The 243,793-nt window shown below is 43.0% G+C and overlaps 2 protein-coding genes across 8 annotated transcripts; both read right to left on the reverse strand.

Moving 5' to 3' along the window:
• Positions 1–12,185: 12,185 nt before the first annotated feature.
• On the reverse strand, positions 12,186–195,067 carry TCF20 (transcription factor 20). Of its 6 annotated transcripts, XM_048500899.1 has the most exons (8): positions 194,847–195,067; positions 156,853–156,920; positions 109,290–109,359; positions 41,773–47,421; positions 31,577–31,670; positions 24,246–24,295; positions 18,621–18,748; positions 12,186–13,435 (listed from the first exon to the last, which is right to left on the reverse strand). In XM_048500899.1, the coding sequence occupies exons 4-7, from the start codon at positions 47,383–47,385 to the stop codon at positions 18,665–18,667; spliced, it is 5,841 nt and encodes a 1,946-aa protein (XP_048356856.1). In that variant the 5' UTR covers positions 47,386–47,421; positions 109,290–109,359; positions 156,853–156,920; positions 194,847–195,067; the 3' UTR covers positions 12,186–13,435; positions 18,621–18,664. The 6 variants fall into 6 exon arrangements, with proteins under 6 accessions (XP_048356856.1, XP_048356858.1, XP_048356859.1 ...); XM_048500901.1 differs by lacking the exons at positions 109,290–109,359; positions 156,853–156,920; positions 194,847–195,067 and adding an exon at positions 77,557–77,710; XM_048500902.1 differs by lacking the exons at positions 109,290–109,359; positions 156,853–156,920; positions 194,847–195,067 and adding an exon at positions 57,234–57,402 and having other exon boundaries at positions 18,621–18,715.
• A 12,961-nt stretch (positions 195,068–208,028) lies between these two features.
• Positions 208,029–242,280, reverse strand: NFAM1 (NFAT activating protein with ITAM motif 1). 2 transcript variants are annotated; one of them, XM_048500923.1, is made up of 6 exons: positions 242,115–242,280; positions 221,427–221,762; positions 219,443–219,555; positions 217,408–217,500; positions 214,035–214,112; positions 208,029–208,717 (listed from the first exon to the last, which is right to left on the reverse strand). In XM_048500923.1, the coding sequence occupies exons 1-6, from the start codon at positions 242,149–242,151 to the stop codon at positions 208,661–208,663; spliced, it is 714 nt and encodes a 237-aa protein (XP_048356880.1). In that variant the 5' UTR covers positions 242,152–242,280; the 3' UTR covers positions 208,029–208,660. The 2 variants fall into 2 exon arrangements, with proteins under 2 accessions (XP_048356880.1, XP_048356879.1); XM_048500922.1 differs by lacking the exon at positions 242,115–242,280 and adding an exon at positions 226,621–226,938.
• Between the last annotated feature and the right edge of the window lie 1,513 nt (positions 242,281–243,793).

The raw sequence follows: 243,793 nt of genomic DNA on the forward strand, positions 1-243,793 counted from the left end.
GCCCTACCTGGTGGAACAGGTTTCCAGGTGAGATCAGGGTCCTGCGGGACCTACAAAATTTCCGCAGGGCCTGTAAAACGGACCTGTTCCGCCAGGCGTTTGGCCAGCCGGGATAATATCAACCGCGATAAAAAGCAAACATCTGGCCTCCCGTGGGTTCATAAAAGGGGGAATAGAATAGCTGAAGCCATCTCTAGTTTAATATTTTATGTATTTTATGTATTTTAATTAACTTATATGTATGATGTTTTAAATTTTTATTTTGTTGGAAACCGCCCTGAGCCTTCGGGGAGGGCGGTATACAAATACAATAAATAAATAAATAAATAAATATTTCCACATCCTGGTCATTTAGGCTATGTCTGCAACTCTGAATTGAATAAGAAACTAGAAGCAATTTCCAGCCTTATTGTTTCCCAGCAAAACTAACTCATTTCATGGGAGCATTATGGGATTGTTCTCCACAGAACATTTCTGAGAGCTTGTCAGTCTCCAAGACTGCTGGCTCCCTGTAATTATACATACAGTTCCTTAAAGCTCTAATTAGTGTGCATTTCTACTCTGACAACAGAAAAAACATTATGGATTAGAGTTAAGAGCTTACAAATGCATTTATTATGATAGCTAAACTTTTCAGGATAAGAGTTTAGTTTGGTTGCTTTAGATACATACTGAAATGAAATAATGAGAAATAGGTTGCTAAATATATTAAGTAAACAAATACAATTGAAACATGTAAATATTCCATGGATAAAGTGGCAGTTGGATTTTGACAGTTGAAGAGGGCATCAGGGGAAAGAGCTGAGGAGAATTAGAGGGTTGCACCTGATCAGACATTTCAGATACCTCCGAAAAATGTTTGGTAACTGGTTAAAGCTGCGACGTGACCTCACTGATATTTACAGCAGGTTAGCAGTACCTTTAGATTTTATTTCTGTCTGTATTCTTTGTATGCAAATGTTAACAATATTATAATTTGCTTTTTAATAACTGGATCACCTATTTTGAGGGGAGAGCTATCACAATCAAAAAAATGCATGTAAGACTTTTTATAGTTCCTCAGCTACAACTACCAGAGTTAAGACCTGGTCTATACATGCAGCAGAATGAGATGGCAGTGTGTTGAGATAGGGGGATGGACTGTGAGTGAGGGAATGTATTTTTCAGCATTTTGGTCCCTTCTGCATGGTCCAAAAAATATGGTTGTAGGCCACTATTTAAACCAGGGGGGGGGGGGGCTTCGCACAGTTCCTGCCCCCACAATGAGCCAGGGCCACATTAAAGCAGCCAAGTTGGGTTTTTTGAAAGTCACTGAAAAAGCGACTCAGAAAAAACCCAGCCATGAGCTACTGCTGAGCGAACAGCCAGGTAGGAGACAGGTTTGTTATTCCCGCCTCCTGCAATGGTGCTTCCGCGGCTGGCAGCTCACAGCCGGCTTGCCAATCCTACATGGTTGCCAGCTGCCTGGCTCTGTGGGCGTACCCTGAGGCTTGGCAGCAGGGTCCCCACTGGCTGGCGACAGCCAGATGGGCCCATGTGTTTTTTGTTTGTTTTCCATGCGTTGTCCCTGCGTAGCTATGTAGGCACAACTGGGGGGCGGGGCGGCAGGGGAATGTCCACGAAGTGCCTTCTTGTGAAGGCACACGGACCAGCTGAATCACTTGCTGACCACAGAACAGCCACCCATGTGAACAGCCCATGGGAGAGGCAGCTTCATTTATGACAGGTTATACTGTGGCTGTGCAGAAGGGGCCTTCCATATTTAAAAAATTCCACATATGTAGATGTTACCAAATTGCTGCTCTGCATAAGTGCAAAACTCACCAACTTGATGCACACTGACTACTACAACATAATTAGTCCAGGTGACCTACTTCTGTTCTGTAGTCCAAGATGATGCAGAGGAAAAACTTTAGTGAGGTGAAGAGAAGTAATTGGTTTCTGTTATCCCCATCCCAAGGTTCTGGGACCCAGCAAGAAGTTTAGGGGTGTTTTAGTATCCATGTGTGGACAACAGAGACAATTGGCTGCTGATCACTAGAAGCTTATGGAGCCAACCTTATGGGCTGTGGAGAGATCAACTTTTGTTCTCCCACTACTAAGCTTCTTTCTGGGTATCAATCTGGAGTTTTGTTGGAGATAAGACAAACAGAAAAATTCATGAGTTGAAGGCAATATGTATGTATGTTCCAAGTCATTTACATTTTCACAAAAATATGTTGCTTTCATGGTAAAATATGAAGTATGCTTGGAGTATGCTTGGAAAGATAGTCTGACAAATGATTAAATGCATGTGTCGAATAGTGTTTGAACTATCTATATGGATTTCTCTGAAATTCTGCCAATTGGTCCTTAAGAAAACCAGTTGATGCCTACAGTCATTCAGAAGGAACCAATGCATCCCAACAGTCATTCATTCTTAATTTTAGCATCATCCCATTAAGACACTCTATGTGTGGGAGACATCAGTTCACTTATATCTATATATATAAAAATGGAACCATGCGTTTGTTGCTTCGAGAATAATCCCGCACCAGCTGGCCCAAATGCTCTGAAAATTTCACAGACACTCATTCCCCCGACTGTGTTCTTACATACCTCCCGCTGTCAGACAACACACCTGAGCCAGGTAAAACATCTTTTTCCTGGTGCACCAGGCCATGAAGCTGCCTGTATGTAACTGTCACCCTTAGAATGTTCGCTCAGATGGCCAGATATGAGCACTGAAAACAGTACATAGTCATAGGTAATAACTCGAGTGGAAGTGAAACACATACACACATTGCCGTGTGAGATGTCAGGTGGGGTTCCCCCCCACACGCAAGTACCTTTCACTCTCTGTGCCTCACCCACTGCTACCACACAACACACCTACTCTCATAAACATTCAGCGGAAAGAGAGGGAAGGGACAGAGGGGGAGGCATGCAAGGGAAGAGAAGTGAGGGAGGGGACAGAGAGTGAGGGGTGGCATGCAAGGGAGGGGAGGGAGCTGGCCCAGCATCTGGATATGACCCACCCACCCTAGCAGAGGGAGACGGGAGGGAGGGGGAGGGTAGCATGCAAGGGAAGAGAGGGTGGGAGAGGGAAGGGACAGAGGGGGAGGTATGCAAGGGAACAGAAGTTAGGGAGGGGAGAGAGTGAGGGGTGGCATGCAAGGGAGGGGAGGGAGGAGGCCCAGCATATGGATATGACCCACCCACTCTAGCAAAGGGAAAGGGGAGGGAGGTAGGGGGAGGGGTGCCATGCAAGGGAAGAGAAGTGAGGGAGGATGTGGTCATACACATCAATGACATTGCACATTTCCTTGAGCACATACTGCTGGCCTCTGCAATTGATTTGCTGCTACTGTTTCTTTCCCATTTCACCACAATAAACCACAGCAACGCGTGGCCGGGCCCCGCTAGTACACTATAAAAGTCTTCTATGAATTAGCTTGATTGTTCAAGCTTAACAAGGAAAGGGGAGACATTTCAAATGTGCACCATCAGCCCCTCAGGAGAAGTTTCTTTTCTGTATGTTTCTAGTTTGTCTCTTCTGAGTTCCTGAGAACTATACCAAATAAACCATTTTTATTGTTTCAAGGTCTGCAGGGGTCAGTGCTCACAATATTACATGTAGTACCTATTTAAAGGAATCTTTCCAACTAGAATTTACTTGAGAGAGAAAAGGTGGAGTTTGTTAAAATTAATATGTAGCATAGTTTCAGCAAAAGGCAGGGAGCCAGGCACTGGAGGATAATGGTTTCAATGCCTCCTGTGTTTCATGAAATAAAGGACAAAGTGAGAAAAAAAGTAATAGACAGCAATATATAAAAATGGAAATAAGTTGTTTATAGCTGTGATGGTCCAAAAGTAAAATAAAAAAAACACGATCCACATAACACATTTTATTAGGACCAATCAAATGATACAACAATGTGTGAGCTTTTGAGATCTCAAGATTTATTCAGATACGATGTTACCAATTTTTTTCTGAAAATGTATAATGCGGGGGAGGGAAACCCTAGCCAGCACTAGCCCCCAGAAGCATGACCAGTGCAACCACAACACATGTGTATATATTTGGTACGATAATTGTTAGTTCCTACCAGACAATGCTGGTAATTCAGACTTAGACTCTAGGCAATACATTTAATACATGAAATGGTGGGCATATATCCATATTTGAACTCAAGCAAACACTTAAAACATACATTTTCCATTAGGAATGAAACTGATTAGAAACCGCATGTGATGTGGTCTAAACCTTTCTGCATCTCCTTTGAATATACACCAATGGAGAAAGACCAGTGCAGTGTAGTACCTAAAATGCTGGACTAAGATCTGGGAGATGCAGGTTTCAATCCTCAGTCTGCCATGGAGGTTCATTGGATAGCCTTGGGTCAGACAGACACACAATCAGCCCAACCCACCTCACAGGGTTGTGTGAGGATAAAATGTAGGAAAGGAGAATGAAAGGGACCCAGTTGGGAAGTAGCAGGGATATAATGAAGTAAATAAACTACTCCCATGGTTTGAAACAAATGGTTGCAATTATGGACTATATGAGATGGCCCATCAAATCCTTACTGAAAATAGCATAATATCATGGATGGAAGACAATCTCCTTAGTTTCCACTCAGACATAGAAAGTGGAAAAAATGATCCAAGGTTGCCTAATAATAATAATAAATATATATTTAAAAACAATTCCCATGATTTGCATTTAATACAAGCAAAATCCAGGAACCATCCAGTTCTGTTGGACATCAAGAACAATAGGGGTGTAACGAGTAAACTCTGTTGTAAACTCATTCCTGAGGTATAACAATCTTAATCCTTAATGAATTGTGTTAATCCTTAATGAAATGTAGGCTCTCTTACTATTGCTCAGAGAAACAATCCTGATGACATGCAAAAATCCAGTTGAATCAGTGAAAAAAATACTGATCAGAACAAATTATGTTCTGAACCTGAACTGAGACCCAGTTTAAACAAGTCCACAGTTAACAGAATTGAACGATTACATTGAACAAATAAAACACGCCTCTAGTGTCATATATTAATTTAACATGCTTATTTAGTGGCTTGGGCAGAAATTTATCTTTTATTATTTTGAGAAATCAAAACAATATAATTGTTTAGGTTTTTTTTTTAAAGGGAATCATGATTAGATTTTCTGGCTCTTCTCCCTTTCTCTGTCATGTCCCTGGAATGTTCAATAACGAGACTCTATATTTAGAAGATTTCTTTATTATGAAACAGCATCAGAGAAAAGCATTTAGACTTCCATATACAGAACTAAAGGTTAAGCACCAAACACCTTCCATTGCACCCCGCCATGCACCTCCACATCACTTAAACCACCTCCTTAACACCAGTTCCCAAGGGGGCTTGGCACCACTCCAGTTCATGGTCCAGAGACAGAATGGCCTTCACTTAGATGAAAACAATCCACACTCCCAGTGCTGTGAAGAGCAACAACTAGTAGGTGTCTAATGAGCAGATGAGGCTTTGCCTGGAAAATGAAACTAAAGCAATACTCAAACAGGAGGGAGGGGGAAAGGAGAGAGGAATCCCCATCCTACCTGAAAGACTCTCCTAAATTTACAGTAGATTTTTAAAAATATGGAGCAACAAAAGCAAACTTAAAAGGAAAAAAATAGGTAGCAGTAAGTAAATTGTAAAGATGTGAAACAAAACTCAAACAGCAAACTCAACAGAGGAACAAAAAATGATATATTATCATAACAGTTCATAATAATTCAATCCTCTGCGGTTTGGGAAATATCTTAATGGTAGATAGCGACCCTAGATGGTGTTCCCACCCAGGGAATGTGGTCCAGAGCAGAGTCCCATCTCCACATCAACGTCCTACAACTAAGGGCCATCCGCCTAGCCCAGGGGTAGGGAACCTGCGGCTCTCCAGATGTTCAGGAACTACAATTCCCATCAGCCCCTTTCAGCATGGCCAATTGGCCATGCTGAAAGGGGCTGATGGGAATTGTAGTTCCTGAACATCTGGAGAGCCGCAGGTTCCCTACCCCTGGCCTAGCCCTTCTAAAGTTTCAATACCTGGTTCAGGAAAGTCATGTGTTAGTACAGACAGACAATGTTGCTGTTAAGCCCTACCTGAATAGACAGTGGGATCCAGATCCCCAACCCTACAGAGGGAAGCGGTTCAAATGGGCAGAAGTATATGTGTTATCCATCAGGGCAGAAACCAAAATGTTCAGTAGACTGGCTGAGCAGACAGGCTATACATCCGGTGGAGTGGTCTCTGAAAATAGGTCTTCCTGATGATTTCCCAGTCCTTGGGAACTCCAGCAATGAACCTCTTCACATCCAGTCACAACAAACAGGTTCCCAGATTTATATTGCACTTCCATCATCCATTGGCAGAGGCTACGGATGCCTTGTCTTCCAGATGGCCTCCAGGGCTTCTATATGCTTTTCCTCCATTCCTGCTACTACCCAGATTTTTACGCAAAATCAGGGAAGAAAGGGCAGAGGTCATATTAGTGGTTCCATGGTGGCCATGTCGACCATGGTTCACATATATTTCACAGATGGCAGTATACAGACCAATCCGATTGCTGCTTCTCTGGGACTTACTCCAGCAGGGCACGATCCTACATCTAGGCCCAGGATGGCTGACCTTGACCGTCTGGAAATTGAAAAGCGACATCTAGAGTCCAGGGGATACAGCATGGTGGTGCTGAAGACCATCTTAGCATCCAGGAAACTCTCCACCAAGAGAATAAACACCATGTGGAAGGCGTTTGTCAGGCAGTGCTGGAGAAAGCATGTTTCACCCACTAGCCCAGGTACCAAAAACATCCTAGGCTTCCTGAAGGATGGGTTCGATTCAGTGACATAGGTATAGATTTTTTATGGGGGAGGGGTTCGGGGGCAAGGCCATGCCCCCACCTGCCTCTGGAGGCGTGGCCACGCCTCCCAAGCCCCACCCCCAGCCTAAGTGCTTATAAAAGCAGCTCTCCAAGGCAAGGGATGGCAGACTCTTGTGACCCGCCCGACCCACCTCCCCACCGGCTGGGCTCCCAGTTGGCAGCCGACAGTCCCTTCTCTCTCCCCTCCAGGCAGAGGAGTAGCTAGGGGAAATGGAGCAAAATGTGAGGTTTGCGCACCCCTTCCCCCCCATGGGCGACTGCTGTGATGCTGGAATCTACCCCCAAACAGCATCACTTTCAATGGTGTTTAAATTAGGGAGCACAGATTCTCCTTTTAAATCCACTTTAAATGGAGAATCTGAGGTCCCCAGATAAAACAATATTGAAAGTGATGCTGTTTTGGGGTGGATTATCCCCCACCCTGAAACAACATCACTTTCAATGTTTAAACTGGGGACCTCAAATTGTCCCTTTAAATCCACGCTGAAGGGGGTGGATTTAAAAAGAGAATCTGGGAAAATTTGGGGGTGCCTGCCGTCAGGGGTACAATTGTTAAGCTGGCAGCACCAAACTTCTAGGGTATCTTTGGGATACTACACAGGTTTGGTGAAGTTTGGTTCAGGGGGTCCAAAATTATGGACTCTCAAAGGTGTAGCCCCATCTCATTAGCCGCTTCCATTGACTAATGGGGATGTTCCCGCTTTAAGGAGTCTGGCTATACCCTGGACCAACCTTCCTCAAACGAGAATTAATATCAGCAGCTTGAACTATCCTGATGATAACACCTAGGTTTAGTGAAGTTTGTTCAGGGGGGGGGTCCAAAGTACTGGACTCAAATGCGTCTGCCATCTCCCCATTAGCTTCCATTGGAAACAATGGGGATGGAGGCACCAGCTTTGAGGAGTCCATAGCCTATGTACCTCTGGACCAACCTTTCACTAAACGAGGTGTATCAGCAACGAACTATCTGGGATGATAACACCTAGGTTTAGTGAAGTTTGATTCAGGGGGTCCAAAGATATGGACCCTCAAATGGGTACACCCATCTACTACTAGCTTCCATTGGAAACAATGGGGGATGGAGGCACCCGCTTTGGGAGTCCATAACTTTGTACCCCCTGGACCAACCTTCATCAAACCGGGGTGGTATCAGCAGCAGACTATCCTGATGATGACACCTAGGTTTAGTGAAGTTTGATTCAGGGGGTCCAAAGATATGGACCCTCAAATGGGTACACCCATCTACTATTAGCTCCCATTGGAAACAATGGAGGATGGGACACCCCAAAGTTATGGACCCTCTGAACCAAACTTCATCAAACATGGCTGGTATCATTAGGAGTGTCACCTGACGATAGCCTGAAATGTCGGTGCCGCTAGCCTAAAAATTGCGCCCCCTGCAGGCCAAAAACCGAAAAAACCACTTTAAAAATACAAAAACCCACAAACAGGGCGGCAGAGCTTTGGACATGCAATGGGGGGGGGTCTGAACCCGAGGAACCCCCCCCCCCTTACCTACGTTTTGGTTAGATTCAGGACTTAGAGCCAACACGCTTCACAGATAACTGGCAGAAATCGCTTCTGTGATTTTTAGGGTGGAAGGACACCCTCCCTCAGCTGATCCACACATTACGAAATTTCTGCGGGGCACTAGACTCTTGGATCGACCAGTTCATCACCATTTTCCCACTTGGAGACTTCATACAGTCCTATATACTCTTACCTCTGACCCCTTCGAACTCATTATGGACATTTCCTTAAAACATCTCAGAATGAAAATAATTTTTCTGGTAGCCATCACCTCCACTATGCGTATCTGAGAGTTATTAGTGTTCTCAGCCAAACCATCGCTATGTGTATTCCATAAGGACAAGGTGGTACTTCGACCCAACCCCACCTTTATCGCGAAGGTCAATTCTAGGTTTCACAGAAGTCAAGAGATCTACCTTCCCACCTTCTGTCCTGAACTGTGATATCCACGGGAGGTATACTGGCATAAGCTAGATATCAGGAGGGCTCTTAAAGCCTTCCTCAGAATTTCAGAAGGTCGGAAGCCTTATTTGTGTCTATCTCCAATCACAATAAAGGAAAAAAGCTATCCACACAAACCATCAATAAATGCCTGAGAGAATGTATCGAGGTAGCCTACAAGATCCAGAAGCTACCTGTGCCCAGAGGGGTCACGGCGCACTCAGTTTATAATGCCTCCCCTAATGCTGCATTCAACGTATCTATTGAAGAAATCTGCAGAGCAGCTACATGGTCTTCCATCTCCAACCTTAGTTAGGCATTACAGACTTAATGCAGTCTATGGCTGCAGAGTATTACAACACATATTTTTTCGATTTTGATCCCACCCTGTAACTGGATTGTGACACTGCTAGGGGAAGTCACCCAGATGTCCTCTCGCTCAATGGAGAAATAACATTGGTCTTACCCGTGAAGGGGTTTTCTATTGAGTGACTGAGGATATCCCCCCCCCCCCCCCCCCCCCCCCGTATACTGTATTAGAACCTTCAACCTCTCCTGAAAAAGGTACTGCAAAGTGTAGTCACAATCTGAGATCTAGTTTTCCCTCTATATTGGGACCGGTTTGTCCCCTAATTCTCTTGTAAGCCTGTTCTTACTTGGTTGGAATATGCTCCCAGTTATGTATAATGTGAAGTGGAGCGGTGTTTTTGTATTTCAAGAGTTTTTATCCAGGCTGAAGCCAACGTGCACTGCTGATGGGAGTAACCAGAACTGGCAAGCAGAGGGCGGGTCCACGGCAGAGGAGAAACTCCAAAAAAAAAACCTTCAGAACGTCCTGCCTCCTGATTGGTGGACCAGCAAAACCCAGATGTCCTCAGTCGCTCAATGGAGAAGACCCCTTCACAGATAAGACCAATGTTATTTTTCCTCATACTCTTATCACCCACATGATACCACTGGGTGAGATCACTCAGAGATTTGGCTAATTATACTCAGCTCACACTTCCAGTTGAACCCATGGAGGTTGTAGAAACCCTGAACCAGTGCCTGCAGGCTGTTTTGGGATGAATGAGAGCTGAAGCTTAATGCTGACATGTGCTACTGGTATTTGGGACTGACCTGAAAACTGCAGTATCTCCTGTTCTGAATGCGGTTTCAATCCTCCTGAAGCAGACCACTATCTTGGAGGTGGTGCGGGACCCAGCAGGTGGTAGCTGTGACCAGGTGTGCCTTTTAACAGCCTTGTAAAGCTGGTTATACAACTGCAGCCTTTCCTCAGCAGAAAAGAGCTGTCCATTATGATTATTGTCTCAGTAATATTTAATTACTGCAATGTGACTTGCCAGGTGCTGCCCCTGAAAATTGTTCTGAAACCCGTTGCTGCAGAATGCTGCAGTCATGATGCTAACTGGAGTGGACCATAGGGACCATATCATTCCAAGATTTGTCCATCTTCACTGGTTTCTAATTTTTTTCTAGGTCCAATTCAAATCAGGGGCCAGCATACTTTATGGACTGTCTACTCCCAAACTTACCTGATCACTACAGTCATCTTCTGAGGCCCTGTTTCAGGTTTCTGCCCTCTGAGATTGTAGAATTCCTTCCCTATGGATATTCACCTCTCCTCTTCTATTGATATCTTCCACCAGCAGGTGAAGATCTTTTCCTTTTGTCTGTGTTCCTTCAATAATTCCTGTTGTTTTAATGGATGTTTCTGTTTTTTAGTTATTAGCTGCCCAGGCTGTCCTGATTAGGCTGAAAAGCAGGATACAAAATACATTAAAATCATCCTTTTCTGTTACCTACAAGCAGCCTGCAACAGAATGATCCCATTTGGCCTGGTAATCTCTCAAAGAATGGCCTCAAGAATGGTCAAGGGAATAATGCCAGTGGTATAAGACATAGGAAGATGAGTTGTTCATTGAGTTGTCTCAGTGAACTCCTTGGGAACTCAGAAATATGCAGTCTGGCAGAACCAAGGAGAGCCCACTTACACATTTGAATGAATTCCTGTGACTACATTTGGTTCTCTTCAATTTTGTTTTTCTGGATTAAAAAAAAACAGTAACAATCTGTACATTCACATAATTGCTTCTGCCTTGAGATTAGGTCCATGTACAGATGAAACCAAGCAATACCTTTTGAAATTAGTAAAGGCTAAACATTTGGGTGTAACCCGTTGTGGAGAAACCTGTTGTCCAGCCACAGCCACGTTTTCATTCCTTCCACTTTGTTTTCTGTTGTCCTGTTCCAGAAAGTACAATTAATTTTGCTTGCTTGTTTTCAGTGACTTCACTGTACCAAAATCTACCAACTACACAATGTGTTTTAACACTGCTGGTTGCTGTTGTCTTTTCATTCATGTCTTTATTCCTGTTCTTAGATGAGCTTTATCTAGTTGCAGGGTTTTTTAAATCTAGTTGGACCAGGTCACAAACCTGGCTTGGAGGAGATAACAGAGGTTAATAAAATTATGCTATGAAAATAAATTGAAAGTTTTTAAATTTTCTTTGTCCTGTTACACCAAAACTCATGGCCTTCTTCTGAAATTAATTGATTGGCAGTGGCCTCAAGAAAGAAGAAAATAATTCTTCATAATTTGCTTATGGAATCTGCTCCCACAAGATATAGTGAAGCCCATTGGCTTACATGGCTTTAAAAGGAGTTTACATAAACTGATGGGTAATATATCCTATAATAGCTATTAGCTATGATAGCCAAGTGAAAACTCCAAATTCACAGCAGTACATGACTGAATGCCAGTTACATGCAGACAATCATGCTTCTATGCCTAGATTAGGTGCTCCTTGGAAATACAGGGTAACTCCTATTGCAAAAGGGATGCTGGAAATTCTACCTTACCAGAGCCTCCTATTATATACTTAAGTTAAAATATTTACTACACACCACTTCAAACAGGAAAAGCATTTTAAAAACATTTGAATTTGTTTTATATCTACAATGAAAACGGGGTCCCTAGCTCTATATCTCTTGGGAACATGTGAATGTATTGCTCTCTACTAATGCACAGTAAGTCTAGTCAGCTGAATGAGATGCTAGGGGTGGGGAAACAGAGAGAGCCTAGAATTCGTCTAGTAAACCACTGAGGCTACTCTAGATTTCCACAACACTGGGTAACAGTTCTGACAGCAGTACTCTCCAGGTGAAGATACTCAGAGGACCTATCGGATATTGGTGTAAACAGTCTTCTCCATTGTACAGATTATGGAGCAACCCATCTGAAAATAAGATGGTTAATAAGAGAACCACAAAAAATGACTTCTTTCCAGGAAAAAGGAAATATATTACATTCCACAGAAGAAACAAGGTTAAAATGAAGTTTATTAGGTTTTTTTGTGATTTTTTTCTTTTAGCTTTTTATATAAAACTGTTTGTGAAACAGCTATTTTATTCCCATGGCAGAGTGACCCCTGAAAGATGCACTAACCCCTTCTTAAGGCCTTAACAAGAGAAACATTTTTTAAAACTCAAATGTTTAAAAATTACACAATGTACAAACAAAGAAACAAAAATTAACCATGTGGTGTATGCTGCTAAATTGACATTCTCCCTCCCTTTCTTTGGGAAACAAAAGACAAAGAAAAGAAGGGTTAATTAGATTTTTCCTGGTCAGCTTAACACACACTGATTATGTCGACATTCAGATTTCCTAGTGAACGCCCCTTTCTGGTAGGCAAGCCAACATCCTCCTCTCAGTTACTCTGGGAAAAGGCAGCAGCTCCTTGGAATGATTTGGGAGTATTTGTCAATGCCAAGAATGGCTCAAATCCCCCACCTTTTGGTACAGACAGAATCATGTCTATAAGGTCAAAGTATCTATATGAAGCTAGTAGAAGTCACATGACATCAAAGTCTTCTTAGGCTCCTAGGCTTCCTTTCTTAATAAAAATAAATAGTGTTTTTTAAAAGAAAAAAATAAATCCCCTCTTCATACATACACAAATACAAACATCCCATCCCCTGCAACCATTCACTCCCACCTCCCACCCCTGCAGACAATTTGCCCTCCCCCAAAAATATTTTTTTTAAAACCTGGCTTTTCCATTGCTGAAGTTGGAGTGAAGAGTCAAATTTGATTAAGCAAGCTCATAACTCCATACCTCCTCTCGAAGCAAGATGAGACCCATTTCCAAAGACTTTGAATTGTATTTGTTGTGAGTAACTTGGAAGTATATGGGTCTTAAATTTTTAATTAAATGCATAAAAAGGGATAGCGCACCTTTCATTTAAAACAAGTCTATCAAGACTAAAAATAGATCTTTATATATATATATATAATCTATATATATATTTTATCCCACCCTCTGTAATTCCCCACTCTTTTCTTCTTTTCCCTCCCCTTCCCATAGTCACTATGGAGATTGTATCCATGAAAACAGCTGGTTCAGACTCCTTGATCATATTCAGTGGTGTTGTCAGTCAAGTGTGATGAAAAAGTTGATGAAGGAAGTGCTGGCATTGGCAGGCATGTCAAGAGGGGGGCATGACTGCACAGTGGGAAATAATCCATTCAGTCTTGAATGTCTGCCGCTTTCTTATCTCAACAGCCTAACCTGTAGGGGGGGAAAAGCAATGCTATAAGAGAAAATACTGTTGAAGATTTTCATTGTCAGAATCAACTGGCTGTTGTAGGTTTCCTAGGATGTGTGACCATGATCTGGTGGTTTTAGTTCCTAACAGTTCGCCCACATCTGCCATTGTATCAACATCAAGGCCCAAGGGATATTTGACCAAGAGAACTGAAATCTGGTGCAACAGTTTATGGAAAATTTACTAGTACTGCTTTAAAAAAAATATTTATAAGAGTCAAGAAAACAATGGTATGGTTCTGTGGTATGTACACAATATGAAAAACCACAGTCCATTCCCATGCATCTAAAGGTCCATGTCAGAATCCACAACGCTTGCTGCTAGCGTGTAGAGCTGTGGCAGGAGTCAATGTGGGACTATTTAAGCAGCTCCTGTTAAGATGGGGTGGTTGATTCTCACATGGTGACTTGGTCAGCAGGGCATCTCCCTACAATTAATATCTTCTTGGGAAATAATCTTGACATTAATAATTCAAACACAACTCATATTGACTTTATACTCCAACTTTTATGATACTCTTAACTATACACACGATTCTATAAACTCATAAACCCCCCCCACAAGAATACTGTACCAGTTGTCAGCCTATATAAACCCATACTTTTTTGTCTGAAATTGTCAGGTGCAAACAACAACCATAAGTATGAAGGAAGAAAGACTGAAGTTGGATGCCTAAAATTTTGTCTGCGGTAAAGCAGAAAATAATACTTCTCAACTTCACCAGATTTTTAGAACAGTGACAGGAATCCAGTGTAGCACAGAGGCTTCTATAATGCCTTCCAACCTCCAACATCGTACTCCTATATGTATTCACTGATAAGTCAGTGAATACAGCCTTCCTTCTAGTGGAGCTTGGAGCACAAATCACAACAAACAGCATTATTTTATTGAGAAAAAAACATTGCTATTAGCCACAGAGAAAAGGAGCTCTCTTAATATACATCTCCTGTTCGTTGTCATAGATGATAGAACTTCCAAAGGGAGATGATCCCCATGCTTATTCCCCAAACAGGCACCTTTCTCTGACATCAAAAGATTCACAGAAGCAAACAGGGAAGCGGAAAGCTTGACCTTATCTAGAAACAATCCAGCACTAGCTCAGTCAAGAAACAGACACACAACACTCTCACATACTCTCGCTTTCAAGTTCTAATAGACAATCAGACAATCAGACTGCTAAGCTCAATCATTCCATCTTCATGCTTAAAAATGAACCAGCTCATAAATAAAAGAATCCACTAAGGGTCTGCACCATTTTTCCCAGTAGCTTTCCGATTTGGATTTAATACACCCAATTTTTTTTGGAAAATATGAAAAAGTCAAATTCCCATACCGATATGGTTGTTTTCTGACTTTTTTCAAATATCCAATTTTTGGAGGGTCAGTTAAACCCTTTGGGAATTTTTTGTGGGATTTGGGGCAGGGGGAAAGGTTGAGGTAGAGCCAGCAAATCTGCAGCATAGCTGAAGGTGACTCTCCTTATAAGAACCCCAAGGTTTGGTAACAATGGTGTCAGAAGAGGCACCTGTAGCTAACCTGAAAATTTGATTCCTCTACCTCAAAAAAAGCTCCTCCTCAGCTTTCGAAAGATTTGCCTTAGGGTAAGATGGAGCCATTTCCTTTAAATGCTGAAAGGAACAACTCCTACGTTCGTTAATTGGAAAACTTTATGGGGCTCGGGTGCTTTTTTTTAAAGGTAGAGATGCCAAATTTGCAGTACAGCTTGCTGGTGCCTCTCCTTACAAGAACCCCTGAGTTTGGTGAAGATTGGGTCAGGGGATCCAATTTTATGGGTTCCTAAATATTCCTCCATTGTTTCCAATGAGGATGGATGGGGGCACCTTCTATGGGGCCCATAAAATTGGACTCCCTGACCCAATTTTCACCAAACTTGGTGGTTCTTGTAAGGAGAGCTATGCTGCAAATTTGATGGCTCTACCTCAACCCCCTCCCCCAAAGTCTCACACGTATAACAGACTTGAAACAGCAAAATAAGACAATCAGGATACTTTAATATCCAGTGCATACTGTTAGAGGACAAGATGGAAGATGCATGCATGAATGCCACAAATCCTGCCAAACCAGGCTGACAATATATATGAAGAATAGAAAGTACAGTTATTATGTTTATCTGCCACTACTGCACTGCGTTTTACATCAATCTGTGTATCTCTTTTCCCACATATGCAGAAAAGGAAGCTTGTTAATTCTTGGTTTCAGTAAAATTTTTCTTTTCTGCATATGCTACAACAAAGCTTAAAGCAAAAATTAACTTGAACACAGGAGCTGAAATTTGAGTTGAACTGTAAGAATTAATTGTACTACACATTTTTCAAACTGTGTTTCAGAACTCTGAAAAATTTGAATCTTTGTTAGTAAATATAACAGGTTAGGAAACAACTGTATGCATTTCAACTGCAAGCTAATCTACAATCATCAGACTGAACACACCAAGTATATTCTGCATTTTTAGGCAAATCAAGGCACATCTTAACCATCTATTGAGAATTGAGAATAAAACTGCAAAGATTGTCATGCCCTTATATAAAGCAGTGGTGCGACCGCACTTGGAGTACTGTGTTCAGTTCTGGCTGCCACATCTCAAAAAGGATATTGAAGAGATAGAAAAAGTGCAGAGAAGGATGATTGAGGGACTGGAGCACCTTCCTTATGAGGAGAGGCTGCAGAGTTTGGGACTCTTTAGTTTGGAGAGGAGACGTCTGAGGGGGGATATGATTGAAGTCTATAAAATTATGCATGGGGTAGAAAATGTTGACAGAGAGAAATTTTTCTCTCTTTCTCACAATACTAGAACCAGGGGGCATACATTGAAAATGCTGGGGGGAAGAATTAGGACTAATAAAAGGAAACACTTCTTCACGCAACGTATGATTGGTGTTTGGAATATGCTGCCACAGGAGGTGGTGATGGCCACTAACCTGGATAGCTAAAAGGGGCTTGGACAGATTTATGGAGGAGAAGTCAATTTATGGCTACCAATCTTGATCCTCTTTGATCTGAGATTGCAAATGCCTTAACAGACCACGTGATCGGGAGCAACAGCCGCAGAAGGCCATTGCTTTCACATCCTGCAGGTGAGCTCCCAAAGGCACCTGGTGGGCCACTGCGAGTAGCAGAGAGCTGGACTAGATGGACTCTGGTCTGATCCAGCTGGCTTGTTCTTATGTTCTTATCTATGAAATTAATCATGTGAAAATCATGAGACTCAAGAATAATGATCAGTCAAGGGAGATTTCTGCCCCATAAATCTAAATCTGGAAACACGTGAACCTGCCTTACACCATCTTGCGTATGTAAAGTGCTGTCAAGCTGCATCCAACTTATGGCAACCCAGTAGAGTTTTCAAAGTAAGAGACAAACCAAGGTGGTTAAGCCACTGGTTTATCAAGGTCAACACTATCTACTCTGATTGGTAGAAGCTCTCTATGGTTTCAGATAAAGGACTTTCATGTTACATACTACCCAACACTTTTAACTGGTGATGCTGGGGACCAAACATGGGATCTTCTCAATGAAGGCCCATTCTCTGGTCTAGTCCTGAAGGTATGCCAAATACATACACTAAATAACTTTTTGCCCCACTTCATACATGAGATGATGCCAATTTTTTCTACCCAGAAATGATTTCTTTGGAGACAATATGAAAAGCAAACTAACGTGGCTCACAGAGAATCGATGTTTAGTGTAGGCAGTCAGATAAACCCACTGTGGTATAAACTACTCGAAATAACAGTGTTAGTAGAGATGAGTGCTGCAAAGAAACTGGATAGCTCTGTTATATTTTCAGATCTTTTTATGTCTTCAACACTCAGCAATGTAATTGCATCGTCTGCAAATGGGGACAGTAACACTAACTCAGTTTCCTTCTCCACTGACACCTCCCCAAACACCAAAATATAAAGAACCATTAAAGAGTATACCTTAATGGTATAAAATTGACAGGGATAGCCCTTCAACCATTTAATATTGGAATAAACATACAACACTTCAGCCAAATGTCAAATGGCTTCAGTTACCAGCATCCCTAAACAACAACCAATAAAAGGCAGTGATTTCTGTCCCAATGGATGACAGATGAAAATACTTGCCGGAAGTGTCTTTTGATTACAAACTCACTGAATGTCAACCAGTCTTGCAAACTCAGAAGTAAACCTTGTTGCCAGTGGCAAGGCAAGAAAACATTTTCTTCAGGCAACTGGATACATCTTTGCTGTCCAGTGTCAGAGCTATGCAAGAAGTCAACCCTACAACAGGTTATGACTAGTATATACGTGTTTGCAGACTCATACCTTCCTATCATCATTCTACCCAAAGACCCACTGCCAAATACAGTAGTAATATGGAAAGTGAATATGTGGTTGTATCCCACAGTCTACCCTGGGTTTCAACAGGCACTTGGAACAACCTCAGCACATCAAGAAAGGAAGAACAGAAAAGAGAATATTATGGGTAAAAGAAGCAGGAGCAAACATCAAACACTCATTCATATGCAGAGTCATCCACAGGGTTGATTGACGCTCGTCTCTAAAAGCATGGAAGAAGCTACTCTGAAATATGTGAACTGCCCCTTCAATTTTCCTGCCAATGTATGCCAAGAAAGGACAAAGCAAGTATGGACAAACCCACCAACAGGCAAAGTAGGCTGCCTCTTGTGATGTGTTTGGATTGTCTTGCTCACAACAAAGACAACTCTATTACATACATGGATCCCTTTCTTGGGAACTGACAGCACATCAGCACCTTGTGAACTTCTGATCTTTGACTTTTATTTTATTCCACCTGCACCAGGAAATGAACAAGAGTGACCTGACCACTTCCTGAACAACTACTGACGTCGGCTAACTAAAGCTCAAAATGATGAAAAAATCTAGAAATCCATCTTGACCAAACCCTTTTTTATCTGTGTAAACATAAAACAGAGGAAACATGTCAAATGTGCTCAGACAGAAAATTTAGCTCAATGCTTGTAAACAAACCAGATCTGTATAGCAACACCAGGATAAAACCACCAACCTGAAGCGAATAGGAGTCCACATTAAAATCCCTGAATCGTAATATCATCATTCACTTCTCCCTCTAATTGGGAAAAGGAGGGAGGGCAAATTAGAAATTGCTCCCTCAACTCACCTGTGCTTGTTTTTATTTTCATTCCCACGAATACATTTCCCCCCTCACCCCCGCTCCGACTGCTCTGTGCTGAGGCTGCCTTTCACCATCTTGTTCTGCAAGGAGGGAAGAGAGCAAGGAAGGAGGGGCTGATGATGCAATATGCCAAGTAGGAGATGAAGGGGAAAGAGGGAAATAAAAGGGGGAGACAGAAATAAAGGGGAATATATGGAGATGGAAAAAGAGAAAGCAGTATTAGTACTAGAACACGCAAAGGATTTTGCAGGCAAGACTTTCCTAGGACAGCAATTAGGATTTTTGTTAAGCAAGAGGACTGTTAAGTAGTTTACAGTTTGGTCAGAGAGTGGAGCAACACAAAACTTGCAAGGTGAGCACTGCAGCTACTGACATAATTGGTTTGTGCTTCTTAACATTTTTCTCTTGAGTTTTCTGCAATGACATTTTACTGTCCTCTGAAGTTAGCTGTTTCCATCATATATATCAGAAATGGTTTGAAAATAATGGATTCCATTTTGGTAAACATTCTACAGATTTAGATTGAAGGCATCAGCATGTGACAAAGTATCCCCCCAAATACTTTAAAATAACTGGTCTTGAAGGGACCTTCTGAACTTTTAAAACTATCTCAATTATGAAAAAAAATTAAACTATCCTACATCTCTTTCAGACCGAGACAAGTACTTTTGGTTTCCTTTGGAAGAAAAGCTGGCATATAATCAGGACAATACGTGATAATTTGCAAATGCAGAAAAAAAGAGGGAAAATGTTAGCAGGTGCAAAAAAAAAATCCCGACATTCTTCGTAAAGGTCAACTTAAACCTCTGTACCAGGGAATGGTCCTTAAAGATCACAAAGGCTAAGCAGAAACAGGGTAACTTATATAAAACAAGAAAATATATGTACATTTCCCAAGCATGCATAATTAGTATATAAGGTGCAGAAATCAAATTTCACGGCACATATTTTCTTTTGAACAGCCCACACAAACTGTTCTCAATACAAAGTACACAAGGTAAATATGAATTCATAGGAAATTCCTCATAATTACATGGAAAGCAGTACATTTCTCCCTATAAGAACATTTGGATTAAATCAGAGGTAAGTGATGCATTCATTCATTGGGGGAAAGTCTTGCGCAGAAAAGGAAACCTCTGCATTTCCTCCTTGACAAAGCAAAGTTTTGCATCATAAAAATGATCAAACAGGTACGAAGAATAAGAGCTGGTGAAACTGCTTGACCACTTCTCACATAAAAACAGCAAAAAACACCCCTGCCCCTTAACTTCCTTTAATGTATCTCTGGTTTTTATGGCACACATTTCCAGGTACAGCCTGAAGTGAAATGCATTAGCTTCTAACCATTGACTGCAGTTTCCCTGTCACCACTTGGACATTATCAGACCAAATACTGATTGACCGCTTCTCACATAAAAACAGCAAAAAACACCCCTGCCCCTTAACTTCCTTTAGCGTATCTCTGGTTTTATAGCAACACATTTTTAGGTACAGCCTGAAGTGAAATGGATTACCTTCTAACCATCAACTGCAGTTTCCCTGTCACCACTTGGTCATTATCAAACCAAATACTGACATATTCAATAAATCCCACTGAGCTACAGAGTGCAAGGGAGGGGCGGCATGCAAGGGAAGGGAGGGGGCTGGCATCTGGCCCTGGCCCACCCACCCTAGTGGAGGGAAGGGAGGGGTAGCATGAAAGGGAGGGGAGGAAAGGGGAGGGGCCACAAGACCCAAATTCAGCAGCCATATGACTAGGGCCCACCCCCTCTAGTGGAGGAAGGGGGAGGGGAGGGGGCATGCAAGGGAGGGGAGGGAGGGAGGGGTGGCATGCAAGGGAGGGGGAGGGAGCCCAGCATCTGGACATGACCCACCCACTCTAGCAGAAGGAGGGAGAGGGTGGCATGAAAGGAAAGGGGAGAGAGAGAGTAAGGGGTGGCATGCAAGGGAGGGAGAGTGGGCCCAGCATCTGGACTTGCCAACCCTCCATCACTCCCTTCCCCTTGCATGCCACCCCTCCCCCCCTCCCTCCATTAGGGTGGGTGGGCCATGTCCAGATGCTCATTGACGCCCTCGACGTCTGGCCACAATGGCAGAGGGGCAGAGGAGTCCCTCTACACCCACTGCTGCCGTTTGGGGCTCTGCCTGCATTGTAAAGGTGAGGGGCATATGGCTGCAGTGTGCCCCAGTAAGAAAAGCAACCCTCCTGGGGGCCCCTCTAGCAAAGTGGAAAAAATAGGGGTGGCCAAGGGTGCCAGGAAGAAGCCCTGCTTCCAGAAAGGTGGGGGGCTGAAGTTGGAACCATGTGAAGCAAGTTCCGTATCCAAGGAAGTGACTCAGAGTCCAGCGAGGAGTCAGCAGGAAACGACAGTGACTTGGCCTGAAACACGCCTACGGCCAGTTACCATCCAACAGCCCAGACCTATGGGTGAATGGCACCAACAAGCCTTTCCTCATCCCTTTAGTGGTTCCAAACCAAGCTTGTGGGACTAAATTGCTGTCACAAGCATTGGTGATTCGGGGTGCACCTGATGATTAATGCAGCCTTCTTTAGTGGCTCAACTGGGGCTGAAACAGATCCCTTTGCACCGCCCCATCCAATTTGAACAAATGGGTGGTAGAGTGTTGGGGGGTGCCCCCGCCATGCATAAGACTGAACCTGTTCTGATCCAGTGCGGGGGCCATTGGGAGGAGCGATGCTTCATCATGGTGGCAGTGGCCAAATATTCCATAGTGCTGGGGGTGCCCTGGCTACATGACCAGGACCCCATTACCTGGTTCACCAACACAATACAGTTTACAGACACCCCCCCCTTTTGCGGAGACGAATTTGAATTGAATTGACAGCATGTTTTTCTCAGACCACTAGAGGATCCTGGAGGCCTCTCTGTGTAGGCGGGAGGACTTAGACCTACCCTAATTGTTCAAATACATCTTGACAGCCACGTTGTACATGCAAATCAACACGTGTCTGTTGTGAATGCTTTGCTGGAATTTCAACAGGGCAAGGAGAATGGTCCTTGTCTCCAAGACATTGATGAGAAGTTTGAACTCTTCCTCCAACCAGTGGCCTTGAATCGGTTGGCCATGTAGAACAGCTCCCCAGCCCTTTAAGCTTGCATCTGTGAAGATCTGTACCGGATTGTCTTTGATGTAGGTTTTCTCTTGAATGTAGGGTGGCTGACATCTCCTGGGACAGTCACCAACTAACCCTTTCTGTGCATGACATTCATCTGATATGTTCTCAGGAATCCCTGGAGGTGCCTGACATGGAAGTGTGCCCATTGGATAGCGTCTGTGGTGGAAATAAGGAGACCCATGAGCCTGGACAGGAGGAGAACAACTGATGATCTGCCCTTTATGATTTCTGCTGCCAGGAGTTGAATCTTGTGGATTTTGAAGTCTGACAGAAATAAGGAGTTGAGAGAAGAGTCTATCAAAAACCCTAAGTGTTCCAGCCTACATTGGCTGAATATGGCTCTTCTGGAGGTTGATTACAAAGCCATGTTCTTGAAGAGGCTAAATGGTCAGCGAGGTGTCCAACATGGACTTCCTCACAGAGGAAGAACATGCAAGTCAACCAGGTAAGGGTGTACATAAAGGCCCTTTTCTCTCAATCTCGTTATTGGGGTGAGTAGAACCTTGGAGAAAACCCAAGGAGTGGTGGACAGCCCAAAGGGCAGGGCTCTGAAATGGAAATGCCAGTTGGCCACTGTGAAGCAAAGAAATTTCATGTGACCCTGGAAAATTGGGAGCATGCAGGTAAGCTTTGGTGAGGTCCAGAGTAGTCAAGAAGTCTCCAGGTCTCATTGCCTCCAAAATGGAGCGCAAGGTTTCCATCCTGAATCTGTGAAATTTGATGAACATAATTCAGATATTTCAGGTCCAGGATGGCCCTACAGTCCCCATTTCTTTTGGGAACCATTTCTTTTGGGAACCCTTGCAGCCTCCCCGGAAATGGAACTTTCTTGATCGCTCCAATGGATAACAGATGTTCTTATGTTGAATTGCAGAGGCTGTGTGTTGAGCCTTTTCTGTACACTTGCTCAGTGGGAAGATGAAAACTCTGGGTGGAGGAAACCTGGCAAATTCAAGAGAATAGCCCTGAGAGACAATAGACCTGAGAGCCCTGAGGGTCCATGCATCTGTCTGGTTCTGATATGTTCCCCTGAACCTCAGAAGTCTCCCCCCACCCCACATTGGGATGCTCAGATAGTCAAGCTTTTGACTGCTTGCTGTTTTGGTCTGGCTCTTCATTTCTGGTGTGGAAGAGCTTGAAGGAAGATTGCTCGATTGGGACCAGTTGGACCTTCTACCACTGCTGGAAGCTCTGGGAAGAAATCCATGAGTTCAAAAAGTAGACAAACTGGACTCCCTTCTCTTGGATTTAATTAATTTGGACATTGCCTTCTTTTTGTCCTCAGTGTTTATCTGGTATAATTGTTCCCCAAAGTGTCTTTCCCCTTCAAAGGTGAAGCCTGCCACAATAGACTTAGAATGTAAATCTGCTTGCCAAGCCCTTAGCCAAAGAACAGGCCATAGATCTGAAAGAAAATATCAATGAGCCTAGGATAAAGTCTGCTACAAAGGAGGATGCCTTAACTATCTGCCCTGCAGTGCATTCCCAGCTTCAGGGTTGCCCAGAAAACTGGGTCCCAGGCAAGCATGGACATTGCTACTGCTGGTTTTCTGCCTGGGGGGTGAAGGCAGCTTGGAGCTCTTGTTCAGATAGAAGCCATCCTCCTTTGATCTGCACGCCATCTTGCCAACATAGCTTTTGGTGCCAAAACGAAAGGCATGTTTGCTGCCTTCCTGATTCTAAAGGCTAAAGTACAGAAGGGGAAGAAAGGAAAATAGTATAAAGTAACAGGGTAAGAGGCAAGGAGAATTAAGATGAAAAGAATTCAGAAAAAATCAGAAGCAACAGGAGTCTATGGCTACCGTGCTTTCCCTGCCTGAAGCAGGAACAAAACCGGAAGCTAGGAGATCCCCACAGCAAAAGACAGAAAGTGAAGAAACTTGATCCTGCCACCCTGAGAAAAGGGGTAAGCATCACCCAATCAAGATGTCCTCCTACCCCATCAGGGAATCAATGTTCTTCCTACTTGATATTGTCTGGCCATATAATAAGATTGTTTTTCTGGTGGGTATTATAGCTATTGTAATACTTCTGCATTCACAGATCAAGACTTGAACCTTGTATCCAGAACACAAGTAGATGCTAATATCAACAGTATTCAGAACTACAACTATGAACCTTCTACTACTAGACACTCTAATTTCCTACAGAGCCATTGGTGCTAGGAATTTTCCCATCTGTTTCCTCATTTATTCTTGTTTCTTCAAATACTTTCCCCATTTCACAGAAGAATACAACTCAAGAAAAAAGCTCAGAAAAAAGCACTAACAGAAATTCTGAAACAGAAATAATTTTGTACAAAAAAGACAAAATGCAGACTCTCGCACTGATTTACTGTTCCAAAGTCTTACATAACACAACATGGCAGCATTTCTTTTTAGAAAATTACCCAAAATTACAAATATAGCTATAAAATGAACTTTTTTGAGTCTAGCAAAAGGTAATGCCATATTGATGTTACTATTTATTACCTTGTGCTTGGGGCACCTCACTGAGAAATTCTCTTCATTTAGTAAACAATCTAGAGGAGGAAAAGAAAACAGAATGAAAAATTGTTGGCAAAATAAAATGAAATTCCATATTAGCCATGCTAATTTGACGCTCAGGTCCACATGTAGCATATAAATAACAGAAGTTCTAAAAGTTCAAGCATGATTGTGCTATTCTGAGTGGTAAACATGCTGAACAACATCATCTAAATGGTTGCAAAACTAACCCCCTAGAAAAAACAAAGTACATATAATTCTTTAGCACCAGACAAGCCTTATTTTAACATCAGGAATTCCACACAGAGAAAATGAACCTTAAATAGACTACACTTATGACAGTATTCCTACTTTGTGTACACCTCATCACATCTTCAAGATGCCTGTTCACAGCACAGAAAAATACATCAGTTCCAAATCCAGTAATCACTTATTTTAAGTCGCATGCTTGGCAATTGTGTTGTTCCTGCTTTGCTAGCTATATGATACACATAGTTCCACATAATAGAATAAGCATAAGAGACACAACCTGAAAAGGGACCAAGGTTTGCAGAAAAATGAGAAATCTTGTGTATCACACACACACAGAGTAGTTAAAAAAACCCAAATGGATATAAAGAACACTGTAGCTTTAACCAACAGATTCAAAACTTCTATCAGCAAATGGCAGGGGGAAGAAGAAGGAAGAGGAAGAGAGGTTGTTCCAGCTTCCTGCTTTCCTTGTTACACACACAGACCACACACTAGACAAAGTATATCTTGCAGGGAAACATGTCAATCATGTTTTCTCATTAGTACCATCTTAGTCCCAAGTTTCTAGAGGTCTACAACTAAGAACATCCAATGAATGGTTTCTACGATTGACCATCTTAACTAGCAACTATTAACATTTCTGCCCCCATTACTTTCCCGTCTCTTGTGAAAGAGGCTGTACATAGTAAACAAACTAACATGACATCTGTACTACCAATCCTAAAGGTGCTGGGGGACACGACAAATGTGAAAGGTTGCCTGAATACAACCCAGCATCTTCAGGAAGCAGAAATGGCATAGTGGTTAAGGGCAGGTATACTCTAATCTGGAGGAACCAGGTTTGATTCCCTGCTCTGCTGCTTGAGAATTCAGATTAGCCTGTACACTCAAACACACGCCAGCTGGGTGATCTTGGGCTAGTCATGGTTCTTCTGAGCTCTCTCAGCCCCACCTACCTCACAGGGTGAGTCTCCTTACAGGAGAGAAAGGGGGGATATAAATCCAACTCTTCTTCTTCCTTGGGATGTCATTCCATCTAGCCATGTTTTTTAGAAAAAGAACCAACACTAATACTTTGGAAATACCATACAGGGAAAGAGCTCTTGATTTCATAAGCTTTTTTACACAATGGGACCAAATCGCACAACAAAGTAAATGTGTATCCAAAAGTACATTTGGTTTCACAGTTGAATTGTGCCAGTCTTTTTACAAGCATACTTTAGAACAGAACAGTCTGAAATCAGGATTTTTATAATCCAATCAAATAATTCAGCAGATAGGAGACACAAAGCACATAGTTACTCATACCCTTAAGAAAAAAGCTTCCAGCTAACTACAATGGTTGTTTTCACTAGCTCTAATCCCATTCACCAGTTGGCACTGTTAAACTCTTGCCAATCTCAAGATGCAAGCTAACTTCTGCACCCAAGAGTCTTATGAGCACATTTAGTAACACAGAAAGCAGTCACCAAACTTGATCAACTCTTTCCAGGGAGTAAAATCAGAGACCACACAAATCAACAGTGTTAATTCTGCATTTAGTGGAACGGACCATTGGTACTCACCCTGAAGGGGCCTTCTCTTGTAGGCAGGAGACCTTCTCGGTGGGTGATTTCCACCCCCTCTCAGGGAGGCAGGGATAAAAAATGTCACTTCCTGTTCAGGCTAAGACTCCTTATTTCCCCAGTAACTCCTGACTGAGCAGTGAAACATGAATATATACGTATCCATAAGAAAGAACAGGAAGGAAAAACATGAGAATAAGCAACAGTGCAACAGGAGAACAGAGTTCCTCCGCAGGGCGGAGGGGAAAACCTAACAGTATTAAACTAGGTAAAAACACTGGAGATCATTCTGAACGCTAGCGGCGCCATGGGAGGGACGAGAAGGTCTCCTGCCTACAAGAGAAGGCCCCTTCAGGGTGAGAACCAATGGTCCGTTCTCTTGGAGGCGGAGACCTTCTTGGTGGGACCTCCCCAAGCAGTGTCCCCTAAACAAGGGTGGGCTGCCGCTAAGCGTCTAGTATGTTCTCGAGCACTCTGCGGCCGAAGACGGTCTCGGCCGCGCCCCAGGCTTGGAGTTTGTAGTGTCTGACGAAGGAGGACGAGCTGGCCCAGATGGCTGCTTTGCAGATTTGTTCGACAGATGCTTTGTTGCGGAATGCTGCGTTGGTGGCCGCGCTTCTGGTAGAGTGGGTGGTGATTCCTCCAGGGACTGGTACCTGGAGGGCCTTGTGTGCTTCCACAATGCAAGATCTGATAGCTGAGCTAATGGCAGCCGTGGACATCTGATGCCCTAGGTTGGGAGAAGACACGTTGATAAAGAGAGATTGTGTCTGTCTGATGTCAGCCGTTCGTAGAATAAAGGCCTTAAGAGATCTCCGGACGTCTAAGGTATGCCAGGTGCGTTCTCGGGGATGGATTGGCTTGGGGCAGAAATTAGGGAGAATGACGTCCTGTTGAAGATGGAATGCAGACGCCGCTTTAGGTTTGAACGTGGGGTCTGGTGAGAGGACTACTCTGTCCTGATGGAAGACACAGAGATTGGGGTTCACCGAGAGGGCCCTCAACTCCGAGACTCTGCGGGCAGAAGTGATGGCCACAAGAAAAATGGTCTTCATGCGAAGCCATCGTAGGTGAATGTCTTGCACCGGTTCGAAGGGAGAGGCAGTTAAGGCCGTCAAGACGGTGTGGAGTCTCCAGGATGGGAACCTGTGGTTGACAGGAGGCTGTTGTTGTTGAACGCCCTTGAGGAATCTGAGAACGTCTGGGTGTTGAGATAGACTCTTCCCTCGAAAGGAAGGGCACACCGTAGATAGTGCTGCGGCTTGACGTCTAAGAGTATTGCCTCTCAGCCCTTTGGCAAAGCCCTCCTGCAGGAATTCCAGTATGTTGGGTACGGAAGGCCTCGATGGGTCTCGTTGTTGAACCCTGGACCAAAGAGCGAAGCACTGGTAGATGGAATGGAGGGGATGCTGCCATCTCCATTATCGCGGAGAACCAGGGTCTCCTCGGCCAGAATGGGGCAACCAGGATGACTTGCGCCTTTTCGGCCCTGATTCGTCTTAGGAGCTTTGGAATCACTGCGGTAGGGGGGAACGCGTAGAGGAGCCCCTGTGGCCATGGAGCAATCAGTGCGTCCACCTCCTGGGCGAGGTGGTGGGCAAACCTGGAGAAGAATTTCGGTAGTTGGGTGTTCTCCGCCGTGGCAAACAGATCCACGGTCGGGAGTCCTAGTCGGGCTGTGATCTGTTGGAATGTCTTTCCGTTGAGAGACCACTTGGCCGGAGAGACCGTTTGTCGGCTCAGCCAATCCGCGCTCACATTGAGTTTCCCTTTGATGTGTTCCGCTTGAAGACTCCTGACATTCCTCTCTGCCCATTCGAGGATTTTGCTGGCTTCCTTGTGGAGGCGAGACGAGCGTGATCCTCCCTGATGGTTCAGGTAGGTCTTGGCTGCCACGTTGTCGGTTCTGATCAACACGTGGTGTCCGGTCAGCTTGGGGCTGAAGTGGTGTAGGGCCAGAAGGATGGCCCGTAACTCGAGTAGATTGATGGGGAGAGGTGACGATGTCTTTGGACATAGACCTTGTACGAACTCCTCGTCCAGGGTGGCACCCCAGCCCTGGAGGCTGGCATCTGTGAAGATCTGGATGACCGGCTTGTCTGCATAGATTTTGCCCTGAGAGAGGTGGGTTCTGGAGGTCCACCATCGCAGGTCGGTCTTGAGAGACTGAGGGATGCTGAGTGTTCTGTCTCTCTTCTGGATAATGTCCCATTGGAAGGGGCGTAGGAAGAACTGCAGAGTCCTGGAGTGGAACCTGCCCCATTGAACCATATCGAAGGTGGCTGTCATAACACCTAGAAGTTTGGAGAGGAACAGGAGGGAAAGTTTCTTGGACCTGATGGTGGTGCCTACCATGCAGATGATCTTCTGAATTTTGTCCTCCGGGACAAAGAGAGAGTTTTGTACTGTGTCGATTCGGGCTCCGAGGTGGATCAGCTGTTGCATGGGACATAGGTGACTCTTTTCCCTGTTGATCAGGAACCCGTGGGTTTGCAACACCTGCATGGTGATGTCCAGGTCTTGTAGGGCTGTCGACTCGGACTTGGATCTTATCAATAAGTCGTCTAGATATGGGTGGATATGCACCCCTCGACGGCGAAGAAGAGTTATGGGCCCTAGGAGGAGCTTCGAGAAGACTCTCGGGGCGGTGGCTAGCCTGAAAGGCAAGGCCCTGAATTGGAAGTGCTGGTGCCCTAGATTGAACCGGAGGAAGATGCGATGAGCGGGTCGGATTGGTACGTGTAGGTAGGCTTCCGTGAGGTCCAGGGAGGTGAGGAAGTCCCCTGGACGAAGGGCCTCCGTGATGGACCTCAGGGATTCCATCTTGAACTTCCTTAGTACGATGTACTTGTTTACTGTGCGGAGGTTGAGGATGGCTCTCCAGTCCCCTTCTTCTTGGGGACTGTAAAGAAGTGAGAGTAATGTCCAGAGCCTCTCTGAGGGGCTGGTACCGGCTCTATGGCTCTTATGGTGAGGAGGTGCTTGACCGCCGCATGAGTCCTGTTCGCCTTCTCTGGTCTGGAGCTGATGGGAGATGGAAGAAAGCAAGGTGGAGGAAGGCATCGGAATTCTATGGTGTAGCCTAGGGACACCACCTCCTGTGACCAGGCGTCGATGTGGTCCCCTCTCCACTGAGCCCTGAAGCTGAGAAGGCGAGCCCCCACCGGAAGATCGAGGGAGTCAGGATCTGGGAGTGGGGTCTGGTCGGGGAGTTTTGTCGAACTTGTTCTGTGTTCTGAAACCTTTCCTCCGACGAAAGGAGCCCCTATTCTGCCAGGAGGAATTGCGGTTATCCCTAGGAGGGCGCTGAAAATTTTTTTGTGGCCGGTAGTTACTTCTGGGCCATGAGGGGTTCCCTCCTGGGCGAACTGACTTGGGCATGGTCTTCTTGTGGTCCTTGGATTCGACCAAGATATCATCGAGCTCCTTGCCGAAGAGCCTACCCCCTTCGAAGGAGTAGGCGGCCACAATTGACTTGGACTGGTTGTCGGCCTGCCAAGCTCTGAGCCATGCGTTACGTCTGGCCACCACGTTAGCCGCCATGGAGCGGGACGAGAGTATCAGGGCATCCAGGGTGGCGTCTGCAATGAAGGAAGCAGCAATCCTTACTCTCTCAAGTCCGTCTCTGACTCCCCGGGCTTCTGGGGGGAGGAGTTCCATGATGCGGCCGAGCCATACTAGGATGGCTCTGGAGACTGTGGATGCCGGGGCAATGGCTTTCATGGACAGTGCTAAGGATTCATGGGAGCGTCTGAGAGCCGCCTCTGACCTCTTATCCAGAGGGGTCTTTGAGGTTGCCCTCCCCCTCCTTGGAAACTAGCCCTGAAGACTGGATGGCTGTAATGGGGGCATCCACCAGGGGGACCTTGAGGAGGTCCTTGACAAACTCCGGCACTGCATAAAGCTTGCGTGCGTTGGAGAGGAGGTGCTTGTTGGAAGCTGGAGCCTCCCATTCCTTCTTAATTCTTTTAATGAAGTATTCTGGGAGGGGGAGGATGGGCTTGGATGGCTCATCCTGGGGGAGGAATTTTTTGCTCCCTTTGGGGCAACCCTTAAAGACGGGGGCGTCAGAGGTGGAAGGTTGGTTGGAATCCTTCTCATGGAGTTCCAGGGCAGCCACTGTTTTGGCAATTAGGAATTCTAAATCCTCAGAATTAAAGCATTTGAAGGACTGATCTGAGGGAGCCTCAATGGCTTCCTCATTGTCCGAAAAGCGCTCCATGGACCCTGGGTCGAGCGCTTCAGCGGGGGGGGTCCGCCCTTCCAGCTGAGGAGGATGGGAGCACACGCACTGGGAACCTAGGATAGCCCCTAGTATGCCCGTGCCCTGAATCAAGAGGCGCTGGTGCGTTAGAGGGAGGTGGAGTGCCAGTAGCCCTGGATCCCCTACCCTGCAGATATAGCTCAATATGGTCCTCTAGAGCCCTTTGTAGGGCTGAGGGAAGCTCCTTGGGAGGCCAGGTCTGTCCATCTCTGATGGAGGAAGTGCGAGCTATCTGCCTTTCACTGTTGGGGGAAGCCCCCCCCCCCCCCCGCCAAAGGAACGCTCTTGTCTTTCAGAAGGAGTAGTTGCAGAGTGAGCGCTTGCGCTGGCGCTATGGAGAGAGCCCGTTGTTTGCGGTCTGTTGGAGCCGCGGGAAGAGACGTGGGAGGGCGCGCCGTCCGTCTGCGGCTTGTCTCTGTTGCCGCGGAACTGCTTGCCGCCTGTAGGTGGTGTCGCCTTCCCCTTCTTGGCCGACGGCCCACTGGGAGCGTTGCTGTGCGCGCGTTTCCCGCCAGAAGAGGGCCGCCTCGGCCTCAGCCTCGGAGAGGGTAGGCCCTGCTGCGAGGGAGGCGGCGACAGAGGGGGCATAGCTGTCGTCGGCGACAGGGATGGCCCTTTTAGAAGCTCTGGTAGCTTCTGCCGCTCCTCCATGGAAGGTCTCCTTGGGAGGAGAGAATTCTCGATCCGCCATTTGGGCGGGAAGAGGTGAGGTAAAAGAGCGGGAAGAGTGGAGGAACAGGGGAATCAGAAGAGATCCCCAAGCCTCCTTCAAGAAAGAGTATAGAATAGAATAGAGTAGAAAGGAAAGGCAACAGGATGTTGAAAGAGGTCACGGAAAGTAGAAAATTAAGTTTAAGCTGAGGAGCCTACAGATCCGCTGCACTCCCTGTTCAGGCAGGAAATAGAACTGGGGAAATAAGGAGTCTTAGCCTGAACAGGAAGTGACGTTTTTTATCCCTGCCTCCCTGAGGGGGGGTGGAAATCACCCACCGAGAAGGTCTCCGCCTCCAAGAGAATGTGATGGTAGTTAAAAGTCTGGCGTATATTTCACAGGAAAACAAACTTTAACCTCTGTAGCTTGGGTAAATATCAGTTTTGTGGATATCGCACGCAAATATAAACTCTGGTGTTTGAACCAGATTGGTGTTGCACCTTTGAATTATGCCATGTTCTGTTCTACAGATTATTGTTCTACTTTTGCAGCAAGCACTTTTCAGAGCATTTCTTATTCTTACCTGCATCAATGGCACACGGATAATGGTATCGGAAGGAGCAACCTTTGTTGTAGCAGCCTAAAGTGGCTCCTGCCTCCTGGCAATGAGAACATTTCTGTAACAAATAGAAAAATATCACATTAGTATATTTCCAAAGCTTAGATAGTTCCTCTATTTCTCTCAAACAAGGAACATTTCTGTCAATGGAACGGGACTTCCTAATTTCCCTCTCCCTCAGTGGCATGAAATGTGACTCATGGAGAACAGGGGGTCCTCAGGAATAAATATAAAGGGTAAATGAGAATCTGAAATGGGAGAGAAGAAACTGAAAAAATCATACACTAGCATATATTTGCCCTGTGATCCAGATCATTAGAAATTCTGTGTTATGAAGAAAAACTTCCAGATATCATATCCAAAAACTTGTATTTTCCTTCTTCAAACACAACCTCAGTTGCTTGGAATTCCAGTCATTGCATGTAGAAAATGGTTTCACAGTGTCAGCAACTAAATTTCAAAATGCACTGCTTGTGACCCTAGATTACTAAGACTACCAGGGTCATTCTGATGACTAGATTTCTCAGCCCCTGAAAATGTTAAAGATATGCAGAACGAGCATCTAAAACTGACATTTGGAATCTATCCATTGTTAACATTTTACCAACCATATAGATGTCTGGGACAAGAACAACAGATACAAAAATATTTATATGTCCCAATTTTGGGGGGCACCAGCCCTGCAACAACTGAAAGAGCATTTTAGAGAACTGGCAACTTTCATCAAGTTTTTGGGTTGGGTTTCACAGTGGATTTCCACAAGCAGAAGAGATTTCCATCAGCAGAGCAAAACATTTTCCCCTTCCATTTGCTGATGCATCGTGTGTACCCCAACATGCTCTCTTGAGATACAGGTGGACTCCAGGGCCAGAATCAGGAGGAAGATCCAAGTCTGCAGGGAGGGGGAATTAACACAAGATTTCCACCTGTGGAAATCCCTTGTGGGACCCAAGCTACTTAATGTTCTGGAAAGGGGGCATCTGCTGTTGTGGGTTTTTTCGGGGGGGGGGGGTCCACCCAGCTCTGACCACCCCAGAATCCTCAACACATTTCCAAATTCCCAGTTCCCTTCTAGACACAAGACAAGTTGCCCAGACTCCTAGTTTACTTTGTTGGGAATTCTGCTTCGCTTTTATTTAACCCTACTGATATATGAAGTCATTATCTAGAAACAATAGAGCAGGGTGTCCAACTCTGGCACCCCAGATGTTCATGGACTACGATTTCCATCAGCCCCTGCCAGCATAGCCAATTGGTCATGATGGCAGGGGTTGATGGGAACTGTAGTCCATAAACATCTGGGGTGCCAGAGTTGGACACCCCTGCAATAGAGTAATCCATGAAATAGACAATATTCTAACATGCTGCTTCCCCACACGGATCCCCAAGGAGCAGTAAACCATCACTGGATGCAACACTCTAAGCCTAAAAGGTTGAAAGGATAATGTTATACAAAAGGAAGGGAGTGGCATATGAATGGCTTCTTTTTTACTTTAAATGTTCAAAATAACCCCATTGTTGGGACAGAAGACCTATTTTGCCTGCTCTTTTGGAACTACTACAAATTCAGCAATGACCATCCATTCTGAACTACAAACTTCATATTATGTATGCTGCCTTAGCTCATGTAGTTCTTCATCTGCCTCATCCATTGCTCAAATTACCAAGAGAAATACAGCATTCCTACTTTTATTAAATGCTCACTGGCAGGAAGGGATTTTAAAAAATCATTAATAACAGATTAGACTACGGGGGGCTGTTTTTTACTTGCATAGCCTGTCCAATATGCAATATAACTAGGGTTACCTTCAACCACCCACACAGACATGATTTCCTACTGAACAGCAGTTCCACTAACTGTGCCAGGCAGAGCTCATCTGCTCCTGTTATCAGATCCCCTGCTGTTGAACAAGTCCCCAGTCTACAAGATACTGCTGTTTCTCATAGTCTACTAGCTGCATAATAGTTCCCGCTTCTTCATCTCCTGGGACTCAAAGCCATCTGCTTCTTTCAAGAGTGAACAGGGCATGGAGATACTTACAAAGTGTTCCACAATCCTGGCAGCAAGAAACAAACATTTGCAGAAATAAAGGGATCTCTCCCACTGCATCCCAGAGAATGTCACTTAATTCTCAGAATATTTTGATGAGCAGATAAGCAGTAAACTATGTTTGACTCTGCTTCCCCACCAGTAGTATGCCCCCCCACCATACTATACCAGCTGCACTTCTACAGAAAATCACAGCAGCACTAACAGGGTATGACTGCTCTTTTGATTTTATGGTTGTGGGAAAAGGGCAATTGGAACCCTGTAAGGCCCCATGCAGGATGTGAAAGCAATGGTCTGTTGCTGCTGCTGCTGCTCCTGAGCACCTGGGCTGCTAAGGCATTTGCAATCTCAGAAAAAAGGGGGATAAGATTGGTAGCCACAGATCGACTTCTCCTCCATAAATCTGGCCAAGCCCCATTTACTTACTTTTACTTACACTTACTTTTACTCACTCACTCATTGGTTTTGTATACCGCCCTACCCCTGGAGGGCTCTGGGTGGTGCACAGCATAATTTCCTCATACAACATATACAAACAAAACCCCATTAAAATTAGATTTTAATTAAAATTTTAAAGCTATATTCCTTCATGTCAGCCAGGCACGTGGCCAAATTAGAGACTCTCTCCATCAGAAGGGAGTTGTGCAACACCCAGAAATATTGAGAATGGATCAGTCCTTCATTCACTCCTCCTGTTCCATCTATAACAGATGATAGCACTATATATATATATATACACACACACACACACACACACACACACACACACACACACACACACACAACGTATATACGAGTGTGTATGTATATATATACACACACACTCGCATATAAGTAGAATTTTTCAGCACATTTTTTGTGCTTAAAAAGCCCCCCTCGACTTATACACGAGTGAGGTGTATTTAAAAATATATTTTGGGGTTTTTACTTTGTCGGCCGCTAGGGGGCGCATTTTTTTAGGCTAGCAGCACCAAAATTTCAGGGCTTTTTAAAAAGACTCTCCTGATGATACCACCCAAGATTGGTAATATTTGGTACAGGGGGTCCAAAGTTATGGACCCCCAAAGGGGGTGCCCCCATCCCCCATTGTTTCCAATGGAAGCTAATAGTAGATGGGGCTACATTTTGAGAGTCCATAACTTTGGACCCCTTGAACCAAACTTCACCAGACCTGGGTGGTATCATCATGATAATCTCTTGCTGATACCAGCCAGGTTTGGTGATGTTTGCTTCAGGGGGTCCAAGGTTATGGATCCCCAAAGTGGGTGCTCCCATCCCCCATTGTTTCCAATGGAAGCTAATAGCAGATGGGGCTACCCTTTTGAGGGTCCATAACTTTGGACCCCCTCAATTAATGTAATTTTACTGGTATCTATTTTTATTTTTGAAATTTACCAGTAGCTGCTGCATTTCCCACCCTCGACTTATACGCGAGTCAATAAGTTTTCCCAGTTTTTTGTGGTAAAATTAGGTGCCCTGACTTACGTGCAGGTCGACTTACACACGAGTATATACGATATATACAAAATATACGATATATACATATCGTCTGTCTGTCTGTCTGTTTAATTTAATATACCGCCCCATCCCCATTATCCAGGTATGACCATATATTTTCCTGATGGACTGTCTGTGAGATCTGGATGGCACTAAACCTTGAAGTAATAAATACTGTCATAGTGGTAGATGCTGAGGAGCAGCTTGTGGTACACTTACAAGGTCTGAGAACCAGGTCCTTCTGGGCCAAAGAGATCAGTCACAATGACCGGAGCCAGTCTTCTCTGATCTTACTCACTGATCTTCCTCAGAAGCCCTCAAATCAGGGAAGTGGTAGTGAAGAGAGGCCTTTTGGCCACAGTTGGTGGGAAGAAGTGTCTCATAGTTCTATTATCCATACTGTTCAATATTTATATGAAGCTGCTGTATGAGATAATCAAGAACACTGGGGTAGGATATGATATTATAAGAGAACTGATGTAATGGAGGAAAGTCTAAATCAAAAGAAAAACCTGTTACAGGAAGTTCAAGATTTTAGTCCTGCCTCCTTGATGAAAGGGGTGGAAATCACCCATACATGATGTCCTCCTGCCTCAGATGGAGAATTACATTTCAGACAGGAAAGCTGAGAGACAGCGATAGCCTTCAGCTATCTTGCTAGCTAAGCAGATAGAAAGAAGAGAACTTCCAAGAAGGAAGAAATTAGACCTGAAAATATCAGTCTAATGACAAACAAAAGATGATACAAAAGGATGAAAGGGTCTCTAACCTTATGGCCCTGTCTAGCTGACCAGTTCTCAGTTCCTTTGTATGCTAGACATTGTTACTTCCCACAATAATTTATGGTGACCTCAGAGGGTTTTTAAGGCAAGAGACAGTTCGAAGGTCATTTGCCACTGCCGGCCTCTATGTCACAAAATACACACACTTAAAATGCAGAAAACCTATCGCTGCTAAAGTCCCACAGTCATAAATCATGTGATCATAAAGCAACAGAACGCTAAGTTTGGACTTGTGAGTCAACATGCTAAACTGGCTGGAAACCACTTGCACACTTTATAAAGAGCCACTGATAGATTTAACAGTATCAATTGGGATGACTCTCCTATCTATCTTTAAACAAAGACCCACACACTAGTGGTTCTAAAGCCATCACAGTGCCAACTCCAAGCATGAAGCCAGAATGGAAGGGATCACGGGGAGATGTGTCAATCAAGATTCCATGGAGCTACAAGTCATTAATGTGTATATGCAAAGCAGCTCCCAAAATTACTAAAGATTTTGACTTCTCTGAGTTTTCAGTTATATAGGCTAGACCATTCACCCTAGGCTTCTGCTACAAAAAACTGTAAAAACTCTGCAAAGCTGATGATACAGCACACAGAATTTTGCAGAATAATCTTTTTTGAGTGACAATGAATTATCTATTACCACAAATTTCAAATGAAATCAAGTGATGCAGAGAGAATGAAATAACCAATGTTTTCCTTTTTGTTGCATGTGGTTAGCTAACTTCATTTCTTTTGCATGATACTGTAAATTAATGCTTCAGATGCTTCATATAAAAAAGATAAACGATACCTCTTAAAAAGAGGTCGTGAAAAGGGAAAATGATAAAACAAAAAATAGTGAAGTAGAGCTGGAATAGCACACGGAACATGTTCTTGAGCCCTTTTTAATGCTGACAGGAAAGACTTAATTACCAACATTAAACATGTTAATATAATACATATTTACTATGCTATCAATCTCGCAATATTCTATTCTGCAAATTATCCCATACTGATTAACCAGCAGATGGCAGCAACCTCCATGGAATGCAAAATATTGCACTAAGGCCACGGACTTCCATTCTAGAGCTTGGGAAGCTCCTTTATGACACTAAAGCCACGGACTTTTGAAGAAAAAGGATTTTCACACTGTGATCAGCCTCAGCATTTTCTGTTCCAAAAATCCAGAAACTGCTTAGGTACATCCCAATCAAAAAGAGCAGAGTAAAGGAATATTCTGTTAACACAGTACTTTCAAACAACCCATCCTAATAAAATATGCCAGCTATTCATGGTGCTCTAAATGCAACACAGAACATGGTATGCAACTTCATTTATGAAATGCACTTATACATTTTATTTTACCACATGCTTACAACTGGTCTGAGCACAGGCAATTTTCCCATAAAATAAACACTATCAAGAAAATACTCTGGGCAACTGAACAATTATATGTGCAGTAATTGCGCTGCTATGTATCCTGAAGTCTGCCATGAAGACCAAAAAGAAAGGCAGACCAAAACAAAGTATAAAAATAAATTACACCAAAGCATCATCTGTAAAGAATCTTTGGCCGTTTCCGCACGGGCAATGAATGGCGACCTGGAGATGGTAAAAACGCCGTCTCCAGGCCGCCATTTGCACGGGAGGCGCAGCTGCAAAGCAGCCGCGCCGCCCTCCCGGCCTGAAGCCGGCGTTTCCCCAGAGCGCTTCCCAGCGCTCTTTTTGGGGAAACGCCGCAGTGAAGCCGCTGCCGAGCGAACGGCAGCGGCTTCACGCCGCCTCCACCACCCGGCACTCACCTTGTCCCCGGGCCTCCGGCGCATCGCCGAGGCCTGGGGACACGCTCCCCTGCCCTGCGCAGGACCCCAGGTCTGACAAGTTGATTTTGGCAATTCCTTCATGACTTCTATTAACAGAGAACAGTTTCAGAATCCACAAGTGTTTCAACATGACTAATTACGTCCACAATTAGTATAATGTGTTGTTTAATATATAATTTAAAAGGTCAATATTATAAAGTTTAACTTAATATCCAAAATATGCTGGTTATCCTACCATCATTGTATATTTCCACCCACCTAACACACACACTTTTGTTTGCTACAATTGTTTTCTATTTTCAATTTTTTTCTCACTACACCACGGATAGAAACAACTAAAGCACATATGCTAAGGCAGTATAGAGTGGAGAAATACACAGCACTCTCAAGTACTCATCACAACTTGGCTTGCTGAAAACAAGGCATTTATACATTTAAATGCCATAACAAGGCCAAATACTAAGAAAGCAATAGTAAACCACTACTGATCAACCCCTACTTCAAAAACCATATGAGGAGATTATCTGAAATGAAAAAGTGCTGGAAGACAGAACACCAATGTTGGACAGCACTCAACCAAGTACTGGGGAAGAGCTGAGGACAAACTCTGAATGGCGCTATTCTTAATGATACAACTTAACTAAAGCTGAAAGGGAGACTGCAACCAAGAATCAGGAACAGACTGAGGCTGGGAAGGGCAGCCATTAAGGAGCTAGGAAAGATTCTGACATGTTAAGGAGATGTTGCAGCCAACCAAAATCAAGGTAGTTCAAAACATAGAAATCCTACTACTATGCAAGGGTTGTGGAACTAGGACACCTAGAAGAAAGCTGACATGAAGAAACTTAAATTCCTCTGAAATGTGGTGTTGGATGAGAGTTTCATAGATACTGTGGACTGCAAAAGAGACAAATTCGTGGGTTCTAGATCAAATCAAGCCTAAACTTTCCATAGAAGTTAAAATGACTAAACTGAGGTTATCATAGTTTGGTCACATTATGAAAAGATAAGAGTCACTGAAAAACATAGTAATGCTAGGATAAGTTGAAGGCAGCAGGAAAAGAGGAAGACCTAATGTGAAATGGATTGACTCAATCAAGAAAGCTATGACCCTCATTTTTTAAGATCTGAGCAAGGTTGTTAACAATAAGTCCTCAGCTGAAATCAACCTGATGGCATTCCTACAAATAGTGTGCAAAACAAGCAAAACTTGCTATAGTGAGTAGCCAGCACAGGAATGGGAAGACTGGAATTGGAACATTGCTGATAAATGTATTGTTGAAGGTTTTCACAGCTGGATTCAACTGGTTGTGGTGGGTTTTCCGGGCTGTGTGGCCGTGGTCTGGTGGATCTTGTTCCTAACGTTTCGCCTGCATCTGTGGCTGGCATCTTCAGAGGTGTATCACAGAGGAAAGTCTGTTATACACTGTGTTTCCTTTTCACTGGACACAGTGTGTAACAGACTTTCCTCTGTGATACACCTCTGAAGATGCCAGCCACAGATGGAGGCGAAATGTTAGGAACAAGATCCACCAGACCATGGCCACACAGCCCGGAAAACCCACCAAAGCCAATTGCTGATAAAGTTATTCCACACTAAATTTCTTAAACCCAAACTTCTCAATGAGTTCTATATTCCAGAGTTTGGAAACTCTTTCAAATAATTTCCCATTCACTTGCTGCACTTTTTTATCCCCACACAGAGGAACTAGAATAGCATATGTAATTGAACTATTTGAACTATTTATGAAAATTAAAAGCGTATCTTTGAAAATGCATCTGTTATGTTTACAACAGACACAGGAATAAATTGTATCTAATACTGTAGAGTGTCTTGCACAAAAATCTCATACTACACTTTTTGAATAAAACCTTGTCTTTAGCACTTGATGCCAAATTTATACTTTTTCAGGCGCTAGATAGAGATGCTTTTATACTCTCAAGCCTTTTGGACACCCAAAGCTAGTGATGGGAGTTGTGAATGGGCAAGAGTACCTGAAAAGGCCCTCAGGTTTGAAGAAAAATGTTACATTTTGTTAAAAAATACACAGAGGTTTTAAAAAACAAAAATGATAACAGCAGTGTCTGTAGCTTTACAGCAGCTGATTTCCTCAGTGACTGTTGCTGGGCAACCACAGTATTACACGTTTCAGTTTCTGTGAGTAAAAGGCAGAGGGAGGGGGTGGCCCTTTCCAGGCCTATTTTGGCCTTTGAATGAGGAGTCATTAGGGCTGGAGCTGGCTAAGGTTGCCAGATCCAGGTTGGGAAATTCAAAGAAGAGAAGAAAAAGGAGTTGGTCTGTACAGATTTTTGTGATGGAGTTTGAGGGTAGAGGGATTCGATTTGGGGCGGGATAGGGCCTCCGCCAAATATCACGCCACAGAGTACACCTTCCAAAGCCGTCATTTTCTCTCAGGCAACAGATCTGTGTCATCTGGAGTTCAGACATAATTCCATGGGATCTCCAAATTCCATTGGAAGTTAGGAACCCGAAGCCTGGCAGCTATTACTGGATGACACAACACTACCTGACTAGAATGACTCAAGCAGGCCTGGCTGCTTCCTCCTGTTCAACGGCAGCAACTTCATAAAAGCCAGTGTGGTACTGCACTTAGAGTAGGGTCCAGAAGACCCAGGTTCAAACCCCATCTTTCAGTGGATGTTCACTGGGTGATTTTGGACGAAACATACTTTCAGCTTAACCTATCTAACAGGGTTGTTGTGTGGATAAAAAGGAGGAGAGGATAATATTTTAGCGGTTTTGGTCCCCACAGTGGGAATGTAGGTTTCCAAGGTGGAGGCTACAGGGGGAGAGGAAATGGAAAATTTAAGACAGAGGGGCAGATAAAAGTAAGTTGGCTGTTGGGTGAGAAGGAGACAGAATTGTCAAGTCCCGGTCGGGAAATTCTTGGAGTGGAGCCTGGGAAGGGTGAGGTGGAGCAAGTGTATCACTCTCATTCTGCAGTTACTCAACTAGTTGCTTATCAGTGTGTGTGTGCACGTGCGCACACGCACATGCATGTGCACCATCTAGTCACAACTGATTAATGACCCATCAGTTACCAGACTCAATTTAAGGTAATGGCAATCACATACAAAGCCTTCCATGACATTGGTCCCTTGTACCTTCTCCCTCCATCCTCTGCTGCACTACCTTCACTCATCAATGCACAGTCATCTGTGGGTGCCACGCTGCAAATGGGCATAATCAACTACTGCCCAAACATATGTGTCTTCTGCTGTTGTCCCCCCTCCCCATGTTAATGAATGGTTCACTAGTTGAAATCAAGAAGGTTCCTACTCTCTTGGCTTTCTGCGGGCTATGCAAAACTGTTATTTAAGAGGTTTTTAGCACAGGAAATAAGGCTGCACTGAAACAAAACAGTTCAAAAAGAAGCTTGGAGTAAAGGGACTGTAGACTATACCACTGTGTATACTCTATTTGTTGCTTTAAACAGATATGCAACTTCTGCTTTTGTTTAATGTGCCATATTCATATTTCTACTAATCCAGCCTAGTATAGTGGTAAAGAGAGGTATATTTTTATCTAGCGAATAACCGCTTTCTTGCAAAATACAACTTTTTGGTTTCACTGTGATAGGTAGAAGATAAAGTTTCAGAAACCAAAAAGTAGTGCAGACAGTAAAAGGCAGAAAGGGGAATGAATAGCTTTGCAGTGCTGCAAATTTGTCTTATTGGCCAGTGACCCATCCCTTATTTTTAATGGCAACACATCATTTAAAATCACTGGAAGTGCCTAGTTTTTCAGAAGTTGCCAGTATGCTTAATACAACCCACCAGACAGATTGCATACACAAAGCAAATTTGGGCATCTGAATTCAAAGCAATTCCACAGGCAACATAAACTGACAATTTGTTCTCACTATCTGCAGGGGAGACAATTACAACAGTACTCGCATACTGACAACATGGCAAAGAGGCAACAGGAAAACACCACATGGGAAACATCACAACACTGGTTGTATTTAAAAAGTTACAACTTCAATTTATAGTACTCACCATCTCTTTAGCTATTTCCACAGCTTCCTGCAGTCCATAGAGTCTGCCACAGACCAGGTAAATCCCATTGGCCCAGAGAATACAGCCCTCATGGACCCAAAATTCATTGCTGTCAAGAGGTAGTTCAGGAATTTGTAACTCCAATTCAGGGCCACCTTCAGAAATGGATATGGGGGGTTTGGAGTCTGAAGGGATTTTTTCCCCGACGCTGCCACCTTCTGTGGTTGCTTTTTTACAAGCAGCACCTCTCGAAAGCGATCGAGAGGCCCCGGCACAGTCCTCAGAGCGATGCCGTCTCTTAAAGCGAGGGTGGGCGGGCAGGCTTCTCTGCTCCTTCTGTTGTTGCTGCTGTTCTTCCTCCTCTTCCTCTGTATCTGTCTTGGAACCATTAGAAGCACTTTTATGCCGTACCTTGACCTTATTCTGCATTTCTGTGGCCCTCCTGGGAGGGGGATTTTTGGGCAGTGTGGCTACATAATCCTGGGGATAGAAAGGTCCAAAGAGATCACCCATGTTGCGGTAACTGGCCCACTTGCCACACAGGCAGCAGACCAGGTGGCCCATGACAGAAGATTCTGTGACAACAGGACCCTGTAGCATGAAAGAGGATGTGGGCAACACTTTGCTCTCAACATTGCTGGGAGGAGGTGTTGAAGACCTCTGTCCTTTTCGACCCCTCACCAATTTATTCTGCTCCTCTTCCTCTGCATTAATTATTGTACACACAGCACCTATTTCACATTTGTTTACAACATGAATATAGGGGAAAAAAGACTTGTTCTTGGTATCAGTTTTATCAAGAGACTGGGTGGCGTATTTGAGTTTGATTTCTGGTTCCTGAGGTTCCACAATTGGAGCAGATCGCCTAGGTTTCCGTTTCCGTGGCTGTGCTGCAGTTTTTCTCCTCTCCCTTCGCTGTCTCTTAGGCTTCGGTTCTTCATCTTCTGCTGCCTCCAATGGCTGTGGTGGTGGTGCCGCTGGTATGGGTGGAAGTGGCTGTTGCTGCTGTTTTTTCTGCTTATTCACGCTACCAATAGGCCTCCCCTTCTTCTTACCAGAAGGAAAATACCCTTTTGGAGGGAAGGGTTCTGGTTTGGGCGTCATGATCACTGCAGCTCCATCTTTCTCTTCAATCTTTGGATTTGGTTCAGGAGTCAAGACACTGGACGGGGATACTGACTTAGATTCAGAAAAGCTCAAAGGTCCTGCTCCAGTTAGGGATCCGTCTGTTCTTCCTTGACAAATAGATTTTTGTGATGATGATGGGACCACAGTAGACATACAGCCCTCTTTGCCAACACTAGCAAGTTCCAACGACTCTTTTTTTACTAGCTCGTCTCCATCCCCATGCCATTCTTCGGAAGACACTGTCACTTCACTGGTCAGTTCTTGGTTCTCTTGATCCAACACAATTTCTTCTTTAATGTTTTCTGCCTCCAGTCTGTGACTCACAACATTCCCACCTTCAGGAGGACCACTTTTCAGGGACAGGATGTCATCAAGAGTGACTGCATCTGCACCAGTTTCAGCACAGTTTGAAGAAGCACTTCGCCGAACATTGGGAGATGTGATTTTTTGAACAATAGCTTCCAATTTTAATCCACGTCCTTTTCGTGGAGGCAGAATCTTTGTTTTTGCTGGGCTTGTGAGGGAAACAGCAGAGCAATTTCTATTATCAGGCCCTGAAAGGTTCCTAGAAGATTCTCCTTTGGGAAGTGACTTGCCAACATCTTGGTTCTGGGATGAATGGGCATAGGAGTTGAACGCTCTGTCCGCTCCATCTTTTGATGATGAGAGTAGGCGCCCTTTGTCTTCAGTGGCACTATTCTTCATGTCCTGTAGCTGCCTCTTGCTTGGAATAGGTGAAATGAAAGAGCGGACTCTCCTTCGCATTATTAAAGGATTTTGAGGAGACTGATCTTCTTGTCCAGGGATTCTTACCATGGCATTACCAGATTTAAGTACATCGCCAGCATCATCACGTCTGTGAGCATCACCATCTTGAGGGCCAAATCTCTTCTGACTGGCAACCCCTAAAGATCCACTGTTTTTGCCCGGAGCCATCTGCCGAGAAAGATCCCAACCAGATTCATGTTGCTGAATCTTCTGGTTCATATGTTTGATTTCAGCACATTTATTCTGAAGAGTGCCATCACTTCCCAACAAACAACGGCCAGCTTCTTGACCACTTGCATCATGGTAAGAACTGGAATGGAGATACATCATTCCATCTTTGTCATTTTTCAGAGGATTCCTTACTTTTTCCAAGAACTGCTGCTGTCTTGGGCTCTTTCTTGCTGACTCCTGTCTATGCTGAGCTGCAGCAATGACGCCTTGGGAAGAGCTACTACTCCAGTCTTTGTATTCTTCTTGCTGTTGTTGATATAGCTGCCTTTTGTAGTGGTACTGGGAATTCAGCACCTGGTTAGGATCTCCAAAAGCATGTGGGCGAGCATTAGTGTGATATGCTGAAGCCAAAGAAGAGCTTTCAGAATTGGGGGGGAAAGGAGAGTGCAAGGAACTCCGATTGACCCTGTCAGAAAGTACCATGTGAGGATTCAGATGGTGAAGATCTGTCCCTGGACCTCTGCTTCTACCTGGTGACATCTTCAGTTTGTCTGCCAGATCATGAAACTGAGAGGGTGATTTACCCCGCATTCCCTCCCGGCTGCTTCCCATTCTGCCAGGTCCTCGCCTCAGTTGTGCCGATCGGGTATCCTGTTGCAACATGTAGTCTGATGCAGAATCTAGAGCTGCAGCTCCAGGGCTAGCATTCCCTCGATAAGACTCATGCTTAAAACTAGCAAGATGACAGTGGTCTCCTGATTTTTTGTTGTTCATGCTGGCAGAGGTCTTAGACTGTTCAAACTCCTCTTCTTTGATCCCACTGTGAGATTTCAGCTTAGTTTCCATGGAGACTAGGCCACCAGGCAGTATAACTGACTGACCTAAACCAGGCGTTAAACGGTCACTCCTTCCACTTCTGCCATCAGCACTCATATGCCCAACAGAGTGAGGTCCTGGATCTCTAGCAATTTGCCTCAGAGGAGAGATATCACAAATAACTGACCTTCTCTCAGACAGACCTCCTTCATGGGTTGAAGACTGGGATTCCATCTCGAACTTTCTAGGCACAGGATAATCAGCCAGATTTATCTGTTTCATCTCAGAAGCTGTGCCACTTGATTTTCTATCCCAGGGCCCCCAGTGTGGATTTTCCAAGAGAGATCCAATGCTTTTGTTTAAAAGACTCCTATTGCTTAGTTCGCTGGCTTGACTAATCAAGACATTGGGTCGCATAGTACCTTCAAGACTGCCAGTTATTCCATGATGATCCTGGGCATTTCTAGAATATCTTCTGTCAGGGTGATGGTGATAACCCTGCAAGACTTCCTGCAACAGACTGGGAAATTTGTCACTCCGTCCTTTTCGTTCACTGTGCCCTGGAAAATCCCCTTTATCCTGACTTGAAGGATACTGAGGGAAGTTGCCAGTATTTCTCTGAATACTAACTCCAATGCTGTCTTTGTAACTATATCTTAAACTACCAGGGGATTTAGAAGGCTCTGCTCTGCTTGAAAAACTGGAGCCAATGGCAACATGGCCAAGTTGGCTGTTCCCATCTCCATTGTGATTCGTGCTGCTGTCCCCACCCTTGCTTCCTTTACTACCTCCTTGTGGCTCTTGCTGGGGCCCCATCTGACCTGGCTCTTTTACCCCACTGGCAGAAGAAAGTGCTTGAGAACCTGTAGGAGCATCATCTTGCTGAGATTTATCCTTACCGCCTGACTTTTCTACTCTTCCTGTCATAGCCTCTCGAGAAACTATCACACCAACTGCCTTTTCATTGACCTTTGGGGTAGTCTCCACAGCTACCAAAGTCTCTTTCTCCTCAAGGGGAGAGGCCTCTTCTTCTTCATCTACAGGAATGGTGCTAACCTTCGCAGGCTCATTTTGAGACGCTTGTGCTGGTGAGGACTGTGATCTCTCCAAGTTACCCCCTTTGTAAGTAGTATCGGAACTGGTGCTCTGACCACTCAACTGCCTCACCCTCTCAGCATGATCCTCTGAACTACTGGAGCACCCTCCATCAATAGATTCTGCTAGAGGAGATTTGAGCTGTTCTTCTGCCTGGGAGGAGCCTTCTGAGTTTGTGCAGCTATCAGCTTTTTTAGATGATGAAGATCTTTTGGAACTTTTCTTCTGAGGTGCCAAAGCATCAGACAGTAACATGTGCTGAACTGTATTGGGAAGATTAGCCACTTGACTACTTAGGGCACTTAGGCTACTTAGTCCTGGATCTGTGAGCCTCTTTTCCTGTAACCCTTCAAGACCAAATCCCTTGAATCCTCCACCCTGAGCATTGGGGCTTGGCATCATAGATGGTGTTGGACTCAGCTGAGGAATCATCTGTAAAATGCGGTTTCTAGAGGTCACAGGCATGTTACTTTGTCCACACTGAAGATTCTCTCCACCTTGCATAAGAGGAGATGGTGTGGAGCTGCAGCTTGGAGACTGAACCACAGAGGCAGCTGGCGAAGGGTTAGATATAGGACTGAAATTTTGATGGAACTGCATGGGTGATCTCACCGGAACGTCAGTTTGGCTGTACTGCCCCACTTGACTCTGAAGAGACATCTTGGTAGCAGTATTTGAGTACTGCATTACATGCTGTGAAGGAGGCTGCTGCTGTGCCTGTCCCTGGGCCTGCTGACCTCCTTGGGGCAACTTTGACTGCTCAAAGTTCTTCATTGGCTGGGTTTGAAAGTTGTAATTTGACTGAGTCCCATAAGGTTGTGTGCTTGAACCCACAGGATGTCCTTCGTACTGTGAGCCAGCATTCACACTGTAACTACCATCATAGTTCTGCCCAGATTGGGCAAAACGCTGAGGAGAAGAAAATGAAGAAGAGGAAGAAGCAGGAGGCTGATAGTGTTGGCTATATTGACCCACTCGTAACTGATAACCAGAAGCAGATGAAGGCAGAGCTGAAGGGCGCTGCATTGACTGCAAATGAGATGCACTAGATGCAGACTGGTTGGATGCTTGAGATAAAGGCTGATGAGATTGGTAGAGCTGCTGTCTCATCTGCTGCACCTGTTGCTGCTGCTGGCTGGAAGTCTGTTGTTGGTACTGAGTACTTCCAGGGGAGAAAGGACCAGTATAATCCTGCTGATAGTGAGTCACTCCACTAAGGGAGGAGTGTTGCGATTGGAACTGGCTCACATGACCCTCACTTCCGTACTGACTCCCGAAGTTGCTACCTTGGGGTGGTCCGTAACTCTGCACTGGCCCAGAAGGCCTCCGCTGTGGAAGCTGCTGCCCTCCACTTGATACAGGATCCTTATTGGAGGCCATATAGTAGAATTCACCTGCTTCTTTTCTGAAACCTTGATAATTCTGATGTCCAGAGCTCTCACCAGCCATTGATGCAGAGCTGACTGCTGCCCCACGGCGCCCACTGCTGCTACTGCTGCCACCCCCTCCAAAGTTCTGGAACATCTGAGCCTGCTGACGGGTGCTAAATTCCTCTAGCCGGGATGCACCATGCGCTTCTTGTGGGTAGCTCTGCTGATTTCCGTGGTAACTGCTCTGCTCCCGAAAGGACTGCATGCTGTTCAGCTGCAGACCGACAGCTCAACAGCCCACCTGAAAAAAATAAAAACCAAATCAGTAATTCACTTCATATTTTCCAATCGCATAACCAGTTTAAAAATTATTTCCAAACCAGCCTTCAGAATTCTAGCTCCACTTTCACATCAAGCTGATATATTGATCAAGGTCACTGCTGTCTACTCTGACTAGCAACAACAATTCAGAGCCTAGTAGAGAGGTCTTCCACCATCTACAACACGGCCCTTTAAACTAAAGATTCCAGTTATTGCGAAGGACGTCCTGCATGCCTTACCACTAATCCATAGCCCCGCCACAAAACTAAAGAACATCCATCCATTTCATAGTCTCTTTTCTTTACAGGTTCCTTTAACTACCCCCTTGGAAAAAATGTTTTTATTGTATCAAATTATCAACTCATGTACAAAAGAAGAGCAAGAGTTTCTGCTTACATATAAACAAACTTCCAACTGTACAGTATGGCATCTTACAAGAGTTCTTCAAAAGATTTCTATATTTTCTATAGAGATGTGCAGGGAGATTCCAAGACTGATGTTGGAACTCTCCTCCACAGAGAATCATGGCTACATAGCTCACAACAGCATACCACAAGTTAAGGGGCTTCTAGCCCTCATCTTGGACTAGTCTGATCTCGTCAGATCTCAGAAATTAAGCAGAGTCAGTCCTGGTTAGTATTTGGGTGGGCAACCTCCAAGGAACATCAGAGCCATGAGGCACAGGCAGGCCATGGCAAACCACCTCTGAACATCTCTTGCTTTGAAAACTCTATGAGGTTGTTGTAAGTCAAGTGAAACTTAATGACACAAAAAATCTGTGCAACTGCAAAAAATATTTATGACATAATGGGAAGCTTTTTTCCTATCAGTTTTGCATAGATGACCAAAAACATTTAAAGCAGAGTGAGAAAGAGAGAGAAATGACATTGAAAAGTCGATCAAGACACAAAAACCCAATCGCATAAGGATGACTTAACTAAAAGCCAACTTGGGGCAAGGAAAAGCAGCTCAAGTATATGCATCATTGTTCATACACCCACCTCAGTTCCTGTTCACGAAAGAGGCAAAAAACCCAGAAACCTCCTGTTCCATATTCTCCAATTTGGAACCACCAAATGAAGTACATGCAAGACAGACCAACCTAGGAAAACTGCATACAACATAACTGAAGAAGTTTCCTTAGGACTTTGTGGGGTGAGTATTCAGATAAAGTCTGTATTCAAAAGTTATAGATGCAGCTTGGATTGCCAAATTGTTCCACAGAAGGTGAATATTTGTTGCAAGTTGCCAAAAAAATAAGGGAAGTACTAACAATTAAAATAGCTAGGCTTTATAAATAGGAAAATGCCAGATTTTATCTTCAATCTTCAGTGTTGCTCAATGCTTTGAAATGACAGAGCAATAGCATAAAGATGTGAAAAGATACCCACAGTCTAGGAATGGTGAAGCAGACACACATGAAAAGGCAAGCACCTGTTACGAAGCTATCCAATAAACTAGACAAACTATTCTGAACATTGTCACCTCAACATGCCACTGAAATAAAGTCAATGATTGCCAATGTAGATCCATACAAATATGAAAATATATTTAAATGCAACTTCAAAAGCTAAATGTCCTTTAACTTTAGCTCCGCAGTGGGAGTTGCTGGGTTCAACCTTAATAATTTAAGTGTACCATTCATGCAAAGCCCCTAGAATCAGCACCCTAACGTGGGAGGGTATCAATGAGAGAGGAAAATCCATGCATTATTAGGCATTACCATGGCTTCCAATCTGCTCCCAAGCCCAGTTCAAGGTGTGGTTTTGACCGTTATAGCCCTACATGGCTTAAGACTAGTCACTAGTGCATTGGAAGGACCATCCTCTTCCATATATTTTTGTCCTGGGAACTAATATCACAAGGAGAGGCCCGCATGACTGACCCATCAACCCAAAAAGCTCGTCTGGTAGGTACATGACAGGGAGGACCTTTTCAGTGACAGCCTCATGGTTATGCACCACCCCAAGGAAGTGCACTTGGCCCTCACATTCTCAAATATTTAGAAGGCAGCTGAAGAGAGTTTTATTCATGTTAGCATCTGATTACATTAAGTTCTTCTGCCTATCTGCACATTTAATATATTCATTTTTAACTAGTGGTTTCTATGTGTGGTTTCCATTGTGCGTTCTTATTGTTAACACTGAATGCTGCCTTGAGTTCCTGTCAGGTAGGAAGGTGATTAATAAAGGTTTTAAATAAATAACCCAGTGGCACTGTGTGGCTCAAAAAGGCATGTGGTTTGTTTGTTTGTCTGTTTTTTTAAACCAAACATTTATTTTCATCCCTGGCAGAAGGCTTGCACCTCAGGGAGGCACCCAGCTCACCCATTTTTCCAGTGAAGGTTGTTTCATGGTGGGAACCATCTGCCAACCATAAGCTCAACTAGGCAAAGGGTTTGTCCACTTTCCTGAAACATGAGGCAGGAGCCACATTAAAGAACAGTGCTCAGAAGAGCCACAGGCAGCTCACAAGCCACTGAGTGAGCATCCTTCAGATAACCTCATCTGTTCCATATATATGGATATATCTTATTTGGAAAACATACACAAATGGAGACCTCAACCATACCTCACTGAGCACCTCAAGGATTCACCCATTTAGACAGAGGCTTGCCACTCTATAGGAAAGTCTTTCCATCTACTCACAACAGCCATGGGTCCCGTGTGAGATGCAGATAGTGTTAATTTTGTGCAATCAGCTACATACAGCTGCCTTTGGTGGTCACAGTGGTGCTCCACAGTGAACAAGTTTCCCAACCCAACCCTTGATGCAGTAGTTAAAGTTCACTGATAATGATATCTATCCCTGCCATTTATTTCTTATAATCAGTTTTTAAAAAAACTTGATTACCACATAGTACACTTCCTTGATATGAAAGTACACCTTAGAAAGTAACATTTACAATTTATCATGAGGAAGATCTTTTGTATATTAAAAATATTTGAAGTCATTCCAAAGAACCAGGAATGATGTCAATTTTTGGTTATGAATCTGGCATATACAAACATAACTTAGGCATTTTTGAGGATTTATGGGGGGAAGTGGGATTTAAATGTTTTGAATAAATTTAAGAAGAGTGTGCTATCGGTATTAACAAGACACTTAATTAGCACTAACAATGTATTAGGAGCTATTCGAGAACAAAGACAAGATTGCTTTATTCTCTCCTGTCAGTTTAAGCAATCTTGTCTTTCAAAAGTAATTTTATTTGATGACCTCAGTTTCATTTTCTGTTACATTCCTTAACTATCTTTAATTACAGTTCATATCTATAATCATGTTGATAATTTACTTTCACATATCACTGTGCAGAACATTCCATACCAATAGATTGCATAGACCTATCACTCCTCATATGGAAAAAATGGTTTGCTTAGAACTCTTAATATTTATTTTGAACACATTTTTATAAGCCACAGATTCCTATAACTCACATACTGATTAGTGCAAGGCACTTTTTGCTGGGCTGTCCCTAAGCAGTGCAACACTCTATGACCAGCCCACCTTCTAGCAAGTGAGCTACAGATAACACAATACAAACACCTCTTACCACCTGCATTATCAGCTAGCTTTCACGCACAGTTGAGTACTTATTATTATCTCTCAAGTCCAGGCCTCATGCAACTGAAAAAGCATCTCCAACATAACACAGTTTTCTGAGGTTGACTGAGACAGATCTGTGTTCCTTCCATTCTGAAGACAAGAAAAAAAGGGGGATATACCAAGTTTGGTACCAATCCTTTGGAATTTGCTGTCTGTGAAAGCCCACCTACTCACATTATTTTAATCTTCACTGCATTTAATTAAACAGCAGCCATTTGGGAGCGAGTTTCTTGCTAGCTGGTTTTGCTTTCTTATTGTGCTGAGCTAAAAGTTTTTGCATATTTTACTGATTTGTGAACCAAGGGTGGGCAGATAAAACCTAATCACTATTTAAATTTAAAAAATCAAGTTGTGAATTCACCCATCAAGCTATACAGATAAAATCAAATTTAAAATCCTTAATTCGTCTCCTTTCAAGTGGTTGAAGGGACCAATCTAATGTGAAACCTACAAGTAACACAAGTGATGAGGTGCCCAAGGGAATTCTGTGAATGACAGTTAAATTTTGTTGACAAAGTTGAGTGGAGAATTATATCCATGATATTTCATGTCCAGTCAACAGTTTTTAGTGTTCTTTCCGTTTAAATTTAAACAATGTAAGAGAAGCACATATACACCATCTACAATCTTTTACAGGTTCAGAGCTCCTTAATAGAAATAGTTCCCATGTAAAGCTTTGAATTTAACATAACTTTTAAACCAGGCTTAATTGATTTTCCCCAATCAAATGTTTTATATGAAGTATTCATTGCTATGGGGACATAATATCAAGATGGGACACTTTAAATTTGTATACTGAATACGAGGCAAATATACTGATACCCATTTAGAGCTGCCAGCCACCTGTTCCATAGAACTTCCCCACAGCACAGGAAGTCCAAACAGTTTTTAAAAAAACTCACCTCACACACACACACAGCCCATAGGCAGAATAGACATCAGCCAGCAGCTCCGCTGGGATCTGCAGGCCAACTATGGTCAGCCCTGCCCCCTCAAAAGACCCGGTCAGGCTGGCACAGCACTTTGCCCCGGCGGACCTGGGCGACAGATGCTGATTCTGGGTCAAGAAGAGTCGTGTAGCACCTGACCACCTGACTGAGTGCCCCCTCTACCAGCAGAATGGGCTTCCCCCCCCCACATAGGGGTGCACCAGTTCCAGAGGATGACACCCCCCTCCCCGGATGGGGCTGCCCATCAAATCACACTCTACTTAAGGCATCAGATAATCTCCCAGAAAATATTCCAGCTCTAATTTTCTCTGTAACCCCACATTACGCAGCACTAATTTTGAACATTTCACATTTAAATTTTAAATGATTTGTGTTCAACACAACTTTTGATGCTCACTAATCCAATTTTGAAAGTTAGCTACTGCTGAATTCTTTACTGGGGATCAGTGCTGATTATCAAGTTTACCTTTGTGATGTTTACAATGCAGTGTCTAAGTCTGACAAACACAGAAGTACTCTCCTTTAGGCTGGCTGTTCCAAGAAAAAATGTAAAGGAAATACAAAAACCAACTATTTGAGCGAAGAGATAATGTACACTGGCACTACTTCACCCATAAAACCAACTATCTGAGTGAAGAGATAATGTACACTGGTGCTACTTCACCCATAAGATAACAGAAGGTCTTACATTCTGCAATTTATGCAACATGCCTAAAAGTCAGCCCCATTGTTAGAAATGGGAAATACCTTACTTAGCATATAAAACGGCAACATCTGACACATTTTATCTACCGTAATTTAAAACTTAGAAATGCCTTCGTTTCCTGTAAAAAAAATTGTAAATATAGTCAAAACTTGATCGACAACTGCAAGTTGATAGATCCTATGCCATTTTAGCGCATGTAACTTAATTTTTTGCTGCCTGGTTAGAGATGCTACTGTTCTTTTTCTGTTTTCCTCACGGGAACTGAACTTATTTTCTTCAAAAGCCACTTGAGTTAAGTCTGTCATGGGGAGCGTTGGAGTAGATACCATACTTTCACATCATGCTATCTCTGTCTAAGACCTTGACCATCATACCTGCCTTCTCTTTAAAAGCAGTTTACTCAGTCTAAAAGAGAAAATATTCCGTAGAATTTTTTTGCAGTACTACCTCAATTTTCAATTTTTTCCATTAGAACACTGTGGAGGAAGCCTCAGGAAAAGAGTGGGGAATTTTTAATATATCTGGTTTTTTCCCCCAGGCCTACATATCTCTAACCACGGTTAAAGTTTCATTTTTTTGCATGGAGTAAGCATGTAAGTTCAGAGCTCCTTCAGGTTGCACCAAAAATGAACACTGGTTACTCAGCACAAAGATACCATCTACCTGGAACTATATGTTCTGGACGAAAACATGGCTTTATAATGCATAGTACTGTTCTTAGACTTACAGTGCAACCAAATGAATGTCTGAACAGTTTGGCTGGAATTACACTGAAATAAGCAAACTACAGCTTGCAATATTCACTCACCTTCCCCCAAATCAAGTCTGAAAACAAAAAAGCAGACTTCCCCTTGTTATAGGGAAAAAACACGCTTCCCACCTTGATACAACCTCAAACTACAACTTTGTGCAAACAGAGAATAAATGAATCCAAATGCCAAGCGCAGGAAGCGCAAATGAGCATAAGGGTCATTCAAATGCTACCAAAGCATGGTTTAGTGGTGCATCTGAACCATAAAACAGAGCTCCTTTTCATAGAACCAGCTCTTCATGACTGTAAATGTTAACAGCACACCTTGCAAACTATTTATAAAAGAAAACATACATGCTATTTTGCCTTTTTGGAACAAGACCATTTAAAGAGAACAAGTGTGGATAATAGATTGAAAGCACCTTCCTCCCGTCAAAATTCTCTCTTCATGTCATGTATTAGCACCTCAGAAAAACAACTGCAAGTTAGGGTTTGTTTGTTTTTTGCTTAAGCAGAGGAGTGACCATTTAAATGCACAACTCCAACATACTCACTGTCTTGAATTTACACACTCTAGGAAGGATTGTACAGCATTACAGCTGTCCCAGAATCCTGTAGAGCTGCTTAGTGGTTTGAACACAGTTCTCTTATATCCTAAGAGAACTGTGTTCAAACCACTAAGCAGCTCTACAGGATTCTGGGACAGCCACACTTTCTCAGTATGACCTTACAGGGGAAAAATTAGAGGGTGGGAGAAGAACGATATAAAATGCCCTGAGCTACTTGGAAGAAGCAGGAAAAAAACGGATCAACTGGTTACTGATATGGGAGCCTTAAGTGGCCCAATGATAGCACTCCTATCCACTTCCGAATAAACAGATTCAAAACTGCATTCACTGTTGTCACCATCAGGAACCAGTGCAGTTGTCCTATTTTTTTTCAGGTTTTTTGCTACCCAGTAACTTCCAAGAAAACACAAAAAGTGTACTTTGTAGATATTTTAGTGTTACTCTCTAACCTGACCTCGGCCCAAAAGCAAGCAAGCAATTTGCCTTACTTATGAGGAGTCTAGAACAGTGGTTCTCAACCTGAGGGTCGGGACTCCTTTGGGGGTCAAACAACCCTTTCACAGGGGTCACCTAAGACTCTCTGCATCAGTGTTCTCCATCTGTAAAATGGATAAATGTTGGGGTTGGGGTCACCACAACATGAAGAACTGTATTAAAGGGTCGCGGCATTAGGAAGGTTGAGAACCACTGGTCTAGAAGAACATGAAGACAATGTACGTTATGGCTGTTAACAGTTTAATCATGACTATGTAGCAAAAAAGGGGGGAGAACATTTTTAGGGTGCCAAATCCACACTACCTCAAATCCAGGGGTTATACATAAAAGCTCCCCATAGTCCACAATGAAAGAAAAAATCAAAGAAATAGCTACTTATAAATACAATATAGATTTCTGCTCAAAACTATTATAACACTGTAGTTATAAGTCTGTCCTGAATGGCCAAGGCTAGCCTGATTTTGCCAGAAGCTAAGAAGGGTCAGCCCTGGTTAATATTTGGATGGGAGATCATAAAAGATTATCAGGGTCATTATGAAGAAACAGGGAAAGGCAAACCACTTCTGAACATATCTTGCCTTGAAAACTGTACTGGATTGTCCAAAGTCAGCTGCAACTTGACAGCACTTTACACTTACTCATAAGTTTAAGCAGGACATGAGAGGGTGACTGTCTAGAAATCATCATGTTCATTAAAGCAGCATGTTTTAATACAAGATAAAAATGCAAATAAGTTTTAAACTAAGCAAAGTACAAGTTTAAATAAATGCAAACAGAAAAAGCTACCAGAAGGAAGCTGCATAAAGTTTAAAATTATGAAACAGAACAAAACATATACAAAATATATACACAGCATTAAATATATTCAGCAAGTTATACAGAAGCAACTGATCATTTTTAATAAACACTTTCCCCATGTTTTCCTCAGTTCTACTATTCTACTGCTTTTCTTCTTTGACGAAAGCAGTTTGGTAAATCCCCTAAAACTGAAAGTTTAAGAAAAAGAAAAAAGTTGAGTTTTCCTGATGGAAAAGGAAAAAGGGAACAATTTCAACCATGCCTAGTGCAGCCCACTCAACTGACACAGTTATCACCACAGGGTCACAAGACCCCAGGAATTAAACTTCCCAGGACTGGAAATAGCTGCTTGGGAGATGGGAAAACAGAACCACCACGACCCACTGAATTCAACCCTATGGTATGTATCCCAAACATCCTCCGCCATGTAGCTCTTTTCATTGGAGGAAGGATTCTAATCACCAGTTGCTGTGTAAGATCTTCTGGTGTCAATGCTTGGCATACATATAGTAAACTAGATAGAAGAACTGGTGTTTTTCTGAATTCTTTCTTGCTCTTTGACAAAAAACTCAGGGTTGGATATATGGAAGTCATCCCATTTTGCCCTGTAATATATATCAGGCTAAAAGTCTGTGACCACAGGCCACTCACTAAGCTCAACAGGCTTTCCATCCAGATGTCATAAGTTAATTCATATATTCTCACTGCTATCCAAAAACTATCTTGTGCCTCTGAATCAATACAATAATTACTGGTTACAATGCAGATCCTGGAAAATATTAGGAGTTACTTGCAGTTTACTTTGAACACCCCATTAAACTTACTGAAAAGTAACAAAGATTATTTCAACTGCAATTCTGTACACTGTAAATGATATTACTACTTTTTCTAGGTCTTCAAGACAATAGTTTCTAAAATGTGACTGCAGCACTAACCTGTAGTTCTTATAACAAGCTGAAAAAAGCAAGGATACCTTGAAATGATCTTTCAACTTCTGTCAAGAAAAAAAAATGATAATGCACTCCTTAGTTAAACATTCCATGAAGTTTTTATATAAATATTTGAAGGTATTTTCTTTTGATCAAGTGAATAGAAGTGATGGAGAAATTACACTGTTCTCAGTTTGAGGCCCTTCTCCCTCCATTCCACGGAACACTTATTTACAGACAAAAATAATCTCATATGTTTTTACCACAGTTTTTTTTAGCAAATTGAGATTAATTTTCATCCTAATATCATGGAAGAAAAAAAGGAACAATCAATATCTCCACAACACATGGACATAAATGAATAACCTATCTACAACATATATATTTTTAAAGAAAATTAACAGGATGATGAGAAATCTGCCTATCCATTTTATCACCAGGCCTAACACAGTGTTCCTTGCTCTATTCCATAACCACCTACTCCCAAAGAACATGCAAGATATGAAAAAATCAGGTGATTTCAAGGAATGTACTCAAGCGTGAATTCCAGGCAATGCAAAATGAGAAGGGATGCTTTTCCCTCCTCAAATCTTATTTCAGCAAGCATAATCCCACCAAAGATAGAACGACTGTCACATTCTCCAGGTGTTCAACAAGCCATTTCACTAACCCCCTGGTAAAACGGATACAAAGATAAAAATATGATAGAGAGGGTTCTAAAACACGCGACTTGGAATTGGCAAAAAATAGAATTATCTGAGGTCCAGAACTGATCCAACTCCAATCCGATCTTGGCACTTCCTCTCTGCCCGCCCAAACCAGAAGAGTGCATTTATATTTACTATTATATGAGTATCACATGCAGCCAGGCTAGGGGAACGGATGCCGCGGCCCTAGCACCCCATCTCCTTCCCCCCCACCCCGGTATTCGCGCCCCGCCCCTTCCATCGGGGCCCGCGATGGGGCTCAAGCCTAACAGCAATCATACCCAAATCTCGTTCTTCTTCTCCCCGCCCCCCAAAGGGGAGCGCGGAGCAAGTGGGATCTCTCAGCGGCGCAGGAGATCGCGGGGATCCGCTCCGGGACGGGGGCGGCTCTGCAGCGGTGGCTCGGAGGTTTCTCTCTCCATTCTCCCCTCACACACAGGAAATAACATAGGGTCACCTGACACAGCCCAGCCAATAGGGCGGCGGCGAGCAGCGCGCGCAAAAGGGAGGAGCGTGGGGAAGCAGCGGCGGCGGATTCTGGCGGTGTAGGGTGGGAAAAAGGCGCGTGCGCACAGTGGATGTGTGCGCGCGCTCTCCCCCACCTCCCCTTCCCAGTTACACCGAGATCCGCAACAGGCCGCTCCTTCTTGCACGCGTTCCGTTAAAGAGACGGCGAGAAAGCAGGATCTGCCCAAAACCACGCCCGTGAAAGCGGACCGTAGAAACCAATAACCGGTGTTAACGGAATCTAGCAGCCGGAAAGAAAACACTGAGACAGAGTGTAAACTGCAGGAGAGCAATCAAACCTTGTACCTCTCTGCATCAACGTAAAAAGTGCAATCACCATGCACAATTACCAGGAAATAAATCCAGATGAACTAAGTGGGATTTACTTCCGAATAAACATGAACAGGATTGGCTTAGATAGCATATTTGTAACCAGAAGGTGTTAATTTCTACTCAGAGCGTCGCAGCCCTCAGCGGACTCACTTCAAGGCCAACGACAACTCAAAGACTACATGCGAGCTCCAGATTGATATTTGTTCCATTAGACGGACAGAAACACACCCAGAGGCAGACGCATAAAGCATACAATTAGAGCAAGCGAGAAGATCGGTTAGGAGAACTTTCCATTAGTTCCCCCACAGACTTGCAGTAAAGAGGGCTAAAAATCTTGTTCAGTCTTTCCATTCCCTATTAAATACCTACCCTGCTCTGCTAGAATGTAAACAAAAAAAGGGGGGGGGCTGTTGATCTTTCCCCGTTATAAAGTCACCAAGTGATTCACCAAGTGATTCAAATGATTCAACTTTTCATCCTCCTTGTTATGCAAACAAGGAACTCAATTGCCAGTCATTTATTTTTTTTTTACTGCTCACACCTCTCTCTCCCACCTCCCACCCCGTGAAAGTCCCTCCTATTATGGATTTACAAGAAGCAAATTTTTTTTGGGACAGTATTAGGTGAAGAAGGCCTAGTTGAAGTCCAGTATCAAATTTTCCTTTCAGTGCAACTCTTGGAGTAATGTAGCAAATAATGGAAAACCAACATGGTTTCTGCAAAGATAAGTCCTGCCTCATAACTTTGTAGAGTTCTTTATAAGTGCCAATAAACATGTGGACAGGATTGAGATGGTTAGTGTTGTTTATTTGGATTTCCAAAAAGGCTTTTGATAATGTCCCTCACCCAAGACTCCACATGTGAAAAAAGATATTGCAGAGCTTGAAAAGGTGCACAAAAGACCAATCATCAGGGAACGAGAGCTGCTGCCTAATTAGGATCAGTTGAAATCATAGAAAAAGAACAAATAAGGAGAGATATCATAGAAACTTATGAAATTTTGCCTGGAAGAACCTTTTCTATAATACCATAATACTATACCCTGGAGACATTAATTGAAGCTGAAGGGCTTCAAGTCAGAACAAAGGGCATACTTCTTCACACAGCACATAGGTAAACTGCGGAACTCACTGCCATAGGTTATGGGGATGGCCACTAACTTGGAAAGCTTTAAAGAGGAATGGACAAATTTATGGAGGCTATCAGCGGCCTCAAGTCATGATGGATAGCTGTTCCCTCCAGTACCAGAGCAGTATGAGCCTCTTTATATTAATTGCTGGGGAGGATGGGTGGGAAGATGTTGTTACAGTTATCTAATTGTGGGCTTCCTAGAGGCAGCTGATTGGCCGCTGTGAGAACAGAATATTGGACTTGATGGGCTTTTGGTCGGATGCATCATGGTTCTTCTTACATTCTTATGCTCTTAGTTTTTTTCTGAGACAAATACCTCTGTTAGCATTTTCCAAAAGTAGTTGACCAAACTCAACCTTCAATTCATTCCCCAGGACAAATTCCAACACAGATTTCCAGTTCACAATTCAGAGGTTCACTGGGAACAGAAGATGGATATCTACAGGTTCTCTTCAGTTGGAATATGTTTTATCTTCATTAATGTACTGACAGATTGATCCACATGAAGCTTGATTATGATACTACATACATTCCCAAGTAATTTGTCCAGTCTTCCCCTGAATCTTCAGTACTGGCAACAGAAATTCTGAATTACACTTAGGGTTACTAATTCCTGCTTGGGAAATATCTGGATATTTGGGGGCAGAGCCTAGGGAAGGTGGGGTTCAGGAAGGGGATAGAATGCCATACAGTCCCTCCAAAGCAGTCATTCTCTCCAGGGGAACTGATATTGGTCTGGAGATCAACTGTAACAGTAGATCGCCATGTGCCATCTGGAGGTTGGTAACACTAGCCTCTGTGTAAAGGAAAAGATAAGACACCATCATCTCACCAAGATATCAGTAGAACCTGCTGGATCAGAATACTGGCCCATCTAGTCAGCATACTGTTTCATCCAGCAGCCAACCAGTTGCCCTAGAGGGCCAAGCAGGCCAAGGCCCTTCCCTGAGTCTGCCTCCCAGCACTGCTGTTCAGAAGTTTGCTGTCTTCGAACATGGAGGTTCCCTTCCGTCAATATTCAATACATTGATTGTATTACAGTATTCATCTTTCCAAACATTGATTGCAAGGAAGAAGACTGGTGGGGGAAAGCTTTTTAAAAAATCTTTGATCCACTTGTCTATTGCCCCCTTTTCCTCATTTGCAGCCCAATCTAATTTCAGTAAGGCTGGTGCCCAAGCATGTATAGCAAGGAACGGTCTTGTCTTTTGTACAGTTGTCTTGGTTATGTTACAGAATGCTGGCTTCAACAAAAGGCAAAGAGAGAAGAAGTTGAACTGGGGAGCTCTCTTTGATTCTGACAGATTGTCAGAACAGTGCAGATTTTTTCACCCAAATTTATAGCTTGCTGGCAAGGACTGTCCCCAGCATAGCAGAAGAGGCCAGCAAGTCAATAAATCTCCATTACGTGAATCATTAAAAGCATCCCTGGGTGGTAAAATACAAAACTGCAATTATTGCAAATATCCCATTTTTTCAAATCACCTTTTTGAAAACTTGGACCATATTTAAAAAAAATATTTCTATACACAGATTATTTTGAAGGTTTTTAAAAGCTTTTTTCACAGAGTAAACAATAATCGCGATTATTCTAAATCACAGATTAATTTTAGAATGATCCTATATGTGAAGAAGCAGGGAGGGAAACAAATAATATTCTTCCATTATCACTGAAAAGTAAAAATAGGATATGAATATTTCATAATTTCTGCAGTCAAAAAACAACATTAAAACTTTGAATGACTAGATTGGAACATTTATATACCAGCATCCCTAACCTTATTTATTCTAGATGAACAACTGCAAACTCAAGAAAGCTCTTTTGCATTCCCAACTGAATATTTCTCTGTGCCAGATTACAACAACGTGCAGCAACTTTTCAAATTCCTGAATATCACCAGTATTTGAAACCAAAAAGTCTTAACTCCTTAATCAACAATTTCCCTTATCTTTAATTTACTGTACTATCAAAAGTTTCACCCTAGTTTTAGAACATGCTACATCAGGAACGCCTTTTCTTCAATTCAATTCAATTCATTTTTATAAAACTGTTAATACCCTATTTTAAGAACAATTATAATTCTTGACAGACTCCTAGAAGCAGGAATAATCAGCATTCTCCTGAAACCATGGCAGTGTCCAAAAGAATGCCATAATATCAAAATTAATTAGTGGGCTAGTCTCATTTCTCCAAGATGGAGGACAGAAGGTAGCACTAGGGGAGAGGATGTCATTATAACATTCTTTAGTGGGAGGGGTCCCTCAAGGGGCAATCCTCTTCCCAGTGTTATTCGACATCTACATGTGTCTCATTGCCCAGCTAGTTCAGAGTTTTGAGCTGGGCTGGATCAACATGGTGACACCCAACTGTACCTGTTGATGGGCAGCCAGCCAGATACCGCTGCAGTTATTTTAACCAGTTATCTGGAGGCCATGGTGAAGTAGTTGAGAAAGAGCCGACTGAAATTGAATCCATTGAAGACAGTGGTCCTGTAGCTGGGCTGGGGAGACTCTGGTTCAGGTGCCAGCTTCCCACTTGATGGGGAACAGCTGACATCAGGTTCATCCCTTGAGTCTGGGGATGACTCCGGATACCTCCTTTCTGATGCAGGCACAGGTCACCAACATAGCCAGAGTGGAATTTTTCCATCTTCACTAGATCTGGAAATTGGCTTCTTGCCCATCTTGGCCTGACCTAGCCACCATGATCCATGCAATGGTCACCTCCAGGTTAGATTACTTATGCAGTGCTACCCTGGAGGCTGATCCAGAAATTCCATCAGGTGCAGAATGCAAACATGCAGGTCCTTATAGGGACTCCATGGCAGGCACACATGCAACCAGTGCTCCAACAATGGAACTGGCTCTAGGTAGACTACTGAATTTGGTTCAAGCTTTTGGTGTTGACCTTTAAAGCCCTTTAGTGGTCTGGAACCATCATAATTGCATGATATATAATCTCAATATAGCCCTCTCCTCTCAATATTCCCCCACAAAAGAGAATGTCACCCATCGGGTGACTATTTACTGATGGTCCTTGGCCCAAAAAGCATTTTGTTATCCTCAGCCAGAGCCTTCTTGGCTCTGGCCCCAGCCTTGTAGAACTCTCTCTCAAGTGACTTGCCCTGCAAGACTTGGTGCAGTTCCATACAGACTGAGATGTTCTGCCAGGTCTATGGTTGACAACAGTGACAGTTTCCATCTTTCCCCTCTTTCCTCTTTCCCTTCTCTCCCCCTTCCTTTCCTTCCTTCTCCTGTCCCTTTTCCTCTTTCAAATTATCCACTAGTATAAATTGTTCTTTTTTTCAATTAGAATTTAATTTGACCTGCCCTTCCTTTGATTGTTTTAACGCCATTCAAATTTTATTAATTAAGCTTTTAATGTTATTTATATAATTTTCCTGTCAAATCTGTTGGAAGTCACCCAGGGCTCAGTGTGTTGGGGAGGGGAAGGGCAGAAAATGTATACATTAAAAAAATAAACTTAGGCAGAGCAGCTGCATTTCAGTCTTCGTGTGTTACTTCTAAGAATAACAGTTTTAAAACAAAAATATATGTTAAAACTTCTGGAACAATTAGCTTCACTAAAATATAGAACAATAAAAACAGATAACATCTCTCTGTGTTAAGTACCAGCAAGTCACAGCTGACTTATAGCAGCCCGTTGGGGTCTTCAAGACAAGATACATTCAGAGGCAGTTTGCCATTGCTTGCCTCTGTGTGGGCTGAGTGTGCTGCAGACAGGCAGAAGCTAGCGTGTGGCTGGACAAGCCAGAGTCAAGGCAGGCAGCACCTTAGGCATAGTCAACTAGCCTAGAGTCAGGGCAGGCAGCAAGGAAAGGCGTAGTCACAACCAGTCCAGAGTCAGGACAGGAAGCAAGCAGAGGTGTAGTCTAGGCAGTTGAGGGTCTAGGAAGTCTGAAGTCAAGGCACAGGCAGGAGATCAGGCAGGCAGGCTGAGAGCCAGAGGTCAGAGGGAGACCAGGCATGTGGAGGTTATCAGGAAGTATATTCACTGCACCAAGGCAGAGCCAAGCGCAAGGCGGGGTTTATATGTCCTGGCTAATTAGGCTGGGATCCTGCAAGAGCTCAATCGTCCTCAGATGCAGATGCCTCCATCTGGCAGAACTTTCTGCCATGCCTTGCAGCAATGCAAGCACCTCTCCTTTGACTCTGCAGCTATAGCCTCTTATTTTACATCCTTTGAGCAGCTGGCTTGTTACTTGGTTCTTCTGAGATTCCTGAAAGTTGTTACAGTTGCACAGCATCAGGCTCTGCCTGAGCTTACAAGGAATGGCTTGGAATTCCCTGTGCTGCCTGCATTTCCTTGTGAGGAGCCAGTTCTGAATGCACAGTGTCTTCAGGCTCTACATCAGGGTCCTCAGTGCCCAGGTCAGTGGCTGGCTCATGATTCTGAGAACTGTGACTGACCCAATGTCATTCACTAAGCTTCATGTGGAGAACTGGGGAATCGAACTTGGTTCTCCAGATTAGAGTTTGCTGCTCTAAACCACTGCACCAGACTGGCTCTCTGAGATCACATCTACTGTTTAAAAATCAACAGATACTTCCCATTCAGCTTTCACATTTACTCAAACAAAACTCATATATTTCCTGTTCTCATTTAAATAACAAAAAAAAACCTAGAAAAAGGTGTGGTTCTCCAGCTCAAAGGCTTTTGCTTTCTTGGTGAAGCATCACTCAGCTGGAGCTTACCTCCTTCCTTCATTACAATCTCAGTGCATGAATGAAAACTTCTGGAGATCGGAACTTCAGAAAGACAGGACATCTTGTTTGGTCTGGGCTTTACTAGCTCCCAGCTGCACTTACTGAAAGGGGCAAATTGACAGTTAAAGAGTAGAATAGGTCTAACTCTTGCCTCCTCAATGTTTTGAGGACCTTTAATTCGACAGGTTGGTTTGGGTTTATTTTGACCCACTGGTTCTGGTGATATTCAGGATTAGTGAGTGCAAGTGTGCCATTTCAGCAGAAGAAGCAGTCTTCTTCACCCCCTTTTTTTCTTTTCAGTTTCTTACTTTCGTTTTCTCTGCTTTCTTTTTTAAGTTTCCCTGGACCTGCTACACAATTTTTAGAGTACTGAAGAAATGTAAAAAAAAACAATTTTTATCAACTAAATAAACCTTGTTTTTCTTTTTCACACGAGTCTGATGTTTAAACAACACCAAATAGATTTCAAGATTCACAGACTTTAAAGCATCTAAGATGGATGGGTGACAATAAACAGGTTAATTGGTTAATTTATTGATTTATTGACTATTTTGAATGTGGAATTCTCAGCTATGGATGCAGTGATCTGTAAGCTCTTGGGAGTGATTTAGAAGTATGCGAGAGACTTCGTTTAAGATCTATCTTGTCTCTTGAATCGGAGTTACTTTCATTTTGCATGGCTTGAACTTGCACAGTTGTGAGGCTTGGCATTAATGAGCAGAGGGCTTGAAAAGCTGGACCTAAAATATTTTTGACTGACTCTTTATTTAGGATTGGTTTTGCGTTTTTCTGGACCCGAGTTGTTATTCTCTTGCCTTGAACTGGACTTGTATAGTTATAAACTGTTCAGCATATTGAGTGAATTACAAACTTTTTGATTCGAAAATATAAGATATTGGACATACATGTATTCAAGATTGACAAAAAACTGGAGAGCTTGTAATAAGTAAGCTTATTTGCTTCCTCAGTTAAGGTACATTAAATTTTGACTGCATATGGTAGAGACAAGGGATTTTTTAAAAAAAGATTTACAAGTACTCAAGAGTCCTTTTTGTAAAGGTGAATGGTTGTGGGAGGTGTAGGGTTAAGCTATGCTGAAATTTATAATTATTCAGCTAAAGACAGCATCACACCTATTATAACGGGACTGCTTCTTGCTGACTGTGGGAACAGAAGCAGCTATTATCTTTGTTCCATTCTTTAAAAGTCTTGCTGATAACTTTTTTTTGTTTTGGTACATTATAGTTACTTCTATATTTTTAATACTTTTTGTGTATAAATGGAAAACCCCATTTATTTTGATTGCTGCTGCCACCTACTGGAATTGAGATAAACAGCTTCAGTCAATCTCCCTGCAAATTAGCTAGTCAAAACTTAATATGCAGAAAGATTTTAAGAGTTTAAAACAAAAAATTCAACTATCAAAATCCAATATCAAAGATCATTTAAAGAATGATCTGCAGAGTATAAAACAGAAATTTGTCTAAAATCTGCTTATCTTCAATGAAAACGTTCAGAAGAATGTCCAAGGCAAAGGGACAACCATTCAGACCCAACTGGATTTCTTTTGCCAAGCAAACAACCAGTAAAAAAAGAATACTGAGTGCAGCGGAAACAAGAGAAATAGATCTTTAAAAAGTAGTGTTGAAATCCATGAAAATATATTCCAGTTGGTGAAGATATTCTTGATATTGAACAGACCTACAGAGAACTGTGTTAGTAGAAAAGAAGATTGATATACTAATCTTTCAATACCCACTGAACATACTCATGAAGAAAAGTGAGCCTTACTTTCTAAGACAAATTCCCCTGAAAGAAGCAGCAGAATATAATTGGAAAATTTTACTTGCTTTAGAAATGCTGCTATCTGCAGGGAAAATGATTATAAAAATTGCAAATCAGGCAAAACATTTGGCGACGTATCTTGAAGATGAAGATTTCTTCAAAGACTCCAGGACTGACTTTAGAGAAAAGCCACCAGTAAATATAAAAGGTCACCAACCCAGGAAATTGCAAGAACATGGATAGACTCTTTGGAAATTTCAAGAACAATCTCCTGAGAAAAAGCCTTCTGGATATTTTAAAGAGCATTTACCTAGAGGATTGAAAGAAAAAGGATTAAAAACATTGGCGTTTATGCTGGAAATGCAGTGAGAAATCTTTTTCTTTTGTCTTATGTTAGAAGATATTTTAAAATGCAGATATTAATTTACACTGAAACATGAAAAAATACCTTTTAGATAACTCTATATAATCTCAATACCTGTATTAACTAATTATATGAGTATAATAGCCTGAAGAAATTGCAAAACTTAGGTACTAAGCCTTTTTCTTTTTCCTTCTTTCCTTTTCCCTACACTATTTAGAATGGTACTTGGTACTCTTTAAGTACAAATTTATATCTTACGAATATGATTTTGATATACAAGACGAGCATAAATTAATGTTTATCTCTCATATATAATTTTAATATGATTTTATTTACATGGAAATTTGAAAGTTCCTGCTTAAGAGAACTGGAAAGTTAAAATGAGAGAATATTTTTGTATGACAAAGTTAACTGAATAGAAGTCCAAAATATGAAACTAATGGAGAATCTTATCCTAAATATTACAACATATAGTGTCAAGTTTATTTTAGTTAAATGATTTTAATGCACAAGAGCACAAATCAATATATATATTTTCAACAAGTATAAAGGAACTGAAAAAATTATATATATCAAGCTTGTTTTCTTCCTTCCTTTTTGTCATATTTTGAATTGTAGTTGGTACTTTTTTAGTTTAATTGGTTAATAATGTAAATCCTTTTAGTATTGTTTTTTCTTTTCCTTTTTTCTGTATTAAGTTTTAGTTCTGTGGAAAAATATTTTTTAAAAAATATCTGGGGACCTTATTATGCTTAATAGAAACAATTAACCTTTCTATAACGCAGTTTGTTTATCATATAAGGTCATAATACTAGGAAACCAATCTCATATCGAGCTACTTACATGGAAACTCAACAAGAGTTGAAGATAGCTATTTAAAAAAAAATTACGGCAAATAAATACAGAATCATAACTAGATGTAAATATAGTTGCCAACTGACACATACACCCCAAAAACCCCCACTGATTTTCTATTGTTCTTTTTAAAAAAGGGATTCTTGCAGCAGCTTAAACACAAACAGATGTTTTATGATATACACTTTCATAAACAAAAAAACAATTCATCAGATGTTTCAAGTATTCTCTCAGCTGACCGTCAATAAAATGCAAAATGTATCATTTGTGATATTTTTATGAAAATAGTTGGACCCCTCCTCCCATTAAGGGTAACAAGGTGGTATGGGGGCCAAAGTCTGGCATAAAAGCAAAAAATCCCTCCCAACAAAATGGATGCCCCTTAAAGAAATCTGCGATCCATCTTGCATGTCAAACTTGGGCAGGAAGGAAGTTGACAGCACAACTTTCCCCCTGGCCCTAAGGTGTGCTGGAACCTAAGAAAAGTAATCAATTCTTCATCTGGCTTTCTGCCACTTTGCCTCATGCTGTCTCAGGACTCATTTGGGGACATAAATATTGGTATTTTGGCCATTCATAGTGTGTGTGTTCTGGTTCCATGTGTGCTCCTCCACTTGCGTGGGGGCTCTTTCCTTTGCTCCTGAAAACACTGGTCATTTTCCTCTTCACTGCTGCTTTCCCTTTCACGACTGGTAACTATCACCCATCCCTGGAACCCTATCCAACTTCATCCGTTTTCTTAGTCAGTTCTTGCATGCTTTGCTTAAATATATATTTAATATATATTAATCATTGCTTAAACATATTTCTTCTTTTACTATTTGTATTCTTTAATAAACCCAAGTTTAAAAATACAACTACCTCTTCATTTGATAGTTTTCATCCAGGACTATCCTGGTATACATAGGTTATAGATCCCAGTTACCTTCTCTTGCTCTCTATCTCCAGCTAGTTCCTCCCAACCAATGTGGAGGCTGGCTACTTATGGTAACAAAAGGGTCTCCCATATACAAAATAAGTACACTGATCATCATCACCACTAGATAATAACAGTTTTCATAGACATGCAGCTAATTTAATACCCACAGTGTGACTGGAATCCATTGTGCCCTAATAATGTATATCTTGTAGTCTCAATTTGAAATGCTGTTGAAGAATGGTGACTTTTGGATCTTCAGCAAAATTGCCACGTAGAATGAAAGGTCCACCAACTGGTTTCTAAACATTGAGCTGATTTATACCTCTCATTTCTTATTCATCTTTTTTTCACTGAGCCTGTCCTATATGGACAGAATAAGGGCATTGTTGACATATTTCATATATCATGTTAGAAGATGATGAAGTGTCTGATGTTATTAGGTCCTGTCTTAGCGTTGCCAGAGTGTATAGGGAGACAGAGTAGGCACCTGGGTTTGTGACAGGGTTTCAGCTGTGAGTTAGCTTCTCTGTTAGGTGGGCCATTGCAGCTGTTTTAGATTAGAAGGCTGACTGAAAGTGAGGAAATGCCTACAAAGCGCTGTGAGAGAGAAGCATCATTGTTCAGAAATCAGCAGGTGAATCTTTTCATGGCATGATGGGCATCATCACCTGCCAATGTCTGCAGAATAAGTGCTGTAAAAGGAATGCAAGCCAGAGCCAGGTATTTCTTTCCATTGTTTAAAATCGACATACCCTTCATTTGATGTGAAAGCTTTCTTTATTCCTCTTGATTCACAGTTTTGTCACCCAGTATTGGCAGTTTCTAATCCACAGCTTGCTATATGGAAAACTGAACCATTACAATCAAAGGGTAACAATGGCTCAATCAAATTCAGATCAGAAATACATATTGTGGGGCTTCTGTAGGATGTAGTGTTGCTCAACTGTAATTTTGCTGGACATACTTACAAAATTTAAGGAGAATACACTGAAGAAAACTGGAAATAATTTGTAAGGTTTTGATTTTTTTTTCAAAAAAACTCTTGTCAGTTGGAATAATAAATATAAAATTAACTCCAAAAGGACAAAAGAAGGGAGATAATTAACTAGTTTAATCTTGCGAATACCATTTGTATGAGGTAACAATTTATGGATATCAGCATTCAGATTGGATCTGGGGAATCCCCTAGAACTACAGCTCATCTCCAGACTTCAGGGATCAGTTCCCTCAGAGAAAATGGATGCTTTCGAAGGTTGCCCTCTATGGTATTGTACCCCACTGAAGTATCTGTTCCCCCGCCAGGCTGTACCCCAAATCTCCAGAAATTTCCCAACCTGGAGCTGGCAACCCTACCCCCCACCCACAGTCCCAGCCAATGGCCAGGAGGGACTTGGAAACCTTATAACAATTTCATCTATATACATTACCTGCCAGATTCACCAGTCAAGCTGCCCTGTTGAAACACATAAAGGCAGGTAGCAGGAGGTTTCGGTTCATTGTTTGTCTGCAGGTAGTAATAGGCTGGAACTGTATAACTGGAACCTTAATCCAGACAAAGTAGAGTTGCTTATGGTGGGCAGGCCTACTACCAGTCAAGCAGTGGAAATGCACATTTGGAATGAAGAAACATTGTCCCCAAAATAGATTCAGAGTCTTGGATACAGGCCTCCTCTTGGATGGCAGTGGCCAAAGCCAGGATATATTTGAAGTTGATTTGCTAATTATTACACACTGTGGATTAGTGGGATTTGGCCACTATTGTGCATACCTTCCAAGTTAATTACAAGTACAATGGAGTCTATCAGGGGAAGCTGCAACTGGCAGTTGACAGACAAGTTTCAAGCATTAGTTGCAAGGCCCCATTTGTTGCCAATATGGTTTTGGGTTAAAGTCAAATGATCTTTGTGTCTGGCCCAGGATATGTCAAAAAGCACCTTCTTGATGAACCCACCATCCATTAGGTCAGGGGTCTGCAACCTGTGGCTCTCCAATTGGCCATGCTGGCAGGGGCTGATGGGAATTGTAGTCCATGAACATCTGGAGAGCCACAAGTTGCAAACTCCTGCATTAGGTCAATGATTACTGCAGAAAGACAGTTTTTCTGTAGCAGTTCCCAAGTTGTGGGATCAGCTACCCTGAATTTTTCTAGACTTGGGCCCCTGTACCTATTACACAGGCCTTAACGATCTATTTATTTACATAGGTTTTCAGTACATAATGTGCTATTAATTGATTTAATTGGCAGCAGAATAAGTTTGCACTTTTTAAAATAGAATTGTTTTAATGACATTATATAGTGGTGTAAATGTTGTTCCTTACCTTCAGAATCTGTATTGAAAGGTGCACCATACATAAATAACTAGCATGATCCTGTGATATATATTAAAAAGTGCCATGTGAATATTAATAAGGTTAAAATCACCATTCATTCTCTAATGCTACTGATATGCATTTGTGGATGTTGTTAAAGAAGCAGATTAGAAACAAGAGATCTATTTTAAATCAAATATATTCCAGCCAATGTAGTAATGACATTCATATAAAGGATGTGTGAAATTATCCAAAGACCTGGGAAATGATAATAGTGCCCTATATTCTGCACTGGTGAGGTCTCACTTGGAAGACTGTATTCACATTTGGGTATCACAAGAAAGACGTTTGCAAGATGGTAAGTATCCTGAGGGGAACTGTATCATACGGCTGAAAGGGTGTCTGAAGGAGTCCTAAAAATATAAAAGTCAAGCATGATTTGCATAAAAAAGCAGACAGGTATTTTGAATATCAGGGCGGGGGAGGTGGGACAATTGTTTACTGTATTCACTAAAGATGAAGAAGCTGGTTTTATAGAAAAGTGGATTTTAAGTGAAACTTCAGTAGTAAATCCTAATTAAAACTATAATAGTTCATCTATAGAATACACTTTATAGAGAGAATGTAGAATATCCTTCTATGGATTTCTCACAGGTACACTAGAGAGTATCAACCAGAAGGGGTCCAGCTATCAAACATCCCACCTTAAGACAGAAACTTAACTTAATGGTCTGTGGGATTTCCTCCTGATTGCAGAAATAAGCAACTACATAGACTTGAGCCCAGCCAAGAGCAGAAGACAAAGCTTCTACAGGGACTTGCTGCTTTGTATACCAATTCTACCCTCCAGTTCCGGCTGCAGGATTGCTACTAAATCCCCTTGTGACAACACAACACTATGCTAGTGGGAAAGAATTATTGGTGGAACCCTTCTGCCAGCAAAAAACACCACAAAAATCAGTAACATAAATGAGGGAAAGTAGCTGGAAATAAGAACCAATAGAACACTGTAGTATTTAAAGAATAACCGAGTGGGGAAGCACTACTCCCCCTGAATAGGCATGTATGTTTGCGCTCCTTCCCTTTAAATTAGCAAGCCAAGCTTTCAAAATTCTTTTAGGTTAGCTCTAGGATAAGTTTTATACAGGCACAGAGACCCAATATCATGCCTGCAACAGAAGCCAGAAAGAACAATGCACCTACAAAAGAGATATCTTAAAACTTTCCCAATGAAGTCAATCAATTCACACTACTGACCAAACATTTTCACACACACAGCCCCACAACCAAGACACAACTACAACTACACCCAATCACTGCATGCCATCTAGGAGTATATCATACCTAACCAAATTCTAAACTCATAGACATTATCATGTTCTGTAGGAGACCAGGTCACCTGTACTAAAATTCACAGTACTAAAATGCACCAAAGGTTGGTAATGGGTAAACTTATGAAAGGATACTTTGAAAACCAAGGTACAATCTGAGGCTCTTTTTTAAAAAAAAAGGATATAGTGCTAATAGAACCTTTCTGCAGATACTCCACAACAAGTCTCCAAAAATCCAACTCCACTATTGCTTCTAAGGCTGCAATAATATGGCAAGGAATAAAGCAGCCCATGGCTGAAAGTGGGACCTACTAAACATGCTCCATCATCTATTCAGACCACCTTAAGGTCCATGGAGAATTCAAATTCCCATATCCAGAGCATTTCTCTCCTTTTCTTTGCAATATGGGAAAACTTGCACACTGAAGGAACCATCCTATACTCTTCAGGAAGTAACAGTATCTCTCACACAGGAGATATGAGGAAAGCATGTATGCTGCACATAAGGGGAACCTTGTTGAACATAATTGCCTATGGTTTTAATAAACAACCATCACATGCCTATAAAGGAAATGGGGAGCCCAATCACAGTTATGGGTAAGTATTAAGCATTGCATTTCACATATAATTGCTGAAGAGTCATGATACATTCTTCTTTGCAAGATATAAGCACATGACAACAGAGCAAGTCTGACAGAGTCCAATGCAACTCTTTACATAGGGTTGGTGAGTATTTTCCAGCTGCCTACATAACCTTCTACTAAAAGTGATCAGCCAGATGTAGACTCTACACTCAGGGACAATCATGAAGGATTACGAGACCTGGGTGGGCCATGCAGCAACCTTGTGGCAGTACTTTTACATTTGGTTACCATACATCAGTCACAGGTACTGCCTGATCTACCCTTTAACCTTTTTTATCACAATTCTCACATCTGTCTTGTACAAGCAGCTAGCTCTCCAGCATTCAAAGGCAATGATGTTTCCTGTGCTGTGCAGACCACAACTGAGACCAATGACAGCCCCAGCAGTGATAAATGAGAAGCAATTTCTTCCCCTGTGGACTCCCAGGATTCCTCTCCCTTTCCAACATGCCTGACAGACAACAATTGAATAGCTACAGCAGTGGATAGACTGGGGATGAAATAAAGCAAAGCTGTATCTGTTACACAGTAGGCTGTCATAGGCTCCTGCAAGAATAGGACTATGGCCAACAATACTTCTGTGGATTGCTAGCAGAATTCATTAAACCACTGATCTTGTTCAGTAAACAATACCTATTTGACTATACATTTTTATCCCACGTGTTTCCCAAGATGTTCACAAGTGAACTTCATGGCTGAATGAATTTTTGAACCTGGGTCCTAGTCAAATACTTTAACCAGTACACCATATTGGCTCTTGATTAGCCAGCTAAGCTGTAAATCTCTTCTTGAGGTGGTCAGCAGATGAGGAATTCTGCCTTGTTACTCATCTGAACTGACTTCCTGATAATATATGAATGAGGGAGGGAGGAGTAAATTCACTGCCACAATATCCATCAGAACTGCCGCTGTTTGAAACCAAAAAAGACCTGTGGTGTTTTATTACATAAATATTTTGTGTGTTTTAATGTGAGATTTAATCCATAGGTTATTGTGATTTTAAAAAGGCAGGCCTCTACAGTAAGGAAGAGAGAGCTGGATGAGTGATAGAAGTGTATTATGACTGGATGGTAGTTCTACCCTAGGGGACAGTACTGATGGGTTTGTAAAGAGAAGGATTTTCTTTAGAGTGTGTGGGAAGGAAGAGAGTTGAGGTGCTGAGAGAGAAATCTTTGTGGAAGTTATGAGCCCAAGTAGCAAGTGATAAAATATGCCTTTTTGGCTAGGTCTATTTAAGGAACTTTAAAGAATGGAGGAAAACTGTACTTATCTGAAACCATTACACTGTTAAAAATAAATAGGGTTTATTTAAAAGTGTAAGAGAAAACAACTATTTTGTTGTCCCCTTTTACTGCAGTGCCACCCTAAGGTATTGGTCCTTCTGTCATTTTAGCAAATATAACTAAGCCTTCTGATTCTTTGGATCCAACTAAGAATTATAAAGTAAAAATCTGTAATGGCAGCAAAAGTAAGTAGGAAACAATAAGGAAGGCAAGGAAGCAACATAATACACATCGCCTCAGAACACTACAGAGAGGTGCCTGCCTTTGCTGGTGCTACACATAAGGGGTCTCAGAAAAGAGCAAACAAGAGCAAAAAAAAGCAAGGGCCTTTTAGGGTCACAATTTCTTAATGTTTTTCAGCTCCTCATTAGTGTTGGTTAGTGAATGAAAAAGCTTGAGGCAGTGCCATGACTCAGTGGTAGAGCAGAAGGTCCCAAGTTCAGTGCCCAGTACTACAGCTCAACAGATCAGATAGATGGTAAGGTGAAAACTTTCCACATCAGACACTGGACAGCCACTACCAGTCAGAGTAGACAATACTGATCTTACTAGATAAATGGCCCAACAGTACAATGAAGCTCCATATTTTCATCTGCACACAGAAGAGCAAGGAGATTCATAATGATCCAGTATAAGAAAAAGCCTCAAATACTGACAGTTCACACAGGGAACAAGGAGCAGGTGTGGGTGGATGGGATAAAGAATTATAAATCAGACTACACGTCCTTGTACCACTTCTGATTGGCTTTTACGCTGAACTGTTTCCAGTATATGTCTCTATCTGTCTGTCTTCCAAACTGCGCCATTGTTATGTACCAAGCCTGTGTTGTTCCACTGTGTGATAGCCCCTGGTGCGCCCCTTCAGTTCCGAGCTATATGGCTGTTCTCTCTGACTGCCATGCATATGGCAGGGGGGCAAAGGAAGGGGATGTGTAATAAGGCTGTGTCTTGGGAAAACTACCACAGTCCTCTAATGAGTCTGTTAGCTCCCGAAAATGCATGGTTAGGATACTGTTCTACTAAGTGGGAGGTCTGGAGGTTCTATTTAGAGTATATCCTACATTCTTAGACCACAAAGCGTTCCCAGGATGGCTCTCAACATACTCATAAAACAATCTACTCCTGCTGCTCCTTGCTTTTTTGAATTGAAAATTACTGCAGCTTGCAGAATACCCAAAATGCATTGTTTCCTACCTGATTTTCATGTAGTGATCAATATAGTCTTGTGGTTCTCAGCTTTAAGCAGCATCTTCTGTTTTCCCCTTGCAGAGCTCTTTTCCACTAAGCTGGCAGATACTAGTCTCTAAAAATATTATTTTTGTAGTGTGGGTTTCTACATCGAATAATTATTGTTCTCACACAAACAACATCACCATAACTGTGTTATATGGAATATACTAAAAATGTCTGTGTCAAAGCATTATTCCTACAACAGGACTTGAACCTTCCTCCTAGGAGCTGCATGGGGGTTGCTTGTGTTTGTTTCCTATCCATTGGGTTTATTTATTTTATTTATTTATTATTTCGATTTTTATACCGCCCTATCCCCGAGGGATGGCTAGGCATTGAAACTGGAATAGCATTTTTAAGTTCCTCATCTGCCACTTGCTATTTGTCTGTCAAAAGACCAGTAGTTTGCACACAGTCTATGTTTACACCCTTGTCTGCAGAGTACCCCCTCGGGTCAGAGATTGCCCTCCTCCTGTTGTGCTATGGTAGTCTGCAGTACGGAAGGTGGTAGATTTTTTTTATGGCTGCCTGCTTCTGTTCCGTGTAGGCAGGAGTGTACTGAGCTGGTTGACATCATGGGCTTGTTCAGCTGTCAGCTGATTGGTCTCCTTCCTCTATAGCCAATGTGGCAGCACCACTGGTGAGCAACATTGTGATTGGTGGGTGGCGGCAGTTGAGTTACCAGGGATGCTGCAGGAGTGTCTGTCAGTTTGCATTTATTTCTGCAGCTATTGTTGCATTTGTGGCTTTGCTGCTGGACATGCATTGGACTACAATTTCACCATAGGGGTATTAGCCCTTGCATAGGGGGCACTGGTATACAGGGATGATAGCATTTCCCAGTAAGTCAGAAAATATATAGACTACGAATGTTTAAGAGCAGCAAAAACTGAGCAATCCTTCTTACAAGGCAGATTTTAAAAATTGAAATTGAAATATGAAGATTGCACAAAGAAAAAAACCAAGGTCATAATTACGGACAATATCCAATTATCCAATATCCAAGCTTAATTATTGCACAGCATACACTCTTACAGTTAATGGACTGGAGAACTTGAGCCCTCTCCTGCTCAGTTTAACAACCAATCTCTAAAAAGGCTGATCAAAGGGCACTAGGGCAAGTCAGAAAAACTATTCTGTGTAGGACAATTCAGCCTTGGAATATGCAATTCAAAAAATAAAGTGCCTCTAAGCAAGAGGAGCTTCCGTTTTTATCTCATCCTTCCTCAAAACAACTAAAAGAAATGTCTGGCTCACAGCAACTGTATATATAGGTTGGCCTTAAAGGAAATTACGTGCTGGAGGCTACCTAAAGAATATTGCCCTTCAGCAAATGTTTCAACCTGAATACCTAAACCCCAAGCCCCAATGCTCTACATATTACATTGAAATTGAATAGACATGACCAAGTGGACACTGCCTCTGCCAAAATTTCTGTCCCATGCATCTCCTAATCTCTAATGTGTCACAGGGCTGTCTGCTGCCTTCATGACACCATAGTGATTGTTCCCCTCCCCAAGGAGGAATCATCACAACCACACACACCTGGAACTGCAGAAGTTAGGCTGTCTTCCAGGCGGGTTGGAGACACAGCCTTTCAGGGTTTATTCAGAATCAGCCACTGGGAATACTTCTCCGCAGGCAAAAGGATTATGCAATTAACGACATACATCTGCCCTCACAAATCAAGCCAATAATGGCAGAAATGGGTTTCTAGGTCAGGCTGTATGCAGGTATTCTGGCAAGGGTGAGCCAGGCAGCCAAAGAAAAAGAGCTGGTGGCAGAGAGGACCTCTGGGCTGAGAGCTGGGCGACCTGGAGGTTCTGCCGTTTGCCAGGTTCAGATTAAGGTGGTTTATCCACCCCCACCCCCACCCCCACCCCCACCCCCACCCCCCCCGCCTGAGAGCCAAAGGGCAGAGTGCCCTCTGGTCCTGGGCACGGTTAGGCGCGCTGGCGGATCTGCGCCAGAATAAGCGCTGCGCCGCCTGTCTCCGCCCTTCATTTGAAAGACAGCACGAGCCCCCATCTTTGTCAGGCAGCCTCTCGACGGCTGTGATTGAGCGCGCAGGGTCGCTTCCAGAAGACTCCTTTTTCTCTGCAGAGCGCCTTTGAAATCCACCCTGTCCCCGCCCCCGCCCCCGGGCTGCCCCTGGAGTGTGCATTTAACAGCCACAGAGAGACAACGCCGTGTCAGGCATCCTTCCAGTGTCGCGCCCCCGCGCCCCATCTTTCCGCTCTCCGACACCCGCGCTAACACAAAATGACGGCTCCCTCGGCAGCCTGAAAGAGCAAAGCGCTTCGCCTGGCGCCCGCGTTTAATTAATTGCCCGCGTCCCGGTCTCTCAGCCGAGGCCGACTCCCGCTGCCGCCCCTCCTTTGGCGGGTGGGGGTGCCCCCCAAAAGCAATCCCTTCAAGACAAATGGCACGGTAAAGGCAGCTAAAGAGATAACAAGGAAGGAGCGGCTGCTTGGCTTCAGCGACGGCAGCCCCCCACCCCCCCCTGCCCCGGATTTTGGGGGAGACAGCGCGGCACTGCCTGCCTGGTTGCTGCATCCGCATTGCTATTGTGATGTCGTCAGTTCAAAAGATGGAGAGATTTTTCTCCCCAAGGAAATCATCGGCCCCACACCCGCGAGCCTCTGGGAATGTGACCCTGAGGCCCTACCTTTCTCCCTCCCCCAGTGCCTGCGCCGCATTTAAATGCCAGGAGGCTTCAACCCCCGCCCCCGCTAACCTGCAAAGGGGGTGGGGGGGGGGGGAGGTGGTGGAGAGAGATACGACCACAACAATCCCAGCGACGCAGAAACCCAATAACCCATTTGTGTCATCTATGCAAAACTGCAAGACGGACTGCAGCCAGCAGCCAGCAGCTGGGGCCTTTGGAAATGGACAAGAAAGAGGCTCGCCGCGGCCAGCCCAATAGGACTCCAGCTGCGTGCTACTGAGAAATGGTCTGAAGCTGCTCGCCTGCCCCTCGCCTGCCATCGCTCACTGCCTCCCTCCCCGCATGCACACACACACACTACTGCCGAATGCACCGTACAGCCAGAGCGTCACTGGGTGGCAACACACACACATACACACCACCACACACAAGTGTGTGTGGTCTGCAAGATCTGGCCTCTCCAGGGCACTAGGAACTTTCAAGAAGAACACAGACATAAAGCCAATTCTACTATACCTGCTTTCAGGCATCATTCTCAGCTTTTTTTTCCTGCTGCTTCTCCCCACCCCCTTCCGATTTATCTCAGCTACTGGTTTTATAACGAAGAGGGTGGGGGGATGGGATGAGGTGGGGGCTTTAATTTTTTTTCCTTCCCCTCTTCTCCCAGCCCCGGCTGCACCTTCTGTTTGAGCCTGCGAGTGAAGTCACAAGGCTGACTCTGTGACATCACATCGAGTCTACAAACACTGGATTGTGACTTCACTGCAGGATGGAGCAGGGAGGATGAAAAAGGAGAGGGGAGGGGGGGGAAGGCTCTTATTCAAACACATATCTGCCAGAGTAACAAAGGGATCACAGGGAGAAAGGCTACATACGACACGGGATACCTTTTCATCTCTTTTCAAGACTACAATTAAGTCTGCTCCTAATAAAATTATGTCTCAAGGGGGGGGGGGGAGGGGGAGATATGGAAAGAAGCGTACGAACACAGACTAGCTGAAATATTCCCTTTCTGTAATGCCCCTGCCACTTCCCATTCAAGGGTACTGACACAACTGTCCCCAAATCAGGTTGATGCCTGAAATCCATACAGGATTGGTGCAGGAATAGAACAGAAACAGTAAAATGTACTAGATATCTAGGCTACAGGGGGCTTGTGGGAGGGTCAGAGATGCAAAACACTCCATTGGCTCATTTCATTGACTGCTGATCCTGCTGTCACTGGGGTCCCATATTGCAAGGCTGAGTTCCAGCCCACAGGTGGCCCTAGGACTAGAAAGGCCACCAGGAGCATCTGTTCCCCCACCCTTTCCCCTGCTGAAGTGGCGCTGCAGAAGAGTTCCAGCTAAGGATGGGAAAGAGCAAGCAGCTTCGGCACACTGGCATTCTTCTGCTGGTCAACAACCAGGTGGCACTGATGCAAGCAGGAAAAAAAAAGCAGGAGCGTTTTCAAGGAATGTTCACTGACTCTGTACAGCAAACGGTCATCCCAATTTCTCTGATCACCCCTCATAATTTTTTTAATCCTCCAAACACATTTTAAATTCGGGCCAAACAACAAAAGCATTTATTCCAGCCTTGCCATTCAAGACAAGAGACAGCCTACAAGCATAGGCACCAGGGCCACATCAACTGGACACTAAGCTGGGCCACTCTGCTCTCATTTTGCAGTCATTTTTCAAGGGACCCAATGGGATGAACGACACTTCACCATTCCTTTAATTTTACCTCAGAGTTATCTGTGTATTTTTAGTTAAAAAGTAATCACATAATGCACTTCAGTTATCTTTAGTGCTGTTCAATGAACTGATGCAATTTGATTAAAGTGATTATCAGTGACGTTGGAAAAGGTGTAAATGACTGCTAAATCTGTCTTTACTGTTACACAGGCATTATAAAGACAACGCAAAAGCAGCCATAGCAAAGTGCGGTGCTAGGATTTTAAGGACCCCAACCACTTCTGATATGTACTTGATATGTTATATGGCTCCTGGGAGTAGGATTTGACTTCCTACCTATATTTAAAAGAGCCCACGGCCTTCCTGCCTCAATCTCATACCAATGCCTCTCCATGATTATGTGCTAGCTGAGAAGGGAAGCCCAGTTTTCAGTTTTGCATTGTTTTCTTTATTCTATCCAGATCCACTCATGTCAAGACCTCTTTCATCAGGTGGCTGGCTGCCTGCCTGTCCCCCATACACTGAGTTGGGTCAGATACCCTCCCCTGTCCAGCAGAGTCTCTTGCAACTCCCCAGGACCACTCACCACCTCAGAGTCTGTGCTGGCTGAAGGAGTTTTTTAGATCAAGTGGCAAGTGCCTCACTCATTTCTTCAAAACTTCCCTTCTGTCTGGAGCAATGTCAGAATCCAAAAGAACTCTGGCTGATATCAAGGGGGAAGCAATGGACTTCTTGCACTCCAGCAGAGGAGGGAGCAAGAGGGGGTTGGAAGAGAGTTTGACTCAAATGACCATCAGGTACCAAGCAGAGGAGGACTGAATGCTGTCTGGTTCGGGCTACAGGCACCAGAAGAAATGCTTAGGCCTAGCTGGTCTATTTCCCTTGTGAACATCCAGAGATGGAAGGAAAGCAATAAACAAATTCCTAAACATTCCCTTCTGGAATTAACAGGGTGCAAAAAAGAATAGGGTTCCAACCTAAAATGAGATCAGCTCACAGTGAATGCTACTTTGCCCCAGTGTGGAGGAGACAGACTGCTGCAAAGATTTCTCTGGCCCTGATAAGTGGCTGGAATAATTCACTGATTCACTGACATCCTACACCATCTACCATTCCTCTCAGTTGATACTACTTCCCTGGGGAAGTCACTGAGTCCAGCATGGCAGAGGAATATTATCCTTTCTGGATCTCAGAAATGTGAACCAAAATAGAATGTTCATGATGAGAATATAGCTCTCTTTTTCAGGGCAGTTCAACGGGAGTTGGAAGATGGTGGCCGTGTCTGTAATCTAAAATGGACAGCATAGCCCATGGCTTATTGTTGTGCATAAGTCTTTATAAACTGGAACTAGAATGAATAATTTGTACAATACCATGTAGGAAAAGGGAGGGGAATCTTACAATGACTAGTCAGAGGGGCTAAGGCAGGGGTCTGCAACCTGCGGCTCTCCAGATGTTCATGGACTACAATTCCCATCAGCTCCTGCCAGCATGGCCAATTGGCTATGGTGGCAGGGGCTGATGGGAATCGTAGTCCATGAACATCTGGAGAGCCGCAGGTTGCAGACCCCTGGGCTAAGGGAAGCCAGGCATAGCGCTCCTCTAATCTCCCACCCCCATAATTCAAGCACTGGAAGAGTTTCAAAAACTGTTCTGTATCTCTGATTCTGATAAGGAGCAAACTAGTTGTCATAGGTCAGCCTGCTGACACCTCCTCCTTGTCTGAGAGGGTGTCAGCTGGCTGATCTGTGACACCAGCATGCACGTTTAGTGACCTAAAAATCGTACCTGTGTAAGGTCAGTCTGTAAAAGACATCCCAAATTCATTTTGTAGCTCAAACTCAATCCTATTTATGCTTGCGCAGAAGTAAATCTATTTATTTCAACAGGATTGATTTCAAAATATTTTTAGAATTTCACACAATTGTTAAAGCTAAGATTTTCTCATTAGGTTCATCTGTTCATTAAAACATTTAAAGTCTTAATTCATGACTCACAGGGCAGCTAACAGAATTCTTAAAATTACAGGACAAAATAAAACCCATCAACAAAGACATCAAAGCCCAGCAGATCCAATAAAACCAACAGCAAATAACAAGAAATGACACAAGCCAACAAAACTGGGAGAAGAAAACAGCAGCAGCAAAACCCTACAAAAAGTAGATTCAAAACACTATCAATAAACACCATAATCTCTCTGAAGCAGTAGTCTTTTCTTTAGTGCCAAAATACCAGCAAAAATGGAGTGACTTGTAAGTCTTAAAGAAGTTCCATAATTAGACAGATAGTATAAAAATGTTCTAAATAAATATTAATACTGGTACCACTCACAAGAAGACACTTGTCAGTATCACTATCCAACATACCATAGTCTAATCTTGATGTCATGAATTGTTGTGGCATTCTTCTCCAGGAAAGGATGTAGATGGTGAACCACTCAAAGCTGATAAAATACACTCTTAGCTACTGCCATCATTTAAGCACCTAATCCAAGAGCCTGCCCAAGCAGCAATTTTGAGTCACAAGGGAGAGTCAGATTAGTCATATTCCAAACCAATAATACTTCAGACTTGCCTTAATTATAATTCAGGTCATTCTCCCTCATCTAGTCAATTACAGATCTCAGTCACTGGTTCAGAATTTCCACTGTCTCCCTAGGATTTGAATGAAAGTAGAGTAGGGTCTCATCAGCATATCAGTGGTACAATATCCCAAATTTCCAGGTAAATTCCCCAAACAGCTTCCTGCATATCAAAACAAGATAATACCTTATGGGTCAGATGACATAGGTGGAGTAGCAGTCTCCCAGCACCAGTTTCTGAAATCTGCCCTCTGGAAAGGACCAGAACCACTGAAAACAAAGCAACATCCCAAGGAGCATCCCAGAACATGAACACATGAAGTTCACTTTCAGTGACTTTCAGGCACTAGCCCAGGGGTAGGGAACCTGCGGCTCTCCAGATGTTCAGGAACTACAATTCCCATCAGCCCCTACCAGCATGGCCAATTGGACATGCTGACAGAGGCTGATGGGAATTGTAGTTCCTGAACATCTGGAGAGCTGCAGGTTCCCTACCCCTGCACTAGCCTATCAAAATCAGGATAGCTATTCTGACTTGCAGTGGCTCTCCAAGATCTCAGGAAGAGGTCTTTCACAACATCTACCACCTGATCCTTTTAAATTGAACCTGAGACTTTCTACATACAAAGTGGGTGATTTGCTGATGAACTTTAGCACCCCCTGAACAAGACATTCCAGAAGAATCCCATAATTAATGGTACAGGAAGCCAGTGAGAGATCAAGAGAACAGACAGGAATACATTCCTACAGTCCATTCCCCAAAGCACAAAGTGTGCCACTACAGTTCCAAGATCAGATTAGAAACTACATTTTAAAAGATCCATAGCAGGGGTAGGCAACCCCTGACAGCAGGTGCCAAACAGCAACAAGTCTGACTATTTGGCTTGATGCCAGTTCTCTGCCCAAGAAACCAAGGAGACACTAAGGCAGCATTAGAGCTGCTGGGGCTAACAGCATGGGAGGTGGATTTTATTATCATTATCTCCTAGATCAGGGATGTCAAACATGTGGCCCAGGAGCTGGACCAGGCCCCTTGAGGGGGCTTATAAGGCCTGCGAGCCAGCTGGGGCAACCCCCGTCCCCCCACTCCCAATCTGGCCAGCTAAACTGGGAGCAAGTGGGAGGGATTGCCTCAGGTGGCCCATAAACCTGATAAGACCTCTCAAGGCAGGTCCATATCTCTGTGACAGATTTAATCAGTAGGATGGGCAAAGATCAGGAGTACCATTGCGGATAATTTAATGCATGCGTCAACAAAAAACTCTGACCTGTGCAACTGGGTCTTCAAGGGTGATACCTTAATTGATAAAAATATAATTACACAATCCAAATTCTCTCCCAGATATAGAGCAATTAGAAAAGATCATCTCACAGCATCATATCTGGTGGAAATCTCATAATATAACATCAGAAAGTGACTAGCATCATTATGTTTCCAAATAATGCTAACAGAGTACTCAGCCAGTTCCTACTCTCAAAAACCACTGGAACAGCGTCTCTGTATCTGTGAAAGAGCAATGGAAAATCTATCACACCATGGCTCATTCCGCACATGCAGAATAATGCACTTTCAAACTGCTTTCAGTGCTCTTTGAAGCTGTGCGGAATAGCAAAATCCACTTGCAAACAATTGTGAAAGTGGCTTGAAAACGCATTATTTTGCATGTGCAGAAGGGGCCTATGTCTTAGATAGTCCTCTATATGTAAACCAAGGTTTAACTTTCCAGGATTTTAAATGGGATACAGTTTTATTCTGACTTTGATAAACTAAACTTTTTGCTTTCAGACAGTGACTCCTTTGTATCCTATAGGATGGACCCGTTTGCATTGGCAGCCATCAAGATCAGAGCCAAGGAAGGCTCATTCCGCACACGCAGAATAATGCACTTTCAAGCTGCTTTCAGTGCTCTCTGAAGCTGTGCGGAATGGCAAAATCCACTTGCAAACAGTTGTGAAAGTGGTTTGAAAACGCATTATTTTGCGTGTGCGGAAGGGGCCGAAGTATCAAAGAAAGCAGTCTACTCAGAATAACTCTCCTACTGCCTTGATCTTGCACCACTAAAAGGGCTTTAACACTGTTTATTCAACTATTGGGAAGAATGTTAAAGTGGGACCCTTGTGATTATTGATTTTATACTTCCCTGTAACTTATATTGTTTTTTAATCTATTTTTAAAAAATATATATTATACTCTATATTGTAAAGGCTTAAGGCTATAAAATAAAATCTCTGGATATGAGTACTAGAAGTAGGTCTCACCTCTCCAAAGATCCTGTCTGTATCTTTAAGTTAAACCTGCTGAAAAGTATCCATCAAGACTGGCCAAACACACACATACAGATTCTATCTTTAATTCATTTGATATCCATGTCAGAATGGCTACAAGTGTTTTTGTCTACAAGTGCTTAGCAAATTGATTGGAGGGGGACATTCTGATTTCTCTAATTCCCATTGCAAGGGAAAATATAAGTTACTGGACATTTGAAACAGCTCCTCTGGATGGCACTGTAAAGAAGCAATGGTGGCAGTGAAATGTGTTTCCTTTTCAATGCCATTCTGCTATGCAACAGTTTCCATAGTAAGGTTGGGCAAGCATTTTGGCTCAAGGGCTGAAAACATCACATTATCTTGCTTGTAAAGATGATAGGGTGCCAGCAAACAGACAGGTGAGTGGCAAGAGCTGAGGGTTGTATTTGACCAGACACGCTGGCAGAAAGCCAAGTCCCAACAGAGTTGCCAATACCTGAGGGGCTCACCTTGGACACAACTGTTGGTTGCCTAGTGTCAAGTAGTGGCAATAGGCAAAAACCGTGCCTGCTACTGCCTTCCTAACCACCATTCCCAGATGAATTGCCAGAGCTTGAGGGGATTGCCTCTGTCACTGGCTCAGAGAATCCGATTTGCATGTGAAACTCAACTGTCTACTCATGCTGGTGGTTGCCTACTACTGCTTTCAAATAAGCTGTAGTTTATGTTTGGTCAGCTACTAATGCTTGAGCAACCACTGCTGCAGAGTAAAATAGATTATCTATTTAACAGCCATTGCTAAAAATCTTGAAGAACAAAATGGAGGAATCCCCTAACAATCAACACAATGTACAGCTTTTTAAAGTGCTTCTAGAAGCAAGGAATAATTGATACAGCAGTTATATTCCTTTATTGCCACCCCAAAACATGACATCAATTTCTCACTTTTTATAAGGCCCTGAGAAGTGCTTTGTTATACAAAACAAAATCCTCCTAAGTATTATAGGTCTGGCAGCCCTTTTTCATTCCTATCTCTATACTAAGATTCTTTGGACCACAGAGCTTGCTGAGCCCTCAGGTTTCCAGATGTTGCACATGTTAAAAGCTTGCTCCTTGTTCTAGAAGGATCTGGCTACATAAACAGAAATCACACCTCATATTAGAAGTTTTGATCTGGCAATAATGATTGCACACCAGCAAAATGGAAAGAAATATAAGTTGCAAAAGTGCTATTTATTTTGAATGGCAGAGTCAAAGAAGGCTTAATGTATGGCATCATCTAAATTAATCAGCATTTTACACATTTCCTCTCAGACTGAACAACTTTCAGTGCAAGCCAGAAGGAGGCCGAAAGCACAGTGACATGACCCTGGCACCAGGGCAAATGCCACTTGCACCAGCACAAGTGGCACAAACACTAGCACAGGTGGCATGAACACCAGCAGAGTCAAATACGCTAGGGCCGTGGTGGCGAACCTTTGGCACTCCAGATGTTATGGACTACAATTCCCATCAGCCCCAATTGGCCATGCTGGCAGGGGGCTGATGGGAATTGTAGTCCATAACAACTGGAGTGCCAAAGGTTCGCCACCACTGCGCTAGGGAGTAGAGCAGTGATGGAGGGTGTTGGTACAGCCAAAGCAGGGACACACCCTAGATGCAGGGCTTTGTGCCAGTGCCAGCGGGGGAATGGCCAGGCGCAGTCCTGGTGTTAGTCGGCTCCCTAAGCCCTTTTGGCCCAGGAATGCCCACTTTTGCCAGTGCAAAGATACACCAGCCAAAGCCATGGCAGAGCCCACAGGGCCCCATCATCATAATTTCTAAGCCATCATACCCCCATCAGTGGAGCCCCCACCCCCAAGGATTAAGGTTTAGAAGACTGATGTTTTCATCTTTTCTTTGATTACTTGGCCAGCCTGATCCTTGAACAAACCTTGTATATTCTTATTTTGTTTCCTTAAAGTCTGGTCTATGTGATCACATCATGCCCATTCAGTCTTGCTATCATAGGGGTCTGCAGCCTGCGGCTCTCCAGATGTTCATGGACTACAAATCCCATCAGCCCCTGCCAGCAAGGTCAATTGGCCATGCTGGCAGGGGCTGATGGGAATTGTAGTCCATAAACATCTGGAGAGCCGCAGGTTGCAGACCCATGTGCTATTCAAAGCACAATAATGGGAAGGGACAGGAGGAAAGCTCTCCATCCCTTGAGCACAATAGCTTGAAATTGCAAATGGTAATGCAGATTAAGAGTGCTAGATGTACAAATTCATCTAGTAGTAGGGGATACTTGTTCAGATTTTGTGGAAGTGTTCACTACCTCCCAAATAAGAGTAAGTGAAAGTGTTGGTGTCACCTAGCAGGTAGTTACGATGGCCATGGGAGTTTTCCAAGTGTCTAAGAACCAAAGGCAACATAAGGCAACATAAGAAACAGTGATAGAATTCCAGGCTCCGATTGCTGTGTGTCACAGTTCATTCTTCAACCTCAGACTAAGGGGCAGGGATTGAGCACCACATTAGTCCATCTCCTTTCTCCTAGGCTTGACTTCTTTCTGTGCAGGGAGCCATCCTGGGTCACTCCCAGTAGCCTCACCACAGGGGTGTGGCCATACCTGTAAGGGATCAATAGCGGCCTCTGAGTAATCCCTGCCCTCTGCAGGGCCGTCAGATAGCCAGGGATGCTTTGAGACACCTTAAAGGTAGAGAATAACGGGTATAAAAACCAACTCTTCTTCCTGGGGGAATCCCCACGGTAAAAAAAAATCACGTGATACGGTAAAAGTCCCGGTTTGGGCAAGAAGTCCCCACGGCTCCATCCCAGCCCTGGTGCAAGCTCTCCCCTTCATCCCTCATTTTTCAAAAACTGCCAAGAAGGTACACCTTTTTGAAAAACGTAGGCCGAGGCCGCATGGGTGGGGAGGCAGCAAAAAAAAAACGGTTTATTTTTCCTGCCCTAGGAGGCATGCACCAATCAGAGAACAGTGGTCTGGGCACAGAGCACGTGAAGGGGGGGAGGTTGTTTTATTTATTTATTTATTATTTATTATTGCATTTATAAACCGCCCCATCCCCTAAGGGCTCTGGGCGGTGAACAACAAATATTACAAAACAATATAACAATAACAATAAAATTAAAATATCAACATCATTAAAATATATAAAATTACAGCGTTCTATGTGTCATTTGGCATCCAATGTTAAAACTATCAGTAAAAAACCCTCCCAGAGAGGGGGACGGTATAGATGTCACAAACTCCCAAGATGTTAAAGGGAGGGACAGGAGGGGCGCACACCATCAGCAGCTGGCCTCCCCAAAGGCCCGGTGAAACAACTCGGTCTTACAGGCCCTGTGGAACTCTCCAAGGTCCCGCAGGGCCTGGACAGTTGGCGGAACAGTGTTTCACCAGACCAGGGCCAGGGCTGTAAAGGCTGTGTAGGGACATATGGGGTAAGGCAGTCCTGAACGTACGAGGGCCCCAGGCCGCGCAAAGCCTTGAAGGTTAATACTCATACCTTGTGGATGATCCGGAACTCCATTGGGAGCCAGTGCAGCTGGCGCAGTACAGGCTGAATGTGATCACGATAGGCACCTCCTGTAAGTAAGTGCGCTGCTGCATGCTGGACCAGCTTCAACTTCCGGATCAGGCGCAAGGGTAGGCCGGCGTAGAGCGAATTACGATAGTCTAACCTGGAGGTGACCGTTGCATAGATCACGGTGGCCAGGTCAGCTTGGGAGAGGAAGGGGGCCAGCCGTCGGGCCTGATGGAGATGGAAAAACGCAACCCGGGTTATATGGGCCACCTGGGTCTCCATTGAAAGAGACGAATCCAGGTGGACCCCCAGGCTGCGAACGGAGGGGGCCGGTACCAATAAGGCCCCCTCCCACACTGGCGGCTGAAAGTCCCCAACCTCCCCTTCGCGTCCTAGCCAGAGGATCTCCGTCTTCGATGGGTTTAGTTTCAACCTGCTCTGTTGCAACCAACCAGCAACCGCCTCCAAACAATGCTGTAGAGCTGCAGGGGCGATGACCGCTCCCCCCTCCATCAACAGAATGAGCTAAGTGTCATCAGTGTACTGGTGACAGATCAGCGCAAAGCTCCGTACCAACTGAGCAAGGGGTCGCATATAGATATTAAATAATAGCGTAGATAAGAGCGCACCCTGGGGCACACCGCAATGAAGTGGGCACCGTCGGGAGGCTTGATCTCTGCATCACACTTGCTGACTCCAGTCCCGGAGAAACAAGACAATCCATTGAAGGACAGTTCCCCGCACCCCGGAAAAAGGCCAGGGAGTGGGTCAGAAGATCGTGGTTGACCACATCAAATGCTGCGGTAAGATCCCATAATACCAGCAGCGCCGATCCGCCTCAGTCAAGCTGCATACGGAGCGTATCTGTGACGGCGACGGGAACGGTCTCCGTCCCATGCCCAGCACAGAAGCCGGACTGGAAGGGGTCAAAAGCCAATGTGTCCTCCAGGAAACCCTGAAGCTGCTCCAGCACCACTCTCTCAATTACCTTCCCCAGAAACGAAAGATTCGAGACAGGGCAGTAATTGGCCAGATCTCCAGGATCTAACGATGGTCTTTTTAAGAGTGGGCGGACCACTGCCTCCTTCAACCCACCCAGAAAGACTCCTTGCTCAAGGGAGCCATTGATGATATTCAACAGGTGGGGTCGTAGCTCCTCCCGGCAAACTTTAACAAGCCAAGAGGGGCACGGATCCAGAGGACAGGTAGTAGGTCTAACAGCAGCCAGGGCCCTGTCAACAGCAGCTTCAGAGAGCAGGGCAAACCAGGCCAAACAAGGGCCTGAAGACGGCAAGGGAGCCTCCAGTTCACTAATTGTAGTCAAGGCAGCGGGGAGGTCCTGGCGGAGCGACGATCTGCAAAAAAGCTCATAAATGCCTCACAGCCAATAGCCAATTGATCATTTGTAGGCCCCTGAGGTAATGAGGTTAAAGACCGAATCACGCGAAACAGTTGTGCCGGGCGACAGCTAGCAGACGCGAGAGAGGAGGAAAAGAAAACTCTCTTCGCCTCCTTCTTCGCCAGCTCATAGGCTTTCATAAACATCCTATAAGCTGATCGCATCACTCCGTCACGTTTGAGTTCCCGTTTCATCAGGCGTAGCTCCTCGGTATACCAGGGACAGGAGTGCTGGTCATGGCTCTTTAGGCATGAACCTGCAAAGTGGAGAGCTAGCGCAGAGTGTAAGTACCAATGAAGCTGCACAGCCAAAAAGTTAAAAAATAGAACTTATGTTTCTACGAAGCTGTGCAGCCAGAAATTTTTTAAAAAGCCAACTTCCTCAAGCAGAGGGGAGCGGCTGCGGGGTCGCGTTCCCAGCTAATCAGAAAGAGCCGCAGAGCAGATCGCGTGCTTATGGAAATAATTACAGGTTTTGATCCTGGTATTAACTTTGACTCCCTCAACAGACACACACTGTGGTGGGAGGCAAAGACCGGGATGAAAAGGTGCTGTATCTTATGGAACCGGGGGGAACTAGGTTTATTTTCCCAGTGGGGATTCGCCCCCTGTTCACATGTACGTATTCATAAGCAAAGCGCTATCTCAGATCTCACATAGATTATACATGTCTCATATCTCCTTAGTAGTTTTCTATGGAAACAATTCATACATTCAGCTACATGATCAAATACTGAGAAATCAAGGGATGAGAGACCAAGAGATGTATCTGCATAGGTGAATGAACCCAGAAAGAATTTCTCAGGATCAATGTATTTTGATGGTAGTGTGGTACAGTAATTTAAGACAATTGTATCATGCCCTTTTAAAATACAAGTCTGATTTTTTGCATGGTATTTGTTAGACAGAAGCAACTCCTAACAGTAAACTGAGATGACACAGCCTCCTTGTGACAGCTATACTATGTCAAAAATGAATCTAGGAATCAGTGCTAAACCTGATTCAGAAAATAGCCATGTTGATCTGCAGTAGAACTAGATTTAAGGCCAGTAGCTCTTTAGACAACAAGAGAAACAACATTTTTGATTTGACGCATTTTTTCAAGAGTCAAAACATATCTGACAAAGGGAGCTTTGATTCTTGAAGTCCCAAAAGTGCTATCGGACTCAAGACTAGAAGTCCTAAGTCACTTATCTGCCTCCCATTTTCAGGTATAATAATATTGACTGGTTTCCTTTATATTTCACCTTTCTCCACAGTGGGGACCAAAGCAGCTGACATTATTCTTATCACCTCCTTTTTATCTTCACAACAACCCCGTGAGATAACTTAAACTGAAAGTAAGTGACTGGCCCAAAAATCACCCAGTGAGCTTCCTCAGTAAGACGGGGATTCAAATTTGGGTTTCCCAGGCCTACTCTGAAGCTCTAATTGCTATACCACACTGGCACTCAAAAGGTGGCTGCTGTTGAACTAGTTCAGTCATGCCAATCTGTACGTTGGACCTGGAGAGTTCCCAGAATTATGACTGAATTCCGGACAACAGAGATCTCTTCCCCTGGAGAAAATGGCTACTGTGGATGGTAGACTCTGTAGCATTATATTCACCTGAGGCCTTTCTCCTTTCCAAACTGGCCATTCCTCAGATTCCACCACAAAAATCTCCAAGAATTTCCAGCCAGGAGCAAGCAACCCTACAGGCCTGGCCCCAGTGAGTCCTCCCTCAAAGGCCAAAATAGGCCTGGAAAGGGCTTTGTTCCCTCCCCCTTGCTTTTACTGAGTGAATTAAACTTTGGAATGCTGTGGTTACTTAGCAGCTGCCACTGAGGGAATCTTTTGTTTAAAGCTAATTTTCAAGGTGTTTTTTTTAACTCCTCAGTGTTTTGTCTTAAGATTTCACATTTTTCTGCAAACCAAGGACCCTTTTAATGGCTCCAATCACCAGATTTAAGTATCCAAAGATTTGACTGACTTTGCTATTAGAATATAAGATTTTGTTAACAAGTATTATTCTGGTATTCTTTCTTTCTTATTTCTTTCTTTAGCCTTTATTTGGCATAAAATTATTCTGGTATTATTCAGTCTTATTTCATGAACTCAAGCTGCAGACACTAGAGGTTAAAAAACCCCAAGAAATAATGAAAATTAATAAGAATTTTTCCAATTAGCAGACTAAAACAGATTTTGCAGTAAAAGAGATTTTTCCTTAGGGGTCTTTCTTTCTACCGTGTTTCTACCAGTTATCAGTAGCTTGAAAGGGCTTTATGGATTCTGTATAAGCAGCAGCCCCACTGTTGATCCTAAACTAGTATGTTTTTACTAGTTCTGCTCTTCTAAAGACTGAACATTTTCTAATTCTTTTTGATGTTCTGCAAATTGCACAGCTACTGCATAATGTATCTATATGAGAAAGGTGATTTATTTGCTGTTTTTCATAGTGCACTAGACAGCTGCTATATCTAACTAGTCTCTGAGGTTTTCCCCTATTTCCAGCCCCTTCAATGTTCATGCTCATGTATTTGTTCTATATTTTGTCTTTGTCCACTGTCATTGTCTTGTGCATTAATATGACTTTAGCGCATACAAATACTGAAAATACTATATTCTTGTGTGTTCATGAGTATACACACATTAACTGTAAAGGTATATCTCTGTATGTCACACATCAAGTGATCCTTATAACTTTTTTTTCCCATCCCACACTCTCGGTCTGAACCATAAATCCTCAAAGTACTATATAACATACTGGTGTATTTCCTGGCACCTAGTGGCTTCTCAAGTCTTGGCAATAAAATCCAAAGAGATTTGACTGGAACATTATTTTAAAGGGACCTTCAAGTGACTTCTACCAAGTTGATTAATTTACAAAGTGCTGAGCTTGTCCGGGACAGGAATAAGACAGCCATTCAACCTCAGCTTCTTCTTATCCCTTGGCTTGTAAACGTCCCAAAACCTCTCCATGTGACCACTCAGGAAGAAAATCAGGGTCTCTTCTTCAACAAACAATTCCATACTTCCTCTGTCACTCCAGCGCAACAGATGCTTCAAAAGAGGTCAGGAAAAGTCCTCTTTGCCTCTGGAGGGAAGCTGTCTCAGCTGTAGCAGGATATTTGTTTCGGAATTCCCAACGTGTTGTGATTGGCTGAACACTCACAACAGTGATTTGTCAAGTATTTTATGGTGGCACCTACCCTTTTTCAAAATTCCAAAGGTGTCTGCAGGTTCAATCATGTTGGGGACCCTCAGCAGGCCTCTGTGCCTGTTCTACCATGCTACCTACTCTTCTAGGGGGTGTCAAATGTAAGCTTGTCCTCTTTGACATGCAAGTCATGTCAACTTTGCAACTCTACCTGGCTCCCTGAGTTCAAAAATGCAATACTGTAATCTGCAAATGCTGTGCAGGTCTGATTCTCTTTTCTTGAATGCCAAGCACTGCTCTGAGCCTGCTTTGTCTTCTGGGGTTGCCAAATGTCTGCTTCTCCCCACAATAGAAATATTAATTGCCAAAAAAAATGGAGATGTTTTTTGTATATTCCTAAAAAATTGGCAAGTGAGATTCCTTTATTAAGAGATACAGTCTTGGAACATTTCATCCAAATTGGACTGAAAATAATATTACAAGCAGAAATGTAGTTTCCATTGAAACCACAGTAAAACAAAAATGAATAACAAATGAACACAGTAAAACAAAAAGGTACATATTCTTAGAGTGTACACCAATCTCCAGTTTTATTCAGAACATTCCTCTGAGTTTCTTTAAAGAAAGTGTCTCTTGACACTGCCTGGTTTCTTTTTTCCCTAAAACATTAGCTGTCCTTTCCTGATGGCAGCTAGATGCGTTGTCCTCTACCACTGTCCCATACCAGGACATTGGTGTGTTTCACTAAATGTCCGATCACACCATGAAAATGGACCTTATCTTTCACATCTGAAATCCAAATAAACCCTTCAGGAATTTGCAAAAACACATCTTCTAAACAAATGTCTAGGTCTTATAGCTGTAGCAATAAGCTTTAAAAAGTTGAAAGTATAATTCAAAGACTGGGTATTTAGAGAGGTTTCCAAACAGCTGCCTAGAGCTGACTTTTTCCAGTTCATAACACCCCTTGACTCCCCAAGGGTTCCACTCCCAGCTTTCTTCCTCTCAGACTACCAGATGAACTCCATCACAGCTTCCCTTTTACTGTCACACTAAGCATACTTTTGCAATTAGTGTAGTGTCTGCCATATCATGAGTGCTATCTATGATAGAGTGCAACAACTTCTGCTGAATATAATTTATGGCTAATCAAACTTGATTGATGTACTAATCAAAATCTGCATGATTTGCATAAATTGTATAGTGTATTGTGCTTGCATCAAAACTGGGTTCCTGGACTGCTCATGTCTAAAAAGCAGAATTAGTTAAGCTCCTATCCATTTTATAGTGGCTCAAAAGGCAGGTGTCAGAAGATCTCTCGTGACTTCTGCCCAAAGCTCCTTCTATTTCTCCCACTGGCTCCTTTACACGTGCCACTTTGGTAAGTGCTTCCAGCAAACAGGAAGGGCCTGAAGGGAAAATTATTTGCATTACAAAGGGTAAGGGATAAAGTTTTTTAAAAACTGGAAAAAAAGGAATCCCACATCCAGAAAGAGAATACTCATGCTGGCTCCTTCCTGACACAAATCTGCACACTTTCCAGGGACATTCGAGTGACAGCCGTGGCTTAGAAGACTCTGTGCCAGAAGAACTACAGACAGTAATGGGCACTTAGCCATTGTGTCCTTTCACTCCTCCACTTCTCAGGACTATCTGTGTATTTTCAACACAGTAGTCTCTAGTGAACACAGGTGAATTCACATTTTCCTCCAAGGTATCCTCCAGCCCACTGACTTGCCAGCTTTAGGGAGACACCTGGCTCTCCACTGGAGTGGGGTTCAGACACCCAGCCATTCTTGAATGTGAAATCAGGGAAACTGATTTCCCTTGCACACTGCCACTTCTTGTCCATTCTCCTGGATGAGAGATGTGCTACCCACCTTGCCCACACCCAGATATTTCAGGACACTTCACAGAAACTATTCTATGATTTTGAAATACATTAGAAGCTGACACACAGAGACACTCACAAACACATAAAAACTGTGTGCAGACTGGCAACAATAACACCGTACATATTATTTCTATTAATTGTACAGTGTAAAAATATGTAGGTGAAGTGTAATAAACAACTTTAAATGATGAATATTTGTGTGTATCAATAACAAATCTCTATTGTTTGAATGAAATTAGAAGTAGGTACACCAACCTTAACAAAAGTCACAGGTTATTGTATAATTTGCACGAAGGTATATTGTGTCATATGTAGGGTATATTGTGTAATATGCAAGAAGCTGTATCAGTGCATCTGTAAATATTAACATTTCTGGCTTTTGTTAAGGTCGGTGTCCCTATTTATAATTTCATTTAAACAACTAAGATTTGTTATTAATAAATACAAACAAGTGTATACAATTTTAAATTGTTTATTATACCATCACAGAACTGTATATTTACATGTACATATTTTATACACTGTAGAATTGATTAGCAGAAATAATATGTACATTGTTATTGTTGCCAATATACACACAATTTTTGTGTTTGTGATTTTTTTCTACCCATAGTAGCCTTTTGTTGTTATTAGACACACAGAGACAGCTCTGCTGTTGTTATCCTTGCTGTCCTTATAACCCAACACATGTTATTACTCAGCTAAGATCAGATACTTTTCCATGTCCCTGCTGAAGCCACAGCTATTTATTTTGCCAGAAATGCACTGAAAGTAGCATTCATACAAGTATTCAGTCTATTTCAGCAACCATCACAAATTTGTCTTAGACCAAACACTGGTCTTCTAGTGGGAGAATTCAGAAAGCAAGCATGGTGTAGTGGTTAGGAGCAATGCAATCTAATCAGGAGAACCAGGTTTGATTCCCTATTCCTCCACACAAACAGCAGACTCTTATCTGGTGAACCAAGTTTGTTTCCCCACTCCTACACATGAAGCCTGCAGAGGCGTAGCTGGGCCAAACTGCGCCCAGGGCGGATTCTATGTTTTCTGTCCCATAGGCCATTCCCCTTGCGGAAAATTGCCCCTCCCCCTCCCCCCTTCGCCCCCCTGTGTGCTCCCCGCCACTTTAGTTCAGGCTGAAAAAAGTGTTGGTGGGATCTACACTACCCAGGAGACCTTGGGGCTCGCAAGGTCTCCTGGGTAGTGTAGTTCCCACCAGGGCCCTTTTCAGGCCGTTTTTCAGCCTGAACTTTTTCACCCTGAACTAAGGTAAGTGGGGAGAGTGCAAAGGGGTGGGGGGGCACTGGGGGGCACAGTGGGAGGTGGGGGCAATTTTCTGCCCCCCAGGCACGCGCCTGGTGCAACGCATGCACCCCTCCTCCTTGTAGTTCCGCTTCTGGAAGCCTGCTGGGGGAACTCTCTCAGCCCCACTTACCTCACAAGGTATCTGCCAGGAGAGGAAGGGAAGGAATTTGTAAGCTGCTTTGAGATTCCTTATAGGACAGAAATGCAGGGTATAAATCCAAACTCTTCTTCTTCTTCAGAGTATTATTACCTTCACTTCCTGGTTCAGCACTTGCTTCCATCACTCTCTTCCCCAGATGTTAGAACACAGGCAAGACTAGTGATGGGCTTAGAGAAAAGGGGAACAGGAAGGAGTAAAATTTCACAGAACCACGATATGAGACCATGCACTGATAGGCAATAGTCACACAAAACAACCTTTTTGCAAACCCCCTTTCTGATATGCTGGTAGACTGAAGGTATCACATCATCAGTTTACTATTGTCATCCTTGGGGAAAACATTTTATGCCCAAAAAATATGTGGCTATCACCTGTGAGTTGTTTAAGGTCGACAAGGAAATTTTTCAATTTCCCTTCACTTACAGAAAGTTCTCAAAGGCTGCCTCCTGTATGATCAACTGCTGTGTACATGTCCTTTAAAGTATTTGCCATGGTTATCTACAGCTCAGCACAAGCAGAAATCTGAGCTGTATATAGTATCTGCCATACCAAAGGTATGGAACAGTCTTTTAAAATGTTGAGCCCAGGGGTATCTCTGTATAAACCTCTGGGAGTACAGCCAAATCTAAAGCAGATTGTGGATCAAAGCTGGAGCCCAGGATCAACAGATAGTGTGTTCTTGTTTGAGGGCAGATGTTATCTTTCAAGCAGGTTGTTAATCAAAGCAAGGATCACTGCACATATATTTCTTCCAGCTTCTTCAGATTGTATTTTGAAATGGGTCAGTCAGGTCAATCCAATGGCCTCTAACTTGAGAAGTTCAACTTTGGCTTTATCATACCCCAAGCCTCTCATCCTTGATGGGTAAAGTCTGCAACACAATCAATTACCATTTAATTGCCATTTAATTAAATAAATAAATACTAATGTACCATGAAACAGCCAAACCAAACACATGTTTTAAAAATAGAAGGTTCCATTTCAAAAAAATCAAAGCTTTGAAAAAAAAGTGTTTTAAAACTTTTAAGCTACCAAGAGAGAAGATTTGTTGCCACACAATGTTGGCAGAATGAATTACCTAGACTGAAAACTAAAAGAAAAGTCAGTCATATAGTTCTAAATCAGGGATGATGTTGTGCATGAGCATTCTTGTACTGCCTCAGAAGTTGTAGCTCTTTTGGGGGAAATTACTTTGTTAGCCTCTTGTATCATGATGAAGAATTGTTCTGATTGGCTGCCTTCATGCACTATTTTCACCTTAAAAACAGAGTGGCTTATTTTACCAAGGTACAATCACACAGTGACCCTGGAGCACAAATAGATATTTTGTGGGTACAAAGCTTTTTAACCACTAGGGCTGATTCCGCATGGGTCAAAAACAGTGGTGTGAAAATGGTATAAAATGGTTTAAAACGGTGTAAAAGGGTTTACATCATTTTCACACTGTTGTTTTTGGCCCATGCAGAATCTGCCTAGGCTATGCTAGCTCACATGCAGCAAGCCACAGTGTTGCCCCTTGGCTTTCAAAGGGGAGGGAGCACTCTGGTGCTGGAGGAATGCCAGAAGAAAAGTTGCTGTTCTTTTCCATGGTAGGTCTGCATATACGTAGTCCTATGTGGGACTGCACATAAGACCACAAAGATGCACTGGCAGCCACCTACCTTCTTTCATCTCTCTCTCTCTCCAAGGGGTCTAGCAGGCCAGCTTGCATGAACTTGGGTGACAGCATTGGGGTCTGGGACACCACCCAGGTTTGCCACTTGCTACTTCCAGTAACCCCCTGCACCTTTGGAATCCTAGATAATTGCTTACATAATTGGTGAACGAGGCCCGCCTTGTCTAGATTACCATAGTCTCTCAGCCGGATCAGAACATGATAGTCCTGCCTCATCAGAATTTAGTGACCTGGAATTAGTAACTCTTTCTTCTGGATGCTATACATCTCTCTCTCTCTCTCTCTCTCTCTCTCTCTCTCTCTCTCTCTTCATCCCTTTGGTGAATGCCTGACCACAGACAGCTTTTCCTGTGATAACAGTTTACCAAAGCAACAATGCAACATTCCATGTGGGGCCTAAGATCTGCCATTTATCCCTGAGTTTCCTATATGACAGTGGCTTTACTTTCCAGAGATCAGAAGCTGCAATTCATTTCTCTTTTGCAGCTTCCATTCACTGCAGCAGAATCTGCACAAGAGAAATGCCAAGTGGATTTTCTTTTGTCCACATCTCTGTAGTGCCATACACAGATTCCAGTTCTGCACTGGGAATCAGCAGCTCTACTTCACATATTCTTTGTCCCTTCCCTTTGGAGGGAAAGTGAGTTCCTCCACTGCAATTCAGCATGTGAACTATATCTGACCATACCACTTATTAAGCCCCCTTAGTCCTGGTCTATGTGAATGGATTCACATGAAGTTGGGAGGGATTAATCCAGAGGTGAGCTTGGAAGTCATCGAATCATAGAGCTGGAAGGGGCTGTTGCACTCAACCCCCTGCCCAACGCAGAATCAGCCTGGAGAATCCCTGACGAGTGTTTGTCTAATAATTGCTTGAAGACTGTCAGTGAGAAGGAGCTCACCATCTGCCCAGGCAGCCAATTCCATTGCTAAACCACTATTTTTAATATCCACCCAATACCTTTCCATCCATAATTCAAACCTATGATTGCAAGTACTGTCCTCTGCTGCCAACAGGAACAGCTCCCTGCCCTGCAATTGACAGCCCTTCAAATACTTAAAGAGAACAATCACGTCCCCCATCAAACTCTTCTTCAGCAGACTGAACATTCCCAAGTCCCTGAGTTTTTCTTCACAAGGCTTGGTTTCTAGACCCCTAGTCATCCACACTGCTCTCCTCTGCACCTGCTCCATTTGTCAACATCTTTTTTGAACTGAGGCCTCCAAAACAGCACACAGCACTCCAAGTGTGGACTGATCAATGCATTGTACATAACTATCATATGTTCCTAAATCAGTGGTTCTCAACCTTCCTAATGCCGCAACCCTTTAATACAGTTCCTCATGTGGTGACCCCAACCATAAAATTGGTATATATAAAATATAAAAAGACCATTTGCCGATGGTCTTAGGCGATCCCTGTGAAAGGGTCGTTCAACTCCCAAAGGGGTCGCGACCCACAGGTTGAGAACTGCTGTTCTAAATATTTTAACTTTTACCTTTCGAGATATATATATATTTTCCCTCAAGCATCACTGTTTTTTTCTTTTTCTTCCTGTAATTTCTTGGGTCATCCCTCCCCTCTTTTTTGAAAACTGGAATATAATTTGCCCTCCTCCAGTCTTGTGACACATCTCCCTTCCTCCAAGAGATCTGGAAGATGATGGACAACTGTTCTGCAAGCTCTCTAGAAAGTTCTTTGAGCACTTGCAGGTTCACAACATCTGGCCTGAGAGATTGCTTAGGAAAATCACTTTATCTCCCAGAGCAAGCTTCAAACCCCTCTCCTGCTTTCCATAGCACCACTACTTCCCACCAGGCAAATCACAGCTTGCTATTTTAACTTCTAGTCTTTCTTGTGCATCTGGTCCTCTTCCTAGCAAAAATGCTAATTTATTTCACATGGACCTTAATGTATATGTGCTGTGGAGGAATGTTCTGACAACTTTCTATGTAAAATCACTGTCATGGTAGGTGGTGAGTGTATGGTGGCAGCGTTGCCATGGATGCTATTGGAATGTTGCTTTATTAGCTCATTTCTGCTGCAGATCTTGTATCCTTGCATTGCTGTTGGGAGTACTTAGGATAGTGGCAACAACAGTACACTAACATAAAGCCAACCCAGTGGCAGTAAACATACCAGGAACACAGGAGTGGGCTATCAAAAAAATGAATGCATCAGGCAGAGGAAAACCCAGTGATGGAATAAGTTGCACACAACAGTACCTAACATATGTTATTGTTATAGGAAGATGCAAAATACCACAGAAGAATTATACTTTATATTTATGTGGTGCTTGAGATAGCCAACGTGATGCAGTGGTTAAGGTGTCAGACTAGGACCTGAGAACACTAGGCTTAAATCCCAACTCATGCTATATAAGCTTGCTGGGTGACCTTCGACGAATCCCACACACTCTAAGCCTTGACCGTAGCAAGTATTTGGATGGAAGACCTCCAAAGAATACCATGGTTGGGAGGTGGAGGGAGGCAATGGCAAACCACCTCCAAAGGTCTCTTATCCTGAAAACCCTACAGACCCCCACAAGTCAGCTGGGACTTGACAGTAAAAAGAATGTTATTCCTGAACATTGTATATTCTTCAGATGTAGGAATATCATTCTTCAGCTGTAGGAATACTATGTATAAACACACACATATGTACATACACCTGCACACACACTTATACATACCCATAGCTGTCTCTCCCGCAAGCCCTCCTGGCAAAACAGAAATAATTTAACAGGGCGCATATAGGCAGCTATTGTGAATGAGGCAGTACGCAAAGATTCTCTCTTCCCCATGGAGGGAGAGGAAAAATTGATTCAAGGGAAACTAGAGCAAGGATGCTTTAGAAATTGATCTGAAACACAATCACTCAATTCGGAACTTGGCCAGGATAACTGGGCAACCCTTGTTATTCTTAACCAAAATATTACAGGAATTTGAGACCTATAGTATAGGTCTTATACAACTAAAACATGGCTGCACAAAGACAAATGAATATGTTTCTATTTATACATAGTGGCTGTTTTGCTTGGTGTCAAAAGGTAATTTAAAAAAAAATGATTCTGGATGTGCTGCAGCATTCCCACAGCCCCGAGGCTGCTGCTTAGAAGCAGATTAATCACACTAAATTCTCAGCCTAGATATTGCATAGAAGCTCATTGCTAATAGCTCTAATATTCTACTCAGTGTGTGCCTGCTGCTGATGTTACATTCTAGGAATATTAATTACACTCCCTGGCTTCTCTTCTTTATACATGTATTTTCCAAAGGTTTGCTTCTGGGCATTGGGAGATTATTAACAGGAAGAGAAGAAAGGAGCGGGGAGGAAGGCAGTCCTTGAGGAAGACTTGAAAACAGTAAAACTAAAAGTCATAGTGGCTAACCACTGTTCTTCCCACTTAGACCACCAAATCAAATAAATAAGTCCCCAAAATACTGAAATAAACATATTCATCTGTACAGAGAAACAAGGTTTCATTTAAAATCTGATCAGTTTTGCACCTGACCAACATTACCAAAGCAGTCTTGCCAAAGATTTAACCATTTATTGAAGGCGCAACTAAAAAATCTTTCCAAGCTCCAGTGACAAATCATCAAACAATTCAGGGGAACAAAAGTTTCCCTTCATAAAGACTGCAAAATGGGAGCAGAAAATGAGAGGGGGAAGCTGGAATTATGATTATCGCAACAGGTAAAGACCAAATTTGCCAATGTCTACAATTAAAATGTCCTTCAATGTTTGATTCTGAGACTGACATATGTGAAAGCTTCATCTAAAATTACATCTGCCCAGCATTATTGCTCATATAGCATAAAAACTAAATATAGTTCTCATATACTTAAAGGGTTGGGCTTTATGCAGAAGGTACCTTCAACTTATCATGTATTAAAGGATTAGGCAAAAAAAAGTGATACTAAATCCAAAGATGATGTGCAGAAGCTTTTCTGTTTCCCCTTCATTCATGGTCTTTGAATCCACCCTGTGTACAGCATGAGTTAAAAGCATGAATTAACTGGGAAGAAAGGATAAAAATGGACGATCTATTTTCAGAATTGTGTGTTGAACAACCACATCTTCATTCGACATCTACTACAAAGGCTTACATAGGTTTTACAATGAATCAAAACTAAATCTTCCCTTTTCCTACCATGTTTGCTAGAAGGGAAGGGTGGCCTTTCCCAATAGGCCTTCTTCCTCGACCTGGGGACAAGCTGTCTTTCCCCCACATCTCTGCAGACACTGATGCTGCAAGGAAGGAAAGGCAACCTTTGCTTCTTTGGCCAATAAGTAAGTAAAGCCTTTATTGGCATATTCAAGATAACACAATAATAATTATAAAATACACAATGAGCTAAATCACATTACTTCAGCTTGGAAAGCTCAATTGGCAAACATAAAATACCAATGACAATTGGATAAATCGTTAGCAATATTAATATAATATTGCTAACCATTTAAAAGTTAGCATCCATCTAGGCTTATATCTATAACTTTTAACAGAAATTTCGCCACATTCTCGCAAACCATGGGTTCAAGAGGTTGTCCAAGATTAGAGGAATCTTAAGAGCATCAGTTAATTGATTATATAGGAGTGAAGTGAGGGAGGACTGGTTCATTCCATCATTAGCAAACCTTGCGCAATGAAAGAGAGTGTGATCGAGTGTCTCAATTTGGCCTGAATTACAGGACATAGTCTCCTTTGTTTGTCTATTTGTTGGTATCTACCACAGAGAAGCATAGAGGACATTATGTTAAATTGGGCAAGCGTCATAGCTCTTCTTTGTTTTGGGCTTACAAGTCAGAAGAGATACTTAGCTATGTGCCCTTGTTCGAGAGGAGTGAGTAGGGTTAAGGGAGAACACGTTTTCCCTGCAGCAACTACATGGATGTAGGTAAGGGCGGGTTTTCAGGTTTGAAACCCCCCATTCATGTCCGAAGCTCCGCCCCTCCGTTTGTAGGTTTTTAAAACATTTTAGTGCTTTTTCGGTTTTTGATCTGCAGGGGGCGCATTGTTTGGGCTAGCAGCACCAAACTTTCAGGGATTGTTTGGGGGACTCTCCTGATGATACTACCCAGGTTTGGTGAGGTTTGGTTCAGGGGGTCCAAAGTTATGGTCTCCCAAAGGGGGTGCCCCCATCCTCCATTGTTTCCAATGGGATCTAATAGAAGATGGGGGCTACACTTTTGAGGGTCCATAACTTTGGACCTCCTGAACCAAACGTCACCAAACCTGGGATGTATTATCAGGAGAGTCTCTTATTGATACCACCCAGGTTTTGTGAAGTTTGGTCCAGGGGGTCCAAAGCAATGGACTCCCAAAGGGAGTGCCCCATCCTCCATTGTTTTCAATGGGAGCTAATAGAAGATGAAGGCTACATCTTTGAGGGTCCATCACTTTGGACATCCTGAACCAAACTTCACCAAACCTGGCATGTACTATCAGGAGAGTCTCTTATTGATACCACCCAGGTTTTGTGAAGTTTGGTCCAGGGAGTCCAAAGCTATGGACTCCCAAAGGGGGTGCCCCCATCCCCCATTGTTTCCAGTGGGAGCTAATAGGAGATGGGGCTATACCTTTGAGGGCCCATAACTTTGGACCCCCTGAACCAATCTTCACCAAACCTGAGTGGTATCATTAGGAGAGACTCCTAAAGATACCCTGAAAGTTTGGTGCTTCTAGCTTAACCATTGTACCCCTGACAGCAGGCACCCCCCCCCAAATTTCCCCAGATTCTCCTTTTAAATCCACCCCCTTCGCCATGGATTTAAAGGGAGAATCTGAGGTCCTCAGTTTAGAAGAAGAAGAAGAAGAGTTTGGATTTATATCCCCCTTTCTCTCCTGTAGGAGACTCAAAGGGGCTTACAATCTCCTTGCCCTTGCTCCCTCACAACAAACACCCTGTGAGGTGGGTGGGGCTGCGAGAGCTCTGAAAAGCTGTGACTAGCTCAAGGCCACCCAGCTGGCCTGTGTGGGAGTGCACAGGCTAATTTGAATTCCCCAGATAAGCCTCCACAGCTCAAGTGGCAGAGCAGGGAATCAAACCCGGTTCCTCCAGATTAGAATGCACCTGCTCTTAACCACTACGCCACATTGAAAGTGATGCTGTTTCAGGGTGGGGGATAATCCACCCCAAAACAGCATCACTTTCAATGTTGTTTAACTAGGGACCCCAGATTCTCCCTTTAAGTTGGATTTAAAAGGAGAATTTGGGCTCTCTAGTTTAAACACCATTGAAAGTGATTCTGTTTGGGGGTGGATTGCAGCACCACAGCGGCTGCCGGGGGGGGGAAGGGGGGGCAAAACTCATATTTTGCACCAGGCTCCATTTTCCCTCTATGCCTTTGCCCAGAGGGGAGGAGCAAGGGAGGGCAGGGCAGGGGAGTCTGCCATCCCTGACCTCGGAGAGCTGCTTTTATAAGTGCTAGGCCAGGGCTTGGGCTTGGGGAGGCGTGGCCATGCCCTAGGGGCGGATGGGGGTGTGGCCCCATAAAAAATTTATACCTACGTCCCTGAGCAACTATCATGTCTCGATGCTCATGTTCTAAAAGCTTAGTTCTCAAACAGCCATATGCCTCTGATAGGCCAAATTCCCACTGAAAATTTAATCTAGATACAACCAAGTTTCAAAAGAATTGGCACCTTTTCATTCAGGTTCCAACATCCTCACTGCAGCATATTTCTAGTGAAGACATCTAGGCCTGCCCCTTTGGGGGGGGGGGGGTGCCTGCTGTCAGGGGTGCAATTGTTAAGCTAGAAGCACCAAACTTTCAGGGTATCTTTACCCTGATGATACCACCCAGGTTTGGTGATGTTTGGTTCATGGGGGCCAAAGTTATGGACCCTCAAAGGTGTAGCCCCATCTCCTATTAGCTCCCATTGGAAACAATGGGGGCTGGGGGCACACCTTTGGCCATAGCTTTGGACCCCCTTGGACCAAACTTCACCAAACCTGGGTGGTATCACTAGGGGACTCTCCTGATGATACCACCCAGGTTTGGTGAAGTGTGGTTAATGGGGGTCAAAGTTATGGATCCTCAAATGTGCAGCTTCCATCTCCTATTAGCTCCCTTTGGAGTATTTTTTCAAAAAGGTGCATATACAAGCAGGTCCAGGAAAATCCCATGATAAGGGGGTGGGGGAGCGCCAGAAATGGAACTGATCTGTGTTCTGTAGTTCGGCAGTGGGGAGATCACGAGGAAACCTGGGTATTTTGGGTGACTGCCCCAGGATTAATCTCCAGTGGGAAATCGCCCATAGAGTAAGAGAATATAATGACTCTAGTGAGAAGGTGATGGTACCAATTTTTTCTTCAACTAGCTTCATCCATCTGGATACCACAGAATCGGAGAGCATCAGATAGAGTAAACTGGAATGATCCTGTGAATAATGAATACCCAATCAATATTTAACAGTTCTCATTCTTTGGCCAATAGCTAGGGAGAAAGGTTGATCTTCTCCTTGCTATACCCTGTTTAGGATAAAGATGACAGGACATTTGTTCATTCATCCGCTGACGCACAATTCCGGCAGGCTGGAACCAGAGCCAAGAAAACCCTGGTTCTGGTCAAGGCCAACCTAAGGTCATTGGGGCCAGGGACCACCAGTAGATTACTGTCAGAGGACTGAAGTGTCCTTCTGGGACAATATGGGAAAATGTGGTTTCAAAGATATGACAGAGGTTGTAGAGGCTGTGGGGGCGTGACTGAAGGCAGAATGGCAGATAAAGGCAGGATGGCTGTTGGGTAGGAAAGAGATAGACTTGCAACCCTAAGGTGAACTCATTGCTGTAATTTAAAGATCTGCTGTTGATTCTAGGAGATCTCACTATGTTGATTTGGAGGTTGGCAACCCTGGAAACAGATAAGGGAAGGAGGAGTGGCCATGGGGTCTTCCAGGAAAGGTAAAGCGGAAATAGTGGAAGCCGGGGGGGGGGGGGATGAGATGCCTCCTGCACATCCTTGAAGATACATTGTAATAGTGAAGTTGGACAAATTTGAGGACCCTTTTAGGAATAGAAGGCAATCATTTCAATTTCCTCATCGTCTACCCTAAAGCAGAGTAATTCTCCAGTAGTCATTACTTTTGTCTTCATGATGTTTCACTGTATTAAGAACATAAGAACAAGCCAGCTGGATCAGACCAAAGTCCATCTAGTCCAGCTCTCTGCTACTCGCAGTGGCCCACCAGGTGCCTTTGGGAGCTCACATGTAGGATGTGAACACAATGGCCTTCTGCGGTATTCTACTTTCGCATGTCTGCTTACAAACTTACTAGAGTTCTTTGAGGGTGTAAACAGGCATGTGGATAAGGGGGAACCAGTGGACATTGTCTACTTGGGATTTCCAAAGCAGTTGCTGAGGACAAAGTTCCTCCACCAGGAGACTCATTGGGAGGAAAACTCAGCAAATCAAGGAATAAGAGGGGAAGTCCCTCCTATGGATTAAAAACTGGTTGAGAAACAGGAAGCAAAGAGTGGGTGTAAATGGAAGTCTCTCAATGGAGAGATGTAGGGAGTGATGTCCCCAAGGATCCGTATTGGATAGACCAAAGTGCTCTTTAACCTTCCTATTGGCATTAATGACCTGAAGAAGTAGGGGTGGGTAGTGTGAGAATTTGCTGGATTTTGCAGATGATACTCAAATTATGTAGAATTGCAGGTGAGAACCACAAAGGATTGTGAAAGAGCTCAAAGCGGACCTTGATAAATTAGGTGAGTGGGCTCAGGGAATGGCAAATGCAGTTCAATGTGTAGCAAAATGCAAAGTGATGCACATAGGGGCAAAAAATCCCAAACTTCACATACAAGCTACAAGGGTCAGTGCTATCAGTCACAAGGTCAGGGAAAGTAGGATTTAGGCATCTTAGTTGAAATGGTTCCATGGGAATGTCAACTCAATGCATGGCAGCACAATGAAAAAGAGCAAACTCTATGCTGGGGATCATTAGGAAAGAGAATTGATAATAAAACTGCAAAGATTGTCATGCCCTTATATAAAGCAGTGAAGATGCTGACGCTAAGCTTGGAGTACTAATGTCCAGCAGTTCTGGTCACGCATCTCAAAAGGATATTGAGGAGATAGAAAAGTGCAGAGAAAGACAGCAAGGATGAGTTGAGGGACTGGAGCACCTTCCTTATGAGAGAGAAGGCTGCAAAGCGCTTTAGGACTCTTTTAGTTTGGAGAGGAGGCGGCTGAGGGGGATATGATTGAAGTCTGCAAAATTATGCATGGGTGAAAATGTTGACAGAGAGAAATTTTTCTCTCTTTCTCCCACAATACTAGGAACCAGGAGGGCATTCGTGAAAATGCTGGGAAAGAATTAGGACTAATTAAGAGGAAACACTTCTTCACGCATAGCAGTGTAGTTAGTGTTTGGAATATGCTACTTACAGGGAGGGTGGTGATGGCCACTAACCTGGATAGCTTTAAAGAAGGGGCTTTGGACAAGATTTATGGAGGAGAAGTCGGTTACGATGATAACAATCTTGATCCTCTTTGATCTGAGATTGCAAAATGCCTTTACAGACCGAAAGGTGATCACGGGCAACCTTGGCGCGGTGAAATGCTTTCACATCCTGCATGTGAGCTCCGAAAGGCACCTGGTGGGCCACTGCGAGTAGCAGAGAGCTGAACTAGATGGACTCTGGTCTGATCCAGCTGGCTTGTTCTTATGTTCTTAACTTCTGGACCCTTCGGGGGTTGGGCGGTATATGAAATATAATAGTAAATAATAATACAATAATAACTTTCAGCAGCAGTCATTTCAAGTTTTCGCTATTTTCTACCAGTAATGTAGCATCACTGGGCACTTCTCAAATTGCTAATGTTCCTCCTGCCAATGTTCACTCCACCTTCATCTAAATCTAATCCAGATTTCCTTCTATGTTCTACATACAGATTGAAGAGACAGGGAGATAAAATATATTCTTGTCTAACACCTTTGCCAGTGGGAAACCATTATTTTTCTCCATATTCTATCCTAACAGTAGCCTCTTGCCCAGAGTACAGGTTGCACATCAAAGCAATCAGATGCTGAGGTACACCCATTTCCTTTAAAACCTGTCACAGCTTTTCATGATCCTCATAATCAAAACCTTTGCTGTAATCTATGAAACACAAGATGATTTTCTTCTGAAATTCTCACATGCTCCAGTAACCAACATAAATTTGCAAAATGATCTAAAGTGCCTCTTCCTTTTCTGAATCCAGTTTGAATACCAGGCATTTCTCATTCCAAATATAATACTTCAGAGGGTCCAAAAATCCAAAATGATAAAAGGAATGTCTGTAGTTTAAAAAAATAAAATAAAAAATAGAACCCCTCAATGGCAGTTGCTAGGCAACTATGGCATTCTGGTCTGGAGTTTTGTCTCTCAAAGGCAGGGGGAGGAGGCAGGGCCCTTTCCAGGACTGTTTTAGTCTTTAAGAGAGGCTTCATTTGGGCCAGGCCTAGGTCTGGTAGCAACTAATGAATGGCTTGATACTATCCAACCGTATGACTCACCTAGGCCTGGCAGCTTGCTACTGTTCAGCAACTGACACCCTCTTAAAGCCAGTATAGTGTAATGGTTAGTGCTTCAGAGTAGGGTCTGGGAGACCTGGGTTTAAATCACCAGTCTGCTCACTAGATGATGTTCTGCCTGTCACATGCCTTCCGCCTTAGCTAATTCACAGAGCTGTTGAAGGATAAAAAGGAGAACAGAATGATGTAAACTGTTTTGGTCTCCACTGTGGAGAAAGGTGAGGTATTCATGAAATAAATAATTATTATTCATAAAGGTGGGAGGTAGATAAAAGTCAGGTTGGTGAATGGCTAGGAAGGAGAGAATGAGATAGTGAAAGGGGAAATGGTGTGGAGAGGAGAGGAGGGATACAAAAGAAAGTGAGTTGTCTCCCACAAATCCTTGAGGGTTCTCAACCATGCAAGTGGGCCTGGCCCAGTAGCTGGCATAATAGAACTGTGCTACAGTTTTCCTATGCAGAAGTTTGGGGGGGGGGGGGGAAGGAAAGTTTAAGACAAAGGGACAGCTAAAGACAGATTTGTTGTTCGGTAGGAAGGAGAGAAGGAACAAGGAAAAGAGAAGAGGCTATAGGAGCTTTCAGGGAAAAGAAAGAGGAAATGGTGAGGAATGGATAAATGAGATGCCCCTGCAAATCCTTGTGGTTTTCAACTTGTATATTTGAATAGATATGTCAGCTAAATCTGAGGACACTTAAATCACATGACTTGAGCTGGGAAAGGGCAAGACAGGTTATTCTACAAATCTGAAAAATGCCCCAGTTTGCAGAAAAAAATCTGATATCTAAAAAATACATTTGGGGATTTAAAAAAAGAATCAAAATGATAGAAGGAGTGTTCGTAGCTTTAAGAAACAGAAGCCTTAAGTAGTCGTTGCTAGGCAACCCCAGCATTTTCAACTTTTGGGCATTAAAAGATGCTGAGCAGATTGCTTTCCAGGGCAATTTTGCCCTTTGAGGGAGGACTCATTTGGTCAAGCCTAGCAGCAATCACCATGCTACCTATTACTACCTGATTTGCATGACTCACCGATGCCAGGCTGCTTGTATTGTCCAGCAGCACCCACCCAATGAAAGGCAGTTAGAGCAGGAGTGTCCAACCTTTTTGAGCCCATGGGTACATTCAGAATTCTGACATAGCATACTGAACACAACAGTAAAATTGCTACCATAAAATAGCTGTGACAGGTGGTGGTGACAGCCTTCAGTCAGCAGTATTCACTTGACTATGTCTCTTCACCAACTTTTATACCCTTTTCCATGTCCTAATGCTTAGCTTAATACCTGCAGTGGAGTATACAGTAGAAACTGTTGTCGTTATCATTTCTTTGAAGCTGGCAATTACGTGTCACTCTCTCTATTCCCACTTCCCCCTCCCACTATTTCTACCCCTCTCCGCCATTAAGTATACCTCTCCTGAGCCAGATCACTCTTCCTCCTCCCTGGCCTAACAAAACAACAAAAGCAAACTCAATTCCTATCCTATACACTTTCAAAGGAGTGCAATTACAAGGCAGTGATAAAATACACATGGGGAAGACAAAAATTGAGAGAGGCTATCTGGCAGTGAAATGAGTTTAGAATAATATAGATTTCCCTCTGAGAGAGGCTTTTACAACTGTATTCACAGTAAGTCTGCTACAGCCCCTTTGCTGACTCTTCACATCACTCTGAATGGGTGTGATGCTATTGCAAGCTAAGGTTTCTGCACTCCCTCCATATGGCAGTGAAGAAATCCAACATTCTGACTTACAATTCTCATTCAAGAAATGAGGAAATTCTCATTCAGGAAATGCCAAATATATAAAAATTATTGGGAAGGAGAGGGGGAGTCTTCTTGTTAGTTTTAATCTGCTAAGGCTTTTTAAAAAATTGTATTTTTTAAAATATATGACTGTCCACTTAATAAATGATTTGGACAAAACAAATGAAAGTCAGATTTAACTGGATTCAGTCATCCGTCAGAATGTGCCTCTCCTTGTAGCTGGAAGGGTCCACCAGAGGCTGAGTACAGAGCCTGCATGGCTTGACCAGGGTCCAATTCTGCAGTCCATCAATGAGGCAGTGGTGGGAATAAGGGGTGAGGAGAAACACCTGAAAAGTGATTTACCTTGCTATCATGGAGTTCTTCTTGGTAAGGCATAAAGAAAAGAAATCCTGGAGTTTGTGACAGGAACTACCTAAGGATATAAAGGAAATCTGTTAATGTATGGCAGCAGTTCTCTAAAGATGTGAAGATGCCTCCAGGGCCTGAGGGGGAAACTCCTAAAGAGCAAAGAATAAAGGGTCTGCCCAAGGAGCATCCCTTGATCTTGCTTGTATAAAAGTACAACTGCAGACCAACAACAAAATATTGCATATTGTGGCTATGAAGGCCGGGGGGGGGGGGACCACTATTCTCACCCCTGTCTCCCTAGCCATCAGCTCAGCTGCCCTCTTTAAAATTCCCTGTCAGCTTCTAATCAGCTAGACTGCTGAAAAGAGCAGTGAGTGAGAGGAAGCAAAGAATCCTCCTTGTCTCCCCACCTCACCTCCAGCACTGATCCCCTCAAATTCATATAGCAAACCAATGTCAGAGAGATTAATATTTACTCATTCATTTCTGGGAGGCAAAGCCTCATCTTTCAACGGAGAAGCTTAGTAAGAAACTGAAGGCAGCTAAACAAGCAACTGAGGAGGTGTGCAGGCGAGCAAGGAGACTCCTTCTCTTTGCCTCCATAGCCACCAGTTCATCTGCCCTGTTTAGGTTTTCCTGCTGGCTTCTAACTAAAGACACTGTGGAGAAAAGCAGTGCTGCAGCTGTGGGCGGGGGTGGGGGGATGGGGAATGATTCCTCTTACTTATCCACACATCTCCAGCACAGGTATTCCCTTCCCTCTTCCCCTCCTCTCCCCCACTGCACAGTTTACCACCCATACCTTTTATTATCGATTTTGGACTTTTGTGCAAATTTGCCTTCCCCCCAAGTTTGGAGAAAAATATCTCTTCTCTCCATGTGGGTCCAATCTGAGGATATAAGTATCTGCACATGAATCTACATGTGACCATTAGAATATAGAATGTTTAAAAATCAATAGAAAAGTGAGGACCCCACAAAGGGACCAGAAAGTAACATGACTTGAGCAAATTCATATAGCAAACCAATGTCAGAGAGATTAATATTTACTCATTCATTTCTGGGAGGCAAAGCCTCATCTTTCAACGGAGAAGCTTAGCTGGATGGAAAATATATAAAACTCACACAAACATGAGAATTTTCTGTACAAGTAATAATGCCTTCAGATTTCAGAGTTTATATTTAGAAAATGTAGAAATATTCCTACACAAGTAAGCTATGACAAAGTAAATAGGGACCATTCATAGATCTACAAATTATTAACTGCAATATTTGCATCCTGACCTTCTTCCAAGAACCTTGAAATGATATACATGTTAACATCTTATTTTATCTTCCCATTAAATCTCTCAGGTGTTAAGATGATGCTATCTTGCCCAGTGAATTGGCCTTGACCTGGATGGCCCAAATTAACCTGATCTCAGAAGCTAAGAGGGATCAACTCTAGGGAGTACTTGATGGGAGACCACATAGCAAGTTCAGGGATGCGTTGGAGAGGCAGGCAATGGCAAACCATCTCTATTCATGTCTTGCCTTGAAAACCCTACAGTTATCTGTGACTGGACGCCACTTTCCACCTCCACCCAGTGAGTTTCATGACTGAACAGGGAATGCAGACATCTACCGCCATAGCCATCGAGCACACTTATTCTGTCTTTTCTTCCAGCTCTGCCAAGAGACAGGCTCAAAAGCATTTATTACAGGCAAATTTGCAGGCACATACCAAATGTTCTCTGTGCATCTGTTAAAAGGTGTAGTTTGTTCATACAGCAAACATGTTGCTGTCAGTGGCCAATTCTACATGGAGATTTGTCTCCAACTTGACTTCCAAACAAGAATGCTTTCTTCTTTTTTTCCAGCTTCCCCACATCATGCCATATTTGTGTCTAGATTTTAGGTTTTTCCTATCCTCAATACACTCTTTATAAAACCTGCTTTACTCAGATTTTTTGGTAATAATGCAGACCAAGCATATTAACATACTGTCTGGAAGGAATGGTGCACATTTTCCTGGCCAGCAAATGATTCATCCACATCAGTACCATTTTCCCACCATCTGCCTTTTACAGACATCATTTTTCTGCTTTGTTTTCCTGTCACATCAGTGGAGGTTTTTTAAAGATTGGTAACTGCTATATTGCTGTAATGATCTATAGTCACTTCCATATTTCAGTTGTTAACAGAACCACTGTAGCACAACAGCATGTGTATGCAAACCAGCGCGGGGGGGAGGGGAGTGGGTAGTTAGAGCAGCTATCACAGCCACACCCCCAAGAGCCAATACAGAGTTGCCACACAGCAAAGTTGAGGAAAGATGGAGACTACTGTGCAGAAAATTCCCATGTGTAGAAATTCTATCACCATACGCATATCACTCTACCCAACCCAAAAAATTCTCATAATATCATCATGTCATAGCAATATATCTGTGTTACATATACCTATTATTGTTATTTATTTACATCATTAGTACTCTATCTTTCTCCCCAGTGAGGCTCCAAAGCAGTTTTCATCACTCTCGTCTCCATTTTATCCTCACAACACCCTTGTGGGGTAGGTTAGGCTGAGTATGTGTGACTGGCCCAAGGTCACACAATCAGTTTCCATGGCAGAGTGGTAATCTAAACCTGGATCTCCTAGACCCTAGTCTGAAACCCTAATCCAGGGGTGGCCAACCTATGGTGCTCCAGATGTTCATGACTACAATTGGCCATGCTGGCAGGGGCTGATGGGAATTGTAGTCATGAACATCTGGAGCACCATAGGTTGGCCACCTCTACCCTAATCACTGCATCTCACCACACTGCTAAGATTAGATATGTGTTCATGACACATGTACTATTAGCAGCAAATGCACCCTTGCCATAAATAGTGTTACATGGAAAGCAGTGCTGAGGCAGACAATATTGGGATAAATTGTCATGGTACACATCATCTCAATACTACCCTGCCTTTGTTAATCATCTTTTGTTAATCGTTTTTCATTTGCCCAGTTTTACTGACTTTAGAATTCACCAAATGTCTATAATAAACCAAAACAAAGCTATAATTTCTGTCATGTTACGTAAATCATACCATGAAATAAGCATCTTCAAAATTCAAATATTAAAAATACCCATTAGTTTTCTTCCATTTTTAAAAACTTTAATAGAGTATACGTAATGTACAATTAAATCAACTGACTAGAATTTTAAGAAGAGGCATTAAATTAGTGATTTGAATGCCAAGAAAATATAGTTAGCTAACTTTTATGAAAAATTATATATCGGTACCCAAGTAAGGCAACTGGTGCTGTTTTGAAGAAAGTTTTTATTATTATTATTATTATTATTTTATTAGATTTTTAGACCGCCCCATCCCCGGAGGGGATGACACAATAAGGGATAAAGGTTGTAGTTTATTGCATTGTTCATTATATGCATTTCGTGTTTTTATTGTTTTCTAATTTCTGTAATCCAGTTTCTGCCTTTCTTACACCTTGTACTGTTTCTTCTACACTATCTTCTAAATTTATAATCCAGTCTTATTACAATGGTTATTATAGGCTGCAAAGTGTTCCTACAGCATTGCTGAATTTCGTAACCTGCTTTGAGCATCAATGAGTAAGGTGGACAATAAATAAAGAAATGTAAATAAGTAAGAATAAATAATTATAGGGCCAAATCGTAGAACTTCTTCTCCATTTGTCTGCATGGAGTCAACCTCTGGTGAACGGAAATATCTGTGTGCACACGCATAAACACCACAAATTAATCAGAGAAAACAATTTTTCTTGGACAAAAAGGAGACTGATGGAAACAAAAATATCTTCTAAAAGAAATAGAGGGTATCATCTACAGTGCAATTCTAAACAAAGTTACACACTTCTAAGTCCATTGAAGTGAATGAGCTTAGAAGGGTGAATCTCTACTTAGAATTACACTGTAAAAGTAGTTACTACCATGTCAAACATATTTGCAATAGGATAGTATTAGCAATAAAAAAATTAGGCACAAAAGAACTTGGCAGAGTTCACTGGTGACTGTTAACACACATACTCCAGGACATTAACAGCGGCTTTCCCTAGCCTTGATTAAAGTAATACAGCTGCTTCCCATCACGTCAGCAATCAAGACAGGTCTCTTGCTTGTGAGCTCAAGAGGTTAGAATGTAACTGGTAGCTATACATACCAGACTCTTATTGCCAGACGTCAGAAGCATACATTATACTGTTCGGAAAAATCCCCAGCAAAGTAAAAAATTCTCAGAAAGACAGCACATCTTGAACTGTGTTGCTATCTGTCCAGTGTTTGGTAGGCTGCCATCCCAAGAAGTGTTAAACAGCTAACAGTTTTCTATTGCTCTGAAACCTAAAAACCAAGTGACAAGTAGCTTATGCCACTATTTGGTCAAACGTTTCTCCTCACATGACAAACAGCAAGTAACAGCAGAGAAACCAGAGATAGCAAATAAACCACCGCTATACATTCTGGCTGAGCAATCATGTAATGACACCCTGCTGGATCAGATAAGTGGTCCATATAGACCAACAGCCTGTTTTGCATGAATTACCCTGGAAAGAATTACCCTGGAAAGATTACCCTGGAAAGAATTACCCTGGAAAGAGTCCAAGGTCCTCTCCTGATGTAGGCTCTGAGCAATAGTACTCAGAGGTGTGCTGCCTCCGAATGTGGAGGTTCCCTTTAGTCACCAAGGCAAGTAGCCAGTGACAGACATAACCAACATAAACCTGCTTAACCACTTTAAAACTATCCATGCTCATGTCCATCACTACATCCTCAGGCAGTGAATTTCACAATTTAATTACTCATTCAGCAAAGCTATATTTCCTTTTTCTATCATTGAATGTATTGCCCAATTTAGTTCTCCTAAGAACTGGTATTTTGAGTCAGGAAAAAAGTTATCTCCTTGTACCTTCTCCTTAGGTTATCTCCTTAGCATAATATAAGCCACTATCTTACTCCCCCATAGTCAACTTTTTTCTAAACTGCAAATACCCAGATTCCCTCAAACACCTACTGCCCTCTCCTGTACTTTTGCCAGCTCTACAATATCTGTTCTGAGATACGGTGACAAGAACTGCATACAGTCAGAGGCGTATGGGGAAGAAGTGGAGCCCAGGGACAAAACGTTATAGGTGGGGAAAAGAAGGAGAGGGAAAGGGGAAAAATCCTGAAGTGGGCATTGCACATACATTTACTTGCCTTCCCTGCAAAGTGAAAAAAAGGTTGGATTTTCCCCACACCTGGAAAACGTGGGGCTTCCTCTTAAAAAGCGTGGTCATCTCAGAGCAGTTGTGTAAGGGCAAATCTAATCTGAATCTTATACTGAAGCTGTTGTGTAATTAAAAATCTGGTTCAAAGCAAAAGGCTGCTTGAAGCAGAAAACATATCAGTGCTTAACGGGCCTGAGACACTATTTTCATTGAAGTATCCACTTACAACCACAAGGTCTCTTTCTCTCATATTAACTGTATTTGACCAGGGCCACCTATATCATGAGGTAGCATGAAGGCTGTTATCCAAGGTGGAGAGACAGTCTCTCAATGATGTGAGGGATATTAGCTTAGAGCAGACTGCTTAATAATGTTGCAAGAGGCTGGGTAAGAAATCTTTAGTACCAGTGTATACGAAGCTCAGGTCTTGGAATAAAATCCACAGAGAAGGATATAATGCAAATTTGGCAATCTTTATTGTAGGGATAAGGGATTTACAATGATTTGGTTCAATGCAGCAAACATACACACACAGAGTTCTTAAGATATAGATAGGCTGGAAAATAGATTTGGAATAGAAAGGGGTATGGGGTATTTGGGTAATTCGATCCGATCACGATGTAAGGAAGATCCAGGGTTCAGAACCAAACGACGAGCCTTTGGTTCCAGGGGGCGATGCGTTGGACACAGCAACAGAGACGGAAAGATGTCAAAGGCACTGGGCAAATGGCCCTGGGTGGGGGGGGGGTAGGATATTTATAGGGTGAAGAACCACCTCTGGGGGAGTCAGGACAACCTTTGGGGGATGTTGGGACAACCTCTGGAAGGTGTCCGGATGGATTGTTTGAGAAACAATAGAGTGCACTATAAGAAGACGTTAGCTACAGAAGGGGGTATCTAGGTTAAGATAATCAGAGGAGGCAATGACATCTGGAGTCTTCTTGTGACTGAAAAAGAGAATTCATTCGGCAGGGCAACTGTATCATGTTGAGAACAAATTCTTCCTTGGCAGTGGAGCTGAAAACATGCTGATATAGCAAACAAGCTGAGAGGATGAGAACAGAAAAATAATTCCTGGAAGCTTCTTGTAGGTAGACTTGGTTATTGCCAGAGAATGGGCTCCCAATCTCTGCAACACCAGCATCAACCTTCAGGCTGGTGTGTGGGCAGGGATACCTGTGAATAAGCACCCCCCCCCCCCCCCCATGCCAGGGTGATATGGTAACAAAGGCAGTTGCTTTAGGCAGCAAATTCCGTGGCAAGAGGGGATTTTTCTGTGGCTCCAACCTCAATATATTTGTATTGCGCTCTAGTCTACCAGAAATATTGTGATTATCACCTTTTGTTTCCCATAACTTGGGGGCAGCAACGTGTATACCTTGTGTGGGGTTCTCAATATCGTGAAATACAGCTGAAAATGCTGTCAGGTCCATCCCTTCAAAAGAAAATGCTCAAGAAGTAAGTCGAGAAACTTGAGAGAAAAAATACAAATAGGCACAACAACAACAACAATGAAAGAAATGTAATTGCTTTTCTATCTCAAATGTTTTCATCTTATTTCATCCAATTTTCATCTTATTCCTTTTTCCCCTAACATGTACTAACTCCACTGCCATAATGAACTGAGCCGCTCTCAGCACTGAAAAAGAAATTTAACTGCATTTTTATGTTTATTTTCTGTGAAGAGGATAGACAGAAATGCCCCCTGGCTGCCTGGTAGGCCTGGAGCGCAGAGGGTTTCTTTACTTGTGCTGTCCTGCTCATCTCCACCCGCTCTAAACAGACACAGGGCCCCTTCAGGCAATGCAGAAGAGTCCCACTGTACCACAGAGATGCAGCGCATCCAACTGTAACTGCACCAAAAACAAAAAGGTCAGCAGTTTTGAGAAAAGAAGAATCAAAATCTTATGACTCACTGAAGAATATGTTCTTCACTAAATACTCCCATAAATCAAGGGATAATGTCATGAGATACACAACTTGCTAGGCACCGATGGATACCTTGAAAACACTGTCAAAAGCCACATATAATTTGCATATTTTAAGTATACATGATTAATATAAATCATTGCATATCAGAATGTGCTCTTTGTGGGCACATTATATTTTGCTAATTCCATTGTGAGCCAAACTCGAAGTCTTATGTTGAAATTCATATTTGGAAAACAGTTTCTAACATGTTGATCAATGTGAACTATCAGATATTCTTGCCAAGTGTTCTAGACATGTGGGGGTGACCCAGGGTGCTTCCGCACTTACTGTGTTGTACCGGTTTCTACTCAGGTTCAACTCAGTGTATCCGCACTACAACCGAGCTCAACGTTGTCTTGTCTCTGTTCCCCCCTCCGAACTTACGCTGACATCCCTGTCGCAAGTTATGAATCATGCTGACTCGCTGGTGGAACAAGGATTCGATATAAACGCTTCGAAGCTTCGGTAAATCAGCGGGACGCATCGAAAGCGATTAACCGCATCCATTCAACCAATCAGGAGCCTACTTCGTTCGCATGCGCAGAATGGGAGAGTCGTGGACGTGGGCAGAGAGCGTGGCTTTTTTTTTATACGGGTTCGCTCGCGTTTCGAAGCTACGGTATCGAGGTCGTTTCAAAGGGACGAGGAGAAATCACTGCCTGGAAAAATTTGGGCGCCAAAGCTTAGTGAGCTCCGACTGCGCTACAGAAGTAGTTCAGCGTCAATGCCACGTGAAGGCGTAATGCACAGAAACCTGTAAAAAAAAAACAAAAAGAAACGTTCCCGTTTCACCGCCGTAACACAAAGCGCCAATCACTTCCATTCGAGGAATGAGAAACAGGTACCCGCCCACTTTAGCTCGGTTCTAGAAGGCGCTAAAGGCGATTGTTATCGCGGACAGCCAGGAATCGCCCCCCATGAAGGGAACCGAGTCGACCTTCACTCCCTTTTGTAGTGCGGAAACACCCCCAGTGTGTTGACAATCAGAATTCTGAAGTTCCAAAATGAAAACTGCTCCGACGGCCAAGTAAAGGGACCATTTTGGGGTAAGCAGTTTTACAATTAAGAGTTCTTAGTGAAACGCATTTCCTTATAAGTTATCACATCCTGACATATGCTGATTTTCAAATGTATTTCAGGATGTGGTAGCATAGTATCACCACATAGGTGCACTTTCACAAGAGTATTTCACCACATAAAAGCTGATGGAAAGTGCTGCTTCCCAATTGCTTTTCCATCTAAAAATGGTGATAAGAATTGGCCCAGAATTAGGTGTTAGTGTGTCATGCGGAAAGCAGAAGCAGATCCCTGATCTATCAAAATCAGTACCGTCTACTCAGTCTGGCCAGTGGCTCTCTGTCATGGACCAGCCAGGTCCAGGAGTTACTGAAGACTCTTCTGATGAAGAGTCAGTAGGCAGACCTGGATCCTGTCCACAGAAATAGCAGAACCCTAACCCTGCTCACCGCCCTCATCACCAAAGTCTCAGGAACAGCATAGGATGAGAACACAGAGGGCCCTACAGGACAGAAGATGAAGTGAGCACGTGGCAGCACGGCACAGCCTCAACATGGACAGTGAGGAGTATGTGCAGGAGCATGTCTGAGGCAGCCAGCAGGTGCACAGACCCTCTGAGCGGCATTGTGCTTACAAGCCTCTAGAAAGGGCATAGCTGTGTGGAAGCAATGCATCACATTGCTCCTGATCATGTAGCTCCTGCTCTGAATTGTCTACTCTATCTGGACCTTGGTCTGAATTTCTGGATGTGTGCTTTTAAATTATCCTGAGACTGATCACTGTGAATTTAGAAATGTTTGATGCTTAACTTTTGGAACTGAACTTTGGCAACGGAAGCTGGACTCTGTGTGTGTGTGAGTACTGAGGAATCTTGACACTCTCTAGGGCTCAAGCAGAGATCTTGTACATTCTGGTTGCAATGGCACAGGCAGTACCCACCAGCTGGCTTTTTGCTTGCATCCAGCGTGGCAGTGTTTCATGGGTTCTCTAGTATGCATGCATGCTTTAAACTTTTAATATAATCCTTAATTTTTATCTTTAATCTTATCAATATATCAATAGATCGATGTATCGACATAAAAAAGGCAAACTGTTAAAGAAAAGAATACAGCATCTGTACACTTTGCCAGAACACTAATTGTCTTTTATGGTGGAAAGTGATGGGGGAGTAATGGTGGCATGCAAAATGCAAAACCACAAAAGGGCAACATGAACTGCCATTTGCTTAACTCCCCAGGTTCAGGATCATCTGTCTCCCAATGTGCTGTAAACCCAAGCATTAAGACCGATGGGCTTTTCCTGGTGTGGTCTGGAATCACTGATTGCTTGTGTACAAAACTACAAGGCTAGAGATGTCCCAGCTTGTTGATCAAATGCAGGGGCAAAACAGGGGGTTGGACTGATCGACTAGTCTTACTATTTTTATTTGTTTATTTATTCACATTTTTATCCTGCTCTATCCCAAAGGCCCCGGGCAGGTTACAAAAATTAAAACACAATAAAACATTTTACATTTTTAGTGTGTCAATTTATTGATCTATTGATATGGTTATTTTTTTAAAGATCTAAAGATAAAGATATGCAGGAGCTGGGAGTCCATGGACAATAGAAAAGATACAGACAAGAAGCAGGAAGTAGTCAGCAACTGGGAGGAGGGTGACGAGGAAGTGTGTAAAGAAGCGCAAGGGAGTGGAGGGGGCTGGCTACAGGCAGAGGGAAGAGGTCCAGGGCAAAGCTGTGCCCACTGGCAAATCTGTCCTGCTCTGGCAGCAAAGCAAAATTAAAATTGTGCTATAAGTGGAATTGATTGCAGTGGAGAGGGTGGAAAGTAAAAGCTGGGCTAAAAATGTCTGTACAAAATCTTGCCACAGTGGACATTCTCGTTCTCCATGCAGCAGATACCTTGTGCGTAATCAGCCATAGAGAGCTTTTTTTCCTGAACACTCACAGCACACTACAAACATTAGATCAGGATGCCATACAACAACCCTACAACAGAAGTAGTAATTATCCCCATCTTGCAGACAGGCTGGCCAAATGAATATATAAAGAACTGCCTTATATCAACTCTGTTCTGACAGGTCTTTCCTCACCAAAGGAGAATTCTCCTTTGCACTTTACTCCTGAACAGTTCTGCACATTCTTTCTGAGTGCTGCCAGGACATCTTCCCTTCTAGTATATATCAAAAGCAGCCTTGATCCAGAATATCTTGTGCCCACAAAAGCTGCATACTCCTCACAGTGCTGCATCCTAGGTATAGGACACACACGTTAAGAGACTATAGCTTTTCTGCAACAGAGTTCATAACTAAAGTGAGATGGGAATCTGGGACTCACAAATGCTCCTAATCTCTGTGCTACAGTCAGCTCTACACCCATCCTACCTGCTTTCTTCTTCAGGCTATTTTTCTTACACTTGTTCAACCAGAGATACTAAATATCCTGCTTACATCATGTTGAGTAAGAGAAAAATGGATTACTTACTATGCCTAAGTTCCCCTTCCTTCCAGTTAAAAAAAGGGAGGATGGGTTTGGCCAGTCTGTCAAAAAGGGGCATAAGGGCAAGGTAAAGGAAAACTGTGATAGGGCAAAAGGCAGCCATGGTTGTAGATTCTTCTGTCTGAAGAAGCTGTTCTCTGTCATACATGATTAATCACTTCTGAGACTTGCCTGCTGTTTCTCCTCTGGCTTTAAAAACAACGACAACAGCAGCAGTTGAGAGCAGAGAAACCTCCTAAGGTTCTTCACAGGTGCTACTGAGTATTTCCCAGCGCAAGCATCTGATCCTAGAATACATCTTTTTCACACACAGAGAGATAGAGCCAGCCTATTTTACAGATTGTCAGCTAATTCATCCTCTCCCCACTCCCCCCCCACACCTTTTTCAGACTCTTGTCTATGCTCAACCTACACCTTATCTATTTGTTTCTAACTGCTTTTCTGCCATTTTCTGGAAAAATTCCTGGAAATGTGTTCAGAGGACTGCAACAATTCAAACATGTACCTGGCACAAGAATAGAAAGAAAATGTCTCTGGCTGATCTGATTTGAAGTCCAGATTGATCCTTTAATGTTATATTTTAATTCTTGCTTCCCTCTCATTTTTCTAGGTGCCCAACAGCAAAACTTTTGCCAGGTATGAGGTGGCTGACAATGATAATGAACGCTGGAAGTGCATTAGCACTCCAAGGAATAGTCTGTGATAGGTGTGAGGCTTGAAAGGTGGCAATAAAACAGGACTAGTCCACTGATCACAAATATGAGCCAACAAACATAAACATAGTTTGTGCAACCACATTTCACAGAGCAGAAACTCTTGATTGCGATGACCAAGCTAGTGGGGGTAGAGAATCACATTTTTTCCTGTGAAAAATAACACTTTGAATGCCAGGAAAATAAAACAAGAGATTAGCCAGTTCAAGAATCCTCTCCAATGTTACTTCTTCATTTATTGCATGAAAAAATGCTAATCTGAAAGAATAAATGGAGCCACTTGTTTATGCTGCTTTGATCTCAGCTGTACAGGGTTGAATAAAATTCCAAAAAGATATGTAGCCATTTTCTGCAGGGGAACAAATCTCTGTAGCCTGGAGATCAGCTGTAATTCCAGGAGACCTCCAGTACCCACCTGGAAGCTGACAACCCTATAACCCACTCAACGTTTGGAGTATTCTTATTCATTTCCTTACATTAGTTTATTTAAATTGCATTTTATAAGATGTTCTGAGTATTTACTGGGAAGAAAAGTAGCGTAAAGGGTCTTAAATAAGTATGCTTCCATGAGTTAGAGCCCATTTCATCATATGTATGACATGAAAGGCAATTTTATCCACACATTCACTCGTGCCTCTCCAAAATGGAAATGAACATACTTCTTTCTTCCTGCACAGTTGTGCCCATTTCTATAAGATCTCTAAATGATACAGAACCTTTTAAAAGGCGATTCAGGACATGATGCAAGGAATACCTTCATAATACCCAATACTTTTATTTATTATACTTCAGTGAGACCTATTTAAACAGATCTGCTTGTTTCTGTAAAACTACTCAAAAGTCAATGACTAATTAACATTTTGATTAGAAGACACCTCTGTTAAAAATTCAATGTGTAAAATGCTTCCATTAGTACATTTCTTGCTTGCATTAGTAAATTTCTTTTATACCTCCCACTGATCCTTTAGCAATCAACTCAATCCTTCAAGCTTTGTACTGGCACTGACTCTACAGAACAATGGGGTTTACTGTTAAAATGGTCCACTCTTGGAGGAGGATGGAATCCTAAGGATTCCTGAGAGCTCTGGGGGATTTTCCGGGCGACGTGGTCAGCGCTCCTGTTGAAGCCTTGGTCTCACTTTGAAACGGTGAGTTCAATATGGCCATTGACACAATCACTTCTGAGTGCCCTTGCCTAGCTGGCAGTGCTCCATGGTACACTGGGAAGCTGAGGTCAATGAAGCAGAAGGGGTGACGGCTTGAGCACAAGTGACAGAAATCATATTGCAGATCTGACCAGACACTGGTAAGAGCCTACTATCAGGCTTACTAAGTGGCAGCGGTGAAAAAGGTATATTCCTCCGCCCACATTGCGCCTACAAGTAGCTGTCCAACAGAGTTATTTAGAGTGGTGAATGGCTTACTGCCCTCTAGTCAGAGGACAGTAGTCTGAATGCCCCTAATATCTACTGTGATGGTTTTATTGTGCACTTTAAGGATAAAGTCACCTAGATCCATATAGGATTGGATTCCATTGTTGACGTGTCTAGAGTATCATCTGGTCCTGTTTTGTTGGATCAATTTCAGTTTTTGAGATCCAAAGATATGGGCAAGTTGCTTGCAGGGATGCAGCCTACCATTAGTCTTCTAGACCCTTGTCCATCTTGGCTAATAAAAGCTAGCCAGGAAGGGGGGGTTGACGCAGTGGGTTCAAGAGATACTGAATGCCTCTTTGAAGGATGGGGTGTGAAGCTGTGCTTCTTAAAGAGGTGGTGGTCCACCCCCTTTTGAAGAGGCCCTCCTTGGCCCCTACAATTGTCACCCGGTGGCCAACAACCCATTTTTGGGCAAGGTCTTGGAGACTCAACTACAGATGTGAATGGAGGAAAATCAGTCAGCTCAACTACAGATGTACATGGAGGAAACTGATTTTTTGGACCCATGTCAATCTGAATTCAGGTTTGATCACAGAAATGGTCTTGGTAGCCCTGACATACAGGGGGAGCCACTCTGTTGATTCTCCTGGATCTCTCAGCAGCTTTCGATACAGCAGACCATGGCATCTTGCTGGACAGATTCTGGGGAATGGGGTTGGATGGTACTGTACTACAGTGGTTCTCCTTCTATTTCGAGGGTCAGTTCCAGAAGATAACTTTGGGACGCAGGTGCTCACAGTTCCCTTGTGGGATTCCCCAGGGCTTGTTCCCGTCCCCTATGCTGTTCTTATGAAGCCACTGGGTGAAATCATCAGGCGATTTGGAGTTGGGTGTCACCAATATGTGGATGACACTTAGCGCTATGTCTCCATTTCATCAGAATAAAAAGAGGCCCTCCATGAGCTGGACTATTGTCTGGAAGCAGTTATGGGTAGGATGAAGACTAATAAACTAAAACTGAATCCAGATAAGACAGAGGTTCTTTGTGTTCTAGGTTCCCAAGCCCATGAGATCCAGGGGCACCTGGTTTTGGATGGGGTTGTATTGTCCCAGAAGGACTGGATGTGAGACCTGTGATGCTCCTTGATTCATCATTTTCCCTTGAATCTCAGGTGGCAGAAGTGGCCAGGAGGGGCTTCCAGCTCTGCCCATTTTTGGACAAAGAGGACCTGGACACAGTGTCAAATGTTCTGGTAACCTCCGGACTGGATTACTGTAATGTGCTCTATATGGGGCTATCCTTGAAGATGAGTCAGAGGAAGAAGCCGGTACAACATGCTGCAGCAAGGCTTTTTGATGTATTCTGGCCGAATGCACATTACACCAGGTCTAAAGGAAATCCACTGGGTCTCAATTCCAGGCCCAATTCAAGGTATTGAGGTTAACATACAAAGCCCTAAATGGCGTGGGCCCAGCCTAGCTAAAGGAACACCTGCACCTGTATGCACCTGCTTGGGGACTGGGGTCCTTGTGGTATTCCCCCTGCCAAGATACAAAGGGCAGGGGTCTGTGGAAGGGTTTTCTTTGTTATTGTCCCCAGACTTTGGAATAACCTCCGCTCAGAGGTTCACTGGGCACCTACCTTTTATGGGTTTAGGTGCCTGGCAAAAACTTCCCTATTCACTGAGGCATTTGTTTAGTCTCTCTAGTTGCCCCCTCGATGATACTGCTGACTGGGGGGTTGAGGTGAAGGTTAGGATTTTAGCTTTTTATGTTGTAATTTTTAAAGAGATGAATTTAAGTATGGTAATATTTTAATGTTGTAGTCATGTAGAAATCTTGCAGATAGGTGGGTTATAATTTTTTAAAATAATTAATTACTTGTCAGAAAACAAGTCTGAAATACCACAACAGAGAGATCAAACTTTATATTTTTTCATACGTGCAGCTAAAACTTTGCATGACAATGATCTTCATTTACAAAGTAAAGGGGAAGGTTATTACAACCACACTTAAAAACAAACACTGGTTTGCCTATTTCTTTAAATGCTGTACCACAGCCACTGGACGAAATTAAAGTATACAATACCATCCATGCAGTTTTTAATCCAGCTCTTAATTTTCTCTTTCTCCACGCAGTTTGAAATCATAGAAAGACACATGATATGAAGATACTTATAAGGAATCAGCTCGTTACTTTTCTTACTGGCAAGAGACTCCATACATTTATCAGGCATATTAATCTTTTTTATTTACCTATTTTTAAAAATTAAAATAGACACTTGTGTTGTCTGAATACTTACATACATTAATTGCAAAGTTAATGTATTAGTTGCTTGCAAGATATATGTACCTAATGTGCTCACTTGTTTGGGTAGGGCGGAATGCTGGATCTTAATATACCTTTACCGTTCTGATGTCACATGGAGCTATTTCCAGCCCAGTTACCATGGAAACAACAAGGCCTTCGCACCAGTTAGCAGTTCAATATATAATTTACTCAATTTTTTCCACCCAAGTGATTGGGGCTCATATACCACAACTGCATACACACAAACAAGATCCCTATAAATTTTATTTCAAAAAATCATACAGTTGTATGACAACAGAAACAGTTTCATAACCAACCTAGTTCTTTAGAGATATTTTAGAAGGGAAGAAGGGTGCATATCACTGCTATCAGTCACCATTTTTAAGGAAACTGATAAACAGTGACTAAAGAGAAAACCAGTATGGAACAGAATATCGGAACCAACTTATTGAGTGATGTTTTTGGACCATGTAGTTCAGAATCCCATCTCCCACCAGAGGCGCCTAGAAGAAGCCAAGTTGTTGCAGTTCTGCAAATGGCCTTAGAGATTTTCACATCTGAAACAAGAAGTCCAAATAACACACTCCCCCCTCCCCCCCCCACACACCCCCAACTATGGGAAGTAGCTTTAAAAGGTTACAGAAGTCGAGACAAGAAGCAGAAAAATGGTGCTCCTCTGTAATCCGCTGCTCAAAGCAAATGTTTCACATTGCTGACAGTATGGCCTGGCAGGAACTATGAAGCACAGTTTACAAGGCCAACTGGCCAAGAGGGGTTCATGCGTGTGCAGAAAGTTATTTTTCAACTGGAACTTGGTTGGGGCTCCCATAATCTTCATAACAGCTGAAAAGACAGACAATGCTGACAAACAGCTTTTTCCGCTGCTACATTCTCAAGCTGGGAAAACCTGCACTGGTGGTTGAATACAGTGTTCTTCAGTTTTCTGCAGATTTCTCTGAGGAGATGAGAAAGTCAAATCTGGAGAGAGTCCCCTTATACAAAGGGAGGAATTTAACAGGATGTGGCGTTGCACTGTTAAATTAAGCATCTTTAATGCAACCAGTAGAGAGTACAGCAGTCTCTCTAAGTCTTGACTTGATCATTGAAATTGTAAGGCACCTTACTATTAGACAATATACTTATAAATGTCAGGAAATGGACCAAAACTTTAAAAAGGCAACTATTAGGTCTTCCTATAAGATCTTTTGTCATAGTGGTTCAAAGAAAATGTCTATGTGCTATTTAAAGAATGCATGTACCAATTCTATACTTATTATAGCTTGTTGCTAACACTTCCATTTTTCAAAGAACCACAGTACTGCTATGTTTTCTTCAATCTTATCTCCAGAAGGCACGTTATAACATATGAAAATCTCACAGGTATCTCATACAACCTTTATAAATACAAAGAGAAAGGTACAGTGTGAATATATGCACTGCATTACTACACATAATGCATAAAGATTAATTCGAATTTATTCATATGAGTGCAAGACATATTTGAAGTGCAGGACTGCTGTTTTAGATATTGAAAAAGCAGCAAAACATGAAAATATCCCAAACTAATTTTCAAGCACAGAAAGGTTGCAAATTACAATTAACTGTAGCTGAAATCACCTTTCCAAATTTCAGTTTCTTTAGTCCTTTCTTAGGTTGAAGAACAAACTCAACCCCATGCCTATTATTGTTTAGCTGGAAGCCTGCACAAAAACCAAAGTGGAGTGTGGCAAGTATCTGCATAATATATAGAAATAGTGGTGACAGGCATTTTAATTAACATTTTTTTCAGATGTCTTATCTGTGTTCAGATAACAGTAGCCTGAGCTTACTGTTAAAATTCAAGTATTGCTTTAGGCTTTAACCAAACATGCACATATATATCACAGTTGAAAAAGGAACGATCGTAACCCCATAAGAGAAGATTCAGCTATGTGCCTAAGCTATGTGCCCTATGAGGAGAGACTTAGGGGCCTTGGTATGTTTAATTTAGTGAAGAGAAGGTTAAGAGGTGACATGATAGCCATGTTTGGATATTTGAAGGGATGTCATGTTGGTGAGGGAGCAAGCTTGTTTTCTGATGCCCCAGAGACTAGGACCAGGAGTAATGGGTTCAAGGTGAAGGAAAAGAGATGCCACCTAAACATCAGGAAAAACTTCCTGACAATAAGGGATGTTCGACAGTGGAATGCACTACCTCGGAGTGTGGTGGAATCTCCTTCTTTGGAGGGTTTTAAATATAGGCCATCTGTCAGGAGTGCTTTGATTATGTGTTCCTGCATTGCAGGGGTTGGACTTGATGTCCCTTGGGGTCTCTTCCAACTTTATGATTCTATGAATTTTTACCAAATAATTTCAAAGAGACACAAAAGAAACATTCGAGGGGCAATAAGAAGTTTGTCTTGTTTTACTCTTTAATGATATTTTAACACCTTCTGGTGTTATCTCAAAGTTTGTTGCTAAAAAGGGGGGTTCAGTATAGGAGTTGGCAAAGGCTGGAGGAAAGAGGGTTGTATCGCCTGATGAACCCTAGAGATGACACGTCCATGCTTCCCAGCCCGTGAAAATTCAGTAGTGGCAGATAAAAATTGCTGCCAAGAAATCCCCAACTCCAGCCTTGGCATAAAAGCCCTTACTCGATGTCAATGGCCTGTGCTACAAACAAAGCAGCCTGATTCCATGCATATAGACTCCCAAATTTAATTAAACCTACCTCCAGGTCTTTATGCACAAGACTGTACCCTAAGACCAAAGTCCTCTGCACAATGCTTGGAAGGAAGCCCCACTAAATTCACTGGGGATAGATACACTGGGTATTTTCTCCATGGCCTTGTGGAAATAGTTGAACAATGAGTGTGTGAACCATCTGAAGATCCATAACACAAAATTGAAAGTCATAATAAGGAAAATAAAATGAATGTATTTATTGGAAGACATGTCCCTCAATTTTCTCCCCTTCTGAAATCACTTTTGTACTTCCAATATAAATGCATTTCATAAACTGAGGCTTTGGGGCAACATGGGGGGGGGGGGCTGCTTACGTTGGACTGAAAAGAAAAAAATTCTTGGGAGAACAGTTAATAGCAAATTAATTATATTTTAAAAAACTTGTTGCATAACCTACTAGATTGTGAAGCTTCCAGAGGTGGGTCAGACAAGTATAAAGAATGAACACCTCCCCCAACATATCCATAAATTTCCTAGATTTGTCCCCTACTTTGCACTAGTTTCCTCAAGCTTAAATATTACTCTTCAAAACATTTGCTTAGCTTTATGAGAACCGGAATTATTAGCAATGACCAGGACCAAAATATAAAACAACTATCAATACATTTTGCATATATGCAAAATTAATTTTATTTGGCATTGTGAGCCAAACTAGATTTTTCCCCAGGTATGGTGCCTATAAGTGGCAACTTCAATACTAATTGGAGGGGAGGGTTCACCTTTTATTAATTCTGAATATTAGGGGGATAATCTTTGGGACATGTAGGAAAGGAAACAGTACTTTGGGGGCATCCATCAGTGCCCCCATCACCATTATATAACCACACCCATTTACCAATTATCTTGGACTGGGATCAGGAATTGCAAGTCAGAAGTCTTGAGCCTCCAAGAAAATTCCAAGGATATTTAAGCCTCCAAATTGCAATCGCTTTTTCCTAAAACCAATTATTGGAAGCTACACCCCAGGCAAGGGAATTGATGGGAAGGGTGTTGAAGGCAATCCAGGAACAATTTCCATCCTCTTTAGATTATTTTACATTAACTGGATCGCATTTTGGCACAAAATTCTATTTTCTTCCTTTCCTCCTGCATCTAGTCTACCATACCGCCCCCATCCCATCTTCCTATCTGAGTCATGAAATTGGAATTATATACAAAATATAACACCCTCCAAATTACAATAATAAAGTACCTGTTAGATGTTACACATATGGAGAATGCTAATTTACCGTGTCTAATTTACATATTCATAAGCTGTATAACTATTAAGCCCAAACCATCTTAATTGGTGTTGTCTACTATTTGCTCTATCGTGCAACATTCAATCTTAACATAACAAACAGAGAAAATGACCATATTACCAAACCACTAAAGTTATAGGCCGCTTTCAGACATCACAATACACCACAAGTATGGCTAGCCTACCAGACAGTCACAACAAACCAATACTTGTGCAAAGTACATTACCTGAACTAAGTTTTTATCCTGAGGTGAAATAAAATAAAAACTGTTGATGAAGCATATATTCCTCACCAAATCACTCACTTGTAGCATATTTAAGAGACAAAGAAGTTCCCATTATGTTACCTACGAGAGGCAGAGAGAATATGAGGTACAGTGGGGATCCCATTTAAGCCTAACTTGTCTTTTGAAAAGCCTTACTTACATCCATTTTTCTTCTTATAATAACCAGCCCACCACTCACTTGATCCCAATGGTTTGCTCAAACGTCTCATATCTAATTTCCGTTATTGTCTTCTACTGTGAGGCTGGGCTCCAGATAGGGTTGCCAAGCACCAGTTGGTACCTGGAGATCTCATATGATTACAACTGATCACCAGGTAACATACATCAGTGCACCTAAATAAAATGGATACACTGGAATTAAACCTTATTGAGGTCTCTCCCCTCCAAAACCTTGCCCTCCACAAGCTCCGTCTCCAAAATCTCCAACACAAGCTCCAGATTACAGCAACAGGCAATTTTATGTTTTCTTGCCAATCAACTGCAGTTCCCCACCATGTGCTACCCCACCCATTATTCCTTACTACACAATATGTGAGTCTCAAATTGATACTTTTCAGCCCCAACCCTAGACATGTGAATCAAGAGTAAACATGTACTGCTCCTGGTCATGTTGCCTTAAGGCCCTTTAAAAAGTTTTGAATAAGCCATTACCAAGTGTACACATTCAGAATTTGGCCAATTATACATCTCAGAGCATAAAAAATTTCCAGCCCACTTTTACTGCCCAACCCACCCTTTCCTTTACTCTCCTTGATGAGAATTTCATCAGTTATCAAAAATAATATTCTGTACCTTTAAAACTCAAATACTGTGAAACACAGTTCCCTTAAATAATACTTAATAAACACAAAGGTGTTCCTACCTTCACAATTATATTTTTACTACAACTATAATTTGTATTCCCTTACAATGATGTGTCTCAAACACAGAAATTCCTTTCATGAATATAAGATTAGTATATAGTAAACAAGGGGCTTTCAGGTGTACCTACCTTTTTTTCCTTAAGGAGCAATTCATCAGTGGCATACAGGAACACCCCTTCGGCAGTGCGTTAAAAACAGTAAGTACAGTTCATCCTTTATCTGAAATATTTCACACTGCTTTTCTGGGTACATTCAAAAGTCATTTCAAACATCAAACTAAAAATCCAATCAATATAAATTAATAAAATTAAAATCAACATCATTCAATCCAATAAAAGGCAAAACCAACTCAACCAAGTCCTTCCAAACCAAACAAGAAGCAGCCACCCTCCCATCATTTGGCAGCCCATTCCACAAGCCCATTCCTCATCTCTCTGACATGCACACACTCAGAATCCAGTCCACACAAAGGCAAGTACAAAAGTCAGTACATATAGCCCTTACTCATGAGCAACAGATCCAAAGGGGGTAACACAACCAACATGAATTCATGAGTCCAGACCAAGGTCAGAACAAAGAATACATCACGCGTGCACACATCACAAAGACAGCAGCAACAAACAGACTGGTTGCTTCTGCGCAGCCTCCTGTTTCCCACCCTCTTTTAACAGGATGCTGCCAAGCAGCTGGAGATGACCTGCACCTGGCTGTTGTGTCAGCCCTGCTCAGTGACGTGGTATAGATTTTTCATGGGGGGGCTTGGAGGGTGTGGCCCTGCCCCCACCCATCCCTAGGGGCAGGGCCACGCCTCCCCAAGCCCCGCCCCCGAGGCCAGGCAGGCGTAGCTGGGGAAAATGGAGCCCGGTTCAAAATCTGAGTTTTGTGCTGCCGCCCCCCATGACAGTATCAACCCCCCAATCAGCAGTACCATAGAGGGGGCAACCAGAGAGATGCTGGAATCCACCCCAAAACAGCATCACTTTCAATGGTGTTTAGACTAGGGAGCCCAGATTCTCCTTTTAAATCCACCTTAAAGGAAGAATCTAGGGTTCCCAGTTAAAACAACATTGAAAGTGATGCTGTTTTGGGGTGGATTATCCCCCATCCTGAAACAGTATCACTTTCAATGTTTACACTGGGGACCTCAGATTCTTCCTTTAAATCCATGCAGAAAGGGGTGGATTTAAAAAGAGAATCTGGGGAAATTTGGGGGGTGCCTGCTGTCAGGGGTGCAATTGTTAAGCTAGCAGCACCAAAATTTCAGGGTATCTTTAGGAGACTCTCCTGATGATACCACCCAGGTTTGGTGAAGTTTCATTCAGGGCGACCAAAGTTATGGACCCTCAAAGGTGTAGCCCCCATCTTTTAGCTCCCATTGGAAACATAACTTTGGACCCCCTGAACCAAACCTCACCAAACCTGGGTGGTATCATCAGGAGAATCTCCCAAAAAAATCCCTGAAATTTTGGTACTGCTAACCTAAAAACCACGCCCCCTGCAGGCCAAAAACCGAAAGAACACTAAAAAATTACCAAAAAACCCGCAAACGGGGGACAGAGCTTCAGACATGTAATGGGGGGGGTTGAACCCGAGAACCCCCCCTTACCTACGTCCTTGGTCCTGCTTGTGCAAACGCCTTCTCTTTGCTATTGTGGTAAGTGGTGTAGGGCTTCCAAGTGTGTGATACTCCTCCTGTCCTGCAGGCTGCTACACAGCCTTCTCCTGTGCCACTCAAGGGGCTCGGGGGATGCAGAGAGAGCAAGCCATCCCTGTGGCTGGGCTTGCACCAGGAGGCTGATGAACTTCTGAGCTGGTCTTTGGCTGTGGCTCAGGGTCTGTCCCACAGTCGGTGTGTTGGTTTTCAGGTGTGGCCCTGGGTCTGACCTCATAGGCAGCCATCTCCTTCTGCAGCTCCACTATTGTTGGCTGCAAGTGGAGCACCATGCTACCATCCGGCACTGCCACCTTCAACTGGACCTAGAAGCAAACTGGTAACCCATGCAATTGATTGAATATTGTATTAACATCAGTAGTCTAATTCTCTTCAGCAGACAAGCTGCTTAGTTGTGGACCAACATCAATTTTTGAGTCATGTTCAGGGGCAGCCCAACATACAGCACACTGCAGTAATCTAGGTTCAAGGTAACATGAATCAGTGTGGCAAAATCAACTATGTCCAGAGAAGGAGACCTTCCACCAGGTTTATAGTTGAAGACAGCAATAGTTCTGTTAACTAACCACCTTTTCCTTCTTCCCCTTCCCTTCCTTCTTTCTCCTTTTCCCAGCCAGTAACATTGTATGGATCCCTACACTGGGTACAAATCAGAAATTATACCTTCATCATAACATCATCTAGAACCTATTATCATGGCACTATTATTGTTTATTAGTCATTTAATGTTTTAATTATGTATGTGTGCTATTTGTGATTTTATTTGCAATAATTTTATACTGTTAGCTGTATAATTTAAGTTGGGAACTTTAGTTGGGAAAGGTCAGATAAAAACATAGTACATACACACATATATAAAAATAACCTAGCTTTTTCTAACTGTGCTATGTTAACAAAGTGCTTATACTTTATATGTGACTCGCCGAGAGACAGCAACACTGGAAAACTAATTGTGTTCAGTAAGTAATATGCGTAAAGTATGGTCATACTAGAAGTAATTAAAGGTTTAGAATTATAAGAAAGGAGTCAGGTAATGTTCAGCCTTGCTTTGTCTCCATCCCTGACCCACTTTTTACAGGCTGATTTTGTGATGCACTGCAGATTGAAGGTGGGACAGGGGAATCAATACCTAGCAGTAGTGATGGAGATGGAACTCTCACATTGCTAAGCCTGACAGGTGATGCTAGCAAGAGGAGATGTACTAGGGAACCACAGAAGACCAGAGGCTGACCATGTGGTTGCAGTGCAAGATGTGATTGGCACAGATGTCCTTGCACTGGCAACAAATGTTTGTTGGGCTGTGCTATTCTGCTTCCCATAGTGTGCCCTGAGGCTTCAGTCCTCTGCTCAAGATAAACCATGGCCAGCTTCTCATAGAAGTACATAGGTTTTCTTTTCACTCCACCATACATTGTACAACATGCGGCGGCCAGGCTCCTTACTGGAGCATCTAGTCGGGACCGGATCACACCGGTCCTGTACCATCTACACTGGCTGCCGATCAAGTACCGGATCACGTTCAACGTATTGAACATCTTACCTTTAAGGTCATTAGCGGCCTCAGACGTGCATATTTGAAGGACTGTATTTCCCCATACTGCCCTACCAGGTCCCTCCACTCCTTGGAAAAGAACCTGTTAAGGGCCCCCAGCCCCAAAGAGATCTGGCTGGACTCTACAAGGGACAGGGCTTTTACAGCCCTGGCCCCTACCTGGTGGAACAGGCTCCCGGAAGATCAGGGCCCTGCAGGACTTGCAGAGTTTCCGCAGGGCCTGCAAGACGAACCTGTTCCTCTAGGCAGTTGGCCAGCCAGGCTAAGGATAACACCCAATACCATCTGGGCCTCCTGTGGGCGCAAAGGAGGAGTGGGAGGTGGAAGCATATATCACCATCTGCTTTTATGAAATGGTTCTGATTTTTATTAATTTTATTGTTGTTAGTTTTAAATTGCTTAACTTATTATACACGATTTTAGCTTATCAGATTGCATATTTTATCTGTTGTACACCGCCCTGAGCCCTTTGGGGGAGGGCGGTTTAAAAATGCAATAAATGAATGAATGAATGAATGAATGAATGAATGAATGAATGAATGAATGAATGAATGAATGAATGATAAATGGTGACTAAATTGAGTTTATTTTTTCAGTGACCTACTCTCTTGCAGCATTGAACTGATGTCCAGTGATGATGTCCTCTTTCCCATCAGTTTAGAAGACCAGGTTCCATAGCCTCATGCCAAGGCAGGTGTTACAGCCCTTCCTTCATGAAGTTACTCAGCATAGATCAATGAATACCCCCCAAGGTACTGGGAACATTCCTCTACTCTTTTGGCCCTGGATTCCGGCCTCAGATGTTTTGCAGTAACTAGGACAGGGTCTGTGAACAATGAACTGTCGCTCTGTTGTACAAAAAAATTACCATGGAATGTTCTAACCAGAGCTGTCATGTACTACTTGCACAAATTCACACCTACAACAGCTAGAATGGAGCAAGTACAGGGAGCTGCACATAGAATGCTGGGTTGGCTACACACAATGGCCCTCTGGACCCAGGTGTTTTAAGAAAGTGCAAAAGACAGAGGAGAAGAGAACAGAGCTTAACTCAAGGGCCAGGTTTGAAGCTGAGGCTATAAAAAAGGAGGAAAGGTAAATGTCAGGAGGCTGACAGGAGAAGAAGGCTGCAGAAGTAAGAGTCAGGTTGCAGTATTGTGGCTTTTCCCTGATTCAATGCAATGTAACCTTGGGTGGGTGAAGTGAAGTCTGGATTGACATATAAAGCAACTTGCATAAGGGAACAGTGACTCGACTCATGATCTCAAGACCCTATAGACTCCAGGTATACAGTGTTCCCCTGCCCCAAAAGGGTATTACACATGCATAAGGTAAATGTATGATGATTTGTTGCTGCATACTTTGCAACCAATATGGAAAGGGTGATAGCAGGTCACCAGGGAAATTTTGAGAAATCTATTTCTCTTCTCATGACCCTCCATCTTCTGCCCTTGATCATGTTTCCTGGCATTGAAAGGAATACTACCTGTGACTTATGGGGACAAAAAAGAGTGGGGCTTCCAAGATGTTCATAAGAAAAGTAAAGAGGCTGGAGTACTTTTCAGCAAACAAAATACAGACTATTAACTAAGCACTATCCTCCCTATCCACCTCTCCCCCCACCCCCAAAGTAATGTTTTACTTGTTTCACTGTGGCTGAGAAATGAACTTACACAGAAGGGTAGAAGGTGAACAGAAGGAGGAAATATGGAGCAATTTGAGAAAGTGTCAGTAATGGCCAGCCATTAAGAGAGGTGTGACATAGGAAACAATATTTTGGTTAGTCACATTGGAATAAATCACAGTTCGTTCAAACTGTGTTAACAAAACCACTACAAACCCTAGTTTGCCAACCTGTAAACCATGGCTTGTTAGACTTTAGTGGTTTGGATGTCATGACAAATTTAGTTTATCATGACATCAGAATGCAGGTATCATCACCTTTTAAAATATGAAGATTTAATTGTTTTACTTTGTGACTAATTCAGAAAGAATTAGAGGTATGTTAACTAAATTATCAAAAAATTTCAATAGTCCTTACTCTCGAAATAAAAATTGTAGCAATAACTCCTTTAAGAAGCATGGCTGTATCAATTCCCCTTCGCTCTTCGTTCTAAACAAGATGTAATACTTTTGTAAATGCATTAGTACTAATGTGTACAGGCGGTGACATTAGCATCCCACCACAATTTTTGCAAATTCATTTTCTGCAACAGAAAGAATTTCAGTGAAAAAATACTTTTAAAATTAATGCTACATCACATTTTCAAAAGATAACACTGAGGCTACCTTACCACCAGAATACTTGCTCTGTAAAATTAGATTAAATAATTTATTAAAAGAAAATAAACAGAAAGAGATTCCATCCAAATGGAAAAATATTATTCTAGTCTCTAAGAGGCGTGATTCAAGGACTTTTTGGACAATAGTGGCTCTCTGTGCTGCTATCTCTTGCTGCAAGGACATTAAGCAGCAAGAGATAGCAGCACGGAAAGTAATGCAGTCCAAACTGAATTTCAAGAACATCTAGCTTTGGACAAATTTTGTGTACATTGAGGTCAAGGCACTTCAGCCAAATTAGGCTCTGGTACATGATGACTGAGGCCAGGATTCCTACAACAACAGTGGCAAGTCCTAGTCCATATGCTTCCCAGTTTGTTTGTGGGCCTAAACATGGCATGGAAACTGCAAAGTTCATGTTCCTTCTTAATGGCTGAAAATCATTCCATTATAGGTGCTTTGGGTAACAATGGATAGAGTAGTGAGCCTTCCTTCCCTGTTCTGGTCTGTTGTCTCCACTCCGTTGGGAGAGGACAGGTGCTGTGGTCTGGCACAGCATGAGCCAACCCTTGCCCACCCCTGTGTCTGCTAATGATGCCCCATGGCTCTCACCCTGTGGTTGGTTTGTTCCCCTATCAGTCTTGGCTATTTCACTGTGCCCTTGTGGTATCTTCTGGGAGCAACAGCGCAGTTGCTAAGGATGCTGTCACTTTCTTGGCCCATGCAGTCCTGCTGCAGGGGCTTTTGCCTGGTCCTTGGCTTGTGCAGCATTCCTAAAGGAGTAATCCAGCATCACCAGTGTTGCACTGATGGATGGCCACCTTTTTCCAACAGCGCTCAACTAGCCTGTGAGATGGTTTTCATTTTCCATACTGAGATGGAAGATTTTTAAGAAGTGTCTTTCTCAAGGCTACCCAGCGAGTTCCTGGAAGTATCATATTGGTTGGCTACAACCAAGATGTCTGCATAAGAAGTCTGGAGGACAGAAGGCTAAGTTTAAACGTAAGTATTTCTAGCAGCCTGCAGAGCTTGCCAAAAAAAAAAGATTTGAATTTTTAAAAATTAAATTGGAGGGATCAAAAACACAATGGAAGCCTTCAGAGAAAGACTCTCTGGGGAAACACAGTAAATCCTCACAAAATTTGTTTCCATTTTTTCTGAAAATGCTAACTATCCAAGTTCATAATCTGTTTGTTCATGCATTGTATTTATGTGTCCAATCCATTAGAGAACTATGCTCAAACAAGAGAAATACTGCACAATGATTACAGGATGGTTATTAATTTTTAAAATGTGTTTCACAGTTTGAGAGAATGTGCAGTAAGATAGCATTTACACAGTAGCACTTCCTTTCAGAAAGTAAATTGCCAAAGCCTGTTCTACCACAGGCATAGATCACCCAAACATCATTGCTCCCAGATGGCTGGAATGCATCCTTTCCCCCAGGGCATGATTGGATGCTATGGCCTCCAGAGGATGTCCTTTTATGGCACAGTAATGACTTTCACTACCGTTATCAAGCAGTAATTTTTTTATTGGCATAAATGCTTCCTGCTGCTATTGAGCAACAGAATTAGTGATAGCTTTGATATACAGGCATCTCTTAGCCAGTGTCAGAATCAGCAAAGGCATCTTACACAAGATAAATCCTCACCCTTCACAGAGAATTAAGGAGTTGCCATGATTACTCCCAACTTCTGAATAGGAAAATAAAGCTTCAAAACAAGAACATGAGCGGAGTGTAACCATTTGAATTTACCAATAGTGGAAAGGGCAAGCTTGCATAGCTATTTGAATCATTGTTTTGATTTTCCAAGACACCTTGCTTGATTTTTGTCTAAATGTACATAGTATTAGAACAGAGTTCTCATGCTGAGAGGTCACTGTTGATACAGGACATGCAGAAGGAAGGACAGGGAAAGCAAAGAGACAGACTGGATGTATCAGTGCTTATATTTTCCAGTTACTTGCCAACTGCTGCAGGGTATCCGGAAGTTTTTTCTCTTGGAAATTCTTCAGTTGCAAGAATGATACATTTATTAAAGTATTTGTAACCCTAGCTTTCCTATCATCAAGCAATGGAATTTCATTTTTCCCAGCACCCTACAGCGGAGGTCTTTTGCTGCTGAGAAAATGTATCATCACCTCTCTTATACAAATGCCTCTTGTTTTCTTGCAGTTGTTACTTTCACTGGTCATGGGCTCACTTTTCTCCGACCACTACTCCACCCAACCCATAATTATGTCATTTCCAAATGTGTCTCGAAAACCCGATGGCATTGCCATAAGTCAGCTGTGACTTGATTGGAAAAAAAAACAACCCCAACAGTACAGAAATATGGGGGAAAGGGTATTTTAAGGCTCCAAGGACTTTTTTCTTTAACTTTACTAAGTGTCTATGCCAGTCTCTTCTTGCAGAGGGTTGGAATTGACTTGCCAGGTTTGCCTTGAAATTGATTCTTAGCATTGCAACACTGTGTTCTTTAAGAACATAAGAACAAGCCAGTTGGATCAGACCAGAGTCCATCTAGTCCAGCTCTCTGCTACTAGCAGTGGCCCACCAGGTGCCTTTGGGAGCTCACATGCAGGATGTGAGAGCAATGGCCTTTGACCAAGATCATTTGTATAGAATTCTCTGGTTCAGTATTGGCTTGGGTTCTCTCATTTGGCGCTGTTGTTATAGGATTCTGTTGGGATTCCCTGGTTCTGCAATGATTCTGTTGGTCTTGGTGGTTCTGCTTGCACTGGCCAGCCATTGCTTTGATTGACTAACTGTTTTTTGCTGCTCTTTGCCCTGGAGAGAGCATGGAATCCACCCCCACCCCCCAAAGGAAGCAATGGCGGGTGATGGAGACAGATTGTTCAGGGGCTCACAGGATTGGCCCAATTAACATGAAATTTAAGGATAAATTACTGGACAAGCACTAGCAGCTCCACTGAGATTTGGGGACTATTTGCTTTTTTAAAAATAGCCTCTCCAGCTCGCCAAAAAAGGATCTGAATATCAGACCAGTATTTGGGAACTAAATAACCAGGAATAACAATATTTTTGGATCATTGATATCTGTATCAAAAAAACACCATTTTTTCATGCTGCCCATCCCTGATTGAACCACCAAGGAAGACAGTGCAAAGGAAGGCAATGGCAAACCACCTCTGCTTCTCAATTGCCTTGAAAACCCCTTGCAGGGACCACCATAAGTCAGCAGCAACTTGACACCAAGTACATACATACATATTTTGGCCTAACTCTCACCCCATTTATGCTTCTCTCCTCTGCAGGCTAATCCTTGCTTCCAGTGTCTTGCCAGCACAGGAAGTAGGCCAAGGGTAAGCAACTTTTCTTGCCCAAATGCTGAAGAAAAATACAGCATTTACTACAAGGATACTGCTCTTATGGCAAAGAAGGTGAAAATAAGGGCAGTGATTGGTCAGACTCATTGCATTTGCGGGGTGTAGAACCACTTCAGGGACATTTTAATAAAGGACAAAAATGTTTACAGATGCACACACCTGGATGAGTGTGATTCAAATGGATGAGAGTTATACCTTCCCAATGCCTGGTCCTAAAGATCATTTCTGGAAAAGGTCCCAGCAGCACACAAAGGCAACACGAAGTTTACACTCAGAACTACCCCAGTACAAATTATAATTTAAATAACTGCTGTTCTACAGAGGGGACCCCTTTTCAGGATACTACTGACTCCCACCTGGCCCTTCTGCTTCCCATCTGGAATCTGAGCTCATCTCTATTGCCTACCCACCCCACCCCCCGCACGCTTTTGGAATGGAGAAAAGGAACCACTGTGCCAAGCAAAACAGTCTGGCAAGCTGCCTTTTGGAATGCACACTGGAAGTTGCCTAGCCCACAGTGGGTGTTTGGTGCCTGTTCCCCAGGGCCAGGATCAACATCCTCAGTCTTGTACTAACGATTACTTGATCCCAGAAAATTTATTGTCTCACTTCTTCTATGGGCAGTTCTAGAAAAATGTTTTTGAAAGCCATTGCAATAGTTAAGAAAATTATGTAGCAATTCAAATCTCAGCCATAAACTCCTCTACTTCTTAACCTCAGCCCTCTAGGGATAATATCAGCCCAGCTTTATGGGGTTGTTGTAAGATTAATGGCACACACAAAACATTTTGATCATCTAGGATATATTTAAAATATGAACAATAAGCACCATTATTATTCCAATACTGCACAAAACATATATGCTCCAGTAACTCACAGAAATAAACTAATCAAAGGCAATGGCAATTACAAGCATAAAACATGAAGAATCATCAATATGTTGGCAATATTCAAGTACGATTACTGAAAATTATTATTCAAGCTGCATTTGTTTATCCTTCTGAAGCAAAATTGCTGAAGTCGAAGCAATTTCTTTATCAATATACATTACAAGAAAGACTTGGGCGTCAAGATGCTTTAGAAATATAAGATTCTTATTATTGGGAGGAACTAATTGAAATGAAAGCTCCTATGAAATGAACGAACTGCCCCACCGCTCACTGCACCACACAGGACTCACACACAATTACACACCACATGTGTACATATACATGTCTGATACCTTTTCAAGAGAGGGAATATATCTGCTATTCTTAAGCATAAACCTCTGACCCAGGATCCGAAAAGAGCAAAAGACAAATACTGAGTCTTGTTTAACCACTCCATGCTCATTTGACTCCAATTATCCACAGAGACACAGGAATGAAAAAGAACAGGAACAGGAGGACTGTCAGATCAGCTGTCTTGAAGGGAATTTGCTCAGGCCTCATTCCACAGGGAAAAAGCAGGCATTCAAAGCTAGAACTACAATTTCCCTGGCTGGCTGGATGCTCATTTGAGCCAAGGAAGCAACAGCACCTGTTCTGAGTGCCTGGTTTCAGATAGCACTAGGCAACTGTGAAATAGGAAATACGCTGGATTCTGCCCAAATTCCTGCTTTGTATTATTTCTAGCTTTTACCTAATTTATTTCTAGCTTTTACCTATCTAGCTTTTACCTATCAGGCAAAAACAAGGTTCCCGTGTATTAAGCCTTTGTTTACATCTTAAACAGTTCTGTGTCCCATGGCCAGAAAACCAGCATCACATTTAACACAGTCACCAATCCCCTTGACTGCAAGCTTGTAAGGGCCAAGAGGGAGGGGGGGCGGGAGAGCAGAGGACAACAAGCTTCCCTCTCTGTGATCCCCTGAGAGCAGAGTTCAGACAGGCAGTGAGTGTCATACCTGTATTTATGAATAAAGAATTCCAAGATCCAGAGCTGTCATATCTGCATCCTTCCACTGCATGCAGAAACAGGGGAGGAGGAAAAGGGAGGGGAGGAGCAACTAGCTTTAACTGGATTTTACCGGTAGCAGCTCCATCACAATTCAATCTGTCAAGGACTGTACCAAGAAATATGTTTCTTCAAGATTTAGACAAAAGGGGAAGGGGGGGGGGGGAGAGAAAGAAAGAAAAATCTACCCACCCTGAAATGTAATCTCTTCCATACTGAACATCTTAGGCTGAAACATAAACTTGTGTGCTTGTGAAAACAGGCCTTGGCATGCACAAAAACATGGGCCTGAAGGAGAAGGGGGGGTGTAGTGTAAACGGGGGTTAAGTATGCAAAAAGCATGGGAGGACTGGAGACAAATCACCTGGACTAAAACACCCAGGGAAAAAAAGAAAAGAAAAAGGTCTGAGGAGAATTACTCCTTTATGGTTCCCTTGAAAACCGATATAACGAGGGCGCTGCGTGTGTAATTACTCTCGCTTGTTTGGCATGGCAGGGCATCATGCTGCCACGGGGCCAATTTCCTCTCTTCTCCTCCCAATTAGCATGCCAAGTAGTCCAAACAGCTCACTGGGTACTGATTGGAGCAGAGGACGAGCAGCCAAATACCACTTCACCCAATCAGAAGGCAGCAAGTGTTCTGCTACAAGGCTCCAGCTTCCTTCATTTTATGTCCTTCCATCGCTATCATTATTCTCTCCTCTCCTCAGGAGACTCTAAAGGGAGTGATAAAAACCGCAAGCCCTCCCCTGCTTGGTCTCATTCACAGCTCATAGCAGCCCTGGCTTCCTCTGGGGACCCACTAATGAAGACGGCCAACGTTAATCTCTCTCCCCCCTCCCCCGCCCTGATGGGTCGATTTATACTTCCAGAGAGAGCCCTGGCTTCCAGCCACAAGCTCAACACATTCTTCTTATTCTGAAGTAAAAACACGCTCGCTCACTCTCTTTCTCAGTTACACACACACACACACACACACACACACACACACACACACACACACAAATATACACTAAGGCAGCAGATTTAGGAAAACACCAGCTGAAAGGAACATTAGAAAGTCAGCAAGGTGCTGAATAACACATTTTGCATTTCAATAGCACTTCCTTTATACCAGAGAGCTTTGCAGTCAGAAAACAGAGTATTCAGGGGTCTCTGGATTTCAGCCCTCATGACAGATGCGGGGAGGGGGTTGGGAATCTGAGATTGAGAATGTTGGGGATCTGAGATAAACATCAAGGAGAATTTTAGACAAGAACTATCAATTTCCTATCAACAACAATTTTACGGAAAGTGACAAAAAAAATCTTCTGCCACCCTGATTTTATATTCAAAAGGATGGTTAAGGTGTATCAAAAGATAGCCAGTCAGAATTAACAGGGATCTGGGTAAACATCTGGATTAAGACATGTCATCATAGTCTTCTGTCTTAGGTAAGCTCTCTGTTGGGATCACCACTTTATTATCATAGTACTGTGAATCTTTTCAAGTACTCAAGAAGAGGCAGATAACCTCAGGAGTCATTAGAATGACCTCCTTGTCAAACATGGAATCATTTCCACTTCTTTGCAAGTATTCCAAAGCATAACAGACACAGACCATTTCTCTACAAATGCATTCATTTGATTACCAAATATATTCTTAAATCCTGCATAGTAAGTTATCTTTATTAAAATAATGTTCCAACCTTACTGATATCAAGCCATAATTGAAGGCAAGTTTGCCATTTTTCAGGGAGCCATAATTTATGATTACACAGCATGTTTACTCTATAGAAAAGTTTAACACTGAAGTCCTAAAATGTAACTCATACATGCCACTTAAAAATTTTCAGTCTCACTTCAGCTGTTAGTATGCATGTGTAAAAAAAACAGTTTGAAATGCATTTGTATCAAGTTTCATGAAAGGTTGATTTAAGGTCACAATCCAATTATCCTTATAATGCATCTGTAAGTTTTGGGGAACTGGAATTAAGGCACTGAGACTTAAGAGTCGTTCATGCATTACATTTTTAGGAATACATGAGATTTTTAAGCACATGCTTAAAAGGTTACATGTAAACGAGACAATCATATTTGGAAATATCTGCATCACAAAGGTGCATAAGGTGCAGCCATGCTTGGCTGTAGTTGCCTCTCAAGTCTAAATTTGGTGGAAAACCCAGATTTGCTAATAAGGAATATGTGGAATGTTCTTATTTTCAAGAAAATATTATCAGGACTGGAGTGTAACTAAGGTTATGTTAATAGTTGGCAATCGTGTGGAAAAGGGGAACAACTATTAATGTCCATCTATTTAAGCAAAGGCAAAAAGCAACATGTTTGTGACACTGTTTGAATTATACACAGCCTCAAGTAGGGAGATTAAGAAGCAGAATAGAAATATCCTAAATAAATCTATGTTTAAATTGTAGCAAGAAGTTTAGATCTTTGATAGAAAAAGCACTAACTCCCAGCAACTTCACCACAGGCCTGGAGGATAAAATGGAGCAGGGGAGAATGATATAAGCCACTTCGGGTCCCTGTTGGGGATAAAGGTCAGGTATGAATGAAGTAAATAAATAAGAATGAGGGTTCCTCCATTAAAAAAAATCACTCATGTACTGAATAGGAAAAAAAATTCATGAAAACTGCAAGTACTTTAATGACCACCTGAAAACAGAAGACTGTAATTACAGGATCTGAAAATCATCGAACTATATAATTTATGGCAATACATTTCAAATTAGTACCACTAGTTATTGATTAAAGCTACATATGATCAAGCGAGCACTCTGAAAATGTGAAGAAATCACAGCATATCACAAAGACCCCCATATTCAATACATATGACTGGGGAAGAAGACTCAGAAATTTTTACAAATGACCAACAAAACAAGCAATAGAAAACCTACCATGGGGTAAGGTGGTTCCATTTATTCACTGTTTAATATTTTGTTCTGTAATATCATAAACATGTGGCCCTCAGGCAGTACGTCATAACCTAGGCCAAGTACCACCATCCACAACCTGTTTCCAGAAGTCTGCTTGAACTTCAGTTCATTTCCAACCCACACTGCTTTATTGTCAGCTTCAAAGAGGGAAAAGGTATGTTCATAGGGAAGCTATCAAGAAACCATTATCACAGAAACAGAACACCAAAGAAAACACACTGCTTCTTCCATTGCAGATGCCTACTGGACAGCATCTCTTGGCCCCAACCCACCTCTCCTTGCACCACCACAGATGCCACCTTCCTCTCCAATGTCCACCATGCAGCACCCCCAGCCCTGTTTTCTCCCATCCTCATGTCATTGCCACTATCCAGCACTGTAAGGCGAACTGCCGGGGGGGCGGGGGGGCGGGGGGGGAGAGAAAATACACTAGTGATATTGTGTACAGTTCTGGGCACCGCAATTCAAGAAGGATATTGACAAGCTGGAACAGGTCCAGAGGAGGGCAATCAAAATGTTAAAAGGTCTGGAATCCATGCCCTACGAGGAGAGACTTAGGGAGCTAGGTATGTTAGTTTAGTGAAGAGAAGGTGGATGACATGATAGCCATTTGAAGGGATGCCATGTTGGTGAGGGAGCAAGCTAGTTTTCTGCTGCTCCAGAGACTAGGACCAGGAGTAATGGGTTCAAGGTGAAGGAAAAGAAATGCCACCTAAACATCAGGAAAAAACTTCCTGACAGTAAGGGCTGTTCGACAGTGGAATGCACTGCCTCGGAGTGTGGTGGAGTCACCTTCTTTGGAGGTTTTTTAAGTGAGGCTCGATGGCCATCTGTCAGGAGTGCTTTGATTTGTGTTCCTGCACTGCAGGAGGTTGGACATGATGGGGTCTCTTCCGACTCTATGATTCTATGACAGAACTAGCAAAAATGCAAAGTTAAAATTAATCTGGGATATTTTGGTTTCATACTGTATGAGAAATCCTTTTTGACCCAGATAATACGCTGGTCTTTTACTGCATGGCAACCACGGTTTCCCATTGCTTTGTGTGTTTCTCCATATACCAGAATAGCCAGTGATTACAAAATGATTCTGGTAGCAGGGTCAGTAATAAACTGTTAAAGTAGAGTCACAGGGAGCACAAAATACAGTTTTTATTCCTGCCAGACTTCTACAATGCCTTGTTGTATCCCTTCAGAAAACAAAATAAGTTACAGGGTTCTATGTGGAAAAAACGTGCTTACCTTACTCTATCATATTTAGCATTTCTCTTTAAGTACAGCCATTTTTTTTGTCTGGCTTGTAAGGGCCAAACCGTTAAGCTTTCAGACAGAGACAATTGCTGTTCCTAAATGTGTATGGCAAGCCATTCATAACTAACCCTTTGATCATTATTCTATTTAGTTTGCCATTTCCTGACACACATCCCACTATTAGAATTTTATGGATTTCACTTGTCCTCTATTCCAATTTTCATCAGGAATCTAAATGTTAAACTGTTTGTTTTCACCTGACAAGGTCCCAAAGGCTGCGTACACAAAACATTAGAACAATTAAAACATTAAAATTATAAAATAATTCAATAAAAAATTAATAAATACAACACGATGCTCCAGTTGTTTTTTCCTACAATGCAAAATACCTTCTTCAACTCTAGTTTGGATTCCAATGTGATTCATATATTGTGATATAGGAAGATATTTGTTCTGCATTCTTCGTAAGAGGAACAAAGTGTTATAACCTCCTGGCCTTCCTGCCAATCCCACTTCTCCTCAATACTAAGACAAGTAAGCTCCTACTTACATTCTCCTTGGTATCAGTGACCTGACCACAGCTGTGGTAAGCTGCAAACACTTTTTACCTCTAGTTTCTGAAAACCCACACAGCAGTGCTTCCCCTGATCCTACAGCCCCTTGTGGTGCACAATTTTAAACAAGGATTGCTTCCAAAGAAATAGAATCCACAAAATTGGCCAGTTCAGGTCAAAGGCTTGTAAGAGAAGACTTCAAAAAAAGAAAAAGAGAGAGAGAGAGAGAGAGAGAGAGAGAGAGAGAGAGAGAGAGAGAGAGAGAGAGATTAGAATTCAGGTTTCCTTTCTTTACTATAAATTAAATAATTTTCTCTCTCCCCCCTCACCCCCCATGTTTGTCACCTTCCTTCATCCCACTCACCATCAAGCACCAATCATATTATCCACAGGTGATTTCTGCAAACGCACACATACCTAACTCAATTGATGTTTGCAAACTGAGGTACTGATACAAAGGTGGTGTTAGAAGGAAAAGAACAGGATATGTCTCATCCCTTTCTAGAATCATGCACTAGGAAACATTCAGTAAAACAGCACCTTTTCTTCCAGAATCAGACTGGATCAGAATGAGAAGGCAGTAATTGCCAGTTGTCATCCCCAGCCTCCCACCCCATCCCAATTCCACCTACACCAATTATAATCCTTGATGAGTTCTAGGTCCCGGCTACTGAATGGAGAAAGACTACAGCCATTTATGCACTTATAGTCTCCTTCACATGGAATGTTCATTTCCTTCCAATTGGATTCTTGGATACACACATGTTTTCCCCTGTCCCAAACTCAGATCAAAGAATCTTCAGTTTCGGAAACCTCTGAAAGTGCAACTTTTCCTGTCCCTTAACAGAGAGAGCAAAGGGAATCAACATGTGTTTTGCTTTCTTCAGGATTTTTTGTTCCTTCCAGCTTTCCTTGGCCATGCAGCAGCAGTTCCTCCAACTTTTCCAGGCACTCTTCAGAAGGATCAAAAGGACTGTGTTTTGTTCCTGTTGAGAGTCTTTAGCTTCAGCAATAGACCCTTGAAACTGTCTTAAAACTTAAATAGTCTAGCAAATTAACGCTAGACCAACGACGGCAACCCCCCCCCCCAAACATTCCTATCTCCCTTCTCAAGAGGAGTAGCAGCAGTGGGAAGAAGACTTGGCCAGGAAGAGCAGAGTGACCTGCTGGTGTTCATTTTGGAGGGCTTTTTTCAAAGCCACAGCTTTTAAAACAGTGTATTTTAACAGGGGTTATCTCTTTTTCTCCTTGTAAGGCTCCTGTGAGCTAAGGCTGCTGAATCTGGAAGGTGGGGCTTAACAGGGGTTAACAGAGTTCATCTCTTGTTCCTCTTTGTCCTGGGCTCCTGAGAGGTGGGGCTTTAGTTCAGTCTCTGGAACCAGAGAGGTGGGGCTTAAGTTCAGTCTCTGGAACCAGCAGAGAGGAATTGCAGCAGTGGAGGAGAAGACTTGGCCAGGAAGAGCAGAAGAGCGCGCGCAATTTTAATTTAATTTTTTTGTTTTTTAAATTAATAAGGACATATTTGACAGATAGTACATGCAGATAGCTCCAGGGGGGCACTGACTAAAAGCTTAATATTTAAATATCTAAACAAATCAGATATGAAGGCAGAAAGCCAGCAGGGGGATGGGGGCTTTCCAGTGTTTTGCACTGAGTGTCACATGTATGACTATCTGCCACTAGGACAGAAGTCGTGGGTGTGCCCTCGCTGCAATGAGCTCCTGGCACTCAAGGAACGTGTCCGTTCTCTTGAAGCCAAGGTGGCAGACCTGGAGAAGCTGAAAGAGGCAGAGAGGGTGACAGACGAGGCTTTCGGGGACTTAACAGCCGGGTCCCACTCCCAAGGTGACATCTCTTCAGATGTCATGGAGAATGAAGGTCTTGGGGACGGAGGGTGCCAGTCTGAGGTGGGGGAAGATGCTCCCTTAGATGGGATCCCTTCCTTAACTGGTGATCAGCTATCCTCTCGCACTGAGGATACCCCTCAGGGAGGTGGGGGGGCTCCTTGTAGTGGGTGATTCGATCATTAGAAATGTAGAGAGTTGGGTTTGTGAGAGGCGTGATGACCGCATGGTGACTTGCCTGCCTGGTGCAAAGGTTGCGGATGTCACGCTTCGTCTAGATAGGCTTTTAGACAGTGCTGGGGTGGAGTCAGCAGTTGTGGTCCATATTGGCACCAACGACATTGGGAAATGTAGCCAGGAGGTTCTGGAAGCTAAATTTAGGCTGCTAGGAAACAGGTTGAAGTCCAGGACCTCCAAGGTGGCATTCTCAGAAATGCTACCCGTTCCACGCAGCGCAGGGCGAAGCTAGGCAGAAAAGCAGAGATACAGGGTCTCAATGCGTGGATGAGAAGGTGGTGTGTAAGGCAGAGGGTTTCAGATTTGTCAGGAACTGGGGAACCTTTTGGGAAAAGGCAGGCCTGTACAAGCGGGACCGGGCTTCATCTTAACCAAAGAGGAACCAGGCTGCTGGCGCTCAACATTAAAAAGGTGGCAGAACAGCTTTTAAACTGATCACTGGGGGAAAGCCGACAGGAGCTGAGGTGACTTCAATTCGGAATACAGTATCTATGGGGATGCAGACAGAGAGGGAGGTTTTTCTAAATCAACCACATACAAGCGAGGAACATAGCAATGTGCATGTGACAAGGGATAGTGTCTGCAAAAGACTTGAGGGTAAAGCACATAAATCCCAGGTTAAGGACAGAGACAGAGTATACAGGTGTCTCTATGCTAATAGTAGAAGCATTCGACCTAAAATGGGGGAGCTAGAGTACAGAGTTTTGAAGGAGGACTTTGATATAGTGGGCATTACAGAGACATGGTGGAATGAGGAGAACCAGTGGGATGCTGTTATACCAGGCTACAGGCTCTATAGGAAGGATAGGACAGGGCGCATTGGGGGTGGAGTTGCCCTTTACATCAAAGAGAGCATAGTATCACATAAAATAGACAATGCAAGGGGAGCTGGTTCCCCTACAGAATCACTGTGGATATCAATACCAGGTGTGAAGGACAGTTTAATATTAGGAATATATTATCGTCCCCCTGACCAAAGTGCACAAGAGGATTCTGAGATGGAAAAAGAAATTAGAGAGGCCAACAAAAACAAAATGTAGTGGTAATGGGTGATTTTAACTATCCCCATATAAACTGGAAAAATGCATGTTCAGGTCATAGTAAGGAGAGAGCATTCCTGGATATGCTAAATGACTGTGGCTTAGAGCAGATGGTTGTGGAACCAACCAGGGGAGAGGTGATCCTAGATCTAATTCTATGTGGGACCCAGGACCTGGTGCAGGAAGTTAGTGTTGTTGAGCCGATAGGGAACAGTGACCACAATGCTGTCAGATTCAGTATCTCAGCATGCGAACAAGTGGCAACTACTAATGTAGTTGCATTCAGCATCAGAAAGGGGAAATTTCTCCAAAGATGAGGGGATAGTGCAGGAAGCTGAAAGGGAAAATCAAGAGAGTCAAAACTGTCCAGGATGCTTGGAGGTTATTTAAAAACACAGTAATAAAAGCTCAGCTGGAATGTGTTCCACAGGTTAGAAAAGGCAGCACCCAGTCCAAAAGAAAGCCACCATGGTTAACAAGAGAGGTTGAGGAAATTATCAGAAAAAAGAAAATGTCTTTTAGAAAATGGAAGTCCAGTTTGACTGATGAAGAATATGAGAGGGAACACAAATGGTGGCAAAAGAGAAGCAAGTTAGCTGTAAGGGAGGCAAAAAAGGATTATGAGGAACGCATGGCTGCGAACATCAAGACCAGCAACAAACAGTTCTTCAAGTACATCAAAAGCAGGAAGCCAGCAAGGGAAGCGGTAGGCCCGTTAGATGACAAAGGAACAAAGGGTGTGCTAAAAGATGGCGGGAGATTGCAGAGAAGCTGAATGAATTCTTTGCATCTGTCTTCACCCAAGAGGAGGTGAGGAACATTCCTGCACCTGAACCAAGCTTCTTAGGAGGCGAATCCGAGGAACTAGCGAAGATAGTGGTAGACAAGGAAGAAGTTCTGGCAGCCATTGATAAACTAAATGCTACCAAATCCCCTGGCCCAGATTGCATTCACCCAAGAGTTCTTGAAGAGCTCAAGCATGAAATTGCTGATCTTCTCACTTTAATATGCAACTTATCCCTGAAATCAGGCTCCATCCCTGAAGACTGGAAGATGGCCAATGTCACACCAATCTTTAAGAAAGGATCTAGGGGGGACCCGGTAAATTACAGGCCAGTCAGTTTGACATCTGTTCCTGGTAAATTAGTAGAATCTATCATTAAAGATAAAATTATTAAACATGTAGAAAAGCAAGACCTGCTGAGAAAGAGTCAGCATGGCTTTTGCAGAGGCAAATCCTGTCTTACAAACTTACTAGAGTTCTTTCAGGGTGTAAACAGGCATGTGGACAGGGGTGAACCGGTGGACATTGTCTACTTGGATTTCCAAAAGGCTTTTGACAAAGTTCCTCACCAGAGACTGTTGAGAAAACTCAGCAATCAAGGAATAAGAGGGGAAGTCCTCCTATGGATTAAAACTGGTTGAGAAACAGGATACTAAGAGTGAAAATAAATGGGAGGTTCTAACAAAGGAGAGATGTCAGGAGGGGAGTCCCCAAAGGATCTGATTTGAGACCAGTGCTCTTTAACATAATCATAAATGACCTGGAAGTAGGGGTGGGTAGCGTGGTGGCCAAGTTTGCAGATGATACCAAATTATGTAGGGTGGTGAGAACCACAAAGGATTGCGAAGAGCTCCAAGCGGACCTTGATAAATTAGGTGAGTGGGCTCAGAAATGGCAAATGCAGTTCAATGTAGCAAAATGTAAAGTGATGCACATAGGGGCAAAAAATCCAAACTTCACATACACGCTACAGGTGTCAGTGCTATCAGTCACAGACCAGGAAAGGGATTTAGGCGTCTTAGTTGATAGTTCCATGGGAATGTCAACTCAATGCATGGCAGCTGTGAAAAAGGCAAACTCTATGCTGGGGATCATTAGAAAAGGAATTGATAATAAAACTGCAAAGATTGTCATGCCCTTATATAAAGCAGTGGTGCGACCGCACTTGGAGTACTGTGTTCAGTTCTGGTCGCCGCATCTCAAAAAGGATATTGAGGAGATAGAAAAAGTGCAGAGAAGGGCAACAAGGATGATTGAGGGACTGGAGCACCTTCCCTATGAGGAGAGGCTGCAGCGTTTGGGACTCTTTAGTTTGGAGAGGAGGCGGCTGAGGGGGGATATGATTGAAGTCTACAAAATTATGCATGGGGTAGAAAATGTTGACAGAGAGAAATTTTTCTCTTTTTCTCACAATACTTGAACCAGGGGGCATTCATTGAAAATGCTGGGGGGAAGAATTAGGACTAATAAAAGGAAACACTTCTTCACGCAACGTGTGATTGGTGTTTGGAATATGCTGCCACAGGAGGTGGTGATGGCCACTAACCTGGATAGCTTTAAAAGGGGCTTGGACAGATTTATGGAGGAGAAGTCGATTTATGGCTACCAATCTTGATCCTCCGTGATCTGAGATTGCAAATGCCTTAACAGACCAGGTGATCGGGAGCAACAGCCCCAGAAGGCCATTGCGTTCACATCCTACATGTGAACTCCCAAAGGCACCTGGTGGGCCACTGCGAGTAGCAGAGAGCTGGACTAGATGGACTTTGGTCTGATCCAGCTGGCTTGTTCTTATGTTCTTATGTTCTTAAGTTGTACACATTTTCTCCTCTTGAAGTTGTCCACTCAATAGTCTTAGAATCATTACAACAAACTAAACAAGCTCCCCCCGCCCCCTGGTACTAGTATCAAACAAATAAGTCAATGTTTCATAGCAAATCTGAATGTAAGCTTGCCTATCATAAAAGTCACTGCATGTATTTATTTGGTACCAGCACCCAGCAATTACAACACACTGATTCTCCTCTCAAAATCATAACCTTCGTTCAAGAAATTTACTTCCCAATTCTAGTAAACCAATTCATTCTTGTTCCTCTTCTACCAAGATCAAGGAGCTACATGCACCTGTTCACAGTATGGTCTTAAGAATGACTTTTCAAATGCAGATTGTCTTGCTCACCTGGGCTGACTGGGAAGAGTAGATAACAAGCAAAACTAGTATAATCTAGTTGGAGTACATTTCTAGACATGTATTTCTGGAAGAAAATGGAAATATATTTGTTAATTTTTAAAAAATAAACTTCACTTTTGGTTGTTGTGGGTATTCTGGGGTGTGTGGCCGTGGTCTGGTAGATCTTACTCCTAACGTTTCGCCTGCATCTGTGTGGCTGGCATCTTCAGAGGTGTTTTTCACAGAGAGAAGTTTGTTAACACACTGTCTCTAGTGAGAAGAGAATGTTTAGTGGGGTATATATTGTCCATGTCCCAGGGTGGGGAACCAATCAGCAAGTGTTTGGGTGGAACATGCTATGCAAAGGTGTGGTTAAGTGCATTGTATTGCGGGTGGGGTTATCAGTCCATTTACATTGTAGTTGCATTTGCATTCCCTGAGACAGCAGAAGTATTGGTGAATGCAAATCCTGTGTCTGGGTGGAGTCCATTGTCCATGAATTTAGCATGCCCTTGGTCTTTAATTCTGGTGTTTTTAAGTACTGGTAGCCAAGCTTTGTTAATTCTCAGAGTCTCTTCTTGTTGAAATTGTCTTGGTGTTTGTGAATTTCAATGGCCTCCCTGTACAGTCTGATATAGTAACCTTCCGAATTGTCCAGAATTTAAGTGTTTTCAAATAAAATGTTATGTCCAGTTTTGTTTAGAACATATTCTGCTACTGCAGATTTTTCAGGATGGTTAAGCTGACAGTGTCTTTTGTGCTCTTTAATACAAGTCTGAATGCTGTGTTTTGTGGTTCCTATGTAGACATTTCCACAGCTGCAGGGTATACGATAGACTCCTGCAGAATTGAGGGGGTCTCCCTTGTCATTTGCTCTCTTGTAATCTGCTGTATTTTCCTGGTGGGTTTGAAGATGGTTTGTAGGTTATGTTTTTTCATCAGTTTCCCTATTTGATCTGTGATTCTCTTGATGTACGGTAGAAATATTTTTCCTTTGGTGGGCTGTTTCTCCTCAGCCCTCTGGGTTTCTCTCGGTCTTAAAGCTCTTCTAATTTCTGTTCTGAAACTTCACTTTTGTTTAAAACTATCCACTTTGCCCTGTTACTCAAATGTTCTAGCCTCCTGAGATCACTATTTAAGTACTATGTTGTTCGGCTATTACTCTTTAGAAGAGTGAACAGTGAAATTGTGATGCCTCTAATTAAATAAGAAAGGCATACATAACTCTCATGCCAGTTTAATTCCTATTTGTAATAACTTGGTATCTTCACCTTCATGGGCTAGGATGACCAAATGCAGAGATAAAAGGTCCTACAGTGGATATTTTAGCTTTCAACAATTAATGTGATAGACTGGCTATGAGGACCAAAGAAGGGAAAACAGACTTAAACACATGGTGATCAGAAGCTGGAGGATGATTAGGAAAGCTATAAGAAATGCAGTAGGAAGGAAACATATAACCATAGCAACAGGGAAGAAAGATTATTTTAGCAAAATAGATTTATATGCGTAAAATTCATTTGGAAGGTACAGCCATCCCATCTCTGCGACTAAAAGGGCTAGAGTATACTCTCATATTTCAGCTTCAGCAACAATTTCTCAAATACTTTCATAAAGGTTTCAGAATCTACTGAACACTTCAAAAACTCCTAAAAGCTACCAGTTACCCTCCAGTTCTCTGCCAATGTTTTTTATTGTTGCAATGTATTATGCCCCAATATAACAGCCTTTTTATCAAATCTTGAATAGGACCAATTTCAGCTCAAAAGCACCGTAGACCAGATCATCACTGTCTAACATTGGGTGTTGGTGCCAAATTAAGTAGGCTCCCCTGAGGCAATTTCAGACCTTGTTTTTTTTCCCCTAAACCAAAAGCTCAGACACAAAGCAAACTAGACCAACAGTGCAATCAATCCTAAGCAGAGTTGCATCCTTCTAAGCCCATTGACTCTGCTTTGCATTGCACTGTAAACGTGGTAGGGAGGCTGCAGTGGCTAATCTTGCCTCTAATCTTTACAGGTTTGGCACAGAGCTCTACTGCAGAGTGACCAACCATGTGGAAGAGGCTTTTAGCTCTGTAGTTTCCCCATTGTTCTTGTAGCTGCCAGACGTAATGAGGATTCCTGTAGTGTCTCTGCCCCAGTCCCCCTTCAGCACCCACCCACCCACCCACCCACCTCCATGTCATGTTATTTTTATAACAATATAACAGCCTGTATAAGCCTCTAGTCTCTTTTATTGCAGGGCTATAAGGTGAAAGGCCATCTCTGCAACGAAAAGGTTTAGATAAGCACTTCTATTTAACAAAACAATTCTATTTAAGAATGCAGAGAACTTGATATCAATATTGTTATTTTGGCATAAGAATATGCAACTGATTTTTTAAAAGCCCACTAGTGGTATTGGGGAGTGGCCACAGGGACTGAAAAAATGGACCAGGAAAATCTAAACTTTCTCACCCACATGGCAGCCATCCAGAGGTTGCTCTGATTTTCCCCAAATTTCACAGCAGCAAAGCAAGTTTAGGAAAGATCAGAGAAAAGCTACAGAAACCCCAGGAGGTGCACAAATGTGTCATGATGCTGTAAAGAAGCTGGGGGACAACACTTCTTTACAGCAACAACCACAAGTCAAATAACCCAGGTGGAAGCAGCCTAATGTGTGTGCAAAACAGATTCTAAACACAACCTATCCCTTAGTATTTAAGATCATGGACATAATATCTTTAACTCCTATATTACTGTTTACTGTTACTGTAATAGTTTTTTATTGCCTTTGATTTTTGTTTCAAAATTTGGACTTTCCAACATGTAGAATTTTCCCCATAAAATTACCTATTTTACTACCCTCGCCTCCCTCCCTTCCTCCCGCCCAATTATACCAGTTTGGTACCATTTTGCATAGATGCTTCCACATTTGATGGCTGGTAGTGATTTCTGTAAAAAAGTTCACATGGATGTATACTGCCAGTCTAGAACCACATTCCAAATGGAATAACGTTAGGAAACATAAAATAACATCTTCTACACAAATCAAACCATGTGGCTCAATGCAGACAGTGAGACATCATACAACACAAAGAATAGCATGTTGCCATTCATACATAACATTTTCCCTAGAATAGCAAAAGATTGTTGAAAATCCACACAGTTCAAACAACTGACCCCAAAAGTATTTCAGAAGAAGCTCTAAATTTGCACAAAAAAGAGGAGAGTTATGGAAAAACCAAACCATATAAGGAACACAAGAGTTGCTCCAGCTCAGCGAGTATGCTTGTATCTATTTCAAGTTTAAAGAGCAACTCCAGATCTCCCTAATCTATCTAGTCCTCTCTTCCAGTTGTTCCAAGCTCAGAACAAATGCTTGATCATATAAAAAAAAAGAACCAAGTCAGACTATATTCAAGTCCTGAAAATACAAATTGCTTAGAGGTTCATGACTTCTCTTTCTATTACAATGAAAAACACAATATTTTCAATCTCAAGTCATGCAAGGACCCACTGCATAACATTCTATGTATTTTTTTATTTGATTCTGTTGCTTTCAGATTGAAAACCCAGCTCTTCAATTCCATTAGCTTTGAGACAGCAGGTGCCCCAGCTAACTGATTCAGCAGCAGCCACTGTGAGTCCTTGGACATAATTTACCAACCGTAGTTCCTCAATGCTATGTAAAGGACAGCAAAATAGGGCAGAGGGAAATCATACAAGGGAAAACTGAGAAAGAAGGACTGTTGAATTAGCAAACCTTATTGCCATCTCAATTATGTATCTCTGCATGCTAGTTGACCATTCCTATTTACCTGTGCTTCCCTGCCATCAACAAGGTCAGGAGACCCTAGCAATGAATCTGTTTTAAGTTGTTTGATTAAAGATTTCACATGAATCTTTATATTGGTTCTCAGGAATCAGTCCAGTGCCTTTTCATTAAATTCAGTTAGAATCAGCCGTGCAGATTTGACAGGCAGCCCAAAGGATGGAAGTCAGCACATAAAGGGCTATGCTTAAAAGTTATGATATGAATGGTACAGTTGTTGGAAGTCACAATGCCTAGTGTACAAAGGAACTGAGAAGAAGACACAGCAGGGGGACAGGCAAGTGGTCAGCTAGATAGGGCCGTAAGCAGTGGTGGAATCCAAAAATTTTAATAACAGGTTCCGATGGTGGTGGGATTCAAACAGTGGGGCCGCCGCACACATGCACCTCCAGTCCCTATTGGGCAGGGAGGTTGCTTTAGTAACCCCTTCTCAGCACTCAGAAAAATTAGTAACCACTAATGGTTGGATCCCACCTCTGGCTGTAAGTTTAGAAACCCTTCTGTCCTTTTGTGTCACCTCTTGTCTGTCCTTAGGCTGATACTCTTAGATCTAATTTCCTCCTTCTTGGAAGTTGTGTTCTTCCTCCTTCCCAAACTAGCAGGCTGCAGGCTGCCTCTATCTGTCAGACTGACTGATTGATTTGATTATGTTTATATGTCGCTTTTCCGCTTGTGGGCTCAGGATGATTTCCACATTTAAAATACAATCAGTATAAAACAACAAAAGCAACACTTTAAAATGCCAAAGGCACATAAAATCAGCTTTTAAAAAATAATCCCGCCAATGTCAAAAACAAAGAGGAGGAGGAGGCCATTTGGATGGTACATCTGTATTGGCCTTAACCATAAGCCTGGTGGAACAGCTCTGTCTTACAGGCCCTGTGGAACTTCATCAGGTCTCATAGGGCCCAGATCTTGCTAGACAGAGCATTGTCACCAGGGCTGACAATCTCCTGACCTGGGTCAAGGTCAGCCAAACATCTTTTGGGCCAGGGACCAGTTGAGGTGGTCCTGCAGATACTATGGCCCTTAAGATACTATGGCTCTTAAGGGTTTGAGGTCCAACACCAAAACCTTACATTCAATTGTATATGTTGTATATGTGCACCCCATAGTTCCCTTAATAAACACTTATCCTTATCTTTTAATCAGTGTGGCTGCTGATAACTGTGTACCTAGCACCCTGCTAACAAGAATTTCATATAACTGAATATTTTCCAGCCCCCCGAAGGAGTTGGTATAGATAGAAGCTGCAGAACATAGACCTTTGAAAAGCACATCTGCAGGGTAGGAGTTGGGATGGTTATTGTATTTGTGCCTTAGTGTATTCGGTAAAAAGTATTTCTTAGAGATAGCATGTCTGCTTCAAAACAATTTTTTTCTGCTTCCCTCCATTATAAATTCAGATCTCATCTTACCTAGAAGCATTTAACTGAAGAGCGAGTAAAATGGTGACTTTAGAAAAGATTGAAGGATGAACTGAGAGGAGAAGAATTTTAATTTCTACTGGTTTTAAATCTCCTGCCTTCATATTTGCTCTGATATTTAATATGCATGACTAATAAATATTTAAAATAAAGGAGTCAAGATTTCTGCATCCTTGGCTCTCAATTAAAATTAACAGCCACTTCACCCGCTATACTATGGCAAGCATACATTGATCATGGTTTACAAATGCAGGAGGGAAATGCAGCAAATCTCAGCACGCTTGTCCATGTGCCTGTAATATTCCTCAATTGAAAAATCTGCTTCTGATGTTCACATTTTTGCATGTTAAGAGCAACATATGAAGTGGCTATTAAATCTCACACATAAATAACTATTCTTCTTCTTAGTGGTAGATTAGAAAAGTTGAAAAAGGGAAGAATTCGCCTCATATGTCATCTTTGCCACCCACCTCCCAAAATAATTATGTCTTACCTTTATCCTCTGTGACGAAGTGAAGAGTTTTTTTGTGGATCATTGTCAAGACAGAGCCAGAGAAAACTCTAAAGAGAGGGAGAGAACTTCCTTGAGAGAAGATAAATGAAAACAATCTGTTTGTGTACATAAAAAAACTGAGCACACGCATAAACCCATACATTCATTTCTTATATTTATGTCCAGACTTTCAACCATGAAGCTCACTTGGGCCCAGTTGCCATCTCTATACATAACCTCACCCCCAGGGTGAAGATAAAATGTTGGCAAAACTCACCTCTGTTGCACTGAGCTCCATAAATAAACTAAAAAAGTGGATGGCTAAACAGACTGCCCCTAGTTTTAAATCACAGATCACTAGATGACTTGGGATTGGTTACTATCACTCATCTCTGCATACCTCATAGGGCTGGGTTAGGCATAAGTGTGATTAAAAATCTGTGAAGGAACACATGATTTAGAAATTGGGAATAAAAATTCATCATGAAATCAAAAACAAATCAAATCACATACATTGTTGTTTTTACAGAATACATCAGAGTACATAACTAGCTACAAAGAAAGATATTCCTCAGCCAAGATAACCAAGCATTCCTTACCTACAGAGGTCCACAAGGGGCAGTAGAAAACACTATATAGAACAGGGGTTCTTAACCTGGGGTCCATGAACTTGATAGATTTCAGGGGGTCCGTGAACATGAATGGGAAAAAATTACATCTTTATTTTCCCTAACCTCTAACTGGTTTCCTTTGTAATATAATTGGTTTCCTTTGTGATCATATGTGTTTTATTCTATGCATTTAAAAACATTTTGGGAAAGGCTCCACAGGCTTCATCAGGCTGCCAAACGGGTCCATGGCACAAAAAACTGTTAAAAACTTCTGGTATAGATCTGGATTAAGTTCAGTGTTATATGGACTCTCTTTACTGGTATGGTGGAGGCACAACAGGCTGCTACACAGGAACTGCTTATGCTGGCTAGCATAAGAGTTCCGCCAGTCCAGCACTCAAACAACAGTAGTCAAACCATCTGTAAAGTTCAGGAGTAAGGTGGAGGCTATTTCCTACTGATTCCCCCAAATCTACTGTTGTGAAGTAAACAGCCCTTGAATATGGAGACTGCCTTTAAACATCATGGCTACTAATAATCAATTTATCAACTAAACCTGGCAGGAAAACATTTTGGAAAACAATACCACCCAGATACAGCAGCTATTGAGAAAAGAAAGAAGAGAGGGGAGGGGGAGAAACACAGAGAGAGATGATAGTGAGTTCCTCCTTGCTTACACCTGGCACACATATCCTACTAGGCTTGCTGCTTTCCTTCCCCACGGACAGCAGATGCTTATTTTGAGATTTTAAAAAAACCTATAAAAGCCAACCACCATCACAAACTTATCATATGACTTAGATGTCTTGAGAGGAGGGTGTTTTTGTTTTGTTTCAAAAATGTGACCAATATCACTTCCCTTCCAGATCATATCGTCTTCCAGCCAACCTGTCACCAAGTCAACAAGGGCTGACCTCTTTTGGCAGCTCTGTTTAATCACAGTGTGTATAAGAGAGAGACACAGACAGATGGAGTTTGCTGCTGTTTGCACTTTCTCACTCTCTCTTTGCATTCTCTGACGAGGGCTATGCAGCATTCAATTCTACAGAAGCCAATCTGGTCCTGGCTGTGCAAATTTCTTTGTGTTACTCTGTCAGTGTAATTCAGCTCTGACTTGCAAATATCTCCCACACAACTCTGTAACTGTCAGTTTCTCTCAGCCTGGCACAGCTCTGCTGTTCTCCTTCTGGATTCACCTGCAGTTCTCTGAATACACTCTCATACCCAACATGCAAGATTCTATTGCCCTGGTCTTGAATCTATACTGCATTCAGTCAGTTTCCTCTCTGTGGAGTAATCAGAGGTTTGCATCACAAAACCTGTTTCAAAAAGTGCCCACCTGGGAACAATTCCAACCAGGAAACTAATTCCATTTGCTACCTAAACAGAATTTTGAACTTAAAAGGCAAGAACCTACTGTACATTCTAATGCAGCGTTTCATCCTAGTAAATTTAACCCACTCCCTGTCTTATATTAAAAGTGTTATTTCTGTCTAGCTTTCAATTACAGTGCAAGGCACCCATTTTTCCTTGGATCATTCCAGTTATTCTAAAAAGAATCTGTCCTCTACTGGCAGAAAAATGACAGTGTGAAGTTGATGCTCCCCTGATTACCACAGCCTATGGAACATTCCAGAAAAGATCTGGAAGTAGGAATAATAATTTCTGCAATATTACCCATTTGGCTTCCAACAGGTGTAGTGTGACTCAGTCTCCTCTCCTGCCCCCAGTTTTGAGGAACTAAACATTAACCATCCAAATGCTTGGCTGATAAACTAAATGTACATGGCAAAGATGGGCTCGACTAGGCCTCTCCTTAGATATTTTTTAAAATACAAAGCATTAAACTGGATACATTTAGTTTAGTTTATTTGATTTTTACCCCATCATTTCTTGACTAAAGTCAGGCTCAGGGTGGCTGACTACCAATAAAATATTCAGTTAAAATATATATATGATCCTCTGAAGATGCCAGCCACAGACGCAGGTGAAACGTCAGGAGAGAATGCTGCTAGAACACGGCCATACAGCCCGGAAACCACACAGCACCCAAATAAAATATATATTATATTAACTTATATGCATAGTTAAAATCCTTACCAATATTAAAATTCATGACAGCGCCCCTACAGATCTGATAATTATGGGGAGAATAATTGGGGGGGAGAAAAAGGAAAGGGAAAGGGAAAGAGAAGGAGGAGGGGGAGGGGGAGGGAGGCTAGCCAGAGTGGAACTGTTCCACCATTCCTCTCGCACTGCTATTCTTCCAATACATCAGCCAGGGCTCACACATTCTGATCAGAACAGACAACATCTCTGCAAAGACCTACATTAACAGACAGGGGGGCTCCAAGTTAGCCTCTCTTCGCCCAGAAGCCTCTTTAATTCTTACATGGGCAGAACAAAATCTACTCTCCATCTGAGCTGAGCACATTCAAGGAACTTCCAACCATCAGGCTGTTTGGCTCAGCCAATGTTGTGGATTCTAGAGAGGGCAGTCTTTCAGCTGAGTTGCAACAACTTGGGCCCTCCGGAGGTGGACCTATTCGCCTCCAAGGCAAATCACAAACTTACAAAGTTCTTTTCCCAATTCTATCACCCAGTTGCAGAGGCCGCAGACCACATTAACAACCCCACAGCCCCCAACCCTTCTTTACGTATTTCCCCTGGTCCCAATGCTTCCCAAGCTTCTCCAGAGGATACAAGAAGTACAAGCAGGTGTCATAGTAGTAGCCTTGATGTGGCCCAGGAGGCCCTGAGTCTCCTCTCTACAGGAGGTGGCTTGTAGTCCACCTCTCATTCTCCCCGCTTGCGAGGTTCTCCTCCAGCAGGGTCTTCTTTACTATCAAACCCCAGCATGGTGGCAGTTAGCCACATGGAGATTGAAAGGGAGTTTTTCCTCAAAACTAGGTTACTCTCAGGAGGTCACAGACACCTTTCTGGTGTCGCAGAAAAAAATCGACCAGTAGAATATATGAGGTAACCTGGAAGGCCTTTGTCCAGTGGTGTCATGGGAAAGAGGTCGATTGTCATAATCTGGGTACCAGCAACCTTTTCTGCTTCCTGCAAGATGGCACTCAATCTGGCTTCCGGGCCTTCACCCGGAGTAGACAGCTGGCAGCCATATCTAAAATGATCCCACCCCACATCTAAACACCCTCATTTGATTAGATTTCTAAAAGGAGACTCCGCCAGGGACAAGCCCGATTGCCACCGGTTCCCCACCTGGAAGCTCAACACCATATCTGCACTCACACGACCTCCTTTCAAGCCAATCAGGGAGATCTCACTGAATTTTCTTAGGTTCAAAACCATCTTCTTAGTCATAGTAACCTCAGTCCAATGCATGTCCAAACTGGGGGCACTATCCGTGGACGATTTCTGTGCATCTTCCACAAAGACAAAGTGGTTTTACACCCCAACCCCCTTTTCCGCCCAAAGGTTGATTCCATAGACAGAAGTAATGTCTCGCTTCCTTCAGTCCGAACCCCAAACACCCCAAGGAGAAGATCTGGCTCATCTTAGATGTAAGGGCCCCTTAGGCATGTACCATTAGGTCACAGATTATCAGGCAAACAGACACCATGTTCATCCCACTGTCCCCTCCTAACAAATAGGAAAAGATATCTGCTCAAACTATAGGTAAATGTCTTAGGGAATGCATTCCAGAAGCCTATTAGGCATCAAGTCTGGTCCCTCCTAAGGGCATTATAGCACACTTGGTCAGAGGAGCGGCCATCAATGCTGCACTGTTCAAGAATACTTCATAAGAACATAAGAACCTGCTGGATCAGACCAGAGTCCATCTAGTCCAGCACTCTGCTACTCACAATGGCCTACCAGGTGCCTTTGGGAGCTCACATGCAGGATGTGAAAGCAATGGTCTTCTGCTGCTGCTGCTCCTGAGCACCTGGTCTGCTAAGGCATTTGCAATCTCAGATTAAGGAGGATCAAGATTGGTAGCCATAGATTGACTTCTCCTCCATAAATCTGTTCAAGCCCTTTTTAAAGCTATTCAGGTTAGTGGTCATCACCACCTCCTGTGGCAGCATATTCCAAACACCAATCACGCGTTGCTTGAAAAAATGTTTCCTTTTATTAGTCCTAATTCTTCCACCCAGCATTTTCAATGGATGCCCCCTGGTTTTAGTATTGTGAGAAAGAGAGAAAAAGTTCTCTCTGGCCCCTTCCGCACACGCAAAATAATGCGTTTTCAAACCACTTTCACAACTGTTTGCAAGTGGATTTTACCATTCCGCACAGCTTCAAAGAGCATTGAAAGCAGTTTGAAAGTGCATTATTCTGCATGTGCAGAATGAGCCTCTGTCAACATTTTCTATCCCATGCATAATTTTATAGACTTCAATCATATCCCCCCTCACACGTCTCCTCTCCAAATTAAATAGTCCCAATTGCTGCAGCCTCTCCTCATAAGGAAGGTGCTCCAATCCCTCAATCATCCTCGTTGCCCTTCTCTGCACTTTTTCTATCTCTTCAATATCCTTTGTGAGATGTGGCGACCAGAACTGAACACAGTACTCCAAGTGCGGTCGCACCACTGCTTTATATAAGGGCATGACAATCTTTGCAGTTTTATTATCAATTCCTTTCCTAATTATCCCCAGCATAGAGTTTGTCTTTTTCACAGCTGCCATGCATTGAGTTGACATTCCCATGGAACTATCAACTAAGATGCCCAAATCCCTTTCCTGACTTGTGACTAATAGCACTGACCCTTGTAACGTGTATGTGAAGTTTGGATTTTTTGCCCCTATGTGAATCACTTTACATTTTGCTACATTGAACTGAATTTTCCATTTCTTAGCCCTCTCACCTAATTTATCAAGGTCCACTTGGAGCTCTTCGCAATCCTTTGCGGTTCTCACCACCCTACATAATTTGGTACCATCCTCAAACTTGGCCACCATGCTACCTACCCCTACTTCCAGGTCATTTAAGAATAGGTTAAAGACTAGCACTGGTCCCAAAACGGATCCTTGGGGGACACCACTCCCTACACCTCTCCATTGTGAGAACTTCCCATTTACACCCACCCTTTGCTTTCTGTTTCTCAACCAGTTTTTAATCCATAGGAGAACTTCCCCTCTTATAGAATAGATAGAAGAAATCTGATAGAAGAAATCTGGCCTTAATAGAAGAAATCTGGCAGCCACTTGGTCATCCATCACCACCTTCACCAAACATTATAAACTCAACAAGTACAGTTCAGCAGACACAGCCTTCAGTCACAAGGTCCTGCAGTATGTGCTAAACATATAGACCAATCCCTCCCACCCATGGGACATTTCTTTAAAAGGTCCCAAAAAGAAGATGTCCTCCTGCTCAGGGGAGAACGACCATTGGACACTTACTGTGAAGGGTCCTTCTTCTCTGAGCCAAGGAGGACATCTTGCCCACCCAGTCATCCTAGCATGTCTTCAGATAGGCAACTATAGGTTAATTTTTTTTTTAAAGTACCGGTATGCAGTTCTAGTTGCAGCTTCTATGGAGTTCAGTTTCTAAGTTTCTTCAGTCTTAGTTAGGAGTTTGCAGTTCCTGTTGGGTTAGGTTTCCCAAAGGGGGGAGCGTTCCTTCTTCCCTTTACTCTTCCTTCTTGTTAAGTTATTTCCTTACTGTTGCTATCGTTATTGCTCTTCAGAGTACCAAAACTGAGGAGGAGGACAAGCAACTCCCACAGGAACCGGAAGCTGAAGATCAGATTTTGCCTCTCTGGGAATGCAGTGGGAATCACTCAAAATGAAGATGTCCTCCTGCTTAGGGGAGAACTAGTTCACTACAAGAATGAACTCCATGTAAGGCTGCTTCATATATTCAGACATTAAATCCAAATTAATATAATGTACTCTTGCTTCCAGATCTCAGACCTGATACTGCAAACACAAAACAGCTGCAGACAACAATCAGAAGGTACCTAAAATTAATCTTACGGTATCAGTCTGTCAGTCTAAAGAAATAATCTCACTGCCATTCAAAAGACTGAGATTATTAACCTTGTCATAAAGTCTATAATGTGGATTTCAGTCTGCTAGTAGCAAGTCAGCAAGGAGGTGATCCATACCTGAATGTTCAAAGACTCCTGGTGCTTGAAATTATACCAAGACACATTCTATTCCATAACCACTATGAGATACATACATCCTTATATGTTATACACAGAGATTTCAGAAATCCATTTGATAGCATTCCTATGCATTAACCAAAGTATGCAAAACACATTTACCAATTTTAAGTAGAAAAAGTTGCATAGGGGAAACAATTAACTGCTACAGATGTTTCCATTTTCTTTTAAAGTGAAACTTAATTTTTTTTTCTATAACTTCAAAACTTCCAGAAATGTGTTAAGGATTTATGAATTGGATAAAGACTATTTACACAAAACAGTATGCAAAGATTTTAATAAACAGAATTTTAACCATTGGATTTGACACATCAAGGTTGACCATTATCACCACTCCTTTTTATATTATCCTGCTCCGGCTCCAGTTAGATTGAGGAAGATCAGCACTGCTGTTACTGTCCTCGAAATGGCTAGCCTCGTTTCTCCAGAGCTGAGGACAGCAAGTAGCAATTAGGGATGAGATATCTCAGCAGTTCCCCCTTTCTTGTAGGGTTCCACAGGGGGCACTTCTCTCCCCAATGTTTTTAACCCACCTGCAATACAATACAGTCAACCACACCTTTGCATAGCAAGTTCCACTCAAACAATTACTGACTGGTTCCCTACCCTGGGACATGGACAATATATACCCCACTAAAAACATTCCCTTCCCACTGGCCACAGTGTGTAACAGACTTCTCTCTGAAGAACACCTTGAAAATGCCAGCCACAGATGCAGGTGAAACGTTAGGAACAAGATCTACCAGACCACGGCCACACAGCCCAGAAAACCCACAACAATCTGTTAAGATTATGTTAATCACTATTTAGTACCTATTTATTTATTTATTTTATTGCATTTTTATCCCGCCTTTTCCCAGAGGGACTCAGGACGGGTTACAACAAATTACAACACATTATAAAACACAATGATTACATTACCATTTACTGTTCATTTTTACCATCATTTATAGTTCATTGCCTATTATGTCATTGTATTGTTGAAGGCTTTCACGGCCAGAATCACTGGAGTGTTGTGGGGTTTCTGGGCTATATGGCCATGTTCCAGTAGCCACAGATGCAGATGAAATGTCAGGAGAAAATGCTACTGGAACGTGGCCATACAGTCCGGAAACCCCACAACACTCCTATTATGTCATTGTTTAATATATGTATATATATTTTTCTTTCTTTGTCTTAGAATTTAATTGCAATTGTTTCTTAGATATGGGTTTTTAATTTATTTTATTTTGTTCTATCCTGTTCTTATTGAAAATTTCAGAAATGTTACCTTTCTCTCCTTAAAAATGTCCATACATGTTTGCAATTTTTCCCCTTTCAACCTTGCTGCAGCCTTCAGGGATCTGTATTTACATATGAACAGGTTTCCAATCACACTTTTCAGTTTGGGGTCTGCCAAGCAATCAGAGAGATAAGAAACAGCTTCCAATCTCTAATGTAAGGCACCATGCCAAATCCTGAAACAGGGCATTTTCAAATGTCATCCAGGAATTCACACGTAACGCAGAAATGGGTTTGATGAAATACTAACACAGTAGTATTGCCAAATCGGGTCAATAGCCCAGCAGCTCCAGAATATTGATACCATCAGAGGAAAGCCATGGAGTATGTTACTTGTTGCTCTGTTCAAGAGACAAACATGACATCTGACAGCACTCCCAAGTTTTGGCTCCCTCTTTGGTGAATATAGCATCAGGTAGCAGTGAATTAAAAGGAATTAAAGCTTAGTTCTCACCTAAACCCAGAGACTGTTGAGGCTAGCAATATTAATTTTAACTATGTAGTGTGTAGATGTGTTGTAACAGGTTATGAAGCACTGCAATGTTGCCTTGACAGCAGATTATGTATGAAAACTGAAGTAGGTTCATAGCAAACCCCTCCCACAAATCAACGTCTTCCTGGTTCTATGGTATTTGCACACATGGAAATGCCACCAGAGCAGACCACAAGGCCATCAGCTGACAGAGGCAATCAGCAGGCACCAGAGAGACGCAGTTGAGCAGCTGCTATCATAAGAGAGGAACCTGAATTGATATAGGCAAGAGTGGGGGATGCCATCCAGAAGGACAAATATCTGACACCCATGATTAGGGCAAATCTCAAGGAAATGTTTCCTGACAGTGCAGTTTATTAGACTGGTGCATGGGCTCCCAAGGGGAGCAGTGGAAACACGCACCATCGCACTGCTCATTTTAAAGTGAGTGAAGTCAGCAATAAAGATCACAGGGCAGGATATGTCTCAGAGAAGAGCAAAATGGTCCACTAGTTTTGTCTATCTGCTCAGATTTATATCAGAAGGCTGCGGTCTCTAGCCACACCGATTAATGTTACGGTTTTAAAAATGACAATCAAGTTCACAATGACTTGGGGAAATAAATTACATCATCTACATACTGACAAGTGATCAGGCATGTGACCAGAGTTGTCTCTGACTCGTTTGTACTTTTTAAGAGTTTTTATGAATGGTAAAACTAAAAATTGCCCTATATTCTTTCACTGATCCTCAATGGAAAAGTTTTGGGATTGCTGTTACATTCATTAAGCATTTGCATTATTGGAAGCAAGTTGCACCATATATTGGTGAAAGGGCAACGGGCAACGGGGGGGGCGGGGGGAAAGGGTCACAGGGAAGGAGGAATTCATAGGCTTATCAACATGCTACCAACAACATTGTGCTTAGAAAAACATTAGTTTAGTGTACAGTTCTTTCTAATCAAAAGGTGAGACTGATGAGAACTTGGGTCATGGCCTTTTGAATTGTGGTTCTATCAGTCATGCTCTGAGACCTTGTATGCCATGTACAGAAAATAAAAGCAAAGTTTGTAAACTTGCTTTTACAGCAGATAAGGCTCTCATTGTGTTGTTCTGAGGACAGAAAACCTGGAGCATATATGGCTTGATGCTTGAAAAGAAATTGTCCTGCATGTGGTACAGGCCAGCAAGGAAGGAAGGAAGATTTCAGGAGTCTGTGAAATTAATTTTTTTAGCTAAAATCAGGGTTCCCTTTGCTACAAAAGTTTAAGAATTGTTGGTGGTAAGTTAAATTTTACAGTAAAACAGTTACAATGCTTTAGAGCAGACTTTTAGGCAAATATTTTATGGGTTTATAAAAGCAGAGCTTAACAAGAGAATTCACTTTGAAGAGACACTATTTGTTTCTTCTCTGCTGATTCCAGGCAGTCATTGTAAGTCTCTTTAGTCATGTCACCTCACTAAAGAAATTTACCATGTAACATGTTGCTTTTTCTCACCAGGAAAGTAATGCTGTCTGTCCATATAACTGTTCCACATTATTTACATACTTGCATCAAGCTGTTCTGAGTAAATCACGTTTCAGCAGGGCCAAACACCTCTTTAACTCAGAACTGTGCTGCTTTAATCCTAATGTGGATGCAGCCAGTTTGAAATATCCCACCCACAGTGAGGTGTTTGGGGAATCTCTGCAGGGAACTCTGGGATAGGTGCCCAGAATGTCTCTGAACAGAGTCTAAAATGACTTAAGTCAGACAATGCTAATGTGAATACAGAATAAACCCATAACAGTTTACACGGAGCCATCTGTGCGCAGCCAGCTGAGTTTTCTAAAGCAGCAAAGGCTGCATTATGGCTTTGACCATGAAAAGGTAGTGGTAATATACCACAGACCAGTTGTATCTATGATGCATGTAATTGTTAATACTGTGATCTGCTGTGTGGTTAAAGACCGATAAGCAGGCAAGGAATGGCATATTAAGAGGGAAACGGTCCATTGTATACTTACAGTGAAGGGGCCTTCTCCTGGAAGGCAGGAGGGTATCTTGCTGGGTGTTTCTTGCCTTTGCTCAGGGAGGCAGGAAAAGGATTCACCACGTCCTGTAGAGGACTGGACTCCATTTTGTCAGTAACTCTCCTGACTCAGCAGTAATAGCACACAAAAGGACAGAGTATAACAAGGATGAACATGGTATGAGGAAAAATAGCTTTTAGCAACGGAACAATAGCAAACAAGAACAGATAACATGAAGGTTTAACAATCACCTGTAACCTGTATTCGCAAGAACAGCACATTCTTGAGAAGGAATGGTGCCAAGGGCGGGCCAAGATGCCCTCCTGCCTTCCAGGAGAAGGCCCCTTCACTGTAAGTATACAATGGACTGTTCTCCTGGAGGCGGAGGGCATCTTGCTGGGAACCCCCAGAGCAGTACCCTATGTTATGGAGGGCTACCACTAAATCTCCAGTATGTGCTCTAAAACTGTTCGACCGAAAGCGGTCTCAGCAGCTCCCCATGCCTGCAGCTTATAATGTTTCACAAAGGTAAAGGGGGAAGACCAAATAGCTGCCTTACAAATTTGTTCTACAGAAACATTATGCCTGAATGCTGCATTCAAGGCGGCTGACCTAATCGAATGGGCTAGTATTCCCTCAGGTACTGGAATGTTTAGTGCCTTGTGCGCCTCCAAAATACATGCTTTCAAGTTGGAACTGATTGCAGCTGTGGACATTTGATGGCCCAAGTTCGGGGGCGATGTATTTATGAACAGGCTTTCTGTTTTCCCAATTGCGTCAGTGCAGATGATGAACGCTTTCAAAGCACGTCTGACGTCTAAGTTATGCCAGATTTTCTCCTTTGGATGTTTGCGTTATGCACAAAAGGTCGGAAGCACGATCTCCTGCTGGAGATGGAAGGAAGAGCTGGCTTTCGGCTTAAAGGTGGGATCCGTTCTTAGAATGACTCTGTCTTTATGAAATACACACAGACTGGGATTGATCGACAGTGCTCTAAGCTCAGATACCTTCTGGCTGATGTGACAGAGACTAGGAAGAGCACCTTCATGCGCAGCCATCACAGGTTGATGGACTGGACTGGTTCAAAGGGGGGCTTTGTCAAGGCTGTCACAACGTTGTGCAACCTCCAGGATGGAAAGCAGTGAACGCGTGGAGGCTGCATCTGTTGAACCCCTTTGAGAAACCGAACCACATTGGGATGTTGAGTGACGGTAAACCCTTGAAAGGAACACCATACTGAGGCTAGAGCTGCCATCTGTCTCCTGAGCGTGGAGCTGCAAAGACCCAATCAGACGCCCTCCTGTAGGGAGTCCAGGATTGTTGAGAGGGCCAGTGCTAGAGGGTCTATCTGTTTGGTTGTCGACCAACGCACAAAGGTTTTCCACAAAGAGTTGTAAATCCGGACCGTGGTGGGTCGGCGCGATGTCAGCATGGTGTCTATGACGTCCTGGGAATAACCTTTGGCCCTCAATCTGCGCCATTCAAGAGCCACGCGGTTAGACAAAGCCAGCCCGGATTGGAATGACAAAGTGGGTCCTGGAACAGGAGGTCCTCTCTCTCTGGAAGCCGGAACAGTGGAAGTTCCTGCAGCTCTGCGATTGCGGAAAACCAGGGACATCTTGGCCAGTAGGGGGCGATTAGGATAAGATAGGCTCTCTCTCTGATTACCTTCCGGAGGAGTCTCGCAATAAGTGGTATTGGGGAAAACGCGTAAAGTAGCACCCTGGGCCATGGGGATGTGAGGGCATCCACTGCCATGGCTCTGGGGTGGAAGAACCTGGAGAAGAATGCCTCAACTTGGGCGTTTTCCGCTGTCGCAAATAGATCCACCTTTGGCTGTCTGAACTGTTGCGCTAATTCCTGGAAGACTGTCGGGTTGAGGGCCCACTCTGCTTGGGAGATGGACTGTCTGCTTAACCAGTCTGCTTGCAGATTCGATGTTCTAGTGATGTACTCCACCTGCAGATTGAGGATATTCTCCTCCGCCCAGTTGAGAATTCTGGATGCTTGCCGTGATAGATTCGAGGATCTGGACCCCCCTTGGTGGTTGATGTACCTTTTGACCGCCACATTGTCCGTGCGTATTAAGACATGTTGGTGTCTCACTGTCGTTTGGAAGTGCAAGAGAGCCAACCAGACTGCTTTGAGTTCCAAGACATTGATGTGAAGTTTGGAATGGTCTTGATCCCATTGATCCTGGATGTATTGAGTCTGAAAGGCTGCCCCCCAGCCCCTGAAGCTGGCATCTGTGAAGATTTGTATTTGGTACTCTGGAAGGTAAACCTTGCCACTGGATAGGTTGCGTGTCAAGGTCCACCATTTGAGGCTGTTTTTGAGAGTGGTAGGCACCGACAAAAGATGATCTCTGTACATGATATGCCTCTGGTAAGGACGTAGAAATCTCTGGAGAGGCCTGGCATAGTATCTTGCCCATTGTAGGAGGTCGATCGAGGCTATTAGCACTCCCATGAGCTTGCTGAGGAACATGAGAAATGAGTTTCAGGCCCGGATGGTTGTTAGGGCCATCTGACGAATTTTTTTGTACTCTGTCTGGCGTCAGGAACAAGGTGCTGCATGTTGTATCCAGGATAGCTCCCAGGTGTTGCATTCTCTGTGACGGAATTAACATACTCTTCGCCCTGTTGACCAAAAAACTGAAACTTTGGAGCACTGCAATGGAGGTTGTGAGTCCCTGGAGCATCGATTCCCTCGAGTGAGAATGGAATAAGATATGCCTGCATCACTGGCATAAGCCAGTTCCTGAACATTGAGGACTCTGCTAGAGAGCCTGAAAGTATGATGGAGCCAGAGGTGACTCCTCACAAGGAGGTGCTGGCAGCAAAGCCAGCTCCAACCCCTTCCCTGCAACCCAAGGCAAAGCCTGATGTCATGGAGCTGGGAGCGTCATCAGGAATCTCAGAAAAGCTTAGTAACAAGCCAGTTGTGCAAAGGAGACAGAGGCAGAGGCTACAGTTTCAGGGTAAAAGGAAAAGTGCTTACATTGCTGATGGGTATGGCAGAAGGTTCTGCAAAATGGAAGCATCTTCATCTCCGCAGGACCAAGCCCTTGCAGGATCCCAGCCTCAGTAACCAGAACTCCTATATAAACTCTGCCTTGGGCTTGGCTCTGCCTGGGTGCAAGGAGTGTACTTCCTGGTAAATTCCATGTGCCTGGTCTTCCTCTGACCTCCAGTTGTCAGCCTGTTTGTCTGATCTACTGCCTGCGCTTTGACTGCAACTGGTTTGGACATCACATTTACTTACTGCCTGCCCTGATTCTGGACTGGTTGACCAAGCTTCACATGCTGCCCACCTTGATTCTGGCTTGCCCAGCCACACTCTAGTTCCTGCCTGCCTGCAGCACAATAGTCATGCAACAGTTAATGATGCAGCTGCAGCACCCAGCAGCTGCGAGTTTCCCATAGAGAATGCTAATGCCTATGCTTGTTCCTCCTCAGGCAGCTGCAGATGGTTACAGTGGTTGTAATTATTCTGCAGTGGAAGATAAGGGCAAGCAAGCAAGCAAGCAAGCAAATTGTAAGGAATTCCATAGAGCAGAAATAAAAGGCTTTTTGGTTGAAAGACCGTTTATTCAGACATCCTAGAAAGCTCACGTACACGACGTGACAGGAATGAAGTCTCCCGCCAGAACCACAGGTTATAAGCTTCTCCGTCCCATCCCCCTCCCGGTTTCCCCAGTCCCATTCTCATGGGAACGGCGTTCTCATCTCTTTCTGTGAGATAAGGCCTCTACCAGAGTAATAGCTGCCGCTTCTGGCCCATCGCCCGAGTCCTGGAATTCAGTCAAGGCCAAGCGGCTGTGCTGAGAATCAACACCATTGAAACCTTTACACTCTGCCTCCCCTAAGAAAAACTTCTCCCCCCCTGGTTTGTGCGGGAAGGTACGATGGAAGGCAGAAATAAGGGAGGGGGCGTCAATATTTTCTGAATACACCCATTGATTATACCCAGAGGAATACCCCACCCAAGAAACCAAGTATTGCAAGCGATTGCGATTAAAACGAGAGTCCAGGATGGCGTCAATTTCATAATGCTTGTGGCCATCAATTATAGTCGGCAGGGGTATCTCCGGTGGGTCGTGCCAGGCATCGGAAGCGGGAGCCTCCTTGAGCAAACTGGAATGAAAGACAGGATGGATATTACTTAAAGAATTAGGCAAATCTAACCGGGCAGTAACATCATTAATCACTTTCGTAATTCTAAAAGGTCCCACGAAATTCTAAAAGGTTTTTCGTAGACAAATAGACCCAAGCCCCAACACGCAAAGGAAAGTCAGAACGATGTTTATCCGCCTGGAACTTTTGGGAATCTTTAGCTTGTTGCAAAGCAGTCTGAACCGTTTTCCACCCCTCAGCCAGAGATGAAATCCATTGCTGGAATTCTGGAGGATGCAGCGCCTCCGCGGGTAGTTGGGGCAATGGCGGGAAGGAGCGGCCAGACACAATTTCGAAGGGTTTTCGCGTACTGCTATGCACGGCATAGGTGGAGGCATAATGTGCAAATAGAAAGAAATAGCACCAGTTTTCTTGGAGATAGTAGGTGTAATGTTTCTAGCGTAAATACTGTTCGAGAGTTCTGTTCGTTCTCTCTGACTCACCGTCACTTTGAACGTGGTAGGGGGCGGCAACCGCCGGGGTGGCCCCCAATAAGCCCAGGAAAGCTTTCCAAAATTTTGAAATGAATTGAGGCCCGCGGTCGGACACCACCTTGAGGGGGGAGGAGTGTAGACGATATATATGTTGAATGAACAGTCGCGCCAATTTAGGAGCGGATGGAATGGAGGTGCAGGGGATGAAATGGGCTTGTTTGGAGAATAGGTCCACCACCACCCACAAGACTGTGTTTCCTTGGCTCTCTGGTAAATCCGTAATAAAATCCATTGAGATAACTTCCCAGGGTCGGGAGGCAACCGGGAGAGGTTTTAACAGTCCATGGGGCTTTCCCGGAATGGATTTGGCCTCCGCACAAACAGAGCACCCTTTGATATAAGCCTCAATGTCTTTGCGCATGGTGCGCCACCAGAATTGACGGCGGGCTAAATGCAGTGTCTTGAGAAAGCCAAAATGTCCAGCCGAGCGGGCATCATGACAGGCTTCGAGAACCTGCTTACGGAGGGGGGGAGGCACGTACCAACAATCCCCCCGCTTCCAAACACCATTCACCAAGCGCAGCTGGGAGTCGCCTTCCTCCGCCAGCGGCTCCCGAAGACCCGCCTCCTCGAGTTCCCGCAGGAAGGGGGAGACCAGGCTGGGAACGGGCGAAGGAGGAGGAGCGGATGTCTGAGATCGAGTGACGGCCAGCCCTAGTTGGGAGGGGAGAGAACAGTGCGCGGGATGTCATGCCGTAAAGCAGCTCCACCTCCCGGGAAGGCGCGACAGCGCATCAGCCAGTTTATTGGTTTTCGGGAGGAAAAATGGACAGTGAAAGAAAAACGGGAAAAGAAATCGGCCCAACGTAGTTGTTTTGCAGACATTCTGAGGGGGGTGGAGAGGGCGGCCAAGTTCTTGTGATCCGACCAAACCTGGAAGGGGTTTTAGCCCCCTCAAGCCAGTGACACCAAGTGGAAAGCGCTACCTTGATGGCAGCAGTCTCTTTATCCCCTACGGTCCAGTTAAGTTCTGAGCCGGAGAATTTTTTTGATAAATAAGCACACGGAACAAGCCTACCATCTTTATTTTTCTGCAACAGGGCTGCGCCAAGCGCCTTGTCCAAAGCATCCACGTGAACCACGAAAGGAAGGTCTGGGTCGGGGTGTTTTAAGACAGGCTCGGTAGTGAAAGCCGATTTCAAAAGCTGGAAGGCTGTTTGACATTCCTGAGACCAAGGGAGGGGAGCTCCGGGCTTGGCAGCCTGCGAGTCTTTACCCTTAGTGCGTAAGAGGTCTGTGAGTGGAAGGGTTAGTTCAGCAAATTGGGGTATAAAATCACGATAAAAATTAGCAAATCCTAGGAAGGATTGGAGCTCTTTTCGGTTGGTGGGGGCAGGCCATTGGAGGACTGCGTCAATCTTCGCAGGATCCATTTTTAAACCCTCAGATGAGATCCTGTAGCCTAAATAGTCTATGGAGGATTGATGAAAACAGCACTTAGAAAGTTTTGCGAAGAGGGAGTTGTTGAGTAAACGTTGCAACACTTCCCGAACCAAAGCCTCATGCTCCTCCATGGTTTGTGAATAAATTAAAACATCGTCTAAGTACACAACTACTCCTTTATATAGTAAGTCATGCAAAACTTCATTGATGAGGGCCATGAATGCGCCGGGTGCCCCAGCTAACCCGAATGGCATAATTAAGTATTCATACTGTCCAAATTTAGTATTAAATGCTGTTAAATGTTCGTAGCCTTCTGCAATCCTGACTCTGTAGTAGGCTTCCCTCAAATCCAACTTAGTAAAATTAGTCCCTTGCCCAATGCATCTAAGAGGTCCTTGATTAAGGGCAAAGGGTATTTATTGGTCATGGAAACAGCATTTAATCCTCGGTAATCAGTACAAAGTCTTAAAGACCCGTCCTTCTTCTTTACAAATAGGACAGGAGCGGCGTGCGAATGTTTGGTAGCCCTTCGTATGAATCCGCGAGCAAGGTTTTTATCTAAGAAGGCACGGAGTTCCTTCTCTTCGTTGGGGCTCATACGATAGATTCTACCCTTGGGTAGTTGAGCCCCAGGCTGTAATATGATTTTGCAGTCAGTGTCTCTATGGGGGGGCAATTGATCGCATTCCTGTTCTTGAAACACTCTGGCTAAGTCCTGGTAAGCTGGTGGAATGCCTGTGGAATTGAAAGTCATTGGGATGTGCACAACCGAAGAAACCAGGGGTTTTGTGTCATTGGATGGTGGGTTGTCCCCCCAATGCATATGCTCTCCACATGGGGGATCAGTGAATTCTAGAATCCGTTCTTTCCAAATAATATTTGGTTCATGTAACAATAACCATGGCATGCCCAGGACAATGGAATGTTTGGCCACTGGAGCAAGTATAAAACTAATCTTCTCCCAATGGTCAGCGCAACGAAGAAGGACAGGTTGCGTTTTGAATCGAGCCGGGCCCTCGGCTCCGAGTGGGCTGCCGTCCATTTGTGTGAACAGTATGGGCTTTGCTAGAGGAACTCGGTCTAAACCGAGCTCTTCCACCACTTGGGGCCGCATTAAGCAATGGGAGCAGCCAGAATCTACGAGGGCTGAGGCTAGAATACGTGTATGCTTAGCAGGGTTGGCCAGAACCGCTTGAACAGTAATGGGGGCGCTGCCTTCACTCACCGCATCTGGAGTAGGATCCACATCCATGGGTGCTGATGAGAGGCAAATCGCCACTTCCCCCTCCTCGGAATCACCTTCGGTAACAGCTTTAGATGAGCCCGTTGGAGGAGGACCGGATCTCCGTGGTGGCTTGGCAGAGGGGGTGCGTGGGGTCGGAGCGGTGGACTTCTGTTTTTTCGGGCAGTTGGCAGCCAGATGGCCTGGTCCTCCGCAATAGAGGCACAATCCCAAACGTCGGCGGCGTTCGGAGGTGGTTTCGGTAGAGAGCGGCTGGACTTGGCTGCGAAGTCGCAGAGGTGGTCATTAGTAGCGGGTTTCGGGCGTGGGCCCCCCAGAGCGAGCGTAATCCAAACGAGCCGCTACTTGCGATCCCAATTCGATCCATTCAGCGATAGTGCGCGGGATGCGGATGAGAAACACCGTTTCTCGAAGTTTGATGTCAATGGCATCAGAGAAGTATTCACATTTCATGCGTTCAGGCCACTCAGGAGGAAGTCGAGCAGCCGCCGCACGCGAATTCCACGAAAGCAAATTAGGTAAAAGAACGGTTGCCCTGCTGAATAGATTTTATGGTACGGATGGCTTCATTTTCAGCGTCCGGATCTTGGAAGCGGGCCCGTAAGGCTTGAAGAAATGCAGCCACTGTGCGAGTATCATCCGCTTGCAGCTCAAAAAGAGTCACAAACCAGTCAGCAGCCACCCCATCCAGGACAGGCCTGATGTCCCGTATTTTTTCACGTTCAGATCGATATAAGTCGTCATACTCCTCCATATGTGCATCAAGTTGCAGGATGAAGTAGGGGAGTTTAGAAGCGGTCCCGTCGAAACGGGCAGGGATCGGGGGCCTGTAGTATCCCCTCTCCATGGCCCTTGGAGCCCGCTGGGGTTGAGGCGGCGGAGCGGGAAGAGCAGGAATCGGTGGAGGCACGGGGCCTGGCGCCGCTGGCCCTCTTTGGCGAGCAGGACCTTGGGAGGCGGCAGGTGCGCAAGTTGTAGGACCTAGAAGCGTCGCTCCGATAGGAGGGGCATTGGTGTTGGGCGCTTGGGTGAAGGCGTAGGTACCAACTCGGGGCATCCTATCCCGCTGTTTCTTCAATTCTTGTTCCAAGACAGCTAATTCCCTCTCCTTGCGAGTCAAGGCATCTTGATGCGCATGCAAGGCCGCTTTTTCTCGGTCCAGTTTGGCTAATTCGTCTCGTTGCATGGCTGCAGTTAGTTCACTTTGCGTTTGGATGGCTTTAATGCCTTCGCGTTGACGTACCAGGTCCATTCTAGAGTGTTCCAGGACCTTATCATGGATCGATAAATCCTGCATATATTGCCGTTGCAACGCGTCTTTGGCTCGGTCCAGTTCGAGTTGGATGTCTTTGCGCTGTTGTTCACGGTCCCTTTGCAGGTTTTCACGCTCTTTTTGCAGCTGTTCTCGTTCCTCCTCCCATAGCTGGCGTTCACGGGCCCACGCTTCTTGGGCATCTCGCAGTCGGGCCACTTCCTCGTTCCAGTTTTCTTTGGACGGGAGGGGAAACAAATCCGGATGGGGAGTCAGACTTTCTTCGGATTCCTCCTCATCGGAAAGCAGCACCTCAAGTCCACCGACGGCTCCACGGGGCGCCTCTTGTGCATCAGCTACCCTACGTCCGGGATCTGGAGGGCCCGGTTGGGAGCCGGCCCGGAAACCCCTCCCAATCCCCGATCCCGCTAAAGTCCCGGTATCAACTGCGGTCTTGGGACGAGCCCCGGTGCTATGCCACTGTGGATTCTTGGGGGCATCATCGAAATACGAGTCAAGGAACCGTTCAATCGACTCCTGGGTTGCCGCATGAAAGGTGGTCAGACCCATCTCCTCCGAGAGAGGTTGCATCTGAGGTTTGTAATCCGCACGAAAACGGGTAGAGATCCGATCCACAGGCGCACGATCCATAGACAGCGCCCCAAACGACTCATGCAACTCCGCATGATCGTTTCCGCGTCCCTCATCCCAACGAAGTAAGGGAAGACTCGTGTCGAGGCGAGGACGGGAGAGAGTTACCAGCGAGACCCGTTCTCCCGCTGGTTCCTCCAAGTCAGGAAGGGAAGGTTCGGAGCCCTCTATGGGGGCTACCGTGCCTTCCACAGTTTCAGGAATATTCAACCTCTGCATGCCGGAACACCAGAGGTCCACTGATATTTAGAAGTAAAATGAAGATTGATTCCTGTCACAATGTAAGGAATTCCATAGAGCAGAAATAAAAGGCTTTTTGGTTGAAAGACCGTTTATTCAGACATCCTAGAAAGCTCACGTACACGACGTGACAGGAATGAAGTCTCCCGCCAGAACCACAGGTTATAAGCTTCTCCGTCCCATCCCCCTCCCGGTTTCCCCAGTCCCATTCTCATGGGAACGGCGTTCTCATCTCTTTCTGTGAGATAAGGCCTCTACCAGAGTAATAGCTGCCGCTTCTGGCCCATCGCCCGAGTCCTGGAATTCAGTCAAGGCCAAGCGGCTGTGCTGAGAATCAACACCATTGAAACCTTTACACAAATGAGTAACCACCATATTCCACTGTTTTGTTTGTGCTGTTTTTTACTCATTCTGTGTAAGTCCCGCCCCCAAGCTATGTGGGTGTGGCAACTGGCTGGAAGTGAGTCATGCATGGTGACTGGCTGGAAGTGAGTTGTCACCACCATGGCTATCCTTTTATACAATAAGATATCAGAGTTTCTTTACTTTGCCTTGTTCTGTGTTGTGGGCTCAGAGTCAGCCAGTTAGGAGTTCTCTGATGAGGAGCAGTGGCAGAATGACCCCACCATGCTGGAATCCCAGTCAACTGGGCCTCAAACACATCCAGAAGCTTCACAGGATGCAGAGCTGTCCCAAGCAGTGGTGTAGCTGCCACAGGGACATGTGGGGACATGTGTCCAATGCACACACCAATTAGTCACATGAGGGGCACAAAATGGCCCCCCCCATGTGACTATGCCACTGAGTCTGAAAGCAGGAAGCAGCTCTAGCCCATAGACAGAAGGATCGAGCATATCTTCAATTGCATTATATTCCTAACAATACAGATGAACAAACAAGAGCGCTCAACTGGTATAGTGCTAGTATACTAGAGGTTGGAATACAACTGGTATTTTTGATGCCATGACTCAGTACTCCTAGGATCAATTGTGGCATCTCTAGCAAATAGAATCTCAGGTAGCATGGTTGAAAGACTTTGCTGGGAACACACCAGAGTATGTGGCATTGGATTATATACACCGATGATCCAAGCCAAATTCAGAAGCTTCACATATATTTATCAAGCTACTTTCATGAGTATAAGGATTTTTTAAATTGAACAGGAGTTTGTGGTTCAGATAGATAAAGGTATGTTTCTGTGAGTATTTTAACAATGGTCATTGTACTTCTTTGAGCCTAATGGATAGAGCAGAATAAAAATGTAATAGCCAAATAAAGGCAGGCAGGCAGGTGACAGTTCTACTTGTATGTCTTTCTTCACTGCCATAATAGTAACATATAGAAATAAAGACCTGGTATACGTCTTAATTAGCGGTCTGAAGCACAAGGTGAACAATGAAGTCCAAAATATGTCACTGACACAATGTTGTTCATTACACTGGATGCCAAAGCAACCTGTGTAAGAATTTCAGAAAGATCTCATATAGCTAGCTTATAGAACAACACAGTGAGCCCATGAAATTGAATATGGGAGAAATTGTGCACACTGGGGGAAAATAATCTGAACTGGTTTTTGGTTGGATTTTGAATAAAGAAATTCAGGAGAAGAATTCTGAAGTCACTGTATATACAGATTTTGAAAACACTGGCTAAGCACACAGCAATCGAACTGTTACAACAGGGGAAAAATACCTAATACAAGTACATAAATAATTGTGTATTGTACGTACATATTTTGCAGGGTCTGTCCTGTTCTGATCACTCCAAATTAGAATTAGAAAAAACCACAGAGAAGAAATACAATTCTTTTTTTTAAATTTCAGGTAATTATATATTATGGATTCTGAAGAGAAAATGGCTCAGGATAGTGGGTAAAACCAGCACGAATTACTCTAGTCCAGTCCGGTCCAAGTTTGTTTAGGAGTTCAACAGGGTTTACTTGTAAACAAATGTGCAAAAGTTCAGAGTTTTTTGGTATCATCATATAAAGATTTACTGGTACACCTTTAAAAATCCACTGGGCTTTTAAAAATATAATTCTGCTTAAGATGGCACCATCAATCACACAGCGCACTACTGGTCTGTGTCACACACACAGGACACCCAGAGAGCAAAACAAGCAAGAGACACACAAGGGCCACAAAGCTATTTTATTTTGAAACAAAACTTAATGCAAGCTCTCCAAGCAAATCAGAAAAAAGTCATCGAATCCAACTGGAAACCCTTGATTCAGACTGTCCTGAAAAATGACTCAAGGGGTTTCTGGCAGATTGTGGCTGGTGGTATGCGTACTTCTCCCACACCAACAACCACCATAGACCAACATCTATGGTTCTCTTACTTTCAAGAGGTGTTTGGTGACAACAGCAGAACTTCTGCCCCTGACACCCCACGCTCCACCTTCACCTTCCCTACATGGCCTCCAGTGCTCGCTGAAGAAATTAAACCTTTGATTGAACAACTGAAGTCCCATAAAGCCCCCGGCCCAGACGTCCTTCCGCCTGATTTATTTAAAACATTCATTGACTGGTGGTCTCCGCTTCTAGCTTTGCTATTTACCTTGGTTAATAACACTGGCATAGTCCCCTCTTCGTGGACCAATGCCATAGTAACACCAATATTTAAAAAAGGAGACCCTAATCAGCCAGTCAATTACAGGCCCATTAGTCTCCTATCAATAACTGGTAAGCTTTATGCTAAATACTTATTGAACAAACTCTCATCCTGGATTGACAGCAATAGGATATTGGGCTTAGAACAAATTGGTTTCAAAAAAAGGGCATACTACAATAGATCACTGTATGGTTTTAAATATGGTCATCTCTAAATACACCAAGAGAGGTAAAGTTAACCTCTATACTGCCTTTATCGATCTAAAAGGGGCTTTTGATTCAGTCGTAAGAGAGCTCCTCTGGCAAAAACTGGAGGCACTGGAAATCGATCCCAAACTTTTAGCGCTTATAAAAGCCCTGCATACCAACAACACTTGTCAAGTGAAATGCCCGCCTCTTGGCCTATTGACCCCTAAAATTAGAGTAACCAAAGGAGTCAAACAAGGTTGCGTTATGGCCCCCTTCCTGTTCAATCTGTTTTTAAATGATCTTGCCCCTACTTTGAGAACAATTGACTCACACTGTCCCTTGTTAGGGAACAAGCCACTGCCAATTCTGCTTTATGCTGATGATGCGCTCTTACTATCTCGCTCCAAGGTTGGCCTATCTCGCCTCCTACATAAATGCAGTGAATATTGCAATAACAACCTGCTGTCAATTAACCCTCTCAAATCTAAGATCATGGTCTTTTCAAGTACCTTCAAGATTTCTAACTGGCACTTAGATAATGACTCTATTGAACAGGTTAAGTTCTTCAAATATTTGGGAATCAATTTCCATCACAAATCTAGTTGGGTCAAACAAAGGGAAACTGTTGTCAAGAGCTGTCAAATCACCTCTGCTGCCATTGAAAGGTTTTTCTTTACTAAAGGTGGCAGATTTATTCCGGCTGCTCTAAGGGTATTTAATGCCAAGGTGTCCCAACAACTTCTCTATGGGGTTTCCCTATGGATCGAAGCCTGGCATATATCCTTGGAGCGAATACAATCTAAATTTTTATATAAGCTTTTTGGGGTCCCCCATTGCGTATCCTACGCCGCCCTCTGCCTCGAGGCAGGATTACACCTCTTGGAAACAAAAGCATGGTGGGCCACCTTTAAATTTTGGATTCGGTTATGTTTCCTTAACAACCCTAACAGTCTCATCTATTGCACCCTCCACGAACTTCAATCTTTTACCTGGTGGGCTCATATCAAATCAAAGATTTCCTCCCTGGGTCTTTCTTGGGACCAGCTCCTTATGCTTTCTCCTAGCGAGATACAACGTTGTATCAAGGTACGGCTATTCGATCAGGAACACCAACATCTAGTTAGTAAAGCAAGGAGCTTGTTCTCTCCCTTCCATTTTAACATCATGCCCGGGAAATGCAAGACAGCTGCATATTTAAACATCTTGTCTGACCCTAAGCTGAGGTGGCTATTGACCAGAGCGAGAACCAACACATTTCCACTAACCTTTTCCCCAGAGAGATTCACGGTACCTTCCCAGCAAAAGCGTACCTGTGAATACTGTCAAACCTCTGAGGAGTCATTGGAGCACATTTTATTAGTTTGTCCAAAATTTAACGATTTTAGACCAAACCTGTTTTTAGGGGATCCCTTACTGGTCCATCCAAGCCTTTTTAATCTTAAATTGAACTATCTTCTGAATACAGAGAATCCCAAGCAACTGGACATAGTGGCCAAATTCTTGCTCACTATTACGAAATGATTTCCTGGTCTCCTCTTTCGCTCTGATGTATGCATTTTTGAAACAGGAGTACCTGTTTTATCTTGTAAAACTGTATTTGGATTACTTAGTTCTGCTATGTTTTAATGCCTAATAAAGGTCTTTGAACTTTGAACTTGAACTTGACACACAAGGGCTTGGAGGGGACATCTCATTTTCCACTGTATTTCCCCACCCCCCACACACATCATTTCCTCTTTCCTTTCCCTGACAGTTTCCACAGCCTTTCCCCATTTCCTGTTTTCTTCTCTCCTTCCCACCCATCAGGCAATTTACCTTTATCTGCTCTCCTGCCTTCAGCTTTCCCTCCTTCCAGCCTCTTCTAACCTAAGGAAAAGTGTGGTGAAATTGCACAGTGACTGCATGGTGGCTCAGGGTGGTCCAGGCCCAGTGGTGTGGGTAGTGGTGTCCTCTTCTATCATAGGGGCTATTTTGGCCTCCAAGTCCACTCCTGCTCCCCTCCCCTATAGGAAGTAGATTTGTAAGAAATTATAGGTTTGTAAGAAATTCCCTCTCCCATCTGTCTTTAGCTCTATTTTGCAGATTTATTGATTCAGACTCTATGGCTCTGTTCAGAATTAAATATATTATTTTTTTAAATGGGGCAAAAATGGGACATTCTAGGGAAGATGTTCTCCCTGTTAGAAGACTAAGAGAAGGCAAGAAGCAGACAAACCTGGGTATATGCACATACCAAGATTTAGTTTATCAAACAAGCCACGATTTAACTCCATAATACTCAGTCACTCTTCTGATTATCGTTCCCCAATTTAGAACCTGCCTCATGTTTCCGGAAGATAGCCAAGGCTTTTGCTCTGTGCCTGGCAAGTGGTTTTCACCTTGAAGCAGCTACCAGAGAAACAAGTGAACTGTAAGCCTCCCTGAGGTTCAGGCCTGATGTCAAGGGAAAAGTAAACATGGCTGTTTTAGTTAACTGTGAATGTGACTATCTGCCAGCTACGGAAGGAGTATCACTGATTTAAACAAACAACTTTGACTTTGACACCTAAATGCAACCTTAATGTGAGGGATGGACAGGTGAAGAGGCACTCTCCAACTGCTGCTTTTTCATTCACTCCCCACTGGAAATATGCACTGGTGGTAACAGAGGGAAAGCAGATGGACCAGATTAATAGAGAACTGAACCACTGAGAGTGTCACACCTCAACATCTGCACTAACACACACAAAGGCACGCTCTTTCCTTACAATCCCCAGATATACAGCAAACATAAGAATTCTGTTTGTATATTATGCCTGCTTTTTGTAATATTGGACTTTCAGAAAAATGGGCTCTACTTGCATATAAATGTGCAATGAGGTAACAGACACCATTTTCTGAAGAAGTCTACATTGAGATGCAAGAACATCACACTTGTCTGACTGGAGATCTCAAATATTTCTAGTCAAGAGGGTGAGGATAGTGTGGCTGGGGATCTGTTCTACATGAATGCTAAACTAGAGGGGTCACAAACAGAAACAATACAGCAACACATCATTTGTAAATTCTCGTACCCATTGTCTCATATTTTTGTCTGGGTATGTAACCATTTCCAGTTGTAGTGCCCAAATTGTTAGGTTCTCCATTACTAGCAAGACAATGTTTCACAAATTCAAAATGGCTGCCAAGAAAAAAATGGCTGCCAAAAAAAGAACAAGGAAGGAACAATGTAAAAAGCAGCAAATTTTTATGAGAAGCAATTTTATAGAACACCTGTACTGGGTTCACCCAAGAATGTGTGATATATTCCAGCAACAGTTTTGATCTGTGGTTCCTCAACAGCAGGCCTCTTATCTTGAAATCACTTTTCCATCTCTCCCATTTAGCTTAATGCATGAAAAGCAGCACTAATTCAAATTTATTCTGCCTTTGTTTAATTCCTTTCAAGCAACATAAAACACGTTTAGATTTTTTTTTAATGATGCATTACTAACACAGCACCAGAATACTGGCACAAAAAAGTGACAATCCAGCAGAGCCTATCTGCTAGGTTTAGCCTGTATTGCTACACATCCGACCCAATTAACTCCCCAAGCTTTTCAGAGAGTGAGTGTTTGCTGCAATCAAGTGTTCTGAGGACCTTACATTTCCCTCCTCACATCTACATGCATGTGCAGATCTACTCAAAGACTCTACCTACCTGGATCAGCCAAGCAATAAATAACCTTGGTTGCAGATTCATCAGGATTTCCTCTCAAGCAATCCCTTTGCCTTATCTTGCCATAGAGAGCAGAAGAATATGAAAAATGCTGTTTTGTTTAGTATTAAGCTTGTGTTGTGTAGTTGCAATGGCCACTAGCACAGGAAGTCCTGTGGGATCTTAAAATGATATCCTCCAAACTGTCTTGCTAATAAATGTATAACAATCCTTAGCACTTTTAGACTTTTAAACAATTCAGGCAGTATCCAGTTGTTATCCTTATAATAGACCAGGGGTAGGGAACCTGCGGCTCTCCAGATGTTCAGGAACTACAATTCCCATCAGCCTCTGTCAGCATGGCCAATTGGCCATGCTGGTAGGGGCTGATGGGAATTGTAGTTCCTGAACATCTGGAGAGCCGCAGGTTCCCTACCCCTGTAATAGACCAATAAAATAGTTCATTGTTATCCCCATTTTACCAGATGCAGCAGGAAGCTCAGAAAGCACTCACTCATGGTGACAGCAACATTTGAACTGGGACATCTAGATTCATAGCTTAGGCTTATATTAGGCAGATTCACAGCCAATTCAGCCAGTTCAGTGCCACCCCCACTCTCATGCAATCTAATAACAGCAACTTGGCATTCTTAAATAAGTATAAAAACCACAATTAAGTAGGCACAGGAAATATTGAGGGGGGGGGAGGAGAATACAAATTGCTAATTTAACCACTAGTCCATAAGACAGATGGGCAGTTATCCTTTTTTATTGCCAACGTAGCTGTGTACTCCGGTAGTACAACTACTCCAGAGCTGGCAAACTGAAGTCATGGCAGTGAGTTTGCTGAGTAGAAAACCAATAAATCCCTATGAAAACAAGGCAATACAGAGACACAAAAATAGGAATTTATATTGAATGCTGCACTCTTAGATAGGATCAAGGCAGGACAAGAAGGCAGGTGAGTGTAGAAAAAGGCAGGACAAGAGAAAGGTGTGTGTGGATGAATCAGGAAGGAAAAGGAAATGTACATTTAAAAGGAACAGAATAAAAAGTGACTTCTGACACATCAGCTAAGAACTCCCCCCACCCCCACCCCCGCACAAAATATCAGTCTGGATAAGCATCACTTATATGGCCCTCTAAACTAGACTTGCCCCCTTGTCATTGGACCGTGAAAGAATTCTGCTAAGCATTAAAGGTCTCGGAGTTCCTGAGATAGGTAGAAATATCCCCATAATAAATGCAAAAGGTCAACATCTCCAATTGCCTTCCCAACACAGTGCTGTCTGACAGTAGGCAGGGCAGGATAATTTCCCCAGGAATCAAAGTAATTCCTTGGAGTGCCCAATTTGCAGGCGATGACACAGGGAAGGAGGAAACATGATGCCCATCACCCACCAGCCCAGCTGGCTCCAATGAGTATGTCGTAAAGCCACAATTAAGAAAAAAAAGGACTGTGCATAGTTTTCATTTACGGTAATCTACGTACAGTTTTTAAATTTATTTCCTAGAATAAAGTATTTTTTATGTAAGAAATACCTAACTGGTTTCCTCCCTCTAATGTCCCATTGAGATCTTCCAGCTCGTTCATGGAAATGCCCCTCACCACAGCAGCTTTGGGAGGCACACCAAAATGTGTTCTCAGCAGCTGCTCTCACTGTTAAGACCCTTCCCTCTGAAGCTTCATTAAAGGCTGGGTCTTAAGACAACAACACACTTCATAGCAGTTTACAGAAGCTGCTGAGAAATGTTTCTACATTGTGAGGGACATGGGACATAGTAAGCAGTCTGTCATGTGGATCAGCCTTAGTGAGGCATCTGTAACATTGTCATGTATGGAGACTCTCCACATCATGATGCCAATCCAAGTGTGCAATCTACTCAGAAGTGCAGGCTGTGGCATGCAGCCGGCACTTTACAGAAACACTGCCATTCATCTCCACATGATCATGACAATGACAATAGAACGTAAGAAGCTGGGCTTTGGTCTAAAATGTTACTACAATAGAGCAGGGGTGGCCAACCTATCGTGCTCCAGATGTTGGCCATGCTGGCAGGGCCAGCCTATAGTGCTCCAGTTGGCCATGCTGGCAGGGGCTGATGGGAATTGTAGTCCATGAACATCTGGAGCACCATAGGTTGGCCACCTCTACAATAGAGTGCTTCCACGTAGGGTTTTTTTAAAAAAAATTCTATCAGTTCTAAGATATCAGGATAAGTTTAGAAGAACTTGGGAGAACTAAAATACCAGAGTTCATCCCTTTCATCTAATTTGCTCTATGAAATCTACATTCTTAAGCTTTTAGTTTTATCCCCTTCTTCACAGAGGCAGTTTCTTCTTTAGGCACAAATAATAGCCTGTCTAGCTGCAGTGAAAGTGAACACCTCTGGCAGACACCATCTATAGCCAAATATTTGAAACTTCCCAACATCCTTTGAGATAGGAAGAATTCCATGCCTTGGAAAAGGTTGGGCTCACAAACAGTCCTCTCCTTCAGATTATGGCACTTTTTTGCTATTACTGCCCATCTGCAAATTTGAAAACAGCATAATAATAGTCATGACACTGTACCTTCATTGCAATTTCCCCTTCTACAGACACTTCCCATGAAAATCTAAATTAATTCTGAACATAATCCTATCACTCAAACAGCACACATCCACACCAGCTCATTCTTCCATACACTTCCTCAACTTATAAACAACTGCGACTGTACAAGTGAAGAAAGCCAGCTGTGAGGAGATGTGAAATGGTTCACTGTGCTGTGTTCAGTCTCCAAATTATATCCAACTGAATGGCCAATGCCTAAGTTTGTACCTCATAGGCTAGGATATATTACTTGTACCATGCCCAGAAATAAAGGGCAACATGAATAGTAGAACCACAAGTACAGCACCAAGAGGAACCAAGAGCAAAGCACCATGGGAAGAAACAGAATACTATTGATAACTGTGCTGGAAGGTGATAATCTTTGAGATTAACATGGTCAGTGGACGGAAGTTGCTGAACTCCTTACAAAACAGCCACTGCCACCACAATTTATTGTTAATTAATTTATTGTTAATTTTATATACCGCCCCTCCCCTGAAGGGCTCTGGTATGGGATGTATGGAATAGGGTGGGAAAGATTGTGACTTTCATTGGGAGTGTACGATTATCTCTACTTGTGTTAAAAGCTAATAGCTTCCATAAATAGGGAAAGAAGAATGAAATGTCTATGCCTTGTGTCCAGTGTTGTTCATACTTTATATAGTGCTTTACAAAGACAATGGTTTAAACTTCAAAACAAAGGCCATTAATAGTTCCATTGAACAGAGAAAGGTCAAGATGAGCAATAAACATGGCCACCACAGAAGCAAGAGTTGCACCAACACCACTGTGCTGATCTTCCAGATCCAGGCCACTCTTACAATTAACAATCCAATTCTAAACAGTTGTACACTTCTAAGTGATTTATTTCAACAGAAAACCATTAACTCTGCTTAGAGTGGCACTGTGAAAGAACAGAGATGCCTGTGGTAGGAACAGAGATGCTTGGTTCCTAAAACACATCACCAAAAAGAAAGAGGATGCTAGTGAGGCATGGAATATTCAGATTTACATTTTCCTCACTTGCCCACTCATCTGTGTAGGAGGATGTCTGTCATCCTGCTTTAGGATTTCACAACATTATCTTTAGTTTCAGATTGTACAAAATGGAGCAGACAGATATAATGACCAAATCAACTACTGAATTATGTACACTTAACTCCATTTCCATGTTAATTCTTATATCTTTAATGTTTCTCTTTCAACATATTGTATATAGATTAACTTTTCTGTAATCTCAGAGATTTCAATAAAACACACAGGGTCAACCAGAATCCCAAAGAAATTAAACAGCAATGTATAATCAGTGGGGTTAAAAATAAATTTTGCCTATCCAAAAACATTCAGAATTCACTGATGATAAGCATTACTGTTCCATACTCAAAAACAGTTAAACTAGAAAGCATAGTCAATGTTTGTTACTCAGACACCATTGTTGCAGAATGTTCCTCATTCAGAATTTCTACTAATAATGTTAATCTACTGAGACACATTATGTTTTTATTCCGGCCTGAGAAAAATGCAGGAAAATGCAGGCTCCCCAACTTTTGGCATCCTCTCCAAACTGCCAATAGACCAGGCAATCCTGGAGCATACAAGAGAATTTCAGAAAAAAATCAACATGGATTCCATAGATTACAGCAAACTTTTGACTGTGTGGAATATGAAAAACTATGGTTGGATTTTCAGTACGTATTACAGGACATGCTGAAGCATAATCAGGAAGCAAAAGTAAAATGTTGTATATTTGGTACCTATTACATAGAACCCTGATACTTAAAAAGTCAAGCTCTCTAGGTTCTACAGCATGACAAGTACAGTATAACGTAGAGCGACTGGATCCAAATTTATGCCATGGAAGTCATGTATCCTGCTAAAGTAGAATCAGTCATTTGAATAAATGCACCAAATCACGTGTTCATTTGTTCCCCTCTTCTTGCTCAATATGCAGGTACCCTCTCTAAACCCCACACAACCATCATCTCTCATCATCTGTACAATCTAATGGCTACAGCAAATAATTATTCTTTAACACAGGCACAGCCCAGAAGACTAAATTAGGATTCAACTCCTGCAATGCAGGCTATGCCTGTGTACCAACAGAGGGAAACAAAATCCCAGGACACTCCTTTCTTCTTGGGACTCCTTCAAGTTCAAACAAAAAGCAAATAATGAATGTAAATGCAAAAAAGGAATATATGCTTGGTAAGTATACTTATACAGAAGACCAAAATCACATATAACAAACACAAAGCAATATCTTAAGCATTTTGACTTGGCATTTCCATGACAACTGTAGCCAATACTTTCTGCTCAAATTAAGAGTTCCCCTTTGCCGTTCTACATTCACTCAATTTTTATCACTCTGGAGATTAAATTTCTAAAGACTACACATCACGTAGAATGAATAAAGAATGGATGAACAAAAACACTGACTAGAACCATGATATCTCAGAAAAACTGTGCTGTGCTGAGAATTACTGGATAAATAACTGGTTGGTTTCAATCATTTCAGGAAACTCCTTAGCTACTTGCAGATAACAAATGAAAAACTGTCTCTAAATAGTTTTAAATAAAGGGAATTTCAACTGCAGTTTTCAGTTTTAAGGCCTCTAGGCACTCACAAACACACAAATCCAAGTCGAATTTAAATATATTTATAAAGAATTCTCTTTGTTACTAAGGTTTCTCAGAGTAAGCTGCATGCAAAATGACATTCCCCTTTTTTAATAGAAAAGATATTTAAATCATCTAAAATTGATAAATGTGTTTTAATTAAATTGAAAAAAGTACATCAGTGCCTGTTGCCATGGTAAATGGATGTGATGTCACAAGCTTCAGCATCCTGGATCTGGGCAGGCTTAAGAAAGAATGCACAGCCTGGAGGATGTGGAATTGCAAACACCTATTTTAGGTGTTTGCAACTCCACAACAGATTTCACAATTAGCGAAAAAAATGGCAATTGAAAAAATAATCATCCCATATGGATGAGAGTGGTTTTAAAGTGAATGCAAAGCTGCTTCAAACATGATAAATGAATAATCTTATAAAAATCAAATTCTATTAATTGGTCCTATCTGCAAAATTAAATATTTTGTTTTTAAAGGAATGTCTACTGGTGATACTGAATTGCCCTACAAAGCTGTTTTGTTTTCATTTTTAAGCAGTGCTTTGTGGATTTCAATGACAGATTTTCAGACGTTTTGCGATTTTTATTGTGAAGCCTCTTTGGGTGACACATTTCCTTTGGATATTAAACACAGGATATTAAGCTGTCAAACAACCCTGTCCATGTCAGTAGTGCCAAATACTTGTATACTTTCCCCCTTAATAAAACTATATCTGAACCAGACTCTTTATTGTATCTACTAGCAGTTGCTAGACAGCCAAGGGAAATGACTGTAAATCTATCAATGCAATCTTACAGTTACTCTGGTCTAAGTCCATTGAAATTAACAAGCACTGTAAATTACCTCTACAACTTACTCATATATTCATTACATTTGTACATCACTGTTCTTTCACAGAGCTCAAGGCGATGCATGCTTCAGACTGTTCTCATAACAAACCAGTTGTTTAGGGTGAGTAAAGTCACCCTATGAGTTTTATGGCTGAGCAGAGATTTGAATCCAGGGCTTTTTTCTACACTAACACCCAAAGAACCAAAGATGCAGAACTGACCTGGTCCCTGCGATGGTTTAAATAAGCACAGTACAAGATAACTCTTCTAATTTCCTTGAATAACCACTTCTCCAGGTGTCAACATCTAGGCAACATCTGTACAACATCCATCCATCCACCAGCAGCATTTTCTTTGAAGATTTGTACTAGATCAGTGGTGGCAAACCTATGGCACAGGTGCCAGAGGTGGCACTCAGTGCCCTTTCTGTGGGCACGCGCAAACAGAGTGCCCCCCCCCCCACACATCTAGGCTGGCTGGGGCCGCTGGGCTCAATTATTAGCATTAAACCTAAGACCTACTTTTGGGGAAGCAGTGTAGGTAACCCTGTTAAGCGCTGTTAAACCCCGCTGATTTTCATGCAAAGAACTAAAGCGTGATCCTTTACCTGGGAGTAAGCTCAGTTGCTGGCAATAGGGCTTGCTTCTGAGTAAACCCTCCTAGGATCGTGATTCACCCATTGGAAGAGTTGCACTGTTGCTTCAAAGCAAAGCCACCGACTACCACCAACCTTACTCCTGAGTAACATACGCCGAACCAACCCGTTTTTTTCTAAACTGCGTGAAAGCCTCGGTATTCAGGTTAAATTGCCCGTGTATTTGGCACTTTCGCGATAAATATAAAAATTGGGTTTGCAGGAGGTTTTGCAATTTGGGCCTTCCGAGAGTCTCGAAAAGGTTCGCCATCACTGTACTAGATTGACAGTATCAGTTTTTGATTATCCTTGATACAACTATCAAAAATGACATTAGACAAATAATCCAGTCTTATGGAGATTTAGGCATATCTACTCCCATGAGGGAAGCATGAAACAAACTGAGGTGCTTCAAATCCTCTTCAGATCAGGCTACAATTTTACATTACTGCACTAGTGAAAGAGAGGCTCTGTTGCAAGCCATTTTCAATCTTGTCCATTAGTCCTAAATTAAGTTATTTCATGTTTTTACAGGTATGTTGCTTCTGTAAATCATTATAGACATCACCAGTATTTTACATATGAATTATATATAGAAATGTATATTTAGTTTCCTATTTTAAAAAACAAATGAGTAATCGTAGGTATGTGTTTTTAACAAATTGTAAGCAGCATTATCTTGCACTGCCCTGACATCAGCTGCATATGTTTAGGAAGCAACAGGCAAGGGAATGATGCCAATATCCAGATCTTTTATGCAGAACAGCTGTGTGGTATAGTGGTTTGTGCCTGTCAAGACCCCGCATGGGGTCTCGCCATATGTTCATGGCCAGGGAAGGCTGGGAGAATGTGACACCAGATGGATGTGTATTCCTGTGCTTTGCTTTGCCTTAGGCTCCGCTTGTTATGTACAGTAATGGTTCCTTTTCCAGGAGCCAGGCAACATCTGGCTCCTTGTCGGACTCTGATCTTGGAGAAGAACCATAGCCTGGGAAAGGGAAACTGATTTGCTTGATGGGGCACTGTGAGAGGGGATGAAGAGAAGGGTTCTGCTAGTGGCGGGGACATTTGAATTTCATTTACAGCAATACTTAAGTGCAGCCTGTTTGTTACTCTGATACAATAAACCAATTTTCTTGGAACTCTAGTCTGGTTATTGGGAGGAGGTTGATGGCCCAAGAGAGCCTCTCTAGGCCTAAACTACTTTGTAAAGTTATTGCGGGGATACAATGGAAGAGGAGAGAAATATATATGCTGGCCTGTGACCTTGATAAATACTTGAGTAATAATGGATAACTTTCCACAAGCAACTTCATTACTGTAACATGTTGATGTCGCCTGGTCTCTGTCTAGGCAACCACACATGTGACACCAATATTGTCTAATATTTTTAAAAGGAAAGAAAACATTGGGGCATATGATTTGATTGACTTCTAGATCAAATCTAGACCAAAGCCTGGACCCTTTACAACTACAATTTGTAACAGCCATCAATTAGTGACACCTTGCTAAGTGGGAGAGAGTGTAACTGAAGTGCCAATACAGCCTGGGTTTCATAGAAAAGAAGTAAATCCAAATTAGTTCACTGCAGTCTATTTTGTGCATGCACTTCCACAATGCTGACATTAGTACAGAAGTGATTGCAGCATTGAGGGAGTAAAATTTACTTTCACATCAAGCACTGATTTTAAAAATATACAAATATTTCATTTAGGGTTGCCAACTACCTCAAGAAAAAAATATTGTGCCTTTAATGGAGGCTTCATGTGAAACGGTGAACCTGATCATTTCCATGGACTATTCAAGGGACGAGACATTTTATCCCCATCAGTCAAGGGACGAGACATTTTATCCCCATTTATAACCATCAGTGGTGGACTGGCATTGCCAAGAAATGAGAAACCTACAAACCCCACTCATTTGGCCAAGACACTCCTACCACACAGCCAAAGCTTCTCCTTTCTACCTGCTCCACCCAGCTCCACTGCTTGTGGAAGCTCTTCCTGTAGGACATTAAGAACAGTGACCTAATAAACTCAGGTCTGACCTTTTCCCCAGTCTAGAGAGCTATACATGCCTTAAATCACAACTTTTGCCATATTTCACTTTAAGTCAATGACTGCAGGAAAAAGTTGCAGAGGGATAACGTTAAAAGCATAGCAAGTATAAGTGAAATAAGAATACAAAACAAATTATTAAAAAAAACTTGCTTTGCTTTCATTTTTGAATGATACTCCTGCATAGGAAGAAACCGGACTCTTAAGCAACTATGTCATAGCAATTTTGTTTTCACTTTAGGCTTTCTACAAATTTTACAGTAGCATTATCAGATAAAACTTGGAGACATAAAAGATGGTGCAAATTTATAGTGTCATATATTAACTTTTATAGTGTCATCTATTAAATTTCTGAAGCCAGTGCAATCATTTTACATTCCATGGAGGTGTGATATTTTGAGTGTAGGGTACAATTGTGTTTCTATCTTTAAAAAACCCTCCCTCCTTTTCTCAACTGAGAAAATGCTGCTATTAGTACATTATAATGTACTAATGTCACAACATCTGACCTGGATGGCCCAGGCAAGCCTTATTATATCATATCTTAGAAACGAAGTAGGATCTGCCTTGGTTAATACCTGGATGGGAAACCACTAAGGAAATCTACTAGACCAGTGATGGCGAACCTTTTTGAGACCGAGTGCCCAAATTGCAACCCCAAACCCACGTATTTATCGCAAAGTGCCAACACGGCAATTTAACCTGAATACTGAAGTTTTAGTTTAGGAAAAAAGGTTGGCTCCGAGGAGTGCATTACTCGGGAGTATGCTTGGTGGTAGTCGGTTTTGAAGCAACCATGCAACTCTTCCAACGGGTGAATCATGCCCCTAAGGAGGAGTTCACTTTCCGGAACGAAGCCCCATTACCAGTAACTGGAAGGCTTACTCCCAGGTGCCAAAGGGAGGCGTAGCTTTAGTTCTTTGCATGAAAATCAGTGCGGTTTAACAGTGCTTAACAGGGTTACCTACACTGCTTCCCCAAAAGTAGGTCTTAGGATTAATGCTAATAATCGAGCCCAGTGGCCCAGGACAGCCTAGATGTTGAGGGGGGGGGGGGAACTCTGTTTGCACGTGCCCACAGAGAGGGCTCTGAGTGCCACCTCTGGCACCCGTGCCATAGGTTCGCCAGCACTGCACTAGACAGAAGGAGGGCAAGGGCAAACCACCTCTGAATGTCTCTCATTTTTAAAAGCCTACAGGGTAGTCATAAGTTGGCTGTGACTTCACAGCACTTTACATGCACATTTTCACTGCAAATGAACTATGCTGTGACAGACTATTTTATTTCTCTTGCTGCCCCTGAATACTCACCAATTTTAGAACATGATCGTTCAAAATTCTTTTCAATATACACCTAGGCCCCTTTTGCACATGCAGAATAATGCACTTTCAATCCACTTTCACAATTGTTTAAAAGTGGATTTTTGCTATTCTGCACAACAAAATCCAGCTGCAAAGTGCATTGAAAGTGGATTGAAAGTGCACTATTTCGCATGTGCGGAAGGGGTCCCAGCTAAGCAAGCTCCATTGAAGATTTTACCCCTCAACACTCCATGCCACCCTGAAGGGACTTCTTTCACAAACCTTTGAGATGCCACTGAAATGTTTTGGTGGCTCACCTAACAATTACATCTTTCTTATCAATGCGACACTGAAGTTCCACTCTCTATGCTCAGCAGAGATGAAAGGCTGAAAACAGTACTTTAAAATAGACCAGGTAACCATGCAGTGACAATGCTTTTTACATAGCAAGGTCTATATCCTTTTGAAAGGCATGGCAAGTGTTTGAATTTCAAGTGGCTGGGCTCAAGCTATTAAACAGGTGACATTAAGTAGTCAGACGAGCGACAAGTATTCAGGCAAGGAGAAATTATATAAGGAAAATATCACACACAAAAAACCACCATGCACAATTATTTGAATAGCTTTCTCCAGCCAGTCCACCTGTCCCCTTCACTGGCTATATAGAAAACAGCCCTAGTTCTCCAATGCAAAACCACACTCCTCACCATGACTAGCCTCTAACACTTATGCCCTCAAGAACTGTAGGAGTCTGAAAAGTCTTTGCTACAAAGAAGAATGAGGCAAAGACCTATTCTCAAGGGTTAAACGCTTGCATTGTTGATGGCTTTCCTGCATGTGTCCTTCACACTGAAGAGAAGGGAAGGCTGCTAAAAGAATGTGAAACGAGAGATGTGCAGATCCTTCCTCACCATGTTCCTCCCTTCAATAATACATCTCCTCAACAGTTAAATCCCTTCCCAAAGGGACGGGTTTAGATGACACTTGGAGGATTTTTCTGAAAGCCTCATCACCATCACAACCACCCCACCCGCTCTGGTTTTATTTCACATGGAAACAAGTGAATAGTTTTTAATTGGCGTGGGGGGGGGGAGCTCTGTGCATATCTCTAAAGGGCTTGTGTTTGAAAACTCTGTTTCCACATTCTGACACCCCCACCCCCACCCGGGGCTGTTTATTGTTTCACTCCAAGGCTATTAGCTTTGAGCAGCTCTCCTTCTTCGCCTTTCCTTCAGAGCGGCGTCAAAACCTCAGTACTTCGGAAGGGGAAGTTGTTATGCGCATCTCTTCTGCCAGCATTTGTTCCCCTGCAGCCATAAAAACGACGTGAGAAAAAGAAGTACGACGGCAGGACCAGCAGCAGCCGCCTCTCTCTCCGCTCTTGCTGACCCTGAGCATATCAGTAGCCAGGGGGTAGGGGGGGACGAGTCAGCCCCGCTCCCAAGCCTCAAGTGGCGTCGTCTGAAATGAATCCCTTAAAGCTTTTATAGATCGGTCTTCCACAAGAACATTCTTACCTTGAGATGCTTCCTTATTGTCCCATCTGAGCTCCTTTTGTTTTTGTGTGTGGGAGTGTAGTGAGAAGGGGCGGGGGCTGTATTTTGTATAGATATGATTTTTTTGTGACACACACACACACAAAAAGAAAAATGGGTAGCAGTCCTGTCAAGTCATGTGATTGATTGAATTATTTCCACCCCTTCTTTGCTCGCCTCCCTGCTTTCTGCTTTTAGGACAATACTCAATGTGTCAGGCAGAACTGGCTGATGACAGAGAGGAGGAGCGCCGCGGCCGTTGCCAGGGCTTGGCTCCCTTCACGGCATCTGGGGCCGAGAGGATAGAGCCTGGAGGTACAAACGGAGCTGATTAGGGTCTGGCATCTCACAGTGATGCCTTGAAGAGTAGGAGGGGAGATTATCTGATTTCCCCCCTTGCTTCCTCCTCCTGTTCGTTTACCTCTTCCTCTCCCCCTCCCATGTTTCCTGAGAGAAGAGCCAGATCTCAGTGCTCCGAGGCTGCTGAAAAGCTGGAGCTCTTCTTCGAATGCAGCCGAATCAGATTTTTAAGCCAAACCACTATGCTGAAACAAGGCTCATATAGCCGCAGATTGAGAGTCGTTTGTTGGCAAATTGTAACCCCCTATTCCGATTCAGAGGCGAAAAGGCAGCGGGAATAAAGAAATAAACGGAATAGCTCTGCTTTAATGTATTAATTTTCTTGATTTCTTTTCTGCTTTTCTCCTTAACTTGGGATCCAAAGCAGTTTATACTGTCCTTTTTAATTTTCATATTATGCACACAAGACCCTTGTGAAGTAGGTTAGGCATGGAATTTTGTACCTTGCATAAAACCTGAATTTAGCAGAGTGCTTGAAGGGCCACAAAGCCAATCTGGTTGTGCGTGCTGAGAACAAAACGTAGTTGTGGTGTTGTGGGTTTCTGGGCTGTATGGCCATGTTCTAGCAGCATTTCCTCCTGACGTTTCACCTGCATCTGTGACTGGCATCTCCAGAGGATCTGATGGTAGTAATAGTGTAGTTGTCATTTTCTTTCCTCAGTGATGACACAACTACAAAAGGAGCCCTTTTTTACTATTCAAACTAATATACTTCATTTATTATTGGAACCCCATTTCTAGATAGGATAGGGTAGATACAGTTTCTTAATCTTGTCTAACTAACTGGGATGGAGAGAGATCAGGACCTACATCCTTTCTTCATGGTGGTAGGATGGAGAAGTGTGAGTGCATGTGGAGGAGGTAAGGAAGGAAGGAAGGAAGGAAGGAAGGAAGGAAGGAAGGAAGGAAGGAAGGAAGGAAGGAAGGAAGGAAGGAAGGAAGGAAGCTCAGTCTACACATCAAAATCTGACACATTACCTAGCAGTATGTCTGGCCCAAATATTAGTTTTTATGCAAACTTTTCCAATAGAGCATTGCAAGAATTGTAACATTTAATAAATAGCTGGAATCAGAGCAGTACTAGACTTAGACCACTCTAGGTAGAGGTTTGAATATAAGGCCCCTTCCGCACATGCAGAATAGTGCACTTTCAATCCACTTTCACAATTGTTTGCAAGTGGATTTTGCTGTTCTGCCCAGTAAAATCCAGCTGCAAACTTTCTTGGAAGTAAGCTACATTGAATAACATAAGACATACTTCCAAGTAGGCTTGTTTACCACCAATAGATTGTTCTCAGCAGGGTACCCCAATTCCATGTCTTGCCCTAAAATATATATTCACCAAAACATTCCATCTACATATAATAGTAAATGCACACATAAATAAAACTGAACAAGCAGTGGAGCATCAGTTCTATTAGCTTGTTAAAAGGACTGTGACTCAGTTGGTAGAGCATCTGGTTTGCTTGCAGAAGGTCCCAGGTTCAGTCCCAGGTATCTCCAGTTAAAAAGATATGGTGGTAGCTGGTAAAATGAAAGACCTCAACCTGAACCCCTGAGGAACTGCTACCTGCCTGATGAGAAAATACTAACCTAAGTAGACCAATAGTCAGTTTAACCATTGATCTAAAACTCAGAACCTTGGGCCAGTCACACACTCTCAGCGCTAACCCTGGCTAGTATTTGGATGAGAGACCTCCAAGGAATACCAAGGATGTGAGACATAGGCAGGTTGCAAGTAATGAAAACCACCTCCAAATGTCTCTTGCCTTGAAAACCCTACAGGGTCACCGTAAGACTGTCAGCTATGACTTGACAGGCCCCACCCCCTCCAGAGGTGTTCCTCCCATTGGGCTTAGTGGGCAGTTGCCCAGGGTGCCCCCTTGTGGCGGGCGCCAAAAATGCAGGTTCATTTGTGGGATTTTTTTGTATTTTCAGTGGTTTTTTCTGGTTTTGGCTTGCAGGGGGCGCAGTTTTTAGGCTAGCAGCACCAACATTTCAGGGATTTTTCGGGAGACTCTCCTGATGATTTCACCCAGGTTTGGTGATGGTTGGTTTAGGGAGTACAAAGTTATGGACTCCCAAAGGAAGTGCCCCCATCCCCCATTGTTTCCAATGGGAGCTAATAGGAGATGGGGGCTACACCTTTGAGGGTCCATAACTTTGGACCCCCTGAACCAAACTTCACCAAACCTGGGTGGTATCATCAGTAGGGTCTCACGAAGATACTCTGAAATTTTGGTGCTCCTACCTTAATAATTGCACCCTGAAAGCAGGCACCCCCTAAATTTCCCCAGATTATCCTTTTAAATCCACCCCCTTCCTGCCAATGCTTGTTTTCTTTCTTTCTTTTATTCTCTCCATGCCTAATTAAAGGTTATTATTATTATTAAATCCACCCCCTTTGGCATAGATTTAAAGGGAGAATCTGAGGCCCCCAGTTTAAACACTGAAAGTGATGCTGTTAGGGTGGGGGAGAATCCCCCCAAAAAACAGCATCACTGTCAATGTTGTTTAAACTGGGGACCCCAGATTCTCCCTTTAAGATGGATTTAAAAGGAGAATCTGGGCTCCCTAGTTTAAACACCATTGAAAATGATGCTGTTTGGGGGTGGATTCCAGCATCACTTGTTTAAACTAGGGAGCTCAGATTCTCCTTTTAAATCCACCTTAAAGGGAGAATCTGGGGTCCCCAGTTTAAATAACATTGAAAGTGATGCTGTTTCCCCCAGTTGGGGGGACTGGATACAACACCATAAAATGTTTTCATAGCAGTAATAAAACATTTTGATAGCATTTTGGAAATATTTTCCAAAAAAAATTTCAGCTGTGTGGCATGGCCCATTGCTGTGTTCAGATTTGTGAGTTGGCTCATGTTATATAATTTGATGGTGACTTTGAAACGACCTGGCGGAAAAAATCATTGTTTGGTCACGGTGGGGAAGGGTGGCTGCCCATGGGGGGGGCATCAAACTCAGGTTTTGCCCAGGGCTCCAGTTTGCCTAGGTACGCCCCTCCCCCCTCCCCCAAAAAACACAGAGTAAGGCAACTTCATGTGTGCAAACTTTCTGTCACATGCACACTGAAAACAGATTGTGCTTTCTAGATCTGCCCCCAAACTCAGCATCAAGTCTTCTCCACACACTTGTAATTGGGAATGAGTTCTGACTGGCAGTCTATGTATGTACACTTGTATGAACAAAAGGATCTATAATGCCAAACAAGCAGAGGTTGGGTGTGGACCCAGTAAAAATAGTACATTCTTTACATTCTCTTCATGTTTATATGACTGAATGTCTACACAGGGCTCAGATGTACAAGCAGGAAATCCTAGCAAGTATGTTTTTTGAAACCCATTTCTCCAGTTTTGTTATGGCAAGCTCATGTGACAGTAATTTCCTCCTTTTCAATCTATATGAATTATGCAAGCACACCCTATAGAATGTTGCCCCTGAAATGTTCTCCAGGCAAAGGATTATGATCCCTGCCACCCCGGGGGAGAATGGGGAACAAATCAAATAATAAATAAAATAGTTTTGAAAACCAGCTAGTTTACTTTGCCTTATCTAGGAAGGCATGTTGCATTTCAAGTATCAAATCTTGGATGTGTAGCTATTTCTCACAATCCATGAGGCAGGTGCAATACATCGCATGTCATTTTAATAAGCCTGAAAAAGAGAGCAATGTAATGTGCACAAGACGGTCCAGGAAAATAGGCTTTTTGGAAATTAGCTTTCATACTTTGCTGCACTGGGCCTGAAAAGCAAGCAGTCTACATAGGAGATCACAGGGTTGAATAGTTTTATTTACATCCCATCTTTCTCTTCATATCATGTATTGTTATTTGGCTCAAGACAGCCAACAAAGTAGATAAAGAACGCAAATGGGAGCAGGCCAAAGGAAGAAGCCTCAGACTGCATGCAACTTTGGGTCCCCATCAGGAAGAAAGGCAGGGTTTAAGTTTAGAATATAAAGCACTTCAGCTGTGAACATAGCTCAGTTTAAGTTGTATATAAACATTTTATTGACAAGCTTTAGAACTCTAGCGAGTTGTATGTGTAGAACTGCTAAGCTACGGAATGGGTGGCTAATGAAGGAGTCTCCAAGGGGAGTAGCCAGATGGAGTTTGGCCATGCAGGTTGTTTGAAAGGTTGTCCTGCTAAACATGCAGAGTAGCTGACTACGGATCAGGACTAGCATAAGCATGACCTAAGGCAGAGCAACTACCAGTGCCCAGGACCTCTGGCAGACTCCACTGTTGCCAGCCCACTTGCCTGCATACCACCCTTGCTGCCTACACAAATATTTCCTGTCGGCTTGTGAGTATACCATGACCCACTGAAGCTCTGTAACTTTTAAATGAAAAGAACTTCTCTGAAACCATCAAGCGTTAGTACCTCTCTGAGTCAGTTTAAGAAGCCTTTCTTTTGTTTTTAAAATAAATTTAATTCGTTGTATTCAAGTTACCCTCGCGCCAGCCTGCGTTTGTGTGTGAGAGGTTGAAGAGTGCCTGTCTGTGAGACTAGAATCCCAGCCAATTTTGAGTTCCCTCCATTTTTGTACATGGGACTCTGAAGGACATTCCCCTCAGACCAAAAGCGAATGTGAGGTGGAATTTATTTGGCAGCCAGCAGCAGTTTTTGGGATTCCTAGTTCCTTCCCTTTAATGGTGGCAGCAGAGAAACAAAGAAGATCCCTGAACACTAGCCTGGGATATTTTGGGTGGCAAAGGAAACCCCACTGGTCAGTTTAGTGGGAACCTTGATTGTAGGCCACCCGTCCCGTTACAATTGGTGGCTAGTGGTGGGATAATATCTCTCCCTCGCCCTTGAATATAAGCGCCCCTGCTGGAGGGCATGAGTGCCTGGGAAACGCTCGAGTACAGGGGCACACTGCCGGAAAAGGGTCTCTCACACTCCCCCAACTGACCTCTCCTTCCAAAGTGTGGATTCAGAGAAACCGCTGAGGTTGCAAGACTTCCTGGCTCCAATGTGTACGTGCAATTGCCAAATCCCCTGCCCAAATCCCCCTGCGCCCTTTTGCCCTGTTCATTGTCTTGTATCCAGGTGCTGCAAACCCCTGCCTGCCTGCCTTGTTTGTTTTTCCTCTTGTAAACTGTCAATAAAAGGGCTTGGGGAGAAACGGGATGGCAGAGTTGCCCCCTGCATCTCTCACTCGCCGAAACGACATGCTGTCTCCGTTGCTGTAAGACTACACGCCCCGTTACACAGATCATGTTAATTATATCAAATCCTGACAGATTCCAGTTTTTGACAACTTTAAGACCAGTGTGTGATAATTTTCTACTCCTAGAAGTGAGCTAGCATATAGATTGGAGAGCCTTACAAGTAGAGTTTTTAAAAAACTGTTTCATAGTTTGGGGTATCTTTCCCCAGGAGAGGATGGCAATGATCCTTGTGTAAGATCCTGTACTTTTGCATATATATTTTTAACTAGTCAGGAAATATAATATTGGAAGCAGGAAGTTGTCTTAAGGCAGTTAAGGGCACATTGCTAATAATGTTCTATAACTATATAACAGTGAACAGCTATCTTCCTAACAAATTAGAGACAGATTTAGAGAACTTAAAAGTCTCCAGGGAGAGTGGTCCTTAGGCTGTTTTCTGTCTCAGTGACAGGTCAACCTTTATGACAGAGGAGGTTTATCCTTGAGGGTGCCAGTTAAATTGTTGTCATAAAAGGGGGAAATATCCCATTTCATAACAGCTGCACTTAGCATTTTGAGTGCCTAAAAACAGTGATTCATTTACAGCAGAAGTGTTTATCAGGCTAGTCTACATAGATCAGCAATAGATGCACAGTTCCCATCTGCCCTAGGAAATCCACAATGTCTAGAAAAGCCCAGAATATAGAAATCTGCATCTTACCCTTTTATCTTCTGTCTCCAGGGTAGCTACCAGCATGCCACGGCAATATCTTTTGGAATGTTTAGCGGTGAGACAGATGCTATAAGACAAGTTACTATGGAGCATGATTTTCCAAACAGCATGGGGGAACAGCCACTCTTATTTCAGTGATCACGGCATTGAAGAAGTCTTGCCATTGCTGAAGGGTTTTATGCCTGCTACATTGATCCGATAGGTACTATTCCATATTTGCTTCTGAAATAAGTGAACCTGTCCCATAATCCATACCATTCCCAAAGTATGTACACATATCATCAGGGACCTTCATACGACAGTGGCAGAATTGTAGAGAAGAGATTTCTTTCTGTCATGAAGTATGCCCATCAAATTTCCAGGAATAATTTGATCAGAGTTTTATTGCAGAAACTGATGGATATGCATGCAAGAGTTACATTCTGTCTGTACTCTGATTCCCTGATCTAAAACCTCCTAGAAATCACTACTACTACTACTACTACTACTACTACTACTACTACTACTACTACTACTACTACTACTACTACTGTGAAAAGAATGACTTGACACATCCATCTACTTGATGCTATGTTAACACAAAGTGATACTAAGGGGAACAAAGGGTCATAAAACTTTCATGGTTAGAAAGTTGAGCTCAGGATGTGGTCTAATCTGTCCAGTTACAGGGTGGAACTACATATCCGATCATGCAGTATCTTAAACAGAATCTCCTTACCTATGACTACTGCAAATACATACAGATCACTATAACTAAAATGACTCTTTGGGCAACATGCTCCCTGCCTGGAATTCATTGGATTCCACCATCTAACTAAACAACTAGAATGTTATGACTATGCAATCAAATCATGTTACACTACCAATGCAAGCGAAACAATATTAAGGCATGCAAACTTGAGTGGGATCTTTGGTGCAGAGCAGGACCACCTCGGTGATTGGTCTGGTAACGGTCTTCACACCATCCTGCTTGGTGCATTGAATGTCAACTGTATGTACTCACCCATCATCACTGGGTGTGGCCTTCTCATAGGCCACGCATTTCCGACAGCTTCCTTATTCCTCAATAAAACAATGTCCCCTATGTGCAGGTTGGATGTGGGAGGCTCCCATTTGCATCAGCTTTATAGGATTGAAAGGTACTCTTTTTTCCAGCTCTTCCAGAAGGTGATGGAAAGTACCTGGACTGGCCTCCATCGCTGATTGTGCAGGTCTCTAGTGATGAAGATCCCTTGTGGGACTGGCCAATGGCTGGTTTTCTGCCTTAGCAGGGTAGTGGGTGAGAAGATGATTGGATTTCCAGGATCTGAAGAAACCAGTACTAGAGGTCTAGCATTGATTATGGCAACAACATCCACTGTAAGGGTGATCAAAGTATCATGGGTGAGGGATGGAGTACTTGCTAGCATAGAATCTAACATGCTGCACGCTGTGCCAATCATACATTCCCAGTTGCTACACATGTGAAATGACACATATCCATGTGTCATCCTGAGTGCTTAGTTCAGGGCAAGATTCTGCATCTTGTATCCCTAGTTCTCTGCAGGCACTCACAAAATTCATACCTTGGTCAGACCTGAGTAGCTTAATGGGTCTGCAAATGGAGAGGAATCTTTGTGAGGCATTAATGAAACTGGAGGTGTCCATAGATTTAATGACTTTGATGTGGACCACTTGGATGCTTAAACATGCTTGAAGAGCACTGCCCAACACTTGCTGTTGGTCTGTCCTTCTCTGGTCTTGCGCATGACTACACTTTAACGTCCAAAAATGTCAAAACCCATATTGGTGAAGGGGGGCTTGGTGCTGAGCTGGTCTGGTGGTAGATCTGCCATCTTCTGATGCTAATGAGGCCCTTGGAGCTTGTAACCCACCCTGAGGCCTTCAGGGATAGGGCAGGATAGGAATGTGATAAAAATAAATAAATAACGGTTGCTGTGCATCATTTGGTGCCCATGATCCACAACCCTGCCGGTTTAATGGCATCTTCTGTAAAATATTGCCCCTTGGTGCTGAACTTTTTCATGATGGTGTCATACCAGCAAGGTGGTGTTGTGGTGTCGTGGCAGAAGAATGTCAGGGTGTGTCACTGCTGAGCTTATGTCAGCCTCTTTCACACACCCTCCTACTCAGAGTAGGCCATCCTGGCCCAAGTAGGAGCTCAGTTTGATGAGGCTGCTAGACCTCAGGTATGACTTACCTTCAGAGTCACACTCTATCTCCTCAGGATTCTCATTGAACACAGCTTAGGATCAACCTCTCTGCTTGATTGTGTGGTCATTTGGAGAAACAGGCTGCTTATCCCAGTGGTGTGCAAAATGAATGAGAAGAGCTGTTCCTAAGACAAGAGAAGCATTCACAATATTTTGCTTCCAAATGGCATTCTGTCCCAACCTTCGTTCTCATGATGCAGGAGATTTCAGGCTGGATGTCTGCATCTTGGTCTGGTGATAGGAGGTTGTAGCTGAGTAGCCTGGGATGCTGTGGTGGATAGCATTGCATGGTCTGCAGGATTTTGATCGGTGGGAACATATCGCCATTGCTTTGGCCATGTGGACTTCCTGATGCACTCTACTCAATTGCTTATATACACATAGAACCTTTGCTTCTGGTTGTATATGTATCCCAGTACGACTTTGCTGTCTGTGTAAAAGGTCATCTTGAGATCCATTTCCTTCCTTAGCAGCTCTGTTAGTTTCACTGCTGGTATGGCACCAGACAGTTCTAGCCTTGGAATGGTGTGCCCTTGTGGTGGACCAGCTTAGCCTTTCCCAAGTTGAAGCCTGTGTACCTGGCTCTCCCCGCCATTGACACTCAGATATGCTATGCCCAGCTGCTATTTCTTTGGTTGATGCATCTGCAAGATGTGCAGTTCTCTTCGGAATGTGGCAGTGGGTGAAACTGGTACAAAAATGCAGAGAATGTGTACTGTCTGCAGACTAGAGAGGGAGTTCCTCCATGCCTTCTATTCTTGTCTCTGGTCAGGAGAAAGAGGTTTGTCCCAGTCCTTTGTGCCTAATTAAAGTGTTTGTAAAAGGTGCTTTCCTCGTTTGATTACAAGCGATGCGAACCCTAAAGGATCAAACAGGCTGTTGACCATTGACAGGATAACTCCTTTTCCTGGGCTGGTACATGGAAGGTGAAGGCATTCCCTGTGACATCCCAACTCAACCCAAGGCTATGTTAGATGAAAGGCATGGCCCCCAGGCACAGTCCCTGATCTTAAAGCTCTTGGAAATCCTTACTACTACTACTACTACTACTACTACTACTACTACTACTACTACTACTGCTACTACTGTGAAAAGAGATAATTACTTGACACATCCATGTACCTGATGCTAAGTAACACAAAATGATACTAAGTGGAACAAAAGGTCATAAAACTTTTTGCATGTTAGGGAGTTGCACTCAGGAAGCTGGCTAATCTGTCCAGTTGCAGGGTGGAACTACATATCCCATCACGCACCATCTTAAAAGGACAGAATCTCCTTACCTATGTCTACTGCTAATGCATACATATTGCCATAACGAAAATAACCCTCTTGGGGCGCCACATGAAGCCTCTCCCTGTATTATCTTGTGGTATAGAATTATATTTGATGTATCCAAATAGCATGATCACAATTAAGTATTACAGATTGATCACAATTAATATTGCAGATTGCCAGGCTGATTGGATTTCCTGCTGCCAGAACTCCTTTGATGCAAAACAACAACACCAGTGCTAGGTTTTGGCCAAGGTGAAAGACCTATAAAGAAGACAGCCAATGAGAAAAGGGCACCACCTGGTGGTTTAAGTGATACTTTTTCTTACATCCACCCTTCCATCCCTTCTGTGAGAGGTAAGAAATCTCCTCTTATTTAAAAATCTCATGCTTGAAATGCATGTTGAGGATTATCTAGCTGAATAGTTCAGAATTCACTTCATGTAATCTTTTTACTGATAAATACTCACCTAGATACTTATTTTAAAACCAGGAATGAAGAGCTTTAATTTTCCCTGGGCAACTTGCTTCATTGTACTGCAATTAAAGCATATTTTCTAATGCCTTATTTTTTCTTCAGGTTTCTGGTCAACAGTTTCCCTCTTTTTTTACTGCAACTTAAAGACATTTCAAAATTGCTATCAAATTTCCATAGTCTTTTTGTTCTTGTGCTGTTCACCTGCAGTCATAACTGTGATCCCCTCTAAATCCTGTGCAGGTTGTTCATAGACTGCATAGGTCAGTGAAGTATACAATTGGACCTATTTCAGCTGGATCCTGTGTATATGAACTATTTTTCCCAAAGAGTCCTAGATCTGGAGAGGCCTTGTAAGCCATCTAGCCAGACTGCCAGCTCAGTACAATAAATCCAGACATCCTGACAGATAGCTGTTCAGCATCCACTTGAAGACCTCCAGCAAAGGACAGTCTCTTCCTACCTCAGGTGTTTGGCTTGATTGTCAAACATCTCCTACCATTAGTCGGTTTCTCTAATGTTCAACCAAAAATTTACCCTCCTGTACTTTAAGTCAATTAAATGTAGTTTTGCTTCTGAAGCAGCAAAACAAGTGTTTGCCCTTTTCCTTGAAACAACCTTCCAAGTATTGTAACAATGTGGTAATTCTTCTGTCCTGACAAAATATATTCAGTCCCTGCCCCCCCACACCACCTCACCTCACTCCAGTTCTTAAATGAGTCACACCTGTTCAAACCACTAGGACACACACAAATGTGTCTCATCTTCCTCCCATCTGGCAAAACAGATACCCAACTACACAAGATACTCCACACTGGACCACAGAGAAAAACACATCTTACCATGACATGCCTCTGAAGCTGCCAGCCATAGATGCAAATGAAAAGTTATGAGCTAAGATTACCAGACCACGGCCACTAATCCCAGAAAACCCACAACAGCAAGTATATTCAGTTCCTTCAACCTTTCCTCATAGGATTTGTATTCCAGATCTGTAACTATGGCTGATTTTGCACTTTCTAAATGCTCTGTGGCTTAGCCGGGGAGCGTACCTGCTGTGGGGCTTCTCACCCTGCTTGTAGTTCCCCACTGCTGCCTGGTAGGGGCATACTGCCTATGGGGACATGGGGTAACCCATGTCCCCGGGCGCATATAGACCTGGGCACTGCCACCAGCTCTGAGCGGTAGACCTGGATGCCGGTGTCGGATCCGAACGGTGGACCTGGACGCCGGTGCGAGCTCCAATCACTGTGTATCCCAGTTTTTCTGACCACTTCATTCACCTGATTATACAGTCTTTTACCTGTGCAAACACATGCTAAATGCTAGACCCAGGGCAGACTGAGTACGCAGTTCAATGGTGGGCTTGACCTGACCAGGGCTGGAAAAGCTTGAGCAGGATAAGAACCCTCAAGGGGCTGGATCAGGTTCAGGGCCCATATATTTGACACCCATGCCTAAGATTTTACAGATCTTTACTGTGAACCTGGGGCACTGCAAAAAAAAAAAATCCAGTGGGGCCCATGCTAGCCCTGACAACAGTCACATCAATTTTTTGTTAATTGGACTGTCTGGACCAGGGGTAGGCAACCTGTGGCTCGAGAGCAGCATGCGGCTCTTCTGGCCTTGCACTGCGGCTCCACGAGCTGCCGGCCCCATCCTTGCCCACCCTGCAGGCAGCAGGGCGGGCGCACCAACTGCCCACGGCCGGCTGGGCTGCGCCGCGGGCTTCCCCTCTCGCCCGCCCCATTGGAGCGGGGTGGGTGCTTTCCTGATGGCCGTCGAGGCCGAGCCGCCGGCTTCATCCTTGCCCACCCTGCAGGCAGCAGGGCGGAAGCACCAATTGCCCACGGCCGGCTGGGCCACACCGCGGGCTTCCCCTCTCGCCGGCCCCGTTTGAGCAGGGCAGGCACTTTCCCGGCAGCCGGCGAGGCCGAGCTGCTGGCCCCATCCTTGCCCGCCCTGCAGGCAGCAGGGCAGACGCATCCATGCGCTTCTCAGAATGAGCGGAGTAAAAGGTAAAAAAACCCAATATACACAGTGTTATCTTTATTTTAAAGGTCAAAAATTATTTGCGGCTCCAAGTGTTTCTTTTCCCGTGGAAAACGGGGTCCAAATGGCTCTTTGAGTGTTAAAGGTTCCCTACCCCTGGTCTGGACAGTATTAACATTACAACATTAAAAACACTATCTGCTCATTCGTCTTATATCTATGCAATGTTGACAAAAGAAAATAATGTATTTGTACATGAAAGCACATGCTTCATTTTGTAGAATGTTTTGTTGAAAAAACTAATAAGAGAATCATCTTTCAGGTCAGACCTGAAATTTTAGGAGCCCCCCTTCCTCACACAGAGAGCATAAATTCAGGTTCACCTGAATTGGATCATATTTTCAGAAATCTGAATCATCTGATTTTATAACTTAAATTTTATTCACTGTGGCTCAATCTTTTTTTATTCATTGCTTAAATCAGGTTAGTCAATGAAATTAGTGGAATTCCCCCCACCCCAGTCACACAGTGAACACCAGAAAAAAGGAGCTGTTCGAGGGCAAGGGATGAGAAATTCATATGTAGCTTCTTCTTTGTGCTACTGACCATGCAAATTTGAATAAGATTACACCCTGAGATTGTATTGTGCAGTGGTGGCAAACCTATGGCACGGGTGCCAGAGGTGGCACTCAGAGCCCTCTCTGTGGGCACGCTTGTACAAAGTTCGTCATGTGGGGGGGGGAAATCGTACCTCCCCACACACACACATCTAGGCTGGCCTGGGCTGCTGGACTTGATGTGCGTGCACCTCAACGAGCAGGGAGGACGGCTGGCGGGCCTGGTGCCTGTGCTCCAGGTGGCTGCTGCCCGGGGGGCGGGGGGCAGAGGCGGCAGAGATGCTAGAGAGGTGCAGAGAGGCACATGTGGGACTTGCCGGAGGCTACAGCAGGCTGGCCCCTGATCGAGGGGGTTATTCAGGTTAAATTGCCGCATGGGCACTTTGCGATAAATAAGTGGGTTTTGGGTTGCAATTTGGGCACTGGGTCTCGAAAAGGTTCGCCATCACTGGTATTGTGAGTTGCCTATGTTATTCTCATTAGTAAAATAGTTATCTAACAAAACACACCATCCTAAACATCATGAAATTAATCATCTCACCTATATGCTTGCAGTCCATGTGCGGAAAAGCCTATGAAAAGTAAAAAGGCTACATGTTAACAATACCAATCTTATGTTATACCATTTTGCATTCCTGCAAACAATGGCTTTTACGCTGTCCTCCAAACACATTTTGCTTGAACTGGAGTCACAAACCACACTGACAGCAGGCATTTCAAGTTTCATTCTCCCAACATGCTTTCTATTTCCATTCGTTGAGTTGATTCTGTTCACCAGCAAGCATTTGTACCACAGAGTTGCATTTTGGTAGTCTGAATAGGGATAATACCGAGCTGCTCCAGGAGGCCTTTTCTAGGTTCTGTTTTCGATACCAGAAGATCCTTTTCTTTTATACAACAATGGTTTGCTCCATATTTATTCACAGAGGGAAATAAGAACCTTCTTTTGAGGTATGAAGGCAGGTTAGAGGTTTTCATACACGATATCATCGATTTCCTCTTGTGTTTTCTGGTAAGATACCTAAAATTCAGAGAAAGGAAGCAAAAATTTAACATTTTCAGGGAACTAGCCAGGGTGCATAGAGATTATTATTGGGGCAGGGCGGGGGGACAGCAACAGTTTCTTCAGGTTCTGAAATAACTTCATTGGATAATATTCAATAGATACTGCACCAGTAGAAAATAACAATGCAATTTGGAGGGGAGCTGAAAGTGCTCTGAGAGCTGACCAGCTAATGCCCTGGCACACCCTAAAGATATGCTAGCACAGCATACCATTACTGTCTCCCTCCACCAAAGTGATGTGAATGCTGACCCCACAACTAGTGGGAGTCAGGGCAGGTGGGGATGTGGCAAAACTCAGTCAGCTGCCTAAGCCTCTCTGGGCCAGAAATAACCCCCGCCCCCCAGCAGCAAGGAAGAACTACATCTGCAAAACCCATGGTTGCTGCCCTGTTGTTTGCCCCTTATCTGTCATAATTGTGTGGCTGCACCCCATGACATCTTGTGGGTGCAATGGCATAGTTGCTGGGGATATCGACTCAGTCACAGCCCACATTGCCCCTCTGCAGGAACATTTGCCTGGTCCCTGGCCTGTGTAGTTTCCCAGTAACGAAACAGTCCAGCAGCAGCGCTGTTGTTCCTTGATCAGGTACCTCCACTTTGTCAAGTCTCAGGATTGCACTGAAACTTTTCCCCTGCTACTAACGTCACCATTTCACAGGCTTTTAAAAGAACAATCTGATACTTTCACTTATGCAACAGCTGTCAGCTTTACCAACTGAGTTCTCAAAGTAGTGAAAAGAAGATGTCTGTGAACAATATGCTGATGGGTTTTGCTAGCTTCTTATTCCAAAATCAGAAAAGCTGTTAAGTTCCGGCTAACATCAACAGCCAAATCCCTCAGAATGTCCTGGAAACACACTGGATCAATATGTCTAATCTGCTTGTCATCTAACAAGGGTGCAATGCTAAAGGGATCTTGGCCTTTACAAGGGACATGATGATGAAACAACTCTCCTCCTATACTTTTGTTACCTGCATCTAGGCCAATGCAGAACTACAGTCACATGTTATATGTGGGATACTCTTGAAGACAGCATGAAACTACCATTAGTTTGGAATGCAGCAGCCTGATTATTTTCAGGGAGTAGCCAATAGGAACACCTTTTGGCCATTTAGAAAAAGGGACACTGGCTGCCAGTTTGTTTCCAAGTATCAATTCCAAGTGCCAGAATCCAGACATCAGAATTGTTTCTCCCCACATGTCCTCATGTAACTATTACTATACTCTAGGTGCCCCCTTCTAGTTGTACCCTCACTTGATATCTAGCAGAGCCTGGTCTTTTTCCATAGTTGCTTCTACCTTGTGGAACTAGGTCCATAAGGAGATGAGGGGGTGTGATCCCTAGAATGTTTTAGAAAGCACTGTAAAGCAGTTTTATTTTCCAGGGCTTTTAAATAGGTTTGAGCTATAAGCATTTTGGGATGAGTTAATGGTTTTTTATTGTATTATGTGTAGTTTTAATTTAAAACTGCCTTGACCCGCAATGGTAAGGCGGGGTGTGTGTGTGTGTGTATATATTTTTATAAATACCTAGAGTGTGTAAACCATCTGTCTTTTTTATCCTATATAAAAACCCCATAATGATACCAAATAACAGTAAACATAAAAACAAAAAAGGAAAAATAAGCAGTTAATGGCAACAATAAATTTCAAAACTTTACCAGCTATAAAAGACCGCCATTGCAGACAAGATTCAACAATTAAATACTGCAACTGTTCTCCTCAAAAGCTTGCTGGAATAAGGTCTTCATCAGTTTTATAAAACTGAACATAAGCAAGTTTGATTAGTCTCATAATAAGTTCCATAATAAGAATGCTACCACTTAAAAGGTCATGTCCTTCATATTGCCCAATCTCATTTTATATAAGGATGGAGCAAGTCCTTCCTTGATGATCTTTGCGTAGGCAGAAGATTGTCAGTCCAGTAGTACTTTTGAACAGGCTCATTATTAGGACCCCTGGAATTCTGTCTCATATCGCAAGAGGGTAGATGTTTAAAACTTTCTAATATCTGCATTTTCAGTGACTGTAGCTGTAGGTTCAAACATCTTCATACACTCAACAAAGGGCTGCTTATAGAGTACCACAATGCTGCTGCCACCTGGCCTCCAATCTGTGGCTGATATTGCATTACCACATTGGGATGGAGTCATTTGAACCTCACATGAATTCCCAGGTCCTGAACTTAAATATCAGTTTAGAAGTCACTTTGATGATTAAATTACGGAACATAACTGCTGGTATTGGCTGCACCAAACCCCTGTGGTCATGCCACCCCATTCTGAAAACGTATCCTGAAAAAAATAGAATGGAACTGTTAAATGTTTAGATTATGACAGTAGTTTTTTTAACTCCTACCAGTGAAGCTACATTATTTGATGTTTGCTGTTTTAAAGCTTTGCAGCTGGGACATTTTCAGAGCTTCATTTGCATCCTCGTAATGACTAATGTTGTGAGGACAGTGAAACTAAAGCTCGTACTAAAATATCATACATCAAATTTGGCCTCCTTAGTTTACATTAACTTTGTATCCACAAGTAGCAATTCAGGAACTTCTGAGTGGGGATTAAATATGGGAATCAGTCATGTTTTTACCTGTAAAAAATTAAATGTGTCAGAAATGTGGTGTCCCGCTGAACTTTATTGTATATACTTTAGAATCTAGAAGTCCATGGAAGAGAGCCACGTGTTTTTAATTCATACATTTCATTTTTGTGGGTATGCTGAGCTGATCACTTCATGCATCTGCTATTTGCTCAGAACAACCAACATTCAAATCAGCCCCAAGGGTAATATAGGCATAATAGGAAAATTAAGCAGCTGCCATTCCAATTGGTCTTGTCTATAGAGAGATGTTCTGGCAACCTTTATGCTTTTTCAGACCCAGTTAGATTAAACAAGACACCAGATAAATGACAGTAAAGTCCAAAATGTTCTTTTTCTTATGGACAGTTTGAAAAAAGATATGAAATTTTGTTTTTATACATGACATCAACAGCAAAAAATATTATATGAGCAATAATGGAAAACTTCATCTATATCTACAATAGAAGAATGGCTTGTACAGATACTGGAATGGACTGAGATGTATAAGCTTACTTTGGCCGTTTCCGCACGGCGGCGGAAACGGCTGGGTCGGCGCATTCCGCGCCGACCCGAAGACGCTGGGACCGTCCGCACAGATGGTCCTGGGAGGAGGCAGGACGCCGGCGCTGCGGAGCCCTGCCGGCCAATCCCTGGGCCTCCGACGATCGCCGTTGAGGCCTTTGGGGACACTGGCCCCTAACTTCTGGCGCCTGCTCGAGCGGCGCTAGTTAGGCGTGTCCCCAGGCCTCAGCGACGTGCCGGAGGCCCAGGGACAAGGTAAGTGCCGGGTGGGGGAGGCGGCGTGAAGCCGCTGCCGTTCGCTCGGCAGCGGCTTCACGGCGGCGTATTCCGGAAAAGAACGCTTCCCAGCATTCTGGGAATACGCCGGCTGCAGGCCAGCCGGGCGGCGCGAGGGCTGTGCGGCTGCGCTGCAGCTGCGCCCCCCGTGCGAATGGCGGCCTGGAGACGGCGTTTTTACCGTCTCCAGGCCGTCATTTTCTGCCCGTGCGGAAACGGCCTTTGATTAGAGAAAGGGACTTATCTGAGTTTATCAATAACCGGAAACTCCTAATATACTTTTTGCTTTAAAAAATGAATTGATGATTTGTGAATTTGAGGGCTAGGAGAATAAGAAAATTGATATAATAGAGAAAAGTGTATTTAATGGTAATAACTAAGAATTAACTGAATTATAGTTTGGTAACTGGGGAGCGAGTGGTAAAATGTTAACAGAGTTTATATTTGGCACAGAAGAAATTGGGAGCTCTCCCTTTCCCTTTTATTGTGTAGTTTTATATATGTTCTTAGCGATTGTTTTTGTCTTTTTAAAAAGTCTCAAAAGATAAAAAGAATTAAAAGAAAAATGTTCTTTTTCTAACTTCAGTCTATACAATTAAGCTTCATTTTGAAAGAGAAGAAATTCAGGAGACTCTTACCAAGTAATTGTTATTTTTCCTTCATTTTCCATTATCTCATTTTTATTTTTGATTTAAATTAGTCATATCATACAGCATAGACCATCTGGCATAAAACCATCATGTCTAACTCTACATTGCAGCTGCAAAAAATTGCCAGCCTTGTTTGTTGAATGTGCAGCAATACAGAGTAGGGATTTAAAAAGAGAATGACAAGCATTTTGTGACCGAGGGCTGCACACACACCTTCAGACTGCTTGTGGCATTATTTTCTACACTCAGTTCAAACTTGAATATCTGCTCTTCCCATTCTATATACACTCTGGAGTGAAAGGAGGTCTGTCGGTATTAATATAAATCTAACCCAAGCTTGCAAAAGTGATATCAGATGAACAGTTTTTAACCATCTGGTTGACAAAAAAAATCCCCCTGGTTCAGAGAAAACACCTCCTGGCACCCAGTTCCTGTCACAGGAACTCTTAGAACACAAGGGGTCAAAAGAATAGATAAAGGATTCTCTTTTAGACACTGAAAAGTTGGTATTGTACCACTAGGTATAGATAACCTTGAAAATGAGTTCTGTTAGAAGTTGCTTCCCCTAATCTGCCACAGGCAAAAGTTGCCATTTTCCGGAATGAGTGCTTAGACTGAGCTAGGTTGTTAAACATAATCTATATGCTACAGTTCACTCCTTTTCTGACAGTCTTCTCAACACACAAATGAGCCTTGAGGATTCCTATTATATTGATCACTCTAAGGCCCACTCCACACGGTCCAGCAACACCAGTGCAGACCTGGTAAAAACATCAGTTGGGGGGAAAACTTTGCACGGCTGCCACCTTCAAAATGAGGCAGCACGGTCCCTTTCCCCCCCACACCGGTGTTTTTGAAACTTGCTAAACTAGCGACTTTTAAAAAAACACCATTGTGTACCTGGTGCCGAGCGAACGGCACTGGGTGAGAAGGACAAGGGGACATGCCTCCTGCCCTCTGACCCCTGAGGCGTTGCCATGGCCACGGGGGGTGTCCCCTCGTCCCTGTGGAGCTGCGCTGGGAAGAGAAGGTAAGAGGTTTTTTTTAAGGACGTGCCTGCATGCGGAGGTGCCTCCACAAGCTGCAGCAGCTCCAGGGCTGCCCACACGGAAGTGTGTGAACGGCCCCGGGGGCTGCACCGGGGTCATTTATCCTGGTATGCAGCTGCTTCACTGGCCCGTGCCAAGTGGGCCTGAGAGAGAACCCTTACAAAAACATAACAAGCTTATCAAATTCACCTTAGGTGCAGGATTCTTTTTCTGTGATGATTTATCTTCAATGACTGAATAGATTTCAGGTTCATGAGGTCCTAAGGCCTAAAGAGGGGAAAATATGAGGGAAAGACACATGTTCATTATACACACAAATTAAATAAGCAGTTTTAAAGACCTAACCAAGAAAGGAAGTATTGGGGAATTTTACTAAGGGTCCAAGAGGCCAAATGCAACCCTATCAGCATTCAGTGAGGAGAGGGTCAGATTAAACATGTACATTGTCAAAAAAAATTTCAAGAAAAAGAAATGAAAATTGTAATGCAGCACAAGATTGCACTCTAGGGAGGGAAGGTCCAGCTGAATATACATACTGACTTCAAATGGTCAGTTTTCTCTTATGATCTCTTTAAAACAATGGAGTTAAGTTGAAGTGCTAACAGTGTAATCCTCCTAAGCAGAGTTGCCACCCTCTGAAATTGAAGTCCATGACAGTCATTCTGCTTAGGATTGCACTGCATTGCTCTTGTTATTGATTGGCAGGAAAAAAAGAGTGCAAGAAAAGTAGTGCCCATTTATATAGCCTTATCCAATTACAGTAATTTCTGTTTGAGTTTCAAGGCCGGAGCTGATCTTTCTCCTCAGAATATATAGCAGTACTAAAATCACATGCAGAAAGACAAACATCATAACATTTCTGAGCCACCCCTTGTCTCCCAAGAAATCACTTAAAACATGTCAAATTTATCTACATCAGAAGTTCTACCTAAAAGACCAAAAACAGCAATCAGAAATTCTATATCCACGTGCTCATAGTAATGACAGGTTGCCATGGACATGGTGACTGTTTCCCTGGGAGAAGCCTTAGCAGGAAAGACAGACAGGTGGCATTAACAGAATTGTGCAATGTTTGAATGGAACAACAATGCAGAAAAATGAAGACATCTTGGATCTGATTTTCTGCCACACACACAGCATTAATGCTCTCATAATTTTTATGACTGAAAGCACAGGAAAGTTGGAGGGCTATCTATAGCAGACCCAAAATGAACAGTCAACAGCCTTTGGGCATATGCCTGGTGTATTCATCTGATGGGAACTTTGGATACTATATATTTGATTATTAGAATTTGCTTGTGACTTTATAGAACATCATCTGCACAAATCTCTAGTGGTTAGAATTGAATGTTTTAAAAGATTTTCCCCCTTTTCTATTTTATTGTTTTTATTCTTTCTGCTATTATTGAACATTTAAAATTTTAATACCACCACCACCACCACCCATAAAAGGAACTATGGAATTGCAATCACCAGGGCTACTCCAGATCTACAGAGGCTATGAAACAGCTAGATGCCAGGTGGTCTCACCACCACATCAGGTAGCAACAGACACTGGAAGGATTAGGGAATCGGAAGTAGAGAGACCAGGGCTATGAATCCTAGGTGTATATATAGTAGATTTGTGGAAAGCTCAAGGCCAGCTGAAAACATTTTTTGCATCTGGCTGTCCAAAATCTACTATCAACATAATTTCTCATGGTTAAAAATGCATTAATATTATTTTCTAAGTAGATAAAATAACTGACAATGTCCAACCATTTAGTGGTACTCAACATTAGAAAGTTGAGAAAAATTCAGAATGAAAAACAGAGAGAATGAAATAAAATCTTATCCAGAGCATTCTAAAACTTAAGACTAGCCCCTTTCAGGACAGCATAGGGACCCCTATTTTTCCAGTATGAGAAACATTAGTCACTTTTAAAAAATCTTAGGATTGCATTATGGCAAACTGCAGGTTTAAAAGCTCTAATCCTCACATTACTTATGCCACAACTCTTGTCACTTACACCTAATTCTCAGGGCACTAGCAGGATATCAGTGATTAGCTCTCACATATCTTTTTAAACCTTAAAAGCAGCCAAAGGGGGTCTAAACTGGCTCTCGGCAGTAGCAATGGGAAGGACTTTTTTTAACCTTTTCCTCCTTTTCTCCTTTTTCCATGCACAACCACTTCCTCACTCACCCATTACGCTACTATTAGCTCTGAGGGTAGGGGTACCAATCTGGGGCTTGTGGTGTGATTACAGTTAAGAAAGTGTGTTCAGTCAAAGCACTAAACAACCCTTCTCCCCAGCACCAATTCCATGCTTCTTGCAGCTGAATCTCAGTTTTTTTAAAAAGACATCTGAAAATCCAGTCATAGACTTCTTGCATAAGGTGAGCAGATTTTAACATTGGTCTAAACACCATTTAACACCATTGTCGGGGGGGGGGTCGTCTTGATTAAAAATTTGGTCTATATGGAGCAACAAAAATTTTCATAGAACGTAAGCCGCCTGCCCATCCGCCCCCCCCCCAACTTCACAGACCTACCCAGGCTCTCAGGGTCCCCGGGAGGCACAGCAGCCCAGCTGCAGCAGCAGCGGAAGACAGCCTGGCAAGGCGAAGCGAGGTTCTGCAGCGACCGTCACCAGAACGAGATAGCCAAGGAGAGCCGGAGAAAGAGCACAGGGTGGGAAATAGGGGAGCGCCCCATAGGTTCGCCATCACGGGTATATTCCCTTCCCGTTCTCCCGCCATTCCCTAGCTTGTCGTGCATTCTTTCAAAAAATCGGGACTTTTTAAAAACACCGCAGGACGCAGGACAAATTGTTGAAAATTGGGACTGTCCCGCCAAAAGCGGGACGTCTGGTCACATTATTCTTGCATCATATGTAGTCTGGTGCTTACTGAGTTAGAATCTATGACTTGGATCCCAGAGAATCATATAATGTCATGTGTGGATACAAAGCAACAGTGAACATCACAATGTCTCTCCCCACCTCTAAAATACTCCTGCTGGTTGAAGAACTCCGTTGACAAACCTAACTGGCAGTGCATTCCACAGTTTAATTACTTATTCCATGAAGAAGTATTTCTTTTGTATGTCCTGTGTCTATTACCTATCATTGGGTGCAACTGCCATGTTTTAACATTTTTCTTCCCCTTTCACTTGGAGCCATAATGGGCAATTAGGGCTGCCATAGCAGGAGTACTGACAGCCCTAATTAGTATCTTGAGTTCTAGTATTAAAGCTGCTGTTTCAGCACCTTTACAACAGCTGGCCTGAGTGTCAGGCTCCCTCAGTTTCTGACAATCTTTCTGATCTCCCTCTTCACCAGGTTGAGGAAGCCCTTTCCTCCACTCAGGTAGAACCTCTCCCCTGAACATCCAAACAGGGTTTCTCTAGTTTTTTTTTCTGTTACTTTTTATTTTCCCTCTCACAGCTCCATTCAGTGACTTCTCCCTCTCTGAGTCTTCTAGTTCTCATGGCAACCAGAATTCCGCAGCAGCCTACTTTTCGCCCTAGGTTAAATTTTAGTTTGCCATAATTCATACCATGTTTGCTATTGATACTTACAGCATAGAGGGACCCTGGAAGTTCTGAGCAGCTTGCAGCTTCTGACCCCTGAGCTGGACACTTCTCGACCTTCTTCTTCCAAAGGCATACCACCTATTTATGAGGATATGATAAATAGGAGTAAACAACAGTGCATTAGTTCCAGGTGTGTTTTTTAAAAAAACATTTTTATTGCCATTAGCTACCACCTTTGAGTGCCAGTGTGGTGTAGAGGCTAAGGCAGGGGTCTTCAAACTATGGCCCTCCAGATGTTCATAGACTACAATTCCCATGAACCCTATCACTTGGCCATGCTGGCAGAGGCTGATGGGAATTGTAGTCCATGAACATCTGGAGGGTCATAGTTTGAAGACCCCTGGGCTAAGGTGTTGGACTGTGTATTTGTGGCTGATTAAGCACAAGGCATCTGCTGCGCGATGGGGGAAAATGTATGTCACAGCAAGATTTCTTGTACGTATTTCTTCAAGCCCCACTTTCACTTTCTAGAGTCACCATGGCAAGTGAGACCACTTGTAGCATGAATTTAATTTTGCTTCGCCACCAGAGTGGGGAGATTTTGCAGTGAGTGCAGCTTTGCCCTGGACCTTTTCCCTCCTCCTATGCCTATCTCCACCCTTCCCACTCCTCACACTGCTGTTCTTCCCCCTTACTCTGTTTCAGGTTGCTGATTCCTTCCTGCTTCTCTAATGCTCATTTCAGTATATCAATGGATCAATATAACGGCTTTTGCAAGGAACAACACAAACAAGGGTTTACTTCTGGCTCCATCCCACCTCCCCTGCTCTGCTTTCAAAACTTTTCTTTCAAACATTTTAAAAAATAAGCCTCTCTCCTGCAGCAACAGCTGGAAGGGAGGGGAGAGAGAGAGACAAAGAGAGAGTGGAGGGGAAGAGATGGGGGAGAATATTAACCCTATAGTATTGGGACTACTGAGTGTTATGAGAGCTGTGCATTTAAGAGGGGCAGAGTTAAGAGAACCAGGAAACAGAGGCCCGTTGAGACTAGCTGCGGGGAAAGACTGGACTGCCTCCTCCCATGTAAAAACAAAAACGTGAGACCACACTTCAGCCCCACCGTGTAGCTGAAAGGCCCAAGGTAATGGGAGTACATATATGCATGCCATCAAGTCACAGCTGACTTATGGTGACCCCGTAGGGTTTTCAAGGCTAGAGATGTTCAGAAGTGGTTTGTCATTGCCTTCTTCTGCACGGGCAGGGAGAATTCTGAGTGAACTGTGACTGGCCCAAGGTCACCCAGCAGGCTTCATGTAGAGGAGTGGGGAACTGAATCTGGTTCTCCAAATTAGAGTCTGCCACTGTTAACCACTATACCAAATCCCCACCTGGAAGCTTGCTGGGTGACCCTGAACCAGTTACATTCTCAGCCCTGACCCTGGCTAGTATTTGGATAGGAGACTCAAGGAATATCAGAGTTGTGAGGTTGGGGCAGGCAATGACAGACCACCTCCAAACATCTCTTGCCTTGAAAACCGTACAGGATCTCTATAAGTCAGCTGGGACTTGATGACAAAAAAGGCTACCACTTTACCTTTCTAAGATCTCAAAAGCAGTTTGAATATGTCTAACATTCACACTACACGTCTATTATACTGATGAACATAGTAACATAAACAGGACCAGCCTGCCTATCTATCTAATTTAGTGGATCAGAAGCAAGGTTTCAGATCTGATTTAGTATAAGACAGTTACAATGAGCAAAACCTGCCTAGACTAGGCATGGCCTAGATGCAAAGTAGTGAACATTATAGTGGGTAATGGACTATTCTAAGCACCTGAAAGGCAAGGTAACTCCCCATTCCAGGAAGAGAATTCAGGGCACCTTTCTCTGGAGGCAGGTTACAAGAACATTGGGCTGAAAACATACTTGTCAAGTAACCATGTATTCAGCTTGGGTGCCAGGTACTGTGGTATTCAGAACCCACATACTAACAATATTTATGCTGTAAATACTTTTTACCCAAGTAACAAGTGTGTTCTGATGAATATGAGTAAGGATAAGCTTTTTGATAACTTGCCTCTCTCTTCCAGAACAGCAGTACTGTTCCCATGATGCTCACAACAGCCAGAACAACTGTAAAGGTGATCAGGCATATCCACATAACAAGGGGAGGCTCAGTATATCCCCCGTCTATAAGGAAATGAAGAAGAAAGCAAAGTATCTAATAATCAAGTGGCCACTGACAGCCAGTGTTGACTATTTTGCTGATAATCTCTAACATGAAAATGAGAATCTGTGATAAAACTAAAATTCATTGTAGAACTTGTAGCTTGCTCAGGTGGATTGATGGCTTTGTATCACAACAATACAAAATGTTCTTTTCAATGTATCCTGGGTGGATCTGAAATGTCTTACTCATTTACAAGGTGGCATCTTTAGAAAGGTTTGCTGGTTCTATTTTTTTTAAAGTGCTCAGTAATTTATACATTGTTGTAGGACCAGCTCTGGCTCCCCTGTTACAGTCTCCTGATACTCTCCAGTTAGGAAGAAGAAGAGTTTGGATTTATAGCCCCCTTTCTTTCCTGTAAGGAGACTCAAAGGGGCTTACAAACTCCTTCCCTTCATCTCCCCACAACAGACACCTCGTGAGGTAGGTGGGGTTGAGAGACTTCTGAAGAACTGTGACTAGCCAGCCCAAGGTCACCCAGCAGAAATGCAGGAGCAGGGAAACAAATCCAGTCCACCAGATAAGACTCTGCTGCTCATGTGGAGGAGTGGGGAATCAAACCCAGTTCTTCAGGTTAGAGTTCACCTGCTCTTAACAACTACATCACACTAGCTTTCTATAAGGCAGTATATTTGCTTCCTCTTTCAAGTGGCTGTCAGTAGCAGTAGCTAAAGTCTTCCCAGCAAAGAACTATCTCAATCTTAAAAGAATTGCACTGTCTGCTTTTAAACCTAATTAAAAATGCCAGTCAAAGCCCTGAACAGCCTAAACACATTTTAATCACTCATTGATTAAATAAGTATTTTCCTTGTCTATCCTGAATCTACTGCCCATCAGTTTATTGGATGCCTGAGTTCTATAATTTTGGGAGAGAGAGAAAAAAGTTCTCCTTATCCACTCTGTCTACCTCATGTATAATTTTATAAACTTCTATCATGTCCCTGTGTTAAGCTATTTTTTTCCTATTGAGGGGATGTACATAGCCTCCTCAGATTTTTGGCATCTTGGCTTTTTTTTGAACCATAAACCTTCCTTTCAGTTTCCAGGTATTCTGCAGGTCGTAAGTGTATAGGCTTCGGGCTCACCACTCTGAGGTATGTTTGGGATGCACAAGGAGATTATTGAGATCACTGAGGCTGGATTAATATATAAACAGCTAAGAAGATTTAGTAATTTACAGGTTGGTTTTAAAGGAATAAATCAGAAGCATAGGTCTCCAGATAAAGTAGAAAGCTGGCCGAGACACATAAATTTAAACTGGTTATGACTTTTCTACAACACTTTCAGGCACAGACTTTTATTGACTAGCCCCTAGGTTGAATCTTCTCTCACACAGAGAATTCCACCCATCAAAGCCTGCCCTTTCCCCAGAGTGAGAATAAATTGTACAAGATCTGCTCATTACCAGAAACAGACCTAACAATCAAGCACTCTCTTCTCTCCCAGAGATAGAGCTAAACCACTGTGCCACACTACTAGGCAGAACTACCCATCCCTCTGGCCTTTTCTGCACAGTTTGTTTACAATGTATCGCTGCTGAACACTACATGTTTTCCTTTTAATGCCACATGTTTTTACCTGCATTTGGTTCTGGAAATGTTTTCCTTTAATTTTTCCTCCATTGTTATCCCAAACACTTTTACCACAATTTTTTTCAATATATTTACAAGCTGGCATTTCTCCTATATGAGTTTCAGCTAGAGACATACAACATCCATTGCAAGAAGACAATCTAGCTTGTTCTTTTAAAGCAAATCAAAGTTGAAACCCATAATCTAAATTTTGTTGGTCACACTTTTCTCCCACAAACCTTGACCTGCCATAGACAACTTACCTCTAAAAAGGATGAATGTCCCCATTCCATGACTTTCTCTATTGGCCCATTTAGCTTGGCAGTAGTAAGCACCACTTGCTGACCTATGTTCAGTAGGTTTGATAGAAACGTTGCAAATTGTTGTTGCTGTTTTGTTCTCTTTTCCAGGAGGGATAGTTTCAGAACGTTTAGATTTGTGAACTGTGATTCTCTCGCCTTTTGAGTTAATTTGGTAATAAATAATTTCAAAATTTATATATTCAGGTTTATAAAGGAAGATAGCCTTGCAGGCTGTATTCACTTGTTCGTTGACAAAAGCAGTCTGGATTAAAGATTCCTCTTGTACTTTGAAAGTGCCTGTTCGATGACAAAGCATTATTTTTACATTACCCAAGATTTGAAAACACTGCCCACTCAGATGGATATTTCCACCTGCATTTGGCAACAGCAGACTGTATTTCTCACATGCCATGAAACTGATTCTAGAGCAGTCTACAGGAGGACTGCAAATTTTATTATATGTAAATTCATTAAATAAGAGCAAGAAGCAACACCCAAGCATAATTTCTCTGGAGTTGCTACAAATTTATAACAAAGACCCCATACTCACTTGAGTCTAATAGATACAAATAATCTAAGGAGCCATATACATATTGAAATATAAAAATATTTATCTGTTTTATTCTTACCCCACCTTTCTCCACAGTGAGGACCCAAAGTAGCTTACAAGATTTTCCTTTCCTCAGTTTTATCCTCACAACAATTCTGTAAGGCAGGTTATGCTGAACATGCAAGATTGGTTAGAGGTTTGTGACAAACTGCAGATAAATTATGATTTTTTAAAAAAAAGTGCAATTCTGTCTGCAGCCATTGTTTTTTACATTCAGAATGAGGCATAGAGGCCTGGGAACAGGAGGAGCCATCTGATTGGTGGTGGCCTCATGCACTCTGATAATAAAAGTGCGCAATAACAGGGTAAATAACAGTGTGATGTAGAGCAGGGAGGAGGATATCTCCCTTGTGAGCACAATCTGAAAGGCTTGTGAAATCTTGAGATCTGCCTTTGCTGAAAAAGAACATTACCTCTCTGAGGAAAGTAGTGGCAGTCAGTATGAGATTCTGTCTTGCCCTGCTGTGGTGATAGCACTGTGTACTATGGTTAAAGCAAATATACACTGACTAGGAGATCTGGTGGTTAGGTTATTGAGGAGCTCAGGCTGAGAGCTACAGATTTAACCAGCAACAGGATAATTTCCCAGGAGAGAGAAGAAGAATCCTAAAGACCAGATAGTCTGCTGTATGGAATTTTGCTTTGTGTTCCTCTGAAGAAAGTGTTTTATGTTTATTTTGAGGGTTATCTAACTGAGGCTTGTGAGGGCACTGTGTCAAGTGTCAGCCTGAGTTAGACCCTGAGTGTGAGGGAAACCCATTAGCTCGACAAGAGCTGAAATATAGGGAACTATACAATCTAAGTAACTGTACTATTTGAAGAACATCAAAACTAACTGAACCTGAACAACAATCTTGTCAAGTCTGTGCAAGAGAAAAAAAACCCTGCTTATATGCCAAAGCTCTGGTGTAAATATACATTTCTGCTGCTACCTCCATTCCTATCTCCAAGTTATCCACCTCTGTTTAAATTTAGTTCTGCCTCAGTATTATTTGTGCCTTATAAAGGGTTTTGCCAAGGAAAGTTTTTAAAAGTCAACAGGCATTCTTCGCCTTCTGGGAAATATAACAGGGCTGAGGGAAATCTGGAGTCTCCCAGATCCTCTTGACTGTATCATGGTAATGGACTTGCCAACCTGATTGGTCCCCTAAGCTCCCAAGCCCTGGTAAAGTGTACCTGCCCACACCCATTCTTGAACCATGGCAAGATGGCATCAAACTAACAATGCTATGCAGAGCTACTCCAGTCTAAATCCACTGAAATCGACAGCTTTAGACTAGAGTAGCTCTGCAAAGGATTGCAAGATAACCACCAATCCATAACACAGCAATTCTTACTCTGAGCCTGTTACAATATACTCTAGGGCAGGGGTAGAGAACCTGCGGCTCCATGAGCTGAGCCACTGGCTTCATCCTTGCCCGCCCTGCAGGCAGCAGGGCGGGCACACCAACTGCCCGCGGCTGGCTGGGCCACTCCACAGGCTTCCCCTCTCGCCCGCCCCGTTAGAGCAGGGCGGGCGTTTTCCCGGCGGCCGGCGAGGCCGAGCCGCTGGCCCCATCCTTGCCCGCCCTGCAGGCAGCAGGGCAGACGCATCCATGCACTTCTCAGAATGAGCGGAGTAAAAGGTAAAAAAAAAACCCCAATATTTACAGTGTTATCTTTATTTTAAATGTCAAAAATTATTTGCGGCTCCAAGTGTTTTCTTTTCCCGTGGAAAACAGGTCCAAATGGCTCTTTGAGTGTTAAAGGTTCCCTACCCCTGCTCTAGGGCCTTGTGAGTCTAGGCTGACATTCAGCAGAGTATTCAAGTAATCTTCTAATTTACAAACTCACTTCCTACAGTCTTGTAGAATGTTTAGTGTGAATTGCATAAACACAAAACTGCCTTGTATGGAGTCAGACCATTGAACTATAAATGTCAGTATTGTATACTCTGGTGGACAGCTAGGGTTGCCAACCTCCATTTGAAGCAAGATCTCCCAACATTACAGCTGATCTCCAAATGACAGAAATTGGTTACCCTGGAGGAAATAGCTGCTTTGGAGGGTAGATTCATTATACCATGCTGCGGATTCTTCCCTTCCAAACCTTGCCCTTCCCAAGTTTCCAGCTCCTCCCCACCCCCAATTCCGCAGGAATTCCCCAGCCTACAGCTGGCAACCCTAAATAGCCCATCTTCAAGATCTCAAGCCAAGGTTTTCACATAAACAATGTTTTAACTGAATATGCCAGAAGTGGAATCTAGGACCTCCAGCATGTAAAGTAGGTGTTCTTGCATTGAATAGCAGCCCTTCCCCATGTCCATTAAAATCTGGGTCATATAGGCAGGCCATATAGAAAGCCAGAGTGGTGTAGCGGTTAAAAGTGGCAGACTCAGATCAGGGAACCAAGTTCAGTTCCTCACTCCTCCACATTGTCCCTCCTTGGGACAGTCACAGAACCCTGTTAGCCCATACAGAGACAGGCAATGCCAACCACCTCCAAACATCTGTGACTTGACGGCACTTTCCTCAACCACCACCACCACAATCACAGGCAAGATTTACTTGCCAATAAATATATGAATGGCCTTGATAACCATCAAACATTGTATGTGCACATTGGGGGCCTGGATCCATTTTTGTCTGTAAGTCACATATACAGTTTAGGCATAGCCATCTCAGACCAATGCAGAACATATCTCTGTATGATTGTTTAGAACATTCCATCCAGCAATGGAGAGGGAGAGATTATGCTGAACTTTGCAAGCTGCAGTCTGCCCAGGAATAGAACATTTCAAATGATGCACAAAACCTGTGAGCAAAATATTACGCAAATCTGTTGTCTACCATGCCACTGGCTTCCTCTTTTTTTTCTTCTGAAATTCTGCTATGTGGAAAGTGACAGGTGGAAGTGGCTTGATTACTCATCTTGCAGGAATACAGTATTACAGCGTAACAACAGGGATGTGTGTGTACACAGAAAGTTTTCAGGACTGTGTGTTTGGTATAGCACACCATTTATTTTTATCTGTTATTCCAGGATGTGCTAAGTGGGTCAGTGCTCTTTTTTAAAAAATTTATTTTTTGGCAGTGCTGTGTGAGACGGTGTGCTAATGAGGCTCCTGTGGGCCTCTTCTGACGTAATTCTTTGAAGATATCTCACAAGGATAAACATGTCAAAAAGTTATGTCAGAACAAGTTATTCATTTCTAATGATGAATTCATGAGCAGGATCTAACAGGAAACCAAAGACCTTCTCCTTGGATTCCTAAAAAGCATCAAAATGTTTTCCCATGAATTCCAGACATATTCAGTCAGCCATATACTCTCTCTCTCTCCCCCCCCCCCTTAATGTATGTATGTATGTATCAAAATCTGTTTAACTACTGTAAAGAATATTGCAGTGGCCACCTACATCCACTAAAAATGTATATGTGTGTTGTGGAAAAGATACAAAGAGTTGTGTTGTTGGACTGCTAAACTAGGATATGGGAGAACCAATTTCAAATCTCCATTCTGCCACTGACATTTGCTGGATGACTTCAGATCTCCCTCAGCCTAGCTAAGTTTATCCAGTTTCACAAGGACAAAATGGAAGAGGGAGAATAATGTTATAAATCATTTTGAGTTCCCTTTGAGGATAAAAGCAAGATACAAGCCAAATAAATATTCTCAAGCCCAACTCATTAATGGGAGGCAAAAACACAACATGCTAAAAAAAAGTCAGTATGCTCATTTCAGACCAAATTGTATCCTGTGCAACCCTGTATGGGAGTTCACAACTGGCAAGAATGGTCACAATCTTTAACCCCATCTCTCCTCTGGAATATGGAGACATTAATACCAGCCTTTCTTACACAGTTGGTATGCCCAGACAGATAATGCATGAGAAGCTCACAAGAAAAGTGCTATCTGAATTCTGGGTACTACATATAATTAACAGAAGGTCCATCAAGTCTGATAAGGAAGATGGTAGAAGAGGGAACAATCTTTTCCCACAACAAACTCACTACATGCTTCGCTTTCTGCCTTTCTGTACCACCAGCAGCCTTATACTACCACCTCTAACTTCATTCATTAACAAGTTTTAAAGCGGTATGTGTTAAGTTGCTGTTCATCAGTTAATGGGTTTGGACCCATATGCTTGCTACTTCCTTACGTCACACCAATATCTACTAACTGGGTCATACCATTTTCTTTTTCTTGCTAGGAGATTAAGACCAAATTCACACATATAGCACAGGAACATAAAAATGCAATTGTAAATCAATCAGCCTGCATGACCATTAACTGATTAAGAAAAATTGCCTTTCTGTTTTTCACACATGGATATTAACAAATGGAAAAAACCCCAAAAGCACCCAATGTGGCATGAGTAAATTTGGCCTTACAGAATATGACTGAGGAGACTACAAAAGAAGGGGAAAGAAGGACATGCACTGAAATTAAATTAGTATTCGATCTGAACGTTTGATTGCCTATAAGAGATCAGTTAAAATGCATTTGCAAATGAGCAGATGAGAGATTAGTCAGAACAAGGAATTGAACACGTGCCTTTTTTTACCTCCACAGTGAAGAGTCCAGAGAAGCAGGATGACAAGATCTATACTGGAGGCCATGACAGCTAGTGAAAAGAGGTTGCTGACTGAGAGCCCTCAAGTGCCTAGCTAAGGGGTGTTACAATTAAGAAATGCTCTCTTTCTGTCTTTCTCTTCCCTTTTCTTGGGTTGGGCAGGACAGTTCTCAAACACTACTACGGTCATCAGTTCCCTGCACATATTCAGTCTCTTCTGCTTTTTAACCACACTAAAATGCTGAGACATTAATAGACATCTCCTGTTTGTACAGAAGTAAGACTTATACAAAACATTTGTTGCCTGAGGTAGAAAATTCCCTTCCACTACTTAGTACTGGACTCAGTCAGTTCTCTTGCCCAAGTCCCATTGTAATGAACAAGAACTGCAGAAGTATTGAAAATGAGATACTTATTTTAAACATGATTTTAGTCAGGTGCCACAACTGCTCCCTGGTTGTTTTTAAAATGTAGATTTAGACACTAGACAGCTCAATTCAGATTGGGGTGGGGGGTGGGGTCGGGAGGAACTCTGTGACAGGTGGGGAGGGCACGGGGGAGACTGTGCTGTGCTGCCTCCAATGGAGCTCCAGGTGGCACAGCAAGCATCAGGGAGAAAAAAAACCCACTGCTACCTGAAAAAGCTCCACTGGAACAAATGATTTTGCCACGTTTCCATGGCATAAGTCGGAGGGCTGAGCTGGGGCATTACCAGGCTAAAAGCCTGGTGGAAGATGACCAAAGTTGACTCCACCTCTGACAACACCCCTGGCCAGCCCCCTGCTGTGCTGGTGTGCTCCCAGATTCTAACACAGCCTCTGAGCAGTGGCCTCCTCTAGGTTTAGGTATCACAGAGCTCTGCAGCACCTACCCACCAGTGTATTTGCTCCCCCTACTGGTGCAGGTGCCTTTACATCGGTGGGGTGGGCAAACAGTGCATCCCCATACTGCTCCCATGATCCGTTCTGCCTTCGCCCATCTGTATTGGGCTGTTAAAATGAAGATCTGACCTAAGACTTTGTCCATTCAGATATATCAGAAAGGTTCCTAATCCAATCAGAATTATTTATGACCGTCAGGAGACTTCAGAAGCCTTCCAATCTGATGGTTACTTTGGTGTCTCATTGTCTGGTTTTGATTTCCCAGACTGCAGAAGATGGGAAAAACTGGGGCAGTCAGAGGTAAAAGTGGCTCTGCATCAGATGACTGGAATGCCCTCCAAATGGAACAGCTTCTATAAAAAAGAATCATCCCAACAGGCATTTTTGTTCCCAGCATTTGATCTTTCTACCTTTTGGGATGACTTTTTGTTCTGTTGCCTGAACTATTCTGTCAACTGGCATTTTATACAATTGTCCAGTTAGGCAGGCCTGCAGGGGAATATTTTGTGTGCATCAACTGTAAAGCAAAGAAGATATGAGGAGTTTAAGCACAGAGGTTACAACTTGCTCTCCTGCCTATTTTGATCACACAAACTGTACAGTAATGTCAGATTAACAAATTGGTAACTGGATAGCTGTTTCTTTAGGCTTATAATATTTGATTTTTAACACAAGCAGGCACAAAAATTCATCATTTCCAAGAACTCCACTAGACAGTTTCAGTTGAAGATCTGGGTTACTCTCTGATTAGCCACACTTACAGAGATACACTTTAAGTGTAGCAGACCTCCTATATGGAAATATATGCCTTGTAGAAAATAATGTGCAAACTGAAAGGTTTGTCACTATGTATGACTACTGCATGAATCTCATTTGCTGTATACTCAAACATAAGAAAATTTTACCTATGTATGCACCAAAACTAACACACATATGTGCATCATATAGGAATATTTACATGCAGTAGAAAACAGCAAGAGTCTACCGTGTTTCCCCGTGTCTTATATTATTTTATTATATTAATTTATATTAATTTATATTATCTTATTATGTTAATGTATAATAAGACAGTGTCTTATATTAATTTTTGCTCCCAAAGATGCGCTATGTCTTTTTTTCAGGGGATGTCTTATTTTTCCGCTCCACTGCTGCATGCTCTGGTGTTCTGTTTGACAGGCATGCTTCCAAACAAAAACTTTGATACGTCTTACTTTCAGGGGATGCGTTATATTTAGCACGTCAGCAAAACCTCTACTATGTCTTATTCTTCAGGGATGTCTTATTTTGGGGGAAACAGGGTAGTAGCACCTTAAAGAATAACAAAATTTCTGGCATGGTTTCTGTCTCATTACCAGTGCTGATTTCTCCATACCTTCTACCCCTCTGCATGTCACATTTTATCCAATCACACCTTCTATTGTCACTTACCTGCTATTAACATTTACATGTTATTCCCATTGTCTGAATTCACTCATCTCTGTTTAAGGATGGATAGATTCACATTCTAGCTATATCTGAAGAAGTGAGCTGTGACTCATGAAAGCTCAAACCCTGTCAGAAATTTTGTTACTCTTTATGGTACTACTGGACTCTTGCTTTGTTCTACTGCTATGGACAGACTAATACAGCTACCTATAATGATCAATTTACATGCAGTTTGCATACTGTGCCCTACATGAAAATGCTTATAATGAAGAAAATGAGTCATCTCTAAAGTATACCTTTCTGGTTTTCAAGTAAGTTACAATCTTACAATGATTTTCTGACTGCCAACATAGCTCTGCCACACATGGTTGCTGTTAGAGCAAATGCTGAATTGACTTTTTATGTCATATAGTCACAACCCAATGCACCTTCCAGTGTACTCATACAAAACAATGAAATAGCAAGACAGACATCAAATCAGCTGCATCAGCAGCCAAGAACAACAATTAAAAATATTTATAATCCACCAACCTAGCATCAATAAAATGACAGTACAAATGAAACCTGAGGGGAAAAGACAGAACTTCAGTAAAATCATGAGGGAAAAGATACTTTCACCTGACACCAAAACAGTACAGTTCTGCACAATATGAATCTCTGTGGAGAGGAAAAATCAGGTTATTACTACAAAGAAGACTCTCTGTAAAATCCTAAGCATACTTTCCTGGGAGTAAGGTCCACTGAATTGACTTTAGTAGGATTCTGAGTAGACCAGCTTATGATTGCTCTAAAAGTGTTACATAAAGTTGAAAATAATTATAGTCACTTCTAAAGATACCTGTGATTCTATGGAAAGATATATGGAGAGGATACATTATGCTATGAGTACAGGCACCTTTATTTCAGGATAAGGCATTATTAAAAGGTCCTCATTTATTAACAGGAGTTTGGTGGCACCTGAAAGACTAGTCTTTATGGTGCCACAAGGCCTCTGTTTATGCTGAAACAGAATAAAATTAATACCCCTCTGGAAGTATTACCATGGAAATAATATATTATTTGCTTCTTGCAGGCTTAGGCAAGCAACATCATTTTATTATGGTGTTAGGGCTGCTTGCCAACCATTGATTTGTTAGGCAGATTGCCAGTTATTACTCCAGGATGTTTAATCAGTGGGGAATAATGGTTAGGAGGTGGTTACCAGCTTGGTGAGTATATTGTGGTACTTTGCAGACTAACAAATTTACTGTAGTATAAACTTCCATGGGCTTGAATCCACTTCATCAGACACATGAAGTGGATTCTCACTCAGAAAGATTTTTTTTACAAAGAGGAGTAAAGAAATGTGAACAAGTGTGATGAGCTCCCAGACCCACCTACCTCCTGTTATGATGCCTTCTCTCACTTCCCTATTCCATCACTTAAGTTAAATCAAATGATAGGACCCCAGGACCCACTGAAGGAGGCAAGTACAAACTTGTAAAGTCAGTCCCTTCCGACACACGTCACAAGCGCATCCCATGCATACACACAATTTCATGTCATAAAAGAAAGTTTTATTTTAATTCTGAATTTACATTTTCTTCAATACTGAAATTATACTATTGCCCACACCAGGGGCTTTCTACCATGCCCCCCAACCACCCCATTCTACCCCTTCCCCCCCCCCCACACACACTGATGTAACATAACATCCTGCCTGAAGAGTCCCACAAAGCTTGCTGACTATTTTTAACAGTTGGTTAGTCCAAAACTAATCATGAATTATCTTCCCAAAGTTAATTTCTCCTGCAAGTCCACACTTGATTAACAAATAACTAAATGGTTCAACCACTCAGACCCCATAGCAGAATGCCTGCAATTCTTGATGAGAAGCAGCCTGCTAAAACCTCTTTCAGCTTTTGACAGTCATTGACTGTGTGCAGAATATCACACTTCACTTAAAATTAGTTGTGATTGTGTTCTGTAACTCTCATTTAATAAGTGGGACTGTTACTGCCAGGAAAATAAACAAAATATTTTCCTGAGTCAGGTTGCCTGGCTATACTGGCTCCATGCCCGGACGCGGAGACTTGTGTGGTTCAGAAGCCTCCATAAGGCTCACAGAGAACGCTTATATATGATTGTACCAATGCTATATGGTTTCCCTCTTGTTTATGCCAATTAAGGATGTAATAAAAGCCCCTCTTTAGTTGAATTTATGATATGCCCGCTGTTTAGGATTTTAGTTTGACTAGGTTCTTCAGTTAAGTTTAAGGTTTTGTTATTGTTAGGTTTAGGAAAGTCTTGCCTATAAGTATATGTGTTTATCCCTTTAAGGTTTCCCTAATGTTTAAGTTTAGAAATGTTACTTTGAAATTTGTGTCTGATGGCCAAAGCAGTGGCCTGAAAGGTTTGATATTATGAGACAAGGAAGTTGGCTCTGGAATGCAGCTTAGACCAACGCCCAGCCAACTCCTTGACAAAGACAAAGATCCTCTTTGGACTTGCAAATCAAATCTGTTGCCAGCACCCAAAGGTCTCCAGCCATTGGAAGACGTGCAGGGACCACCATTGGACAGTTTGAACTTTTCTTTGTTGCAACAAAGCGAGGCGGGAGCCTCAAGGTATTATGAAAGGAAATAGCTGGGTGTGGCAGCGAGCCCACCTGGATTTTTATGAATGGACCTTATCTGCTCTCTATTCAGCACCATTGCGAGATCTCGCGGGAAGATGTTTGACAGCGGGATTTTGTAATCTCATTCAGAAGTTGTAACTGTATCTTGTGTTGGCATTGTTTGTTTTCAGATTGGTGTTTGGAGAGAGACTTGCCTCCTCTCCTCCCCTATTCCCTGCCCCTTTGCCCCTTTGAAGTTTGGGAATAAAAGTTCTTGCACTGCGTTGCAAGAGCGCGATTCTCCTGACCAAGCTGTATCCATCACCTGCAAATAAAAACCTTTTGCTATGAAGAACGTCGGCGTCCTGCGCCTCATTATATTGCTGAGCTGAAATCACTTATTGTTACCTGAGCTGCAGCGGTAACAGGACTAGGGTTGCAGACCCCTAGCTTGGGAAATTCCTGGAAAGTTGGAAGTGAAACTTTGGGAAGGCAGGGTTTGAGGAGCAGAGAAACCTCAGCAGGGTATAGTGAAAACAGTCCACCCTCCAAAACAGCCATTTTCTTCAGGGAAACTGGTCTCTGTGGTGTGGAGATCAGCTTTAAATCCGGGATCTCTCCAAGTCCCACATGAAGATTTACAACCCTAAAAGCTGTTTTCCGAAAGTCCTAGTTTACTGTATCAACATTCTCTTCCTGTCTAAAGGTCCTGTTCTGGTCCATAAACTCCCCTCTCCAGCTTGATAACACCACACTTGGTCCCATTTCCCAAGTTTTCTAAGCTTCTTATGCTGAACTGTACAGTGGAGGTCTCTGCTTGGGAAGAAAGAGGATCTGAGTCAGAAGAATCCAAAGGAAGGGTTTTGGTGGATGTGGAAGAATGGGGACACCTGAGGAGAGCCCCAGAGAGTCTAGAGAACCAAGAAACTGGTCTAGTAAATAGAACCAGCTGACGAATTGGTGGGTGGGTGGGAAAAATAAAGCGTTGCCTGCCTGTTGTGCTCGTGTTGGAGCGTCTTCAACAGGGTTTTTGAAGAAAGATTTAGCATTTTTGAAAAACCCAGGTTGAGAGAAATTAAATGGGCTGAAGTTGTTTTGGGGAAGAGAGCTATGCGAAGCTCTTCCCTAAAACACTTTTTATAATGAGCTGAAGACATATTTATACTGTGTTGAATTCACCAGTGTCGAGAGAAGTGAAACTGAAGTGTGGAAGACCTTGCTTAAGGATATATTTATGCAAATTCTTTCTCCATAGGGTGCTGTCTGGTTTCCGGGCTGTATGGCCGTGTTCTAGCAGCATTCTCTCCTGACATTTCGCCTGCATCTGTGGCTGGCATCTTCAGAGGATCTGATAGTAGGAATGGAAAGCAAGTAGAGTATATATACTGTGAGGTCAAAAGGTGAGGCCATCTGAATAGAGTAGCCTGGCATGTGAGTCGGTAGACTCCTGCAGTAGCTAGAGGATCCCTCTAGGCGTCTACCGCATACGTAGGAACCACCAAATGAAGCGCTCAGACACAAATCAAAGAACACGAAAGGCACTGCAGACTATTTCAGCCAGAAAAATCAGCAATAGCAGAACACATAATAAACCAACCTGGACACAAAATATTATTTGAAAACACAGAAATTCTGGACCACTCTGACAACCACTACATCAGACTACACAGAGAAGCCATTGAAATTCACAAGCACATGGACAATTTCAACAGGAAGGAAGAAACCATGAAAATGAACAGAATTTGGCTGCCAGTGTTGAAAAATTATAGAATCAAGACAGTGACTAATCAGCTCCACACAAACACAGGACAACTATAGACAATAGCAATCAAAGGGAACATAGACCAGGATACTTCTATTCAGATGCATTCACCTATTGACCTTGCTATCTTCATTGTTACTCACATGCTACAGACTCTTTTGTGACTCACATGCCAGGCTACTCTATTCAGATGGCCTCACCTTTTGACCTCACAGGCGAAACGTCAGGAGAGAATGCTGCTAGAACATGGCCATACAGCCCGGAAACCACACAGCATCCCAGTGATTCCGGCCGTGAAAGCCTTCGACAATACATCTTTCTCTGTAGTTATGGGATGTCCAGATCTATGAGAGTTACTTATTCTCAGGGACTCTCTCTGTCTCTTGATTCTCATAAATGCTACTAGAGCACAGTGCTGCTGGCCAGGCCCTCCTTGGGCTTCAGGGAGTTGGATTTTCAGTCTGGAAATCTGCTATGATTCTCTTGCTAGGAATGGTCTCAAGTATATCTTCCTAGGTTTCCTGTTGACTAGAGAGGTGCTAAAACTCTCTAGTTTTAAATAAAATATTTCAGTTAATGTCAAGTTCCAAGGGAAGGAGAGCATGTCCCCCTCACCAACCACTAGCGTTACCAAACTCCTGGTGTGGCCTGGAAATCTCAAAAAATTTCAACTGATCTCTAGTCTATGAAGATAAAGTACTTTGAAAGAAGTGGCAGCTTCAGGGGACAGACTGAATGGCACCACACGTCTCTTCAACTCTATCCACTCCCTAAACTCTACCCTCCTCAGGCACTGATGCCAAATCTCTAGAAATTTCCCAACCTGTGTTGACTTCCATACCGCCCTCCCCTCCCCCCCACACCTATGTATACAGCCTTTAGACAAATGGAGCATGAAAGACAACATTATCAGCATGTTCCTGAAATCTATATGGCCACACCCAGTTTTTTTACATTGGAGTGCAAATATTTTAAAATCTTTTCCTATACCTTTTCACCTCCACTTCCAAAGTTCTTTCTTCTTCCTTCACTGTGTTTGCCTCTCAGGTCAAAAAGGGTTGGTGGGGGAGGGGGGTTGTTTGTTTTTGTCTCCCAGAACTGTTAAAAATAAATTTTCCTCTCTCTTCCAAAAGTGTTTCCACTAGGGTTGGGTGCTCCAGATTGGAGAATTTCTGGAGAATTTTTTTTGGGGGGTGCGAGTGGGGGTGGACATTTATGTATTATTCATGAATTTGACACCCCTGCCAGAGTCTACCCTCCAAAAGCAGCCTTTTTCTCCAGGGAAACTGATCTCTGTCATCTAGAAATCAGTTGTAATTCTGGAAGATTGCTGGGGCTCTATCTTGAGGATAACAACCCTAGTTTTCACTCCACTCTCATTTAAATGAAAATATGTTTTTGAAGTTTTACGCTTTCTAACCCATAGTGAAAGTGAAAAACAGCTATTCACAATTTGGAAAACATGCAGGCAAAGGAAACTTAGGCCGTTTCCGTAGAGCCAAAAAACAGCTCCCTAGGAACGGGAAAAAATACCGTCCCTGGGGTGCTGTTCGCTCGGGGGGCTAGGTTTTTGGAATAAGCCGGCTTCCACCTGTTGCCAAGCAAACGGCAGCGGGTGGAAGCCGGCATCTTTCCTGTGCTGCTCCCAAACGGCTTCTTACCCTCTCCTGGCTTCTGTCGCTCTGAGGAAGCCAGTGGACACGCCTCCTGTAACTCCATCGCTGCAGCCATCGCTCTGGCCATGGGGGCGTGTCCCCTGGCCTCCTCAGAGCAACAGAAGCCAGGACAAGGTAAGAAGCCATTTGGGGGCTGCACGGCTGTACGGAGCCCGCTCTGCCAGCTGCGCAGCCTGCGGGGCCATTCATGCAAACGGCCCCAGGGCTTGCATTGGCATGAATCATGCCGATGCAGCCCCACAAATCTGGCTGTGCGGAAATAGCCTTAGATTTTGTAGCAGAAATCAACTGAAATTGGAAGGGGGTAGATTTGAAAACTTCTATGAATTACTTTCAGGAGGAATCTTTTGCTTTGTAGGAGTATGGGTTTACCTCCAGTAATGTTTTGCTTGCATGACTGTAAATAAAGCAAACATTACATGCCCTCTGTCTTCAGTCCTTTTCCCCCACAAAATGTCCTTTATCCAGCAGTGTAGCCAGTGGTGGGATCCAAAAATTTTAGTAACAGGTTCCCATGGTGGTGGGATTCAAACTATGGCGTAGCGCCAATGGGGCTGGGCGCAGACACGAGCGTGGCTGGGCATTCTGGGGGCGGGGCATTTCTGGGCAGGGCTGTGGCAAGGACACAGCCACTGTGCCGGTCCTTGGGCGGGAAACGAATGCACACAGGCGCAGGCTGCCACGCACACCGGTGCACCTCCTGCTAGACTGCTTCAAGTTCTGCGCGCTACTGCTGAGAGGAGGGGCGTAACTAAGGCAAAAATCACGTGCCAAAATCCCCAATTAGTAACCCCCTCTCGGCGCACACAAATAATTAGTAACCTACTCTCGGGAACCTGTGAGAACCTGCTGGATCCCACCTCTGAGTGTAGCCAACCTGACCTGCAGCAGTGCGGAGGGTGAGAAGATGGTCTTTCTCTGGGAATGCTGCCCTGTCAGACCTAGCAGAACAGCGCCCTGAAACATAAGAGTCTGTTTTGATTCAGAAACTCCACATTGGGACTGTATCTGACCTTGTGAGGAAGAAAGCCTAAAGGACCACCCCCACCCCCCACCCCAACCTCATGCCTGGCCCATACTCAGGAAATAACATTTGAATATGGAAAACAGCACACCTGGGTGAGACCAGTTCTCTTTTGTCTCTCTTAATCTACTCAAGGGTCTCCCTGTGACTCATCCCCTTGTGATGATCTATGTTGCAGCATCCATTAAGGGTTGTTACCTGTTTTGTTCAACAGCCAGCAAAACCCATTAAGATAATGGGTCAGCATCAGGTCAATGGTCTGGATACTCAAGACCATTACCTAACCTGGAACAGCAGGAAAAATCTTTTGTTCAAGGATTTCATTTGCCCAAGACATGCTTTCCCCTATAAAAGCATGTCTCAGACCCAGTCAGTTGTTCAATATTATCATACCACCATGGTGGTCAGTAATATTGTTCCATCTGCGCTGATCATCCAATACCTAGCCACTAGGTCTCTGTTTCCTGGACATCCACTACAAGACTAGTAAATATAATCTTTTGATATCCCATCCCCTCTCTATATATCCAAAACCTATCTTTCACCTCTAAATTATATCCTAGGAAACCTTGTATGTGTGTTTTTTTTACCCCAGTGACTGAGTGAGATTTTGTTTTATTCCATTTGTCATCTATATATATAAAAGCAAACAGTGACTTTGTTAGTCACTCCCTAACGCCGAAACGGCTGGACGGATCGCCCCCAAATTTTCACATGATGTTCCTCCCTGTTGCGGGCAAGTAATCGGACCTTCAAATCGCCAAAAGTCCATACCTGAGCCAGGTAAAATGTCTTTTTCCTGGTGCACCAGGCCATGAAGCTGTTTGTGTTTAACTGTCACCCTTAGAGTGTTCGTGCAGCCTGTCTGTCTGTGGCCTGAGGGCTTAGAATGTTCACGCAGATGGGTAGAGATGAGCAGTGAAAACAGTAAATAGGTAACACTGTTAGGTAATACGACTGGAAGTGAAACACATACACACTTTGCCGTGTGAGACACCAGGTGGGGTTCCCCCTCCTCACACGCAGGTAACTTTCACTCTGTGTGCCTCACCCACTGCTATCACATAACACACATACTTTCATACACATCCAGCTCATCCTCACACACCTCACTCTGCCCTCCCTCACATCCAACCACCACTTACCCACTTCCTCACCCATATTCGCCACAGCTCTCTTTTACTAAAAGCAAGCTGGAGTTTGCCTTTTTCTTCTAAGAAAATCCGCGGGGTGGGGGCGAACCAACACTACTGCCTCCGCTTCTTTTGCACATGGCCCTTTAAGAACCCAGGGAGCTGGCCTCGATCTGAGTGCCTCACCACCCTGCCTCTGCTGCCTGACTGGGATAGCCTGCTTGGCCCAGTTCTGCCTTACCCAAGCCAGGACTGTGAATGTCAACCAGCCTCATGGACAGCGGTATTCGCACTCTGAACAGTTCCGTTGTGGAATGGAAAGGGTTACCTTATACTAAAAAAAAATACACCACCATATAACAATGTGAATTGAAAAGGGAAAGAGGGATTCCATTTGACCACCCCAAAAGGCTATGCTGGGGATCATTGGACTTGCATGGACATTTGTGTGGGTTGCAGACTGTGATGAGAAGGACAATTGCCACAGCAATGCGTGGCTGGGCCCCGCTAGTTTTCCCAATAAAACCATTGAAGAATAAATTTATTTTCTCTGCTGGTTTCTTATAGCGAGCTGAAACCCATATCCATAGGCAATCTATCTATCTATCTATAGCAATCAAGTTACTCAATGCTTCTAGAGCGACTCTAAGCGACCTTGTGCTCTGTAGCTAATTTTCCCAATCAAAAAGGGTCATTGTGTCCCACCTTTTTGGGTAACAGCAGTGTTGTCCTGGAACTTTTCACTTCTGTAGGAAGCATATAACAAAAACTAACATATTTACATTATAGTAATAAAATGTAGTAATAAAAACTGATATAAAATTATAGTAATAAAAACTGATTAATCCTAGCCACCCAAAGGGGTTCCTGTCCACAAGTGTCCCCTGGATGATTTTCAGACATGCTTTGTTACACATCAAGCCATTGAGAACACCTATCTATATATCCTTGATTTACATTTGAATTTTACATACTTACATTTCTCCTAGTTCAAACTGAAATTTATGGTCACTTAACCCTGTGGTTTAGTATTTATTCACACCACACATACAAATGTCTGTCTAGCGAGAACCCACTACAGTGTATCTGAGTAAGTGAGGTCCAGTTCACAAAATCTTATGATGGAATAAAATGTTGCTGCTCTTCACAGTAGCACCAGCCTAGTGTTGATTTCTCTACCTTTCTGTTTGTGAAAAGCAGTTTATGTTATTTTATAAGGGCAACTGTCTACTGAAGTCTGTCAAGAACATTCAAGATTAGACTATCATGGGGGAGTTTAAATGAAATTCAGTATGAGACCCAAACCTCAAGCTGTCACATTTGCTCATGGCAACAAAATCTCAGAAATTAGAAATAATGCAAAAACGCAAACACTTTTTTTTCAAGTAGTAAAAAACCTTTACTACTTGTATTTAACAATAAATCCACTACACCAGGAGCAGAAGCATCTTCTATACCACCAAGACAACAGCAAGATCTAAGAGCCTCCATTGGATGGAGTGAAATTCACTTTGGATTCACAAGATAGTGCTAGACATCAATCTTCTATTTCTCTCTTAACAATTTATATTAGAAAGTGATATAAATTTGGGGGGGCCTGGCATTAAAAATTTTCTGGGAATTATTTCTGACCCATTATTTAAAACAGTGCAGTATCTAAACATACAGTAATGGATTGGACCTATTTTATTCTCTCCCCCTCCTTTGTGCCTTCACTGCCTACAGTGAGGTGATAAAATTTATTTACCCCATCTAGTGGAGCACAGGATAATAAGTTTTAGAGTATTTGCAACAGTAATTACATAGGAAAGGTCACACCACACACACGAAGCTGTTTTTTTTTACTGAATCAGGCTATTGGTCCACCAACATCAGTACTGTCGAAGGCTTTCAAGGCCGGAATCACTAGGATGTTGTGGGTTTTCCAAGTTGTATGGCCATTTTCCAGTAGTATTTTCTCCTGACATTTTGCAGATGCAGGTGAAACATCAGGGGAAAATACTACTGGAACACGGCCATACAACCTGGAAAACTAGGCTGACCAGCCGTCCCACTTTTGGCGGGACTGTCACGCCTTTAGACAATTTGTCCCGCGTCCCGCGACCAAGAAATCTACCCAAAAGTGACTACCCACTCTGGGAACGCCTCAGCCCACTGTGGAGTTGAGGGGTGGCCAGTCACTGATCCTTTGCCCTTTCTGCCAGCAGGGGTTCCCCTTGTGCCAGCAGAGGGGGCAAATGTGTTGGGGCAAATGGGTTGGCACAGCCCTGCACAGCCTCCACAACACGATTCAGCCTGCTCAATAGGATTCGGCTGTAAGGAGGCTTGGCCTAATCTAGCAAATTATCTGTGATTAATATTGCAATCCTGAACAAAGTTATACTTTGCTAAACAAAAGTCAATGGAATTAGAAGGTTTTAGCTCCTTAGAACTATTTTTTCTTTCAACATGTGGATCATGATGAAACATTTAATGGTAGTAGATAAGTTCATATAAAAATATAAAATTAAAACTGGGAACTACCTAAACTCCTGATGGCAGAAATGCAAGTCTGATGGTATGTTTGCTGTTAATGCTTTATTGCTGTATAATGCTTTATTACTTGCCTGATATTTGAGATAGGATATTAGATTAGCGAGGTTATCCATTTGATGTATACTGTCCTGTATGCAAATACTTGTTAAATCACCTAAGATCTATAGTGTACCACCATTCACTGCAGTCTCTTCCCCATTCTCTGGCATTATTTTATCTCTACATGACCACAGAATGTGTTTCTACATCTTTTCTAGGAATAGATAGTGATCATAATTACCCAGAATCCAAAGAACTAAAATGTGGTTAGAGCCTGTCCTACTTTGAATTTTAAATGAAAGCAAAACTGTTGGGGTATTTGGTGGACACGGAAAGATTAAAACCAGAAAAAAATGTGTGACAAACAGAACAGCTTTACCATGGATCCATTTGTTAGACCAAGTACATGGCCCTTAGTTCTCTGGAAGAAGGGTGGAATTAAATATTTTTACTTTAGAGTTGCATTGTTTTATCACTGTCTGTTGCTGCTCCACTAACTTATTCTGATACTGTTTACACTGCTTGTAATATTACTGTTGTAATAAGTTTTGTCTACCATTCATTGATTTTGCTTAGTGGAAAAATGGGATATGAAATTAAGTTTGGGTCCATTCAGTCTGATTTTTCACATAATTTCGACTCCCTTCCCTTCTCTAGTCCCCATTGCTCAAGCTTTGTCTATAGAGATTCCATAATTACCAGCATGGCCTTTTTGGTGATTTTTGACACTGGCACCGTAGGATAGATTTTGCTAAGTTTATGTATACTGATAGTATGCATAAAGTTATTGTAGGTCTAGGCAACTTGAAAGGACAGGGAAGAGATGTATACTTATATGAACAGAGCATTTTCTATAAGTTATGAACACATATGAACATATGAATCTGGCTTATACTGAATCAGACCATTGGGCCATTGAAGTCAATATTGTCTATTCAGACTGGCAGTAACTATCCAGAGTCTTAGGTTGCCATTTTTCATATCACCTACAACAAGATCCTTTTAATTTAGGGTAGCAGGCTCTGTCGGGAAATACCTGGAGATTTGGGAAGTGGAGTCTGGAGAGACAGCAGCACGATACAATTCTATAGAGTCCACCCTCCAAAACAGCCATTTTCTCCAGAGGAACTGATTTCTATAATCTGGACATCAGTTGTAAAAGTAGATCTCCAGGCCTCAACTGAAGGTCGGCAACCCTATTTTAACTAGAGATACCAGGGACTGGACCTGGGACCTTCTGCTTCCAAAAGAGATGCTCAACCACGAAAAAAATGGCCATATCCATTCTGCTCACTACCTTCTTATCCCGCCTCACTGGGGATGAGTTCTCTACACAGTTTACAGAAGTAACAGTACCTAGTGAATCAACAGAATCTGAGAAGATAGAAGATTAACAAGGGAAAAAGGCTCAAGAAGAAGTAAACAAACCTGGTAGTACTGTACATATAAATGCCCCAAGGCAGTGTTATGTATTTCAGACACAGCATACTGTTCGGTGTCTAGCAAATGAGTTGCAGCAATGAGTGAAGCCTTATTATTTAATACATTTATTGGAGAGAAAGGTTGCATCTTTCTCAAAGGTCGTAATTAAACCTCTTGGCGATTGATCAGAAGGAAGCCTGATGGTCAAAATCCCTCCCACTCACTAGCACCCTCTATTCTGTTTCAGAGACCAGAAGTCTGAACAACATCCATCTCTGAAATGGAGGTAAGTATTTCACTGAGGCAGATTCATACATATTTTCTGGAACACTCCCACAATTTCTTCTTGTTTAGCATAACAGCAACAAATAATTCTGGATACAGCCCCTGCATCTAATTTCCATTTGGAATGTGTCAAAGTCAGGAGATTGTCTGTCGTTAGGAGGTACAGATGGGATTTTCCAGAGAAATGGGATGTTTAAAACAGCAACTACGAAAACAAAGACCTATTCAGTTAATGTATTTATGGATATGTCCATATTTTTAACTGCCACACACATACTGGTGTTCTCCTTTTGGCAGCTAGGTAGAAGACTCCAAGAAATGCTGTCCCCAGGCCTTCTGGAAGCAAACAGGACCTGCTGGCAAAGCTCCTGGAGTTTAGGTACAATCTTATGCTCCCTGCAGAGGGGTTCAGAAAACACCAGAGGAACTTTTCCCATTTCATCACAATGAAGGGGTTTGACTCTTGTTCCTGCAACTACCAGTTCCAGTAGCCTCACCACACAATCTGAAAACCAGTCCTTCAGCCAAAAGTAGCCCTTCTGGAAAGAGATTCGAAGGCTGACTGGCCCAGATGGCATGCGAACGCTGAGGCTGAAAAGGCAATTTCCCTGAGAACTGTCTCTCAGCAGATAGGTGCCCACGGGCTCTTGCAGCAGTCTAGCATGTGCCTCATGCACAGATAAAGGACCCCAATAAAATCCACTAGCCTGCAGGAGGGTGAGTGATCGTTCCACTATCTCCCATTCACCATCACGAAAGACACGGTAGTGGGTCAGCAATCGTGTTGATGCTGCTGTGCGAGGATTATGCTGATGCTGATTCTGTGAAGAGTGCGAGTCACTGAATTTGTTCATCTGTTCTTCCTCCAATCATTTCCATAGAAGTAGGGATCCCAGAAATGTGTCTTTTTAAAAATTATTCTCTTACCAATCAGCCCTGGAGAAACAAATATATACATGAATGAGAGGGGTAATTTGCTTTGAGGAAAGATGCACTGCAAAGATAAACAGGGGAGCTAAAGCCTGCTCATGCTAAATACATTTGTACCACTGTGAAACTAGGGAGAGTTATTGGGATGGATTCAGACTAAATTTTCAACTAATAAAATGGGAGTGGTAATTTCCACCAATGCCCTCTTCCTGCTGCAGGCCCCCCCCCCCCATTCTGCACACAATTTGTCTCTTATGCCATTCCTGAGGGTCCCCTGCCCCCAGGACCAGCACTTTGGGGAAATCAATGGGTCATCTGCTTCACTAACAGTGCCCTTATCTGAATGGAAAATTTAGTCACAGTGCTGTTATTCTTTACTCCATGCTTTTAGAATCTAGAGAAACTCAGATTTGATTTTGTGCAAAAATATTTTTTGCAAAAAAGATATATGTGTGAAGATGTGAGATTTAGCAACTAGAAGACAGAAATATTGATAAGCTTTTGCATTTGAGCACAGTACAGCACCATTATTCCCATACTGCAGAAAAGAAGGAACGTGCAAGCCATATAAGACTACCTATTAAGCTCAGGGCACTTTTGCACTGGAATATTCTCCAGGATTCACAGCTTGAAATGATGCTGTTATGAGAACTCCCAGTTTCAAAATCGGACTCAAAACTGAAATGTCTGTTTCATGACTTGTGGGTATTCTGGAGCAGCCACTATAATAATCAAATCTTTTTAGGTACTTTGGAAGGGGTTGTACTCCAAGTATTGGCAGTTGCTTTTCAGGGGCAAATCTACAGAAAATGGCACCCGGGGCAAGCATTGACAATGAGCCACCCCCCCCCCCCCGGCCACCCCCAATATCCATCTGTAAGTTTTCACGAAATGAATGGGGTTAGATAGGGCTTTCCCCCAGCAAGATTTCTGATTGACTATTGGAGATTTGATTGGCTGTGCAGATTTTTAAAAATGTTACCTTTGCAGCAGCTGCCAGCAAAGCACAAGGACACTGTGTTACTGAAGTTGAACTGAAGCAACCATAGCCCATAGCTGTATGGGTCAGAGCACTGTGTAACTCCTGTAAAACAGTTTTTCCATGCTCTATTTGTTCTGACTTATCTGTCTTCAGTTTTTAATTCTCTGCATTTGCATGCTCAGAGAATTAAAACCTGAAGACAATTCAGCACAAATAGGGCATGGCAAAACTATTTTAGAAAGGAAGCCACAGCCCTCAGTTTGAAAAAACCTGAGCAAAGCTGTTTACAATTGGACATTTTGAGGACATTAATTCATAAGGTTGCCATAGAAGAGCCCCGCCCCCAACCTACGTGCATGCCGAACCACACCCACCCACCTCCCTCCCTCCGTGCAGACCAGCAGGGCCTGAAGAGGCCTGCATGGAGCCCCACCCCCCAGCCTTTGTGCAGCCTGAGCTCTCCCACCCCCAGTC

This window comes from Sphaerodactylus townsendi, linkage group LG06 (assembly GCF_021028975.2).
Source record: "Sphaerodactylus townsendi isolate TG3544 linkage group LG06, MPM_Stown_v2.3, whole genome shotgun sequence".
In the NCBI taxonomy this organism is placed as follows: Eukaryota; Metazoa; Chordata; class Lepidosauria; order Squamata; family Sphaerodactylidae; genus Sphaerodactylus; species Sphaerodactylus townsendi.

Coding starts and splice junctions, on each gene's coding strand:
- NFAM1 (XM_048500922.1), bottom strand. CDS start 226,675: ATGGCCTCCAGTATAGATCTTGTCATCCTGCTTCTCTGGACTCTTCAC. Junction 217,501..219,442: donor TGCTGTTCTGGAAGAGAGAG/GCAAGTTATCAA, acceptor CCTCATAAATAG/GTGGTATGCCTTTGGAAGAA. Junction 208,718..214,034: donor AAAAGAATCCTGCACCTAAG/GTGAATTTGATA, acceptor TCTGAATTTTAG/GTATCTTACCAGAAAACACA.
- TCF20 (XM_048500899.1), bottom strand. CDS start 47,385: ATGCAGTCCTTTCGGGAGCAGAGCAGTTACCACGGAAATCAGCAGAGC. Junction 24,296..31,576: donor TCCGTGTGCCATTGATGCAG/GTAAGAATAAGA, acceptor TTCCTCCTCTAG/ATTGTTTACTAAATGAAGAG. Junction 18,749..24,245: donor TGAGGTGCCCCAAGCACAAG/GTAATAAATAGT, acceptor TTGCATCATCAG/CCCCTCCTTCCTTGCTCTCT.